Source organism: Malaya genurostris, chromosome 1 (genome assembly GCF_030247185.1).
Source record: "Malaya genurostris strain Urasoe2022 chromosome 1, Malgen_1.1, whole genome shotgun sequence".
NCBI lineage: Eukaryota > Metazoa > Arthropoda > Insecta > Diptera > Culicidae > Malaya > Malaya genurostris.
In genome coordinates this window covers 66249038-66537395 of record NC_080570.1, presented here as the reverse complement: position 1 = coordinate 66537395, position 288358 = coordinate 66249038, and the positions used below count along the sequence as shown (strand labels likewise).

Sequence of the window (288358 nt, the reverse complement as noted above, 5' to 3'; positions counted from 1 at the left end):
AATGTTTACAAAAACGACTTCTACCCATGATTTGAAACCACAAGGATCCTATTGTCTTCTGGCCAGATCTTGCTTCTTGCCACTACTCGAAATGAACGGTTGAATGGTATACTACCAAAAATGTCACTTTCGTCCCAAAAAACATGAATCCACCAAATTGCCCACAACTTCGACCAATTGAGGAATTTTGGGCATTAACGAAGGCACATCTTAGGAAACATATCTCGGCAGCCGAAACCATTCAACAGTTCGAAAAAGATGGGAAAAAAGTGTAAAAACTTGTCGTTAAGGAGTCTGTACGGAATTTAATGAGGAACCTTCGCAAGAAGGTGCGTCAGATAGTCTACGATGGCTAAGTAGCAAATTTTGAGAATAATATTCTGTTGTTGTAGTCTAATATTATCAGTATATCGAATAAAATTTGAATATCTAGCACTTGTGAATTATTTACAGCGAAATCAAAATGCGTCCATACTTTCTAGGACAGTCTTTAGTTGTATCCGTAAGTATTCGTTGAAGTGAACATGTCTCTTTTCAAAAATTCACTCTGAACAAGAATGGGCAGAACTTAATCGTAAATATATCTTGTTGTATTTAATACAGCAACCAATTGTTTAGAAATTTGCGATAAAATTTGTAGTAGTTTGAAATAACCACAAATAACTCAAAATTGAAGTTTTCGAAAATGTTTGGTATGAACGAGGAAAAATTCAGTATCAATAAAAAGTCAATGCCTTTCACGCAGCCCACCTGGGTGCGATTCCCAACCCCGCACATAGAAAGCAGATAGTTTCTCTGGCCCGAAAGGCGAATGAAGTTAAAGTTAAAACCTCTATAATCGAAACAAAAAAAGGCCCTCCAGATTTCAACCACATGAATTGAACGAATCATCGCACAAAGCGTATCGTGCAAAACCGACACATAGGAATACGACAGATTTTTAGGCTATGTTCAGGAGTGTTCCAGGTCTAGATGCATAATTTATGTCAGTTTTAAAATTTAAATCTGGAAATTATTACAAGAAAATCTGGCAGCCCCAGCAGCATTTTACTCGTGTTCCAAAAACACAAAAAAAAAACAGAATGCAGCGTATACCAGTTTTGAATTTGGCAGTAGAACTGTGCGAATAAATAAAACTAGAACGGCTGACTGGGAATACGTTTGTTTCAGTTCTAGTTCTATTATAGATCGCCCATATAAAACCTCCAGCTGCTGAATTTGCTCTTAGTGATTGAGGACAGTGGACTTGCGACACGTTTTATTCGCTTGCCAAACAGACGCTTACTATAGATGGTTACTATGAGGGAGACATATTCGTGCATGTTGTATAAGACATGGTCAACTTAGTAATTCAATTTAAAATCACAAAGCTCTTCTAATTGATTTACTAGCCAATAGCGAAATTGTTTATTTTTTGTTACAAATTAAAATCTTCGGCATGATGACAATACTTCACCAACCCATACACAACCTGATAGAAATGAGCCTGTTTCATATGTGTTTCACTGAATTTAGGACGGCGCTAGTGTACCCAAACAATACGGGTGCAATAAATTACGAAACAAAAAGATTACAAGAGAAACCAGTACTTCATTACGTTAGTTACGGTCACTGTGTATGCGTCCAGCAATATATTTAAAAGAAGCGTAATTTTCATATTGTGACTCACGCGAGAAATCCTGAATGAAATGAAAATATTGCGAATTTTTCTAACAGCGCTGCTTAGCAACAAACTCATCAATAACACACGTCATAAATCTCCAAACATTTTATTTTGTAATAATAGAGTTAGAAATAAAGTGTTTTTTGAAATGTGGTGTGTGACTAAAGAGTACCTAACATATTTAGCCGCATCAATGAAAACGCAAGGAATTAGTAGCCATTTGTAGGAGTATTTGTTATCATTGGATGATCATCTAACGACTCGGATAAAGGTAAGTCAACCATAGATTTAATCTTGCTTTTCAAATTAGTAGTATTGTCCTTCAAGACTCAGTAGAATACATTACTTCACGTTCATTGTTCATTGAAATGTGATGAACTACTTTTAAACCTTCTATTGATGAATAGAGAAAAATTATACTTATACTAAACCATAGCAACTTATCATCATAATTATTTTATTAATGTCAAGAAACGCTAGCAAAATTTATTTTACTTATTTAAATATAAAAATTCAAACAGCAGATTGTCGAAAAATAGATGCGCTATTTTCTATCGATACACTTTCACGCTATTTTTTATCGATACACTTTCAAGATGGATTTAACAAGTAAGTTATTGAATCTATTGTCATACATCCTTACTTATACTTAGAAATCCTAGATGGCCACAAACGATTTGTTGTGGATTTTTCAATTGATGAATGAATTTGAACATTGCATTTTTCATGTAATCTGTCTTATCTCCTACATAACCCTGCAATTTTTGCTCTCATTTGTTTTGTCTTATACTTACACCGTTATAATTATGCAAGTGAAGTATTGGTTTGCATAATTCTTACAATCAATCAACTAGTACGTGCGATTATCAATAATCGGAAGTGTGGAAAAAGTATGTCAGTTATATTTGTATTCACGTCAACTAGTTATGTCTCTTACATTACCCAACCACTTTTTCAATCTGTATTTAAATTTATTTTGCACTGGAAATAAAATGATAACAAGAAGTAAAACGATTGCAATACAGTGAACTTAAGAAAGATTTCGAGAAAAAGTTATTGCGATTGACAAACTAGCATGGATCAATAAGTCCCGAGACTAAAGCAGAGATGGCGCTCGTAGTAAACCAGTAACCACATCTTTCTAGAGTACTAACCTTTGCTTGAAACGGGTCAAAATTTCAAGTCGATCCGACCAGAAACAGCTGAATTATCGAGGTTGGAGTAAAGTCGTTTTGTAGTTTGTTTAAAAAATGGAAAAAACCGAGTCTCGTGTTTTAATAAAACATTGTTTTTAATGGGTAAAAACACCGTGCAAGCGAAACAATGGTTTGAAAAATGTTATCCGGACTCTTGTCCATCAAAAGCAACGATTTGTCGGTGGTTCGCCGAGTTTAAACGTGGTCGTACCGATACAAATGACGCGGAACGCTCGGGTAGACCTGTGGAAGCCGTTACACCGGAAAATGTGAGTGAAGTGACAAAAATTATAATGAAAGATCGTAAAGTGAAGCTCCGTGAGATTGCTGAGATGACACACATATCATATGGAAGTGTATTTACTATCCTTCATGAAAAATTGAGCATGAAAAAGGTTTTTTTCCAAGTGGGTGCCGCGATTGCTTTCGATGGAACAAAAACAGCAACGAGTCGATGATTCAGAAAGCAGTTTATCGCTATTTACTCGCAACAAAAAAGATTTCTTGCGTCGTTACGTGACCATGGACGAAACATGGATACATTACTACACTCGAGAGTCGAAGCGTCAGTCATCTGAGTGGCGCACAACTGGCGAAAGCCGTCCGAAGCGACCGAAAACGCAGCAGTCAGCTGACAAAGTCATGGCGTCAGTTTTTTGGGATACGCATGGCGTGATTTTCATTGACTACCTCGAAAAAGGTAAATCGATCAACAGTGATTATTATATTGACTTACTGGTGCGTTTGAAGGAGGAAATCGCAAAAAAACGACCGCACATGCAGAGAAAAAAACCTTTTTCATCAAGACAATGCACCCTGCCACAAGTCGATGAAAACAATGGCGAAATTGAACGAATTGTGCTTTGATCTGCTTCCCCACCCCCCATACTCGTCAGATTTAGCCCCCAGTGACTACTGGCTCTTTGATGATCTTAAAAAAATGCTCCAGGGAAAAAGAGGCTCAAATAAGGAGGTTATCGCTGAAACTGAAGCTTATTTTGAAGCAAAAGATTTTTTTTTATAAACATGGAATTGAAAATTGGAAAAACGTTGGAACCATTGTATTACCCTAAAAGATGATTATGTTGATGAATAAAAAAAAAATTTGCAAAAAAAATGTTGTTTCCATTGTTGGTCTCGGGACTTATTGATCCATGTGTTATATCTTATAGTGTTGACTTTTTTCAGGGGATAGTGGAAAACAAGTTGCACAAAAATTATTTTTTACGAAAATTCGGAACTTGAGCTTTGTGCAAGATTTTTCCATTGAAAACAACTATCGAACTACCAAAAACAACCATGCTCTAAGGTAAGGTTCTTTCAGACAATAAAGTAAATAACTACTTAGATTTTAACCAAAACTTAAAATTCACGGTCTCAGACGATCCGATAACTGCCGTCCACGCCAACTGAACGTCACCGTCCGTCAAAAACTATCGTTCCTAAACGTTTCCTCTTTTCGTTATTTGTAAACAAATTTTGTTGCTTTAACTACTGAACAGACCACACTTATATCAACACTTGTTACGAAAACTGCTTTTTGTTATAAACTTATTGCGGCTTTATGATCGGCTAGCCCTATACAAATGTTTTGATTTTTTGCTGTGAAAATATTTGTAGGCTACGTTTCAACATTTCAGTCTTACGTAATCTATAGGGTTGCAATAGACCATCGAGCATGCGTCGGGTTTTTTAACCAGACACGATTTAGACATCAAACTTAACCGAAATGAAATCGTAAATTTTGCGCATGATCTATCAAAATTACCGGTAGTAAAGTCTTACTTACAATATCCTTGGCTAGTGATAATCAAAGAAGAAATGGTTTGAATGCTTACCTGAAAATAAACAAAAAATGACTGGTCATTGGAAAAATATAAACGATATCATATTTATTTGTAGCAGCCTATTTTGTTGATAGTTCGCCTAACCTGTTGATAGTTCGCCAATAATATCGACTCAGGTTTGCAAAACGCGAGAAAACGTGAAACTAGCCGAATCGTTTGAATGTGAACTAGTTCGCACGCGCGCCCTGACGCTTGCACTCTGACAGCAACTTTATATTTGATCAAAGCAAATCTGTCAGAGTGAACGCGACGCAACTGGTAGCGCGTCATCATGAATCGCTTTACTTCGCTCCACAGTCCGCGCTCAGTCTGACTTAGGTTGATGTCAGAGTGAGCGCGGAACGCGGACCGAAGCGAAGCGATTCAATGTGATGTACTGGTTTCGCATCCCATTAACTCTGACTGGTTTGCTTTGATCAAATGCAACTAGCTCGCACGCGTACCTTGACGCATCGCGTTACGCTTTCACTCTCACAGCAACCTCAGGTTACGCTTTCACTCTCACAGCAACCTCAGGTTGCTGCCAGAGTATAAGCTTCACACGAAGCGTCAAGACGCGCGTGTGAGCTACACGCTTACAAAAAGTTACTCAGAGTTCGATTATTAGTAACTCGTTTTTAAATGATTCGTGGAAACGTCAAAAATTGAAAAGTTATCATCAATGATAATGTACACTTTTTGAGTTTAACATAAGAACTCGTATTTGGGTTACTATTCGAGAGATCAGTCTAAAAAAAAGTCGTAATAACCAGTTGTAGCAACAGGCATCAATATTTGTTAGTGGGATCGCGTATTTTTATTCTGTATCTGTTGGAAGGGTGAGTCGCTTGGAAGGGTCTTCGAAACCCCGATCAAATGTCAGTTTTTCCAAGAATTTTGAATCGTTTGACAAGGATGGCTTTTATCGTATCAAAGAGCGCTTTCTAGCAACTCTTCACACCATTCAACCAGTGCCATCAAAGAGAGACGGATATCATCGCAGCAACAAAAAAACCGACATGGTTCATTTAACATAGAATAGATATCTGTGTGAGAGCTAATTTCTCTCGATGATCTGTCTGAGAATCAAAGGTAAGCTCGCTGCTGTGGGGATTCTGTCTGAAGCAACAAACGGTCGCTTATTCTCGTTTCGAGATCCGATTCTATACGGGCAGTTGATAATTGCGATAGAATCATTTTATTATTGCCGATTATTCTATCTAACTAGAAGATGTTTATATGCACAAGCATCTTCCACCGGATTGAAAATGTTGTTTACAATATAGATAAATATCGAGCATCTTCTGTCGAATTATCGGCAATCACCAACAGTGTCCTTTGATTTTTCAAGGAATCTGATTTGGAACTCGTCGACGAAATCTGATTTGGAGCATCTTCGACATTCCTTGCACGCGACTATTTCGTATTGTGCTGGTGTGAGAAATGGTAATGCATCATAAGTAAAATTTTTTGTAAGTTAAGGAACAAATCGGTATATGATGTCTCGCAGTTTGAAATCAATTGTAAACGGAATAATAAACAGGGGGTTATTTTTAGTATTCAGTGTCAAACATTTAATATTTAAATACAATATACTCAGAAAAGCAACACTGAAAGAAAAAATCGGATAAGTGCAACTTAGTTCGGAAAACCCGTTTAAGTATTTTTGAATGCAAAAATCGGATAAAAACATTGAGAACAACCGGACATGGATTTTGCAATACAAGAATCGTTTAAAAACATCTTTTCTGCAAAAACCGGACAAAAACTTAACCGGTTCTTCCAAAGCAAATGTATTTATCCGGTTTTTGCATTCAAAGTTTTTACAAACTGCCGCTGTGGGAACGCAGCATAGATCAAGTTGCCCTCAACAAACAAGCAAACCATGCCGTTTACAGTGGAAGCGCTTAAATTTGAGTAACTAAGGAGCTACTCTAAATTAGAGTTTATCCACTTTTTCTGTAGATGAACAGGTTAGTTCGCCTACAATACCGTATAAGGTTTCTATCAGTGATAATGCGATTTGCGAAGCCTTTTGATGCGCTGTCGCCCTTATTCTGACAGATTTGTTGTAACTAGTTCGGATGGGCGTCTTGACGTTTCGCGTGACGCTTGCACTCTGGCTGCAACCTGCGGTCATGTGAAGCGTCAAATCACGCGACAAAAATCTAAACGCTAAAAGTAGAGTAGGTTTGTAATTTGTCACTGTTTCATGCATCCACCATCATCTTTATTTTTGTATGAGTACCTTAGAATTATTTCATTTTTAATGCAATCGTGTTCGGTCGTGTCTTTCATACAACCTTTTAAATTTTTTTTTCTACATCGCTATTTGGAACTAAGCGCCGTCTATGTCTACACATCGGTAGAGGCGCCGCACAAAAAGTATGGGGGAGATGTCGCCTTTTCAATATGAAACGCATGACGTAAGACGCGTCTAATACTCAAAAAATAAATGTTTTGTTACTTATTCACAGCATGCATGATACCTACCCAATATAAAATGAAGGCCAATGCAATGCTAAATCTGTGATCACCCGAAAATTTTGAAGCAGTCATAAAATTTTTAAGTTTGCATATATCGACTGTTTTGGAGTTTTATCGGAAAAATGCGGCTTTCTCAGTCAAATGGATATAGGCAAACGATTTGTTTATAAAATTGCCCGACGTTTCGGCCGTTTTTGATGGCCTTTTTCAAGGGAAACTAAAAATATGCTTTTATTATACAACATTGAATGGACTTTTATGGTATATGGATTATTCTAATGTACTTTGTGAACTCACTTTGGTCTAATCGTTATTGTCAGTCTCGTTGATTTCCAACGGTGGGATGTCTGTTGTCTATTTACGGTAACATATATAAAATAAACTAAGTTCGTTGAAGAACTTTTCATCAGATAGCACTATTGCCACAGAGTTTGGTGTTATGCACACAATGTTGAATGGCAACTGTTTGGTCACTGTGTGTAGTAGATTGTCCATAACTATATTTGCCAGGATGGGTGACAGCGGACTCCCCATAGCTGTACCGAAAGTTTGCATGTAGTATTTGTCTTGGAACCGAAAATAACTACTTTTTACGCAAAACTCTATTAATTCCAAAAATAAATCCAAGTTTATATTGGTGTATGCTTTGATATTATTCCATTATGATGTCGTGGATGACTAAGTCTAATGGTATGTTCGTAAAAAGAGAGACTACGTCAAACGAAACTAAGACATAGTTTGGTGGTAGAGTGATTTGCTTTATGTTTTTAATGAATTGGAAACTGTCGGAAACGTTGAACTCGCTGTGTGTGGATCTTTGTAAATGTCGCTCATAACTTCATAAAGAGGGTTATGTGCCTCACTACGGATAACAACGTGGATACGCAAAACATAATTTTCCAACATCTTAGAAGGAACAACTACCCATCGAAACTTATAAACAGAATTATCCATAGGAATAAGCACCAACGTTACAGCCTAGCAGAAAACGCCCCAACGGCGAGGAACTCACCAAATAGTACCGAGCAAAATTCAATTACAACCAATAGCACAGACCAAATCACCATACGCACCGACCCACCGATATACAGATCACTTCCATACATAACATCACTCTCAACAGCCATAATAAACACCCTCAAAACTGATTATGATAACATTATAATTTCAACTAAACCTATCATCACGATAGCCAGAATTTTACCAAATATAAAACAACCAATTGATCTGCTATCACAGTTTAATGTTATATATAACAGTTCGGCTGAAAAGTTCGTATCGTTTAATAGAAACACACATTTTTCTGCCAAAATTCGTTTTTATTATTCAACATAATTGCCATCAGAGGCGATACAGCGATTATAGCGATCTTCCAACTTTTCGATACCATTTTTGTAGTACGATTTGTCCTTTGGCCAAATAGGCGTGCAGTCCACTCAGCTGACTGTCGATTGGACTCCGGAGTGAAGTGATGGAGTCATGTTTCGTCCATTGTTATATATCGACGAAAAAAATCGGTTTTATTTCGATATAACAGCTCCAAACACTGCTCAGAATCATCAATTCGTTGTTGTTTTTGATCGATTGTGAGCTCACGCGGCACCCATTTTGCACAAAGCTTTCTCATATCCAAATATTCGTGAATAATATGTCCAACACGTTCCTTTGATATCTTTAGGGTGTCAGCTATCTCGATCAACTTCACTTTACGGTCATTGAAAATCATTTTGTGGATTTTTTTCACGTTTTCATCGGTATCAGCCTCTTTTGGACGTCCACTGCGTTCATCGTCTTCGGTGCTCATATGACCAGTACGAAATTTTGCAAACCACTTACGAATTGTTGCTTCGCTCGGTGCAGAGTCTGGATAACACTCATCAAGCCATTTTTTGGTATCGGCGGCTCTTTTTTCATCAAAAAGTAGTGTTTCATCAACACACGAAATTCCTTTTTTTCCATTTTTTCACAATAACAAAAGTAGCTTCACTCAAAATGCAATATCTCACAAACTAATAATCAGACAGCTGTCAAATTTATACACGTATCTTTTGAAGGTTGGTACTAACTGAAAATGGTATGGATTTAATTCTAGTGGCGCCCTCTCATAGAAACGATACGAACTTTTCAGCCGATCTGTTAGTCTTCCATGCGAAAACTGCAAGATGAATTACATCGGCATGACTCGTAATCATCTAAAAACAAGATTATACGGTCACAAATCAAATATCAATCGGTACGATAAACTAAAAAGTGATGGTGCAGTCAACACCGACGAACGGATGATCGCTCTAGGTGAAAAAACTGTTAAAATCATAGATCGAACGTATCGCTCCACCGCTCTACCGATTTTAGAAATGTGTCAATCACCAATACGAACAACAACGTTAACCATCGCACTGACGTAGATGGTCTCAATACAACTTACACCGACATTCTTCACACCATCAAGGCATCGAAGTGTGGAAGAAAGAAAACTACAAAAACAGCCGAATTGGAGACATCAATCATGCCCACCACGTAATTGTACCCACAAACCAATAAACTAATAATTGTCAGATTCACTACATACACCAAACTCTGTGGCAATAGTGCTATCTGATGAAAAGTTCTTCAACGAACTAAGTTTATTTTATATATGTTACCGTAAATAGACAACAGACATCCCACCGTTGGAAATCGACGAGACTGAAAATAACGATTAGACCAAAGTGAGTTCACAAAGTACATTAGAATAATCCATATACCATAAAAGTCCATTCAATGTTGTATAATAAAAGCATATTTTTAGTTTCCCTTGAAAAAGGCCATCAAAAACGGCCGAAACGTCGGGCAATTTCATAAACAAATCGTTTGCCTATATCCATTTGACTGAGAAAGCCGCATTTTTCCGATAAAGCAGTCATAAAATTTATCAAAGAGGGACAGTAGACACTTTCAATTTATTTTATTCTCAATTCTTGATCCTACATTCTGTGATAATGGTTAATGAATAACAAAAATACATTCACCACCGGTTTTTTTTTCGATCAAGACTGAGTACTCCCTATTTTGTTTTTTCTACATCTTATTAATTCACAACATGTGTCACCCTGCAAAGCGGCATCTATCCCAAAAGTTATATTTTTTTGTTGCTTATGATCCATTATGATCATCACTGATTTTTATCCGAACAAATACACTATATTAATAAGTGTTGTGTGAAGTATTTTCAAAAATATTTACTATCCCCATGTTTATAATGCTCCTCAATTCTGCTACCTGGAAATAAGCAGATATGTAGTACATATATAGAAAATAGATAGCTTTTTATTTCACTTTCGAAATTTTTAATTTTTCGCTCAACCAGATTATATATTTTCCAGCTCAAGGAAATGGCGTCGGGTTGCTATTTTCATTCTAATACCATTCGAAAACAACAATTTTGATTTTTATTAGAAACTCAACAGACATATCAGTTAAATCAATAATATTATAAGTTGAACTGCTAGGCACGAGATGGTAGTTCAGTTTGAACTGCTTTAAGGCACTGACAAGCCGAAGGCGAAACGCGAAGAAATAGAAACAAAATATGTGCTTTTTGCACAAACCAACAAAACCCCAAAATGTTCACATTCTGCGACGGCCAGTAATAAGCCGTCACTCGTTTACCCCTGAGACAATATTATTTGAGGGTTGCATAAGTAGTGCAAAATTTGCGTTTGCTTAGCGGTTTAAGTTGAACTGCTAGGCACGAGATGGCAGTTCAGTTTGAACTGCTTTAAGGCACTGACAAGCCGAAGGCGAAACGCGAAGAAATAGAAACAAAATATGTGCTTTTTGCACAAACCAACAAAACCTCTTAATATTAATAATATTATAGTTTTTTTAAAATCATTTATTTTAACCCGGCTAATATTATAGTTGAAATTACTAGGATATGAAACAACAATTACAATATTAGGTATTTGCGATCTTGAGGGTTCTCCGTGTATAAAGTTTCAAAGGATTTCAGTGCTCACCACAAGAGTCGCGTTGGCAGCAAGCAAAATTTTCAATTACCTAGCAATAATTCACAAAGCATAAATACTAACTTGCTACCAAGGAATAAGATATAATATGGGAAAATGGTTGACAATGTTCAACATAAACTGATTGATATTTCGATACATCAAGATCCAATTTTAATTGGTTTAAGTCTCTTTCGTACTGTTCCTCTTATACAACCAATTTGTTTTTTACTCGTAGAATGTGCACCGACTTAGAATTTCTTCGGTTTCGATTGATCAATATTGTTAAAATCCTCATGTAGCACAATAATTCAATTCCCTTCAGTATACTAACACACCTCCAACACCACAGAACACATGTGCAGCATCCAATCACGGCAAATCTCCGAGGAAAGTTGCTCGAAAGCTAGACTGTCAAGAGACATAGTCCCAGATAGGATATTGATAATTGCTTACTCAAAGTGGAGCGATATTGTAATCCCCCGCAAATTCAACCTTGTCTTCTACTCGTGAAAATCTTATGATTGAAGAGCTAGGCTCGTGTATGGTTTCTGTTTATCAGGATATTATAATGGTTAATATGATACTTGCGTGTCTGTGTTTCTTTTAACTTTAATCTCAGACACAGCATGTGTGGTTTAAGAGCATTATGATTCTATGTCGCTACCGTTCAACTTGGATTTAGTCGGCAATCTGCTGCTTCCGGTAATTGTTTTCTTCTGTTTCCATTACACAAATTTCCATCGGATGATAGCTCGTTTCTCGGATCAACAAGATTTTCGGTACCGATGTGCAAAGATGTAATGAATCGAAAACATAATTTTAATAATGTTTAGAAATGAAATCGCTGTTAAGGTTTGCGTATATTTATTAAAAAACCAGATAAGTATTTCCAGTGAATCACCAGGGAATTTCATTATCAGTACTTACGATAAAACTTCAACCGTAGGAATGAATCCGATTGCTATTTTCCATTCTGTCGATTCCAATAAATCTTTATTTGAAGAAAATGAATCGGATGTCGCTTAATATCCGCCGCATTTGCCAACTATCCCAAAGGGTTCGCCTAGTTTAGTGCTACAGTCCGGCAGAATCAAGACACAGATTCCATCGCTGGGCTTCTGGTGGTCGCCGAGCACAACAACCACCAGCTTTTTTCACGCTCGAAAACATCGTATTAAAGTAAGATTGATATCGAAACGGAAGCGCATGGAAATCCAATCTTGTCAACTAGGGTTTGAGCTAGGGGATGAGCGCCCGCTACCGAACCGACAAACGACAGTTTCACCGGAACCAGGGTGAAATTGACTGGAAATTGTTAATAAATGCGGGAAGGAAATGAAAACAAGTCTCAATAAAGTGGTTGTTGTGTGATGGGTAGCTTATAAAATATTTACTCGGTACATGCTCACTTGAAGTCAGTCCTGACCGGACTGAGAACACCATTGGTGTGGTGATCCCTTTCGATCCCTGCTTACCATTCGCTTACGACTATTATGATTTTTTTTGCTTCTTCTGCTGGAAATAACTTGATTTTTGCTACAACTAATGTCGTTTTCGTTTTTAAAATGCACTACACTGGTGTAGCGAAAGCTGCACTGAAACCGTTCGTTTTTGCCAAATGCACTACACCAGTGCTACACTTTTTCTGCACCGATACCACTGGTGTAGCACTCATCAAAAGTTTGGTGTAGCTCTGTGCAATGGAATCATGTATTGTAGTCAATAGTTACTGTTTATGTTGTCGTCATTTTTGTTCGTTTATTCATGCCTCAGTGTAGCACTGCACCGGTGTAGTGCAAATTAAAAACGAAAACGCCATAACATCTACTCCGATGGTCTTGTTAAATTGTTCGTATTTTCACGCTGTACACGACAGATACCGACTTCCTTCGTTGGCCTACGTTGGTTAGACATCTTAAGGCATTCGAGGTGCATTCATTCAGTACACTACACTGAGCATTACATCGCCCACAAACCCAACAATCTGAAAATTTAATCCTGCCAAGCTCACAGCTGAGATGAAAACACATCTTGCGAGAAAAACGTCTGTGAATTGCTACATCGTCTTCTGTTTTTCGAAAAAAGAGGGTGCTTGGTTTATTTATTTTTCTTTTTTCACACTTTCCGAAACGAAACTTTTTCGATGCATTGTCGAAGACACCCTCGATGTCAAAACCGTTGGTGATTCCACGTAACCGAAGGTTTTATAGATAAGAATAACTAACGTATATATAGCTGTTGCTACTCATTTGTCATTCGATAAGAAACTGGCATTAATTTTCAACCGAAAAACACCCAACACTTCGTTTTGGCCGAATCGTAGCAATCGGTGCTAACATCTGTAGAAGATATCAAAACTATTATATGCGCTTTCAAATGCTCGAAAAAAATAATGCAAATTGGTAAGATGTATTATCTTCATATGCGTTAGAATTGATATGAAATTGTAATTGTAATTCTTATCTACCTAATTAAAGGGTGATTTTTCGCTGGTATCTTCATGACAACACTGTTTTTGACAGATCACGCGTAAATCGTGTCTTGTGCCGTTGTCAAACTTGTTCAGTTTGATCTATTAGGTTTTGCACGATTATGACACAAATGAACTGTCGATGAACCAAATTCTTATTTGACAGCTATCGGTGGTTTGTTTTGACTGGAATGACAAGGAACACAAAGGAATGACACAAGAATAACATGGAACAGAATGAAATGATACGGAATAAACATGTAATCAAACCACTGGTAGGTGACAAACGGTGTTCATCCAGCTCATTTTGTGAGATTATGTCATTTTCATGCAAAATCTAAATCAAAGTTGAAAGAAGATCCATTTTTTAATCGAAAAATTGTGCTCAGCGACGAAGTTCATTTCTAGTTGAAAAGATACGTCAGCAAGCAAAATTACCACATCTGGAGTGAAGACCAGCCAAAAGCATTGTTAGAGGTACCAATGCATCCCAAAAAGTCACTGTTTAGTGACTTTTTGGAATGGTAGCATTATTCGTGAAAACCGGTCGATTCTATATGTTGGAGAGAGTGTGCCAAAATTGGACCTTGCACACAGAGTGGAGCCGCGGCCAACATTTGCATGAAATCATCGTCAAGCATTAAATTATATTGATCGTACAATCGATTCCAATAAAGATTTCATCAGTTTTCTCAATTTTTTTCTTAAAATCAAATTCTATACCTTTAAAAAAATCACCACCCATATAGTATATCCTTGATTCCAATCTTTAAGAACCAACAATAATAATTAGTATTGTAACATTGAAAAGATCCAATCGCACTTTACTTTCCATTTGTTACGTAAGTACCGGAATATCAGTAAATCTTGAAAAAACATTCTTTATCTACAGTACACCGAAACCTCCATTTACGAACTAAACGAGGCTTCGTAAAAAGAGGTAGTTCGTAAAATAAAGTTTACTTTTTCTGGGATTTGGTTCGTGAAAAAAGTTTAGGTTATTTGGGATTTGGTTCGTAAGAAAAGTTTACGTTACTTGAAATTTACTTCGTAAAAAGTTTTGTAAAACCGCCCATCATATGGCTATTTTTGAAACGGATGTGAAGAAAACGTACAAGAAAATGAAGTTTGCGTTCGTTTCAAAATCCAAGATGGCGGCTTCCGGTTTATTGATATGGCTTAAAACTCCTAACAATATGGGTATTTTCGGAACGGGATTGATGAGTAGATGTCGGAAAACGATGTTTGAGGTGGTTCTGAAATTCAAGATGGCGACTTCCGGTTTTTTGATATTCCATGAAAACCCTTACTTGCCTTACCTAACAGCTATAGGCCTGGGGTTTCCTTTGCTGTTTCAAGCATACGTCTCCACATAACTCGGTCCGTGGCTGCTCGTCGCCAGCCACTCAAGGCACGGATGCTTCTGAGATCACCCTCCACTTGATCGATCCACCTTGCGCGCTGCGCTCCTCTTCTTCTTGTACCAGTCGGATTAGATTCAAGAACCATTTTCACTGGGCTGTCGTCCGACATTCTTATGACATGCCCAGCCCATCGTAGACGTCCGATTTTAGCTGTCCGTACGATAGGTGGTTCTCCTAGCAGCTGTTGCAATTCGTGATTCATACGCCGTCTCAACGTTCCGTCTTTCATCTGCACTCCGCCATAGATGGTCCTCAGTACCTTTCTTTCGAAAACACTGAGGGCGCGTTGGTCCTCTGCCAACATAGTCCAGGTCTCGTGGCCATAGAGAACAACCGGTCTAATGAGCGTTTTGTAGATGGTCAATTTCGTGCGGTGGCGTACTTTTCTCGATCGGAGGGTTTTTCTGAGTCCAAAGTACGCACGATTCCCTGCCAAAATACATCTATAAATTTCTCTGCTGGTGTCTTTATCGGCGGTCACCAGTGAGCACAAATACACGAACTCGTCAACCACTTCGATATCGTCACCGTCTATCAATATTCGTGGTGGGAGGCGTAGTGTTTCTTCTCTAGAGCCTCTTCCTCTCATGTATTTGGTTTTCGACACATGTCAGTCCGATGTAGGTTTCCGTCATCTTCTCAAGGTTACGTGTCACAATATTAATATTGTCAGCAAAGCCAAAAAGTTGTACGGACTTTCGAAAGATCGTGCCACTCGTGTCGACCCTCGCTCTTCGAATCACACCTTCCAGGGCAATATTGAACAAGATACAAGAAAGTCCATCTCCTTGACGTAGCCCTCTCCGAGATTCGAAGGGACTCGAGAGCGTCCCAGATACTCGGACGTAGCACATCAATCTATCCATCGTTTCTTTGACCAATCGCGTCAGTTTATCAGGGAAACCGTATTCGTACATTATCTGCCATAGCTGTTCTCGATCGATTGTGTCGTATGCCGCTTTGAAGTCAATGAATAGGTGATGCGTGGGTACGTTGTATTCACGACACTTCTGGAGTACTTGTCTTATCGCGAATATGTGATCCGTAGTGGCGCGGGCTCCAGTAAATCCCGCTTGGTACGGCCCTACGAATTCCTAAGCTATTGGTGATAGACGACGGCAAAGGATTTGGGAGAGTACCTTGTAGGCGGCGTTCAGCAATGTGATTGCGCGGTAATTGCAACAGTCTAGCTTATCGCCCTTTTTGTAGACGGGACATACAACTCCATCCATCCATTCCTGCGGTAGAATCTCCTCCTCCCAAATCCTAGAAATCATTCAGTGCAGCGCTCTAGCCAGTGCCTCTCCTCCATGTTTGAGCAGCTCGCCTGCAGCTGGTCATTGCCCGCGGCTTTATTGTTCCTCAGTTTGACCGGAAGTCGCCATCTTGAATTTCAAAACCACCTCTAACATTGTTTTCCGACGTCTACTCATAAATCTCGTTCCAAAAATACCCACATTGTAAGGGTTTTCAAGAAATATAAAATAACCGGAAGTCGCCATCTTGAATTTCAGAACCACCTCAAACATCGTTTTTCGACATCTGCTCATCAATCTCGTTCCTGAAATACCCATATTGTAAGGGTTTTAAACGAATATCAAGAAACCGGAAGTCGCCATCTTGAATTTCATAACCACCTCAAACATCCTTTTCCGACATCTGCTCATCAATCCCGTTCTTAAATTACTCACATTATAAGGGTTTTCAAGGAATATCACTAAACCGGAAGTCGCCATCTTGAATTTCAAAATCACCTCAAACATCCTTTTCCGACATCTGCTCATCAATCCTGTTCCGAAAATACCCACATTGTAGGGGTTTTAAAGGAATATCAAGGAACCGGAAGTCGCCGTCTTGAATTTCAAAACCACCTTAAACCTCGTTTTGCGACCGATTTGCAGTTGTGGTCTGAAAATGGAACAATTCGTCACATCCCAAAGAAGGCCTGAAAAGCGTGTATTGCTTTTCATCTGACATTTATTTTTCATCATTTTCGTCTATTTTGAGTCAATGAAAATTGACTTTTGTTAGCTCTGATTTCGAGTAATGGATCTACAAAAACGCAGAAGTTACAGCCGAACAATCATCAGACTTTTGCAAAACTTTAAGCTTCTGAATAAGAATAATGATACTAGTACATGATTATACAGCAAAAGTAATAAATTTGCTCATAGTGACTTTCCTCCGATCGATTTCCCACAACTTCTTCTTGGACACCATTTTTGTACATGCAACAGTTTCCGATTTCCAAGTATCATCCAAATTTCCCGTATTGATTCGTTTGTTTCTCGTGGTCCTTTTTGTACTGAACCGGAGATGAGCAACTTCATAAATAACATTGAATCATACCCTTCTTCATTACATAACTGGTCATTATAACTGTTTGGAGAACAAAGTTCTGGGTAGTATACGACTCTACAACAGAATTATTTTCATCGGTCTAATAGCTTTCTTCAACACTATTATATTGCCACTTTATTCCTAGAATGGCTAGAGGACTACATGCCGAAATAATTACAAAACAGACAAAGCCTACCAACATAGGACATAGGAGAAAGTTAAACAAAACAATACAATGAGCTTCTGTCGAGCATTCCGGCTCGAGACAGAGACCAAACAGATACTGACAATTTTGTTCACTAGCGGTGAACCAGAAAGGGTCTAAACAAGTATTTGTTAGAAAGGGAAACTAACAACACATCTTGCTATGATCGTTTAATTAATTGGTGGAGCTGCAAGCCTAACTTTAGATTCAACTACCATGTAGCACATGAAGTTGACAGGTTCAAATATTTTCCAACACCGAGAAGGGATTGAGAAGTTCAAAGTTTTCACTCTAAAGTATTACTTATGCTTGGTATATTTCAAATATAAGGGTGTCAAAGGGATGGAACAATTAACTGAGCTTACATGGGTGCGACTTTAAGGAATTTCTTACTAGCAAACGAGTTTCGAAAATCTCCTGAGAGTTCCATTTCAAAAGCATTCCGACTCTTATTGTCATTATGTAATAAAGGACTTATTATTTGAACATAAAAATACTAGAGAGTCGCAGCATCAAAACAAAATTCATCTCCTGATTAATTTTTTTGTGACCATGCAACGCCAAATTGCTTAATCTTAATATTCTTTGTCGGCAATCATCGGTTCTAATTCTCTGAATTTTCAGGCTTATTCTACAAATCAATTAGTGTAGAGTAACCTTTTTAATCATTCATCAGTTACACTGAAGTTTGAGCACTGTATTATCTTCCATTCCATAAACATCATTAGGTAATAAAAATTCAAATTTCCAAGCATTATAGCCTGTCCGCACTACACCGGGACGACCGGGACGGGACCGTCCGGGACTATCCGGGACGTTTTTTTCTCTCATCAGCGATGACTGAGCTGCCGGCGTGTGCATGTATTGGAATCCCGGACCCGGCATAAAATCCATTTGCTTGCCGCCGATATTCCTCACCGAGTTTTTCGCACCATGCCGACAGCCCACACAGAAAGAGAGTGAATTGAGAGAGCAAGAGCGAAAGGAAGACCGAAATAAATCCAAATCGTTTCATTGATATTTCTTAGCTTAATTGATTGATTGATTTAGTTAATCATCAAGAGTCCTTACAATCGAGTAATGTCATTATAATTAGCCATTACATTACATTTTAGGATGGTGATTTTTTAATTGTTGCTACTCATTACATATTGAATTACACTACAGATCTTCGTCTATGGTCCCCTATTGATTATGTTATCATTGAATTAAATAGAAATGTTCATGGTTCATTGTACATCTATTCGAAAAACTATTTTAAATAGAATAAATAAATGGTAGTTCACTTTTATTATTATTGAAAGGTTTGGTCTGAAGGAACTAGGCTTATTTTGATTTACAGCAGCGCCGCTTTTACGTAATAATGGGCTCGGGAGCAACATATATTTGTGTGCTTATTACTAAGACCGTGGACACGTGCCCCACTGTCTCTCTTATTATTGTTATTATTAGAGATTGGAATTAATATGAAACAACGCAAGAAACAAGTACGATGTTTTACTTCAATTCGAATCCACTGCCATACATTATTAATAAAGCTATAAAGTGATAATGTGACGAAACTTCTTTACAAGCACAGTTACTTGTTGTTTCTGAGATGTTTTAATAAATGTACTAATAGAGACAATGGGTATTTTTAACAATGGAGACGTCTACTAAACATGAGGATTTAATTTAATCATATATTATGATTTTAAATTTTTTATTTTAATAAATGTTTATTGTTTGATTTATGAATAGAAGCTCTAGACTTAAGTAAAAAGAGGTGCGTGACAAACGAAGATTTTTACTCGCGAAGGACAGGATTTGGAGGCAGCCAACGGGTAGATTTAGTTCATTCCACTAACTAGCGTCTTGACTCGTACTATGGCAGCAGTTTTGGTATTTCAGGTAGCCTTAAAAAAACTGTTATATCCGGAAACTCTAGGAAGCCAGAAATACTTCTGGATTAGTATGCGGTGCAAACGGCTGTTTGAAATCGATTTATTTTCCCAATATTTCTCTGTATTCAGATGACAATGATTTTGCAGGTTTGAGTACAATTGTTCAACGGTTCGCTTCTGAGTTAACCAACCTTGAAGAAGGATAAGGTTCAGACTATGTCAATTTTCAACATTTAGTACTATTATTAAATTTTCTTTCACTTATTCAAATCAAATTGGACTGAATATAGTGAACATAAAAGGATTTTTTTCTTTAAAAGCGATTTAGTTCATTCCACCAACCGCTCTAATAAGTTAAGAATTTGGAGTGTGGATTGTTTATTGTAAAATTTGTTGCTTTAAATTATTTTGTGTACAAGTAGCCGGGTCAGCCCTTTACATGCTCTACATGCGGATTTTCGACTCGATGGGCCCTTCTCTATATACACATAAAATCAATTATGTTTAATGGTTACCTGATAAAATGAACAATATACCACGTTCACAATTTCGTTACCTATCAATTAGCGAATCTGTGTACCTATATATTTATATTTTCAATAACGTTTGAATATCTACCAACAAGTATTTATTGCCCGAGTTAGGTGTAATAAAAGTAGTTTGAAACAAGTATCAGAAGCGTTAATATACGATATATTTCATGAGGGACGACGTAAAAACTTATACAGCGACGAGCGTTAAGTGTTAACGTATCTGCCCTATCCAAGCTGTTTGAAAAGTCAATACAAAGGCGAATTCTTGCTTTCGCAGATGAACAGGACATATTTCTGGAAGAACAGTTTGGGTTCCGGAAAGGAAGATCCACCATCCACCAACTCACAAGGGTTAACAACGTCATCCAGCAAAACAAATCAGTGCCCAAAACGACTGCCATGGCAATATTGGATATTGAAAAGGCATTCGATAATGTGTGGCACGATGGACTGGTGTTCAAACTGCATCGGTATAATTTTCCCATGTATCTTATTAAAATTATCAAAAATTATCTTGCAGATAGAGCATTCCAGGTTTCTCTGAATAATGCACTTTCAGAAAGATTTACTATTCCTGCTGGTGTACCCCAGGGAAGTATCCTAGGTCCCATTCTATACAACATTTTCACATCAGACATCCCACCTCTTCCAGGTGGTGGTGTTCTGTCACAATTTGCTGATGATACTGCCATTCTTTACAAAGGTCGTGTCATTAATGCTCTGAAAAATAAACTACAGACAGGTCTGGACGCTTTAACGGAATATTTTACAAGCTGGAAAATTGTGATCAATGCAGCAAAAACTCAGGTCATCTTGTTTCCACATTCAAGATCTCCAAAACTTGTTCCATCAGACGAATGCAGAATACGATTCGGTGATGAGGTCATTCAATGGTCCGATGAAGTTATCTATCTAGGACTCACCTTTGACAGACATCTGATATTCAGGTCACATGTTGACAAAATCGTTCAAAAATGCAGCATACTCATTAGGTCTCTGTATCCGCTGATTTGTAGAACATCTAAACTGTGCCTGAAGAATCAGATGGCTGTCTATAAACAAATCATCTACCCCGCAATTGAATACGCAGTCCCTGTTTGGCGGGGTTGTGCACGAACACACAAACTTAGGCTTCAACGCATTCAAAGTAAGATCTTAAAGATGATTCTAAATCTACCCCCTTGGACAAGGACTAGTGAAGTACATGAGATTGCCTCACTGGATATACTAGAACAAAAATTCGAACAATACTGCACGAAATTTGAAGAGAGGTGCTCAATCTCTGAAATACAAATAATTCAAAATTTGTACGTATTAGGTTAGGGATAGTTATAAGTAGGTAGACATTTTATAAATAATTAAAATAAATATTATGATTAAACATTAGTATGTAAAACAAGAGTAACTAAAACACCTAATATTAATAACGAATCGTATGAACAACAAAGATGAAAGGCCAAAGGGTCAAAACACTTGTACTGTAAAATGTTGATGTAATACACAAAAATAAGATTAATAAACAGATATTTATGCAAAAAAAAAAAAAAAGTGTTAACGTAAAGTGATAAATAATATTTAGTTAGTAGAAAATGGAGAACTTCACTGATGACGAAGTTATGATGATGGCTATTGCATTTGAAGACGAAGAGGAAGATGAGGATCAAACTCCCTCTGCTAAAAAAAAGAAGTGGGTTCATGAAGCTTGGACGAAATGTGAAACGGAGGGAGAATTTGCTACACTTTTCAAAGAGTTAGTAGCCGATGGATAAAAATTCCACGAATACTTCAGGATGTCGCAACACTGCTTTGAATTACTTCTACGCAAACTAGAAGTTTATCTAAAAAAGGAAGACTCCAAATTTCGACTGGCGATTACAAGGAGGAGTAAGGATTTGAAGATAAAGTGCGGAAAATTCGACGTAACAACGTTCATTTAAGTAAGAAGAAGATTTCTCGCATCTAAACTTTTACCGTCTACCACAGGAGTCGAACTTAGCGATGCGAAACATCCGAGTCTCTGATATGTTAAAATTTTTTATTGCCCACCACTCCCCCACACCAAAAAATTTACTAAATAGTTACTGACTGACCAGAAGTCATACATTAAAAGTAAAAATAAAGTTTTATCGCTAAATTGTTTCTTCCTGTGATTGTCACGCTACGAACATTCATCAAACACGATTAAATAATATCACCAGACTAGCGAAAAGTGACGAATTACAAGTCGCGAGGGCAGCTTTTGTAAATTTGTTCTAATCAATTTAAAGTAGTCATCTCAGTTATTTTTGCTTCACTTTTTATTCCATATGTCGAAACCATAGTCTGAGAGAGATCAACAATCGCTATTCGATGCACTGAACCAAAAGATGATTCGCGGTGCATTCGCTTTATTTTTGCGTAACAAAAGCTTTTAACATATTCACAATATTTTTATGAATTCATCGCAGCCAAGTAATCAGTAAAATAATGGAAAGATACATTAACAGCATAACGTTTCACAATTCTACTGTCCGAAAACATAAATAAAAAAAAACGGGCGAGACGAAGTTCGACGGGTCAGCTAGTTTAAAATAGTTTTTCGAATAGATGTACAATGAACCATGAACATTTCTATTTAATTCAATGATAACATAATCAATAGGGGACCGTAGACGAGGATCTGTAGTGTAATTCAATATGTAATGAGTAGCAACAATTAAAAAATCACCATCCTAAAATGTAATGTAATGGCTAATTATAATGACATTACTCGATTGTAAGGACTCTTGATGATTAACTAAATCAATCAATCAATTAAGCTAAGAAATATCAATGAAACGATTTGGATTTATTTCGGTCTTCCTTTCGCTCTTGCTCTCTCAATTCACTCTCTTTCTGTGTGGGCTGTCGGCATGGTGCGAAAAACTCGGTGAGGAATATCGGCGGCAAGCAAATGGATTTTATGCCGGGTCCGGGATTCCAATACATGCACACGCCGGCAGCTCAGTCATCGCCGATGAGGAAAAAAAACGTCCCGGATAGTCCCGGACGGTCCCGTCCCGGTCGTCCCGGTGTAGTGCGGACAGGCTATTAACATGATAAATTAAGTTACAACGGTATGGAATCTATTTTAAATCAATTTCAGATTTCCTAAATACCGCAACTGAATCACCGCTGTACGGAAAAGATTATCACTGTCATATTTGAAACGTTCCCGTTTCTCGGTTCGCCGAAATGATGACTGACTTATCAAATGCCTGACACACACGCCCAATTAGCTCATAATTAGCAACCGGTTGTGCGCAACATGTGGCCAATAATGAGACTGATATGTTGCCCTGCTTACTCTATGTATAACAACGTATAGAGGCATATTTTAGTCCAGACGCAAGCATCGTGTGACATTTTAGAAAATATTTGTGCAGTAAATGTTCAAAATTAAACCGAACGTGTGTTTGAAGTATTGCACCCCACTCGAGAGAGGTCAACCATAGGTACAGATACCCTGCCAATTGATTGATTACTTTTGGTCTCATTTTCACTCGACTCTGCCTTGTTATAGATACAATTTGGGCGTTTATTAATAAGATTGATTTAATGTGTAGCGTTTTATCGCCATATCAATAAGCCTGTATCAATGTAGTGTCATATCAGGAAGGTGCAGTGTGCAGTTCAAAGGTCGAACCAAATAGTGACAGCGATTAGTGAGCCAGAATGTATCCGCAAGTGTGACGCATTCATTGGAATTATCCAACCCGACTGAAACTGCATCATTGGGTAACCTAAATTTCACACACAACACGGTAAGCATGACTATTCGCTGATAGCGAAAATTGGAACTAGGGTTGAACAGCTAGTTTGTGAACAAGCCCCTAATTTGACTATCCTCCGCTAAACAAAAACTACAAGGGACAGCCCAATGGGGTTGTTCGAACTGGTGACGTAGGACTATACATCAATTCTGTATACAATGTTCAAAACGACGAATGTAACAATGAGAGATTCTCTTTGTTTACTTTTTCTTTCGATTATTACGGCTTTCTTAGCAATCCTTCTCTCCAATTATTTACCGATAATAATAACTAAAGATACCATCTTCTAATATGTATTGAAGAAATTACCGAAAAAAGCTGGAATATTTCACAATAATCGAAAGAGAAAGTAAACAAAGAGAATCTCTCATTGTTACATTCGTCGTTTGGAACATTTACTTGTGTTGGTAATATTTGTATTACGTACATTTTAGTTGGTACGTATATCATAGATTTATGTATCTATATATGTAGTGCAACTAGTTCATCAAAGTGGCTTGAACGATTGAGTTCAAAACAATCCTTTTTAGCGATGTTATTTTCAAACGAATGTTAAGCCTGACTTTTTGGATAGAACATCAGTTTTGATCAATTTTGCACCAATGTTTGATGGAAAATTGCTTACATTTTCTTTCAAAAAAGCAGTTTACCAGAAAAATAAATAGTTTTACGACATCCTTCCGTATCGAGTGCCTATCGCGGCATGTTAAATTGAAGGTTCCTATTTTGCAGGATTAATAATAGAAGGTAAGTAAATCTTTATTTCGCAATAATTTCAACAAGAAAAAGTTCATATAGGAATGTGTTCGTTGTTGATCATACGTGTTATTGGAAGTAAGCTGAGACTGAAATAATTTTTCTCGAGCAGTTATCAGAAAAATGGAAGAATTTTAGACTAAGATTTGTGCTTTTCACGAATTGCAATTCTAAGCAGAATTTACTGATTTGATTATTTTTCAACCACATGGAAGATTTATTGATTAATATCAGTAAAAAATGCACAGGAATACGATTTCACGCACACATTGTTGGCATTACTCATACGCTTGCAAAGTGTCTTGAAACAGCAGAATTTCGATAAAAATGTCCGTAGTGCGTACCTTCTGTACGGTATTTACATAATAACAATTCTTCTAAAGGCATATGAAGTGAAATTCTCGTTAAGGTCCGTGTGACCAGTGCAGTGTGTTTTAAGGTGTTTTTAAGGGCTATTTTAACGCTTGAAATCAAAAATTCAATCCAACATCAAAAATCGCAACTGACAAAGTCTTAGAAAATTGGTTAGGATTACTTCAACTGACAATGTCTTAGAAAATTAGTTGTGAAAATTTCAGAATGGTCCGTTGAAATTAGCGGTCGGGAAAATCTTTTATCTGAAGAAAGAATTGCATACACTGAAAATCACTGAAAAATCTCTCAGGAAAAACCTCTTCTATAAGCTACCCAAAATTAGGTCGTTATCTACTAAAACTTTGACTTGATCGTAAAAAAATGGGTAGCGTGCTTTGTTATGGCATAACACTTTGGGTAAACTTACATTTACCTAAATATTGAGGTTGTTTATTGAATATCTCAGCATGCATTAAAATCTACCCTGACAATGTCTAGATAATTCAGTTTAGATGCGATTAGTGCCAAGGATGGCTTTTATCGTATCAAAGAACGTTCGCTGGCAACGCTGGCAACGATTGAATCAGTGCCATCAAAGAGAGTTCGAAATCATCGCAACAACAAAAACCCGGCATGGCTCATTTAACATAGAATCGACACCAGTGCGAGAGCGAATTTCTCTCGATGACATTTCTGAGAATCAAATGTTAGCACTCTGCTGTGGGGATCTTCTCTGATGCAACAAACGGTCGCTTTTTCTCGTTTCGCGATCCGATTCTATACAGGCAGTTGATAATTACGATAGAATCATTTTACTATTGCCGATTATTCTAACTATGTGCATATAATCTTTGTATAAGTTGTGTCTATGAAAATGTATGTGAATGCTACACACAAGGGTTTTGAAATATTGCAACCTAGTATGAGAATCATCAAGTTGAATCATCGATTCGATTTTCTGCGATAATTGTCAACTTGCGATTCTCTCTTGGGAAATTCCACACAGCAACGATCATTATCAGACTGTAATTTTTTTTAAGGGCCGAGAAATACTCAGAGTATGAAGTGGAGCGAAGGAATGTAGAAAAATTCTCTCGTGGTTCATGCACTGAGAGACTCGAGTTCTCGTAGCATCTTCTACCGGATTGAAAATGTTGTATACAATATAGATAGCAATATAGCAGCTTCTGTGAAATTTTCGGCAATCACCAACATTGATTAGTGCATAAAAACATAGGTGTTGTCGCTATAAAAATGAAGTGGATATTATTTTTATGAAAATAAGTCGATTTTCAAGCATCCGCCATTTTATGTGCTTCATTCTCCTGGTACCGTCAACCAGCGCACAGTGGGAAAAAAACTCAGAAAACCCGCAAAGAAATCGGGAACCATGGAAAAAGGCAACAAACAAGAGTGTTTCTTATGTAAAAAAAATCCAAGAAATTCAATGGAATGGTTTTTAGGGCGTACGAATCGCCATCCTGCTCGTTTTACCCCAAATGCCCAGCAGTTTTGAGGTTTTCTGTAGTATTTGTCCTGTAACATGAAAAGAAATCAAGTGCGGTCTACTGAAATAGCTTGATTTTTTGTAAAAATGTCTGAAGAATCGAATGGAAGAGTGTACACTGGCCGCATGAAACGTTTTGGTGGCTATTTTACTCCATTTCCTCCATTTCATGATATCTTATTGTAAATCGTCTTCAAATCTCGGTGAAACTTATTGAGGGATTACTAAATTTAGCTTATCTTATGTAAAAAAGTCTGTAGAATCGAATGCCAGAACTCATACTGGCCGTACGAAACGTTTTGGTGGCTATTTTACCCCAATTCCTCCAATATGTAAAATTTTCATCTAAATCACCCTTAAGTCTTAAGCGAACGACGTTGAAAACATACAAAAACTATCTAATATTATGTAAAGAAAAATCTGGAAAAACGAATGGAAGAACTTACACTGGCCGCACGAAACGTTCTGGTCACTATTTCACCCCAATTCCTCTATTTCATGATATCTTGTTGTAAATCGTCCTTAAATCTCGGTAAAACTCATTGGAAGTTTACTAAATCTAACTTATTTTATGTAAAAAAGTCTGGAAAATCGAATGGAAGAACATACACTGGCCGCACGAAACGTTCTGGGCACTAGTTTTTTTTAGGCGGAGAGACGAAGATTTAAGGAGATGTTCACATTATTATTATTATTATGTCGTCTATTTAACCCTGGCTTCAACCTAGGTTGTTTACATAAAACTTGTGAATTTTGTGAAATGGGACCTTATGTAGTATCAAACTTTGCATCCAAATCTTGGAGTACAGAAGCATTGCATATGGTTAGTGCTATAATGCTTATTGTCGGGTTTCGAACATGTGACAACTGGTTGTAACACCAATACCATATTCTCTGAACAATGCATTCAAAACAAAGTTTTTGCCTATGTTTAGAATTTGAAGACGTTCCTAAGAAAAATAAATATCTTTCATGATGATTTTGCGCTTTTTTGTTTTTCTAATAAATAAGGAGTGTGCAATAACTTTAGCACTCGACTAACAAAAATTGGCCTGAAAGGAAAAATTGATATATCATTCGACTCAATTCGTTGAGTTTTTTCAGAGATGATTTTCACAAGTTTGGATTCAAATGAATGCTTGATATCTTTACTTTATTGACATAAGTGTTACAAATATTGGATATGTTTGTTTCCGAAAATACAGCGTAATAAGTGAAAATGCGTAAAAAAATCATTTTTTTAAAAAGGGCTCAAAACTATTTCTTTTTGAAGGTCTGTTAAGTTGCTGGTTGACAAAAGAGACTTCAGTTTTACGGATCTCGGAGGTACTGTATATAAAGGTGAAAACAATTTCTACAACTCATGTATAACTAAATGTAGGGGAAAGTATTATAAAGCCCTGATGACTAGAAGGCCCCATTTCTTATTTAAGCATTCAAGACATATCTAAACAAAAGTTTCATCAACACTATATATTCTCGAAGGATCTTCTTGCTATGCAAGTTTGGCAGTTGTCGTTTGCTGCTGAAAATCCATATCTTTAATATATTGTCATTAAGGGGTTAGCCAAATTTTGTGCTAGGGCACATAACCTTTTTTATTATTTTTAAGTTTCGTCTTTGACTCATCAGTGCAGAGCAGTTCAAATTGAACTGCTTAGTGCTAAACTCGGCAGTTCAATTCGAACCGCTAAGCTGACGTAAAGTTTCTGCTACCTACAGAACATGTTTTGTTTTGCAACGGAGTGCAATGTCTTTTCTGACGTACCGAACGTTTAGCACTAAGCAGTTCAATTTGATCTGCTCTGCACTCATGAGTCAAAGACGAAACTTGAAAATAATAAAAACGAAACGTAAAAATAATTTAATATATTGTTTTTTTTTCATAGCAGTCAGTCAATGGGTGTTACGCTCCACTCTCGATTCAGCAGTATGATCCGATTTAAAATATTATTTTATAGATTTATAACGATTATTAAAACAAAGTGTAGCATCGGGAGGATCAAAAATGTTGATTCCAAATTGCTATTAGTTGATTACGCGAATTATTTCTGATACAGATAATATTTCATGTTCTGTTTTCTATTTTGACATTTTAGGGGGCATAATTCATGATTGTTGTGGGGCATAATGTGTTTTGTTGTGGGGCATACCACTGATTTGTGTTGATGCATTTTATACAGCTTCTGAGGCATTACGTCTACGGTAAATAAAAAAAATGTGGTCGTTTTGAAAAATGTATTTTTACCAATTAGTTTTCATCACTTGTACCAAAATCATGATAAATTATGTTTCTCCGCCGTATTGCAATGAAATACTCATATTCTCGAAGGAAACATATTAATACATTTAAAAATATCTCATTATTTTTATAAGGGGGACATATTATAACACTTTACTTTAGATATCTTCTGAGTGACAATATTTGCTTTCCTGAACACCATTTACACTCTCGCTGTTTAAGTACGTAGAATCAATTTATTCAAACAGCTATGCAAGCCGTGCTGAATTGAAAGCATGGCATTGTTCTCCGAAGCCTTCCAGCTCAACGCAGCGACGAAAAAAAAATCAGAAAGTATCGCCGTTATTGCACAAGAAAGAATTCAAATAGAGCGGGAAATTACACGGGTAAGTAAAACAGCTAGAAAAAAGAAGGTTCATTTGCTGTTCGGAAGAAATATGAATCTCACAGTACTTCGTTTATCAATTAGATGGGTCACTGGTTCTTGTTTTACATTTCTCCTACCCTGACATGGGCGCCAAAAAAAACTGGAATGAATCCGGTTTCAAAAGTTTGTGCCACGATTTGTTCAAATAATAGGATTTTCTGGTACAATAGTCAGCAACCAACATATAGAACCTCGCAAACATTTAAATAGCAGGAAAAGCACTCAAATCAAAATCTCGTTCCGTTGATGGCGTAATCCAGAACTTATTAAATATAAATAATACAAAGAGGCTATTTATTTGGAAAAAGCCAAAACCAACAGAAACTTCCAATCACAAGTTGAGCCAATGAATTGTAGTTGAAAGTATAATTTAACTCTATAGTGACTAAATCATTTATTTTCACGTTTACTCAATAACTCATCAGTGCATTATCAATTTGTGTTAAACTGCTAATACCACCTCGCATTAACAAGAGTCGAGGAAACGAAATATTGGAATAAGTGTCGTTTGCACAATCCGGTTATCCTTACTAAATGGCAAATTCATGTCATTCATATAGGGTAACTGTAGCAATAGTAATCTCAATAGTCGAATCATTACTTTACTGGGTAGATTTCTATTTACAATTAAAGGATTACTATGTGTTCGATTTAAACATCTTGGATTCGATACTACAGAAAATTTGGTTTGGAAAATGTACAATATACCATGCTATGCATGCCCTCTTAGAAAAAAAAATAAACGATCAACGGTGGTCTTTCGTTGGTCCAATACGTTGTATCGGTTGTCTAATCAACATCCAATTAATCGTTCAACGAGAGACCAACACGGAACCTTAGTTTGCCGATTTTGAAACAGACCATTGAACCGAGTGGCATTTTTTTCGTTCAACAAATCTAGCAGACAGAGGGCCATTGTTGAGCCATTTTCAATATAAAGAGTTGGAGCCCCGTAGGATTATTTTTATTGGAAAATTTTGGTAGTTTTTATCCATTTATTTTTTTTAATGAACACTACATACCTGTAGAATACTTCTACTTTATGTAGAAAAACAACAAATTATCTTTCTATATGAAGATAACACCAAATTTCCACACTATTCTTGTGGGAGTAAAAACAACAACAAACCGTTCTTGCAAACTGGACGATTATTTCGTGCAGTATGCCATTCAACAAATGCTCAAAAACCAACAAAATATAATCGCTTGCTGAGTGGGCGATCATCGTTCGCTTTCTGTCGCCTTCGTTCGATAATCGCTCTGGTATTCGGACTTGTTCGTATATTCGGGAGGGAACAAAGCCGATGCTGCATCGCTGCTGGCATGAAGGCATTTTTTACACAGTTGAGATTCGCAGGCACAAATCTCCAAATAGCTAGGGGAACGTGCCACTTAAACCAATTAGTTCTGATTCCTGAATATAAGGAAGTGCGCACTGAAGATGGATGAATGAATTAGTTACACGAAGAGTATGTGCAACTTTGCGTTAATTACATAAGACAATTTACATAAATTTTTTTTTCGCCGTATCATCCATTTTACATATTAAATTTAGCCTAGTTCAATACAATAACAATGATTTCTCAATAAATTTCCAGTTGATTTGGTTTAGTCTTGAATAACGTACAAATATTTCATTAATTATTATTTAATCAACTCACAACAAACAAAAGATTGTTTCCTGTTTCTGTGGAGCGATTAATATCTATTGTTAGAATGCCGCTAAACAGTTTCTTTAATAAAAGCTTCTTATGTGCTTTTTTGTATAACATAATACTTTAAGAAATCTAACGCACAAAGTATTACCAACAAACTTTTTTATACTGTCTGGCTCAATGGGTGAGTTTGTTCATTTCAATTATTGGCCTTCGCTAACTATACAATTTTTACATATTTTCCAAATTTGTAAAGAATTGAAGAAAACAAGAGATTTCTTGATTCGAAGTAAGAGACCTTTTCGAAGACAGTAGGTGGTAGTCTGAAGGGGCTGGATCTGGCGGGTAAGCCGCATGCGGTAACACTTCCCATTTATTTGAACGTCGCTCGCTTCCAGAGTGAGAGAAAGTGTATTTCTATGAAGGAATATCACTTTGCTCGATTCAAATCGAGGCCTGCGATTCGACGTCTTCAAATTTTTTTAGACGGCCTTCCACGTTTCTCGTATCTCATATCAAAATCAACAGTTTTGAATCGTTGAAACCATCTCTTACGTGTTGCTTCCGATAGAGCATGAGAACTATAAGACCAGAACACCAATTCAACATAATATGATTGAGAACACTAATTCAACAAAGTCCGATATTATTCGCTATTTGGCACAAAATATGACATATTTAGACTCAAATCAAGTACTCTTTATTTGTTTTAGTCACCGCAACTGTGTTCAATTATGGGTGTTTCTTGACTTTTTTCGGTAAGAATTCGATTCGAAGGAAACACTTGGTGAATGCTGTTTAAGGGCAAATTTCACGGTTACAGCGTTTGAACAATGACTCAATAGAAGCTTTCAAACAAGTCAAAGCTTTTGGAAGAATCATCTTTTATGTTAGCCATCTCCGAGAAACATGAGTGGTAAGAAAAATCTTTGGAAGATGCACACGCATACATACACAGTTCTAGTCTGATCTCGTCTAGCTGAGTCGAATGGTACATAGCAATATGGGTCTCCGAGGCTCCGTTTGAACGTCGGTTTTTCCAGCAATTCTATATCCTTCCTATAGCGTAAGGTAAAAAAATGCCGAAAAAGGCCATTTTTTTAATTGTGTTTCATCTAATTCGGAGTACCTTATGATAAAAAAAGAACCGGAATTTTATTAAAAACGTGTTTGATCATACCAGCAGTGAGATGATATCTTTTTTTATCAATCCGCATGTGTTTTTTGCATGAATATTCTTCGATGTTTCAGTATTCATGACATTATTATAATGTCCGTCGTTTTAAGTGGCAATTTGAGATTTTATTCACGCATTACTCTGTAATGTCGAAAATGCAAATCGGATCGAATTTGAATCTAAAAGTGTAACAATCGATTGAACATTCCATGATAAGTCGAAGTTGTTTTCTACTTTAGAGTTTAGGGTAATTTAAAGTACTTCTGTTTTCTATTTTGACATTTTAGGGGGCATAATGCATGATTGTTGTGGAGCATAATGTCTTTTGTTGTGGGGCATACCACTGATTTGTTGTGATGCATTTTATACAGCTTCTGAGGCATTATGTCTAAGGTAAATAAAAAAAATGTGGTCGTTTTGAAAAATATGTTTTTATCAATCAGTTTTCATCTCTTGTACCAAAATCATGATAAATTATGTTTCTCCGCCGTATTGCAATGAAATACTTATATTCTCGAAGAAAACATATTAATACATTAATAAATTTCTTTATTATCGCCTTCAAAGTACTCTCCTCCTGCGGCAATACATGTATGCCAACGCTTGATCCAATTTTCCATACAATTTTTTTAGGCCGCCGAAGGTATGGCCATTAGTTCACGCAGCGCATTCTCTTTTATGGTCTCTATGGTCTCAAAACTCGTTCCCCGCAATGGCAATTTGAGTCTGGGGAAGAGGAAAAAGTCACATGGGGCCATATCTGGAGAGTACGGTGCTTGGTTGATGATATTGGTTGAGTTTTTGGCCAAAAATCATCTCTTTGGCCACATCAACACGACGCTGTTTTCGAATGAAATTCAGCTTTTTTGGCACCAGCCGAGAAGCGACGCGTTTCAAACATAAAACATCAGTGAAAATGTGTTCGGCTGATCCATAAGAGATACCCAACAACACAGCAATCTCTCTAATCGGTACAGAACGATTCTGCAACACGATTTGCTTCGCCGATTCAATGTTTTCTTCAGTAACAGATGTTGTTGAGCGGCCAGGGATCTCATCATTTTCAACATTTTCAACGTTTCGAAACACTTAAATTCATTTGCAACACAAAATTTGATGCACGCACGTTGTTCTAAATTTTCATCCATTATAAAAATCGCCACACGAAAATTTTTCAACTTCTTTGTATAGACGCCAAACAAAAACTAATCGTACGATATGCGTCAAAATTTGACAGAATGTGTATAAAAGTGTTGCCAACGTTAAGAGAATAAAAGTTTACCTATTAGACAAGCGCGGGAATTTTAAAATGAAAATTCCGGTTCTTTTATGGTAATAAGGTAGTTAAATTAGTACAAAATGATTTCTCTAGATGGGAGAAAGTTGCGAGTTCATGTTTCGTCTCTGAGGTAGCTTTCTGCCAATTGCTCTTTCTGCTGTTTCATGCATCAGTTGTGCATGGTAACTTTTTTATTATTATCAGAGAAAAACTGAAATCTTTTCAACATAAATTTTAGCTAATTGGTCGATTTTTTTTTGCTGACCAGCAAGCAAGTGGTAATTATTTTCCACAACATTCAGCAATAGAAGCTTTGCATTGAAGAAAAATACACTCGATCTTACTTATCATGGAATAAATTCAATAGTACGGTCTTTTTAGGGACTGAAATTCGATCCAAAAAAAACTACTTTTAACACTTTTTGCTATTCAAATAAGTCTAGAGCAAAATATTCAATAAAAAATTCTGCTAGTTTCATTTTTGTTCTCCTGAGCCCCACCTAATAGATTTCGTCGTTCTCACCGATAAAGTGACAATTATTTACAACAGTATTCAGCAGCAGAAGCTTGCAGAAATTCAAGGGAAACCCACTCGACATTTTTAAACATGGACGAAATTTAATATTTCGATCCTTTCAAAGTTCAATCAATCGATCACCAAGAATATGTTTGATGAACGTATTTTTTTTTTCAAATTCAGGAAGCGAAGTAGTAATAGCTCGAATGAATCAAACAGTCAACCAACTAATTGGATCGATTATTCGCCGATTTATCAGTTCTTCTCATTCTTATATTATCCAGTTACTTCCCTGGTATCATGAACTTACTTATTTCTTCCGCCTTTTCATTTTCGACTCGTGGGAGCCACAATTCAGTACAAATTAAATTGCGATAACCACCTATCAACTCAACTTAAACCGCTAAGCAGACAAAATCTTAACTATCTTCAACACATTTGTGCGGTTTCTGCTAGCAGCTCAATTTGCACTGCTAAAGCACTATTAAGTCGCAGACGAAGTGAGAAAGGAAAAATATTTGCCTTTCTCATATAGAAAAGAGAGTGATAAGTTTTTGATTGTGAATATCTCTTGTTATATCTAATGTATCAACATAATTTTCGCTACATGCGAATAATATGATCATCAATTTATGATAAAATTTTCAGTTATATGGCATAATCACAAATAATTCAAAATTTAAATTTTCAGAAATGTTTGATAACCAACGAATGTCAAAACGAAAAACTCATGACGCTTTTCTCGTACTAAAGTAGGCATAAAAAATTAACACATGATATATTAGCAGTTGCAGCTTGTAGTTGACTGAGCAATGAAGTAAAGAAAGTGCATCATTCCGATTGGTTAAGGTCCAGGGCTCAGTTCCAGTTCCAGTATCAAGAATTAGGTCAGTATTGAATCAATTACGGCAAGTTCGCAGAACCATTTTCCCCAACTCTATTGCGTCATCCAGCTGCCGGTCGTTTACATTAAAGTAAAATACAACGAAAGGTGGACAACGATGGGGAACATTATGCAAAATCAGTCTTTCTAATGGCTCCAAATGTTATCTAAAGAATTATGAAGATTGCTTATCTGCAAATCGGAGATAAAAATCATCAGTTTAGTTCAAATGTAGTATAATTTGATTAGCTTTGTACACTTTTCGCACCAAAATGTTCCGAACAGTGTTTAATATCGTAGAGAATTCCACCATTTGCCCCTCCCGAACGCAAGAAATTATTCCCGTATTAAAATTCTGTTGCTATTTCTTTAATTCACATTTGTTCCGCGTTATTTAATTGTGTGGAAGAATGGCAGATTTTTTTCATGTTTTCATAAAATCAAACTTAAATTAACTGGACTGTTGGTCCCATAAAAATATCCAAGTCCGACTTCCGTTTCTAACATTACAAGGTGATAAATTTTCGAAATTTCAAACCATCATAAAAATGCAAAGCTGGATTCAAAATTGTTCCAATTAGTAGATCATGTTAGTTAATGGCCACGGGAACTGCTTACTGGACCCGTAATTTATTTCAAACCGGTATTTAAATTGAAGGTGCGGAAAATTTGGAAATTGTTTTAAGTTAGGCTTCAAACTGTTTAAAACCGTATGAAGTTCACTACCCAAGTTCTCAATGACCTATGATTAACAACACGCTCAAGTCTGAAACATCAGAAAATTCCGCTATTAACAATTTACACAAGTAGAGTAAATTTCACGGCTAATTCGTGGTTTAAGATAAACTGCTAAGTGACCCTAACCGATAATTTTAAACAGCTAATGCACTGATGAGTCGAAGACGGGACGCGAGATAAAATTTAACCTAATAGTTTTTTTTTTGTATTTGTGTATTGTACTTAATTAAGTTAATTTTCAAGTCAAATTCCTACGACTAGCCTAACAGAAAATTAGTTGATAAACTGTACCCTACAGTTTCAAATAAAAATAAGAACTAATTAAACATTGATAGCAAAGTTTCTTGTTACGAACACCGGTGCTCGATGACCATGTGACATCTTGATTAAAGTGAGTAAAGTGGAGACGCATGGTCAGTAACTAAATGAGCATTAATTCAAAAATAGGTTGATGAACATTCATATTGGATTTGTAGAAAAAATTACCGTCACCGTTTTGTACATAATGCAAACAACTATTCTGACTTTTACTTCACATCAATGATGGAACCAACGCAATTTCATTTTGCCTAAATTTTTAAATTGTTTGGCAACCTTAAAATCTATCGAAGCATGTTATTAAAGTTACATTTTCAATTACGTAAAATCATTTGCCCGGATTCGACAAATTGTGATATATCGAAATAAATTTTTGAGTGACTTCAAGCACTCTTCTGACTAAATGAAATATCCGTTTTCGATCTTACTCTAGTTCTCTATCCTTCAGCCGATTTCAGCAAGGCGATGAGGTTCCCAGAGGAATCGGAATCCATTCCAATAGAATTGTTATCATATGAAAGTGTAGATATAACGTACCAGTGTGCGGTATTTCTAGCTTAGTGAGTTGACCTGGTTTTAATGCGTGTACGGTTTTGTGAGTGTACGTGTGTGAGTATTTACAACCCAATATCGAGCATATTTGCGGTTGTAATGAAACTTTATCTTTCAGCTTGTTATCGACATCTAGCAGGAGACCGGGACGAGGCGGGACAAACGTAATCGGTGTGTTTGCCTACATGTTACATTTGTATCGCTCAAGTCTGTCCGCATTGACGGGTTTGAAGTTGATGGAAAATTGTAAACACATTGAACATTTTTCTCACCACTTTCAACTACTTGATACAGATGAATGCAAATTGGACGGTGCATGGGTTTGAGTTTGGGAAGAGTTGTATCGCTGAAAAATTGAAGCTCATGTAGAAAATGGTTTTCAATATGTAGATTTTGAATCGTTGACAGTATTGATGATAAACCAAGAGGATTGGAGACGAGTGAAATGTAAAATGATAATTTCCCAAAACTTCAGAAGCAGCAGCATCCGAGAGAAAAGCGCAAACATTTTGTATGGAACTGATTCGTTAACTATTCGTAAATTCATTAAGAAAATCACCACGCCATCACCACCTACGATCCCATTTCAACCAGAATGTTAGTTGATTCTCTGAATTCGATTGGTTAAAATTTGGTATAACTAATCGATTATTGTTTTAACTAAACTGTCATTTTTGTTTTTCGATCAGCAGAAACGATGGTTGAAACAACTAATTTAACTGTTTGAAAAAAAAAATGCTGTCAATTAGTGAATTTCAATTTCAACAAATATTTTAGTTGAAATAACTGGTGTTGTCATTGAAACAAAATTCTGTTAGTTGAAAAATAAATCGGTTTTATTTGTTTTAGACATTGCAAATAGTTGAATCAACTCGAACAATGTTATTGATTTGCGAAAATAATCAAAATATACCTACTGATATACGTCATGATATATTTGAAATAAGTTTGGTATGTTGAGATTCATGAAATAAATATCGTTGTTAAAATATAAACAGTATATAAATTATCATTACGAAATCAGAACTGATCTGATCTCTAAATGATTTTGATTTTTATATGATCATGATCATGTCAAGTCGAGATCAGTAAAGATCTAAATTCTAAAAAAATACTTCTGATTCGATCGGAAATGATTGATGTAGAAAAACGTTTTTAATCAGCAAAAGTGCCCGGTGGGGCGAGTAAATTAGCGAAATTATTAAACTTACCTATAACGAGTATTAAAAGATGATGCCTTCAAACGGTTGAACTAAAGTTATGCACTGATAATTTTAGTCAATTTATATGAGCTTGGGTGCATCAACCGCTGGAAATTGAAATTTTGCGACGGCAATCCAAACGCGCCATTCAAACGCAGCGCGTTCTTTGTGTTTGGAACCCTTCGCTCCTGTTACTTTTATAAATTAAATTCATGTCAAAAAGCGTTTTATTGCTAATGCATGAACACCATCATCGGTATCAAACAGCTGGAAGTAAAACAGTCTGCTGGAAGTAAATCAATTATCGCATTTGAAGCATAAATTTTTTGCGCATACCTGAAAGATTACGAGACGACCATTCATTAACATTTTCTTATTTGTCACCAAATCTTTTTCATCTTAAACAAGGTTAACTTTATCACAACACCGCTGTTAGATGAACACTTGTTATGGAATCATAAATTTCTCAAATCGAATAGACACAATTTCACCAAACGCTTTAATCATCGATGTTGTTTTCATTGACATTTTGAAGCGACGCGAACAGATTTCAACTAAAAAAATTGTTGATTTTGCATTGCGATTATTGTTTTGCAATCAACTGTCTCCGGCATTTGACAGCAATCAAAACAACATATTTTTCGAGTTCGTGCTTGCATGTCATAAGACACAGTCGAAAATTGCTTACGGTCGAGACGATAGAAACAAAGACAATACAGTGTAGTGAACAATAGATTGTACGAAATGGGCAAATACGATTTAACAAAGCCTGAAACTTGGCCTACAAGGCCAAATTCAATTTGTATTTATTTCAAGCGCTGCAAAGTTAGACCAGCAGCAACCGAAATTGAAATCTTGCTTAAGGAACGAATGCATCTAAACGTTACTGATGTAAGTGAGATTCAATTCAACAAGGCGTCTAACTGTGTGTACATTATGTTCAAATGTGAAAAAGATGCAATTGCATTTGCTTCGGTTAATAACGGTGTGCACAGTGTTGATCATGATAATGTTAAATATAAAATCCCTGTGTACATGGTGGACAATGCCATAGAAGTACTCGTGCATGACCTTCCCCCGCAGACCAGGGATGAGTTCGTTCGGGAAAGTATGTCGCAGTACGGTGAAGTTCTTTCCGTCGAAAGGGAAGTATGGCGGAATTTTTTTCCGGGCATTCGGAACGGCGTGCGAGTGGTACGTATGCAACTACGTAAAGCAATTCCATCGTACATCATTTGTGATCAAGACGGGATACATCCGTGTAAAACGCAAATTACGTATGAAAATCAACTGGTTACATGTCAGTTTTGTGAACAACCTGCACACTACGGCAAACCTTGCACTGAAACTGCAAAAAGGACATCTACAAACAAAAATAAGGACAACCGCCTAACAACGGAAACTAGTGAGCGCAGTACTCCTGTTGTACCATCAAACCCACCAGCAACTGCAATTAATGCACAACAAGGCGCGTCTACAGCAACTAATAACCAACCCAAGAATGCGAATTACAAGGAAAACGAAGAAAAAACGGAAACCAACAACGATACCACCGATGCGGCAATGGAGGACGAGACGAGCCACAAAAATGGAAGCTCCTCTCCCTCTAGAAAAAGGGTGACAACGAGATCCAACGGTAAAAAAAATATTTTATCTAATAAAAACATGGCTCATTCGGCCACGTAAAGCTTGTACGCAAATTGGCCTGAATAAAAAAAAATTATAAAAAAAAAAACATATTTTTCAACTACTAGAATTAATGCAAATCAAAAACCATATTGGTTGAATCAAAAAGAAATTAGTTAAATCAACTATCGCAAAAATCAAAAACTGCGATATCGCAATTTTATGATCGAAGGGTTCTCCGTGTGTAACTACTTTTTACTAGGGTTATTGTACCTCATTAGTAGAATCGCAATATTATATCGCCAATTACTCGACATTCAATCAACGAATTGTATTAAAATCGGATACAACATTTTTACTTCGGTTCAAAGAAACAGTACTACAGAAAAAAAGGTTCGAAAATTGTTTAACACTACTGTTATAGTGAACCGAAAACTCGAAACGAATGCACCTATTTTCATGTCATCCTTAACCCTGAAATACTCTCGCGGGGTAGATTTCTACCCCAGCGCTACTTCAAACCTACGTTATTTGGTTTCGCTTTACTATAACCATTGCGTTCCCCCCGGCGAATGACCATTAATAATTAAAACCGATGTGAAATAAAATAACATTAATGGTAATAACATTAACCATAATCAACCTTTACGATAATTCAATCTGATGTTTAGTATTTCATTTACACCGTGGTTTATTTTTATTTCACCTAACCGGCTGAGATATGACCGTTTGAAGTTGACCTGGAATAGGAATGTTCGTCACGAGAGCCTTTACGTTAGTGTTTTGTTAGGAGTTAAAAGTACGAAATTTTGATTATACCTTGTTTTGTGAGCAAAATATCTAACCTTGGTAAGTGAAAACAGTATAAAGGATAGTGTTAGTTAAAACTTTGCTGAACAATAGCAATATCCATCTTTTATGTATAAGTCAATATTTGATTAAAAAAATTTAGATGAGTAGTGACATACACGAGTGAAGCAATGTCGATTGTTTTGGCTTCACCAATCAAAAAGACAAAACACATTCGTTATACTGGAATATGTCATAATTTTTATACCATGCAACCAGTGTTGGGAAAATCATGATCAGAAAAAGTTCATTTCACTATCACTCGGAAAAAATCAGTTCAAGAGATTTTCTAAGAGATGGCTAGTACTACGATCCTACTGACACTATGAATCCTTCCAGGTCGGGGCTCGAACATATGACAACTGGCTTGTAAGACCAGCGCCTTATGCCTTGTACCGCCAAGAGAGCGCAGCATCGTCAGCAAGTCTCGAACACACAGTAGGCACAGTGTTTCAATGGCGCGTTTGAATTGGCATAGCGGTAGTCTGCGCTCCTGTTACTGCTGCGTACGTTATTCAAGCTATATGGCATGACATGGTTAATATTTTTAATCTGCTGCATAACATGCTTTGTGATTGTTTTTATTATCATTACAACTTTTATAAACCACAGCACTTATTGCTTTTATTAATGATGAAGTGCTCAATAAATTTCAAATACATCACCACTATTGATCCACTTATCAACCACAACCACACTGAATATTTTCAGTAAGGTTCAATTTTCGTTCATCGGCGATTTTATCCATGTATTCTGCAAAGGGTTGAGACACAACGGCTGTGAAAATTCATTTCCCAAAAATCTTCTGTTCGAGAATTATATCAGATATATTCAATGTGCCAACTTTTTTTTAAATGTCATCGAGCAGAATGTTCGCTAGTGAACTTTTCACAACTGATTTTTTTTGCCATGCGGAATCAGTTTCAGTGAGAATCGCGTTGTCAAAAAACCAGGGCTGAACTTTTTGCAGGGAGTTTTCTGATCGATGATTTGTTTGTCTAAAAATCATTTGTGAAAATTTTCAGTCACGAAATTTTCATTTTTTTCCAACAATGCACGCAACACCACTGTTTAAAAGCTTGCAACACATTGTTGCTCATCATTTCAACCTACATATGGCGTTAAAAAATACTTGCATTTGCACTTTTTAACTGGTTAGGAAAAATTTTACCATTTATAAAAAAAAACAATTTCAAAACCTTTAATATGCCATCAAAATTTTAAAAATTGTTTGTGAAATGCTGGAGCCATCAAAATTTTTTAAATTGGTTGTGAAATGCTGGAGCTATACGAAAATGAAGATAAAAGGGGATTTTGACGAATTTGAAGACTTGTTTTACAAAAAAATATATATTTCAAGGACAAATTTACCAAACTCAAATATTATTATAGAGGCTTCTTTGGGATAGGTTTCGAAAAGAAACTGTATCGTTTATTTGTAAATACATTGAAATTTGGTAATTTTAGATACATTACAATTCTATGGTAGAAATGCACCCCAAAGAGCATTTCGTATAGAAAAAGTCACGATAGTGCTCTAGGGTTAAGGTCAATCTGTCGAACACAGACAGCAGATTTCACTCTAACTAATGGTTTATGTGTATGAGATGACTACTGGAGCTGACATGATTACTGGAGCCGTTACCCTAGTACAGGGTGAATCAAGTTTCTTGGTTGATGTACACACAGTAAATTAGAGGTTGTTCATAACAGCAAAACAGTTGGTAGATTTTTACACTTGATCTGTTTATTTTTTTAACCAAAACACAGGAATATCTATATTTGTTATTAAAAAAATGATCAAAATAAACGCAAAAATATCTATTCCAAAGAATTTTATTGCTAAAATATATGAAAAAAATATCATATGTCAGCAAAAGTTAAAGTAATGGTATTCATCTAACGTTAGTCATAATAGCCTAAACTTATCAGTGTTCTTTGATGTTGTTGTAAAAACATGTTCTTTTTCAAGATGAGAGACTGTTTAGTGCGTGGAGTGAGTACGGTAATATTAATAGACATAAGCTGTAGTAACGTTTGCATTTAATAAATGGACAAAAAAGGACGATTTTTCATGGGTTTACCTTCACCCGCACTACCCATGCAGCATCAATCGTAGTAACCCATGAGTCAGCAGACAAAATTTGGCAGCTCTATCAGTCGAACTACAACCGTCGCGTCGAAAACGGATATCGTGCGGCAGTTTGTGAACGCCGGATACGCCCGTTCTGGCATCTACAACATCTTGACACTATTCGACAACAATCAGAACATCGAAAGAAAGCCCGACTCCGGACGGTTGACGACCCTGAGCGACAATAAACTCAAAAGGAAGCTGAAGTGGAAGACCGTGGAAAAGTGGCTACATCACTATGTGCGCTTCGCCGGGAGATCGATGCAATCGGCCAAACAGTGAAAAAGTACAGGGTGGGACATTTAAAGTGGGTGCATCGGTCAAGCCAATAACTTTTGACAGAATTGCCAGATCGACTAATGACATACCGCGTTGGAAGTATCATTGCAAGACCATTCTACCATGGAACAGTACACACCAAAAGAACGCCCTGAAATTGTTCAGCTTTACATTCAAAACGAGGCGAACTCGTCGGTTCTATACCACTGAAAACCCTCAATTAGCTGAGGAACAGCCCCTATACGACCAAAAAACTAAAGTTTGGTGTGGTTTTTGTGCGGATATGGTGATTGGTTCCTATTTTTCCAAGACGATGATGAAGCAATGAAAACATTAATGGCGGTAGTCAAAGCGATAGTTATCGAGCCATGATAAATGATTTTGTGATGCCCATCGTTCGTGAAAATGGTTTAAATGGCTAGTGGTTTCAACAGGACGGTGCAACATGCCATACAGCCCGGCTAACAATTGATTTGTTACGACTATTACTCCTCGGACGAGTCATATCGAAAATCGGTAATTATTACTGGCCCACTAGATCACCCGATTTGACGCCACCAGACTTTTTTTCTGGGGCTATTTGAAATCCAAGCTTAACTCAAAGACAACATACCACGTGAAATTGCCGCCATATTGACCGATACGTTGGCCAAAACGATGGAAAACGCCGAAGAAGGGCACATTTTGTACTCAAGGCCAAAGGAGGCCATTTACGAGATATCATGTTCAAATAATAGGAAGGAAGTGGGCTCCGAGGTAAAGTTCATTTCACACACCAAGTTTCCTAAGAAGGTGCTGGTCTGACTGACAATCAGCGAGAAGGGGATGTCAAAGCCACTCTTCTTTCGCCCCGAAGACGCGGTGTTCTGGCAGGATCTGGCATCGACCCACTACTCGACACGAAGCGTTCAAAACCATCCAAAAAAGTCAAATTTTTAATACAAACGTTAGTTCTTCCTATGGCACAGTGTAGTCAGTGTAATGACGTTTGTGCTGCTATCTGCTGACAGAAGCGAATTAACCGTTAACAGCCCCAATGTCATATGGGTAGGGTCTCCTACAACGCGGTTTTCCGTCAACAAGGAATGCTGGGTATACGAATCCCGACACACTGCAATTTTGCTTCTAACTTTTGTAACCGAACTATTTTCTTCATGATTGCGTTTCAACAAAAACGATACAGGAACATTTATAAAAAAAAAACTTGACACGATCATAAAACAGAAACGATAAGAATTAATTCAATTTCAAGAAACATAGGATGGCTACTAATAGGGTTAGGTAAATATTCTCAACTACCCAGTCTCTCGCTGGGCAAATTTCACAACGGCTCAAATTTACTGGAGCAAAAACACCCACACGTATTTATGTACCGTTATTATCAGAAACGTGCTGCCGTTATCTAGCTTCCCGATATTGCTCCTAACAAACGAGTGTTTACCGGGACCTGCATACAAATGTAGTGAAAAGGTGATTTATAGGTGTTCGACACAGCAAATGGAAGCTTTCTTTTTGTTTCTTAACAATAATTGTTAATGAACTTATTTCCATCCTAATTGAGATGCATGCTCGATCAAGAGATCATAACAATTTTATATCAAATCTGTATATGTTTTTGATAGAGAAAGGTGTTCGGTTGCCGGCAGTGTTCGGTTGCCGGCACTCCACCGTAACTTTTGGCAGAAAGCAGATAGCGTCAATCTGACAAATGTCATGTGTGTGTGTAATAGCAGCACGTTCTTTTTGTGCCGAATTGCGAAGCAAACAGTCACTTGTACTTTTTGCTGCGTTCAAAATAACTTTTAATTACGTGAATATCAACACAAAAGTTTTTTCTGACATCGGAATTGAAGAGCATCAATCGGAAAGGTGAGTGGATTGAATATTTATGAGGTGAAATAGATCTATTTCATGATTCAATACCGGATGCTATCAAAATTTTCGCAACCAAAGATTTTTTTTTGTAATTTTCAAAATGTCTACCAATTTCGGTTATCGGCACCCCAAGATGTTCGGTTAGCGCCACCCCATTTTTTCGACAAATCGTGAAAAATTATCAGTGATATGCAGGCTGCTGTCGAGACAAACATCTAGCTGCTCATACAGCAGATGCTCCGGCTAAGAAAAAACGTTGAAGACCGGCCAAATTAATACCAAAGGCGCCAACATCCAAATATTCGACCAAGAGATCCAAGGCGAAGTCACAATCAGATAATGAAGACTTTTACAAAAACGCTTCCACAAAGAATAAATTCTGTTTATTTTTAAATAGCTGCAGTCATTACTTATATTTTTCCATTTTTAGCGAAATTTCTTGGGGTGCCGGTAACCGAACACCTTTTTTAAAATGGCCAAAATTTATCGCTTTACTAAATTGATAACAATTTTTTTTTAATCAAATGAATCAACTTATGGTGTTTTTCATTGAAAATCACTGGTGGCGTGGATTGCTCTGATTTTGCACTTTCGAGCAGAAATGCAATATTTGGACGGTGTTTCATTACCATTTCTGCCCGAAAGTGCAAAACCAGAGCAATCCCCGCCACCATTGTTTCTCAATGAAAAACGCCATTAGTTTGCTTAATCAGTTGTTAGCCAGGGACTTTAGCTTTCCATTGATATATAGATGTCCGCATAATGTGCACTTAGGTAGAAGTTATGCGCTAAAAAGAAAAGGGTGCCGGTAACCGAACACTCTCCCTTACTTGTTAAAAATTTCAACGGTTAACGAACCAAATTTAAAACGGAATTGCTTTCATAAATGACGTTCATGAAGTACCAACTCCAACTTTCAATGTATTATGTGTGAAATAAATAACATAACTATGAAAGTATTATAAAGCGGCCCCCTTCCTTTTTTAAGCATTCAAGACTATTCTAACCAAAAGTTTTATCACTAAACACTATCTCTTCGTAAGATCTTTTTTATATGTAAGTTTGACAGATGTCGTCTGCTGCAAAGTATGAAAAAAAAATTCAGAATGCCATTAGACAGCTTTTCGATGCTAGATTTCGCATCGATTAAATAAGCATTTTATCAGTAAACAACGTCTTATAGTCGGTTGCAATGTAGTAACTAACTTCTAGTAGTGCTAACGCTTCTATTCATAGTTTAAACATGCAAACAATAATACATATTTGACGTATTAATTTTTTCATAACAGTCACTCTATGAACATTATGTCCAACTTTTGATTCAGTAATATGCATTAATTTTATAGATTTATAACGATTATTAAAACAAAGTGTAGCATTGGGAGGATCGAAAATGCTGCTTCGCAATTGCAATTAGTTGATTATGCGAATAATTTCTGATGCAAATAATATTTGATTTTCTCCTTTTTTTCTGTTTTGACATTCCAGGGGACTTAATGCATGATTGTTGTGAAGCATTTTATATCGCTCTTAGGGCATTATGACTAAGGTAGACGAAAAACATACTTAATCAACCTAGCAGTGAGATGATACCATTTTGTATCGGTCCGCATGTGTTATTTTGCTTAAATATTTTTTGGTGTTATTAGTTTTCATGAAATTATTTTATTGATCGTCGTTATAAATGACAGTATGAACCCTGTAAATTCGGAACTGCAAGTTGGATCGAAAAGAGAAATTCTACGGAACCATAAAATTGTGCCCTCGAAATAAACGTGTGACAATCGGTTAAATATCCGCTTTAGAGTTTTTAGTCATTACTTACGGTACTTCCAGAACCAAGAGATCTTTTAATCAGAATCTAAGTTTGTGATTATTCGTCCAGCCAACAATGAGTGATTTTATAGGACGAGAAAAACAATTACATGTGAACAACATTTATTTCATGCCCGATGGAGCTGAATCACAATTTATTAACAGAAATTGCTAATTGCTAAGGAACGTGAACATCCGATAAACAAGGTAAAAGAACTATTCGATTGATCTCAAAAAGCGAAAGGAGGAACAACTGACACGTTTATTTTTCTTATGTCACTACATTAGAGTATGACAAAACCAAGCAACATCTTAATGAACAATATTCAAAAGAAATTACTATTCAAGGAACACAAAAATACCATTCATTTATTTCAGTTTCTGTAGATAAAATAGAAATTAGAATAAATTGTAATGCTAGTATAAAAACTTTAGATATTATTACACAATAAGAAATCTTTAAGAAATGCGACTCTCGAACATTTTAAAAGAACTTAAAATAAAATTCTTTCGGGAAAAAAAGCTTTTTGCCGTTCTAATATAACATATAACGTATAGCCGATCACTGTGAAAATCGACTTTTGAACCGAGGCCCCGAGAGTCGATGTCATATATCATTCGACTCAGTTCGACGAACTGAGGAAATGTCCCTGTGTGTATGTGTGTGTTTGTGTATGGCTTTTGGTACCGGTATTACTGCGCGATAAGTGAAAAATTCTCAATTTCATGATGAATTTTTCAAAAGTTATGACGAAACTAGGTGCAAGTTTTTATAAAATTTGCTGGTAAAATCATCTAGTTGGTAAACCTTGTTAATAAGTGAATATAGAAATCTACTTTGAGACTACTAGTCCCTGGATTCCGCTTCCGAACGCACCGATAATAGTGAAGAAAAACTCCAAGAACGGAACTCACTTCGATTTCTCAGCAACGGATGAACTGATTTTCACAAATCAGGATTCAAATTAAAGCTCTCAGTGTCTTAAAAGATACTGTGCAAATTTATCCAGATTCGACTTCCGGTTCCGAAATTATAGGGTAATAAGTATCAAAACTTTCAAACTGTCATACAAAATTATGCAAAATCGGTACGTGCTGGTACGGAAGAAGAAGAAAACGCACCCGCCTAGCACACAGTGTTCTTTGTTGAATTTTGTATAGCATGCAGGGTTGCCACATTAGCGGCCCTTACACGATCATTAAAAGTGTCATTACTTTTTAGTAATGGTCTGCGAGTTCAGTAATGACACGAGTAATGATGGAATTCCGGATTTTCCATCATTACCAAAACTATTTCTTCTTATTATTTTTTGTGGAAGTGTTGAATATCGTCAGTTGTATTAGATGAGAAAATTTGACAACCATGAAGTAAACATTCTCTTCAGAGCTATACGTGATGAAAGTAAAAATGACAAAGTGTAGATTTAAATTATTAATGTTTCATCAACCCTAACGTTTCAATGGCAAATCAAATTTATTTTCAGCTAAACTAAGATAAAGAATATTGCTAATATTCTTTAATTGCTGAGGGAAAGTTATTCTGGTTACAAGCGCCGTGCTGGAGTAGTTACAAATACTCATTATTAATAATGAACGTGTAATGCTAAAAAGTAATTATGTACAGTAATGCAGTAATGACGAGCGTTTGAGCAGAAGTGTCATTACTTAGTCTTTTAATGATAGTGTAAGGGCCGTTATTGAAATCTATATTAACTTGACATAGCTGTTTACAAATAGTTTTTACCAAAGAAAATATTTGATTTTATTCAAGTTTCAAAAAAAATCTTGTCACAACATAAGTAAAATGAGAAAAGCATCATTACACCACTAGGTGGATTAAAAAACGTTTTTTTTTTCAAAAGTTTTATACGATTTTGCCATCATACTCTAAGCGACGGTTTAAATTTTTGTTAAATCCACAAATAATCAGTAATTTTTGGTAGGACCATAAGATGTCATCTTTCATTTGACCCTAAGATTGGGAATATCGGTTCTGCAATCTCTGAGAAAAGTGTGTGAGAACCATTTCTGAGCATATGACTATTATCTCCTGTCGTTAATCGAAAATCGGGCACCAGGATAGCCAAGGTCGGTTTATTTAGTTGCCTATTGGTAGTGGCTATCGATTTGAGTAGTCTTGAATTATATTTAGAATAATGAATGCCTATTTTGTTTCGCCGTTTTAAGTGACGGTGTACAATATTTCACACACTTTACCCTATAACTCCGAAATCGGAAGTCAAATCCGGATGAAACTCAGGAATTTCGTATTAGATCGTAACATCTTTCATTTGAATCTAAGTTTGTGGAAATCGGTCGAGCCGTTGCTGAGAAAAGTGAGTGATATCCATTTTGGAATATATGACCACTATTTCCGGTGCTTCCGTTCAAGTGACGGTGTACAATATTCAACTCACGTTACCCTGTAACTCCGGAGCCGGAAGTCGGATCCGGATGAATTTCAAGAATTCCGTATGGGATCACGAGAGCTTTCATTTGAATGATGGTCAAAATCGGTTCAACCATCTCCGAGAAAACCTAGTGAGATTATTTGACACACACATACACACACACACAAACATTGCTCAGCTCGATGAACTGAGTCGAACAGTATATGTCACTTGGCATTTTTACTAGTCGATTTTTCAAGTGATTGTATAACCTTTCTATATGATGAAGGCAAAAAATACTCATATAAGCAACTCATGCAATCTTAAAAAATGTAATAAGATAAGAATTATTCATACACTTGGGTTTCTTTTAAGCGTTTTTTTATGCGGTTTCTTTTCACGCGGCTTTTTTACGCGGATTTCCGAAGCTACGCGGATTTTCGAAGTTACGCGGATTTCCAAAGTTACGCGTTTTTGTTTCGGCAAGTCTCATAGTTTTTCTAACCCCCGATTTTCACAAAAAAAATTTCAAGATTTTTTTCTTTAGTTTACGTGGATTTCCGCAAGTTACGCGTTTTTTTACCTTTTTTATATATATATAAAAAATAGGTATAGAATTCGCTCAAACTTTCGAAAAATTTTCCGAGGCCCGGATCAAATTAGTCGCAAATGAAAGGTCTCCCATCACCCTGAACGCTATTGAATGGTTTTGAGATCGGATGTTTACTTTTTGAGTTATACGAAGTTTATTGTCAAAATTTTCAGTTTTTTGACAGCATCTGTCACATTTGACCTTAAAAACAGAATATTTCTCCAGACTTAGATTCCGCATAGTAAAAGCTATCCAACAAGCCATAGATTGTTAAAGTCGGTTCATTTTCAACGGAGATATCGAAATTTTTGTGTAAGCGACTTTTCCCCTATTCCAGCAGTAGGAGTTTTGAGCGCTGTGTGACAAAGCAATGCTTGGGAGCAACGTGAAACATGATTTTTTATACTGTTACATACAACTGTTTCTAAGTACCAAATGACTGTGTACAGCATCCTTTTTCATGACATTTTGCCTCGGACCAATTTTAGCACGGTTCGTTTTTGACAACATAATCGTTCGAATATGACATATGTGAACTAAATGATGGCTGCATTTTGTGGATGAAACCAATTTCATAATTATATTGATTTAAACGACTTATAGCAATAAATGCTGGAAGAACATAACACCCATATACCATTCGAATCAGTTCGTCGAGATCAGCAAATGCGTGTGTGACAAATAATTTCACTAAATTTTTTTCGGAGATGACTCAACCGTTTTCTACAAACTCAGATTCATATGAAAAGTCGTATGCTCCTAAGCAATGTTCCTGAATTATATTTGGATGCGATTTCTGGTTCCGGAACTACAGGATGGTATGTGAAACGAAATTAAAATTATGAACCCATTTTCTCGTAGATGGCTGAACCGATCTCAAATTCAAATGAAAAGTTTTAAGATCCTGTAAAACATCTTTCTTTTCAGTCAGATCCAACTTCATGGAATGTTCAATCGATAGTTACACTTTTAGATTCAAATTCGATCCGATTTGCAGTTTCGATATTACAAAGTAATGAGTGAATAAAATCTCAAATTGCCGCTTAATTCGACGGTCATTAAAATAATGCCATGAGAATTGAAACACCGAAGAATATTCATGCAAAAAACACATGCGGATTCATAAAAAAAGGTATCATCTCACTGCTAGGTGGATTAAGCACGTTTTTTAATAAAATTCCGGTTCTTTTTTGATCATAAGGATTATCTTTTAATCTGTAGATTAAAATTAATTTCTGCACATTCTATTTTATTTAACTGTGCCCGATCGATTTTCTACAACTTCTTGGACACCATTTTTCTACAATCCGAGTTACCACGATTAGAAGAAAAGGCATGCATAAAATACACACGTCCTTTTAAAAAATCAGTCTCTAGTCGAATTGGTCTCTGCATCCGTGCAATATTAACGTTTGGTCGTACTGAAAAACATGTGCAAAGTTTCATCCGAATCGGAGGGTGTAAATTCTGATGACCTGCTGATCATTTCTAGAATGGCTCATATGGTATTTTGAAATTGATTGTCAAGACTTCATTTATCATGCAACATAAGTTATAGTGAAAATCGCTCTATGGCTGGTAATCGTGTAAATGATCATTTATTATCATGTGTCACTGTAGTGATATTAAACGGGATGAGATTTTCTCCAAAATCAGCGGTGTATTTGATTATGTGATAATGTCGCAGCACCAATCAGAAGTAAAAAGCTGTCCCAATATCATTACTAGAAAATCAAACGATTATCATCACCATTGAATTGTTTTATACAAATATGTAAGAGACACATAGAGGTGGTACCGGTAGGTGGATCGCGAGGGGTAGTATTTTCAGTTGCATATCGAGATCGAATTTTCATTGATTAGACCGCAACCAACTCCAACTTAGCAAATGTTCGTACCCACAAATGTATCGCACCAGTGAAGCCGACACCGACGTTATCCGTCGGTCGGTCAACAATACATTTTTCCCATTCTGATGAACAGTGTTTATAGCATAGATAGATGGATTTTGAACGAAATGAGGGGTTATCTATTATTACTCATAAGCTCTTAAATTTAACGCTAGAGATTTCACTCTAACTAATGGTTTATGTGTATGAGATGACTACTGGAGCTGACATGATTACTGGAGCCGTTACCCTAGTACAGGGTGAATCAAGTTTCTTGGTTGATGTACACACAGTAAATTAGAGGTTGTTCATAACAGCAAAACAGTTGGTAGATTTTTACACTTGATCTGTTTATTTTTTTAACCAAAACACAGGAATATCTATATTTGTTATTAAAAAAATGATCAAAATAAACGCAAAAATATCTATTCCAAAGAATTTTATTGCTAAAATATATGAAAAAAATATCATATGTCAGCAAAAGTTAAAGTAATGGTATTCATCTAACGTTAGTCATAATAGCCTAAACTTATCAGTGTTCTTTGATGTTGTTGTAAAAACATGTTCTTTTTCAAGATGAGAGACTGTCGTGCGGCAGTTTGTGAACGCCGGATACGCCCGTTCTGGCATCTACAACATCTTGACACTATTCGACAACAATCAGAACATCGAAAGAAAGCCCGACTCCGGACGGTTGACGACCCTGAGCGACAATAAACTCAAAAGGAAGCTGAAGTGGAAGACCGTGGAAAAGTGGCTACATCACTATGTGCGCTTCGCCGGGAGATCGATGCAATCGGCCAAACAGTGAAAAAGTACAGGGTGGGACATTTAAAGTGGGTGCATCGGTCAAGCCAATAACTTTTGACAGAATTGCCAGATCGACTAATGACATACCGCGTTGGAAGTATCATTGCAAGACCATTCTACCATGGAACAGTACACACCAAAAGAACGCCCTGAAATTGTTCAGCTTTACATTCAAAACGAGGCGAACTCGTCGGTTCTATACCACTGAAAACCCTCAATTAGCTGAGGAACAGCCCCTATACGACCAAAAAACTAAAGTTTGGTGTGGTTTTTGTGCGGATATGGTGATTGGTTCCTATTTTTCCAAGACGATGATGAAGCAATGAAAACATTAATGGCGGTAGTCAAAGCGATAGTTATCGAGCCATGATAAATGATTTTGTGATGCCCATCGTTCGTGAAAATGGTTTAAATGGCTAGTGGTTTCAACAGGACGGTGCAACATGCCATACAGCCCGGCTAACAATTGATTTGTTACGACTATTACTCCTCGGACGAGTCATATCGAAAATCGGTAATTATTACTGGCCCACTAGATCACCCGATTTGACGCCACCAGACTTTTTTTCTGGGGCTATTTGAAATCCAAGCTTAACTCAAAGACAACATACCACGTGAAATTGCCGCCATATTGACCGATACGTTGGCCAAAACGATGGAAAACGCCGAAGAAGGGCACATTTTGTACTCAAGGCCAAAGGAGGCCATTTACGAGATATCATGTTCAAATAATAGGAAGGAAGTGGGCTCCGAGGTAAAGTTCATTTCACACACCAAGTTTCCTAAGAAGGTGCTGGTCTGACTGACAATCAGCGAGAAGGGGATGTCAAAGCCACTCTTCTTTCGCCCCGAAGACGCGGTGTTCTGGCAGGATCTGGCATCGACCCACTACTCGACACGAAGCGTTCAAAACCATCCAAAAAAGTCAAATTTTTAATACAAACGTTAGTTCTTCCTATGGCACAGTGTAGTCAGTGTAATGACGTTTGTGCTGCTATCTGCTGACAGAAGCGAATTAACCGTTAACAGCCCCAATGTCATATGGGTAGGGTCTCCTACAACGCGGTTTTCCGTCAACAAGGAATGCTGGGTATACGAATCCCGACACACTGCAATTTTGCTTCTAACTTTTGTAACCGAACTATTTTCTTCATGATTGCGTTTCAACAAAAACGATACAGGAACATTTATAAAAAAAAAACTTGACACGATCATAAAACAGAAACGATAAGAATTAATTCAATTTCAAGAAACATAGGATGGCTACTAATAGGGTTAGGTAAATATTCTCAACTACCCAGTCTCTCGCTGGGCAAATTTCACAACGGCTCAAATTTACTGGAGCAAAAACACCCACACGTATTTATGTACCGTTATTATCAGAAACGTGCTGCCGTTATCTAGCTTCCCGATATTGCTCCTAACAAACGAGTGTTTACCGGGACCTGCATACAAATGTAGTGAAAAGGTGATTTATAGGTGTTCGACACAGCAAATGGAAGCTTTCTTTTTGTTTCTTAACAATAATTGTTAATGAACTTATTTCCATCCTAATTGAGATGCATGCTCGATCAAGAGATCATAACAATTTTATATCAAATCTGTATATGTTTTTGATAGAGAAAGGTGTTCGGTTGCCGGCAGTGTTCGGTTGCCGGCACTCCACCGTAACTTTTGGCAGAAAGCAGATAGCGTCAATCTGACAAATGTCATGTGTGTGTGTAATAGCAGCACGTTCTTTTTGTGCCGAATTGCGAAGCAAACAGTCACTTGTACTTTTTGCTGCGTTCAAAATAACTTTTAATTACGTGAATATCAACACAAAAGTTTTTTCTGACATCGGAATTGAAGAGCATCAATCGGAAAGGTGAGTGGATTGAATATTTATGAGGTGAAATAGATCTATTTCATGATTCAATACCGGATGCTATCAAAATTTTCGCAACCAAAGATTTTTTTTTGTAATTTTCAAAATGTCTACCAATTTCGGTTATCGGCACCCCAAGATGTTCGGTTAGCGCCACCCCATTTTTTCGACAAATCGTGAAAAATTATCAGTGATATGCAGGCTGCTGTCGAGACAAACATCTAGCTGCTCATACAGCAGATGCTCCGGCTAAGAAAAAACGTTGAAGACCGGCCAAATTAATACCAAAGGCGCCAACATCCAAATATTCGACCAAGAGATCCAAGGCGAAGTCACAATCAGATAATGAAGACTTTTACAAAAACGCTTCCACAAAGAATAAATTCTGTTTATTTTTAAATAGCTGCAGTCATTACTTATATTTTTCCATTTTTAGCGAAATTTCTTGGGGTGCCGGTAACCGAACACCTTTTTTAAAATGGCCAAAATTTATCGCTTTACTAAATTGATAACAATTTTTTTTTAATCAAATGAATCAACTTATGGCGTTTTTCATTGAAAATCACTGGTGGCGTGGATTGCTCTGATTTTGCACTTTCGAGCAGAAATGCAATATTTGGACGGTGTTTCATTACCATTTCTGCCCGAAAGTGCAAAACCAGAGCAATCCCCGCCACCATTGTTTCTCAATGAAAAACGCCATTAGTTTGCTTAATCAGTTGTTAGCCAGGGACTTTAGCTTTCCATTGATATATAGATGTCCGCATAATGTGCACTTAGGTAGAAGTTATGCGCTAAAAAGAAAAGGGTGCCGGTAACCGAACACTCTCCCTTACTTGTTAAAAATTTCAACGGTTAACGAACCAAATTTAAAACGGAATTGCTTTCATAAATGACGTTCATGAAGTACCAACTCCAACTTTCAATGTATTATGTGTGAAATAAATAACATAACTATGAAAGTATTATAAAGCGGCCCCCTTCCTTTTTTAAGCATTCAAGACTATTCTAACCAAAAGTTTTATCACTAAACACTATCTCTTCGTAAGATCTTTTTTATATGTAAGTTTGACAGATGTCGTCTGCTGCAAAGTATGAAAAAAAAATTCAGAATGCCATTAGACAGCTTTTCGATGCTAGATTTCGCATCGATTAAATAAGCATTTTATCAGTAAACAACGTCTTATAGTCGGTTGCAATGTAGTAACTAACTTCTAGTAGTGCTAACGCTTCTATTCATAGTTTAAACATGCAAACAATAATACATATTTGACGTATTAATTTTTTCATAACAGTCACTCTATGAACATTATGTCCAACTTTTGATTCAGTAATATGCATTAATTTTATAGATTTATAACGATTATTAAAACAAAGTGTAGCATTGGGAGGATCGAAAATGCTGCTTCGCAATTGCAATTAGTTGATTATGCGAATAATTTCTGATGCAAATAATATTTGATTTTCTCCTTTTTTTCTGTTTTGACATTCCAGGGGACTTAATGCATGATTGTTGTGAAGCATTTTATATCGCTCTTAGGGCATTATGACTAAGGTAGACGAAAAACATACTTAATCAACCTAGCAGTGAGATGATACCATTTTGTATCGGTCCGCATGTGTTATTTTGCTTAAATATTTTTTGGTGTTATTAGTTTTCATGAAATTATTTTATTGATCGTCGTTATAAATGACAGTATGAACCCTGTAAATTCGGAACTGCAAGTTGGATCGAAAAGAGAAATTCTACGGAACCATAAAATTGTGCCCTCGAAATAAACGTGTGACAATCGGTTAAATATCCGCTTTAGAGTTTTTAGTCATTACTTACGGTACTTCCAGAACCAAGAGATCTTTTAATCAGAATCTAAGTTTGTGATTATTCGTCCAGCCAACAATGAGTGATTTTATAGGACGAGAAAAACAATTACATGTGAACAACATTTATTTCATGCCCGATGGAGCTGAATCACAATTTATTAACAGAAATTGCTAATTGCTAAGGAACGTGAACATCCGATAAACAAGGTAAAAGAACTATTCGATTGATCTCAAAAAGCGAAAGGAGGAACAACTGACACGTTTATTTTTCTTATGTCACTACATTAGAGTATGACAAAACCAAGCAACATCTTAATGAACAATATTCAAAAGAAATTACTATTCAAGGAACACAAAAATACCATTCATTTATTTCAGTTTCTGTAGATAAAATAGAAATTAGAATAAATTGTAATGCTAGTATAAAAACTTTAGATATTATTACACAATAAGAAATCTTTAAGAAATGCGACTCTCGAACATTTTAAAAGAACTTAAAATAAAATTCTTTCGGGAAAAAAAGCTTTTTGCCGTTCTAATATAACATATAACGTATAGCCGATCACTGTGAAAATCGACTTTTGAACCGAGGCCCCGAGAGTCGATGTCATATATCATTCGACTCAGTTCGACGAACTGAGGAAATGTCCCTGTGTGTATGTGTGTGTTTGTGTATGGCTTTTGGTACCGGTATTACTGCGCGATAAGTGAAAAATTCTCAATTTCATGATGAATTTTTCAAAAGTTATGACGAAACTAGGTGCAAGTTTTTATAAAATTTGCTGGTAAAATCATCTAGTTGGTAAACCTTGTTAATAAGTGAATATAGAAATCTACTTTGAGACTACTAGTCCCTGGATTCCGCTTCCGAACGCACCGATAATAGTGAAGAAAAACTCCAAGAACGGAACTCACTTCGATTTCTCAGCAACGGATGAACTGATTTTCACAAATCAGGATTCAAATTAAAGCTCTCAGTGTCTTAAAAGATACTGTGCAAATTTATCCAGATTCGACTTCCGGTTCCGAAATTATAGGGTAATAAGTATCAAAACTTTCAAACTGTCATACAAAATTATGCAAAATCGGTACGTGCTGGTACGGAAGAAGAAGAAAACGCACCCGCCTAGCACACAGTGTTCTTTGTTGAATTTTGTATAGCATGCAGGGTTGCCACATTAGCGGCCCTTACACGATCATTAAAAGTGTCATTACTTTTTAGTAATGGTCTGCGAGTTCAGTAATGACACGAGTAATGATGGAATTCCGGATTTTCCATCATTACCAAAACTATTTCTTCTTATTATTTTTTGTGGAAGTGTTGAATATCGTCAGTTGTATTAGATGAGAAAATTTGACAACCATGAAGTAAACATTCTCTTCAGAGCTATACGTGATGAAAGTAAAAATGACAAAGTGTAGATTTAAATTATTAATGTTTCATCAACCCTAACGTTTCAATGGCAAATCAAATTTATTTTCAGCTAAACTAAGATAAAGAATATTGCTAATATTCTTTAATTGCTGAGGGAAAGTTATTCTGGTTACAAGCGCCGTGCTGGAGTAGTTACAAATACTCATTATTAATAATGAACGTGTAATGCTAAAAAAAATTATGTACAGTAATGCAGTAATGACGAGCGTTTGAGCAGAAGTGTCATTACTTAGTCTTTTAATGATAGTGTAAGGGCCGTTATTGAAATCTATATTAACTTGACATAGCTGTTTACAAATAGTTTTTACCAAAGAAAATATTTGATTTTATTCAAGTTTCAAAAAAAATCTTGTCACAACATAAGTAAAATGAGAAAAGCATCATTACACCACTAGGTGGATTAAAAAACGTTTTTTTTTTCAAAAGTTTTATACGATTTTGCCATCATACTCTAAGCGACGGTTTAAATTTTTGTTAAATCCACAAATAATCAGTAATTTTTGGTAGGACCATAAGATGTCATCTTTCATTTGACCCTAAGATTGGGAATATCGGTTCTGCAATCTCTGAGAAAAGTGTGTGAGAACCATTTCTGAGCATATGACTATTATCTCCTGTCGTTAATCGAAAATCGGGCACCAGGATAGCCAAGGTCGGTTTATTTAGTTGCCTATTGGTAGTGGCTATCGATTTGAGTAGTCTTGAATTATATTTAGAATAATGAATGCCTATTTTGTTTCGCCGTTTTAAGTGACGGTGTACAATATTTCACACACTTTACCCTATAACTCCGAAATCGGAAGTCAAATCCGGATGAAACTCAGGAATTTCGTATTAGATCGTAACATCTTTCATTTGAATCTAAGTTTGTGGAAATCGGTCGAGCCGTTGCTGAGAAAAGTGAGTGATATCCATTTTGGAATATATGACCACTATTTCCGGTGCTTCCGTTCAAGTGACGGTGTACAATATTCAACTCACGTTACCCTGTAACTCCGGAGCCGGAAGTCGGATCCGGATGAATTTCAAGAATTCCGTATGGGATCACGAGAGCTTTCATTTGAATGATGGTCAAAATCGGTTCAACCATCTCCGAGAAAACCTAGTGAGATTATTTGACACACACATACACACACACACAAACATTGCTCAGCTCGATGAACTGAGTCGAACAGTATATGTCACTTGGCATTTTTACTAGTCGATTTTTCAAGTGATTGTATAACCTTTCTATATGATGAAGGCAAAAAATACTCATATAAGCAACTCATGCAATCTTAAAAAATGTAATAAGATAAGAATTATTCATACACTTGGGTTTCTTTTAAGCGTTTTTTTATGCGGTTTCTTTTCACGCGGCTTTTTTACGCGGATTTCCGAAGCTACGCGGATTTTCGAAGTTACGCGGATTTCCAAAGTTACGCGTTTTTGTTTCGGCAAGTCTCATAGTTTTTCTAACCCCCGATTTTCACAAAAAAAATTTCAAGATTTTTTTCTTTAGTTTACGTGGATTTCCGCAAGTTACGCGTTTTTTTTACCTTTTTTTATATATATATAAAAAATAGGTATAGAATTCGCTCAAACTTTCGAAAAATTTTCCGAGGCCCGGATCAAATTAGTCGCAAATGAAAGGTCTCCCATCACCCTGAACGCTATTGAATGGTTTTGAGATCGGATGTTTACTTTTTGAGTTATACGAAGTTTATTGTCAAAATTTTCAGTTTTTTGACAGCATCTGTCACATTTGACCTTAAAAACAGAATATTTCTCCAGACTTAGATTCCGCATAGTAAAAGCTATCCAACAAGCCATAGATTGTTAAAGTCGGTTCATTTTCAACGGAGATATCGAAATTTTTGTGTAAGCGACTTTTCCCCTATTCCAGCAGTAGGAGTTTTGAGCGCTGTGTGACAAAGCAATGCTTGGGAGCAACGTGAAACATGATTTTTTATACTGTTACATACAACTGTTTCTAAGTACCAAATGACTGTGTACAGCATCCTTTTTCATGACATTTTGCCTCGGACCAATTTTAGCACGGTTCGTTTTTGACAACATAATCGTTCGAATATGACATATGTGAACTAAATGATGGCTGCATTTTGTGGATGAAACCAATTTCATAATTATATTGATTTAAACGACTTATAGCAATAAATGCTGGAAGAACATAACACCCATATACCATTCGAATCAGTTCGTCGAGATCAGCAAATGCGTGTGTGACAAATAATTTCACTAAATTTTTTTCGGAGATGACTCAACCGTTTTCTACAAACTCAGATTCATATGAAAAGTCGTATGCTCCTAAGCAATGTTCCTGAATTATATTTGGATGCGATTTCTGGTTCCGGAACTACAGGATGGTATGTGAAACGAAATTAAAATTATGAACCCATTTTCTCGTAGATGGCTGAACCGATCTCAAATTCAAATGAAAAGTTTTAAGATCCTGTAAAACATCTTTCTTTTCAGTCAGATCCAACTTCATGGAATGTTCAATCGATAGTTACACTTTTAGATTCAAATTCGATCCGATTTGCAGTTTCGATATTACAAAGTAATGAGTGAATAAAATCTCAAATTGCCGCTTAATTCGACGGTCATTAAAATAATGCCATGAGAATTGAAACACCGAAGAATATTCATGCAAAAAACACATGCGGATTCATAAAAAAAGGTATCATCTCACTGCTAGGTGGATTAAGCACGTTTTTTAATAAAATTCCGGTTCTTTTTTGATCATAAGGATTATCTTTTAATCTGTAGATTAAAATTAATTTCTGCACATTCTATTTTATTTAACTGTGCCCGATCGATTTTCTACAACTTCTTGGACACCATTTTTCTACAATCCGAGTTACCACGATTAGAAGAAAAGGCATGCATAAAATACACACGTCCTTTTAAAAAATCAGTCTCTAGTCGAATTGGTCTCTGCATCCGTGCAATATTAACGTTTGGTCGTACTGAAAAACATGTGCAAAGTTTCATCCGAATCGGAGGGTGTAAATTCTGATGACCTGCTGATCATTTCTAGAATGGCTCATATGGTATTTTGAAATTGATTGTCAAGACTTCATTTATCATGCAACATAAGTTATAGTGAAAATCGCTCTATGGCTGGTAATCGTGTAAATGATCATTTATTATCATGTGTCACTGTAGTGATATTAAACGGGATGAGATTTTCTCCAAAATCAGCGGTGTATTTGATTATGTGATAATGTCGCAGCACCAATCAGAAGTAAAAAGCTGTCCCAATATCATTACTAGAAAATCAAACGATTATCATCACCATTGAATTGTTTTATACAAATATGTAAGAGACACATAGAGGTGGTACCGGTAGGTGGATCGCGAGGGGTAGTATTTTCAGTTGCATATCGAGATCGAATTTTCATTGATTAGACCGCAACCAACTCCAACTTAGCAAATGTTCGTACCCACAAATGTATCGCACCAGTGAAGCCGACACCGACGTTATCCGTCGGTCGGTCAACAATACATTTTTCCCATTCTGATGAACAGTGTTTATAGCATAGATAGATGGATTTTGAACGAAATGAGGGGTTATCTATTATTACTCATAAGCTCTTAAATTTAACGCTAGAGATGTTCGATTTCCATGAGTGTAGGTAGTTTTTGAATAATTTTCCACAGATATTTAAAAATCGATGTGCAATAAAACGAGCAATTGAGAATTATAACTATAAAAATTAATGTTCACAGTATTCAGTTTTATTTGTTTCATTTCTTGCACATTTTTCACATCCCTGTGGAAATGCAGATCCATTATTACCAAATTAAACTTCTCTATGATGACTACATAATGAGACAACACACAAAAAATGAGGATCCCAGCGCTGCGACTGACACCGCCATACCCGGAAGAAAAATGAATTCAATTAAAAACAGAATAAATATTAGTATGCGGGAAGCATGCTGCACTTAAGCACTTAATTTCCCATGAATTTTTCACTTTTCGATGCTGACCAAGTTGCTCAGCTCACCACCATCAAAGAGAGCAGAGGGATTGAAAAAATTTAAAACTATAAATCATTCACTGGACGCCGAATGGTTTCCGTATAAATCTTTACCCAAGATTGAATATTTTTCGACTCCTCTAACTAAATCCATTATCTATGAAATACTTTTTACAGAACATAAGTTGGTAAGACAGATTGACCGAACGGCCTTGAATGAACACTTTGGTATCTTGAGTTTCGGGAAACAAAATCGAAAGTAAAATGTTTTTTTCGGCAATCTTTACGAATGGTTACGCTTATTGGAAATGACTGCACTCAATTTGCTCTTTCCGAAACGGTTTCCGTGAATGAAAAAAATCAGCTTATCCCAAACTTCATCAGTTCATTCTTTGTTTACACACCAACCTTGATTTAGTCGAATGTTTGCGGTACTTTTTTTGCATATTGTTTCTTTTACAGCGGACTATTTCAGTTACATTACGCTCCAGCAGTCAAGTATTATGATTTATTGCTCATTTTTGACAGAAACATTTTCAACAGAAACTTATGTAACGAAACTGGCAATGCGCTGAGTATCCACTAGTAATAAATTGAACGTGAGATGAAAGCCGAACGAGATTCAGTTTTGCTATCACTAAAATAAAAATCACTTATTGTCGATAATAAGAATTTAGTGTGTACTATTCGTACTAGCCATGCAATGATACTGTACACTAAGAATCGGCTGCGAAGTCTGTTGAAACAGAAAGGCCAAATTCCACAATAGGAATGTAAATGCGAGGACTTGACTTTGTGTACTATTCGTTAAATTACAATAAACGTCAACTGATATTTCACCAAAGTAATCAACTTTCAATCGATTGAGTTTGATTGACCGTTCTCTCTTCTATAAAATGTCTCCAGTTCTGATAATACATTGCCTCTGTCAAGGTCTTACATCACATTGATATTTGTTTGGAGAATAAACTATTGTCTATCCTCGTTTTTCAAGTGCTTATTTTGCCCGACCGAGCGCAGCAATATTGTCTAGAAACGATGACAGATAAATCAAAATGTGGTCAATTTAGCGAACATTTTTATGAGCCCAAAACGCAATAACATTTATTGGACAATAAACTCCGACCCCAAATTGCTTCCATTACGAGGTTCCGTGGAAAACATGACATCGCCCACGCAGTGTCGGTAATGCTCCCTGGCAGAACCTGTAAGCATCACGAGCTCGAATCTGGTTGTAGATAGTTCAATGCTGGAGTCTTCACTTTTTGAATCTACGGCGAAAGTAAAAGAAAAAACAAATCCAAAGAGGAAACACCATTCTGACAGTTGACGTGACTCCATAATCATGTTTCGCTTTGGCGGGTGGGCATTGAAAATTGCGGTTTCTAAATCTGTTGCAATGGAGTGGAAAATACACATATTTTTACACATTTCGTAAGGCACAGCCAGCGTCTTCATTTCGAGCCAATGTTAAACGTAGATCCTCTGGCGGCCTGGATGAGGGGTTGCCTACCGACGCACAGCATCTTCCATTCATCGGGAATTGATGGATAAAGTTTCTCTACGCTACTGCTGGCTGGCGGGATTTAGTGAAATTGAAATTATTTCGCCGCAAACAAATAAACCGTTTCGGCACTGACGGTCTGGCTGCCGCCTGAGGAAGTGATTCTTCGCTAAAGTATCATAGCAACTGGAGCAACGTAATGGAAAGTTTTGCTAGGTAGGTGCAATAACACTGCAACAAACTGGTTAGAACACATCAGAGAATGACAACTGGCCAATTTATGGGTTGAGATTATGTACGTAGATTACATTCCAGGGAAAAGTTATGATTTCACTGATTAAACAAACTGAAACTGCACCTAACCACCGAATACATATTTTGGTACTTGAACGTGGGAGCAGATTCGTAGCGTTCTTCCTTTTCATGGCGCGTAGGCCCTAACCGAATGTAATTGAGTATCGTTCGGAAAATCGAAATCTTCCGCCGAACAACGAGCGACACGGGCACGCCTACATGCATCGCTTCCGTTCAATCCTTCCCACGCCCGGTAATATATTGCAAAAGTCCCGGTAATGTATCGATCCGCTATACAAATAACTTCTCTTTTTGAGGCGAAAAAATCGTGCGAAAACTTCCCAAGCTCCAAGTTCTTAATTCGTTATGAACCGATTAACTGGAAGACAGCCTCGGATACAGACATACTGACAGCACTAGCATTGTCTGTAATTTATATGCGCATTCTGTTTAGGACATAAGGTCGAACTGCCAGGATTGTGGTAGAGTTTTGCAAGGCTTCGCTATACATTCATCCATCGATGCTAGATTGAATTGATTATTGATAGAAAACTTTCCAATTAAATTGACGAATTATTCAATAATAAAAATATAACCTGAGGGTCTCAGACTGACATTTTGTTCAACTACGTGTAGTGTTTTTACACATCATTTTTCACAAATTGACATTCTGTAGCCTATTTTAGATATCGTTTTGTGACTGATTGTGACGGGTGAAACTCTGTAGATTAAAGAAAAGTGCTGAAAGTGTTAACTGGCATATTACCGCCTAACTCAATTACCGTTACAGGCGTCTGCGTATGTTAAATGAAATGATAATTTTCGCAACTTGTTTTTTCTATTTTTTGTCGTGAATATGACTTACTTTACTATGGAGCGCCTTTTCAAAATTTACCCTCTAAGAGAGTGATAAGTTTTTGATCGTGAATATCTCTTGTTGTATCTAACGAATCAACATAATTTTTGCTACATGCCATCGGAAATATGATCACAATTTTATGATAAAATTTTCAGTTGTGTGACATAATCTCAAATAGTTCAAAATTAAACTTTTCTGAAATGTTTGGTATAAACGAGTATCAAAGAGGATAATCTCGTATTTTGAAAGCTCATAGCTCAGTGATCTGTGGAAGGATTTATATAATCTAACTACCAATAGAATCGAAAATGTTCAACTTGGACGTGTACAGCAACATCATTGAAATTTTTCAATAGTACACTATTGAAAAATCTGTTTGATTTAACCCATAACAGCACGAGAGCAACATCGAGGACCTGTCGCCTCACTATTTCCCGTTCTGTGAACAGGAAAAGGAATTTTGGCAAAGGGGCTGTCCGTACACCGCTGCCAGTAGCAGGTATAAAACGAAATGTCATGTAAGAAATAGCGCCATTTAAGTTAAAACAGGTACTATGAACGCACGAGACACCGTTCAGCACGATGGCACCGAAAACCGGTAGAAAGGCAGCCAAAAAGTTCAGCAAGACCCATTCATAGCACTTTTCAGTACTTTTCAGACAATTCAAAGCACTTTTCAGTGCTAAAGATCATCATAAAGAACTAGTTGAATTTTGTCGCTTTCCTACCATTTTCTGAGCAACTGTTGCGGAAACAAGACACACACGAGAACCATCTCAGATCTAAATTCAGATTTTGTTGATTGTGACAATTCAAGGCACTTTTTAGTGCCACAGATAATCATTGAGAGTTAATCAAACTTTCAATATTGCCTACGAAAAGATTCATCAAGATGGAAATTCAAATAATTTGTACCGTCACTAACACATTCAATTACGAAAGGCAATGCGAAAGAGAAAGTGATGATGTTGAACACATCTTTATACTAGTATGGGGTCGTGTGTTCAGACCAGACCAGTCTCGTACTGAAATTTCGAGAGGGATCAGATATCTTCGAACTTCATAGCTTCAATAAAAATAAACTACAAATTTGTCGTAATTAGCCTCCTGTATTAGCAAATTAAAAAGGAATTGTTTCAAATTTTAAATATACAGTTGTAGAATAGTAGCTGTTTAGTGTAACTAATCTGTACTTTAATGTAGGCGCATCACTTCAAACTCTATTAGTGAAAAAGGGGAAAGCTTGCACAATTCATACAATCAATCAACTAACTGATATTCGGAAAAGTTATGGGAGCGTGCCAGTTTTTTCGTATTCACGACATCCAGTTATGTCTCTGACATTACCCACCCACCTTTTTTTCAATGATAGAAATAGATATCACAATTAAAAGTCAGCTCGGTGGGTAAGAACAGGGATGAAACGGTAGCGGTAAAATACATTTTTTCTTGTACATTTTACACATTCAAAATTCTACAGCCTGTTACTTGATGGTACATTTACCGCAGAGAGAGTACCAGCTACGATCGGATCGGTACAGGTAGAAATAAATTTTATTCGACTTCATTCTACTTGTACTGCTGCTCTACGATGCTGCTGCTTGAAACTCCCGTCGCTTTCAAAAATGAACAGTAGCTTCCTACCGCCAACGAAAAAATGTATTCTACCGCTGTACTTTATGGTGTTTGTTCAGAATGAAAGGTTGATTAAATTGATTTTGCACATGCATAAGTATTATTTTTGCGTATAGACGAATTATTGATCGATTTGAACAACTGATTATATTTTATTTAACCAGGAGTTCTTTGATATTATTGATAATCCTCTTGAACGATGCAATTCGTTTTCTGGTATCAAGACCTTCTTGCCTAACTCTATAGAAAGGTATTACAATTGCTGGAAAACCCGACTATCGAATGGAGACCCATAGTGTTATATACCATATATTTTACCGCTCGTTTAAAAGTTACTATCGGGCCATTGATCAAGTTCAAAGATCAAATGGATGTGACTTCTGGTTCCGGAGATATAATGGTATAAGTGACGTAACCGACAAAACGCGTTGTTTTTTACCGCTCTAAAGTATATAAGGGTGCCAGTATTTTGGGTTAACATCTAATTTCGTAAAGCGATATTATTTAAAAGTTTAAGCAAAATCGAATATGGGTAAGCGGTGCAGCCGGCGGTAAAGTATTGAAAATTTTTTATCTTTAAAAATCACCATAGGGGGTACACAAGATTTCCGAAATCGAAAATTTTTTTTGATGCCAAGGGTCTTATAATTGCATGAAACGTCGAGACTTAGTGTCATCTTAGAGAATTTTTGATGTGGAACACATATTTGTTTTCTATATAGGGATGCAGATCAGAGATTCATGGGTAAATTCAAGTACAAGTAGTATGTGGTCAGCTTTTGAACATTTATAGCTCTGTCGGTTTAGTTTCAATCAGTAATATTATTTCACCCATTGATAGGAAATATTTCTACGTATTCATTTGAATGTTCATAGCCATGTATTTTCAATTATAACAGAGAGGGCGCCACTAGAATTAAATCCATACCATTTTCAGTTAGTACCAACCTTCAAAGGATACGTGTATAAATTTGACAGCTGTCTGATTATTAGTTTGTGAGATATTGCAGATTTTTTTCGTCGATATATAACAATGGACGAAACATGGCTCCATCACTTCACTCCGGAGTCCAATCGACAGTCAGCTGAGTGGACTGCACGCGATGAACCGAACCCAAAGCGTGGAAAGACTCAACAATCGGCCGGTAAGGTTATGGCGTCTGTATTTTGGGATTCGCATGGTATAATTTTCATCGACTACCTTGAAAAGGGAAAAACCATTAACAGTGACTATTATATAGCGTTATTAGAGCGTTTGAAGGACGAAATTACAAAAAAACGGCCTCATTTGAAGAAGAAAAAAGTTTCGTTTCATCAAGACAATGCACCGTGTCACAAGTCGATGAAAACAATGCTGAAATTGAACGAATTGGGCTTCGTATTGCTCCCTCATCCACCGTATTCTCCAGATTTGGCCCCCAGTGACTTTTTCCTGTTCTCAGACCTCAAGAGAATGCTCGCTGGTAAAAAATTTAGAAGCAATGAAGAGGTAATTGCTGAAACTGAGGCCTATTTTGAGGCAAAGGACAAATCGTACTACAAAAATGGTATCGAAAAGTTGGAAGATCGCTATAATCGCTGTATCGCCTCTGATGGCAATTATGTTGAATAATAAAAACGAATTTTGGCAAAAAAATGTGTGTTTCTATTAAACGATACGAACTTTTCAGCCGAACTGTTAGGTATATAGAAAAGAATAAGCAATCAAGACACGGATGGCCAAGTACCATATACCATTCAAATCAGTTGATCAAGGTTGCCACATGTCTGTGCTCCGGAGTTACAGGGTGATTTGTGCCAAAAATTGCAGCAAAAAAATAGTCAATTTTCTCAGAGATAAACAAAATCAATTTAACAAACTTACAGGGTGCTGTAAGTCGGTATGTCGGTATGTAAACATTGAAAAAATTTTTGGAAAAATCAGCCGAGTTCTATAAGTGATGTATTTTTATTCAGTTTGGTTTTTTGAACTAGTTTTTGAAAACAATATCAATCAAGTGGTCACCTTTATTAGCAATTCAAAATGACTCCTTTTATCTGCGTTTGCCATTACCTTTTCGAGCATCTCGGGTGTTATAGCGTCGATTACAGCACGAATATTTGAGCTCGTCAATATTTTAAGGCTGGTTGGCGTAAACCATGCTTTTCAGATAACTCCACAAAAAGAAGTCCGGGGGCGGGGTTCAATCAATAATATCGTCAGATGATGCCTTTTTGCTGGGGATATTTTTTTCGATATGCACCTGGAGTTAACACAATGGAACGAATGCTTTCAATGTAAAGTAAAAAAACGCAAAATTCTTATATGCTTAGCTTAAAAATGGTTGCAAATTGTAGTTTATGTTAGTTACTGATATAACGAAAAGATCTCGGCTTTATCAGTTCTTAGTTCCCGGTTCCAGATGAACTGTCAATAGAGGTCATAGACTCCCAAACCGGAACTGAATTCATTCTAGTTTTTAATCAAGATTCAATGAAAAGATTTTTGAAGATATTTATGAAAAAATGAGTGAACGATATCATCACACAACTAAGTGGCTTGAAATAAGTTTATAATTCGTGTTTAAAATAATATGTTTCTTCTTGTGGAGCTAACGAAACTTGCTTAAATGTTTACAGTAGTTCGGTATGAAATTTTGTTTCAATTTGCACATGTCATTTAAATTTGCGAATCGAGTCAAGGCCACAATCTATATCAAGTATTCTGAAGATTTTTTTCCGTTTGAAATTATCATCTACAGTTATTTTTTCCTTAATCCACTTAGATGTAATCAGAAAAAAGCAGGTATAGCATTAAAAATTGCTTTATCGAATCCTCAATATTCAAAGTATCTTTATCAAAAGGCAGAGATACCCATTTTTTATATAGAAATATGTGCATTGTTGACCTTTCGCACGTAATTTTATGGTTGAATTAAAAGTTGTCTTCTTTTCAATCGAAATTTTAATCACGTCGAAAATCAATAAAGCAGTTTCACTCTTTGAAAAGCACTCCACACCGGCCAAATTCCGATTCTAGAAATGAGCAAAACGAGTGATTTGGGGAAAGTAATAAATTTTTAATGTTATGATAATACACCATGATTAAATCTTCTCGGATCATGATACATTTAGACTGATTTCGCTGAAATTTAAATGTAACGCACTTGACATCGTTAGGTATAACTTCAGGCGTGTTTCTGCTACGATTGTAATTTTTGCAACATAAATTCAGGCGTTATGTGTGATTTTTGCAACGATGGTAATTTTTTCAACATAAATCCAGTGAAAAGCACGACGAACTTCTTTTAATCAGAATCATTAACAATTAAAATATTGTGTTTTTGAAAAACGACGACGCCTAAAATAACGTGTTTACTTGCGTTCATTGCACCAGTTTTGATTTTGTGTTTCATAACTTAAACACTCAAACTAACTGTATGTAAAAACACGTGTGAATCAAACCTCTTAAAAAGAAACTCTATATCGAATTCTTGCAAATAACCGAGGAGCTATCAGGAAGTTGAAGGTGGAGTTTAGCATTAACAAATTCAAGAACGGAAAATTAATTGACAGTGTAAATTCGAGAATAGATGTATAAAGAAATTCATCCATCAAATCAAATATGTAAGAGTATCCAAATACTATTAAATCTTAAATGAAATTGTGGCTGCTTTTTCCATTAGGATTCATGGTACTCACATTGATTCCATGAGCGAACGAAACTGGGATCGCCGTGGTGCTGATGACCACCCACAGTATTGTAATAGCCCAAATCGTATTCTTTTCAGTTCTTATGACCATACTGGCAATCGGATGCACTACCGCCAGAAACCGATCGAGCGACATGAGAACTAAAGTGTATATGCTAGCGTGAGCCGTCACTACGATCAAATACTGCACACTTTTACACCACAGGTCTCCGAATGGCCAGGATGATAGCACATAATCAGTCGCCGTGAATGGTACACAAAATATCACAAACAGGAGATCCGCTACTGCCAGATTGATAATCAGCAAGTTGGTCGTTGAACGCATCAGAGGATTTGAAATGACTACCAGCACTACAAGCGCATTGCCCAGCAAACCAGTTATGCCGATGAGACCGAAAAATATCGGCACAATTCGCGAGACTATCATTTCTATGTCCTCTTCCTCTTCCTCAGACATACCGGATGTTAAAGAGGTCGTCGTCGGGAAGATGGTGGTGTTGAAACGAGCGTCCGAAGCCGCTGATGCGGCCAGCACCAGTGAACTGTAACTATCATTCACCATTTTTCGTTATTACACACGTACACACTGGGCAATAAATCACCTAATCCTAAGGTTGCGCTACCAATGTTTCCTACTCGTGTACTCGCAATCTAGCCACATTTATCAGGAAAACACCACGAAAAGTAAAGGAACACTTCAACTTGCTATAAATCACAGACTTCGGTTTTGGGGTATCACACCCAGTTCCGAATTTGAAACCGAAGACTCGGCATACAGCAAACGAAATCTCACCAACGGAAAAAATACAATCACGTTCGTCACTTTTTCATTTGGCGCTTTCCAAGACTACATATGCAACGGACAAAACAACTGCTAATTTCACCGCCTGCCAGTATCAGATATCTAAATCGTCTCTTCCGAGAGCATAATTCTAAGCACGAATTTGCCTAAATAGCCGATAATCCAACACAATCACATTTTTACGCCTAGAGTTTTCCTATCAAAACTCAACGCAAACGTCTCCTACTACTGAAGAATGAATCCCGCACCGTTTTTCTCGTTGTTCACTCTTCCACGGCCTATCTGCTACTGAACCATCCGTGAGCCGTAGCTCAACTGTATATCCTTAGTCATAAATTTCCACAGTCACGAAACACAGGATGCTTTTCGTAACACGAAGCTCAAAACCCATCAGTACGAGCGTCAAGGAAATAAATCATCAACTTTTCGACACAACCATCCGGCACCTACTAAACCGATGAGCCGTGGCCGCCCACCTGGCTGGCTGAAAGAAAATTGCGGAAATTTAAATGTACTCTCATGCTTTCCCCACTGGAAAGTGTTCAGAGAGAACGATATCACGAGACATTCTCTCGTACTGGAAACAGAGGCACAGTCTTCCGTGAAAGCAACTGGTCGCTTTCCACGCGGAGCGCCACTGCCATTGCGAGAGGATCCAAATTTATGAATGAACGACACACCCCCATCGTCCTTAGCACACTTTTTCCAGACAGTCTCGGCAGTGTGTCAACCCGACTGCTAACTACAATTTAGATAAAACGTGCTCTTGGATATCCCCGAATAAAAAGTATGTACCAAGAGCGAATATTCGCTGAACTTACAGAAGGCGAGAAACATTTACAGAGAGCTGGAAAATGAGCATGGAATACCGATGGATGGAGAAACTAGATTAGACTAAAACGTTTAAATAAAAACGTAAGTTGTTCTTAGATAAAAGATCATCGCGGCACGCAGATGACAATTTGACAAATTGGAGCGAAATCGGTGAATGACTGAGTTCAAACGTTAGGCTCTTGTGAATTTCCACCTAATTACCTGCAATAAAAAGAAAGTTCAATAGGAAGTAGGTAAGCCTAGTACCATAAGCATTTCTTGGCAACATTTAACTGCTGTTGGCTCCAACTCACACCGCTAGTATTTATTTTGTAGTTCCGTGAAAGGTTCCAATCTTAATCAGGACCATCAAATAAATAAAACACCATAGCTGAAAAAGCTTAAAGTGTCTGTTAAAAACGCTGGTAAAAGGCGCACCGAGGATTAGATACATAAATAATCTGTAGTATTATTGCTTTTTATCTGAGGGCCCCTCGAGAAACGAGATCCTGGGTACTGGTTTATGTGAAATTGAAACAGTTTTGAACCAAGCAGAGAAAATTTTTCTATTTTTGTTGCGTCGTTACTTCATTTAACGATTTGAAATTTTCAACACACATCACTCAGTATTTTCAGATCTAGAAGTTGGATCTCGATTAAATTAAACATCGTATGGAATAATAACATCTTTCATTTGAATATGAGTTCGTGAAATAGGCCAAGCAATATCTGAGAAATCAATGTCAGTTCCATTTTGAAGTTTTTAACAGCTTTTTCTTGTGCTTTCGGAACTGGTAAAGTCAACTGGCCCCACCCGAATTAAAATCCTGGGGCCTACTATCATGAAGCGAACAAAATTTTACTACTAGAATAGGCGCACAGCCGCTTACATATCGACATCTCCTTTACAAATAGACGGACCTAAAATTTCGCATAGCTCAAAAAGTAAACATCTGATTTCAAAAACATTCAATAGCGTTCAGGCCGAAGAGGAGACCTTTCATTTGCTACTAGCTGGATCAAAATCGGTCCAGTCAAATCTAAGGTCTCGACCTCTATGTTAACAACTCACACACAGACATACATACCACACGCGCACATTATAAACTGCATCAGAATCAGATAAGAGAAATTCTTATGATATACTATTATCAATGCTAGAAAATCAAATTACTGAAAAAATTGTCAGTGCATAACTTAAGTTAAACCGTTTGAAGGCATCTTTTTTCTTTTTTACTCATATTAGGCAAAATTGATTAATTTCGCTAATTTACTCGCTCCTTCGTGCACTTTTGCTGATTACAACAGAAATGATTTCCTGCATCATTCATTTCCGAATTTAGAAGAAGAAGCTTTTACATCAACAAATACACGTTTTCCTATAGAATGTAAACGTTTATTGTGGAGATTTCTTCAGGAAATAGGCAAAGCAGTAATATAATTAGGTAGTTCAAAAATGCGCTCATTGAAAATATTGGACGTCACATTCCAAAAACCTCTTCCCCTTCCCCCTGTCAAAAAAGGTCACGTTTCATAAAACACCCCCTCCCCCTTGCGGCGTGCTTCTTTTGTGGACAGCCCCTAATAGAATACTGTTAGCATTAGCATTAGCATTAGAGACCGCCCGTGTGTTGCTACTCCGTTATTGATCTGGACCAATTGAGATTGCAAAATGATTTTTTGAAGTAACATGTTTGGGAATAACACATTGTTTCACACTGTGCAAACTGTATTGAACCATGCATGCTGATCAATACCGATGCCGACCACGTCCGAATGCAGATCTACTTGGGAGGGAAAGGATTGTTAGTTCGATGCATGTTGCTACTAAGAACCGAGGAATCCTCTGCATTCCCACATGCATCACAGGAGAGGATACTTTGTTAGTAAATGTTTTAATAATGTTATCATGTGTTTATTGCTCTGGGTAGCCGGCTACCAAGAATGTTTTAAAGTATTATCGTTTTATGTGTTACTTTGTGCTGGCAATATAATGCACGAAACAGTCAATCTCCGAAATTGACAAAACTCCGGACAGCCGGCTGTCGAGTATGCAGTCACTCGTTTATGCATCTACCTTTCGCGTTTTTTTTAGTCATGCAAAAAAACACATGCGGATTGATAAAAAAGGTATCATCTCACTGCTAGGTGGATTAAGCACGTTTTTATAAATGAAACTACGTGATACAAAATAAACGAGCGAATAGGATTTAGACAAAAAAGTTGATTCATTGCATTGAAATATTCTAAACAGTTATTATAAAATCATTTTAAATCACCAAACAAAGGTCAACAGATTTCACGCGCGTCTTGATTCTTTATTATTTCCGCTTTATTATTTTAATTATTTATTGAAATTATTAATTGGTTATATTAGTTGATCTGGGCAGCCGGCTACCGAGAAAAATATTAATTTACTGTTTGAAATATTAATATCAAGTGTTTTTTACTATGTATTCAATATACCGATATATGTTATCTCTGTTATTAACTTTGTAATATAAACGGATTTGCGCAATGGTTTATTTTTATCATTCATTTTATAATCCTGAAAGACAATCAATAACATGGAAGAAGAAATCATTCCTAATGAAACTTTTCTCCGAAGCTAGACGGAAATTGATAGATTGAATAGAGATGATTTAGTAAAATAGAGTAATCAGAAGTAAAACATTGAAAATATCTGATAACTGAAAGGAAAAAGAAGCTCCTGCAATTGTCGCCTTTTACGACATGGAAGCAGGAACCCAGTGGATCTATTCTTGGTTCATTTTTTTCCGCCGGATTCCACACGGCATCTAGGCTGGTACAGTCCGGAGAGAGCTAATAGGTACTATCAATCTCCTAGTGGACCCCAGCCCCTGGACAGCCCCTAATAGAATACTGTTGACGTTTAACTAACATTGATATATAGATAGATTATGATTGTTTAAACTTTACGCTTATTGTATAAAAATTTCATTCAGTCTTTGTCTAAAGCAGTGCTTCAATCTAGATCTAAATATGGTACGGATGTTGATTTGTTGTATGTCAAGAGAAAGTGCATTAAATTTTGTAGGACCAACAAACAGAATACGCCTTTGGCCCAGAGTTGTGGTTGTTCGAATGCGTTGCAAGTTGCCATTACGGCGCGTCGCGTACAAATGGTTTGGAGATGAAAACTGTATGTTACGATGTGTCGTGGCATGCAAGGTGTCATGAACGAACAACAAGGTTTGCGTGTCACATAGGTAAGCTATTGGTAGAGCATTAAAAGCTTGGTCGGAGTACAATGAAAACGTAGAGAACAGCAGAGGTCTATTAAAAATAGTTTTAAGACACCTATTCTGAAGAGTTTGTATATTTTTTCAGATGAGAGCTAGCTGCACGGCCCCAGACCGATACAAGATAAATAGGTTGTGAGTGAATATAAGCATAGTAGTAGCTCAAAAGTGCACACCGAGGAACATAATATGATCGCACTCTCCACATGATACCACCGGAAGATGCGACACGCTTTTCAACAAAACTTATATGATGAGTCCAAGATAACGTAGGGTCAAGATGTATGCCCAGGTATTTAAAGCATTTTACATTTTCAATCACGTGATCTGTTAGCTCCGGGTTGTCATGAATTGGTAACACTTTTCGCATGGAACGAAAAATCACATATTTCGCTTTAAGTAAATTCAATAGCGTTGAAATATTTGTCACGGACATCTAGGTCATTGTTCATCGAGCTTATAATGGTACTAATATTATGATGGGGATAAAATAAGGCTGTATCATCGGCAAAGAGTCTTGGCGTACCGTTAAGATTCAAGTTGCCTAAATCATTTATGTATAAGAGAAATAATAAAGGTCCTATATTACTACCTTGTGGTACACCAATTTTCGTAGGAGCGAGGTTGCTACGTTCCCCATCAATGGATACAAATTGTTGCCTATTTGTCAAGTAACTACGAATAACGCTGTTTGCAATGCCTCTGATACCATAACATTCGAGCTTTTTAAGTAAAATCGTGTGGTTTAACGTGTCAAAAGCTTTTTTATGGTCAAGAAATAAGGCACCGACAATATTCTTACGATCTATTTCACTCATTATCTTGTCAACTAGTTCTATAATAGCAGTTTGTGTGCCAGAACCTTGTCTGAAACCGTATTGAAATTGGTAGAAGACGCTATGTTTATTTAAAAATTCAAGCAATCTGATGACCAATAATTTTTCAAAAATTTTGTTAAAGACGGATAATGTAGATATGGGACGATAATTATTACAATCACAACGATTACCGAACTTAAATATAGGAATGAGAGATTTTTAGACAATCGGGATAATAACCGGACAGAATAATTTCATTAAAACATTTAGAGAGAATCCTAGAAAACGTTGTACAATTTTCTTTTAGTAAACTAGCTGATATGCCATCGGAACCACTGCCTTTGTTATTATCTAGGCTGTGTATCAGCAATGTAACTTCGGCGATTGACGAGGGACGTATATTGAGTCACGAACACAACGAACATTGCTTAAGGGATTAATGCTAGTATTAGTTGGAATATTATTTGCTAGTTTTTGTCCAATGCTAGAGAAATAGTCATTAAAGGTCTGACATATTTCTTTACAATCAACAATACTTCTACCATTTTCTATGAGGTTTATCTTATTGTTTTTCTTGGTTAAGCCGAATGAGTTTTTCAAATTTTTCCAAAATTTTGAGTGAGATGTATTGGTAAGCAAGTTTTCGTAAAATAATTGTTTACTCGTTTTTTTTTAAGGTATCAACTTTTTTATAGATATGTAGAAGCATTTGCTTGAGTTGTAAATCTGTCGGATTACTTTTGACGCGCTGGAGATAATTACTCTTTAGTTTAATCAGAGTCCAAAGGTCAAAAGACATCCAAGGACAGTAAGAACCCTTCTCTTTGATAGTTTTTGTTACTATTCTGCTATACGCTCAAGTAAGTGATTGTATGTAATAAAACTTGAAAATTCGCGATTAATTTGATGACGATTAATGACCCCTTTTGTCAGTAACATTGGTTATATGTATACCTATATGTTGACTAACATGCTAACAATGTATATGCGTGAGTTGGTAGCAAACATAGATTCTCCTTCTAAAGGACGAAGAACAAGAAAACATTCACGTATTTTCGGTATTTTTATCAGTACCAGAATGTAATTCATCGCATGAGAAAGCGCAGTCGAATTTTATAATCGATTAAAAAACTGTTGAAATAAGTTACTGGACATTCATTACGAAACCAAATAAATATTTTTAGATTCGCTACAATCAGAAGTAATATCTATTACATAATATTACACGACAAAGCAACGTCAACGCATTGAGTTTAACAGATTTGGATATTACTAGCATTTAAAGCGTCAGTTACCTTAGAAAATAAACGATTTCTTATAATACTCATTTTATTGTATTCAACTCGTTACTATTGCAACACAAAACCCAATGCATATATTCGTGTCACTTTTTTATATGTACTTTTTGCTCACGATATAACGCCACCGACCCCACAATGCAATCCTCACAAAGCCACCATTCGAAACAGTACACAGCAATATAGAAAATGATGAAAAGTTTATGAAATTCACTTGAAACATTTTTAAATGTCGGTTACTTCGGCTAAAGTTTAATAATTTTGAGTCATCAGATTCTCTGTGAAGTTTTGCTTTGAACGCAATTTTTCAATTCTAGAAACGGAACAGTAACCATTCATACATTTCAAAATCCAATCACGGCTCGGCAAAGCAAAACTTCAAAATTCTAAGAATGCTTAGTTGTGATAATTTTATCTACGAAAACTTAAGTGTTTTTAGTATTGTGACACTTTTTCTAGTTTTTGAATAATTGTCCTATTATGGTATAGTAAATTTTTTTTTTAAATCGATTTACTTCGGGGACGGTAGCACGTAACCAAGACTATAGCAGGATAAGCATTTGAAATCTGCCCCCAAAGGGAATTCATATTGTTATACCACATTCTAAAGGTCATAGACTGGAAACAGTATAGTAAAAGAAATATGTTGATATTATGGTACTTTCTATTTGTGGTATATAACCTTCTATTTCACCAGACTTTGCGGCCGATTCTTAGCAAACACAATCTTTGCATTGCTCGAAAATACGAGAACTGATGTGTGAGCAAAGACATCATATTAACAAGATATCCAGCTCTCACATTTCCCGAACCAATCACTGGTAACATCCTTATTTTGCGAGCATGGCGCCCTCAGGCGAGTCCGCATCGAATCTCGTCCATAGAAGTAGAGGAGATAAATGTCAAATTCGTGCCCGCCAAAATAGCAGTACTGCGCACCCATACAGTTGACATGATATGTGGAATGTGATGCCGTGCGATGGCGTTGCTGAACTGAAGACTGATTTCGCTCCAGGCTGACAAGGTCTGGTACAAGCCATGCACCCTATGCAGTAAACCGCCAACCCCAGGCAACTCATAATTTTTTGCAACCTATAATTATAACGTTGTTATGGAAAACAAGCTTAACTTTTATATCATGACATGTCATATCATAAAATTATACATTCTGTCGCTTGTTTCAATATTGAAAAACATTATTTACCACAGTAGAATTACCATAAAAAACTGAACAATAAAAACATGACAAGAATGTAATGATTTTCCTAACAAGAATGTGGCATAACAATATTCAGTTCAATTTCTGATGATGATGCAGAACAAATCTATTCAATAAGAGAAGGGTACTGAACTCATCATAACAGCGGACGAAATCCCTAAGCCGATGTCGAATTAACCTACAACCGCTAAGAAACATAGGGTTTCGAGTACGCAGTAATCAGCTTATGTAAGCAACAGGTTTCTTGGTGGATTAGCTAAGATTATAATCAAACATCGCCAGCTGTTTAATAAGAGGAAATTATATCACCGATTCTCGACAACAACCAAGAATCTTAGTATGTATCCAACTCTACTGTTAAGATTTAAAACGACTGAAAGAACGAAGGCTCGGATAGCATCACAGAGAATTTAGTAAATGAGATGAATGAAAATCTTAATGACACCGGCGTGCGTAATCGAATCAGTTAACGCGGTCTTTTATATTCTTAGCGATCTAAAAGATTCGTATGTACATGAACGAAAAAAATTCAACAGAAACCGAAATGTACATGTACATGTACATGAACGAAAAAAATTCAACAGTAACCAATTAAAAAGGCCATAAATTCAGTTTGGAAAATTACTTTTACTTAATTCAAAGTACAAAATGTGTAAAAATAATACAAAATTCAGAATCAATTCACTTTTGCTCGATATGACCACCTTTTGCCTTGACTATGGCCTTGAGATGGTCAAAAAACGAATCGCAAGCTGCCCGAATGTGCCTTGCAGGTGTATTTTGGCCCACTCGCGGACAATAACTTTTTTCAGCGCCTCGAGACTGGTGTATCTTTTAGTTCGGAATTTGCTCTCCAAAATGGCCCAAAGAGAATAATGCATTGGATTCGCATCTGGTGATTTCGAGAGCCATTGTGTGGACGTGATGAAGTTCGGAACGTTGTTTTTCAGCCATTTTCGGTTCACTCGAGCTTTGTGAGACGGCCGAGTCCTGCTGAAACGTTCATGGTCTGCCACCGAAATGTTTGTCTGCCCACGGCTTCAAAGCAACCTCCAGAATACTTTCCCGATAATATGTCGCATTTACCTTGACGCCAGGCTCGAAGGTCTGAAGTTGGTTACACTTCGAGTGCCGGACCCTGTAGAAGAAAATTTTCAAGATACCACTCGTTCATACTTTTCCAGCACTAATTCCATTGCAAAATATAATCTCATGCAAATTTTAATCACGGTCTCAAAAATCAGTTTCACCTTTTGAGCTCTAATTTTCAGAGAAGCATCTGTGCCACATGTGGAGCGTCAAACGTCAAGTAAAAACAAAACTCAAATCATTTTTGAAAAATATATTAATCGCAATCGAAAAAATCCGGACTAACTACCTCTATGTGATTACACGGAAATATTGTTCGCCGGTTCTATGGACATCTTGATCGTCGAAGATTCCAGTGTGTTTTCCGACGAAATGATAACATCTCGGCAAGGAGATAATGCTTTCAATTCTATTCCTTTCATGAACGAACATTTGATCAAACACAGAAAAATAATATTAATTTTTTGACAGATCGATGATTTTTTTTCAGGGTCGGAAAATAATCATCGATCTGTCAAAAATAACCATGCTCTCGAGCAGGGTTATTTTTGACAACATCAAATTAACCGCTTGAGTGTCCACTTTCTATGAATTGTGTCATATGCAGATTTGAGTCACCTGTAAAATTCATATTTTTTGCTGTGCATGCTAAAATCCGTAGGTTGAATATCTTGAGCGATTAGGATTCTTTTTGCAAGGGGCGGTCATAAAGTATTTGTAGTGAGGAGGAAGTATGCTAGGGAGTTCACATGTTAGCACAAATCCGGAACAATGTAACCAGTTACGTCCAAAATTGGCATACGTATTCATTATATCAGAGTAATAGCAATAGGAATTGTTTCTATTTCTTCGCGTTTTGCCTTCGGCTCATCAGTGCTTAAAGTAGTTCAAATTGAATCTCGCGCCTAGTAGTTCAATTTAAACCGCAAGCTTAGCTGACTGATGAGCCGAAGAAATAGAAACATAATATGTGCTTTTGGCACAAACCAACAAAACTCCTAAATGTTCAAAAGGAATTGGCTTTTAGTGTAGTATCCGGTTATAGACATAAAGGTTATGACATGAAAATTTTTGAAAAAATAAGTGAAATGTGACATCATCTTGACTCCAACACAAAGTGGCTTGCGGAAATTCTTTGACGTTGACCTGACTTTTGGGGCGAAGTGCAATCTGTGTGGCAAAAGATATGCGAATAGGTACTAGTGGCACAACAAATTTATGTAAAAACCTTTCTGTACATCATGAAATAATGCCACAGTCTAGAATTTTACTTCATTTCGAAATGATTGCTGCGCAAGTATCAATTGATACTTACCGGTATCGATACTTTATTGCCTTTCGATACCTTGTATCGATACCCAAAATTTTAGTATCCCGATACCCTACACATAAAAAAAAATTTGAATTTTACAGGTGACCTAATCCCTCATACGATGTAATTCATGAAGACCTAATTTGTCAAATGGCGGAAAATCTCATTTGTAATGAGTAAATGTTAGATGAGCTTGAATTTTACTGGTTTTGACTGTAACTTGCGTTCTGCTAGCAGGTGCGACTGTATGAATTTAAATGCACCTTTTACCAGCTTCTGTGGCATTCGTCATCTAACACTCGATGTGGATAGACGAATAACCTATTACGACTAATTTCGATTTTGTTTTATTTTTTATTCGCAGTTGTCTACCTACCCAAGCTATGGGTAAAAACCGCCATAGATCCGAGAAGGATCCAAAGGATGCTAAGCGTCTGAAGCCAAGTGATGTACAGGTAAACGACCGTTTGCTGAGTAAAAACCAATATGCTGATCTGCCAGTAGATGTCGAAGAGGAACTGCAGAAGAAGGAAAAAATGCCGCCTTTCTACCTGAAGGGCTTCCCACCAACTCTACGCTCGAATTTCAACACACTGATCAGCAAAGGACTACAGGCAACAATCCGTTTATGTACTGAAGGCTACAAAATAACTGTTCCGGCTTTGAACCACTACAAAGGAGTGGAATGCTATCTGAAGCAGACAAAAGCGGAATACTTCACACACGATATTGCCGCCAACAAACCTATGAAGGTTGTACTTCGAGGACTACCCGACATGATGGAAGCCGAACTAAAGCAGGCACTGTCGGAGGCTGGACTAAAGCCTTTGATGGTATTTAAAATGAAGCGCCATAATACGGACAAAAAGTTTAGAGATCAACTGTACCTGATTCATCTGGAGAAGGGCTCCATCACCATGAGTCAACTGAAAACGATTAAATCGTTATTTCACATAATCATAGAATGGCAAAAGTATAAACCGGTACATCGGGATGTCACACAGTGCACGAACTGTTTGAACTACGGCCATGGAGCGAGGAATTGCCACATGAAAAGTCGGTACGGGAAATGTGCCGAACCACACAATACCAACGATTGCCTACTAGATGACATCGCTGTAAAATGTGTGAACTGTGATGGCGACCATCCATCTACTAGTAAATCGTGTCCCAAACGTGCTGAGTTCACAAAAATTCGACAACAGGCGTCCCGCAAACAATCAACGCGCAAGAATGTTCCACAGAAGGATGAAGTTAATTTCCCACGGCTCCCACCGAAGAGGGATATTCCGAATTTGCCGCCACTTCCTCGCAGCAATCCAAAGACTTCAGCCGCTGGATCTCAAAAAGAATCTTCCTCAAGAATCCCTCCTGGATGGGGCAATAATCAACCACAAGCAAAGGATGACTCTGGTGATTTATTCTCTGCTGAACAACTGATCGTCATTTTTGAAACAATGACAACAAAACTACGAAACTGCAGAACGCGGTTAGAGCAAATCAACGCCTTAGGCAAATTCATCATCGAATATGCAATATAATGAGATGGTTATATTAAATTGGAATGCTTGCTCACTCAGGAGCAAAACTGCTGAATTGTCCGACTTTCTTCTAGAGAAGAATGCCGATATTGCTATTTTAACTGAAACTCATCTTAAACCTGAAATTTCTATTTTTATTTCCAATTACAGGATTCACAGGCTCGACAGGACAACTACCAGAGGAGGGGGAGTTGCCATTGCCGTTAAACGATCCATTCAGCACAGGCTTCTGTCAGCCTTTAAATTGCAACTCATAGAAGCCATCGGAATTGAGATTACAACGACGATGGGACCCATCATCATCATTGCAGCGTACTGCCCCAAACAAACAAATCTTCGAGATGGTACGTGTGCATCATTGAAGCGAGATCTGGCTATGCTCACTCGACGACAAAACAAATTCATCATTGCTGGGGACCTGAACGCACGGCATGAGCTGTGGGGAAACAGAAGACAGAATCGAAACGGATTCGTACTTGCCGAAGATTACGAAGCTGGACAATACAACATCTTCGCTCCGGATCAACCAACGCGACTTTCCAGATCGGGAGTTCATTCCATTTTGGATATATTCATCAGCAACATCGCCATAGACAGCTCTCCGGTTGTCTTCTACGATCTCTCTTCTGACCACTTTCCAGTAATATTGACGTTGGGATCTTCACCAGAAACAGTGCCTATTCAACCTCGGAGGAACTATTATCGCACCGATTGGGTCCAATTTCAACAAATCGCCGACCAACTTATTAATATCAATGTTCCACTAGATTCCCTGATGGAAATCGATGCGGCCCTATCTTCCTTCCAGCATTCAATCACAGTCGCTCGTGATAGGACGGTTCCAGTACAACATATGCCGAGTTCCTCTCTTCAAATCGACAGTGTCACCAAGAAACTCATCCGACTTCGGAATATCTACCGGAGGCAGTATCAACGAACTGGCATCCTAGATAGGAAGACTACTTATAACAACTTAACTAGGATAATCCAGGAAAGGATATCTGAGCTTCGCAACAGGAACTTCCAGCAAAAGCTTCGAGAAATTCTCCCACATTCAAAGCCCTTCTGGTCCTTAACGAAGGTGCTTAAGAAAAAACCGAAGCCTATTCCTCCTCTGATGTCACCCCAGGACGCAGCTGAAGGAATACCTTTAATCACACCAGTAGAGAAGGCAAATGCGCTAGGCCAGCAGTTTGTGTGTTCTCACAATTTAGGACTCAACATTGTTAGTCCATATGAAAGAGCCGTTGCTGATAGCGTAGCTGAGGTTGACCAATCAGACAGCTTAGTTCCTGAGGAAAGTAGAGTCACTGCGAATGAGCTGATGGCTTTTGTGAAAAAATCCAAAAATATGAAGGCCCCCGGTTTCGACAACACATTCAACATTGAGCTGAAACATTTGAGTATTCGCTCATTTGTCTTCTTAGCTAAACTTTTTAACAGGTGCTGGGAGCTTGGTTACTTCCCTTCAATGTGGAAGTTAGCTAAAGTTATCCCAGTTTTGAAACCGGGGAAAGATCCTTCCTTTTCCAAGAGCTATCGGCCCATCAGCTTACTCTCTGCCCTATCCAAGCTGTTTGAAAAGTCAATACAAAGGCGAATTCTTGCTTTTGCAGATGAACAGGATATATTTCTGGAAGAACAGTTTGGGTTCCGGAAAGGAAGATCCACCATCCACCAGCTCACAAGGGTTAACAACGTCATCCAGCAAAACAAATCAGTGTCCAAAACGACTGCCATGGCAATATTGGATATTGAAAGGGCATTCGATAATGTGTGGCACGATGGACTGGTGTTCAAACTGCATCGGTATAATTTTCCCATGTATCTTATTAAAATTATCAAAAATTATCTTGCAGATAGAGCATTCCAGGTTTCTCTGAATAATGCACTTTCAGAAAGATTTACTATTCCTGCTGGTGTACCCCAGGGAAGTATCCTAGGTCCCATTCTATACAACATTTTCACATCAGACATCCCACCTCTTCCAGGTGGTGGTGTTCTGTCACAATTTGCTGATGATACTGCCATTCTTTACAAAGGTCGTGTCATTAATGCTCTGAAAAATAAACTACAGACAGGTCTGGACGCTTTAACGGAATATTTTACAAGCTGGAAAATTGTGATCAATGCAGCAAAAACTCAGGTCATCTTGTTTCCACATTCAAGATCTCCAAAACTTGTTCCATCAGACGAATGCAGAATACGATTCGGTGATGAGGTCATTCAATGGTCCGATGAAGTTATCTATCTAGGACTCACCTTTGACAGACATCTGATATTCAGGTCACATGTTGACAAAATCGTTCAAAAATGCAGCATACTCATTAGGTCTCTGTATCCGCTGATTTGTAGAACATCTAAACTATGCCTGAAGAATCAGATGGCTGTCTATAAACAAATCATCTACCCCGCAATTGAATACGCAGTCCCTGTTTGGCGGGGTTGTGCACGAACACACAAACTTAGGCTTCAACGCATTCAAAGTAAGATCTTAAAGATGATTCTAAATCTACCCCCTTGGACAAGGACTAGTGAAGTACATGAGATGGCCTCCCTGGATATACTAGAACAAAAATTCGAACAATACTGCACGAAATTTGAAGAGAGGTGCTCAATCTCTGAAATACAAATAATTCAAAATTTGTACGTATTAGGTTAGGGATAGTTATAAGTAGGTAGACATTTTATAAATAATTAAAATAAATATTATGATTAAACATTAGTATGTAAAACAAGAGTAACTAAAACACCTATTATTAATAACGAATCGTATGAACAACAAAGATGAAAGGCCAAAGGGTCAAAACACTTGTACTGTAAAATGTTGATGTAATACACAAAAATAAGATTAATAAACAGATATTTATGCAAAAAAAAAAAATATGCAGCTTCTGTGGCTCGGTCGATTAACAGACGTACTTGCGATCCAATGATTCTCGGTTCAAGTCGCGACGGTTGCTCTCAGTATTCTTTTTTTTTTATTTCAATGAATTTCATGTATGGAGTTTTAGACACAATATTAAATGTTCTTCCACGTAAATTTGCGTAAGCTGCGACGCTCCATTTATGTGCATCTAATAAGATGTAAAATCACAGGGTTTTTTTTGAGTGTGTAGGTATCGATACTTTACCTTCCGAGTAGGATAACAGAGGTTTTTTGGCCCACTTTAGGATTGATTTTATTTTGGCCCACTTTGTAAAAATATCCACCAAATGTTGCAAAATCTTTGAAAAACCCTTCCGCAATAGTTAATTTAATGTGATTAGCTTCAAATTGATGAAATATATACACTTATCATTTACCTCACATCGATTAAATCCATAAAGTTTTTTAGGTGGGCCAAAATATATGAAGTGGCCAAAATACCTCTGTTACCCTACCATCCCTATGGCCTATGGTCGATTAACTGGAGTGATTTGCGATTTAATGTTTTTTGGTTCAAGTAGCGATGTTGCTATCCATCTTTTATTTTTTATCTCATTCGATTTCAAGCCATGTAATTTTCAAATCACACAGTTCTACATGTTTTTGAATATAAATTTATGTGAAATATGACGCTCCATTTATGTGCATCTAATAAGATGTAAAATCACAAGAATTTTTCGAACTGTGATAAGTTGTTTTTCACCACATTCAGAGTATTTGAATTAGCAGGACATTTCCGAGCGAACGCCAGGTAATTCAGCTAGCGAACATTGAACACGACTGAACATAAAATCGAAATTATTATGTTTCTGTAGCTTACAATGGAACCATATAAATGAAATTTGATATAACGGTATAACAAGCCAATTATATGCTCTAGCCCCAACCTTATGGAGGGATTCTACGTGTCAATAGGCTGCAAAGTCTGTTGAAACAGAATGGTCAAATTCCACAGATGGGAATGGAATGCCAACAACATTTACCGCCTGGCAAGCTTCTTGGGATAGAGATGATCTGGGACGGTGGATGCACTCAATTATTCCTAAAATATCGACAAAGGACAAAGGAGACTGGATGTGAGTAGGGATTTCATTCGTGTGATGTCCAGACTCATGTCCAATCACTACACGTTAGATGCACATCTCCATCGAATTGCACTTTCCGAGCCTAATCATTGTGCTTATGGCGAAGGTTACCGCGATATTGACAATGTCGTTTGGACATGCGTGGAGTATAGTGATGTCAGATCTCAACTAATAAATTCCTTGCGTACCCAAGGTAGACTGTCCAGTGTCCCAGTTCGCGACATTCTTACTTGTCGTGACGTTCCTTACATGAAACTTCTTTATCATTTCATAAAGACAATTGAAGTTTCAATTTAATAATTGACCCTTTTGAGGGTTAGTTCTGACTCCTACTGCGTCCATTAGTTCATCCAATAGCAAAATTTTAATAAAAATGATGTGCTGATAAAAACAAACTCGAAATAGTTTACGAAATCAACAACAAAATGTAAAAAATTTTCAGCTTATTTTGTAATTTATAGTAGTTAATCAGTTGGTTCAAATAATGTTCTTAAGTAGATTTAATAATAAATAACGAAATACCTAATATGATATTTAAAAAATAAGAAGAATATGTTTTATTAAACTCAAATCGTTGTGACTATATTAGTATTATATTAGGATAAGAATTCTATGTAAAAGTGATGCTACGGCGAAGAAAAACTTATGTAAATTGCCTTAAGAAATAAACGTATTTATGGAAAAAAAATGGAATGCCAAGAACGGAATGTAGTGATTACAAGAAGTTAACTCGTTAAAATACTGTAGCATGCATTTCGCAGCTTTTATCGAAAACAACACTATTAGTGATAGCAGCAGTCAGACTGTACACCGCCATGTGAGTCATCAGCAGCTTGCATTTGCACAAGACACGGCTTTCTTTTTATTCCAAAACAACAAAATAGCTTTACTTTATATTCGATTCAAACGATGCTTCCAGCAATGCTTGTTCCGTCTACTGAGTAGTGATTAAACAAACAGCTTCTATAATGATTTCATTTACAAATAGAGATAAGTTATGAAGCGAACTGCGCCTGCTGTACCGATGAATGTACAATGTTTATAGGTGTAAATCAACCACCTGAGATAATGTTACAGCAGACCTAATATAAATAATAATACAGTAATCTGAATAAAATCAACAAGACTAGCATGCAGATGAATCTTTCTCTGGCGACATAGATTGAGCAGAGGGTACACTTATATGTGACAGTGTTTCATCGCGATTGCTCTTCCTCTCCATTAATTTGTAGGACAATAGTTTACAACCGCACATCAATAATTAACATTATCCTAAAACCATACAGTTGAATAAAACGTACACTTCTGAGAACAGCCTAGTCTAGAAAAACTTCCATTTCGTATTTAAAATGAGGTAGAATTCCTGTGGTGAAGTTTGTTCAGCATTCTTCTATTTTCCTATCGAAGCCACTTTTTCCATTGCCTTCAGTACAGCATCCTCATTGGCCAGGAATCGAATGCCACCGACCATTTTCATATTTTCGTCAAAATCGAATATGAACGGAATACTATTCGGAAGATTGAACTTCATGATATCCGCATCTGAAATTTCTATATTCATTAAAATGTTCAACATTGATATTAAATATTATAGAATCCCATTTTTATTCATTGCCGGTTAATTTACCACCACAAATGTATGCATCAGTTTGAAAAAAGAAATAAGAAAAAAAGTCCAGTTATTGTTAGCCATCACCAAATCTTGGGGAAAATGATAAATAGTAGTATTGATGATCTGAAGTTTCGTGAAATTTGATTTTATTCTATAACTTTTTACCTTGAATGTGTTTAACCAATCCTCGCAAACTGGTTCCATGAGCAACCACCAGGACTTTTTTCCCAGCACGCACTTCTGGAATGATCGTATCGGACCACTCAGGAACCACCCGCTGCATGGTCGTTTCCAGCGTTTCCGTTAGCGGAAAGTCTTTCTCATTAATGTGGCGGAAATTGGGATTGTTCTGGATGGCGCTGAAGTACGGATTGTTCCCATCGATCGGTGGAGGAGGTATGTTGAAACTGCGCCGCCACAGTTGAACTTGTGGTTCACCATAAATGTCGGCCATCTGTCGTTTATTAAACCCGGTCAAGGCACCGTAGTGGCGCTCGTTTAAACGCCACAATTTGTGGACCGGTATGTGGGTGAGATTCAATTCCCTCAGAATGACTTCCAGTGTTTGATTGGCACGTCGCAGGCAAGAAGTGAACGCCACATCGAAGCTTATGTTTTCACGTTTCAGTGCCGCGGCGGAAACTTCTAATGCATCCCATTCACCTGGAAGTAGAAAATTAAATCGGGGTTAAATCATTTATGTCATAAAAGGTATACTTTTTGTAAGCCCGGAACACTGCATGTTCAGTATTTAGCCGATTACAAAGTTGGATATAATTCAACTACGGTTACCACCTACGCGGGACTCACCCGGGTCCAGAAGAATCTATCCGGCTGACGGACGTATAATAGTTGTGCCAAGTCGCAAAAGCGTTGCAAAAAAGTCCTTTATTCATTTTTTTTTGTTTTGCTGGGTTATAAGTTGTATTTTTACGACGTGTTCAGCCACTTGCGATTGAATCAATTCCAAAGTTACTACTATTTGTTGGTCGAAGAACGACGGAGGGACTGCTAATCGTTGGTCTAATGAAAAATCACAACACGTTCCGATTTTGGGTGTGTGTATGAACATGGGTTTGAGTGTTTGTTAGAAATTTTATGTAAATTATGCGGGTACAGGTTTTTGTGGACATTCTGATTTGGATCCGAACCAATTCTAGCAATATGTTGTGATCCTGATCGGCGCACGTATGTTTGGATGAAACACACTGACACCCGGGATTTACTAATGACTCAAAGTTGGACTCAAAACCAAGGATGGCTTTTATCGTATCAAAGAACGTTCACTGGCAACTCTTCTACGATTGAATCAGTGCCATCAAAGAGAGTTGGAAATCATCGCAACAACAAAAACCCGGCATGGCTCATTTCACATAGAATCGACACCAGTGCGAGAGCGAATTTCTCTCAATGACATTTCTGAGAGTCAAAGGTTAGCACGCTGCTGTGGGGATACTCTCTGAAGCAACAAACGGTCGCTTATTCTCGTTTCGCGATCCGATTCTATACAGACAGTTGATAATTGCGATAGAACCAATTTACTATTGCCGCTTAATTCAACTATGTGCATATAACCTTTGTATAAATTGTGTCTATGAAAATGTCTGTGAATGCTCCACACAAGGGTTTTGAAATATTGCAACCTAGTATGAGAATTATCAAGTTGAATCATCGATTCGATTTTCTGCGATAGTTGTCAACTTGCGATTCTCTCTTGGGAAATTCCATACAGCAACGATCATTATCAGACTGTAATTTTTCTAAGGGCCGTGAAATACTCAGAGTATGAAGTGGAGCGAAGGAATGTAGAAAAATATTCTCGCGGTTCATGCATTGAGAGACTCGAGTACTTGTGAGTCTTGTGACATCTTCTACCGGATTGAAAATGTTGTATACAATATAGATAGCAATATAGCAGCTTCTGTCAAATTTTCGGCAATCACCAACACTGCTCAAAACTGTTGTAATTCATTTGTCATATGGCCATACGAATCGGTTTGGGTTATGCTGGTTCCTGAATACCGGCTCTGAAAGTACCTTAAATTACCGTAAACTCTAAAGAGGAACTTACATATCATGGCATGTTCAATCGATTATCATACTTTTAGATTCAAATTTGATCCGATTTGCAGTTTCGACACTACAGAATAATGAGTGATTAAAATCTCTAATTGTCGCTTAAAACGACTGTCATTAAAATAATGTCATGAAAACTTAAACACCGAAGAATATTCATGCAAAAAACACATGCGGATTGATTGTCGGTAACTCCGGAACCGAAAGCTGGATATCAGTATAGTGACATTCGATTCATTCCACCATACACTAATATGATCTACAAATTTATTTACAATTCTCTATGAAAATTTAAATTTTGGGAAAAAATGTACCGGTAGTCGGACTTAGATAAAATTCAGTAGATCAATCATGGGACTATCAATGGTTTGTTTCGTTACAGACTCTCATGGTCTGCAAGCTAGAGAAATTACCTAGCCAATATAAAGTTTATGAAAAAAAAGTCTTGAAACTGACATTTTTACAATAAGCACGCTACCTCCGGAAGTAGGGTTTAAACCAAATGAAAATTGGGATAGTCTTATGATATCTTAGGACCTTTCATTTGAATCTAAGTTTGTGAAAATCGGTTCAGCCATGTCCAAGAAAAGTGAGTGACATTATTTTCACATATTTGGTGCAAATCACCCAGTAATTCCGGAACCGGAAGTCGGATCCATATAAAATTCAGGAAGTTTGTATGGGACCATAAGACCTTCTAAGTTTTTGAAAATCAGTTCAGTCATCTCCGAGAAAATGTGAGTGACAATATTTGTCACACACACAGCATTTGCTCAGTTCGTCGAGCTGAATCGAATGGTATATGGGCCTCGGTTGAAAAGTCGGTTTTAGTAGTGATTGTATAGCATTTCTATATGACAAAAGCTATTTATTACATGTCAACCAAAGATGACAGTTGATGTTCTCGGCAATGTCTATGTTGATTTATTCCTGCTATTTGGTTAAATTTTTCCAGGATCTTAATTGGGTAATGATACAACTAAGTTTACTGTGGAAATGAGCCATATTAGTTGACATGCTTTTTTAAAGATAAAAAATAGCTATATAATTCGCTCAGCCAGTGTCATATACCAATCAATTCAGCTTCTCCAACTGAGCAAATGTCCTTGTGTGTCTGAATGTGTGTTGTCAACAAAGAGGTCGAGATCTAGATAGAACGCTATTGAATGGTTTTAAGATAAAATGTTTACTTTTTGAGTTTTGGGAAGCTTTATGACAAGATTTTCAGTTTGTTGACAATATCTGTCACAATTGACCTTGTAAACAGAATATGTGTTTAGCCATAGATTGTTAAAATCAGTGGTGGCATTTCACTAGAGTGATACACCACCGAGAAAGATTCATTTCAACAGGAAAGAGCACTTCTTCTCAGTGTCGAATAGAAAGAATTTGAGTGTGTGCTTGTGGTTAAAGAAGCTGATGCGAGTGAAACACATTCTCTTCGCATGAATCACTCTCACGCGCTCTCGTCTAAATACACGCAAGTGAGCACTGATGCATGCTAGTGCACGGAAATGCCAGCGATATAGAATATAGAAATGCACCAAAAGATTACAATTCTCAAAAGGGAACTCACCAGAAAAATGATCACAGGGAATTAGGAAATGCTTCAGATACACTTTCAAGAAAATACAAATAGTACCACTTCACTTGAGCAGCAAATTTTTAAGCGTTAAGCGGTTTTAATAACATTGACATGAACTGTCCTAGAATACATTACTCTCAGATGAAATTAAAACATTTATACTGTAGGAATATCTATTTAACATATGGAAAACTTGTTTTACAGTTAACTGTTATATTCTTCTGCATACTTTCACTTACATAAAACGACCACTACGTAACTAACATAAATGACGTTCATTTACCATTGAAAATTTTCAATATGAAACGTTTCTGGTGATATAAAGAGGATTTTTGTTCTGCGTTTTGCTGTCTTCGTTCTCCGCCAAGTGACAGCATTTGAATACAACAATTTCGGTTACCTGAATGGTTATGACAAAATCAACAGATATGTTAGGCGTGAAACAACAATTGCAACATTGTGAGCGAACACTTCTATGATTTAATTGTTAAATTTATAGAAGGTAGCGTTGGTCTTGCTCTAAGACAAGACCTGACATCTGGGGGGCTGCTTTTGTTCCAAAATGGACCAGTTTCTGATTGGCTGATTTTGATGTTGCTACCTGCACATTGTGAACAGAAAAAACTTTTGCAGGGTACGCGAGCAATGATGCCAAGTATAAAGAAAACAAGTTTATTAAAATGTATAATTTTAGCTCACCAATGAAAATGAAAATTTTCTGAGAATGTTTCACTTTTTTTCAATCTCATTTGTAATAAATGTTTATAGTGGCAGCACTATGTAATTGAAATCTGCATCAAGCCGTTTTTCTTCTTAGTGAATTAAAGTGTAACCGAAAAAGATTTGTTAAATTAGTGTAAACTCGAAAGTGTGATTAATTTTTCGAGAAGAATGAACTGTTGTGTTCCACACTGCGGTCGCACTAAGCATTTCTATCCAAACCTGACTTTTTCCGGTTTCCAAAAGATCCGGTAATACGTCAACAATGGATTCAATTTTACGTTCAACATGAAATATTTCGTGTTTTGTCATCAGAGCTCAATTATTTGTTTTTAAGCATTAATATATAATAAAGAAATGCATTCACCAAAACATTTTTCATGTTTATTTCAAATCAAAAACCTAAAGTCTGAAAATTTAAATGTAATATTTTTCCCAGTATAGTTATTAAAAAATCTGTAAATATGGCTACACTGTAGCCGATACGTTAGTATTTATTCCACAGGGCGAAAATGACGAGAAGGATGATTCGGAAGGAATAATAAGAAGCCAGTTGTCAGGTCTTGTCTTAGGTCTTGTTATGACAATCTTTTTCGCAGTTGAAATATACATTTTAAATTGTTTGCCTTTTTAGTAGGATAATTCCTGACACTAATTTGGACCCATTTTTGACACGAATTTATTCAGGTTGTTTCGAGTAGCTCATAGAAGCATGCTTCAGCGTTTATATCACATATTCGGCAACATTTCTTAGACCAAGCATATCAGCAATAATTCATTTGAATGTGATCTGAAATAATTATACATTTAGAAAAAAATTGTCGTTAACATCATTTGTACAATCATATCTGTGAAAAATGTCAGCTGTATGAGAGTTTGTAAGGATCTAACAAATGTAAAAAAAACTCTATTTTAGAGAATTTGTTTAGAACTATCGCTCAAAAATGAATTCAAATGTTTGGCATAATACAAAACATCATTCGACCAACAATTTGTATTTTTTTCGCGGAAATATATTGAAAAATAAACCGGTGAAGAAGTATTTTGGAAGACGCTTCTTAGAAAACATGATTTACGATGTCCACTGTATCTCAGCGCAGACTAATCAGAAGTTAACAAATCAAAATAGCTTAGTTATAGTAGATGTTTTTCTAAATATTTCTTTTTAAATTTTTGGTGGTGGTGGTTGAAGTCAAAACTACGATTTTTCACGAAATAAAAAATCGCCATTTTGTAACTGTAAAACCTTCTCAAAGTAACAAAAAAAATGAAAAAAAAACGTTGTAGTCTGGTATTTTACATGTAGAAAGTGTGTGCAAAATTTGAAAAAAAAAATTCGTAAAGTAGTTTTCGAATGACAATGGACAAGGACTTTCAAAACCTGCTTTCGAGAAAAACGCGTTTAAGCTTTTTGACCTGTGCGTTGAGCTCTTGCATCTTCGCAGTATGAGAAAAGAAAAGATAAAGGCACATAACTTCCAGAGTTTTGTTTCGATATGCTTGAAAATTTTACAGCATTCTCTTGAAATGTTTTACTATAAAACAATACAAAGCAAATAATAAATGATTTTTTAAAATATAAATTATTTTTCAAAAGCCCTTTAAGCACTGTGCCGTTAAACAGACTTTGTCAGCTTGGAGCAAAATCAATATTCAGTTCAGCAACGCCATCGCACGGCATCACATTCAACATATCATGTCAATTGTAAGGGTGTGCTGTGCTGCTATTTTGGCGCGCAGGAATTTGACATTTCTTTTCCCTACTTCTATGTACGAGATTCAATGCAAACTCGCCTGATGGCGCCATGCTCGCAAAAAGGATGTTTCCAATGATTTGTTCGAGAAATGTGAAGGCTGGATATCTTGTTAATATGATGTCTTTGCTTTAAATTTATATTAATCAATAAAAAAGGTACTGCTGTCAACAAATGTTTATTTGTGCTGATATATCAGTAGAATGAGAATGTTTGTTAGTTGGACTGTTTTAAACTCGTCAAACGATGAAAAAATTACCAATACCCTGTATTTGCATTTATTTATTTTTTTTATAAGTCCCGGGCCTAACACATAGATGTCTAGTTTTATTGCAGTCACCTTTTTTCAGTTAATACTAACCTTTAAAAAACAGCTGTTAAAATTTCATGATATTCTATACATTAGTTCGCGCATTATTGAGCTAAGAGTGACGCTACTTTTGTTATTTTCAGAACAATGGATCAAAACCAATTCCGTGTTTCAACTTTACATTGTTTCTTGAAGGAAAAAATACCGCGGTAACACCAGAAAACATAAAGAAATTCCACCAAATCGTTATGAATAATCGAAAAGTGAAGTTATGTGAGTTAGATCAAAAGAATGTTTTGGCTTTACATTGCATGAGGATTTGACTATGAGAAAGCTCTGTTCAAAGTGGGTGCCACGTTTGCTCACTGTTGACTAAAAACGAGAACGTGTTGATGATTCTGACCAGTATTTGGCCATGTTTAAACGTAACAAACCGGAATTTTTGCATCGACATATGACAATGGATGAAACATGGATTCATCACTTCACTTCAGAATCAAAACGATCGTCAGCTGAGTGGACAGCAACTGGTGAACCTCGTCTAAAGCACAACAATCGGCGGGAAAGGTTATGGCCTCGGTATTCTGGGATGTGCGTGGTGTAATATTTATCGACTATCTTGAAAAAGGAAATACCTCAAACAGTGAATATTATATAGCGTTATTGAAGCGTTTGAAGGCTGGAATTGCAAAGAAACAACCGCATATGGCAAAGAAAAAGAAATTGTTTCATCAAGACAAAGCTCCGTGTCACAAGTCAATCAAAACAATGACAAAACTACATGAATCGAACTTCGAAATGCTTCCACATCCACCGTTTTCGCCAGATTGGGCTTCAAGCAACTACTGGCTGTTCGCACACCTGAAATAAATAAATCCCTGTTTGATTTAGATACAAGGTTTGATTTAGCCAAACGAAAAATGTATTTGTTCCGGCTGATTTTATTGTTCCAATAACCAATTCCAATTCCAGTTGAGTTGAGAGTTGATGTTCTCGACAATGTCTATGTTGACTTAATCCTGCTATTTGGTTCAATTTATCTAGGATCTTATTTGGGTAATGATACAACAAAGTTTACTGTTGAAATGAATCGTATTAGTTTTATTTCCTCTAAACCAGATCAATTTTTTCCCGCGCGAATAAACCTGAACATTTCTTTCTCCCGCGAATAAAGTTTGTGCACATTTTATGAGTAAAATTTTACCTGCTTCTTCCATTTTGTAAGGGGTTTTCAACAATTAAAACGTATGTATTGATAATTGATAATATTTCTGAAAATTGCATAATATTACATAACACATTTTGTTTACAAAAAATATTTCACGCAGAGATCTTGACCGGACTGATGAAGCACCAAATTATTGGATTATTTTAAGAACTTAAAAATGAATACAAATTGAAATAAAATTTGTTCAAAAATTACCTTGCAAATCAGTTTGAAAGAGATCATTTTATTCTTAAAACAAACAAAAATGTATGATTATAGCAAACATAAGCACAAGTTGAAATAGCTAAATTTAAGTTCATTCATTCCAACTAAAAGCTTTGTAAATTTAAAGCGCTACAATTATCACCTTTAACTAGAGTTCGTTCATTTAAAACTGATGTTTCATATTATGAAATTGTTTGTCAAAATTTATCAAGATTATTTTTTATTAAGATATTGACTGAAACATAGTTTGTTTCATCCACTGACAAAAATTAACTATCATGTAATTTCAAGCAGCAATATTTGCTATATCTAACTTTTGTCATTATTTCAATAAAAAAGTTCGTTGTGTGAAACACAAGTTTTGTTATTTTTACATTCTTTTTTCTCTACACGGAAAAGCCAGCGATCGCAAAACAACTAAAATATTAGTTTTTTTTCTGAATTTGGTATGTTAAAATTTGATACAACTAATCGATAAGTTAGTTAAATCAACAACATTTTAGATGAAACAACCAGGTCGTAGAACAACAATTGCAATATTGTAATTTTGTGATCTGCAGGTTCTCCATGAGAGCGTAGGACAATAGTTGTAAATTGTCGAACCACGAAACAACGATCAAGCTTGTCTGCAACTATTATAATTCACTTAAATACCACATATTCACAATTTCAATAAAATGATCCGTCAAGCTAAGCCATTCGGAGTTCCACGCGTTTCGTTAACATAAATTACCGATGGCACGATTGTGCCTGCACCAAACATACAAAATTGGGAGCTATACATATAAATATTTTTCACAAATCTTATTTCCAAAGCCATCACATGATAATTCTGTTTGCATGGTTTCACTAATCATGATCAACGGAGATGCATATAGTAATACGAGCTTGTATGAAGCATGAGGACTATAGGACCATATCGTGTTGAGTTTAGATAATTTTTGAAAAATGAGATCACCCACGATATCGAAACTTACCTTCCTCGCTGAGTCCAACGTCATGCCACCCGCAAAAAAGATTCATTTTATTCCATTCACTTTCGCCATGGCGCACAAACACAACACTGTACTTCTTCGCCATATTCACGTTCTAGGAAGTTATTAGAAGACTTGATTTGGTCGAACGTTTTCTGTTCTAAGCAAAGTGTTTCACACTTCACTAATTTTATCACTCATTGTGGCTCACTGTCGAAAAAAAATACGAAACACTTAACAAACTTCATTCATCAAAATCTGTACGTTTTATTGCAGCTATATAAAAAAAACAACTACCCCAGCTGTGGCTGTCAAGTGACTGAAAAATCTTGTAGATTCGGGAACCTATAAAAACAAACCAGTGCGATCGCTGTTTACCCAATGCTCTTGTTTACCCGCAATAAGCTAATTATTGCCTCTATCTCTACTGGGCAGGGATCGAGGCAGCTCTACTTCACGTTTCCCTGCGTGTGGCAGACAGCAACAGTTTGTCGTGGTGTCCCTACCGTTACTGGGTCGTATCAGACGGGAGAGCTACTCGTATATGTGGGAGAACTTACAATGAACAGCTCACTCCGATAAAGTTTAAGACGCATGATAAATTAAACTACCTGCAACGCCATGACTCAAAGCGGATCTGGACCAAAAATTTGATGCAACGAAGAGATAGGATACACACAATCCTCCATTTACGACGTTGTTTTTCACGAAATAATTTCCTAATAACGAATTCTTCTTTTACAAACCTCATCCGTAAACGGAGTTTTGTACGTAATACGAAAATATAGAGACAAATCAAAATGTGAGTTTGTTTATCGTTGTATTTGTCTTGAAGAGCAAAACAATTGTTTCAATGGCGTGCCGCCATTTCTACACCTCGATTTCTCCTTATTCTTAGAAATGACTTTAGTCTCAGCGATAAAATAATCATTCGATAAAAATGACTTTCCAGCAAGCTTCTCATTTAAATCTGAGAATAGGAAATAGTCTCTGGGAGCTAAATTTAGCGAATATAGTGGATGTGGTAGCAATTCAAATTTACGCTAATAGAAGTAACCATCGATAATTTATTTTAAAAAATTATACATTTTTTTAATACAGTAGAATGAAATGGAATTTATTATTTAAAAAAACTATTTAATTATTTCCACCAACTGCTCAAAAAAGTAACTTTTGGGGTCAAACGTGATTCTAAATATGCTACAGAAGTCAATATAATTTATTTATATTAGTACCTATTTCAGATTTCAGTTACATCAAACCATAAATCAAGTAAACCTAGATTTCCCACTGTACGGAGACACTGACAGCGCTTCTAGTGAGAAACGGGTGAACTTTTTTTTCCATTAGCTAATGTGGTTGTATTAAATGGGCAGTCAACTTCATACATACATTTTAGGAGCATTTACGCACCCATTTTGCACCAGACGACATTTTTGGTGTCACGAGCTGCTCAATTATATTACTATTTCTCTGGGGAATCTAGATGTATGTTATTTATAACCTTTTTTTTATTTGGAAGAAATTGATGATAATAGAAATTATCTTCTTGGCATTCAACATTTAAATATGATTTAGGGCATATGGCCGCCACGACTATTTTTCACAAAGGTCATTCTGGAGGTCCAATTTTCGATCACTTTTTCACAGCAATAAACAGTACATTTATAGGGATGCATCGGTAATTCTTGAACGGCATGTGGATTGCACCAAATATAGTAATTTTGTTCTTTATGGTGGTTTTTAGTCTGACAGATAGGTCCAGCCACACCTTTTTCAGACTATTCATGATCTGGACTAAGAGCACTTCAGCCGATTTCGAGAAAAGTGATCTCACTAAGATAAGTTTCGAGCTATGGATTTCTACTAACAGATGGGTTCTAGAGCCGTTTGTCAAACCAGTAGAATATTGTGATATTTTTGAGAACAATTAGAAAAACTTTGAACTCGTGATTGTATAAAAGAAATCAGCAATTTTTCTCTTGTTCTCCAGGAACTTCTTTTGCAGGAATAATCAGGCAACAATTCTTCCTGCAATCGCTCCTAAATCGCTCATTATTTTCTAATCGATAACGTTTACTTCAGTGAGAACTTTTATGCAAACTTTCAGGAGGTTTCAGTGGCGTATGCTTATGGCAGTTGAAAACAAATTGCTGTCTCCAGAGATGCAAGGTTCACAGATTAATCTGAGTTTTTTATTGACAGATTTGCTCGACGTACAGCTCGCGATTTTTTTCTAATGTATCCATGATACGAAATGAGTGCAATAAAAAAATCCCATTCATTTCATTGTATTGAGAATCACCAGCAAATATCAATTCCTCTATCTTTAGTTTTCTCCTACTACGAACTGTTACATCTGATATAATCAGTGCACAACCCATAGATATTCCCACGAGACGCCACTGACGATACCATTGCGGTACAAGTATTTATGTCACACTTACTGTCACTTTTTAAAAATGGATTTCAAATCCAGAGAGCAGCATTTATGTCAAATCAGCTTTTTTTTCAAAGAAGGACGATTCTTACAAAACTAAACAAACCGAGTTTTTCTCACCTACTACTAAATGCTTCATAATCCTACACTTTTGCCTAAAAATTCGGATTCTATAAAAATCTCAATCTGAGTAATACAAAGAACTATAAAGGGCGAAACTGTCATTCCATTTGTTTACGTAAATTTCGCTCTGCGTGTTCCATGCAAACGATACTTTAATTGCTAGAAAGGAAGGGCAAAACTATTTATTTTTATTTATTCTAGATGGTTTTCGAACCTTTTACTACTGGAAATAGTAAATGAGACGATAAAATTACCCGCAGATTTTTCTTAGTTACGAAAACCAACCAATTTCACGAAAAATGTGCAAGGACGTAACACCCTAACTCACACAGGAAGCATAAAAATAAACAAATCGAAAAAGGGTGAAATTCTTTTTATGTTGATTTATTCAGAGGGTATAGAAGGAAAGTGGTAAAATTTGCATGCCTTTTAGTGATAAACCAACAGATCATCTGTTCGATACCGAACGCATAATGCAGGGAAAAAATTACTCATGTCTTGTCTTTTCCCAAAATGATTGTTTTGTCATACATTCCCGCTCCCATATTCCCCACTGAACTCAAATTTAATCCAATAGCTTGTATCTGTTCCCTAAAATTCACACGCATTGATCATGTCCATTCATGTCCGCACAGGAAAGTCTCCCCATACAAGCATTCTCTGCTAACACGCAATTCGTGTTGTTGTATTGAAAGGGGGTGGGGCTTAATCCTTGCTGAATGAATGCACACGTCGAACTGAAAAATAATATATAAGAAATCGTTTCACGCACTAAAATTCATTATTGTTGTAACCATTGTACAGTAAACATCGCGAAATAAAATTAAAGAGTTAAACCTGGAATTTCTTTTCTGCCACCGAAAGAACACCATTTGAGGTTTGGTATCCGCTGCTTGAGTGAGAATTCCGATTGCTGCTGCTTTTGAGCCTGTCGCCATCGAGTATAGTTCGTTTCAGCGTTCCGAGTCGCTATCGAACTTCGTCCATCCGTTCTGGAGCACCGCCGAGAGAACCACAAAAATTTGTCTATCGATCCGATCCTCAATCAGACCCTACCCAAGGTAATCTGTTGTGGACACCGGTTCGAACTGTACGGACAATTTTAATTCTCTGGTGTGTTGGTGTTAGCCGTAGCGGAATTAGATTGCCCACTGAAGAGATTTGTTCCTGTGCCATTATCCCTACATTGTACGCCGTACATCATCTACCAATCAAAAATTGATCTGAGAATATACAATAATTTCTAAATATAATTTGAAACCAAAGTCGAAACATTCATCGACATTTTTCTCCATTTGCTGTCAATGTTAGATTCGTCCTTTTTTGAAAAACAGCTGAAATGTAGTTTTCACTCAGTACAATAACAGCAAAAAAAAAACAGTACAATAACAGCAAAAAGTAGTATTTTTTCGCATGGCTAGGTGCTACACTCAAAATAATAATCATGTTATAATTACGTGAAAAGTTATGTGAATATTTTCCACCCTACTTTTCACGTAGGTTTTAATAGACTGGCATTTTAGCTGTTTAATGCATAATCCAGTAAAAGTTACGTGTTTCATAGGTAAAATGTAATGTACTGCTCATATCACATTTATCTATCAGTTCATATCAAATTTAGATACCAAAGAATCACTATTTTATATATTGGTTGAAGTCAAAAGGGAGATTTCAGATTTTTATATAAATCTACAAAATGAAAAATGCCATGGAAAATCAAACATTTATTCTAGAAAATAAGCATAGAATTTTAAATAAAAATAAAAAGCAACTAATAACGTCGTGGGATCTCTAATCGACAAGCCTCCAGAAATCGTTATGTTGTCACTTCCATCCAACCGAAGCCGAAGTCGAGATCCGAGAACTCCCACAACACTACCGATGCAGGTTGAGGTCCCATTACATGGGTCCAGTGTCTCTAGTTTCATACCGATTTTGAACTCGTTGTTCGGTGGACCAACGGTCTGTTTGAAGCATTCGGCAGGAGCGGGCACACTTCCGGGCCCACGCAGGCACTCGGTTCAGTCGAACCCATGGAAACTTTCATACTAGAATGAACCGATCGATGTAGTAAAAAATTGCAATTAAATAATATTTCTCGCAAATATTTACACTACTCACACTTTTAGGGCCAATGGTCAATTCACGTAAACCTTATGTGATGACTCTATTGATTTTAGAGGCTGTTCGTATAACATTCATTTTCGTCACGTAAAATATTCAATTTGACATTTGAAACCAGTTTACGTGATTTTTCAAGTTAATCAAACGTGAATTTTTATTGAGTGTGTGATCCTACAACCACTAATAATAAATAGCGGAAGATGAGGCACACATACTTTCATTTTTTTGAACATTTTACCCCATAACTCCGTAACCAGAAGTCAAATCCAAATAAAATTCAGGAAATTAGTATGGGACCTAAAGAGCTTTCATATGAATCTAAGTTTGTGAGCAACGGTTTAGCCATCTTGAAAAAAGTTTGTGCACATATTTTCACAAGTTTTCGCACATTTTACCCCATAATTCCGGAACCGGGAGTCGGATCCAAATAATATTCAGGAATTTTGTATAGGACCGTGAAACCTTTCATTTGAATCTAAGTTTGTGAAAATCGGTTCAGCCATCCCCGAGAAAAGTTAGTACAAAAAAACGTTACATACACATATACGCACATACACACACATACACAGACATTTTGCATACTCGACGAACTGACTCGAATGGTATATGACACTCGGCCCTCCGGGCCTCGGTTCAAAAGTTGGAATTCGCAGTGATTGCATAACCTTTCTATATGAGAAAGGCAAAACGCTCAAAAACAATATCGGTTTTATTATTCCCATTTTTCGTGTAATATAGGGTGATTTTTTAAGAGCTTGAGAACTTTTTTAAACAATAAAACGCATAAAATTTGCAAAATCTCATCGGTTCTTTATTTTAAACGTTAGATTGGTACATGACATTTACTTTTTGAAGATAATTTCATTTAAATGTTGACCGCGGCTGCGTCTTAGGTGGTCCATTCGGAAAGTCCAATTTTGGGCAACTTTTTCGAGCATTTCGGCCGGAATAGCCCGAATTTCTTCGGAAATGTTGTCTTCCAAAGCTGGAATAGTTACTGGCTTATTTCTGTAGACTTTAGACTTGACGTAGCCCCACAAAAAATAGTCTAAAGGCGTCAAATCGCATGATCTTGGTGGCCAACTTACCGGTCCATTTCTTGAGATGAATTGTTCTCCGAAGTTTTCCCTCAAAATGGCCATAGAATCGCGAGCTGTGTGGCATGTAGCGCCATCTTGTTGAAACCACATGTCAACCAAGTTCAGTTCTTCCATTTTTGGCAACAAAAAGTTTGTTAGCATCGAACGATAGCGATCGCCATTCACTGTAACGTTGCGTCCAACAGCATCTTTGAAAAAATACGGTCCAATGATTCCACCAGCGTACAAACCACACCAAACAGTGCATTTTTCGGGATGCATGGGCAGTTCTTGAACGGCTTCTGGTTGCTCTTCACTCCAAATGCGGCAATTTTGCTTATTTACGTAGCCATTCAACCAGAAATGAGCCTCATCGCTGAACAAAATTTGTCGATAAAAAAGCGGATTTTCTGCCAACTTTTCTAGGGCCCATTCACTGAAAATTCGACGTTGTGGCAGATGAAATTATCTTCAAAAAGTAAATGTCATGTACCAATCTAACGTTTAAAATAAAGAACCGATGAGATTTTGCAAATTTTATGCGTTTTATTGTTTAAAAAAGTTCTCAAGCTCTTAAAAAATCACCCTTTATATTTACTTTTCAGAAAATCATATCCCATGACAAGTAAGAAATGTAAGAAACGAAATATATCTGGTTTGTATAGCAATGAACCTGAATATACTTCTAATTTACACCAAAATGCGTAAAAATACACGTACACACTTAAATTTTTTAGCTGAGTCTCGGCAAAAAAATGCCGAGATTCGCACAGCCGAGTAATCAGCAATCATCTCGGCAAAAATAAAATTACTGAGCGTCTCGGCATCCTAAAATTTGACAAACGTCAAATATTGCCGAAATCGTCAGCATAAGATTTACTGTTTGCTCAGTGAAACGTTCACTGAATATTCGGCAATCCAATAAAACGAAAAAATGAAAAAAATAAATTACCGAATCATCAGTAATTAAAAATCTAGTCAATTAATTTTGTTTGTATTTTCTCAACATTATAAACACGCCATTCAGGATAAAAAATTCATTTTATTACAACTTAAAGGAGGCTTACAAATTTGTTGCCAGTAGTGCTTAAAGCCTACCTGAAAACATGTAGCATAAATAAAAAGCGGCGTTTCCAGATGCGGCCACCTCGAGTCGAGCTGGAAATATGAAAATAAAAATATATATTGATTTTTGGCTTACAAAAATGTTCAATATTTAATGATGCATATACGGTATTGTTCAAAAAATAAACTTACTTTGATCTATTGAATTATTCCATGCATTGGGTTATTTTTTCGCATACCCTTCAAAGTTTTGTCTCGAGAACGCTTTGAGCCCCGTGTTGGGTGTTTTTCCCTTATAATCGCGAGTGCTCTGATAAAGTCGCTTTTTATAAAGCGAAACATGTCACTATATTTATTCAATATTTTTACTTGCAAGTGGTTCTACGCTTCTTCGAAGATTATCCATTTTTTCACTCGAGAATTTTCTTAGAAAATAATCGCACAATGCGAAGCGAAAATGTAACGCGGCAATAAATGACAGCTGTCGTGCTGAATCTCGGAAACAGCTAGCGCATATTCCGAAATCTCGGCAAACGTCTCTGCTGATGTCGGCATATCTGTTGTTTACTGATAAATTCAGCAAGCAATTATGCCAAATTTCAGCAAAGTGAAGCATTTTACCGAAATATCAGTGAATGCATTTAACGAAGCTCAGAAACATGCGTATTGATTACTGAGCAATCAGCAAATTTACGTGTTGCTGATCAGTTTCGGCATTTTATTATGCCGAGCTCAAGAAATGGTTTTAAGTGTGTAAATGAATAGGGGTCTGGCCAGACCCATCAGTCAGACCGAACGTATAAAAATATCTGTCAGACGGAGGGTTAATGAAGTTGAAAGTTTATCACGACAAGATAATACTATAAAATTTTAGTGGCTATGAATTTTTCATATATCGAAAAACAAACAGAAAACAATTATTTCGATTGTTTATTTTCGATTTATTGTTAGCGCTCATTTCATTATGAAGATTATTTTTATTACGTAGCCAGTGAGCTTATGAGCCAATGCTCGGTTCTTTAAATTCGGATCTAATACAGATGATGTATTTGCAATTAAATTGAATTATCGTCAATGCTATCGTCTCATATTTATGGCGGCAATATGAACCGGTTTATGTGGGGCGAAATGCTTAAGATTTGGATTACAAGCGTGATGTATAAGTTATCAATTCAATGAATAATAATAAACAATCTTCCTTCTGGAAATTTTTTCATCATCTAAAAGCCAAAAGCTTTTTTTTTAATTTGAATGGTGCATTTTTCCCCGTTGTTATTGTACGTTTTGCCCCGTTATTTGATAAATGTTGACCTTGCCTCAATTTGCAGATACCTGTGACTTTGCGTAATTTAAAATGTATATTTTTCATGTTTTTCACGAACGGGTGTGTTTTGCTTTTGTACTTTTGTTTGTTCACATAAATTTCAAAGGAAATTTTTCAAGCCTTTCGAAAAATGAGATATTTCATGTATTTTTCAATGCACACAGCGAGTCTTTGTTCTAAATTATGCGAAATACTGAAGGTATTTTTTTGCATGAAATTTCATGTTTTGTTTTCTTTACAATCTCAGGAAAACCGTCATTGCCATTGCTAAAGCAGTTTTCTCCGCTACAACTTCATGAATCTTCAAGAGAAAAACATCAGTTTGTTTACAAAAATGTTTCAAACAAACTGATATTTTCCTTTTGAATTTCCGCTCAACTTTTGCGAAGAAACCTGCTTTTGCGTTTTGAAACAATGGCCGTTTTTCTAAGATTGTAAATTTCCCCTTTAAGATATACCAACATTTCCCTAGGGTGTACGTTTTACCCCATCTTCTTCTACCAAACCTTTCATTAAAAAACAACATGGTGTATAAAATTGTATATTTCATTTAGAAAAACCGTTTCCATATGTTTAAAATCGCACTTGACTTGTTTAAACAGGGTATGTTAAGCTATCAAAGACCGAAGCTTTTTAACTTTCATGTCTAAATATCTCGAAAACGAAGAAAGGTTATTTAACGAAAGAAAAATTTATTTCTTTCAATCTGTAGAATTATGTTGTAGTGTTTTACATTTTACAAATATTGGTAAATAGTTTCAACTGTAACTTTATTTTCTAATTTATACTAATCGAGTTTGCACCAAATGTAGACGAAGTAAAGGGTTGGAAAAAATATTCAAAAATATATTTCAGAGGTGTTTATCATTAATTTTAGTTTTTGGTTGATTTTATAATTCTTGAAAGTGTTCAATTTTTTGTTCAGTGTATATATTTCTATAGTGACCAATCGATTTCCTCCAATTTTGGACACCATTTTTGCTTTATTTATAGTTGCTGAGTTACCGTGCAAAAAAATGGCAAGTCTGCTGACTTGCTAATCATTTCTGGAATCGCTCATATTCAAGTGCTCGTGCAAAAATAATGATGCTATATTTTTCAATGTTCACTCTCATACTGTTTTTTGTAGCACCATGTTAGAATTCTCTCGACATTCATCTGTGGAGCATAACAGTCCACCAGAGTTGTTATGATGCGATAAATCTTCATATCTTTCGCATGTACTACTTTATAAGATGTGAGTCTGTCAAAGAGGTCGTTGATGAAAAATACAAACTATAGAGGTCCAAGATTGCTTCCTTGGGGAACTCCAGATGTTATGTTGAAACTTACTGAAAACAAAGACCGTAGCCTTACCGATGCATTACGATTTAAAAGTTATGAAAATACCCTGTTGGTTAACCAGTCGAAAGCCTTTGAAAAGTCTACATATACTGTATCGATCTGTTGACCTTTTTTCCAGTTTGCTAATAAGTGAAGACACATAGCTCATCAGATTTATTGTACGACACTGCCTAAAACCAGAGTGATGAGTCCTCTTCCGCGATATTGGAAACAATTCAAAACATTTAATCAAAATGTTGGCAGTGTCGTTAGCTTTCACTGAGATTGACAGGTCGTTTGCTCGTTTGGAACTGAGAGCTGTCATTCCAAACGAACAGCTATCGTCACTCTGGTTATAGGCACTCTAGTAGAGCGTTTTCTGACGAAACCGTATTGATCCAAAGATATTCGCCCTTATTCTGAATAACGACTGCTTCACAGCAGAGTAGAAATCCTATAAAACGATTTGAAGTTCTAACAGTTTTGCTTTGATCAATTGTATGTCGTTTTTGCCTCAGAAACTTGGAACTGATTCAGGGTAAATTTTTAGAGCCTAAGATTAATTTTTATTTTAAATGAGATGAACTCGGTTTACAATGAGAAAACCCTTTCGCTCAAACCGAAATCGCAGACTGGCAGAACCATAGAGCGACCACAAATTGCTACGTTACACATTCACATGAGAAACTTTACGCTATAAAAGGTGAGTGGATAGTGTCGGAGGCATAGTCGTTAGTTAGTTAATTGATTGTGTGAATTTTGCAACTTTTACTGCTTCGCTTCCCGAATTGTAACGGTGCTTCTATACTAAACCATGAGTTATTGACGACACATTAATTCTACCACGCAATTAACGTTTAACAAAATCAAACAATACAACAATGTTATCACGGGTAGATGAAAATAGCAAACGAAGATCTAAATAATAAGAAATTTTACCATCATTACTTGTCTTGATGTTTCTGTGCTAGCATAGCGATACTTGATATTTTCTTGATATTTCATCGAAAGAACCAAGAAATTGAAGAATTACTGTTTGGCATCACAATTAGTTATTTTATCTAATTTCGTAATTGACGAGATATTCCAATTTCATTAGGTAACATATAATTGATCCAGTAGTTCTGTCTTCAAATTGAATACATTTTTTTAGACTGCATCAGAATCAGATAGGAAAAATGCTTATGGCATTATGCTATTCTGAATGCTAAAATTTCCAATAACTGAGACATTCTTCATCTATAAATATTTTGTTCTTGCTTTGATATTACAATGGAAGAATTTTTATATTTTGTTGCAATTTTCTCATGCAGGCTTTGTTATGATTTTTGATATTTTAACTCTTATTTCGAACTTCAAATAATGTTTAGTTCTATCATTGAGATATTTGGTTTTAATAATAAATTTTGCTATTGGTTTGCAAATTACTTCTATACGGGATACATGTTTTTTTGTGGATTTACATACTCAATGGAAGAAAACTTCGGATAGTTGATAAGGAATATTTTAATGATTCTAAAAAGAACTGATTTCAAAAATTTATCCGATGATAAAAATTGTTGAGTACTTCTAGCCACCATCTATTTATCTACACCAGAACCTAAATTCTAAGCATTTAGGAAATGAAACTGGATTAAAGTACTACATTCGGAACGTAAGACTGGCTACGAATTCAGTTGCAAAATTCCGGTTCGGAATCCAGTTCTCAAGAACTCAGTTCATGAATTTAGTGCTAGAAATCTGGAACTGAACTCGTTTTCAGAATCCAGAATTCTGAATTTAATATTAAAACTGGCTTAATTTCCAAAATCTAGTTCCTGGAATGAAATTGATTCAGAAGTCAGTTCCAAAATTCTGGTTCGGAATTCAGATCTAAAATTTTGTTCCCGAATTAAATCTAAATTTCCAGAATTCACAATTAAATTCCAGACCGTTTAAGCTTGACGAAACCAATTTTCAGTTCAGTAACGCCATCGCACGGCATCACATTCAACATATCATGTCCATTGTATGGATGCTATGTTGGCCGCGCACGTTTTTGACAATTCTCTTCACTACTTCTATGTACGAAATGCGATGCGGACCAGAGATGCCAGATATTTTCATAGAAAATCTGTATTGCTTTAGATAAAAAATCTGTATTATTCTGTATTCACTAATAAAATGAAATTCTTACAACAAAATGATGCAAAAAGATTTTATTCCAACAGATTGTGGTTGTAGGAAGGTAGATTCAATCAGTCATTGCCGCACTCACAAGAATATTCAACGACGAAATTTCAGTTTTTTTAAATTTTTAATCCACAACAATTGAATTGTAATTCCATATATTTATCTAGCTTGAAATTGGTGATTTCATAATTTGAACGCCTAATATGCAACGTCAAGTCGGTTCATACAACTCTCAGTTTGACAGTAAAATTTCATGATGCCATTATTCCCTTGAATAAAGTACTGTCTCTAAACGTATATTTTTCCAATAAATCATCTTTTCTGTTAGTTTTTCATTTATTTGGCTTCTCCAATATATATTTCAACTCAGTCATTGCAAAAAAAATTGAATATCAGTTCAAATTGGTTTCAAATTATAATATAAATGGATTTCACAGATTTTCATATTAATTTGTGATTTTTCCGTTGATTGATAGACTTTTATCTCGTCACTGGAATCAAATACTAAAAGATAGCTCAGACAGAAAAGTTTAATTTTTTCTTCCTTTTTGTGAGATCTGTATAAATCTGTATAGAATAGAGGAAATCTGTATAAAATCTGTACTCTGTATTCAATCTGTATGAGCATTAAAAATCTGTATAATACAGATAAATCTGTATAAATGGCATCTCTGATGCGGACTCACCTGAGGGTGCCATGCTCGCAAAAAATTGCTCGGATGTTGCCAATATTTGTTCGGGAAATTGGATATCTTGTTAACACAATGTCTTTGGTTCTACCCATTTTTGTGCAGAGTAAATTTTTAAAAGGCGGCACATAATAAAGTAAGTCGACAAAACAAGTAACACAGAAATAGCTCATATAGTTTGATAGTACATTTTTTTACAAATAGTGCATAATAATTATTGAACTGTTAAAACAACAATATCCTCGAGCCGAGTTTTTTATCAATGTAGTACACAAGTAGTCGACTATCAAATTTTACGAAAAAGGTAAAATTATTTGTGAAATCATTAACAGCCAAAACAGTACTTTACTGACTCCGTGAACACCCAAATTCGAGCAGTGTAGTCGACACCACACTGGTGCAGTGCAGCGAAATAAACAAAAACGCCATTAGCAACACGCAGTAGTCGAATCGGGTATTCATTGATGAACATGAATAGTAGTAAAATTGAAGGAAATAAAGAGACAATGATCATTCATTGGCAAAAAGGTGGTAACACAATCATAACGTAACCCTCTGTATCTTACATGGACTGTATGCCATCAGCCGCCTGTGCTAATGACCTGATGTCTATTTTCAAGGTCAGATGAATGCATAACAAAGATTGTCTATATATCTTGTTCGATCTTATAACTAACTGGTAAGAAACAATATTGTCTCTTACAAAGTTGGATTATCCTATCTCCAAATAAAAATGGACATAGAGCACGGGTAAAGAACGCCACTGGATTGATCAAGTTTAATCTCGGTTTACAAATGCCGCTGCCGGGTACATTTTTATTTACGTACAGGTTGGATGAAAGAATTAAATCACCGCGATTTTCTACTCACGATTTTATCAGTCTGGTCTGGAATTGTCTTTCCAGACAAAACAATATACAAGTCCTATTAAACTACTGCGTAGCAGTGTTCAATTCTGAATCAATCAAAACAAACGCCATTCACGGAATTGGAATGCAAAGTATATTCTTAGCCGCTACCACACAACACTGTCACTGTGGATAAATCGTCTGTCGGAATCATCGATTTCCACATCTAACTTGCTTAATTGACCAATGAAAACTGACACTCGGTCGAATGGGAAAATCTGACTTTTCCTATTTCACCTCGTCGTTTGTGCTTCGACTCCGAACACATGTCACATTGCCGAGTAGCAAAACAAAAACATGATGCTCCGCATCGACATCCTCCTCTCACCTTACGATCGTCTTACACGACTACCTAAAAAAAAGAATAAATTATTCGGCAAGCAGTGGTTCAGAAAGCAACACAAAACATCGATCGACCAAAACAAATTGAAACTGCATTGCGATCGACGTGTGTATTGGTGAAAGAATCGGTACCCCTTGCATTTGGGTGATATCTTGTGCATTTATTCATTCCTTATTTACTTGTTCATTCATAAGTCGATTCATCAGAAAGCACTAACCCAGTGATTGTCAAACTGGCCCACAAGTCCATCCAGTTAGATAGCAAAATTTGCGTCTTAACATTTACACACTCAGATTTTGTGTTTACTGTTCAAAGAAAATTTCTATCAATTTTATATTGTGTATAGAAATTAAACAAATTCCCATTTCTAGATTGGACTTGATTTGATTCGAATAAAAGTCCTCGTGACCGTTTGACCGACTTTTATATTAGATGTGGATTTGATTTCCGGTTCCGGAAATAAAGTGTAGTGAATGTTACAAATCTCAATTCCGGCGGATTTTTTATAAATAGCGATATATTAAGAGGCGAATTCCTTAACAGCAATTGGCATCGATTTCTCCGAAAGCATTCAAATGAATAATAGCATTATGGTTCAATTGATTTTTTCCGGATTCGATTTGGATGAGTGCTGTAAATTCAAAATCGTCACAGAAAGTGACCGAGGTCTATTTTTACGCAGAGTATGCGTACCGCACAAAAACAACTTCAGAAATCCGCTTTTAAAAACCGCATAGCTTCGAAAATCCGCCTTCAAAAATCTCGACAGATGCGATGCGATGTTATCTCGACAAAAATTTGTTTAAAAAAATCGACTTTGGGATTTTTCATGTCAAATGTCCTAGAAACGCATGAAACTCCGAGATCTGATGTAATATCTAAAAATATATTTTGAAACATATCGAAAAATTTGTATCAGAGACAGGTACGTATTCAGAGAGGGGGCGAGGGACACTGGTCACTTCCCGAAATCAGAAACAGAAACAAAAGATGTTTGATATGAAGCGAACAGGATCAAAACTAAATAAAATTGAGGTTAAATGTAATGCAAAATAAACGACAACAATGAAAAACACTAAATTTTACTGGATGACCGGAAAGAGAAAGTGCGCGAGCTTATCATAGTTGGGCAAGATTTTGCTGAAGGGCAAGTTATCCTACATACTTATTTAAGACTAAAAAGACGAACGCAAGTGCACTTCAAGTACATGTTTGGCTGGATCTATTAATATACTCCAGAGAACAAAATGATTAACCGATAATGGATTGAAGTCGAACTTCGAAGCGGCTCGAATTCCTGAAAGGAAGGTTCAATGAGTCGGAAAGATCGTGATGCCGGTTGTCATAGAATACCATTGAAGGACTACCTGAAAGCAAGTATTAGCGTATATTGATAGAGCGATCAAGGGCTGAGGCCAGTAGGTCGCGTATAACCACGTGGCTCGTTCTGCGTATTACATTTCCCTCCATGATCTCTCGCAAATGTGCAAAATGGCTCTCGATGTGGCCGGGTGGCCAAGAAAGTTTTGATATTTTCGATTACAAGTTTGACTACACCACATAAAATCCAATAAAGCTACCGCTTGATTGTCAGCCTTGCTGAGCCAATTTTATTTCGTTTTATGTTTCGTTACGTTACCAGAAAGTAAGAGCAGAAAAAATGGCGCTTGCAAAGAAATCGACTTACCTTCACAAACATAACATTCACTTCATTTTTATTGCGACAACATATATGTTTTTATGCACCAATCGCTTCGAAACTTCGGACAGGACAGGACAGATTTTTTATCCATGCTTTTGAAGGCGAGATCTTCAATGAACAAGTTGAAAGACGGATTTTTCAGCTATGCAATTCTCCCTTCAGAAAAAAAGACTTTCCCGACCGTCAAAATCAATGAATCATTCTGAAATTTACGCAGAATAATCTAAACTAATTTTCTCAGAGATTGTCAGTTGTTTTTTTTATATTCATCACCGTCTCTGAGAAAATCAGATTTCAAGCGTGAAAATAACCCTCTAAAACGCTCGAAAACACACTGGCCTCAGCCCTTCAAGACCGAAATCGCGGTGAAAGGGCCTTACATGAAGCACATGAGCATCGTTACTTACTTTACTTTAATGGTGCACATCCCGTCTTCGAAATGAGCATCGTTACAATGGGTAAAATCAACGGTTTAGTGTTCCAATTAATTACTCATCCACCTTGTTCACCTGATTTAGCCTCTTTGAACTATTGTCTATTCCTAAACCTCTAGTCATCTCTGGGCAACCGATTTATGTTTCGTTTTGGAATTTTAGACCGCTACTTCCGGAACCTGATACCGAAACCTGTACAACCAAAGCGACTGAAATGGCGTTACAGTAAACGTTAAGAAATATAATACAGTAACCTTCTCTCGGTCACAGTTACAAATTTTATTTAAATACTTAATGATAATAGTTCCAGTGGAAAAGATTATAGCGTATGTTAAAAGCACCGGTAAAAAGCGTCTTCAGTAACATTATTTTTTATCTGAGGACCCCGAGCAAAATGAAATCCTAGGTACGGGTCTGGTCAGAGAGTTGACTTCAAAAAAATTCGGGATAGATCCCGATCTCTTCAGTTCACATTACTGAATCCTTCGGTGAAAATCTTATCTCTCATGTTATTTTGGAAATGAAAAAATGAGATTGTACGAGACACGTTCAATTCGCTATAATTCCTGTAATTTCCTGATGCTGAGCTAGTCTGTTGTATATAAATGTTTAATACAGCCTAAAGGTCTATTCGCATTTGACCGATTAGACCGACCCGACATTCGTTTTTTTTTCGGGCTTTGACCGAGCTGCCGACGCATGCATGTATTGATAGGTCCGAACCGACCAACAATTGAGATCGTTGTCAAAGATATTTCTCGATGAACATTAGAAAAGGTCCCAAGTGAAAATGACAGTTTCACTTTCAATTATTACGGCAAATTCCAGTAATTTCCAACAAATTCTACAGTGCATATCGAAAGTTGATGGTTTTTGTTATTATCCTATATGAAGTGTTAGATGGAAAGATTTCTGATTGGACTGTTGTATATAAATTTTGAATACAGCCTAAAGGGCTATTCGCACTTGACCGATCAGACCGAACCGACATTCATTTTTTTCCTTTTCGGTTTTGACCGAGCTGCCGACGCGTATTGATTGATAGGCCCGAATTTGTATTGATAGGCCCGAACCGACCAGCAATTGAGATCGTTGTCAAAGATATTTCTCGATGAACATTAGAAAAGGTCCCAAGTGAAAATGACAGTTTCACTTTCAATTATTACGGCAAATTCCAGTAATTTCCAACAAATTCTACAGTGCATATCGAAAGTTGACGGTTTTTGTTATTATCCTATGTGAAGTGTTAGATGGAAAGATTGCTGATTGGACTGTAATACTCGAACGAGAAAGTAAACAAAGAGAAAGTGTCATTTGCACTTAGGACCTTTTCTTGTGTTTGTCTTCATTTTCTCGCCGATTTTTTGCACCGTATGGATACGCGCTCGTTGAGCGACCGTCGATTATCAATGCTATGAATCACACTTCTCAGTTGATTTTTCATTAGGGAGTATAAACAAGTGACAGTTTCTCTTTAATCACCCTCTCTCTTTCGATTATTGTGAGGTGATTAAAAAGATTTTCTTTGATATCACTATTCTGTTTGAAAGTCGAAAATTTCGGGTATCATTTCATGCAAAGAGTTGAGTGATAAACGTGAAAACCGCTTGGTAATTAATAGAAGAGAAAGTAAACAAGGAGAAACTGTCACTTGCTTATACGCCCTTTTGAAAAATTAACTGAGATTTGAAGAATCTAGTATACTCTTCTGCGATTGCGGCGCTGCTCAAGTGGCGACCTTTGAACTAAGCAATGGTAATAATTTTCAGATTTTGATTCGCTTTTTTGAAGAATCGAAAAAAATAACGGGTTTTTATTTTTTTTCTTATGAATCGAATACTAACATACAAAAACGTGTGAAAATTCGGTAAAAAAATCGATCATTAATGTTTTAGTAACTTTCCGCGCAATGTTTGATTGATATTCATGGAGAAATCGTAAGATGAAATATCAAATTCGAAGAAGTGAGGTTGGGTACTGTTTTCATATCTGGGAAATTCTTTGTTTTTATGGTTGGATTTTGAGATTAATTGATAAATTACTAGTCTATTTACTCATGTTTTATTATCTAAATCAAATCTGTATGTGAACTGAAAATTTCAAATTTCATCCGAAATTTTCAAGTGTATAGGACAATTTTAAATCATATCGGCCGCATATGGCAAAACCTTATAAATATGGGTAAAAAATGATTATTCATGTGTTATCATCAAACATATCGATAGTCCCACGACAAAAGGGCCTAACTGCAAATGACAGTTTCTCTTTGTTTACTTTTTCTTTTACGATTTACTGAACAGATTTTGTATTTGACGTTTTACTTTTCGCAAAACTTTCAAGGTAAAACTACAAGCTTTTGATTTATATTGGAAACTTTATAGAATTTGCAATAATGGCTTCGTAATAATCAAAAGAGAAAGTAAACAAAGAGAGGCTCTCATTTGCAGTTAGGCCCTGTTGTCGTGGGACTATCGATATGTTTGATTACAACACGTGAATAATCATTTTTTACCCATTTGTAAGGTTTTGCCATATGCACTAGTTCAAACTCAAGTAAATGGCAAAATTCGTCAAAATTTTTTCTAAATACATGGGATAAGTCCAAACAATCACCATAACGCTATCTCGTGGTGATCACGCTGATTGGATTGTTCAATTATATTATTAGTATTAATCCTAATTGAAGAACAAGTTCTTAATCTAGCAGCAATAAATAAATTAACAATTAATTTTTATATGTTATCCGCTATGGCGTTATCATTAACTTAGCTAAACTATCAGTCAATGCCCACCAAGAAAAAGATTAGAAAAGCTAGATGATGAGTTGGGATAGTGAAAAATGAAAAAGTTTTTGTCGGAAAGAGGATTCGAACTTGTTCACCTTCTTCAACCTCTGGAACTGTTCTTCCAATGCACAGTGGTCCGAAACGGGAAATTAGCGCGACAAAAATATGCTTATTATTAAATATTACTTTTTTTAGTTGGTGTTTTCACAAAAGTTTCTTTGATGAAAAACGTTACTAGGGTGCAGGGATGGCAGGTTCACAGATTTTTGAAAATGAGCGTAGGACCTTTTTTTTGCTCACCAAATTTATTCCGATCTGCTATTATATTATGGTACGGGAAACGGGCACAGATTTTCATAGACAGGTTTTTGGCTTGATCACAGTGACCTGGCATCCCTGCTAGGGTGGTCCTTATTTAGATTGAAATCTGAAATCTAAGTTTCTTAATTGAACTCAAAACGACTTTATTGCACAATAAAGTTGTAGGAAATTTTATTTTGAGCAACTTCGTCAAAAAAAGCACCTTTAAGCTTTTCATTTGATCGATTTACATCAATTTTCCCGAGTAAAAGTAGAGTGGCTCCATAAAAATCACTTTTGGTGAAGGAATGGAAAAGCTGTATTCAGAAGAGTTGTTGAACTAATTATTGCGCACAATTTTGCTGTACCGAGCATTTTGATCTGAGTTATCAGTAAAAAGTTGACTGTTTCTTCATCAATCAACTAGTCAATCTTCAAATATCAATATTCATTAGATGCCAGATCGATAAAAATGTGTCCTATGCGGTTCCTGAAAGGTCATAGTATAAGTAAAAATTTAAGAGAAAATTGGAAAGGTGTTATTTTTTTAACTTATTTAAATTAGTCTTGAAAATACCTTCAAAAAACTAAAAAACATTGCATAACGGCTTAAGGTATCCACAAACTTTAACGAACGAACGAAATAATGGTATCAAATTAGCCCTACAAGTGTTCCATATATTGTCCATTCGAAAAATGAGACACACAAAAACTACAACCGGAAATACATTGCTGAACAATTTTAATTAATTTATTTATTAGTAATTAATAGATGTTAACTCAAACGAATTCCGACGAACCATTTCATATACATAGTAACTCGTGTTTCGTTATTCCTTGTTAAACTAAACATTTGTAAGAATCCGGAATTAAAGTTGATACGTGTTGAAAATTTCAGATCGTCATATATAGTGTGTGACGATGAAATAAACGTTCGAAATCTTCAAAACAAATCAATTTTGTAGATAATGCTCGGTTCCCGGTTTGGTGACCACCGGAAGTAATGATCGAAAAACTGCGAAAAAAGAATTGCATTGATTTGTCATATTTCTTTGTCGAGTTGTGTTTATCACGAGCTTAACTTTTCCTTATAGTTTCCTTATATTACATTTTGGTGGGGAAAGGGTTCCAATCAGCTTTTTACAGCCCTGTCCAAAATGTATTGCCCTCCCCGTTAATTTGTATCAGGCCGAATTAGCGCATGCGCGCCATATAAACGCCTCTTTCAATATGAGGAAATTATATTATTACCCAACAGTTTCTATTATTTATTCATGTTGGTTGTCTTACCTTTGATCATAGTTTGTATTCTGTTTTACCTTAATTCCAGTGTTCTATTCAGCTGTGATTCGTGTCTTTTGTTGTCATTTTTCACTCCGTACTTTTGCTGGCATGTTATGTTGTTTCCTTAAATGTAAAAGTTAGTTGTATGCAATGGTGTTTATATTCTTACCAATATTCCTTTCTAATTCTTTCAGCATTTTCGTATTTCTTGTTCCTCATCCAGTCATCCGTTTCCAAAAAAAAAAAAAATAAAAAAAAAATAAAAATATAAAAAAAAAAAAAAAAAAATTAGTGTTTCATTGATCTTTGTAGAGCAGCTCATCATGGTTTGACGGATGAGAACTGAGGACATGCGTTTTTATTCAAATGATAATAACACTTGGGTTTAATAGTATTGCTACAGCATGTTCACATTTCGTTATCTTCGGTTGATCCTTGACAGCATTACCGCTCAGGCACTTTTGAACATCTGGTACACTGACTCGCAATCGAAATGTGTCACAACCAATTTGATACAACACACCCGAGGGAACGGTATAATGTATGTTGTACACACAAAAACACATACATACACACAGACACATACGCATACACACATGCATACATACCTACATGTATTCCACAAGCAAGCATCACAACATTGAGTTACTATTTCTATTCTAATAGATTCTAACTAAAATTTGTGTGCCAATAGTCATCTCATTAGTAGAGTCACCATGTTATTTTACCGATTACTCGACTTTCAATAAATTTATTGAGATAAAATCGAATACAAAATCTTTGCCTCGTCTGTAAGAAGCAATGGCACATAAAAGTAGTTCAGAAATGATTCAATACTGCTGTTTTAACGAACAAAAAAAATGCTCCAAATTTTCTGTTATTCTTGAAATTAATCTATCAAACAGAGATAACAGATCTCACTCTAACTAATGGTTTTCGTACATGAAATGACTAATGGATTTGAGATGAATGGGGGTACCGTTACCCAATTTCTATCTCTTCTATTGGTCGATCGTTAGTCCTGAGCTGAAACGGTGGCCTTTATTACCGTTCTTGCATGCACTCACTCTTACATTTCATTCACACATCATCTCACCCATCAGGTCCCAAACGATACATCCTCACAATACAAACTGGATGAACATCGTTTGACAGCTATCAGTGGTTTGCTCATTGGTTCGGTCATTATTATTTTATTATATTCTACAATATTCTATTTCATTCCACAGTATTTCATGGTACACAAACCACCAATAAACGTCAAAGATGGATTCGATTTACCGTTCATTTATTGTCATCGTGTGAAACCCAATTGGGATACGTTTACTCTACTTAATTTTCACTTCACACTGGTAATAAGGGCCGGTAGTATGAAAATAAAACATAAAAAAGAGCTCAGTTAAGCCCTACCGGCCTCTCCAACCCCGGATGTTGGAGCGTAATGCAATCAACATCTTATTCAAGTCGTTCAATATATTATTCATTTAATTCAATTATGAAACTAAAAACTGTAACGCATATCTTTATCAAATTGTAACGCTAATTGATTGTATGTGATGATGTTTGCAATACCGTCAAGCCCACCAACCAAAGGGAAGGGTGTTTATCACGAGCTTAACTTTTCAAAATGAAATGTTCTGTCTCACACAAAACAATTTTCTACTTCTACGGTAAATTCGGTTGATTGGGTTTTTAGCTACAAAAAATAAAATGCCCATAAGCGAACAGATGGTAAGTTAGGACATATTACTGGAGCTTCGGAGTTTTAAATATTAAAAAAAATGTTCATTTTAATTTTTGTACAGCTTTAATTTTCACATTTCTAGCTTAACATATATTTACCCGACACACCTCCGTCGACTATGAATACATAACTTTCCAAGCGATGTGTCCTGTGTATCGATGATCTAGGCTTTCGATATTTACTTGATACCCCTGTACTCGCTAACGTGAGTTAAAACCCAGATCGGATAAGCTAGGACACCAGCAGTAATTAGAATGCCGTGTGCGAACTTCTCCTGAAAATAGTCAATACAATGTAATAATTACGTAACTGTTTGATGCATACAATCGTATATTATATATCATGAAGAAATTAATTTCAAACGACACGACTAAACAATTCTTCTATCGTAATAGATTAATATTAACTTACTCCAAGAGAAATGCGGACTTGAGGCATTCCTTCCGTGACGGAACCTACTCCGCGCTTCTGCATGAAAACAGTTCGGGCAGCGAGAGCAAGACGTGGAGCGTTCATCTTAATAACTGTAACGAAGAAATCGCAGCCTTCAAATACTGGAATAGAACGTATTGAAACATTTGAATTGCTAAACAATATCGAAAATTCTCACGGTTGAAACGGCAAGTCCTAGAATTCCTGGTTTTCTGAAAAGTGAAAATTATAAATATGACATTTACACTTGACAGCAGGGATGCCAGGTCATTTTTTCAAAAATCTGTGATCAAGCCAAAAACCTGTCTGTGAAAATCTGTGCCCATTTCCCGTACCATAATTGCAGATCGAAATCAATTTGGTGAGCAAAAAAAAAGGTCTCACTACCAACACGCTGTGTACCTTTTTCCTCAACCGCTCTGTACTTTTTGGTGCTAAACTGTGCTCGATTTCAAAAATCTGTGCAAATCTGTGATTTATTCCAGAATCTGTGAAAATCTGTGATCATTTTCAAAAATCTGTGAAAATCTGTGAAACACAGATTAATCTGTGAACGTGGCATCCCTGCTTGACAGTCGTCGGTCACGCGCGGGCAATCGAATATCATTGGCGGGATTTGAACCCTGCTCATTCTCGCAGTAAAATCTCATACACGGAGCGAGAAAAGTATTGAATAATTCTCGATTTTTTTCTAAAAACGACCACTAAACCATCTATCAATATTCATTCCATTCCGAATAACTAAGGGCTCACTGAGAGTCAAGAACTACAGCAGTAATGCAAAATTGTTTTATTCTTCGTCTTGTGTTAGAAATAATACTTGAACGGTCATTGTTTACATTGAGGGGTTGTTAGTTTATTATTAATCAAACCAACTTTGACTACAGATGGGGACATTTCCAGTTCCTGAAGTACCAGAAATAGTGGTCCAATATTATCAAACGGATCTCAGTCCGATTTCTTAAAGATGGCCGAGCCGATTATCATAAACTTAGATTCAGATGAAAAGTACTATGGTCCCACACAAAACTCCTGTAGTCCTTCGACTACAGGTTCCGGAATTACAAGATGATGAATATTAAAAAAAAATTTCATTGAGCTCACTATTTTCAATCAAAATGGAACTCGGCCACTTTTCTCAGAGACAGCTGAACCTTCATAACCTTAAACTCACATGAAAGGTCTTTTGGTCTTGTAATCTACTATTGAATTGCATCCCGATCAGAATTTCGGCTCCGGAACTACAGGTTGAAGTGTGTTAAAAATTACACGGGAAAAAAAGAATTGTAACAACCTCGATGTTATTCTCATCGATGTGAAAAAAAAATTAAACGTATTGAACATCAAATGCAATAATTTTCTGTTTTTCAATAATATTACAGATAAATCACACGTTATTACATCGAAACAACGTATTGAGTACATTACTTATTTCCTTATATTTTTCCTTATATTACATTTTGGTGGGGAAAGGGTTCCAATCAGCTTTTTACAGCCCTGTCCAAAACGTATTGCCCTCCCCGTTAATTTGTATTAGGCCGAATTAGCGCATGCGCGCCATATAAACGCCTCTTTCAATATGAGGAAATTATATTATTACCCAACAGTTTCTATTATTTATTCATGTAGGTTGTCTTACCTTTGATCATAGTTTATATTCTGTTTTACCTTATTTCCAGTGTTCTATTCAATTGCGTTTCGTAAGTGTCTTTTGTTGTTCTTCTATTTTATTTCCATTTCGTACTTTTGCTGATGTTATTTTATTTCCTGAAATGTAAAAGTTAGTTGTATGCAGTGGTGTTTTTATTCTTACCCATGTTCCATTTTGTATTTAAGATTTCCTAAGATTAATTAAATTATTTTCCAATTTTTCAGCTCCACATTTATCATATTTGTTCTTGCTTTTCTTGAGTATCTTGTTCTTTATTCCGGATTTCTTGTTCATGCTCAGTTATCCATTTCCGAGAAAAAAAAAGAGACAAAAAAGGATTAGTGTTTTTTAATGACATCTTTGTATGGCCGGTCATGATGGTTTGACGAAAAAACTGAGAACATGCATTTTTATTTAAATTATATTGACACTTGGGTCCCACAAGTATTACTACAGCATGTTCACATTCAGTTGTCTTCGGTTGATCCTTGACAGTGTTACCATCCGCTCAGGCACTTTTGGGCATCTGGTGTACACTGACTCACAATCGAAATGCATCACTACCAATTTGATACAACGCACTCAAAGGCACGGTAAAATGTATATTGTACATACACACAAAAACACATACATACACACACAGTCATACAAATACATATATGCATACATACCCACATGTATTCCACACGCAAGCATTACAACATTGAGTTACTATTTCTATTCTAATAGATTCTAACTAAAATTTGTGTGCCGATAGTCATCTCATTAGTAGAGTCACCATGTTATTTTAGCAATCACTCGACTTTCAATAAATGAATTGTGATAAAATCGAATACAAAGTCTTTGCCTCGTCTCTAAGAAGCAATAACGCATAGCAGTAGCTCGGAAGTGGTTCAATACTGCTGTTTTAGCGAAGCAAAATGCTCCAAATTTCATGTTACTTCTGAAATTAATCTATCAAACAGAGATAACAGATCTCACTATAACTAATGGTTCTCGTATATAAAATGACTAATGGATTTGAGATGAATAGGGGTACCGTTACCCAATTTCTATCTCTTCTAATGGTCGATCGCTAATCCTGAGCTAAAACGGTGGCCTTTATTACCATTCTTGCATGCAGTTACTCTTACACTTCACTCACACATCATCCCACCCATCAGGTCCCAAACGATACATCCTCACAATACAAACTGGATGAACCTTGTTTGACAGCTATCAGTGGTTTGCCCATTGGTTAAGTCATTATTATTTCGTTCTATTCTACAATATTCTATCTCATTCCACAGTAATCCATTGTACAAAAACCACCAATAAACGTCAAATATGGACTCGATTCACCGTTCACCTGTTGTCATCGTGTGAAACCCAATTGGGATACGTTCACTCCACTTAACATTCACTTCACACTGGTAATAGGGACCGGTAGTATGAAAATAAAACATAAAAAGAGCTCAGTTAAGCCCTACCGGCCTCTCCAACCCCGGCTGTTGGAGCGTAATGCAATAAACATCTTATTCACTCACAATCGAAATGCATCACCATATACGGTTTGAGACAACGCATACATACATACATGTATAAATATATACAGGCACCAAGGCATACTGACATACACACACATGTGTACATACATACACATATATACAAATATGTATTCCACACGCAAACATTGTAACATTGATTTACTATTTCTATTTTAATAGATTTTAACTAAATTCATTGTGCCAATAGTCATTTCATTAATAGAGTCATCATATTATTTTACTGATTACTCGACTTTCAATAAATGAATTGTGATGAAATCAAATACAAAATCTTTGCTTCATCTCTGATAAGCAATACCGCATAAAAGTAGTTAAGAATATGTACGATATTGCTGTTATAGCGAGGCGAAATACTCCTAATTTAATCTTACTCTCGAAGTAAATCTATCGAACAAACACAACAGATCTCGCTCTAACTAATGGTTTTCATATATGAAATGACTAATGGATTTGAGATGAATGGAGGTGCCGTCACCCAATTTCTATTTCTTCTATTGGTCGATCGTTGGTCCTGAGCTGAAACGGTGGCCTTTATTACCGTTCTTGCATTCCCCTTCACTTACACTTCACTCACATATCACCTCATCCATCAGATCCCACACGAGCACAACAAACCTCACAGAATAAACGTCAAAGATGAACATAATTCACCATTCAACTATTCCGTTATCGTGTGAAATCTGACTGGGGTACGTTCATTTCGCTTAATTTCCACTTCACATTGGTAATAAGGGCCGGTAGTATGAAAATGAAACATAAAAAAGAGCTCAGTTAAGCCCTACCGGCCTCTCCAACCCCGGATGTTGGAGCGTATTGCAATCAACATCTTATTCAAATCATGCCTCACTCAATAAGCTAAATAATTAAACTAAAAGTTATAACACATATTTATATTAAATTGTAACAATAATTAATCGTATCTGATGATGTTTGCAATACCGTCAAGCCCATCAACCACGGGAGGGAACAACGTATTGAGTACATTACATCACCTTAACTAAACACTGTATATGATTCTTATAGTTTCCTTATATCGCATTTTGGTGGGGAAAGGGTTCCAATCAGCTTTACAGCCCTGTCCAAAATGTGTTTCCCTCCCCGTTAATTTGTATCAGGCCGAATTAGCGCATGCGTGCCATATAAACGCCTCTTTCAATACGAGGAAATTATATTATTACCCAACAGTTTCTATTATTTATTCATGTTGGTTTTCTTACCTTTGGTCATAGTTTATATTCTGTTTTACTTTAATTCCAGTGTTCTATTCAATTGTGTTTCGTAAGTGTCTTTTGTTATTTTTCTATTTTATTTCCATCCCGTACTTTTGCTGATGTTATTTTATTTCCTGAAATGTAAAAGTTAGTTGTATGCAGTGGTGTTTTTATTCTTACCCATGTTCCATTTTGTATCTAAGATTTCCTAAGAGTGGTAATTAAATTATTTTTCAATTTTTCAGCTCCACATCTATCACATTTGTTCCTGCTTTTCTTGAGTATCTTGTTCTTTATTCCGGATTTCTTGTTCATGCACAGTCATCCATTTCCGAAAAAAAAAATGAAGACAAAAAAGGATTAGTGTTTTTTTAATGACATCTTTGTACGGCCGGTCATGATGATTTGACAGAAAAAAGTGAGAACATGCATTTTTATTTAAATTATATTGACACTTGGGTCCCATAAGTATTACTACAGCATGTTCTCATTTAGTTATCTTCGGTTGATCCTTGACAGTGTTACCATCCGCTCAGACACTTTTGGGCATCTGGTGTACACTGACTCACAATCGAAATGCATCACTACCATATTTTTTTCGATTATAGAGATTTTAACATTGTTGTCATTCACCTGTTCGGGCCAGAAAAGTTTTTTGACCCTATGTGCGGGGTTGGGAATCGAACCCAGGTGGGCAGTGTGAAAGGCATCGACTTACCCATCACGCTATACCCGTTCCCCTACTGGCATCACTACCCATTTGACACAACGCACTCAAAGGCACGGTAAAATGTATATTGTACATACACACAAAAACACATACATACACACACAGTCACACACATACACACATGCATGCATACATACCCACATGTATTCCAAACGTAAGCATTACAACATTGAGTTACTATTTCTATTCTAATAGATTCTAACTAAAATTTGTGTGCCGATAGTCATCTCATTAGTAGAGTCACCATGTTATTTTAGCAATCACTCGACTTTCAATAAATGAATTGTGATAAAATCGAATACAAAGTCTTTGCCTCGTCTCTAAGAAGCAATAACGCATAGCAGTAGCTCGGAAGTGGTTCAATACTGCTGTTTTAGCGAAGCAAAATGCTCCAAATTTCATGTTACTTCTGAAATTAATCTATCAAACAGAGATAACAGATCTCACTATAACTAATGGTTCTCGTATATAAAATGACTAATGGATTTGAGATGAATAGGGGTACCGTTACCCAATTTCTATCTCTTCTAATGGTCGATCGTTAGTCCTGAGCTGAAACGGTGGCCTTTATTACCATTCTTGTATGCACTTACTCTTACACTTCACTCACACATCATCTCACCCATCAGGTCCCAAACGATACATCCTCACCATACAAACTGGATGAACATCATTTGACAGCTATCAGTGGTTTGCTCACTGGTTAAGTCATTATTATTTCGTTTTATTCTACAATATTCTATTTCATTCCACAGTAATCTATTGTACACAAACCACCAATAAACGTCAAATATGGACTCAATTTACCGTTCATTTGTTGTCATCGTGTGAAACCCAATTGGGATACGGTCACTCCACTTAATTTCCACTTCACACTGGTAATAAGGGCCGGTAGTATGAAAATAAAACATAAAAAAGAGCTCAGTTAAGCCCTACCGGCATCTCCAACCCCGGATGTTGGAGCGTAATGCAATCAACATCTTATTAATTTAATTCGTTCCATATCTTATTCATTTAATTCAATTATGAAACTAAAAGCTGTAACGCGTATCTTTATCAAATTGTAATGCTAATAGATTGTATGTGATGATGTTTGCAATACCGTCAAGCCCACCAACCAATGGGAGGGTTAACTGAACACTGTATATGATTCTGATATGAAATTTTACATCTTTACGTGTAATATTACAACCTTTAGAACGACACCGAGATTGTTGTGATATTATATCGTGATCGCAGCATTTCAGTACATCAAAACAAAAAAAATAAAAACCATTCTGGTGGTTAAATGAATTTCTAATTTTTTTACTTCTTAAACTTTCAAAATGATAATGAGACTGCGTAAACTTTGGACAATCACCCCGATGGTGTACTTTGATAGAATCGGAATATTTTGATCAAACTTGAAATTTTGTATTCTGTAGTTCGACCGAGTGATTTTTTTTGTTAGGAAAAGTCGAAATCGGTCGAAATACATGAAAAATTTCACATTCGATCGAAATATTTGTATTCCATCGAAATAAAGATTCGAGGTGGATGCCCCCATCCTCCAAATTAGACAAGCGTATACTATTTCAAACCCCCCTGCACTCAGTGAGTCTACGTGGACGTCACCCAATAGGCTGTATTATGAAAAGGTTATAAAGGACTAAAACTGTTATGTTTTGACCCAAGTATACACACTGTTCAAATAAAATGACAAAGCGAAATATCAATGACTTCAAAAAAGCTTCATTTTATTTTCTGTCTTTTCTCGATAGTAAAACAAAGAATTGTTCTTAATATACTTTTACGTACGATTGTTTTTTTGTATGATAACTATTCTATTGTTTGTGTTTACAGGCAGAAATATTGGTTCCATTTAACAAATTTGATATATGAAGATAAGCTTCCTAACAATTCGATTGTATCGTAAAAGCACTAGAACGGAAAGGAAAACATATTCGAACTATGTGCGAACGCAATTCACAAGGTATGTAATCAAAATTGCCGCATTGTACTGAAAATTTAAAATTTGTTCCTGAGATTTCCTTCGCTTTGCGTTGAAACATCTTTTAAAAGAATCCAATCATGGCAGTGTGACTAAGATCATAATCATCACCAAACGTATAGAACAAGAAATGAAAAACAATACGAACTTCTAGGCTTCGTATATCTGCGGCAGTTTTAACAGTAATGAATGAACTTTGAACAAATCAACTATTTGCTGTACCCACAGTAATAAATCATCTATTTGATCGCTTAATTAAATCAAAAATATTGAGAATCAGTGGAAATAACTTATTTAATTCACTGCTAAAAAAATTCCTGTATAATTGCAAGCTATTTTGAATAGTTGACAAATGGGAAAGTATAGCATATTCGAATGTTTTTTTTTCAGGCGATACAATAATGGCCTTATTTCCGATAGTTTTTATATCAAAAGTAGTGTTAGGCGACATTGTTGTGATTTCTATTTATCTACATTACTTTCATTCGTTTGCGTTGATTGGATTCAAACTAGACTAATGTTAAATTTGTTCATTCAATGCTGGCGACTTGCGAAAGGTGAACCATGTGTGTGCAAACTATGAACGACGCTCTCCGCGAAAACGTTTCCACGGTTCTTAGTTTACTCTGAATAACTTCATGATTGGCGTAGTAAAGATGAAAGATCAGTATTTATTATTGGAATTGTTTTGCTTCGAGTATTGGCGTAGACATTTCCGTTAGCGGGATCGAGAATTGTTTCATTTTTTGTTAAGTTTACAAGTACAAGTTTAGGAAAATCTGACGTGTTCTTCATCACTGCAGATGAATCGGTTTAGCGTTGAGAAAATTTAATAAAACACTTCAACAAATTATCAATATTAAAGAAACCATTAGTTTGTTGAACGATGACATTGGCTTGAATTGTTCAGTGGAATTTTTGTACGGGCATTGATTAACATGTTTTGCTATCCCAATTTCACACATATTATGAATTTAATATATTTATTGGTCTGCTTACATTTTAGTTCAATACTTCAAACCAGAAAATATTTTATTGATTAAAAGGTAGTTCCCCAGCTTGTTTATGCATGTATGCATGATATATAAAAACATGTTAATCTGAAAGTTATCATTGGGCTATTTGGAAGCGCGTGTTAATTTTTGTTGTAGTATGAACGATTGAAGAAAAAAAGATACGGTCCCGGTTTCAGAACAGTCTTTAACGCCACTCTAATTCGTTAAGTACGTAAATCACTATCTATCCTTGTATCTAAACTGTATTTATCTTCGATATTTTCTACATTTCGCGCTTTATTATCTAGATTTTTCATCTTTGTTTTAGGTAAATATTTCTAAACTTAAATTAATAATAAGATTAAATGTGTAACTAGTTCTGCTCAGAGCTTTTACTTGTGTATTTGTGGCTAATGACACTTTGCATTTTGTTTCGATAGGCTTGATTCGTCACATATACAAAATAGCCACAGTTCGAACCTTAAACAAAGTGTTTACATTGAAACAGATCAGAATTTCACTAGTTTAAGCAATTTTATTTTAAGACCTAAACTTCAAAAGCCATTTTCGTCTATGAGTTTAATGAAAAACCAGAGACGCTCATAGTAAGAAAGTGCTGCATTTCTAGGAACGTAAAAATTATCTAAATGAACTGTCAAAGTCGAATCCAATCGAGTAATTGCCTATAAATCATTGAAAATTTCGAGCTAGTATACGAATAAAACTACTTCGGTCTGTGAATAATGATAAAACAAATGCAATAACAAAAATATACGAAAGCTACGATTTGTTCATTAATTGTTCTTATGGAATTCAAAGAAGAAAATAGTGTCTTTGGTACAAGTTGTTACAAATTTCTTATAATAAAAAAATTAACTAGGCAGGAATAGCCTATCGGAAATTGTAACACTACGTTAACGCACTAGACCACGTACTATCTGCAGTCCCACGTCACCCACAAAAATTGGGGAAGCGGGTAATTCTTAGTAATATCCGTCATTGCATCATCACCTAAATGACAAGATGATGATACTTCATTGCTATGTTCATGTTTGTGTGTTTATGTGTGTAAGTCTGCATTTTTTGTTTAGTTACTGTTTTTCATACATATAACAAATCAACACAGATTCGAAAGAACGGATTGTCCCCTTCAATCGCTGCTCTGGGGCGAAAGCGAAGAGGACAGGAATACCTAGAGTGAATAAATTCGCGAAAACGATCGAATATTTACATTTAAACGCCGACGAAACTGCTCCAGCCGAAACGAAAACGTATGGGTTCTACGCAGGTAACTACATGGTTCCCACAAATGTTAAAAAGAATCTATCAGATCGAACGCGGTTCCAATTCCGTTCACCTGCTCGGCCACCTTCCACTTGTGCTTGAGTGCCTTCTCCGTGAACGGGTCATCTGTTTGAATATCGATATTCTCGTACGAATTGGGCAACACTAAGCGGAACGCATGCAGGAACATCCGTGGTGGTGAAGTATCGATTTTCAGACTATACGTGTAGTCTCCCACGATTACATGCCCAATCTGGGAGCAATGGAGCCGTAGCTGATGGCGTCGGCCAGTAATTGGTCGCAAGAGCACTTTGGTAACTGGTTTTCCATTGTAATAGCCCCGGTCTAACACCAGCACTTTGGTGATGCTCCGGCGCGGGTTTTGGCACAGTTCGTCCTCTAAGATGGTGCACATCTTTTTGCTGGTATCTTTGAAGCGGATGTCTTCGCCTGAAATGAAAAAGAAAGTTTTAATATATAGAAGTTTTTTCCAATTTAGTGTGAATTGCGAACAAGATTCTGATTTTTATAGTATTATAATGTTCCTTGAAATCAAAAGAAGTATGCTCAAACACACGTCGAACAATTAATTAGTGGTCAATTGCATCTATTGGATGAAGTCGCTTGCAAGTCGCGATTTTAAATTCTTCAATACGTACTTTCAGTACCAATATACTTACCAATCGCAATATCAATAACTTCTTCGTCGAAATCTGTGTGGCCTCGTAACAAGGCCAGATAATATTTTCTAGCCCGCTGCTCCTCGAATACCTGACACACTTCTTTACAGGCATTTTTGTTCAGTGGAATGCACAGTATCCCACTCGTTGCGAAATCCAACCGATGAGCAAAATAAAAGTCGTGTGTTAGATTGTCCTGCACGTACTCTGGAAATTGCTTTCGCATGATCGTCTGTACGGTTTTCTGAAATTACAAAAACATTTTTTTAGCATGGCCATTACATTTACCGAAGATCAGTTTTCAGTCACCTTTTTAGTATCGTTTGAATTTATCAGTAAATCGTGCTTTTTATTTATGACAAGAAAATTCCCACTGGTGTACAATACGTCCACTGTTTCATCCTTTTTCTTATAGTTATTTCCTTCGCAGAGTGATAAGATAAAGTTTACGAAGCGGTCACACAGGACCAGTAAAGCTTTGATGACTTTTTCCACCAAACCAGTGGCGAAAAACTGCATGATCCGATCAACGATTTCATCGATCATACTGGCAGGATGCTATCACAGATATCTGCCTCCTAACTCCAGGAGTCCGTTGAGTTTTTATATTTGTGCACAACAATCTGATCTGCTCCTGAAGGATATTGGCTGAAGAACTGTCAATTATTCATTTAGAACGCATTCAACACTTATTTATGTCTTGTCCGTCCCCACAAATCGAACGCTTATTTCACTCGCTCTCTGGTTCTCTCGTGAACCCTCCGTGGCTCTCACAGGACCTTACTGCTGCAAAATTTATACCACCAGCACCATGCAAAATATGTCGTGAGCAATCTGCAATTTTCTGTCGTTTTTCGTCTTATTGCCCATTCGATCGACACCAATTCGATACAAAATAATCTTCTTCAGCATTCGAATTATCATTACAACCACCGTACGATCACGTTTATCGCTTACCACTTGGCAAATAATGAAATTTTCTTCGCAGACATCACAGGACGGTACAGCGATCGACTGCAATCCACACACACTCTGCCGTCATCGTCCTGACGTTGATCTGCTTTCCCGCTCCAATCAATGTAAATCGGTACTGTAAAGAATGTCCTTTTCATTCACAACATTATCGGGGACTCCTTTCGGCACATTCGATTGACTTTTTGACAAATCCCCGCACATCCACACTGGTGGTCACTGTGGGAGTGGACGAAATCGTCGAATTCGTTTGATCGTAGAATTTTCGCTTTCTATTTTTTTTTTGCATGAAACACGAAGGACGAAACTTACGATAACAAACTGAATGATTGTTTTTTTGTATTACTAAGTACTATCACAGAAAACAGATATACAGGCTCGCATAGGAACCGTGTGTAAAATTTGCTCAAGCACGTGGCGAACACTTGCAGATGACACCACGATCAACACAAGGTGCAACAACGATTTAGGTGCCGCTTTCACATGAGCCACAATTTTTTGGTGCAACATCGATTTTTCGTGTGATTTATGCGCTATGGAAATTAAGTTGTCTTTAATACTTAGAAAAATCGTGTGGTAAGTGTAAAAATTGTTGTAGTTGGAATATTTCTATAACAGGCAGGATGATTTTGTTATCGTTCCGGAACGTAGTGGAACGTTTTGAAAGATCGCGGCGAACAGTCGAGTAGGTGGCAGAAGTGTTTTCAACGTATAGCAAATTTGAAATTTACACAGGATTTTGAAAAATTTTGTTCGAGCCTGTATATCTGTTATCTGTGGTACTATTGTCGATTTATAGTTCTTTGTATTACTAAGATAGAAATTTTTGGTAGAATCAACATTTCTATGCAAAATTGTAGTTTTGTGAAGTATATATTCCTAGGATTGGTACAATGACGCTAGAATGAAATGTAGGGGCGCTTCTTGTTTAAAGAGGGTACTTTCAGCTGGAGCTGTCAAATCGGCAGGAAAATTTTTAATTACTACACCTTTGTAACGATTTCTTTAAAAAACGGGTAAATTCATTTGAAAAATCATGGTAGAAGTGGAAGAAATTGTTTTTACTCTGAGATGTCAACGTTGATTTTAACTTATTGTACGATAACTAACTTTTATTTAGAATGGAGCAATATACTTGGTTCAATACCATTTTACAAAGGCCCGGAAATAACAAATAAAGTATCCACAATAAATTATACTCGATCGCTATACATTTTAGTACTCGAGAAATTAACATTACACTGGTTTCTGTTTAAAAAAAATGTTGATCAGAAAAACCCTAACCTTACCCAATTTCACACATTTCTGAAGATGTTCCATGTTTCATCGTAGTTTACACTAAAAAAAGTAGTAGTGATCACTTTAAAATCGATTTTCTTCTACACACATAAATTTTATTGCTGAATCTCGGCAAAAAATGGCCGAAATTTGCACAGCCGAGTGCTCGGTAATCGTCTCGGCAAAATGTATAATTACTGAGAATCTCGGCAATTCTAAATTTATCAACTGTCAATTCTTGCCGAACTTGTCAGCAGAAATTTTACCGAAAAGCGAAGGTTGAAGGAAGCTGGTGTTTTGTTATGTTCATTTGAATCTAGCATACAAAAAATAAAACATCACGCCTAAAGTCAATTTTTTCTAGTGCTTCTCAGCGATCTTACTTGGAAATAGGCAGATAATAATTATATTTGCAAAGCGATTGCGAAGTTTTTTTATTTCACTTATCTTGTCACGAAATATAAAAAATCTGTTTCCCTTCTTCAATGTTTTCCAACTCCACGAGCAATGGCGACGTGGTGCTTTGCAAAATCGAAAAGAGACGCTAGATGACAAGTGTCTCACCGAGTTTCAGTAAAAACTATCTTACTGTTCGAAATCTCGGCAATCGGATTTGCTGAATTCGGTATATTTGTTTCTTACTGACAAGTTCAGCATTATATTATACCAAACTTCGGCAAAAGTACGCGCTTTACTGAGATATCAGCATATTACCGACGACACGACCAGGCACTCCGAAGAAAAATTGGCAATGAAATTGTCTGTTAACGATTCACCGCCAGTATAGCGACCCCTTGATAATGATAAAAATAATCTTGAGCAACACTGTTTAGGTTGCTACGAACTAGTTACCAAGGAGCTCCAAAGTAAATAAACAAACAATTTAAAAAAAACGCAAAAGATACGCGAATGGTACACATTTTTACAGATTTTGTTCAATATTTCAGTAACTGTGAAATCCAAAGAAGGTCATCTTTCCATTGTACGCAATGGAAATGCTAACCAGTCAACATGTTCTAGCTGCAATGGTTTCGTAAAAAATCAAATTCATGATCGAGAAATATAAACAATTTATCGATCGAGCATTTTTTAATGTTCTAACGGTAATGATGTACGGATACAAAAATAAAAAATAAATTTGTTCCCGACGATCTGGATTGAATTCTAGAATATATCTAGGCCAACCCGCGCCCTGATTCAGACATAGGTTCCCCCATTCTCGTTCGGTAGAATGGGGCTCCAATTTCGGGAAGGTCCCGGCACGACGGTTATTCAAGGTAGAACGTGTACAATCACTATCCTCCACAATACGGCCACTATGACCGGTACACGCTTGATAGTAGCTTCAAAAGAGATTGACGCATCGATCGGCGTGATTCACGAAATCACGTTCCGTATCATCGTACATAGAAGGTCCGAAAGAATCGGAAATCCGCATTTCTTCTGGTTCACAGAAACAATTTGTTTTTGTTTTGAGATTATTTATATAGTCCGTTCCAATAAAAAACATACGTAGCCATGGTTATGGTAACTGTTATCTAAAATCAACAGTTTTCTACTTTTGTTGCCAGTTTCAATAGATTTTCAAGCAACTTCGTTTTGACATTACCAGTTACTGAGGGGTAGTTAAAATTTCGATACAGTTTAGATAGACGAGTGGCAGGTCGTGTCGTCGATATTACTTTACCTAATTTCGGAAAAGAGCACGTGGATTACTGAGCAATCAGCAAAATGTCGTGTTGCCGATCTACTTCGGCATTCCAAAATGCCGAGCTCGAGTATCGATTTTAAGTGTGTACTACGAGTTTACTTTTATTACTGATATCAATTTGAACTATTGAATAAACGAAAAAATCTTGCATATTAAATATCATACATATAACTAAAAATATTTGGACAAAATAGTTCCTTGATCGAAATCTGATTGTAATTGATTTTATGTAATGCATATTTTACGGATTGTGTATAGTAAGGATACAAATAAAAATGCCAGTTTATCCTTCAAAAAACTCTAGTATTTTCATGGGTTTGTTGTATCTATCTGACAATTGTATTGTAAGTAATATTAGGTGTAATACATCTGAAATAAATTTATTGTTTGGTTTTGGATTTCTTTCAAGTTAAATTCCCATAGGGGTTGATATGATTCCATTTAAATAATATCAGATGTAATTTACACTTACAATTTAAGTGCCGAGTTATATTACTGGGTAAGATTACCCAGTTATATCGCCTGGACTTTGATTCGAAATTCAGTATGATTTCCAATCGGAATTGGTCGTTGCATCTGATTTGGAATGCATTGAGAATTCATACTGAATTCCGAATCAAATTTCAGGCGATAGTGATAAGGTAAGTGTAAAACACTTCAGTTTAACGTGTCAATTTCTATCAGTGTATAATTATGCCCCACAACGATGATGCATTATGCTCTCTGAAAAAGTCAAAATAGAAAATATGCCAACAAAAATTTACTGTTGTAAAACTATACTGACGTGATCTGCTAATTGGTAAATCACAATTTAATCCTTATTTAGCATTAATAATCAAAACGATCTGAAGTTAAAACGGTTCGGAAATAAGGATTTTTCGGTATGGTTAATGTTATGAAATTTATGCATCGAATCGATTTTCATTTCTTTGCATTTTTAAACCATGAATAGAAACTTTAGCACAGATTAAAGAAATTACGAAATAACAACGGAGTATTTGATGTTTTATACGGATAAAATACAGGCATGTTTTATATCGAAATATTCCTAATGATTTTTATCAGTTTATTCGTATTTTGCAGTAGACGGTATCTGTCAAACTTGCAACGCAGAAAGATTCTACGAAAATGTATTGTTAAAAATAGAATTTCACTTAGATCCCCATCTAATTTATACTAATTAACCCTAATAAATGTAAGTATTTTGAAATTCAAAGGAAAGCAATGCCCGAAGAAGATGCTACTACAAATTTTTCCACCCCAATTGGTTATCAGTAATAACTTCAACGAAACACAGTAAAAAGAGAAAATGTTACATCATATTTTTATATTTTCTTTTCCGACTTCAAAAACCCAATAAAAATTTGATTAAGAAAATCGATTATGTATGTTTTGGTGATTTTTTTCGCCATGATAATAAATTTAATAACTAAGATCGATTTTTGTTTATCCTATTTTTCCATGCGGAATAATTTAATATTATACTGTTTTAGTTTTAGATTATATGTATTTTATAAACATTTAGTTCTTCGAACGCATGTTTCCAATTCAACTATCCTTTATACTATTCGACATACAGTACGGAACCTACGCTTGCTGACAGCATTCCCATGTAATAGTATTGAAGTGATGTGTGAATCATACAGCCTCTGACAAACCGCTGCCTACACAGATACTCACTGGGTGGTGGAAAACTTCACGGAAAAACATCAACAAACAACCCCCCTCTGTCCCGTTCCTAAGTTAGACGCACGGGCTTTCTTCCAAGTATTGGTTTGCTCAGCTGTCACAGTAAGTACACGTATTTGAGCTGCACAACATTATGGACATTTCTAATCAACATTGCAGTCGCAATCCTCCCAAACGTAGGTACACGTCCCTTTTTATAGTTGGTGTTATAACATAATATAGTCAGTCTTTAGCCGTATTTCGTACCCTTCATTCTGAAGAGTCGTTCGCCTGTGGTTGTGATTCTACCATACTGAAAGTGATTTGCTTGTTCCTTTGTACAGATAGTACTCTAAAGCCAGGCTATTATCGAAGTGCGTTCAGGGCTAATATAATAATAATGCAAGGCTGAAATTTCACCATGGAGCGGTTTAAGAAAATAGAATAATGTTTGTGATAAATGCTGATTCGGTAGTGAGATAGTTTATAATAGTTTTGTGCACCGATATGTACGATATGTAACGTTCATGAAGTGTTATGAAATTCTAGTAGAATAGTTATCCGTCCATAAATTAGCATAAAATCAATAATTTTCGGTAGAAATCCAAACCAAAAAGGACTATCTTACATCGGACTCGCATGAATTCAGTGAAAGAATGTAAGGAAAATGTCCCTGAAAAGTTGCTCAATAGCTGAATCAATTTCAAGGACACCAAGAACTAACCAATTTGCTGCAATTCTATGCAACGGCACCAACAGCTGGAGCGAAAATTTTTACGACTCAGAGAGAAGCACCAATTTTGTTGACACGTGCGCAAATTTCATATGATAATGTATTGTTACTACATCGCCGGTAGAAGCCATCAGTATTATGAAACTTCGTTCTAAGAAATGTAGGTGAGTGAGAGCAGTAGATACGTAACGTCAGTTCAAAATTATCGTTTACGGGGACAGTTTAATTTTACCTTATTGACATTCATGCTTTTAATTTGATAAAAAGTTTCGGCTATTTACTTCCATTTAATATACTTTTCTGTAGAGTAAAAACGATCAGCGTTCGTAATTTAAAAACTTGCACGGAATCACCAGCGATCGCAATACAATTAAAGGCTGTACTCGATAAATATGCAACAGACAGAAATGAAAATTCATGCTTAGTCGGATATATTCTAATCTCAGCGAAATTTGAATAAACCAACTTTGCCAAATCAGTTAATATGTGCTTATTTAACATATTAACTGACTTGGAAAAGTTGGTTTATTCAAACTCCTCTCCTGGGAGCTGGGACCTAACCCTACCTTTCAAATCCTGGGCAATATTTGCGCCATAATAATCTTCCTGGTACATAAGGTACATGTCCCGGGTTGGTGGTTCAATGCATAGGACGCTGGTCTTACAAGCCAGTTGTCGCTTGTTCGAGCCCCGACCTTGGAAGGATTCTTAGTGTCTGTAGGATCCATAGTACCCTAGCCATGCAATGATTCTGTACACTACTATAAGAATTGGCTGCGAAGTCTGTTGAAACAGAAAGGCCAAATTCCCCCAAAAGGAATGTAATGCCAAGACTTTCTACATAAAGTACTGTTGTCAATAAATGTTGATTGATTACCCCGTTGTGTTGATTGATTATCCCGTAGAAAATCCTCCCGATTATCCCACCACCGACTTAGTAAGGTAAGGTTTCGTCGGTACAATCGGCAGACATCCAATTGACCATTTGTTTTTGCACACTTATGGAAGTTTTAACATTAGCGTTGACCGATGTGACAGTCGGCTTAGTAAACAGACTTAATCTTGTACAAATCGGTCAAGATGGTACGACTTAATAGGAGAGTACTATTACAGTACAGCCGATTATTATGCCTACAAAACACACTCCTTCTAAGAATGTTCTGTAGTTCAAAACTCGTCAAAAGATAAAAAAGTTACCGAACAAAATTTAGTGTGTACCTGGTTTAGCAGACATTATTCTAATGTTATTCTAATATGTACACAAATTCAAAGTTTGTCAGAGGAACATTATTATTTTTGGCAAATTACAATCCGTTCCTTCGTTTTCATTCGATAACTCAAAATCCAAAATTTACTTGAAACATAAATCTATTTTTGCGGCTACATTATTATCAAGTCAACTCCATTTGCTTCATTTTAAAGTGTCCCGTGATATGTTGATATGATTCATGACGTTAGTTTCTTGTACAACCTAGTCGTGGCGACCAAACATTTGCCGATGCATTTTCCTCAACATTGGATTCAGCATTTCCAATCATCATATAATTCCCGCAAGACTGAAATCAATACTTAAATACTTATGAGTAGGACTTAATTCAAATGTCGGTTGAATATTTGAATGCACTGTACTTTAAGAAGCAAGCAGTAAACACCCACTTGTTGTTTTCCAGGAATGTCATAACTCTATAAGTAGTGCAGTAATGTATTACGTAATACAATACTTTCTATTGTGGGGCATGCGGTTCTGCTAAACGGACTCAAATTTCATTTCAATTCCCGGCCACACAAAGACATAACTGTAGTATGAAAACGCTTTATCGGTAAAGACCCCTTTTCCACCCCAGGAATTCCTCACTTTCTCGGCAACCGAATGGCAATATATTGTAAGTGGCGAAGGGTATGTGAACATACATTCGGTACAGCGAATTAAATTGCCGGTTTGAGACACACATCGAGTCACTAATTTTGCAATAAGTCAATGATAGGATCTAGCACATCTGCACATTGCCTCGTCCCTATCGTTATAAGATAAGTCAGGAAAACGAATGTTGATAATGACATTGCAAATAGTTTCACGTTCACGATATCGTTTAGTACGTGGCAATTGTTCAGTGAGGAAAATTTATGAATCAAATTTAAAATCGATGAAAGCAATAGAAAATGTTGTGCAAGCTTTCTTTGCAGTTGGCATTTCATAACAAAGTGGTGCACAAAATGCTAGAGTTGCAGTGTCGACAGTAAAAATGGGTTCATTTGAATTCCTTGTTGGGTTGCAACGGGAAAAACGGTATCGAAAACAGTACCGAGCCATGACAACATTTATCAACGTCGGTTCAGAAGTGTTTTGGTTGCTTTTCCTAAGACTCGGTTTTGATGGGATAATGGTTAAGATTATATCGTATTGATTTTTTTCTGTGGAACAGGTATGCAAATCTTTATTTGCTGTATTACAAAAATGAAATTACATTATAAAAGGACCCGTTTAAAAAGACAAACGAAGTAAGATAATCTGCTATTCATAAGAGAAGCTATGATTAAAGTGACAGAAATATTTGGTAGGGTAGTTTTCCTTTGGCTTTGCTCAAGATTATAACTCCACACATTCTGAAATAGTTGATTCTATTTGTACAATAGTTCTAATACTGATATTTTGGTTTTCAACTACAACGGTTGAAACACCTCCTGCACGATTTTCACAAGTTTCACACATATTGTTGCCATGTCTCTAAAATCAAATGTGAATTTCATCGGAATGAACTTGTGATCTACAGTAAAATTAAAAATTTGGCGTTACGTGAATGCAGCACCCAAAATAGTGTCGATCGTGGATACATATGCAAGTGTTCGCCAGGCTGACAGGCAATTTACACGTTTTGCACATAGCTCATATGCGAACCTACATATCTGTGATCTTTATAGATTATAGGTATGCATGCATACTTACTTAAATTGGATTGCCGATCTTAGCTGTTCAAGTGGTAGCTAATTTTTTCAGTAGAAATAACGTTTCATCACAGCGGACCTTGAGGTACTACTGTCAACAAACAACCGATAACCGATCGTGATGATTTGAAAATGAAAACTTATTCTGTTTATTTTCACTTTCGTTCATTGGCAATCTTTCTTTTCAACCACCTTACATTAGGACCGAGGCTTTCCATTATATCAGAAGGAATTATCGATAAACATACCTGTGTTTAATTGCAAGAAAGGTGAACATAGAAAAATCTTCATGAGCAGATAAGTCCATTTGTAGTGTTTATCGTCCTCGATATTCTCTTTTATGTAAGTTTTTCTTTTTGGAAACCACACAAAATCAGGATAATGGTTTTACTTAAAAAACAGTACAGTAGCGTCCGATCTATCATGTAAATTCGTCCGATCCGGATCTATTATGCATATTGTCCAAAGTCTCTTATATTATTCGAAAGCTTATGGTTTTGATTTGAAAGTTATGTACAGAGTTTGGCCTTCTTCTTCTACACTTCTGGGTGGCGTCACCTCACTTCAGATGACACCGATTGATGGCCTAGCAACTTAAGCTATGCACTGGGGTCTTTTTTACGCGGTTTCTTTTAACGCGGCTTCTTTTACGCGGTTTCCTTGTTTTGTTTAGAAATGCATGAAACTTCGAGATCTTTGACACTTCGACTTCGAGATTCGTTGACACTTCGATTTTGTTCAGATTACACCAGATCTGGACATTTCATGCAATTCTAAGACATTCGCAATAATTTTTTTTGCATTTTGCGGTTTTTTTCTACACGGATTTTCGAGTCCCAAAGTCGATTTCCACAAAAAAAATGTTGAGATTACACCAGATCTGGACGTTTCATACATTTCTGAGATATTCGGTATTAAAATTTTTTTTCCTCAGTTTTGAGTTTTTTTTACGCGGATTTACAAAGATACGCGTTTTTTTACGCAAATTTCCGTAGTTACGCGGTTTCTTTTACGCCCTTTTCTACGCAGTACGTATCCCCGCGTAAAAAGAGACCTCAGTGTATTGCCAGTAAATTTTCAGGCCTCGCTGCGTGACAACGTGGAGCCGCCAAAGTACGGATGAAAATCCTTTTTTACTTTAATACTTAAATTTTCACCACACTAACACGGTACAACGTGTTGACTCGTTGAACGTTTCACCGGTGGTCGAGTTTGATGTCAAATATTAAATCAAACCTCACAGAACATTTTACATATTTCAATAATGAAAGCTTTGAAACTAATCTAAACTACCGGCGAAGTCCCGTGAACGTTGGCGGAAGTCGGCTGAATCGTACTTAAAACTGCTTTAAAGTAGGTGTTTCGTGATGAAAACAAACTAGTTTCAAAATGGCGAACGAGCATTTCGATAGTCCCACGACAAAAGGGCCTAACTGCAAATGAAAACCTCTATTTGTTTACTTTCTCTTTTGATTATTACGGAACCATTTCTTCAATTTCACAAAAAAAAATCAAAAATAAATCGAAAGCTTGTGAATTTACCTTGAAAGTTTTGCGAAGACTAAGGCGTCAAATGTAAAATCAGTGCGGTAAATCGTGAAAGAAAAGTAAACAAAGAGAAACTGACATTTGCAGTTAGGCTCTTTTGCCGCTGGGCGGCCGATTTGAGCTGTCTACAGGGTCCGCCATGTAACTTTTTTTAAAACATGCGATAAAACACAAACGGTTCATCCGATTTCAAAATTTATTTTTTCATATTAAAGTACAATCCTTCCGGTTAATTGTGGAATATAATATCGGCTGGCCTTGCAGTACGCCATACGGTCGGTCCAGTTTTTTAGTACATTTTCGATTGTATGCAGCTTTATTTCGGCTATGGCTGCACGAATGTTGTCCTTCAATTCTTGAATTGTCTCTGGCTTGTCCACATAACCCGGGTTGGCGATTCAATGCATAGGACGCTTGTCTTACAAGCCAGTTGTCGCTTGTTCGAGTCCCGACCTGGAAGGATTCTTAGTGTCTGTAGGATCCATAGTACCCTAGCCATGCAATGATTCTGTACACTATAAGAATTGGCTGCGAAGTCTGTTGAAACAGAAAGGCCAAATTCCCCCAAAAGGAATGTAATGCCGAGACTTTTACTTTTGTCCACATAACACTTATCTTTGACAGCCCCCCAAAGATGATAACAGTCTAACGGCGTCAAATCACAGCTCCGAGGCGGCCAAACGACATCCGAATTTCGACTGATAATTCGATCTTCGAAGACTGTGCGCAGAAGATCGATCGTAGCGTTGGCTGTGTGGCACAGAGCGCCGTCTTGTTAGAACCAAATGGTGTCCAAGTCTCTTCCTCTTCAAGTAACGGGAAGAACCAATCGCTAATCATTGCGCGGTAGCGCTCACCATTGACCGTGGCGGCGGCTCCTGCCTCATTTTCGAAGAAAAATGGCCCAATGATGCCGTCAGACCAAAATCCGCTCCAAACCGTCACTCTATGAGGATGCATCGGCTTCTCCATGACAACGTGCGGGTTTTCCGTCCCCCAGATGCGACAATTTTGCTTATTAACATGCCCGCCGAGGTGAAAATGTGCCTCATCCGAGAAGATGATTTTTTTGGCACACATTCCGCAACATTACCATGATTTTCAAAGTAAAACTGCACTATTTTCACGCGTTCCTCAAGCGTATACACAACCATTTTCAGACAGGTGACATTAAGGTTACCAATGTCGAAATAACCGCTAGTTCAAAAAATATTAGATGGCGGACCCTGTATTCATAGAAACAATAGAACGGCAGCGTTTGCCACTGACCTCACGTGCGGAGGGTTGGGATCGGACCCAAGTGGGTTGCGTGAAAGCAGACCCTGTCAGTTTGGAGCGAAATGAATTGTCAGCTTAGCAGCGCCATTGTACGGTATCACATTCAACATATCATGTGAGTTGTATGGGTGTGCAGTGCTGTTATTTCGGCACGCAAGAATTTGACATTTCTATCCCCTACTTCTATGTACGAGATCCGATGCGGACTCGCTTGAGGGCGCCATGCTTGCAAAAAAAGCATGTTGCCAATGATTTGTACGAGGAATGTGGGATGTCTTGTTAATATGATGTCTTTGGTGAAAGACATCGAATTACCCATTACGCTACATCTTAAATTACAACCCCCCCCCCCCCCCCCCTTTAAAAATTTTTACGGTAGAACTGTTCGATAAAATAAAACTTAAACGGCTTGCTGGAGACACGTGTATTCCCGTTTAAGTTTGTATTATAGATCTCCAATACACGGATAAAAATTGAAATCATGAATCATGTCTATCATGAATAATAAATCATGATTTCATGATCAAAACGATTGATATCATGAATTAATTTTGCTCATGGAATTTCATGAGAAGCCACGGTTCATGATTTCATGTGCATAAAACTTCTATCTCCAATATAAAGGGTGATATTTTAAGAGCTTGAGAACTTTTTTAAACAATAAAACGCATAAAATTTGCAAAATCTCATCGGTTCTTTATTTTAAACGTTAGATTGGTACATGACATTTACTTTTTGAAGATAATTTCATTTAAATGTTGACCGCGGCTGCGTCTTAGGTGGTCCATTCGGAAAATCCGCTTTTTTATCGACAAATTTTGTTCAGCGATGAGGCTCATTTCTGGTTGAATGGCTACGTAAATAAGCAAAATTGCCGCATTTGGAGTGAAGAGCAACCAGAAGCCGTTCAAGAACTGCCCATGCATCCCGAAAAATGCACTGTTTGGTGTGGTTTGTACGCTGGTGGAATCATTGGACCGTATTTTTTCAAAGATGCTGTTGGACGCAACGTTACAGTGAATGGCGATCGCTATCGTTCGATGCTAACCAACTTTTTGTTGCCAAAAATGGAAGAACTGAACTTGGTTGACATGTGGTTTCAACAAGATGGCGCTACATGCCACACAGCTCGCGATTCTATGGCCATTTTGAGGGAAAACTTCGGAGAACAATTCATCTCAAGAAATGGACCGGTAAGTTGGCCACCAAGATCATGCGATTTGACGCCTTTAGACTATTTTTTGTGGGGCTACGTCAAGTCTAAAGTCTACAGAAATAAGCCAGTAACTATTCCAGCTTTGGAAGACAACATTTCCGAAGAAATTCGGGCTATTCCGGCCGAAATGCTCGAAAAAGTTGCCCAAAATTGGACTTTCCGAATGGACCACCTAAGACGCAGCCGCGGTCAACATTTAAATGAAATTATCTTCAAAAAGTAAATGTCATGTACCAATCTAACGTTTAAAATAAAGAACCGATGAGATTTTGCAAATTTTATGCGTTTTATTGTTTAAAAAAGTTCTCAAGCTCTTAAAAAATCACCCTTTAAAACTAACTGCTGAATTTACTCTTAGAGTTCTGAACTGAAGTGCTTAGTGGCCATAAGAGTTGAATTTAATCTAATTTGTTCTGATGGGTCAAATGAGAAGAAAAATTACACAAAGTCAGTTTAGATATTGATAAACAAAACTTTGTAATGTTGATGTTATAATGTACAAAATGAGTAGAATGAGATAAACATGCATGCACAGAATTGCGTCACATGTGTGTATGGGCTTGAAAAGCCGGTTTGACAGGAGAGTAAATACAGACTGATGGTTGCTGACCGGTTTGGGCATAAACAGAATAAAAACTGAAAATTTTTTTGATTCTGGTATAACGGAAACTTCCGAAATTTCTGTTATAGCCCTAAAGGCGCTTTGACTTATGCTGTTTTCGTTTGAAGTCAAAACTAACTCAGTTCCAACCCTAACTGCTGTCAAATACATACATTTCACAGCAGTTAGGGTAGAAACTCGGTTGGGTTTGCTACCAACGAAAATTACTGGCTACAAACGAAAACTAACAAAAAACACTTTGAGATGGATCCTGTTCTGAATGGATGAATTATTTTTACAGATCTACGATTGACATGCATCCGAAGCAAATCAAATCACTACGAAACCTTTCCGTCTGTGAATTATAAAGTTTCGAAGAATTCTGCTGTAATCCACTAGTCTGTCTTCGATAGAAAAACGTAAAAATGTCAATGCATTCAGTGATAGCTTACAAGTTTATCGCTCATCGCAGCCTAGCGTCAAATGATGTTAGCAAACGTATTATACTATGTTCACACTATGAGTTAAAACATGTTATAACTCCGATTTCATGTTTTAAGCGAAATAACATGTTTTACTTTTGCGTTATTGCATATTCATAAACGTCACATTAAAACATGTTTTCCCGAAATAACATGATATAATTGTCAGTAAAGCACAACCCTGCTAGCATTTTCCTTCACTTTTCGACTATGTAATAGTGGAATATTTTGTTTTGATTGCTGTCGCCATTGCTAATTTATAGGATGAATAAAGGATCAACGATAGGATGGATAAAAATCCATTGAGATGGAATTAGGAGCAAAGTAGTGAACACATCATAAGTGTGTTTAGCTGTTTTATGAATATTAGTCAAATTTTCAAGAAATGTGAATCAATTCTCAACGTGGAGCAAGGCGAATGAAGCAGTAATATGAAATAGTTATAGTGATTTTAGTGGCTAAATCGGGGTTTGAAGGCGACGTCCTTACAAATGAGATGAAATAGGGAGCCCTTACCCTACCGATTTTGGTTTTTAGCTTGAATAGACATGAGAAAAAGTTATCGTGGGACCTTTTTTTTTTGCTCACCTTTTCTACTACCTATGTAGAAGAGATATTGATGCCGATAAGATACAGATCACATTTAATAATTTTTACATCTTATTAGATGCACATAAATGGAGCGTCGCAGTTCACGCAAATTCACGTCGTAGAACATTTAATATTGTGTTTTAGACTCCATGACATGAAATTCATTGAAATAAAAAAAAAAGAATACTGATAGCAACCGCCGCGACTTGAACCGAGAATCATTGAATCGCAAGTTCGTCTGATAATCGACTGAGCCACAGAAGCATGCATCAGCTTTGTCGGTAAAAGGTGCATTTAAATTCATACAGTCGCACCTGCTAGTAGAACGCAAGTTACAGTCGAAACCAGTAAAATTCAAGCTCATCTAACATTAAGTCATTACAAATAAAATTTTCCGTCATTTGACAAATTAGATCTTTATGAATTACATCGTATGAAGGATTAAGTCACCTGTAAAATTCCATTTTTTTTGGAGTGATGGGTAACCTTAAATCAACTTCGGGTGACATGTAAAAAATAGTCAGTTTATTTCAACAATAAACTCAGCCGGAACAAATATATTTTTGGTTTGGTTAGACTAAAATTTTTATTCAAATCAAACAGCGATCATTGTTTTTGTTGAAGGGAGGAATTGGCTTGTAATAATCTAATTCCAGCTTGAAATGAATATAAATCAAATTTAAAAATCTACTATTTGTTATTTAAACATGCTCAATTTTTCTGTGTGTATGTAAGACCAGCGCCCTGTGCATTGAACCGCCAACCCGAGACAAAAATGTGCGCATGAGATTTCCCGTAAAAAAATAAACTATGGATTTTACAGCATAAACAATTGATTCAAAATTAGATACATTTTATTGTATCTTGACAAGATTTTTTCAATTCCAACGATACAATATATTGTTTCTACGATTCTACGATTGAATTTATTGTACACGTGGTGTTTCAAACAATATGCAAACTGTATATTTGATTGTTTTCCAAGAAAACATGTATGAGATAATTTTATGATTTGAATTGTTATGATACTTAACAACCTATACATTCTATTGTTAAAAGCATGTTCACAATTAATTGAATAGTGTAAAACAAACAATTAAATATTTTTCAATGGTCAAAGCAAAATTGTGGAAGGTTTTGTAACAGCAAATCGTATTGTTTTTCTACAATATTTTTTATTCGGGTTATTTGCATTCACAAATAGTATTAATAATTAAAGCAGTAGAAATTTCTGTAAATTGTTAAAATTTCATGTAAATTCATCATTTTTGATATTTATTTGTTTCTATTCTCGACTTTCAATCCTCTCTTTCCGCGTTATTTGTTTTTCTCGACCGGTACGTGGTAACCCTACAATGAAGCATCGACTATCGAAACCAATCTAACCATAGAAGTATTGACTCAGAAACTGATCAGTCATTGGCGATAACACTGTCAGACTCGAAAGCATGCGTTATAAAATGCTCGCATCAAATCTCAGTTTTGATGAAACTTTTCTCGCGAGAGAATACCTACTGCCAACAGTACTAACTGACCGATGATTGTAGTACGTATCACGGGAGCATTAAAGAACAAAACAGTTTTTTCGAAGTTGTAAAAACTTGTATAAATAAGAATACATGACGACATGTGCCGTTTAGTCGTTGGTGTCTATCCGATCGAAGTAGTGTCAGTACGCGCTCCACTGATTTCGCGTTGCAATGTTATCAATGTCGTTCCTTTCGATTCCAGCGGTATGGTGTGCGTAATCATTGAACGTTTGTAACTGGTTTACTACATGAACAGTCGTACCCGTGGCATTTGTTTAGTGACGTTATCATTCCGAACTACCAAAATGCAAACTTACATGGCACACACATTAACTTCCAACGCATTCTAAATAATAATTAAGAAATTACCACGGAAAATTGTTTATGTTCATAGCGGAATAGAGTAAATTATCCGTTCATCAACTGACCGGAAAAATAAGTGATTCATTGACTTTGTGCAACAGAGTATCTGTTTTTAACCGCCGAAAACTTAGCAACGTGCACACACCAATAAGTCATCTGAGTAATTCCATGTTGGCAAGTGTTATGTATCCGATTACCTGTGTCAGTTAATGGTAAATACCGCATAAATACCGTGGAATAATACCGGTTGTTTTCCTTGGCATGTGATTTTTGTTTGTTAATTCTGTACCTGTGAGCAGGTTCTTCTCTTTCTTCGTGATAAAAGTGATATTATTTTATACAATTTTCTCACAACAGTTTCGTAGTAATCGAGATAAGCCCTACATTTATACCGGTATTATATTTTTTTCAAATCATACTACAGATGCACAATTTTTAGATCTTTGAACTATTGTCTAGAAATGATATCATTTGTCGAAGATCAAACGAAAATCATTCGTTTAGTTGTTTTATGACATCGGTGTGAGTATTTCGTACTATATTTCCATCAACAGTTTATTAAAATGTATAGTTTCTTCTGAAAAACTTCCAAAATTCATGTCACGACCCATTACAACTAAACCATAACCATTCAATTGCCGGGTTATCCCCGATGCCATTATAGTCAAAAAAAAGCTCCCAACCTCTTATCTTATCTCAACAGTTTCGGTAAGTTACGAAATTTAAACTAGTCTATCTCTGATTAAAGCAATTGAGTTCTGAGGTTCTAGTGAAATAAGCAAATCCTTGGCCACACTTCCACACAAATTTGTTGACTGACTAAGCAGTTTTTCGACTCGTCGCATGTTTTTGGTGGAGTACACCACCTTGTAGTGGTGTTATATATCACGTCAAAAAGTGAACAAGAGTTAAGTAAATAGTGATGACTTACCTATTGCCAGTTAGTGCGACAGAATTGCTACAAATTTGCTTAAGCATCCAATGTGTTCCTGTAGCCGAATTCATTAACATTTATAATCGTTTGACGTTTTTCGTTCTGTGGAAATGAAACGATTTTTTAATCGAATCGTATATTCACACTTGGATTTTGATCCTGAATAACATAACTTTGCCGAGATTTGAACAACCGATTGCTCGTCTTTGATCCAATCGGTATCCCAATCTGACATAATTTACATTTTCCGAGATTTTCGGTTTCATGCGAATGCTAATTTACCGAAATTTTCGTCAGGGAAGGACCGAAACTATCGGTTTTCAAAAACTATTATAAAAATATTTTTATTTATAAATATTTTTATATTTATAAAAAAGGTAAAACTACATTTTATTGCCTCCGATAAACAATGCTTCATATCTCGACACCAATCAATTTTAAAGAGTTCATGTGTTCGGCATGTTTTCTTGTAATATTATGGTCTACAACTTCTCCGAAGAAATGAATTCTCTGTCACGCAATAATTGGTTCCGAGTTCGATCAAATTTTGGAAAACGAACTGAGCAAATGTCTATGTGTGTGTATGTATGTGTGTCTGTATGTGTCGGCAGCATAAAAAGGAATAAATCTCAGATAAGGCTGCACCGATTTTGACCAAACTAGTTGTAAATGAGAGGTCGTGCAGGAAGCATATACGCTATTGTTTTTGGATCTGATGATTACTTGCCGAGTTGCCACAATCGACCTTTAAAACTTCAAATTTTTCCAATTTAGAAACCTAAACGTAATATAAATCAAACCAGTCGTAGATTGTAAGAGTCCTTCAACTATTCACAGAGACACGGACTTTTCGGCAGGGCCACCGAGAGAAAATTCGGGCCCGGGGGGACTGCCTCTAAACATGAGAATTGGAAAACATTGTCATCGAATCAAGAAATTTTGAAATTCATTAGTTTTAACAAAATAATTCACTAGTCAAATTTGTTTCGATTTTTGATTTGTAATCTGGAATGAAAAAGCAATTTTGAATCTTCAAATTTTCGGCCCCCTGAAAAAGTCCGGGGGGATTCCTCCCTTTCCCTCTTCCCTCTCGGTGGTCCTGCTTTTCGGCATATCGCAATTGGGGTTTTGAACGAAGCACGATAAAATGATGCTTGTAATCAAAATTAGATACTAATTTCAATACAATCATTTTTGAGTGAGTGATTGAATACAATACTATTCAGCATAGTATTTTGGCTTAATTGGTTTTCAGCACGGTTCCTTTTTGGCAACATAATTGTTCGACTATGACGTGTAGGGTGTGAGTGTGCGTTCATCACTTATTTTGTTAAGTGTAATTAACATTTCGTAACCGCTAATTTAATGTTCTTCCGTAACATTTGTTTACATAAAATAAATTTCGAAATACAGCAGCACAAATAAACGTATGTTTACAGCAGTACCTTAAGGAACGACTGTGATGAAATGTAATTTTTACTGAAAAAATCAGCTACCGAGGTTTGAACAGCTAAGATCGGTAATCCAATAAGTGCGTAGAATGAGAATGTTCGGTAGTTCGGCTAATCTGAACTCGTCAAAAAATGAAAAAATACCGAACGAAATTTTACTGTGTCCATTATTTATTTATTTATTTCTTATTGGGTTCATCGGACATATGTCTAAATGAACCGACGACAGAGTGGGAAAAAGCCTATATGAGTTGAACAAATTACATGCCATTCTCAGACAGGCGCAAAAACCACTATCTTTTAAACAACAAACACAAAAGAAAAAGTAATTACAATGCATCAAGTGAAATAAATTAACACATAGAAAAAAACAGTCCTTACAATATAGTTCGTTTCATTCTTTCTGCGAAGCGACGGGAAGGCTCATCAAACTCAAAAATTGTTTCAACAGAAGTAAAAGCTCGTGTGCACGCAGTTATAGATTCGTTACTTCCAAATAAAGTCCTGTGGAATCCGTTTTGAAGTAGAGTCGTATATCGCAATGATCTGCTTGGTACTCGAAAACTAATTTTGCTACGCAATTCTGGAGCGTCGATCTCCCCGTTTATTCATTTCGCAATAGTCAATGCTTGCTGAATTTTTCTTCGGCGCTGTAAAGTATCGATTCCCAATAATTGGCATCTGTCCGGGTATGCTGGCAAGTTTACAGGATCTCTCCAAGGCAAATGTCGTAATGCCATGCGAACAAAGCGTTTCTGAACACGTTCAAGTCTAAGGCTCTACGATATTTGATACGGACACCAGATTACTGAAGCTTTTTCCAGAATCGGGCGGACGAGTGAGCAATATACAAAATATACACGGAAAATAAAAACTATCTATTGTTTGACTTCCTTTTACTTAATTTTGCGTTCTTTTGCATCTTTTCTTTCATTCGCTTCTTCCATTGTTGTCAAAATATAAAGAGCAAAACCACCCAACAGCGAGAGTTTCGGTTTCGAAGGAATTCTCGAATTTTTTCTGTAACATGGCTCATTATGCGGTGCACACCTTCTTCGTCCATCGTTTTAGCTATAGGCAATGCAGCCTTGCCAAATCATGAATTTTCTTGCAAATTTGCCGGCAAAAACAAATTTACATTTGGCTAGAACATCCCCCCGAGCCGTTGCCAAGTATAAATTTTGACCTGTGATTTGCCCGAAGTCAGCCTTGACAAAAGTTTCATCGTCCATCAGAAGACACCCGTCGAACTTGGTCAGCACCTGGTCATATAGTTTCCGAGCACGAATTTTGGCTACACTATTTTGTTTTATGGTCCGATTTGGCTGTTTGCAAGCTCGATACATGATTCCTTCCCGGAGTCGAGTTCTCCTCACAGTACCATGGGCAGCACCGAATTTCAAATCACGGTCCGACAGATTAGGATTCCTCTTAATCGTCTTCAAAATCTGACCACGCAGTCTCCGGTCGACAGTTCCACTCCGACGATTGGCTTGAGGCATAAATAAAATAAACCTAGATTCCCTAGTGTAATAGTAATGTAGTTGAGCAACCCGTGACACCAAAAGCGCCGTCTAGTGTAGAATGGGTGCGTAAATGCTCCTAAAATGCATGTACAAAGTTGTCTGCGCATTTAACACAACCACAGTAGCATAAATCAAATAAACATAGATTTCCCACTGTATGGTGACACTAACAGCACCTCTAGTGAGAAACGGGTGTACTTTTTCCATTACTGTGGTTGTGTTAAATGCGCAGACAACTTTATGCATGCATTTTAGGAGCATTTACGCACCCGTTCTCCACCAGACGGCGCTTTTGGTGTCACGCCTTCCTCAACTACAGTACTATTACACTGGGAAATCTATGTTTATTTGATTTATGATAGTAGCTAATGGAAAAAAGTACAACCGTTTCTCACTAGAAGCGCTGTTAGTGTCTGCGTACAATGGGAAATCTATGTTTATTTGATTTGTGCTTGAGGGTTCCGAATCGTCGTCAATGTTTCCTTATACCGTTTGATAACACGCTATACGGTATTTCTGGGCAATTTCAGCTGTTTAGCTAGCCTAGATGCAGACCACAATGGATTTTCCAAATAACTGTGCACAATTTTTCCCTTCTTTCGGCTTCCATGTTGATTGTGTACAAAGTACAGTCGATTGGCGGAATGTCAAAAATCATACGTGAAGCTGACAAAATTCCCGACACGTGGGTGCCAAGAACTTCCAAATCCGTCCTCCAGGAACGCCACAATATGAGCAAAAGTTCGTTCCAATTCTAAATGAAGCAAGCTTTATAACTTATCATTCAGTAGATTTAGTCATCTTGAAGTATTTTTACCGTTAACTTAAAATTAGTTTACTGAACGGAACACCCAAACTAGGTGGAATGTACTTAAAATTATGTTATTTTGCGGTTCCGTGTATACAATTGAAAACATGGTTACCATCAGCATAAATCAAATAAACATAGATTTCCCATTGTACGGAGACACTAAAAGCGCTTCAAGTGAGAAACGGGTGTACTTTTTTCCATTAGCTACTGTGGTTGTGTTAAATACGCAGGCAACTTTATGCATGCATTTTAGGAGCATTAATCAGGTTTATTTTATTTATGCCATCAGGAAACCACAGAAATTATAACGAATTTAGCGTTTCTCGTACAGCTTCCAGTCTTCACTCCCGAAGATAAAACAGCTTGACAGATATGATTCGCACCGATGGAGTCATCATTGCTCAATTGATTCGCAGAAAATTCGTGATACTTTTATTGAATTGGGATAAAGGTATATGACATTTCAAAGTTTACAGATCACGTCAGTAGTGTGAAAACAAATGTTCCGTAGTATTTTTATATATTGGATAAATTTTACAGATCGTTCAGTGAAAATAATTATATCGCTTAAAACGGGAACCAAAACTAAATTGTTTTTAAGATTCTCAGTTACTCAACGCAAGTAATTGGTTGTGAGACTGGGAATAAAACAAAAATCAAGATCCGAGGGGTGGGAAGGGGGGGCAGCAGGGCATTCCTTCACAAATTCACTCTAGATCATTATTTGTAATAATTTTGGTAAAAAGAGATCGAAATCAATGTTGCGGTAACTATTAACATTACCCCCCTTTTGTATGGGTGGTTTTTCTCCTTATAGAAGGGCTGGATGGATAATGGACTTGACTTATTGACTTCTTTTTTGAGGGGGTGTTTTTGTGTTTAAAGTGACGATTAGAGGATGTCAATCCTTTTTACCGCAGACATTGCAGATCTCTCTCACTAACGAATATGTTTTATAATATATATACAACAGTACAGGTAAAATAGATCTAGCGATGCAAATCTTTTTCTCATACCAATTTCATTCTTTGGTAAGATACTCTACACTAGACTACACTACACTGGCAGTCACTCTACACTAGAAATGTGACAATTTCCTCTTTTCTTTTTGTACTTTGATTGATTTTGACTATGAATTCACAATTTGAAACATCGCAATTATGATCTCAGATAATTTATCCTCACAAAAAAGGTCGATTTATTCGTATAGCGACTCCACTAACAGTAATACATACCTCTTCCCGGCTTATGCCCAGAAGTCGTGGTAGATTATATTCTGTGGAATATAGTACTTCATTGATCTGGAATTTTATTTTTTTTCTAACTTACAAATAAGAGAGCGACTAATTTTATTTTGTTTGAATAAATCCAGTGATTGGTACCATCACTATCCATGGACAAAAATACTGCAAAAAAACCCAACGGACAAGACTCGAACCCGGAACTTTTAACTTGTTAAAACGGTTTTCGCGGGTAGAAGTTGCGGGTTCAAGATAATAGATGAAAGTCAAACCAGATAGCTGAAATATCAATCACAGAATACACATAAATTAATTGTTTCCTCCTTCAGTTTTCATTTTTAGTACTTTAATCCATTCATAATTCTATTCGTTCGAAATTGCTTACTACCAAGAGCGAAGGCAATGAAGGAGCTACACTACTTGGCACTCGAAACTGAGCAAGCAAAACTTCAAATGACTAGGTACGATTATTCAACTGACGATGAATTCCTGGAGCTTCACTTGAAAATGGCAGCAAAAGTCAAGTGAATTAGTAGGGATATGCTGACGGTCAGCGGCCATAAATTTCATTTTCATCTTATAAAGGGTGATTTTTTAAGAGCTTGAGAACTTTTTTAAACAATAAAACGCATAAAATTTGCAAAATCTCATCGGTTCTTTATTTTAAACGTTAGATTGGTACATGACATTTACTTTTTTAAGATAATTTCATTTAAATGTTGACCGCGGCTGCGTCTTAGGTGGTCCATTCGGAAAGTCCAATTTTGGGCAACTTTTTCGAGCATTTCGGCCGGAATAGCCCGAATTTCTTCGGAAATGTTGTCTTCCAAAACTGGAATAGTTACTGGCTTATTTCTGTAGACTTTAGACTTGACGTAGCCCCACAAAAAATAGTCTAAAGGCGTCAAATCGCATGATCTTGGTGGCCAACTTACCGGTCCATTTCTTGAGATGAATTGTTCTCCGAAGTTTTCCCTCAAAATGGCCATAGAATCGCGAGCTGTGTGGCATGTAGCGCCATCTTGTTGAAACCACATGTCAACCAAGTTCAGTTCTTCCATTTTTGGCAACAAAAAGTTTGTTAGCATCGAACGATAGCGATCGCCATTCACTGTAACGTTGCGTCCAACAGCATCTTTGAAAAAATACGGTCCAATGATTCCACCAGCGTACAAACCACACCAAACAGTGCATTTTTCGGGATGCATGGGCAGTTCTTGAACGGCTTCTGGTTGCTCTTCACTCCAAATGCGGCAATTTTGCTTATTTACGTAGCCATTCAACCAGAAATGAGCCTCATCGCTGAACAAAATTTGTCGATAAAAAAGCGGATTTTCCGAATGGACCACCTAAGACGCAGCCGCGGTCAACATTTAAATGAAATTATCTTCAAAAAGTAAATGTCATGTACCAATCTAACGTTTAAAATAAAGAACCGATGAGATTTTGCAAATTTTATGCGTTTTATTGTTTAAAAAAGTTCTCAAGCTCTTAAAAAATCACCCTTTATTATTCGATTGAAAATGAAATTTTACCGCACTGATAATTAGTGATTAATCTAACTTCTAGAAGTGTTTTATACTTTCTAAACTCAATAAAAAAACAGCTAAGCTAAGGTCTCTTCTACCCTACTTACGCTAAGAATACTTCCTAATCATCCCTTAATCGATGTTAAGTAATTTGAAGCTAATTACATTAAATGGCCTATTGCGGAAGGTTTTTCAAAGATATTACAACATTTGGTGGATATTTTTACAAAGTGGGCCAACATAAAATCAATCCTAAAGTGGGTTTAAAATACCTCTGTTACCCTAGGCCTAAAGCATATGTGTAAACTTTTTTACTTGACAATCAATAAGTAATGAGAGTCTATACTAATAATGTAAGGCTGTATTGAACTGTATGACGTTGCCCAATTAACACATTACTGTGAAATTCCCCTTCCGTTAATTTCATGCGCGATAAACTGATGCGATCATATGACAGAACTCAAATACGATTTATTATTAATATTACGATTACAGTATCAATGACCATTGCAAATGGCACAGACGAAAAAATCATGAAAATTTACTTTTTGATAGATGCACATAAGCTTCGCCATTTACTTAAAATCACTATCCAAAGAATGAAAACATGAATTATTTAACGACCTTATCAATTATTTTATTTGATTTTGATATCGAAACAGGCGAAATTTGGCATGTTTTCATAGCTGTAATGTTCTGTCATCGCCTAAAAAATTGTGGTGTTCTTGGATTTATGTCATGCATAATTTTCAATATTATGATAAAGTTTTCAGTAGTATGAGATAACAACAAATAACTCAAATTGAAGTTTTTTAAAATGAATTAAGGTGAAATTCAGTGCTAAAATAAGGCGCGCGAAATTGCAAACACATGAAATTGAACGCACAAAGCGTATCGTGCAAAACCGACACATACAAATTCGGAATATTGCTCACTACTAAAACAGACACTAACTGTGGATGGTTTTAAACCATGAGTACTTTTTAATTGACTAATATGTGTAAGACATATTTGTGCATGTTGTTTACGACGGTCATTCAATTCGTATTCGTAGCAATACACTACAACTTTATGAGTTGACGAATCCGATCAGTTATTATGAATCTCATGAAATGCTTTTCAAACAGCCAAAACCGAGCAGATTAAAAATAAAGTCATTGTATCCTCTCAGTTTCAATTTATGACATATACATTGCTATATGTACAACAATTTATTAAATATGTTTTGACACTTCCCGAAAAGTACCCCTTGCGTTATGAATTGAAAATATGTGGTTTCATTAGATTTATTTTACAGTATCATGAAAAATGAAATTATTCCAAATTTTGGAAAAATTCGACGCAAATGTTTCTGATTTCTGGAGGGGCCAGGGCCATACCTGGAGAGTACGGTGCTTGGTTGAGTTTTTGGCCAAAAACTGCAACACAACCAACGCTGTGTGAGCCGGCGCATTATCGTGGTGTTCAGCTTTTTTGGCACCAGCCGAGAAGCGACGCGTTTCAAACCCAAAACATCAGTTAAAATGTGTTCGGCTGATCCATAAGAGATGCCCAACAACACAGCAATCTCTCTAATCGGTACAGAACGATTTTGCAACACGATTTACTTCGTCGATTCAATGTTTTCTTCAGTAACAGATGTTGTTGGGCGGCCAGGGATCTCATCATGATCCAAGCTTGTACGACCACCTTTGAAGCGTTTATACCATTCGTATGCCTGTGTTTTTCCTAGACACGATTCACCAAAGGCCTTTTCTAACATTTTCAACGTTTCGGAACACTTGAATCCATTTGCAACACAAAATTTGATGCACGCACGTAGTTCTAAATTTTCATCCATTATAAAAATCGCCACACGAAAAGTTTCCAACTTCTTTGTATAGACGCCAAACAAAAACTAATCGCACGATATGCGTCAAAATTTGATAGAATGTGTATAAAAGTGTTGCCAACGTTGAGAGAAAAAAAGTTTACCGATTGGACAAGCGCGGGGATTTTAAAATGTAAATTCCGGTTCTTTTTTTATCATAAGGTTCGTATATATGTAATTCCTTAAAAACCATTTAATACTCAGATACATGGTACGGACCCATACACATTACTAGAATAAAAATTTTAGCTATTCGTAGCAATACACTACAACTTTATGAGTTGACGAATCCGATCAGTTATTATGAATCTCATGAAATACTTTTCAAACAGCCAAAACCGAGCAGATTAAAAATAAAATTATTGTATCCTCTTATTTTCAATTTATGACTTATACATTGCTATATGTCTCAGATACAACAATTTATCAAATATGTTTTGACACTTCCCAAAAAGTACCCCTTGCGTTATGAATTGAAAATATGTGGTTTCATTAGATTTATTTTACATGTATACGTCCGTCGTCGCCACCATTTTACTTACAGTATCATGAAACATGAGTTTATTCCAAATTTTGGAAAGATTCGACACAAATGTGTTTGCTTATCTTTTTTATCATGTAAATAGGTATAGAATTCGCTAAAATTAAAGAACAACTATCCGAAGTGCGGAAAAGCATGTTTATTTACGTTTGTTTTCTTCGTATTCACGTCATCAAGCTATGTCTCTGACATTACCCACCTGTCTTTTTACCTCACTGATTCACCTCGGCTGCTATACTGAGCCTCAGAAAAAAGGTGGATGGGTAATGTCAGAGACATAACTGGATGTCGTGAATACGAAAACAACTGACATGTTCCTTATTACTTCCGAATATCAATTAGTTCATCAATTGTATGAATTATGCAAGCATTTCCCTTTTCACATTAGATGCAAAAACAACGAAGGCTTCACTTGATCTCGATTACTCTGAATTTCTCACAGCGAAAAGTGCACAAATCTAATCAAACTGTTCTAGATTTGCACTAAACTGAGGATATTTACCTTCAATTTGCGAAGAAGAAATCCTAATAGTTCTTCAGGAAACTTTTAGAGCCATTAGAACGGCTGATTTTGTGTGATGCTCTCCACCGTTGTCCTCTTTTCGTTGTTTTTTCACCAATGCAAACGACTGCAGCTGTGACGTAATCGCTGAGGGAAGCGAAACGAGCTTTGCAAACGACACAACGACACAATACATCTGCTCGCAGTGGCGATAGAATCCAAACTGATCCAATTTTTGTTAGGAAGTTTCTTTTTACGTGATTTTGTTTGGAGCTTTTTCACTAACGGGCGGTCCTAACGGCTATAAAAATAGCAGCATTAGATTCTATTGGTAGTTAAATTATATAAATCTCTTCACAGATCACTGATCTATGAGCTTTAAAAATACGAGAAAGGCAAACGCGCCTTATGAATTATCCTCTTTGATACTCGTTTATACCAAACATTTCAGAAAAGTTTAATTTTGCATTGTTTGAGATAATGTCACACAACTGAAACTTTTATCATAAAATTGTGATCATATTTCCGATAGCATGTAGCAAAAATTATGTTGATTCGTTATATATAACAAGAGATATTACCGATCAAAAACTTATCACTCTCTCAGAGAGGCAAATTTTGAAAAGGTGCCCCATAGTTAAGTAAGTCGTATTCACGACAAAAGTTATTAAAAGCTCGCCAGTTCGAAGTTTCATATGTTATCGCTTCAAAAAACCTCAAACTAACTCGCTTTTCCGTTCAATGACGTTGAAACTAGGTTCGAAACTGACTTCAAACAAATTGTTTGACAAGAGTTAGGTTTGGTATCAAGCGAAAACGATAACAGATTCCAATTTTCAAACTTATATTGGAATGCTGGCTTGCGTCATGCGATATTATATAATTTTATTCAGACCCTATTCTCGGTTCCAGAGTCAAGCTGAAAATGTCTCACTGGTCATATGGTTTCTTGATGCCCTATAACCGATGTTTGATTTCGGTCTTTAATCAATTTAGTACTTCAAAAGTATATTATGAAAATCCCAGAAAACCGGCATCATGATCTTTCCGACCCATTGAGCCTCTCTTCCAGGCACTCGCGATGACTTCAGTCCATTGTTGGGTAATCATTTTTTTTCTCTGGCGTATAATAATGGATCCAGCCAAACATGTACTCGAAGTGCACTTGCGCTCGTATTTTTAGTCCTAAACAAGTATGTGTAAGATCCAGCGGCAGGATATCATTCGAATTTGCAGAATCTTGCTCAACTATGGTAAGCTCACGCACTTCCTCTTTCCAGCCATCCAGAACAATTAAGTGTCTTATTATTATTGCCGTTTATTTTTTCAGGTGCTTAATTTCTCTTTTATTTAATTTTGACACTGTTCGCTTCGTATCAAAGATTTTTTGTTTGTTTCTGTTTCTGATTTCTGGAGAGGTCAGGGCCCCTCAGGCCCCCCCTCCGGGTACGTGCCTGATAGGACTTAAGTGATTCGAAATTCACTTCAAATTTATTACATTTATTAATAGTACTCAATACTTTGTTTGAGTTAATTTAATAGAGCTCAAGTATTCTTTTATTCTTTTTAATCATATATAGCCATTATAACTGTTCGAATAAGCGATGGATTCGCAGCAAATGACTTATGTCCCAAACATCAAACGGTCTGCGGAAAATTTCAATAAACTGTTATTTTTGTTTTCACGTTTTCCGAAAATATATAAAAAGGAAACTTTTAGAGCCACTAACGCCAATTTATATCGTATAACGTTGTTTTGAAGTCTACGTTTTTATAGCACATGTTGAAATTCTAGAAAAGAATACAAATCAACTGATTTTGAAGCGCATTGCAGCAATGCAGCGATAAATTCGTAACAATATAATTCACAGTTCAGCATGTTCTTCTATTTCATATTGAGTTCTTTCTGAAAAAATAGTAAAAAATATGTAGTTAAAACTATTCATCAGCTTCAGCTCATTTATCACGACTATATGAGACATTGATTAATTTTCTGATTGATGCAATTTTGTCTTTCGGATGTCACGTGCGTTAGACGTCATATCTTATGCAGAAAAATCAATGCAGTCTTCAATTGAATCGATTCATTGTTCGCGTTAATTAGTGAATTAGTTTCTAAGTTTTTCTCTTCTCTTCAACAATACAAGAATATTTACAGTTATTATAAATGTTTTGCGTTGCTCTCGTTTCATTCATTTAACGTTGATTTAAACTCCATCGATGATCCTAGAGAAGACCAACCCCTTTATCCAATTGAGCTATAGCTGTATTTAAGTATGTTTACATACTTACCTACAATGAAAATCGCCGAACTGCAAAAGCAAATGATGTTCTAATTTCAATAACCAACCCATGACTTGCGAATGAGCTCCTAACTTAAATCCTAATAAAGTACGATACCCCCATTCATCTCAGTTGCAGTAGATATCTCATATACGAAAACCATTGGTTAAAGTGAGATCTGCTGTCTGTACGATAGATTGACTTTAAGGGTAAGATGAGAATAGGTGCATTTGCTTCGAGTTTACGCGTCGCTGTTTTTCTCTTCTCTTCAACAATACAAGAATATTTACAGTTATTATAAATGTTTTGCGTTGCTCTCGTTTCATTCATTTAACGTTGATTTAAACTCCATCGATGATCCTAGAGAAGACCAACCCCTTTATCCAATTGAGCTATAGCTGTATTTAAGTATGTTTACATACTTACCTACAATGGAAATCGCCGAACTGCAAAAGCAAATGATGTTCTAATTTCAATAACCAACCCATGACTTGCGAATGAGCTCCTAACTTAAATCTTAATAAAGTACGATACCCCCATTCATCTCAGTTGCAGTAGATATCTCATATACGAAAACCATTGGTTAAAGTGAGATCTGCTGTCTGTACGATAGATTGACTTTAAGGGTAAGATGAGAATAGGTGCATTTGCTTCGAGTTTACGCGTCGCTGTAACAGCAGCAGTACAATTTTTGAATTATTTTTTTCTGCAGTATTTCTTCTTAGAGCCGAAGTAAAAAGGCCTTTTCATCTAAAACTAGTATTTCAATTTCCTTATTATGCGTGCATAATATTCTAATATGAAAAAGTTCAAAGTCAAGGGCGCAAGGGTCCAAGCAGTCTACAGTACTATAGATATTGTATCATCATACTTTGTGTTTGTTGTTCAGTTTCCTCTTTTCATAAAGTCAATCTTTGCTCAACAAACGCTCAGCCCTGCAGTTATCTGTCGCATCTGTATTTATTTATGGCATGATGACTTTTCCATAATTGAATCAATTGAGAGTTATTATTGTGATACAAAGCTATTGAAAATGTGTTGTTCGCCTAGCAGTGCGGCGCGTTTTATTCAATACAATTGCTTTTTCACTTCTTCAAAACGTGCAGTTCGAATCCGAAACAAATGTTGAAAATTTTTTGTATTACCGAAACAAATAGTCTTTTTACCACTTGACTATGTTAAATTTCTCTACAGAGAAATTGAATGATCCTTCAACTTGTTTTTTGTGAGATTGGTATAAATTACGTAAACTGCAACAATCTCACGCCGTCACAAATTTCATCAATTTACTCAGATGAAACGTTTTGATTGCAGTCCGGTCTGTAGATTGTTTTTTTTTCCTGTACTTATGGTAGATATACGACTGCATGAATGCACGTGTTCATCAGAGAAACACAAAAGGTTAGTATTTAAGTGTTATTCAAACGATGAAAAGCAGTGACGGTAAATATCAAAAACAATTTATTGTTTGCCTTCTATTTCATACGTCGTACACGTGTTGTTGCACCTACACCGTACAACTCACATGTCATACGGAAGTCATAATTGCGTGGGAAACATGTGAGGTTTACCTTATATTAGATACTTCAGAGCGAAACTAATCCAACTAGTAGGCATTGGTTTTCTAGCCAATTAGACTATCTCTTCATGTGTTTTCCCATGAAGGGTAGTTTAATTGGCAAAACAATTTCCCCGGATAGGAGCTAGCTACGAGTTCGAGTCCTCCTTCACTGCGGTACATTTTCGCGGTTTTCAACACATAACAGATCGGCTGAAAAGTTCGTATCGTTTCTATGAGAGGGTGCCACTAGAATTAAATCCATACCATTTTCTGTTAGTACCAACCTTCAAAAGATACGTGTATAAATTTGACAGCTGTCTGATTATTAGTTTGTGAGATATTGCATTTTGAGTGAAGCTACTTTTGTTATTGTGATAAAAATGGAAAAAAAGGAATTTCGTGTGTTGATGAAACACTACTTTTTGATGAAAAAAAGTGCCGCCGATACCAAAAAATGGCTTGATGAGTGTTATCCAGACTCTGCACCGGGCGAAGCAACAATTCGTAAGTGGTTTGCAAAATTTCGTACTGGTCATATGAGCACCGAAGACGATGAACGCAGTGGACGTCCAAAAGAGGCTGTTACCGATGAAAACGTGAAAAAAATCCACAAAATGATTTTCAATGATCGTAAAGTGAAGTTGATCGAGATAGCTGACACCCTAAAGATATCAAAGGAACGTGTTGGACATATTATTCACGAATATTTGGATATGAGAAAGCTGTGTGCAAAATGGGTGCCGCGTGAGCTCGATCAAAAACAACAACGAAAAACCATGCTGAAATCGAATGAATTGGGCTTCGAATTGCTCCCTCATCCACCGTATTCTCCAGATTTGGCCCCCAGTGACTTTTTCCTGTTCTCAGACCTCAAGAGGATGCTCGCTGGTAAAAAATTTAGAAGCAATGAAGAGGTAATCGCTGAAACTGAGGCCTATTTTGAGGCAAAGGACAAATCGTACTACAAAAATGGTATCGAAAAGTTGGAAGGTCGCTATAATCGCTGTATCGCCTCTGATGGTAATTAGGTTGAATAATAAAAACGAATTTTGGCAAAAAAATGTGTTTCTATTAAACGATACGAACTTTTCAGCCGAACTGTTAATTGCATTCGCATGTCATTTTTTCAATCTGCTTTCCTCGTTTTAGATGCTGATCAAATTTAAATATGTAGTTTTCGGTATAGCCTTTTAAAAGTATTCGATATACAATCACGATGTGAGTAAATAAATACAATAAATGAATTATAATTGAATTTTTCTCTCAGAAGTATTATTTTGTAATGTTAAAGTTATATTGTAAATAAATAGAAAAAAAAATCTCTACTACCACAGTTTAGATATTCGTAAATTGTGTTTTTGCCAAGATTTTTCGCAGCAAACAAGTAGATTTGGGAAATCAGAGGAAAAATTAGAGTACAAGATTGGAACGAAGCTTGAACCTTGAGGAGTACTTTTTCCGATGTCTAGAAGAGTAACTTCAGTGGATATAGCAGAAGATTCATTTGCTTTTATCATATTAGTTATTCTAACAAGTTGATCAGTAGTACCTAGTGGAATGTTCAAGACGAAATTCAAACTGCTTCGTAGAAAAATTTAATTCGCATTGATATGAGACATAATTCTTAGGAGTCGTTCACAAATCACCACACGCTTAAAGGAGTGGAAGGGGTTTCAAATATTGTGACAAAGGGAGAAGGGGGCGGGGTTTTACTCTGACTAATAAAATATGTGTTTACGTTTTGTTTACAACAGACTTCTATCATCCTATTGAAACTCGAATGAACGTACGACAACTGGCTTGTAAGACTAGTGCCTTATGCATTGAAACATCAACCCAGGCGGTATAATATAATAACTGTTATTGTATATTATTGAAATCAGACTGCGGATTCTAGAGATGGGTCGACTAAAATACAATCAAACACAAAAGGATATAAAGGGTGATTTTTTAAGAGCTTGAGAACTTTTTTAAACAATAAAACGCATAAAATTTGCATAATCTCATCGGTTCTTTATTTTAAACGTTAGATTGGTACATGACATTTACTTTTTGAAGATAATTTCATTTAAATGTTGACCGCGGCTGCGTCTTAGGTGGTCCATTCGGAAAATCCGCTTTTTTATCGACAAATTTTGTTCAGCGATGAGGCTCATTTCTGGTTGAATGGCTACGTAAATAAGCAAAATTGCCGCATTTGGAGTGAAGAGCAACCAGAAGCCGTTCAAGAACTGCCCATGCATCCCGAAAAATGCACTGTTTGGTGTGGTTTGTACGCTGGTGGAATCATTGGACCGTATTTTTACAAAGATGCTGTTGGACGCAACGTTACAGTGAATGGCGATCGCTATCGTTCGATGCTAACAAACTTTTTGTTGCCAAAAATGGAAGAACTGAACTTGGTTGACATGTGGTTTCAACAAGATGGCGCTACATGCCACACAGCTCGCGATTCTATGGCCATTTTGAGGGAAAACTTCGGAGAACAATTCATCTCAAGAAATGGACCGGTAAGTTGGCCACCAAGATCATGCGATTTGACGCCTTTAGACTATTTTTTGTGGGGCTACGTCAAGTCTAAAGTCTACAGAAATAAGCCAGTAACTATTCCAGCTTTGGAAGACAACATTTCCGAAAAAATTCGGGCTATTCCGGCCGAAATGCTCGAAAAAGTTGCCCAAAATTGGACTTTCCGAATGGACCACCTAAGACGCAGCCGCGGTCAACATTTAAATGAAATTATCTTCAAAAAGTAAATGTCATGTACCAATCTAACGTTTAAAATAAAGAACCGATGAGATTTTGCAAATTTTATGCGTTTTATTGTTTAAAAAAGTTCTCAAGCTCTTAAAAAATCACCCTTTACAAATTGCAGGGTGAAGCCAGAGAGAAAGCGACACGCGACGAGAAGCGAAACGATGCAAAACTTGACAGATCGCACGGAGTCGCACGGCAGAGCTCCGTCCTTTCAAGTTCAGCAGAAAAATGACATGTATGTCAGAGTGAGTGCCATGCGATCGGTCAGTAGTCGCTTCGCAACGCATCGAGTTCACTCTGACATACTTGTTAATTATCTGCTGAACTTGAGTGGACGGAGCTCTGCCGCGCGACTCCGTGTGATCTGTCAAGTTTCGCTTCGCGTCGTTTTCTCTCTGGCTTCACGCTTAGGTTGATGTCAGAGTGAGCGCGGAACGCGGCCCGAAGCGAAGCGATTCAATGCGATGTACTGCTTTCGCATCGCATTCACTCTGACAGGTTTGCTTTGATAAAACGTAACTAGCTCACACGCGCGTCCAGACGCTTCGCGTTCCGCATTCACTCTGACATCAACCTTAGGTTGTTTTTCAGAGAGAAAGCGATTTGCGAAGTGATGCGAAGCGTTTTGATGCGGTGCACTTTCACCGCATCGCGTTCACTCTGACAGGATTGCTTTGAACAAATGTAGTAAACTCCGGGCCTCGATTCAAAAGTCGGTTTTCACAGTGATTGTATAGCCTGAGAAAGGCGAAAAAATATTTTTTTTCGTGATAGGAAGGGGGATGGGGCGTTTGTTAGTGATGTAACATAATTTTTTATCGTGAGAGGGAGGCTCAAAACTTTTTGTCTTAAAAACGTTATGTCATTCGTAGTAAGTCTTTCGATTACTCCATGTTCTACAAAACACTAAACTTCATTCGGTATTTTATTCATCTTTTGACGAGTTTAGAACAGTCGAACTACCGAACATTCTCATTCTATTGATATATCAGCACAAATAAACATTTTTGACAGTTGTACCTTAAGGTACCACTGTGATGAAATGTTAGTTTTACTGAAAAAATAAGCTACCGATATTAAAACAGCTGAGATCAGTAATCCAATTTTAGTGTGTACGCACTTAATTTCGCTTAGTAATTATTACATTTTAACGAGTTTTCAGCTACCGAACTGACTAAAATGTCAATTCTATCAATAGATCAGCGAAAAAGAAACATTTATTTACAGCAATATCTGAGGGACCACAGTAACAAAGCGACATATTTTGCTAAGAATTTTTTTAATCAAATTTAAGTGTGTGCGGTATGTTCTTTCTTTTACTAGTTATTTGAAGATTGTTTGGATAGAAATTCTTTTACTAGTAATTTGAACATTTTTTGGATAGGAGCTAAAACTGAAGAAATAATTTCCCTCGTTTCGTTACCAGGTTTGTGAACAATTGGCAGTACTTTTATTTCTTTGTTTCAGGACATCTGACCTGTTTCTAAGTATATGATTATTTCTTGTTTACGGCCGTATGCGATACGTTTGAAAGTATATCAAATTCATATTCCCGTTTACGTTCGAGTCGATCACACTTTTAAACATCGTAAAGGGTGATTTTTTAAGAGCTTGAGAACTTTTTTAAACAATAAAACGCATAAAATTTGCAAAATCTCATCGGTTCTTTATTTTAAACGTTAGATTGGTACATGACATTTACTTTTTGAAGATAATTTCATTTAAATGTTGACCGCGGCTGCGTCTTAGGTGGTCCATTCGGAAAATCCGCTTTTTTATCGACAAATTTTGTTCAGCGATGAGGCTCATTTCTGGTTGAATGGCTACGTAAATAAGCAAAATTGCCGCATTTGGAGTGAAGAGCAACCAGAAGCCGTTCAAGAACTGCCCATGCATCCCGAAAAATGCACTGTTTGGTGTGGTTTGTACGCTGGTGGAATCATTGGACCGTATTTTTTCAAAGATGCTGTTGGACGCAACGTTACAGTGAATGGCGATCGCTATCGTTCGATGCTAACAAACTTTTTGTTGCCAAAAATGGAAGAACTGAACTTGGTTGACATGTGGTTTCAACAAGATGGCGCTACATGCCACACAGCTCGCGATTCTATGGCCATTTTGAGGGAAAACTTCGGAGAACAATTCATCTCAAGAAATGGACCGGTAAGTTGGCCATCAAGATCATGCGATTTGACGCCTTTAGACTATTTTTTGTGGGGCTACGTCAAGTCTAAAGTCTACAGAAATAAGCCAGTAACTATTCCAGCTTTGGAAGACAACATTTCCGAAGAAATTCGGGCTATTCCGGCCGAAATGCTCGAAAAAGTTGCCCAAAATTGGACTTTCCGAATGGACCACCTAAGACGCAGCCGCGGTCAACATTTAAATGAAATTATCTTCAAAAAGTAAATGTCATGTACCAATCTAACGTTTAAAATAAAGAACCGATGAGATTTTGCAAATTTTATGCGTTTTATTGTTTAAAAAAGTTCTCAAGCTCTTAAAAAATCACCCTTTACATGCATGAAAACAACGCCCATCCAACTTTTAACTATCAGTACTGATACAGACTTGAGTTGTAATGAAAAATGTTTGATATCATTTGTTACTTGACTTTTTTTTTGCTGAATGTGTATCATATTTGATCCGCAATTACTCAGAACCGCGCATATATTCGAAGGCTCGCCAGAAAAAAACAGCATTTCACTGTGTCTGTTAAGCTTTCTAAGTGTTCTATACAAAACACAAATTTATGATTTGATTGCAAATCACCTTTAGATTCGAAAATAAATTTGATGGAAATCGATTAATCTTTTTTCAGTGTGTTCGAACGGTTGATTCGCGGCATTAAACGGACGAATCGAAACCTCGGCATTTCGTCTTTTCGTCCCTAAACGAGAATGGGACTTTTCGTTCGTACGAATGATGTTCGAATACACGTATCGTTTGAAGCTAAACTGGCATACATTCTAGAATTAATCACAAGAATTTTATCAAGGCTTAGCATTTCTTTGAAAAAGTTTACTGATATTTGAATATTTTGTGGCAAACGAGTCGCGTTCTAATTCATTCGAGTGAAAACAAGAATCGCTTATTCGTATTCGTTCGAAAGTATCCGTTCGTCGTATGGTCGATACGGACGTAAACAAGAATAAGGGTGAATAACTTGCTCGAGATTTATTTTAGTAAAAAATGCACGATTTAACTCATGATTGAGTGCCTTTGTTTGTTCTTGAGTTCTGGGACGAATGGTTGACCAGCAGTTCCTCCAAAATCGGTACATCTGCAAATATGCGAAATTTGTACCGATTTTATTCGGGGGAATTTGTTTGCTCTCAGATTCACAATCTTGTGCAAATTTTACTTCGAAAAAATCTTGTGATTTTACATCTTATAAAATGCACATACATCGAGCGTCGTATTTTAAATATTTATATCCAGGAACATGCAGGGGAAAGTATTATAAAGCGCCCCTGTTGGCCAAAACGGTTCCCTTCCTCTTTTAGGCATTCAAGACTTTTCTCAACAAAAGTTTTATCACTCACACTATTTTTCCTTAGGTTCTTTCTGTTAGACAAGTTTGGCAGTTGTCATTTGTTGGAAAATATGAAGAAACTGAAAATATCATAAGGCAGCTTTTCGATGTAAGGATTTGCTTCGAATAAATAAGCATTTTATCCGTATAAAACGTCTAATGGTGGGTTGCTACTAAGTAACTAACTTTTAGCAGTGCTAATGTCTCTATTTACAGTATAAACATGCAGAAAAACGAAGCAAGTTCTTCGATATATCAATCTTCTCAACAGAGTGAGTTCACGGGCATTCTGTTCCACCCTTGATTCAACAGTATACTTCGATTTAAAATATTGTTTACTAGCTGACCCGTCGAACTTCGTTTCGCCCAACAATTATTTGTTCGAATTTATGTTTTCGGACATCACAATTGTCAAACGACTAAATGGTTAACGTTTCTCTCCGTTATTTTTCTGATTAACCTACAATGAATGGAATTCGACACACATTCGCTTCAGCCCGAAAAATTAATGTGAAAATGTGAAATACTTCTGTTAAGCAAAAATTGAGTAAATGTACAGATTATCATCTCATCCTTTGAATCAAAATACTGAACAGAGATCCCTCACTAATGACTTCGACATAAAGGATATAAGGATATAAGGCCACGTTTTCTCTTCCAGATGTGATTCTTGCTTTCGGTAATTGATGAAGAAGCTCACTAACCAAAATTTTGTTTTGTTATACCTAACAAAATGCTTAAGAGTTTCTTTTCTAGAGTTGTTCATTCGGTAGAGTAGGATATGTTTACAGTTTGTATTTAGCCCAAGTAACTAAAAGTTCGTAAAAAAAAAGATTTCTGAAGAGCATTCTGAACAATCCGTTTTTAAGAAATTACTTATACTTGAATGTTCGCCCGACGGAACAGAACAAACTTTGAGTAAGTAGTAAGTAGTAGTGAGAAAGTTTTCTCAGAACTTGTTCTGTACGTTAAAGTTGCCAAAAAGTGCCCCGCGTACTTTAGAGCTCTAATAAAGTGGATATTTTTCAGGTACTGTGGAACTTCTGGTTGTTTGGATAGACGACGCTTAAATTTTAATTTGATATTCATCTTACCAATTTGAACCTTCTTCACAGAATATGAAATATAAAATGACAGTCTCGTTCCATTATGGTAATCATCTTGAACATTGATCTAAATGCAACTTATTATGTGTGCTTAGTGTAATTTAAATCATTAGAAAGCAAAATTAATCGAAAATCTCTTAGTTTAATCTTAGCGCTTCTACAGTACAATCTTTTCATTGATTCACTCAAAAATATTCTGATTAGTTGAACTCGCACTCGCGATGACCAATACTATTCATCTGACTCCATTGAACACAATACATCAACTGGTAAATGATATCAGAACTTTTTCTCCTGACTCAGCATTTCGTCATTGAGTCATCTGGCAAGCAATAATCTCGATACCCAATTAAGCACGTGGCTCGAAATGAAGAACCACATGAATCATGAATCGTTGCGCGCCAACAGATTCTTTCAACGATCTAGTATTCTTTTCTTCGACCGTCAAACACTTATGCAACTCGTTGCGCGCCAAACATCAATCGTAGATCTAGCAACCATTAGTGACTTTTTCAACGGAAAATTCCATTGTCCATACAAAACAATTTTATGGAATTTTCCCACTTTTCCGGCAAGTTTTCTTATGTCGTTTTCGTTTTTAAATTGCACTACACTGGTGTAGCGAAAGCTGCACTGAAACCGTTCGTTTTTACCAATTGCACTACACCAGTGCTACACTTTTTCTGCACCGATACCACTGGTGTAGCACTCATCAAAAGTTTGGTGTAGCTCTGTGCAATGGAATCGTTTATTGTAGTCAATGGTTACTGTTTATGTTTTCGTCATTTTTGTTCGTTTATTCATGCCTCAGTGTAGCACTGCACCGGTGTAGTGCAAATTAAAAACGAAAACGCCATTAATTTTTTCGATTTACGAACCCAGTGGAGGTAAAAACTGTTCAAACAAATTTGACAGATCTCACGGAGTCGCGCGGCAGAGCTCCGTTCACTCAAGTTCAGCAGACAGTTGACAAGTATGTCAGAGTGAACTCGATGCGTTGCGAAGCGACTACTGACCGATCGCACTCACTCTGACATACATATCATTTTTCTGCTGAACTTGAATAGACTTGAAGTATTTCAATTGTATAATTTGTAGATATAGTTTCACTGATTGCAAGTGAAGATCAAAACGATCAAAAGTTTTTACGTATAAATGAAACATAATACGATTCATACGATAAAATTAGCAAGTACCTGATCACTAGCATTCCAGATATTTGAAAGTTTATTATCGCAATGATGATAGGCAGATCAAAAAAATTAAAAATGTCCAGTATTCTCGTTAAAGGACGACTCATCACTACAGAACCTTTCATTTGAATGTTGGCTATCAACTAACAATATTTGAAAATTGTCTCGTGCTTATAGCCAACACATTAATCTCAAATCGCTGATTTCACTCTAACTAAAGGTTTTAATAGATGAATCGGAAAACTGTTATCCTACAATAAAAGTAATCTTAAATTATTCGAGAGTATTTGCAAATTGCGACTTTTGATAACAGAACTTTACACTAATAATTTCCCATTATTCACTTTAATTGCAGAGAGATCCAACCAGGAATCGTGTCCAGATAAAATCAAAAGTGTCGAGCTCTGGTGTCCATATCCACAACAGCACACAATAAAGAAAACTCTTATCGTTTCATTCTCATGAAGGAAGCAATCCCAACGATCGAAATGTTTCTAACCAGGGTGCCATACATCGCTCTTCATCGCTTGCAAGCCTGCGGAGCGTTGCATGACATTAACACTCGACTGTAATATTTCAATATTATTACAGTGAAGCGCACTACATGACGTTGTTTATGTGCTCCCACTCTAGTATTGTACACAGTAAAAAAAATCAAAGTTAAATTAAATAATCTATCATTTAAAATTAATAAAATGGATGAGAAAGAGATTCGGTTTTTGCCGAAACCCAAAACCAGAGCAAAAATTCCTAAAACGGGATGTATGCGATCCATTACAGGTGAGTCATGAAATTACAGCACAGATTTAATTTATCACTTAAATTATTAATTCACTACCAGATCGAATACCGGCCCGTTTGGTGCTATATTTTCTGTCCTGGTCAGGATTTCTGGTTTCATTCATGATGCGCAACGACATCAATTTTGCCCTGGTGGCAATGGTGCGAGATGGAAACTCAAACTCATCGGTCAATGATCACTGTGTGCCCTCCATGACGAACAAAGCCAACAGCAATTTCTCAGCATTGCTCAACAATACAGATGATGACGCCCTGCTGCCGGATGTGACAAGAGAAATCGTCGGCGAATTCGATTGGGACTCCACTGTCCAAGCGGTCATCAAAGGTTCGTTCTATTGGTGCTACGTACTGTCACAGGTTGTTGGTGGTGTTGCCACTCAGTACTTTGGGACGAAGAACGTGTTTGGGTGGAGTCAGTTCCTAACGGCTGCCTGCAGCTTGTGCATTCCATATGCATCGGATATACACTACGGTGCGGTAGTTTTACTTCGGTCAATTCAAGGATTCGCCAGTGGATTGACTTGGCCGGCGATGTATGCCATTGTTGGTTATTGGATACCACCCGTTGAGCGAAGCAGATTCATGTCCAGCTTTCAAGGTTTTAGTATAGGAATTGGCTTGACGTATCCGCTGTGCGGATTCATCATCGCCTACTTTGGATGGAGATTAGTATTTTACACCACGGGAACCATCGGAATGATTTGGTGTATCTTTTGGTACCTGTTAGCCTTCAATACTCCACAGGAACACCCCCGAATTACCCCGGAAGAACTGGAATATATCGAGCTGAATGTTAGCGAGGATATAAAGAATGGGCAAGGAATGAAGGTGCCTTGGAAAAAGATTTTCACTTCGATGCCAGTGTGGGCAATTGGACTGACTACCTTCGGGCGCATTTGGGTTCACTACACATTCATTATGTCCGGTCCTGAATACATGCAAAAAATCCTTTGCTTCGACATCAAAGAAAACGGCTTGTTGAGCGGGACGCCTTTCCTGTGTTCCTACTTATCCTCGGTGCTATTTTGTTACATTGCCGACTATCTAATGGATAAACAACTGATGACACTGACGAATGTGCGTAAGCTATTCACTGCTCTCTCACAAATAGTACCTGGAATACTTGTGATGCTGGTTGGTTACCTAGGGTACAACATTTTGGTTGTGCTCATATTGTGGTTTGTGGCAGTTACCTTCATTACGGCATCGTATGCAGGCGCTATGGCTAACATCGTGGACATCGCACCGAATCTAGCTGGACCGGTGCTGGCCTTCGCCCAGACCATACATATGACGGCGTCCTTTTTGCAACCACTGGTCAGTGGAGTCATGGTAACCGATGCGGTGAGTATTGTTTATTACTTATGTCGTTTTCACTTGAAGCCCAACCAAACCCAGCTTCCACCCTAACTACTGTCAAACCGTTTGTTTCAAGCTAGTTTCGAACCTAGTTTCAACGTTGTTGAACTGAAAATAGAGTCAGTGTCGAACCTGGTTTTTATATCAGGTTTGCTCAAGTGCTAAGTGCGAACCCAAAATAGTTTCGTGAAAAGTGTTTGTTTGATGAATTTACCCTAGGTCAGTTTCAGTTTTCAAGAGAAAACGACATTACAATCTATGTTTTTCCGTACACTCACAGTCGGTTTCTTGAGAGCGTGCTCACTGTTAAATAATTGGTCAGTATTACTCAATGCCAGTTCTATCTCCTCAAGTATCAAGGTTTTCGACATACATCTTTTTGATGTGGAACACATCTTTATTTTCTATATAGGGGTGCAAATCAAAAATTCAAGGAAAAATACACGTAGAAATGTGGTCAGGTTTTAAACACTTACAGCTTAGTATATATTGCAACAATTATTAATATTATTTCATTATTTGATTGGAAATATTTTCAAGATTCGATTTGAATGTATCAAGCCACATATTTTCAATTATAAATGATTGAAATTTTGATTAGTAGCTAGCAGTGTCTTATTTTGTCTGTTATAAATCTCCGGCATATCGGATTTCCCTGCCATAGACGACGGTTTTGAAGGAGTAAGCGATATATCAAAGGGAAAGCATCGCTCTGATTGGTCAGTCGATGCAAAAGCGAAACTGTTGGAAACACGCGAATCTATAAGTATCAGCGAAACTATAGCTAACGTTTCAGTCCTACGTGTAGCATGCTAGAGGTAGGTTGTTGCTAGACAGCAAAACAAAAAGTGCCATAAAACGATTCGAAACATTAATTGGTATGCTTTAATCTTGTCAAGCTCGGATGAAATTCCATGTTATGTCGATTCGCCTGAGAGATTGACAACTACCCAGGGTAAATTTTGAGTGTTTAAGATTGATTTATAATTTATATAAGATGAACTCGATTGATAATGAGAAAAAGTTTATCGCTTCAACCGAAATCGCAGAATGGTAGAGAAACTTAACTCTATAAAAATAACTGCTTGCATACAAAACTTGAACACAAGCTTGGTGAAGAAAAGCTTAAATATCAAAATCTTATCTCAGGTATGTACAAATATATAGTTGCATAGTTGCATGCATACAAGCATTGTTCTGTGTTGGTTCCTAATCATGATCAATCTAATGTCGTTTTCGTTTTTAAATTGCACTACACCGGTGTAGCGAAAGGTGCACTTAAGGTCTGAGGACAGAGGGTCACGTGTTGAGTTTTAAATCGACCACGTGACTCGCTCAATTCCCTTTGCGCATCGTATTTCTCTTGTACTCTCGCGTATATGAGCAAACTATACCGGGTTGCCAGCATACATGTTATTATTTTGATGAAAAATGTTATCACATAAATCTATCGCATGCATCACATCGATTTCAATGAACAATGAAAAAATATTCAACTTTTACAAAGATTGAATGCGAAACAAAAAATGTGTTTATATACAATGAAACGTCTGTGTGTTTGGCAGCCTTGTCGAGCTAATTTTATTTCTCTCTCCTTTTTCAGAACGCTATCAGGAAACCAAAGCAAAAAAAAATGGCGGATGCATTGAAACTGACTTTGTTTCACAGAAAAATACAAGACTTTACTTTTATCGCGATAACATATATGTTTTTATGTACTAATCGCATCTAAACTAAATTATCTAGACTTTGTCACGGTAGATTTATGATACAAGCCTTCAAAGCCGAGATATTCGATAATCAAGTAGAGGTATGCATTTCCGAGCGTTCCAATTTTCAGCAATTCTTCAGTCAGAAAAAAAATACAGCACGACCGCTAGACTCAATGAATCATTCTGAAAATTCCACAGAATATTCTCAACTAAATTTCGAAGAGATTGTCAGGTGGGTTTTTCTATATTCTGCACCGTTTCCAAGAAAATATAATTTGAAATGGGAAAATAGCACAAAACCTACCACTTTACGGTACTGTCCTCAGCCCTTAAGTGACAAACTATGCTCCAAACCTTACTATAAAGACACACAAAGTCAAACTTGTAACCGAAAATATCAAAACATTCTTGGATATTTTCGGTAACAATTTTGACTACATCACATAAAATCCAATAAAGCTACCGCTTGTTTGGTAGCCTTGCTGAGCCGATTTTATTTTTATTTTTTTTTTTTAAACGGACACATGGAAACAAGAACTTTTTACAATGATTGAGCGCAGTGGGCTTAGCTCTCGTTATATTGGCTTGTAAAAAAGACTGGACGTAATGGATTTTTGAATTCTTCACACTTTGAGTATATCCTAATTCAATCGTTATTGTTAGTGATTACTCTTACACTAGAGCTATAAATAATGAGTAATTATGAATGACTCACATGAGGTTATATGTATATGTATTGACCAACTTGCTAACCATGTATATGCCTGAGTTTAGTAGCAAGCATGGATTCTCCTTCAAAAGAACGATTGAAGACGAGAGAACATTCAAGTCTTTTCGATATCTTTGCCAGTCGTTCACCGCCGATTAGATAGAATTACTTGACTCGCATGATAGAGCGCGGTCGAATTTACTTATCGAATACATTCAATGTCAATATATTCCATTGTAATTGACTTCCATTATCATCTTCGAATAAGTAGAAAGTATTATTTCTGTTGTGTCAATAGGATCGTAGCACTAGTCATGTAATCGAAGCTATGCTATGAGTCGGCTGTGAAGTCTGTTAAATCAGAAAGGCCAAATTTCTCTAAAGGAATGTATTTCCAAGACTTCCACACCCAGACATTTCCCTGGTGTGGATTCAGTATTCCCAATAGGGTTCCGTCACTCCTGCTGTGCGCTAAAAATTGGCTGCGAAGTCTGTTGAAATAAATGGTCATATTCAACAATAAATGTAATACCAAGACTTTGCTTTGCTTGACGACATTTATTCGAGTTGTTTATTATCTAATACAATAAAACAATGTTGAAATTTGATTCATTTACAATCACTTATGTATTTTTTGCCTTTCTCATATAGAAAGGTTATGCAATCACTGTGAAAACCGACTTTTGAACCAGGGCCGGGAGGGCCGAGTTTCATATACCATTCGACTCAGTTCGTCGAGTACGCAAAACGTCTGTGTGTGTATATATGTGTGTGTGTGTGTGTGTGTGTGTGTGTGTGTGTGTGTGTGTGTGTGTGTGTGTGTGTGTGTGTGTATGTGCGTATGTGTGTATGTAACGTTTTTTTGTACTAACTTTTATCGGAGATGGCTGAACCGATTTTTACAAACTTAGATTCAAATAAAAGGTCTTGTGGTCCCATACTAAATTCCTGAATATTATTTGGATCCGACTTCCGGTTCCGGAATTATGGGCTAAAATGTGTAAAAAATTGTGAAAATAAGTGCACTAACTTTTCTCAGAGATGACTGAACCGAATTTCACAAACTTAGATTCAAATGAAAGGTCTTGTAGTCCCATACAAAATTGCTAAATATTATTTTGATCCGACTTCCGGTTCCGGAGTTATAGGGTAAAATGTGCAAAAAAATGAAAATATGTGTTTCAACTTTTCTCGTAGATGGCGCGACCGATTTTCACAAACTTAGGTTCCAATGAAAGGTCTTGTGGTCCTATACGTAATTCCTGAATTTCATCTAGATCCGACTTCCGGTTCCGGAAATATAGGGAGAAGTGTGTTAAAAATTGTATACCATCACTGAAAAGGGCGAAAAACCATAAAAAGTTTTCTACATCGACCTCAAAACTTCCCCAATTGATAGTTTTTATCAGTAGACGGTCAAACAAACCGATTTCGATTATTCCTTTAAGAATCGAAGAAAATGATTTTGAAGAATACCACAGTATTATATATGATAGTACGATTGATATGAGAAAGGCATCATTACACCACTAGGTGGATTAAAACAGGTTTTCCCATTACACACTACAAGAAGGTTTACAACTTTCCTTACAAAACCATCAAAGAATTGCTGAAGCAAATGATTTACTAATGGTAATAACCAAGTCATGTTTATAACAGGGATGAAAAGTCATCACTTGGGACTGAACATCTATTGGAATATGGCAGAGTAAAATTATATTTGGTGATAACTAAAATAATAAGGCAAGATAGAAGCATTATTATATGAGACTGCACTTGCGTTGTTACTCCGTCTTTGTCTAGGACCAGTTTGCACAATTACTGCATTGTTTCCTAAAATAGAGTTATCAAAAAAGTATTTTGGAAGGGTAAGAAATAAATGAACCGATTGTGGAAGATAGAAAGCTGTTAAATTGGTATACAGATTTTAAATGTAAATTCCCGAAATTATAATAAATTAATTTTGCATTTATGTCAGTCCCACCTTATACAAACTTTGAAGAATTTAGTAGTAGTATTTTTTTCGGAGGTGTTTCAGAACATGTTGATCAATTTCCATACGAATGGAAATAAGTATCCAATTTCTCGATCATTTTTTGTTTATAAAGAGTTTCAATAATATAAAAATCGGTACACTTACTTTTCGAAAAATTCTTTATCATGCTGGCTCACTAGTAAATTATTATATTCCATATCACTGTTAACGCTACGGTCTGTGTTTTTTTTAACGGTACAACTGATCTTCCTTTTTTTACTATAGCGAGTCAGCTGACCACGCGTACGCTTTGTAACGAATACCATGCTGCTACACTGCTGAATACGAAATGACGAACTGTGTGTTTCCTTTTGTGCGTCTTGTTCCAAGAATAAAATTCCATCTACTATAGGGCCGCTTCCACGTTTCAATGGGTCCGGGCTCAAGCAATATTTGTGTGAGGACCCCCGAGAACAAGTGATGAGAGCAAAAAAGGTCCCGGTTATATCATTTAATTTATTTTTTTGGTCAATTGACCCGGGGCCTGTGTAAAAGCGGCCCTGATCTACTAACACTTGCACTCAAAGCATCGTTTGTGCAACCAGTATGATGAAATATTCACATACACAGCCGAAGTAATTTCAAACCAAGCCAAAGAGGCCGACTCGTGTGTGTGCAATAATAAAAAGCGGCACATTTTCTCGGACATCACTAGCAGGGGTTGTGAGAACTTAGATTGAAATGAACAAATTTTATAGTACCATAAACTACCATTAACTTTTTTTCCGGAAGCGACTTACGGAATTATATAGTCTAGAAATGTCTGTTTCAACGATAACGAAACGAAGACCAAACAGCAACTGGCCTCCGGTGCCAGAAATCATCAAATAATAATTTCATAGATTACATTTGGAATACATTCCAATTATAACTAATAGTTCATCATACCATGCAGTTAAAATTATTTAGTGAATCTTTTCTCAAGCACATATTTGGGGCACGAAATTGAATATAAAATTATTTCGTAGTTCCTTATTATTCAATCGATTTTGAAAGCAAAATCAAGCGTTGATTCATTGTATTCATAATAATTGAAAAACCAATGAATTCCAATAAGTTTTCCATGCTGACTGGCTCGAAGCTTACCCTCAATGTTTATCACTTTGTTTGTATATCATGTTAATGATCGATAATACTTGGCTTGTATTCATTTCATTCAGTAGCTTGCTACAATCTAAAATAATACCTGTTATATGATATCACACAACCAGGCTTTATTGCTTCAGCAACATCAATGCATTGAACTCAACAAAATTGGACATTATTGGCATTATAAATGACAGTTACTTAGGAAATAAACAATTTCTTACAATACCCATTTTATTGTATTCAACTCGTTTCTATTTCAACACAAAACCCAATGCTGCATAAATTCGCGTCATAATTTTATATGTAATTTTTGCTCACGATATAATGCCACCGTGCCCACCGTGCATTTCTCACACCACCTCAATACGAAACAGCAGCGCGCAAGCAATAAAAAAAATGCAAAAAAGTTTATATAAACTTTTTCAATTTTCGGTTGTTTTAGCTAAAATTTTATAATTTTGAGTTGCATTTTCAGATTCTTTGTGAAATTCTGCTACAAACACTAATTTTCAGTTCTAAAATCATCCCCGTGGAACGGAACAGTAACCGTTTATACATTTCAAAAACCAATTACGGCTCGGCAAAGCAAAATTTCAAAATTCTAAGAATACTTAGTTATGATAAATTTGATTTCGAAAACTTAAGTGTTTTTGGTTTTTCGAAAATCGGTCTAGTTTTTGAATAATTGATCAAAAACGCGATTTTCGCATTCCGCTACATTTCACCTTAAGGTCTTAAGGTCTTAGGACAAAGGGTCGCGTGTTGAGTTTTAAATCGACCACGTGGCTCGCTCAATTCCCTTCACGCATCGTATTTCTCTTGTACTCTCTCGTATATGAGCAAACTGTACCGGGTTGCCAGCATACATTTTATTATTTTGATGAGAAGTTTTATCACATTAATCTATCGTATGGGTTGGACATTACATGGATTCCAATGAACAATGAATGTATGTGTGTTTGGCACCCTTGTCGAGCCAATTTTATTTCTCTCTCCTTTTTTAGAATGCTATCAGGAAACCAAAGCGAAAAAAATGGCGGATGCATTGAAACTGACTTTGTTTCACAGTAAAATACAAGACTTTATTTTGATCGCGGTAGCATATATGTTTTTATGTACTAATCGCATCTAAGCTAAATTATCTAGACTTTTTCACGGTAGATTTATAATACAAGCCTTCAAAGCCGAGATATTCGATGAACAAATAGAAATATGCATTTCCGATCGTTCCATTTTTCTGCTGTTCTTCAGTCAGAAAAAAAATACAACACGACCGCTAAACTCAATGAATCATTCTGAAAATTTCACAGAATATTCTCAACTAAATTTCGAAGACATTGTCAGGTGGGTTTTTCTACATTCTGTACCGTTTCCAAGAAAAAATTTTTTTTATTTTTTTTTTTTATTTAAAACGGGAAATAGTAAAATTCCTACCACTTTACGGTACTGTCCTCAGCCCTTAATGATTTACTTCTGGTCGCTTTTGCCAATCAAACCTTGACAGGTCTGCAGAAGAATTCGACAATAAGTGACATTTGTCAAACAAGGGATTAGAAAAATTCATTTGCTTTATGCAGTTTTTTTTTCATTTCCTAGATAAATGCATGCTTCCGACTCGGTTCTGCTTTTTATTTTAATTCTGATCTTGCTCTTAAGCTGAAACAACTATATTGTGAGACATTGTGACATTGTATTCTTCTACATGACACGTGATTTGTACCTATATTTCTTCTCATTATGTGTGACATTTGGTAGCAAGGAAAATCCCATTGAAGCTTAAGCTCATTAAAACTTCAGTTCCGACAAGTTTCTACGCGTGTTTTGTACCAAGAAACTGTTATCGACCAAATGACACATAACTGATTGTAGAAATACATCTATCGATTACAAGCTGATACTTCTACAGCCAAGCAAAGACATCATATTAACAAGATATCCAGCTCTCACATTTCCCGAACAAATCATTGGCAACATCCTAGTTTGCGAGCATTACGCCTTCAGGCGTGTCCGCATCGAATCTCGTACATAGAAGTAGGGGAGAGAAATGTCAAATTCGTGCGCGCCAAAATATCAGTACTGCACACCCATACAATTGACATAATAGGGTAACAGAGGTATTTTGGCCACTTCATATATTTTGGCCCACCTAACAAACTTTATCGATTTTATCGGATTTTATCCATGTTAAGTAACCCATGTTGCATCAATTTGATGCCTATCATATTAAATTACCTATTGCGGAAGGGTTTTTCAAAGATATCACAACATTTGGTGGATATTTGTACAAAGTGGGCCAAAATAAAATCAATCCTAAAGTGGGCCAAAATACCTCTGTTACCCTATGTTGAATGTGATGCCGAGCGATGGCGGTGCTGAACGGAAGATTGATTTCGCTCCAAGTTGACAGGGTCTGAGCTAAGCTAACTTGGTACAAAGAAACAGTTGAACATAAGATTTACAAAAATGGTAATCATTCTCTGGTTACCTATAAAATGTTTTTAGTTCACCAGTTCATCGTTTATAGTACTAAACCAAAAACAGAAATTAAAAAAAATATTGAATGCTGTATGCTTTCCAATTCCAGCAAAACATCAACCAATGGCTCCATGTTTTCGGCGTAAGTTCGGTGGTTGCAGTAAGCAGTTATTTGGTATTCCAAATCTTCGGAACGGCCGAGATCCAACCCTGGAATTACCCTCTACCCGACGCAGAAGTGGTATCGACTGACGATTCAGCCGTAATTGCCAATCAGCCGATGCTGAAGGTGGGAAGAGCCGGAAATGGCCTGAAGTTCGACGACGAAGATGACGATGATGACAATAACGAAAACAGCGATAATTAAAATTGTTTATAGAAACAGCGCCTCTTCAAGGTTACCCACTGAACGAATCTGGGTTTCCAGGTACATAGTGAATTCGATTCGATGATCAATTTTGTATATATTCCGGCTGAAAATACTATATATTTGTTTGAAGTTAGCTTAAATATAAAGTTTAATGTTAAAAAGCATACAGTGATGATAAACCAATTCCAATGACAGATTCAAATACACACTAACAACTTTATGTTTACTTGTACAAGCACAGTTAGTATTAAACATTGAGTTTTTCCAAATGGAATGAAGGAAGAGGTGAGCCATGTATATAAACATGTATATTTACCAAACTAAATAGAAATACGGGCATGAAAAAGTGAGAAAAAGAAATAAACAACAGTGGAAATTTTTACTAGAATTGTTTACTGAATAGCGACTTAGATAAAAAAAGATCTCACTTTGTTTTAAATGTTAACACGATACAACATACTAATTTATTATTTTGTGAGGCAATTGTACGTTAAGAATGATTTTTTTCATCTTTGTGAAATATCCCGTTGCTCTGTTGAATTAATCCGTATTTGAAGGCCACAATTTCACATGCGTTCATTGGAAGCCCATCGAACAATCCAACCTATTGTCCCACGATGACAGTTTCTTTTTGTTTACTTTCTCTATCACGAATTTTTGACACCCAACTCTTTACATTACCTTCAAGTCAAAACACATAAGGTTTCGAATAATATAGAAAACTTTGGATAAATTTATATAATAGATCCGTAAAATTTGAAAGAGAAAGCAAACAAAGAGAGGCTGTTTGGTCCTTGTGTCCGTGGGACAATAGATACGGTCCGCTGTAACTAACGCAAACTCACACAAAAAAATTCCTGATTTTCCACTTTAGAAGTTCAGCAGTGTTTTCAGTGGAACTGTTGGCGATTTGAAGATCTCAATAGGTTTGCAAGATCCGGTGCTCTGTATGAAACTCATTGCAACAAGTAAGTTCCTCGAACACTTTTAATCGTTTCAGATTCAGATCAGACAAGTGATATGAAAATAACTTTGAATATGACCATTTAGCGTCGCAACTAAGGGTGTCGAAATTTTCGAATTATTCGATTTTTCAAGGGTGTCGAAATTTTCGAATTATTCGATTTTTCAATGATCGAAAAAAATTTCCAAACTAATCATTATTAATTGGTGAATAATCATTAATCAATTACTCGATTAATTATTCGATTATTATCATTGTATTTCTGTTGATTATCTGATGTATTCAAGTATTGCTCGTCCAAGTCATCTTTCCGGAGATAGAGTTGAGTTTTTATTTTGCTCAAATTAAACCAACGGGGCGGCAATTCTTATTTTGCCCCGGGCGCCGAATTTTCTCGGTACGCCACTGGCTGAACCGATCGAATTTCGATGTAAATAAATATTTTGTATTCCATTTAACGCAATTTAATTTTATCCGCCTCGGACTTCAGGTTTCGAAAGTATAGGTCAATAAATTATCTAATTGACAAAACAAATCCACACAAACTTTAGAAATTTAGGAGCAGATTCTAAAACTATTTTAGCTTGCAAGTCTTGCCAATTGATGACCGTAAAAATTTACTACGGCCATAACGGTTTCCGGGAACAAATTGTCGAAAATTCCAAACTTCCGTCGTTTTCTTACGAATCCAAGGAATTTCTCGACCAAATAAAATTGATTATTAATAAGTGATTTATATTTTCAGTTTACAGCATATATAATTTTAAGGCAATCCGTATCCGAACATTCATATATAGTGTTTTAATGATGCAGCCTTACTTCGAACGAAGAAAAAACCTCATTTTTGCAACGGCAATGTTACAGTTTTTAAAAAATATCATGTGGAAAATGGCCAAAAAATGGACTGCCGAATACTGCGAATAAACTAGTGCTTTATCTGTTAGTTGCTCGAAAGAAACTAACTTTGGCACTCCTGTTACTTCTATAAAATCAAATTCTTGCTAAATAGTTTTTAATTGGATTCAATCGAAATGGTGCATGAGAGTAAATCAACCAACTGGATGAAAAATAAATCTATAATGAATAATATTCAGCATGGCATATTTTTTCATTGAATATTCATTGCATATTGCTATGGCTCGTTGAGAGCTGTAAAAACGCATCTCCCCGTTACAGCAAAACATTCACTCAAATAATGTAATGAATGTAATGATTAGTTTGGATTCTTAATAATTTAACACGAATGTTTGGGGTTAAAAACGGTTTAACTTAAACATATCACATTTTTGCCATCAGTTCCAATTTTTTTTCTTGTATTCAAGAACTGCTAGCCTTTATTTTATCAGCTCTTGATGTTGCTTTTCTTTCATCAAGTTTCCCTGTCGTTTTATGTCGAGTTCTTTCTCTTTTAGCTGCAAAGTTTTTTTCGAATACTTAGTTATTTCTCTAACATTATTTCTAATGCTTCTAATGTATTCTGTTTGTGATTTCAAAAGTTTTTCTCGATTTTTCTGTTGATTGCTCCGTGGCAGACTATGCGAACGATGAATGTTAGCATTTTCGTCTACTATCTCCGGATTTTCATTCTCTAAACAAACTAAATTTTCATCACATCGTTCAATTTTACTGGATAGTTGATTCGCTGGTGTGGTCGATGAAATTGCGTTCGACTCCAGTCCAAACATACTACCAGTAGTAAAAAGGACACTGTTTCTCTATTTGCTTTGTTTACAAAAGTTTTTTGTTACTGCTATTGTTCACCGCCACGTCCAATGAAAGAAGACTTGAAACGGCTAAACGATTCCAAAACTATTATAATTGGTTTTAGAGATATTTGCCGTTTCAGCAAACCTTTTCCCTTTTGCTACATGAAGTTTTTTCTCCATGTGAGAAACCATCGCCTCGAATTGCTTTCTATTCGTTTCTTTCAACCTAAGTATTTGTATTAAAAACAAATTGTTCATTGAATACCTTATATTCAAAGAAATTCATAAAATAAAATAAACGAAGACAAATTTCTTTACAACTACCGTTTTGTATCCATTTTCACTTCGCGTTGTTTAGTTGGTCTCAATTTTTGGTTTCAATTCAACGGCGGCAGTTGCTCAATCGCTGAAAACTAAAGATTTTTTACAAAGGCATGAATTTTGCACAGCAATTTAATATTTTTTTTTATAAAACACGAATTTAATCAAAATCAAACAAAATTTACATTCGCGGTGAAAGAAAATTGAAAATATTAACCTTTTTTTTTCAAATTTGTCTTCTGTCACTTGCTTTATCGGTACCGACTTTAAAACTCACCCGTAGTGACTTCTGTCACCGTGATTCGACTGCAAGAATACGGCGAGAGTTCATCGGAGTTCACTCATGGGGACTTTTGTCACTGCATTCGACTGTCAGAATCGTGTGACTCGGGTGACTCGACTTATCTCACCTCACTCGACTCGCAGAATAAGGGCCAGTGTTATAAAGCAAGCGATCCACTGGTTTCCTGTTCCATGTCATAAAAGGCCACAAAAATAGAAACTCCTAAGTCACGGTGTATTTCCGTGCCGAGGACTGAGTGGCTGCAGGAGGTTAAACAATGGAGTCGTGAACGGAATATCTTGGGTTTTTCCCTTACTAGATACACGCAATTCTTGGCAATCGACTTTGACTTGCTTCGGCAAGCAGAGATTACAAAGCTAAGTGCCTAACAAATTGCTTTTGAACTCGTTCAATTCGCATGCACCACGAGAGCTGATACGGTAACCAAACTGATGAATCGTTCTCAAGAATAGGTCTTACGAGTGAGCAGTATAATGCCTTCAAGCAATGAGGATCTTTAAAATCCTTTGCGATTTTTGAAATAAATCCCTACTGACGTGAAGCTTTTGAAATGATCAGTGATCGATGTGAATCAAAGGTCAGGTTTTCATCCAACAATACTCCTCAATCGCTCACCTGGTTAACTCTAGTCAGAACAGAGCCTGTAATTAAATTTCACAGGATTCAAAGTACGGTGGAACGTAATCACCTGACATTTTGCCACACTAATGATTAGCTTGTTTCTGTGACAAGTTGCAGCAGTTCAGTCAAAGCTGAGTCATCTCCAAAGGATGGTCCTAATGGCGATGACAGGAGCATTCACGACAACTCCTACTGCTGCGCTACTGTGCATTAAACCACTACACGTATTCCTAAAACAAGAAGCATTATCTGGTGCATACCGTCTTAAGGGTACAGGGCTACTAGCCACACTCGCTTAAGGTCTCAAATGGTTACCTGGGATGAGTATTTACTCGCTCCTAGTGACCTAACTCTCACATGCAGTTTTCCTTTCAAAACATTCAATGTGAGCTATCCTCTTCGTGAGGAATGGTTGACTGGTTATTTGGAACGACAACTTGATGAACACTTGATGAACAGTTTGTTATACGGACGGTTCTCTATTGAATGGTCGTGCTGGTACTGGTATCTACTGTCGTGAAAAGAGGCTTGGTAGATACTGTACTGAATTCCAAGCAGAAATCTACGCGATTCTGTGTGGAATACAATCGGCACTTCAGCAGAGAATCTGTGGTAAACGAATCTATTTTTGTTCCGACAGTCAGGCAGCCTTAAAAGCACTCAGTTTGAATGACTCATGGTCGAATCTAGTGATGGGTACCCGGCCATTCTGGTATTACTGGAAATGAATGGGCTGATGAGTTGGCTAGAGCTGGTGCAACGAATGATTTCGTTGGTCCGGAACCATTTTTACCACTTTCAACTAGTTGGATAAAGCACAAGTGAATGAATCCTTTCTGTATTCACCTTAAATAGGTTTTTTAGCAGATTGTTTGGCATCCTCTATGGGGTACCGAATTTACTTCTGCTCGTACATACTGCGAATCGTTCTGCATTCTTCCGGGAGTGCAAAATGGTGTTGCTTTTGTAAAATCTCTAAATCCTCTCGGGGATTGGAGGTTTTATTAACTGTGCATCGTTCATCACAAACAACGCACATAGTAACAACCCTAAATTGGTTTCACAGCAGATTGTTCGGGACCTCGTAGAGGTTCAGAATTTATTTCTGCTTCCACTGGATGTGATCCCCAGCAGATTGTTCAGCATCCCTTAGGGATGCAGAATTTACATCTACTTTTTTGTGTTTTTGTGTCGTCAATATTCCCCATCCTTCTGGTCCAATCTTTACCATTTCCTTTCAATCATTCCCTCTTATATATCGGGAAAATGATGCTAAAAACAAATTGATGGCAAGGCACGAATCTCCAAATATCAAGGGGAACATGACATTTGAGCCAATTTGTTCTGATTCCTGATTTCTGATTGACAGCTGTCGTTTGCTGGAAAATGTAAAAAAAAACTGAAAATATCATTAGACAGCTTTTCGACGTAGGGGAAAGTGTTATAATATGACCCCGGTTAAAAACATTGAGATATTTCAAAATGTACTGATATATTTTCTTCGAGAATGTATGAATTTCTTTGCAATACGCCTGAGGAACATAATTTTCAATGATTCCGGTAGAAGTGGTGAGAATTGATTGATACAAACACATTTTCCAAAACAACCACATTCTCAATTTTTTCGCTTGCCGCTTGAATAAAGCCCCAGCAACCGTATAATATGCCTCACAACAAATCAGTGGTATGCCCCACAACATGAGACAATGATGCAGTATGCCATTCTAGTATACATCAATATAAACATGAAATTGTTTTGAATTGAAACATACTGCCATCTTTGTAATACATAAGTCATGTCGAACGATTATGTTGCCAAAAACGAACCGTGCTAAAATCGAAACGTCATGAAAAAGGGTACCGTTCATAGTCTATTAGGTGCAAAGAAACATTTGCAAAAAACAGGCTTTTTGGATAGCTATTACCGTGCAAAATCTAAGTCTAAAAGCATATTCTGTTTTCAAGGTCAAGTGTGACAAACATTGTCAAAATTTTAAATTTGGATATAAAACTTGGAAATTTTAACACAAAACTTCGTACAACTCAAAAAGTAAACATCCGATCTCAAAACCATTCAATAGCGTTCAGGGTGACGGGGAAAATTTTCATTTGAGACTAGTTTGATCAAAATCGCTTCATTCACTTGTGCGATCTCGACCTTTTTATTGACAACACACATACATACAAGGACATTTGCTCAGTTCGTCGAGATGAATCAATTGGTATCCCAATTAGCATGTTAAGTAGCTGTACTGTATTTTTCTACTAATTGTGCAATTTATCAAGTTAGTTTATATTACTATTCCAGTATAACTGTTGTGTTATGGAAAAAGCGCATTTTTTCTGTGTTGTGCAACATATCTTCAAGTTCTTCCGTTATTGCGAATATTTATTCATAACGATTGTGCAACTGATACAAAAACTCATGCGTCGATCTCATCTCAAATTCAGTAATAAAATCAGCGATAAAACAATTGTGAAACTCGTGAAAACTACTACGTAATGTCAAAAAGAAATGGAATGACGGATACAAAAACATAACAAACTTAATTTCTAATGAATAAGTTGCACATTTGATTTTCAACACAACTGCTCCTGACACAAACATGTATCTAATCTGCACATGAAAAGTGATATTGCTACATATTGTAGAATTGATCTTTTGTCGTTTTTCTAACTTTTGCGACAACGAACTGCATTTTTATGGTGAAACACGTATTCATACGTCCGAAATCTTCAAGCGCCTTTGAATTAACGTATTTTGATGATTGTACACCAATTTCTATGAAAATAAAAGTCTATTATTTGTAATGAGAATCATTCCGATGATATGATGATGGTGTTTAAAATACGTGTATTCGAACATTCTTAAAATTTTTAGACGATTTTGATCAAACTAATGTGTTATTGAACCTGAAAAATCTCTAAATAAATTTTTCTTGAATATTTTTCCAATATAGCATCAATGGTAACAGTGAGTTGAATAGAAAATGGTTCACGCAACGTAATGACTTATATTATCTAAAATACAGGAAACATTAACATTTTATTATTTAGGAAAGAAATGCTCTTTTTTATCAGTTCAAATCTTCTAGTTGAATTAATCAACAATACAGTACACTGAGCTAAATTTTCTTTTTCACATTATATGATATTCTAATGATTTTGCACTATTAGCATTTCCAATAAGAGTTACAAGATGTGTTCAACATCATGTCAAATATATGAGATAATCTTATGAAACATAAAACTCTTCTTAACATTATTTTTACAGGATTTCCATATAACGAATGACATTTCCAGTCTGAGTCAAATTTATTGGCGCGTCTTATAACCATTACTAACAGATCGGCTGAAAAGTTCGTATCGATTCTATGAGAGGGCGCCACTAAAATTAAATCCATACCATTTTCAGTTAGTACCAACCTTCAAAAGATACGTGTATAAATTTGACAGCTGTCCGATTATTAGTTTGTGAGATATTGCATTTTGAGTGAAGCTACTTTTGTTATTGTGAAAAAAATGGAAAAAAAGGAATTTCGTGTGTTGATGAAACACTACTTTTTGATGAAAAAAAGTGCCGCCGATACCAAAAAATGGCTTGATGAGTGTTATCCAGACTCTGCACCGGGCGAAGCAACAATTCGTAAGTGGTTTGCAAAATTTCGTACTGGTCATATGAGCACCGAAGACGGTGAACGCAGTGGACGGCCAAAAGAGGCTGTTATCGATGAAAACGTGAAAAAAATCCACAAAATGATTTTCAATGACCGTAAAGTGAAGTTGATCGAGATAGCTGACACCCTGAAAATATCAAAGGAACGTGTTGGACATATTATTCACGAATATTTGGATATGAGTAAGCTTTGTGCAAAATGGGTGCCGCGTGAGCTCACAATCGATCAAAAACAACAACGAAAAACCATGCTGAAATTGAACGAATTGGGCTTCGAATTGCTCCCTCATCCACCGTATTCTCCAGATTTGGCCCCCAGTAACTTTTTCCTGTTCTCAGATCTCAAGAGAATGCTCGCTGGTAAAAAATTAGAAGCAATGAAGAGGTAATCGCTGTAACTGAGGCCTATTTTGAGGCAAAGGACAAATCGTACTACAAAAATGGTATCGAAAAGTTGAAAGATGGCTATAATCGCTGTATCGCCTCTGATGTCAATTATGTTGAATAATAAAAACGAATTTTGGCAAAAAAAATGTGTGTTTCTATTAAACGATACTTTTCAGCCGAACTGTTAGATATCCGGACAACATACATACACAACTTACACAATTATGAAGCGCATATTATATTCACTTCGAATTTATTTAGATAGGTTCATATATACCATATGACTAGTTAAGTATAATATATATATATATATATATATATATATATATATATATATATATATATATATATATATATATATATATATATATATATATATATATATATATATATATATATATATATATAACTTTCAATGGAGGTCATACGAATAGTAGATAATTGCAAACTACTACTTTTCTTTGAGGATTCAAGCTATACTAGTATTCCGTTCGGTAAGGGAGCACCTCATGATATTTGCGAAAGAGAAGTGAGATCCCGAGACTGAAAATAAAAAAAATGAATCTTACTAGACAGATAGAGTAATGAAACGTACCGGATATATATTCCATGGTCCGTTAACGCATATCCTTGAACGAAGTTGGATGAGCTGTTTTTTCAGCGATTTAAAATTACATTGAGATGCGGAACTTCCAGAAAAAAAAATGGTCTGGAGAAGCTGACGAATATCGAGGACACAACTATTCCTTCAGCTTCAAGCAGTACGATTCACGACTTTCATCGGATTTCCATATAAATTATATGGAATATTTTTATAACTTTCATTATGATAACGTCCATTTAGATTTGACGTACACATTAAATAAAAATTATAAGTTTCTATATAATTTCTATGAATTATATTCGGCATATGATTCATATGACAAATCTAATGAATATAAATAAGATTTTCATTTCAGTGTATAGTCAAGTCATACACCTTAGCGGGCCCGAGTTTTGTGATACGCACTGTATGCATTACACGCTCATTCAATGTTACTCTCAAGTGAGCAATTTGTACTCACTTTTGCTTATTTAGTTCAAATGTCAAAAAGTGAGTAATATTGATTTAGAAGAATGAGTAACTTCGACTCAGTTTCTAAATCGACAACAAGTTTTACTCACAGAGGTTTGAAAACGTTGTGTAAAAATTTACGTTCACTGAACTTTTCCCTTTGTCGAAGGCGGAACTTTCCCTTTGTCGGAAGCGGTACACATTAACAAAATGCTGCAATTCGCGCAGGTTGAAGACGATAAGTAAGCGTTCAGTCATATAGCAAGTATTTTCTATATTTTTTTTCTATATAAGAATACATCAGAGCATTTCTACCAATGCTGTACAAAATGCCGTACGTGGGCAACGTAGGAAGGCAGACGGATCCTTTCCAATGGCCGATGAACAGGTAGCGAATTCGTTGGATATAAGTAAGTCAGTATTTGTTTAACGTAAAGAATTCCCTTTTCGAATCCCTTATTCAATTCGCATGCTATTGAGTCATATTTACTCACTCGAGCTAACTTTACCATTTGTAGCACTGAGTAATTGTTACTCAGAATTTGACAAATACCATATTCACTCAAAAGTGAGTAAACAGGTTTTACTCACTATAGAGTAGTTCCACTTTTAACGAAAGTGAGTGAAATTGTACTCACTTTAGAGTAACATTGAACGAGCGTGTATTTTGGTAGGCCCATGTGCTGAAGTTTCTCAAGCGGTAATATATAACTGTGAGAGTAACTATAATGAACTTAACTTTTCGTTCAATATCTTTAAAAAGTGATGTCCGGTCTGCTCATTTTTTTCGCAAGATGAAAACCGAATACAAATTATCTGATTGATTTTTTTTTATCATTGCGTATGTAATGCTGTATTTCTGCAACTTTTATGACAATAAAGTTTTGCGTTCATTTAAACAGATAAATCATGACAATATTTTTGCAAGTTTTGAATTTCATATCATTGTTTTTCTAAATCTGAAAACGCTGCATACACTGACCTAAAAGTTCACGAGGTAGCTAAAACTGTGCGGACTCAGCAGAAAAATATTTTTTTAAAGCAATGTTCTCAATTCGGCTTATCATTTTTTGCCTTGCGGAGAGCATCATTTCGCTAATTTTTCTTCCACAAGTGATTTATAGAAATTTCGACGTATATTGTGTCCGATACAATTATGACAGCGGTTTGGAATTTTTTTTTGATAAGTAGCACTATTGATATAATTAATCCCGTTTTACATGACGTTGTGAAATTTTTTGAAGAACTTCTATAACTGCTATTGAAACATGAACAAGTTGGTGATTAGTTGCACAATTATTTTAGATGTGCTTATAAAGTTGTTCTACAGTGATTTTTTCGGTATTATTGTGAAACTTAACAGTGATAAGTTGCACAGCCAATTGTAATATATTTAAAAATCTTTCTGAACATATCTAACATAAAAAACAATTCTAAAGCAATTGTAGAACATCTTGAAATTTCGATAAGTTACATTTGCTACTTGGGATATAACACTAGGCCCTCAGAAAAATTTTCTAAAGTGTGAACGAATTCTATACCAATTTATATTTATAAACAAAGGTGAAAAGTGCTGATGGTTCACTATCCAGCCCGGTTCATAAAATAGCCTTGCGTTAGTTAAAATTTAGAAAATCATTTGTAGAGGTCGATCTAAACGGCGTATCACTAAGGAAATGAGAGGAAAATATTCCGTTGACTCTTTGCGTGTATAACAAAATCTATAAGTATTCATAGATTCAGCTAAAATAAATTAACGACTAATAAAAAAAATTATAGCAAAATTGAAATAATATTTTACTCATTATTACGCAAAACTAACTGCAGATTTCGATTCAGCACCCCAAAATTACTGAAGGTTCATTTGTTTTAGTAGATTGAGGGAAAATTTTTTCGCATGGGTAGCATTTGTAGCATCGTTCTACTGTTCAATTGACATGAATACGAAGCGTTTTGTAGGGAAAAAATGACCGTTTTCTTTTTGATGCAGTATACACCGTTATATAAAAGAGGTATGCATCGCTAGATTTATTCTATCAAAACTTTGTAATATATATATATTCTAAAAGAGCACAGATCATCAAGGGATCTGTCACGCATGCGGTAGAGGATTGACATCCTTAATCGTCAGTATTCTCGAATCTACACACACAAAAACAACGCCAAAAACGCAATTAACAGCAGCAACCACAACATAAGTGTGTGCAGAAAAAGTTACTTCGCAGCGTTTAGCGGAAATTATTCGATCCCCCTTTTTTTAGAAATAAATAATATATTTTAACTCAACATTTTATTTCATTAATCAGCTTGATTTTAACACTGCGAATTTGTTTATGAGGAATTTCCAAAATTCTCTTTTCGAGGCAGCTAGCAATACGATGTATCCATAGCTTGCAGATGAATGTTGCTCTCACCGTAATAATGCAATAACTCCGAAAGACTGTTTCAAAATCCAACAGAATTTTTTGAGGATTGTTGAGTGATTTAAATTGTGTTTACACCAACACATGAATTCTCAGTTACAAGTCCAAAGGAATCTTTTCCTTATCCAAATAAAAGTCCATTATCCTAGAATGATTTATATTTACAGTTAACAGCAGATATAATTCTAAGGCAAGTCCCTATCCGTTATTCGCCAAACGAGACGTATGCTCCGTTATGTTAGTAACAATTTCACAACGACTTATTCATTTATCTCTCTTACTAAATGCATCATGTACAATAATTAAATACTAGCAAACATAAAAATGATCAATAATTAAAATAATTCATTAATTGCGGTTGTTGAGGCATAACCGAATACTCAAACTGAACGGGTTGACATTTTCTATTTGAAGATCACCAGCGGATTGAAAATCACATTCAGCAGATATTTTATTCCCCGCAACAAATCACGCATCCGAGCGTTTACTTTCAATCTGTCAGTGATATGAATTGAGGTCAGCTCTGAATTCTGACAGCGAATACAACCCAATGAGTGAAGCTCCACTAAGGGATTTTTTCGTCCCAGTCGCATATTACTACGATCGGATCGTCCACCGGCGGTTCCCCCTAAATCGAACTGCAGATTATCAAACTCACTGTCAGCTGGGGAATCCATAGGTGCCGACGTTGTCGCACTAGCACCCGAGTGCAAAAAGTTGCGCAAGATACCGATAAACCAGATGCGATCACTGTTGTTCAAATTCTGGGTGAAGTTGCCAAACGCGTGCTGCGCTCGTAGCGTCACTTCAATGGGCTTCGCCAGTAGTCCCACCGTAGGCATGCGAACTTTTATTTCGTACTCGTACCTGGGAATGGAGAGCAAACTTGGATTTAGTAAGTGTGTATAAGAAAGATGATCGGAAGTACAAGTTATATTACGATTTACTAGAGGAGAATCAATTAATTTCCACAAATAGCATTGAATTGATTGACAGACAGATTATTTTCATAGAAACATAACACTCACGTATTCCATTTATCCAGATGACAACGCACTTGTTGTTGCATGAAATTCTTCATCTCTTCACAGTGTTGTTTTTCCTCGGTGGGTCCGCAGGTTGGTTCCACTCTCTCTCCATAGAAGCAAGCAATGCGATCAGCCAGCATCTTAGGAAGATAACTGTGTATCAAATCCGCTCGCAAATTACGTCGACTGATGATTTCCAAGTCGAACACGCTTCCCTCCCAACGAACCACAGTTCCATCCAGATGGGCGCATCTCAGCTGAGTATGAATTTTATTGCCTAGACGATCCCACGCCGGTTGATGACAAAATCTGTAATAAGATTCCCAGCTGAGGCTGTTCGGTGGCATTGATTGGTCCTTCGATTGCGGTCTTACAGTACTCGATTGATACAGTTCAGCGGTTTCTGACGTATGCAGGGTTTCGAAGTTTGACATCATATGGGGCAATGTCAGACATACCGTCGCAATAAGACAAATAGCGATCTGGAGAAATGTGATATATTTCTCGGTTCGACGAGATGCAGCCATATAGAAGGAAATCAGGATGGCGATTATCGCGGCACTGATAGAGGACCACAGCCGAACGGTAGAATCTGTTAACGATAGCAATTCGATTGTAGCGAACACTGGAATCAGCAATGTCACAATACCAAACAGCGGCAGGAACAGTAGAAGGCCTGATAGACCTAGCGCACCACGAGCCTAGCAGTAAAAAGAAATCGGTTATTTGAAAATACTAAACACTAAAAAACATGCAATTACCAATCCGAACATAGTGGCCGATTGTGAACTAATGATGCAAATTTGCAACCAAGCCAGTGTTACGCAGTGAGGGATCAAGTACTGATACACTCCTCGCCAACGGCGCCGCCGGGCAATTAACGTTAGGAATGCCGGTATAATCAGGTACAGTAGGGCGCGGCAATTCAGACAAAACTCAATTCCATTTCCAATGACAAACGTTGAAAAAGCCGGCACTTTCAGATCCAGAAAACGCCATCCGGTTGTGACAACTGAATCCATCTCGTACGGATATTTGGCTAACACGTTTAGCCCAAAGGAGAAAAGAATCATATAATCGGGGAAAGGATCCGAGGACGTGTACATGAACGCCACCATCGTGATAAACGTGAGTACGAAGGCAACAACCGTAATTTCTGAAAATGGCAACCACTGGTCGTTGATGTTTGGATGAAGCATGACGTTAATAAAGAATGCCACGAAAAAATACAAATACGGCCGAAGGTTGTTACGAAGGTACTGGTTCTCTGAATCATCCGTGTTGAGATGTTCATCGCCGTATCGAAGAAACAATCCCGACCACATTCGGAAATCAATAAATTCGTGTTTACATTTCAACATTTTAAAACTGCACAGAACCATCACGATCAGACTGACGTAGTATGCTCCTACTGGAACTAAAGTAAGGAGATTTTCCATGGCAAAGAATGAGTAGGCAATCAACATTAGAATCATTTGAATGCCGGAAATCCCAGATCCGGGAAAGGAAGCCATCATTGCTAGAAGTCGGTGGTATAGGAGCGAAAAGAACATTATGGGATGAAAAAAAGGCCTATGAAAGCAAGGTATGTGATCTAAACTCTGAGGATTGGGAATAGACAGCGTCATGCAATTGCTCATAAAAGGCAATCTTCCATTCGAATAGTTAACCGCAGCCGACATCAGGTTGGCTTCCGAAATGTGATTCATCTGTTGGAATTGTCCAGATCTACGATTCAGTCTACTGACACTGGGAGATCCATTTCTATCAGGACTCGCTTCCAGGCCGATTTCACCCGCTTCAGCACCATCTGGCCGGGATCTTCGTCTTTTTTTGTCCAGCCTGTAAATCTCTCTCATACGTTTTTCCAACTGAGCAGCCGTGACATATTCTTCACCGTTGGACAGTGAAGCGAATAATTCTTGTGCAGCCCGTCTAGCAGACCTTTCACCGGCACTCATTGCCAAACAGGTTCGAACGTCCTCTTCGTTCGACCCGTTTATACCTCGTCCCGTCTGATAGCATTCGTTAAGCATCTCGATTGCTTGCTCGTGACCTTGTTGGGCCGCTCGTAGCAACCAGTGTACTCCCTGAGCATGATTATGCGGGGGATCCACTTCTTCAGTCTTCTCCAAAATCTGTTTGGCCAGTGTGTATTGGGTTTCTGGACAACCATCTTCTGCAAAATGGTACATCAAGTTACGCAGAGAATTTTTATCTGTAAAAGAACATATGGTCAGTTTGCTGTTGTTGTTTTTTCACTTTGATTGCTCAATGAGATCATCATTCAATCACTTTTTAAAGTGTTTCGGAGTCATTCCAAAACGAAGAACAAGAATAAGATCGAACCATACTGATCGAAAGGAGAAAAGCGTTTCCAAATAAAACGGCCGAATCTCTTCTGAAATTAGCATCAACTGTACTCACCAGCGATGTTCCATTTTTTTCTGTTGGAAGCTGCATTGGATCCGTTCCCAACTGGAGGACGATTAGCCCAGCTGGCCATCTTCCATAAAATCTATGCAATTTTGTAATGATATCGTATCAACTACGAAACCAAAAGGGAACGAACACCAAGACGAACACTGTTTTTAATTTTGACAACGAGAAAAGAAAACATCGGCAGAGCGACCAGATAGAATTTCTCGATTGTTACACAACAAACAAATCGTATGTTCTGTGAGACGCCAGAATTGAACTGTTCTCAATCACAAAATTTAGTTCAATGTGGCAAATTTACAGATAAGTGTTGTTTGTTACTAATTTATTGAAAAAGTTAAAACAAATGCTCTAGGGTAACAGAGGTATTTTGGCCCCTTCGTATATTTTGGCCCACCTAACAAACTATAAGGATTCAATCGATCTTAGGTAACCCTAATTGCATCAGTTTGAAGCTAATCACATTAAATTACCTATTGCGGAAGGATTTTTCAAAGATATTAAAACATTTGGTGGATATTTTTACAAAGTGGGACAAAATAAAATCGATCCTAAAGCGGGCCAAAATACCTCTGTTACCCTATTTATCAAATGCATAATTTCCTTATAACAGTGTAATGCCTGAACGAACATTCAAAATACTACCCTATTTTATTTCAGTGTGTAACAGCTATCTCATATCGCTCGAAAACCTTACAATTGTACAAAATGTTGTCTTCTTTACCGACATTTGTTTCATATTTCACAACGAATTTTTTTTATCGATATTTGAAATGTCCTTATTAGTGTCCAGCGAATGCAACTGACAATCGTATTGATGTAAAGGTGTCGAATTCCGATTTCACTTCCGGTGAAACTCTCGACGGGTGAGCACACAGCGAGATTTTCACTTCTAGTCCAGTGAAAAGAAAATGCGTTGGACTATAAACAAAAACTAACTGTGACAATATAGACTAAATTTCTGTGCCATAAAATCGGTGTCATTTCAAGTGAGGTGACACCAACCAGAAGAAAGAATTCTGATTTTTCAGACCTGAGAGTCAAACAATTTAAGTTGACCGGAAGCCAAACAGTGACTTGATGCCTGAAAGTTCCTATGAAATGACATATTATTTACTTAATTTTATTTACATGACATAATTAATCTCTTTCGTCACGTATAATATATTGAAGAATATTCGAGAAGAATTTTAGATCTATTCTAAGTAGCGATTTTAAGTAAAACACATCGTAGGAAGTATTATTTCGTTACTTTCAAAGCTGGGATCTTGGAATTTCAAAGCAATTTTTCCTCTGGAATTATTGTTTTTAATTTTGGAAATATAATTACTGAGGAAATTTTAATTTTTTTATGGGTGGAAAAACTGAGTCTAACATTTCATTTTCTCAAACTCCAGAATTAAACCGAAATAAACGAAGATAGCATTACCATTAGCATTAGCATTAGCATTAGCATTAGCATTAGCATTAGAGACCGCCCGTGTGTTGCTACTCCGTTATTGATCTGGACCAATTGAGATTGCAAAATGATTTTTTGAAGTAACATGTTCGGGAATAACACATTGTTTCACACTGTGCAAACTGTATTGAACCATGCATGCTGATCAATACCGACGCCGGCCACGTCCTAATGCAGATCTACTTGGGAGGGAAAGGATTGTTAGTTCGATGCATGTTGCTACTAAGAACCGAGGAATCCTCTGCATTCCCACATGCATCACAGGAGAGGATACTTTGTTAGTAAATGTTTTAATAATGTTATCATGTGTTTATTGCTCTGGGTAGCCGGCTACCAAGAATGTTTTAAAGTATTATCGTTTTATGTGTTTACTTTGTGCTGGCAATATAATGCACGAAACAGTCAATCTCCGAAATTGACAAAACTCCGGACAGCCGGCTGTCGAGTATGCAGTCACTCGTTTATGCATCTACCTTTCGCGTTCTTTTAGTCATGCAAAAAAAAACACATGCGGATTGATAAAAAAAAAGGTATCATCTCACTGCTAGGTGGATTAAGCACGTTTTTATAAATGAAACTACGTGATACAAAATAAACGAGCGAATAGGATTAAGACAAAAAAGTTGATTCATTGCATTGAAATATTCTAAACAGTTATTATAAAATCATTTTAAATCACCAAACAAAGGTCAACAGATTTTACACGCGTCTTGATTCTTTATTATTTCCGCTTTATTATTTTAATTATTTATTAAAATTATTAATTGGTTATATTAGTTGATCTGGGCAGACGGCTACCGAGAAAAATATTAATTTACTGTTTGAAATATTAATATCAAGTGTTTTTTACTATGTATTCAATATACCGATACATGTCATCTCTGTTATTAACTTTGTAATATAAACGGATTTGCGCAATGGTTGATTTTTATCATTCATTTTATAATCCTGAAAGACAATCAATAACATGGAAGAAGAAATCATTCCTAATAAAACTTTTCTACGAAGCTAGACGGAAATTGATAGGTTGAATAAAGAGATGATTTAGTAAAATAGAGTAATCAGAAGTAAAACATTGAAAATATCTGATAACTGAAAGGAAAAAAAAACTCCTGCAATTGTCGCCTTTTACGACATGGAAGCAGGAACCCAGTGGATCTATTCTTGGTTCATTTTTTTCCGCCGGATTCCACACGGCATCTAGGCTGGTACAGCCCGGAGAGAGCTAATAGGTACTATCAATCTCCTAGTGGACCCCAGCCCCTAATTAAACCGAAATAAACGAAGATACACGATAAAAGTGTATTTGAAAAAGGATGTGATATTTTTCCATACGGTTTTTCATATAACTTCTATTTGCGAGTCAAGTAGATTTATTAAGGGTGAATTTGATTGAGTTCTTTGGAAAGATCACAGAAAGTTATGAAATACAAATGAGACGTAATGGTTTTTTCAATATTGTTCGTTTAAAATGCGACTGGCACCATTAAAGAAGGTGACAAGCGATTATAAATACACTCTCCTACTCAATGCTTGATCGGAGAAATAGGTATAAAGCGAGAGGACTAGTGTTTGATGGACAGAGAAGATGTTTGGATATAAGGTGTCGGTCGGGTGACGGCCAGGATGTAGACCATGTTCGATGTACGTTGCTACCATGTCTGTGAGTTTTAGTGTGGCTAAAACAAGATCAGAGTGGCGAAATGGTAGCGCGTATGCACGGAATGCATAAGAACGCAGGTTCGAGTTCTGTCTCTGAGCGTATCTTTTTCCAAAAATTCATCTTTTCTGTTAGTTTTTCTTTCACTTGGCTTCTCCAATATATATTTCCGCTCAGTCATTGCAAAAACCGTTTAAAATGGTTTTTGAGAACTATTGAAAGTTTTAAAATGGCTTTGAGAACTATTGAAACTTGTTAAGGCCATCATCCAAGTACCATGCGCGCGGTGGTGGTTTTAGGAAATTTTCGATGGAAATTTTGAAAAATTTGAAAAGCTTTTATCTATCTGCAGGGCAAAAATGGCTGAAAAATTCGGAGTATTTTCCGAGTCTTATCAAAAATAGCTCTGAAAAATAAGTGTTTTGTGATGTTTCACAATTATAATTATCTGAAAAAAGGGACGATATAATTTTTTTTTTTTCAATTAAACCTTATGATGGCTATAATGATTACATTCGGATACATTTTTGGAAAACCTTTTCACGCTTTTCATAGAAAATTAACGAATTTCAACGAAATCTGTTATATGAAATTCGTTGATTTTCCATGAAAAGAGTGAAGAGGTTTTCAAAAAAATGTGTCCGAATGTGATCCTTGTAGCCAGCCCAACAAACGATTTTTATTAATGTTTGCCTTTCTGTAGAGAAAGAAAATTGTATTATTGAAAAGAGCGCTTTTTGACTCTAACCCAGAGACTTCCGCTCAACTCGGCTCAACGTAAGTTCTACATTGGCCTGCTAGTTACCGAAGAATCAAAATCAACAGCTAATTGGTATTCAATATACTCAAATGAGCGCGGTGTGCAGCAGACGGAAAATGACATCAACACACCATACACAGTGCAATAGCGACTACCAAGCGAGCTCAATTTTGTCGACCATTCACTAGACAAGCTACTTGTTTCGTACGCAGGCAGCCTCAGACTAAAATGGAAATTGTGACATAGCATATATTTATAAATTTCGTTTTGTGTGAAAGTTTATACTGTAAGGAACGGAGCGATACTTTTCCATGTATGACGTAATTCGTCCCTTCACATCCCCTAGTCATCAAAACGTTTCGTGCGGCCAGTGTAGGTTCTTCCATTCGGTTCTACAGACTTTTTTCTATAAGATAAGCTAGATTCAGTAAACTTCCAATAAGTTTTACCGAGATTTAAGGACGATTTACAATAAAATACCATAAAATGCAGGAAATAGGGTAAAATAGTCATAAAAACGTTTCTTACGACCAGTGCAGGTTCTTCCATTAGATTCTCCAGACTTTTTTACATAAGATAAGCTAGATTTAGCAAACTTGCAAGAAGTTTTACCAAGGACGATTTACAGTAAGGATCTCATGAAATGGATGAATTGGGACAAAATAGCCACCAAAACGTTTCGTGGGGCCAGTGTGGGTTCTTCTAATCGATTCTTCAGACTTTTTTTTACATAAAAGTAGTCTATTCCAGAATACCGAACTCGACTTCATTTCAAGTTACAGAGCGAATGTTAAAGGAAACCCCAAAACTGCTTTACATTTGGGGTAAAACGAGCAGGATTGCGTGCGGCCATTTGTAAACCATTCCATTGAATTCCTTGGACATTTTTACATGAGAAAAGCTTTAGTTTGTTGACCTATCTCAATTTGTTCATGAGTTACAGCATTCTTTGAGGGTTTTCATAGATTTTTTCCCACTGTGGATTGGTTTGGCGCCCCCCTCTAGAAACACCACTGGTCAAACCAAACCCAGTTTCTGCTCTAACGGTTGTCAAACTGTTTGCTTGAAGCTTGCTTCGAACCTGATGCTTGTATTCGGTTTGCTCACACCCTAGTTGCGTATACAGTTCCGTGTAAAGTGTTTATTTGATGAAACTATTCTGAGTCAGTTTTTGTTTTCTCAAGCGAATTTCGACATATGGCATTTTTAATACTAAAAACAATAATAAACCGTTCCAACAAACTGAAAGAGTATTTCGTTCAGTATTCCGCTCAACGCCCAAAAAATCTAATCGCTTTCTTGGTGGGTTATTACGGTTATTATGGCTTCTTTACTCTTTGCGAGAAAATAACAATACAAGAACCCGTGGAAAGTCGAAATGAAAAACATTGACCGGTTTTTGCGTTTTTCGACAATGGCTCTTTACCGAGGATTGTAAATTGCCTCTCAAGACTATGAGAAATATTCCATTTAGAACGTTCACCATCATCGGTGTCTGTACATTTAAATTCTGCAAACCAATAACAAATTTTATCCGTAGTTACTTGACTAATAGAAAACAATTTGTATCCATCGAAAGTGACAGCAGCAACCTTGCTCCAATAAACATTGGTGTTCCACAAGGAAGTAATATTGGACCACTATTGTTTCTTTTATACATTAATGACATAGGTAATTTACATCTTAAAGGAACTCCACGACTATTCGCCTACGACACAGCTCTTTTCTATCCTGATAGTGACATCAGTGCTATTATTTACTTAATGGAAAGTGATTTAAGAACTCTTGATCAATATTTTAATGCGAACTTATTATCATTAAATGCCACAAAGACTAAGTATATGATTTTCCGTTCCATAAGGAAAAGTTTACCAACGCATAATCATCCCCAGCTCGGACACAATATTATTGAAAAAGTTGACTATTTCAAGTATCTGGGCACATATTTCGACCCCACATTAACCTGGGCTCACCACCAGGGCCGGTGAAAGAGGTGGGTACGGTGGGTAGTACTACCCACCCGAAAATTCCAAAGGTGGGTAATTACCCACCTGAAGTTTCCAGCGAAAAGCAATGGCCAGGGTTGCAAACGGTACTGGAGAATGACACGAAACAGCAGACATTCAAACTGCGCAAATGACAGCAGTCGCCGATTGTACTTTGCCACGACTGCAGGAGATGAAAAATGTCATAGATCTTATGACATTTTTTCTCGTGAATGTAGACGTTTGCTCTCATCGATAGCTGTTCTAATCTTTTCAATCTGAGAATGGCTAGCCACAATAAACAGTAGCTCCTTCCAAATTCAACAACTTTCGAGAGGCAGTCGCCAACAAGGCTTAACTTTTAAATTCGTTTTATGTCGATTCTCATGAGGTGTAGGGGGACATGCACAAGAAAGTCTTGCTTCCCAATGCAGACGGTTTTTTGTGTATCCTTACGTGTTTTGTTTCTCTGCACTCCCGTTGGAAGGAAGCGGTTCAGTGAGAAAAGCAAAGTAAATGCTTTGACTTCCAGAATTTGAATGCACTTTTTCGACCAAACAATTGAAACCCGTTTAGCATGAACAAGAATTGTAGAAGTAATAGGAGCGCAAAACTTATTCTCTCTGCTGTAAGATTTCTTGCCTTTGCGTCATATTAGAAAGGCAAAAGCTGCGCTCCTGATACTTCGTGTATGAAATTTATGTAAATAATTGTAATATTTTTGAAACATCTGCATGAACAAGCTTTGTGATTGAATTTTTTCAAAACTGAAATTGAACCGATAATAAAAACACCGCCGTTCGCATTAAATTTATCGCCACAGATCAATCACAGCGGATATAACAGTCCCGTTATGAAAATGTCATGACATTTTGAGCTCGTGACATTCTCGAAACCCGTGACCAAAAATGAACAAAGCAGCTACTTTTCCAGTATGTACCTACACTACCACAAAGCGAACGCTGTGGCTTTGACTGCTGTGAGAGAGTGCGACAAAATTAACTGCTCTCAATGTTGCTGTCGTGTATCGTGGCTCTCGTGATTGCGCCAAGCTCTCGTGTCATTGCGAGTTGGCTACTGTTGAACGTAGCAGCTGCACATATCGTTGGCAGTGACTGTCTTATGCTTGGCAACAGTATAAAAAAATGTCAAATTTTCGCACCCCTGGCAATGGCAATAATAGTATAATTTATACCAATAAGAATATTTTTATTGTAACACGGAATAATAAGCAAAATCAAAATTATAAAATACGAGTACCCAAGGTAGAGTAAGGATGTGAAGATATATAACAGTAAGGTAAGAAGTGACAAGCAAACAGAAGTCTTTTAGTAACTTAACATTCACCTTCTAGTAGAGGAGTTGAGCTTAAGTATCTCATCAATGCAAATAAAACAGTACTCAACCGTCGACTTACACTCGTTTGATGTTGCCGTAGAGAAGTTAAACAACTTTTCTTACTTATTGCCTTAAAATAGGCTTCAGTTGCGACGATGACTCTCTCATTCCAGCCAATTATTTTTCTTTGGAGTGTCTTTTTGAGATCAGTAGTCGCTGGGGGCTAGGTTATGGAAAATATGGTGGATGAGGAACAGATCGGAGCCCAATTCGTTCAATTTGGCCATTGTTTTTATTGACTTGTGGCACGGTGCATTGTTTTGGTTAAAGATAATTGTTTCTTCCTCTTATGAGACTGTTTATTCGATTTTGTTTTTTAAACGCATCAATAATTCAATAAAATGATCACTTTTGATGGTACGTTCCTTTCCAAAATGGTCGATGTTAATTAAACCCGACCATCTAAAAACTGACGTTACGATTGTTCCAACTACCTGTTGCGTTTTTGGATGGCTTTTTCCGTCTGAATGCGGATATGACCCCGGAGAAAAATGTTGTATCCATTTTTAGCCCATTGTTTCATACCAACGCAAGAAATCCTTTTTATTTCGACTAAACAGTGCCGAACAGCTCTCTGGATCGTTGATTCATTGTTGCTTTTGTTCTATTGTGAGCGAACATGGCACCCGAACATGGATTTTCGCGCAAGATCGTAAAACCATATCCAGTTGTTGTGCTAACCATCTCAGCACATCTAATCTCTGAATTGTTTATGGATTTGTTTCGTGCGCCGTTCGATACCCGTGCGATACACATTTGGATCGAAAATCAGGGGTGGCATTATGTATCTCGATTCGACTGAAATTTTATCGAATCGACCACGTTTCGTATTATGGTTCTCGACTCGAAGTCGATCATCGAGCTTCGTTCGACTTCATTCGAAGAAGTATTAGATTATCGAGAAGTTTTAGCATTATGAAACCAAAACAATCGAGCTCGTGAACGACTGAACTCGATAAGAAATGGTCGAAAGCCTTATTACTATCGGCTATGAGTTTTCGAATACGTTTCTTTTTTATTTAGGTAGTTATCGATAACATCTTAGATTTTCATAAACATATTAGTATTGATAATCTTTATTTTAATGCATTGTTTTGTATATCGTTATATATATTTTGTGTGTTTGGCATATTATGTACAAGTCGAACTGTTTAGACTATTAATTAAGGGCAGCGTGGTGTTTACTTAAAATAACAAAAATAAGTCGAAACTAACCTATGCCCAGTAACTGTAGTTTGTAATAAAATTTCTGAATTCTGTAGACAGAAAACGTCGCTCAAACGGATTGTAGGAAAAAGCTTCTTCGCTCGATAACAATGAGCAAATAATGTTTTACCCGTATATTTAACTCAAGTAAATGGAAAAATTTGTCCAAACACCTTGAAAGTATTTAGAATATGCCAAAAGCATCACAATCTCGTGCTATTAGCGTGTATTTGACTCTTCAATAGTACCTAAATAGATTATAAATACTAAAAAGAATTGGTTGCTCCTGGTATATTAGCTAAAGCAATATCTTCTAATAAATATGATAAAATACTCCAAAGAAAGCAGCAAAACCTAAAAGCCTTCGATTAAAACTACACATATGGATGACGTAAATTGTATTAGACTTGAAACAATACATGAAAAACACAGAATTTTTTTTTATTATAAGTTCAAAAGTTCATCGATAAATTGTGTACAAGAACACACTTGAAAAAATTCTTTACGTTTTCAAATGGAGTGGAAACGAATCTGCTTCTTGATTTAAATTTCAGAAATGTGTTCATGTTAATTTCGTGCGGCAACTTAAAACCGCAGTATTACAAACAGTTTGCTTCTTTTCAGTACTTGAACTGAATAAATGTAATCGAAAATACCCAAACAATAAATCAGTTTAATTTTTTTTTCATGTATGTTATGACCAGAGATGCCAGATATTTTCATAGAAAATCTGTATTGATTCGTATAAAATATCTGTATTTATCTGTATTCGCTAATAAAATGAAATTTCTACAATACAATTATGTTAAAAGGTGTTATTCCAATAGATTATGGTTATAGAGTGGTAGATTAAATTTCATATCTTATATTATATTCATCGACGAAATTTTATAGTTTTTTTCCTATCAACAAAAATAGAATTATGGTGCCATATACTTGTCTAATTTGAAAATGTTCACTTCATAAGTTGAGATGGATTTCCAAAACCCTATATACAACGTCAAGTCAGGTAATACAATTGTCAGTCTGGCAATAATGTTTCATGATGCCAAGACTTATCTAACTTTTAAGTTCAATTTAGTTACAAATTTTAATATAAATAGATTTCAGTGTTCTTCATTAAATATCTGCACAAAAAATATATATTTAAAAAAGTGATTTGTACGTTGATTCCTAAACGTTTATCTCGTCATTGCAATCAAACACTAACAGATAGCTCAAATACTAATAGATAGTTTAATTTTTTCCTTGATACTTTTGGTGTAATCTGTATAAATCTGTATTAAATTTAAGAAATCTGTACTCTGTATTAAATCTGTACGTGCATGTAAAAATCTGTATAATACAGATAAATCTGTATAAATGGCATCTCTGGTTATGACTGTTCGAGCAGCACGCTTAAAAATAGTTACTCAAAAATGAGTAAGATCTCACTCATCTACAGAAAAAGTGGAACAACTCTAATTTAGAATAACTCCGAAGTTACTCAAATTTGAGTTTTTCCACTGGAAACGATATTTGGGTAAAATCTACTCATTTACTGAGTAATACTTCATTTGTACATGTACCAAAAATAGAGTAACTATCACTCAAATTTTGAGTGAAATTTTATTTCACATATACCAAATTTGTAAAAAAAAATTATTTCTATTATTAATTCTGAGTGTATTGTATTAAAATATTAAGTAATTGAACTCAATAATATATCAAGTGGTGGTTGCTTGGAGTAGTGTGTCAATCGCAAATTAACATACATGTCAGTTATGCTCAGGCACCAATCATACACTTATTCCTCATTAATGACATTTGAGCATATTCGGTTCCATTCTAAAGCACAACACGGAGTTTATCATTCCGGTTTTTGCAGACACAACACCGTTTATGTTGAGCGACACACCCTCGAAATACGCGATCTCACTAACAAAATTTACAACCTGTTGCTACAAATGGTTATTACAACTTTTAGACTGATCTTGCGAATAGTAACAAAAAACGAGTTATTGCGTTAAACTCAAATTTAGAGTAGGAGTTACTCAATATCATTAATGATAACTACTCAATTTTTGACGTTTCCATGTATCATTTGAAAATGAGTAACTAGTACTCAAACTCTGAGTAACTTTTTCTAAGCGTGAGCGTCAGTCAAAATCTAGTACCACATTGTTAGGATCTCGATCACGAGGTCGAAAGCGATACGTAATGCCTCAGTTCAGTCGAATCGACTTCAAAAATAATCGTTTCGAGCAACTCGATTCGAGATGCATAATGTCAGCTCAGCTGTTTCTTCGTATTCGAGAAAATTCTTGATGACCTCGATCATGAGTTGGCGGTTAAATGAACAGGGGGGCTGGTCTTATGAGCCAGTTGTCGTATGTTCGAGTCCCGATCTGGAAGGATTCTTAGTGTCAGTAGGATCGTAGCACCAGTCATGCCATGCAATGGTTCTGTACGCTATGAGTCGGGTGCGAAGTCTGTTGAAACCAAGGCATTGGTTTCCGATCATGGAGAACTGGATGAACGAACGAGTCCAGCACCTTCTATCAGTGATTTTGAAACTAGTTAGTAGTTTTATGTTATATTCGTTGTTTAAATGCGCCATTTTGTTTCAAAACAACATACCGAAAATACTTTAGATTGCGAATTGACGTGTCTCATGCAAAGTTATACCGAAACAAAATTTTATTAAAAAAATGACCTTTCTCATTTCTACTTATACATTAATTCTTTGAAATGATGGGTCGTACCCCCCGTACAAAAAATTACCCACCTGGGCTTAACATGTTTCACCGGCCCTGCTCACCACATAAAGTTTGTTGCCAAGCACGTGGCGTCGTACTGCGATATTTTATGGAGAATCAAGTCCTTTGTTCCGCAGCGTGTTCTGTTAAATTTTTATTTTGCTTACATCCATTCACAGCTCAACTACTTGGTATCGGTGTGGGGGCGAGCCGCTAGTTCTTATCTGAAGCAACTCCAAACTCTACAAAACAGATCCCTAAAAATCATTTTCAATAAACCCTTACTATTCTCGAGTCTATTGTTATACTCTGACAGAAACCATAATGTTTTACCAATAACCTACTTATGTGATGTCCAAACGTTGCTATTCATCCATGATACTTTGCATAACTCCACAGTTCACCATAACCTACGGTTCCCAACTATATCCCATTCTAGAACAACACGCCGTAGTAACAATTTGTTTTGTGTTCAAGCCTTGGTCAAAGACTAATGCACTTCCGCCTGATATACGAGGAGTAAACAATCGTGCCACATTTGCGGCTAGACTAAGGCACCATTTTAAGCACAGACTGAACGAGATATTTAGCTAATGTAGTTTTTTTGTTTTATAATGTAATGTATTTATCGTCAACATATTTCATATTAACTAATTTCCTAATATATTTGTACTTTCTTTCCAACATAGCGTAGTAAATAAATTGTGGATCCCTACAAATGAAATCTTTTCCACTGGGACTCTACTTTATTATGTAAATAATAAATTGCACATCAAACCATGAATAAATAGAATCTCAGCGGACTTTGTATCAAAATTAAATTTGTATTTCTAGTATTATTATTGCCAGTGTTTTTTTGTTTTATGTTTTCCGCTGAGACTAGTTGCGTCCACTACCAGGGGGCTCCAAATTGAAGCTTTTTGGTGTGGGGGAGCAATGGAGCAGAGCCACGATAACACTTTTGAAGCCATTGCTGAGCTTTTACAGAATTTTTCATCGAGAAACAATGGTAAATTAACACACGAAATTGTTTTGAATCAATTATTTAGAAAATGACGAAAGTAGTTTCACTTGAATGGCTGTCACTGTGTTTTGAATAATCGAAGTGTCATGAAAGCTGGTGCTTCACAAACGTCGTATGGATTTGGCAATGATAGCGCCATCTGGGTGTCAGTCCCAAGACTTGTTGAGTTATGTGTTATGTGCATTCAAGCACCAACGCCTCGTTTAAAACTTGAGCTTTATGACCAGCCCCTGCTATGACGTCATGAAACTGTGGCCAACATCATTCTGCAAAAACCAAAACAATGAAGAAGAATAGCTAACAAAAAATTGGATATTACAAACTACTTGTTTATTCAGTGCCCTTTATCGCACTTTCCCGTAAATTATCGATCAGAATATCATCATTACGATAAGAAAATTAAGATTTTACTCGATTTGAAATGCTCGAATGTTTGTTCACCATACTCTGAGCGCTCTGATTGCCTACTAAATGCCCCAGATGTCGGCAACGATAGCACTTGCTGGAGCGCCCTATCCTTGCCACCGGGCTGTTTATGACACTTTTGTAACCTATCCAGGTTCATTAAATGTAGACATTTATGAAACTGATAAATGATTCAATTCACTTTGCTGTCCAGAAAAATAAAAAAAACACATTTCAGAGAAAATCAAGACTTCAATCGCTGTGGCATTTGAAGATGTCTAAAGATACTGTCATGTGGTTTCGGGTCATTCAATAATTCAAACTGCTTGTAGATTTTCAACTGTCTCTTTTATTGTTACGGTATTTCTGAAATAGTTATTCATAGAGTTATAATCACATATGAAGCTACTAAATTTATTTGTTTATCGTTTTTAGCCTTTAAATCAATTCTTAGTTTTTTTTGTTTATTTCAAATTGTGTTGCTTTTACTTAACTTCAGGTTTGAATGTTTTGCTCACGGTGTTAAATAAACTCAATAATGCATTTGCCTCAGCTTCGGTTGCTGTTTGTTTTGTCTGCTGCATTGTAATCAATTTTTAAACAATGTTGGTTTTCATGGTTTTTTGTTTGCTTTGTTTAACCTACCAAGTTGTTTATTAAAAAGTAGCGACTAAAACAAATAACTACATTCAACGATAGCCCAGTTGTTTTTTTTTCATTTGTTGTATGCTTTTCACGTTGATTTACTTGCAATTGAACACCTATTTTGGAGGGGGACTAAAAATAACCTATAGCGTAAGTTGTAAAATAAAGAACTTGACAAGAACGAACCCAACTCTTATGGTTTTTAAGGTGCCCTTATGATTTTTGTTTGCTTTTTTTTTTTGCAACTAAACGAACTTTTTTGTTTTTAAAACTAGCTTTTTACAAAAAGTATTGTAAAGAAACGGAGCAAAGAGTAAAAAAAACTCACAAGAAAATATACCAACTTGAACAATTTTAAGTGACTTGTCGTCGGTGCTAAAACAGTTAATTTTTCCAGATAGTATTATTTTGCTTTTGTTCAGTAGGATAGTAGATATTTTTGCCAGAACGATAAAAAAGGAAAGAGGTGGACTCACTTTGATACTTCCTCAGTCGGATGTCCTCGTTTTTTGCGTTTTGTTCTCCCACGTATGTTTCTTCTCGTTCTTTTTTGCTTCATTATTATATTACATTAGCTAACATATATAGACAAAAAATATCACATTGTATAAATTAATTTAATTTATTTGAATTAAAATGTTTTCACTTCCCTCATTGAGCCAAGTTCTTTGCGTTTACAGTTCAGCGCGAAAAGAAAGAGGTTTGCTTTTGTCCATTCTAACCCCTTTCCAACCTGCCCAAGTGAGAAAAGTGTTTCAATTTGAGAAGAAAACTTGGGAGAAAACTTTCTACTTTTTCGTCGGTCGTATGATTCTTGCTCTCCCAACGGGGGTGGGTGGGTGACAAACGCTATTCTCCCATACACGAAAAAAAAGAATAAACGAAACAAAACAATTTGAACTCCAACTTGTTCGTGTTCCAAAGCTGCAGATATGTTCTGCGGCATCAACAGTTGTTGATATTTCCTTCTTCTGTTTGCTGCTTCCATTTGCATTTTACTCGCGTGTGTTTTTGTTTGTTTTATAACCGATATATATGCACTACTACTAAGAGAATCCTACTAACGAGAGACTATCTTGAAACTAGATTTTCTAAACAAAGAACTGTTTTTTCAGTGTTTTCTGTTGTTTCGGAGCGTATATGTTTTTTTTCTCATCTTTGTTGCTTGCTGCTCACAAACTCTATCCGAAGCCTACTGGAGACAAATATCGCTTCGGATTGAAACGGATGTCGCCGACGTCGACGAGGACGCCAATGTTGGCTCTGCAGAAGTAGTTGAAGCCCCATTGCCTGCAGAATTGGCTCCCCAGCGCTGTTGATACTGTTGGGAATGATGATTGTTGGAGACGCTGTTTATGCCGCCGTTGAGAAACTGCTTCAACTGACTGTCGGCCGACCCAGCAGACGACGGTGGTTCCGAAGCATTGCTGCTGTTGTTTGGTGCACTGTTGCGACTGCTTACCGAACCGGTTGCTTGTTGCATCTCTAGCTGTTGACGCAGTTGAGAATAGTTGCTTAGATTAAGGTTTAAATTTCGACCAATTGTGGCAACGGTTACAGCATCTGCCACCGCAGCGGCAACGGCGCTAGCTAGCCCTGCCGCGATGTCATTTACATTGACGATTGATGATGCATGTGAAAGGGACGGGTTGATTTTTTTGCCCGTTCCCTTGGCCAATGCAGATGGCATTTTAGAGTCATAGCAAACGAGCTGTTGCTTGAGCAGACCGTCGCCAGGGTTGCTAGTGAGATGATTGATCAGTAATGACGACGACGACGACGATGTAGACGAGGAAGCGCTCGTTGGCGTTGTTTTGGGGTTCAGTACTTGATCAAGCTGCTTCCGAGGGATTGTACCGGCTGCCTGCTGCAGTACGTGGGGTGTGATTGATGCCGCTCCTCCTATCGAACCGGTCGGCGAGGATGCAGCCGATGGGGTCAGTTGATACAGTGAAGCAGTGGATGGGATGTGTTGGGTAATGGCGGCGTTGGTGTTTGTGTTCGATAATGATGACAACAAACAAGACGATGATGCTGATGATGACAAGGTCGTCGATGACGATGATGGTGAAGTTGTGTTATTGGTTGTAGTAGTAGTGATGATAGCTGTTGGTGACGGCGACGTTGACATCACGGACGGCACGGATGTCAACATCTTATTTCAGCTCATCTTGACCCGCTTCCGGGGTGGTCCGATCGGTGGTATCTGCTGCGTTGCTAGGGCGCGAAATGCTTCGTTTATCAGGTGCGGGTGAGTTGTCACCATGTTCTTCCAGCCAACGGTGTCCATCACGTCGGTGGCATGGCTGCTGGGTTGATATTGCGCGATGAAATCAGAATGGTAGATAGAACGAGAATTGGAACAAGAAAAAAAGAGCGAACAATTAAACGATTGCAGTATTTTTGTGAATCTAAGCGAACGAATAAGGTTGAGGTTTAGTGCTCAGTACTCGAGCTAGCTTTGCAGCCAATCTAAACCCAAATGCAACTTACGTGTTGATGAAGTCTATAGTTTGCGCCTTCAGCTGGTCGGCGCTGTGCAGGTCGGCGAGGATCAGCGTCTCGGCAGCCGTTTCCACCGATAAATTAACACAGAGTGCTTCTTCACACATCACTTTCAGCTTTTCGAGGGCGTACTTGTCGGCTGCCGCCAGCAGATCATCCGCCATCTTGTCCAGATTGGGTGCCTTGCCGGTGTAGATAAACCGGAGCATCTCCTTTAATACTTCGTGGTCGACGTCGGTGATTGCTACACGATTCTGCTTGCGTTCCTCCATCTCATGCTCGAACATCGCCGCAAACACAGGACTACGTGCTGTGGGGAGAAATTGAAAGAAAAATCATAAACCAGTGGGCAAACCAAATTACAAGCGCCAGTCATTCTCGGCGATATCTTCACCTGCAAGGATTGCTTTGTGTGCTTGGAATTCCCGTCCGCCGACTGCCAGCGTCACGTCGCTGAATTTTTCATTGTCAAATAGGATGCCTAGATCCTCTGATAGTTTACATTCTGGCACTTTGAATTGTATTATGTTACTCTGACCGGAAATGTTGACGCTATCCGCGACCACACTGACCTGCAAACGATACAGAATAAAAGCAAAATCATACAAACTCTAGACCATCCACTGCTGGCAACTCACCTCGCAGAATATCGTAAGTTTATCCTCGGGCAGTAGACCGTTCGCTTCGTCCAGCAAAAAGTCTCGCCGGATAAATTTTTTGAAGCCCCAGTCCTTGCCCTGGACGAACCGGTACGCCCGCTGTGATTCCATTGCTTTCGTTTCTTCCCGTTTTGCGTTTAGTATCGAAAATTTGAACTTTGCCCGCACTTCAGATTTGTTGCAGGATACGAGCAGCAGGTAGAGGGATAGGTAGTCTTTACTCTCCTCGTCCAGGCCCTTGGGATTCACGCGTAAACACCTGCAAAGACGAACGGAAGAATAAAATGTTGAGTGATTTGGATGACTGGAATTAGTTTTCAAACGTCTGCTAGGTATATTAAAGTATTTATTAGTAAAATATTTTAGTGATTATACTGAGTTCCCCCTTAAAGTGCCAACTGCGAATGTGTAATGCTTTATTCGACTCAGTTTATCAACAGGCAACCATGTAATTATGTTAAATCGGAGAATATCGACAACTGTCAAAAAAGAGCAAGTAGGGCTTAGCTGGTTTCTAGTGAAGAAGAACATTAGAAATGGTTATAAGAGAAAATGACAGTTTCTCTTTGTTCTATCGAATTGACAATATCTCAATTCATCATTCTTTTCGGGATCGCAGCGAAATAAATATCTGTGTTTCAAAATCCAAAATCTGTTTACTATCTGTGATGCATGAAGTAAATATGAATTTGTGGAAATGTTGATCAGTTTTATAAAGTTATCCCTGTTATAACTTGTAGAAATCTGGGAAAAAATATGAGATCTGCACAGAAAAAAATCATGAATTCTACTGGCGACAGAATTCTACAAACAATACAATTCATAACTACTTAATTTTTCAAATGACGCAATATTCCACTCGCACAAAATTTTACAAGATCCAAATGTAAATTGCATTCGGCTACCAAGTGCCATTGTTTGGATTTATATATATATATATATATATATATATATATATATATATATATATATATATATATATATATATATATATATATATATATATATATATATATATATATATATATATATATATATATATATATATATATATATATATATATATATATATATATATATATATATCAATTATTCAATGAACAAATATGAGCTCCGTGGTTCAGTCGAGTAACCGATGTGCTTGTGATCTAATGATTCTCGGTTCAAGTCGCGATGCTGCTAACGAACTTTTGTTTTTTATTTCGTTCGAATTCAAGCCTTACATATTACATATTTTCAAATCACATAATTTTACATGTTCTTGAATAAAAATTTGTGTGAAATATGACGCTCCGATTATGTGCATCTTATAAGATTTAAAATAACAAGATTTTTTCGAACTTTGTAGTTTGCCCGCTAGTAGTCGTTTGGCAACCACGCTATTACACTGGATATAACGACTTGAATAGTAATCCCATATGTCACAAAGTCAGTTCATGCCAAGATTGACGGCATAATGTTTACTCTTTGCTCAGATGAAACAAATGAAAGTAAATCTTACATTGCCGATTCGTCAGTCAATGAGTGTGAAAGATGAACTACGAGACACATCAACATGAGTTGGGAGTTTTATTTTTAATGTATGATTTGAATTTTATGTAAACGAAACACATGAAAATTAAATGCAGAATGTTGCACTTTTTCCATTGCCACTGTTTAACATCTTTCTGGAAACACATTATGCTTAAATGCTAAATTATAAAATAACTTTAAAAAAAGAAATAATAGAACATAATAGAAAAGTCGTTTGTGTTTCCCGTCGATTCATTTTTACATTTTTCGGGTTTAAAAGAATGAAAATGTACTGTGATTCCAAACTGACAATACATAGAAAAATACACACACACACAATTGACACTTATTACATTACATGGAATTATCAGAACTAATTGGCTCAAGTGACACGTTCCCCTAGTTCAATTTTAGCTCACCATACACAGATTCAACCATGTATGGAGAACCAAAAACCCGGACTTATAACATCACATGTTTCGAGGTTTAAAAATTTATTAGAACGCATGAATCATGCTATAAATCAAAGTAAATTTACAACATTTTTGCCTTTCTCATATACTATGGCTGACAACCGACTTTTGATTCGAGGATATCAGGAACAAATGTTTTATATCATTCGACTCAATTCGTCCAAAAAAAAAATGTCTGAGAGTATGAGTATGTTACAAAAATATGCTCTTGATTTACCTCAAAGATATCTGAACTGATTTTCAAAAACTTAGATTCAACTGGAAAGTATCGTGATCCTATATCACGAGGTGTAAATATAATTGATGATGTAAAAGGGAATTATCTTTTTGAAACTAAGTAGTTAAAGTCTTCTAGTTTGCAGGTCTTGCAAGATGTTTATCAGATGTATGCGCTCAGACTATACGGACTCTTCTGTATTCAGTTCCGGAAGTGATAGTCCAAAACTCCAAGACGAAATTCATATAGATTTCTCTAAGATTTACAAAAGTATATTGGAGTGTTATGATCTCAATAGCTGATATTGAATTTTATCTAGAACTTCTTCCGGGTCGGGAATTTCAAGATGATGATTGTTAAAAATTCCAAACCGTCGTATGAATGACAACGCTAGAAAAGTTACGAGATTTTAATAGCTCTGATAGTCTCAAAACTATTCCTATTGGTAAGTTTTTTTAGTTGATGCCCAAACAAATTTACTTCGATGGAACCGGTTCCCAGTTTCGGAAGCGATGGTCAAATTGAAAATGAACTCAAATCAATTTCTCAGAGATTGGTGCTCTGATTTTCACAAAGTTGCAAGGTTATGATTACATAAGTTCTTATTGAATTTTGTTCGGATGAAGATTCCGGTTCCGGAACAAATCTCCAATAAAGCAAAGACGAAAAGTAACAACGAAATCTTCAATAACGATCTGAAAACTACAGTTTGTAGGACCTGCTAGTGTTCAACAAATCACTTCAGCGATTCCAGTCTCTTCAATTACAGAAATGCTACAAAATGGTTGACAGTTCGAAAAAACGTGTGATTTTACTTCGCTTATAAAGTGCACCAAAATGAAGCGTCATAGTTTACGCAAATTTACGAGCAAGAACAGAATAGTAAGAATATCGTCGGATTTCAACATTCTATGGCTACTGTGGCGACTTGAACCGAGAATCATTGGATCACAAAGAACGTCCGATAATCGACTGAGCCTCAGAATCAGCCTCAGAATCACACATTTTTATACTAACTCATACAGTAGATACGGGAATCATTTTGAAACATATTTTTCCATTCAATTTAATACACGTTTCCAATTATTTACTAATAATTGAATTTGAGTGTATTCCCAATAATTTTTTCCATGTAACATTAATTTCAAAACAAATATAAAGGAATTTTTCAGATCACAATCTCTGTTTTATATCATAACTAAATGAGTTTTACATGTACCTCACGTAATTTTCACTGCTTTTTACGGTTGGCTAGTGTAACGGTCATTTATATATTTAATCTATCTACTAAAAATATGTGTTTCTGTGGCTTAGTCGATAGGTACTACTTTGCTATATAATGGTCCGGCCTCTATCTTCTCCATTATTACTTTTGTTTATTTCATTTAAATTCATGTCATGTTTTAATCAAATTGTAAAATTCGGTTATGTATCATGCATACCTTTAGTTAAAGGTTGATTCAATGGAATTTGACAGATTTCCTTCTAACTGTGTGTGAGTAATCATCATATTTTTGGATAGCTGTTCTGATTAGCCTTCATACTATATTGTCAGTAGTCATCTCATATACGAAAACTATTAGGTAGAGTGAGATCTGCTGCCTCTGTTTCTTAGATTTACTTCAAGGGTAAGATGAAAATACTTCTCATTGAGTTCTCGCGTCTCTTCAAAATTCGCCCTGTAGAAGAATGGGTAGAACTTAATCGTGTATATCTCAAGTTGTACTAAACGTAACAACATAATTCTTTTTACATGCCATCAGAAATATGATCAGCAATTTCAACAGGGTGACATAATCATAAATATCTCAGAAAGTAAGTTTTCTCAAACTTTTCGAAACAATGAGGAAAACTCATTACATTTGGCTCGGGTACGCAATTGTTCTTCTGGTGCCTTAGACGGAACTGGACGTCGTGGTGAGGATCTTCCACCAACATCAGTAACAACAAGCCTTCTGCGTGGTATAAAACCTCTAACATTAGGTCATGCTTTCATTCGAATTTCGGACGTCGTGGCGAGCAGTCGCCTTCAACCAGCAGCAGGGAACTGAATCTTGAATTGAATTCTAGAACTGAATTCTGAACTTAATTTCAGGTTAAGAATTTTGTTTCAGACTTCAGTTTCAGTATTTAACTCTGAGACTGAATCCTAATTCCTAATTCAGGAACTGGTTTCTTGGTTAGATTTTGGATCTGATTTTATTTCTTTAATTCAAGTTCGGGCGTCAAATCCTGGATTCTAATTTAGGATTTTAACCTCTGAATTTAGAATATGAATTTTCGATCTAAACTCTGGAATTGAATGTTAGATCTGAACTTTGAACCTGATTTTCAGAATTGACTTCTTAACTAAAAATAATTCCTGAAATCAGTTTCAGAATTTAATTTCTAGATTCAGTTTCAGTATTCATTTCTAGAATTCAGTACTTGCATGCTAGAACTAAATTCCGAAAATGGATTTAATGAATTGAGTTATATTTTGGAACTGAATTCAGTTCCTTTATTACGGTTCGAAATTCTTCACGATTCTAGAACAAATTTCGGAGCGTCGATTCTGAAAGTGAGTGCAGCTCCATAATTTTAGAACTAAATTTATGATCTGATTACTTGATCTGGAATCCGAACCTGAATTTTGCAACTAAGTTCTGAACCTGTTCCAGATTTCGAATTTAGTGGTGGAATTCAGTTCAATGACTCAACGTTGGGGTCTGGTTATTTATATGTAGAAAGTGTATGCAAAATTGGAACAAACTTGGTGCAGTAGTTTTTGAATGACGATGGACACGAAACATGGACCTGCTTTCGAGAAAAACGCATTTAAAGTTTTTTGTCTATAAAATCAAAGGAAACAATTTACTACACAAGGGAGCCCGTAGGGTCTAATATTTTCCTTCAAAAAAGCATATATTTCCTTTTTTAATTTGTTTTAATAAAACATTTCAAGAATGTTGTGTCAAGTTTTTAAGTCAATCGAAGCAGAAGGTTTGGGGTCTATGCACCGAGTTCTTATTTCTTCGCAATATGAGATAAACGAAGATAAAGGCTCATAACTTGCTGAGTTTTGTTCCTAGGGGCATGAAAATTTCACAGAATATTCTTGAAATGTTTTACTATAAGAAAATACGAAGAAAATAATAAATGATTTTGCAAAAGTGTTAGACCCTACCCGCCCTTTAAAGTATTCCCAAAGGATTATGTGAAGTTTACCTCTACTATCTAAGTCTTAGTTGTTTCTTGTTATTTAATTTTAGAATATGTTTGTCGTTATTAAATTAGTATAAATGTTATCTGTTAAAATGGAATATTAAACCAAATGCAGCAAAAACACAATTAATTATCTTTCCTCATAAGCCAAGAGCTTCTTTTCTTAAACCAAACAATAATCACATTCTCAAATTGAATGGTTAGGAATTGACATGGTCTGATCAAGCTAAATACTTAGGTTTAACGTATGACAAAAAACTCACTTTCAAGGATCACATTGAAGGAATCCAGGCAAAGTGTAATAAATATATTATATCCTCTTATAAACAGAAATTCTAAGCTCTGTCTAAAAAACAAATAGTTAATTTATAAACAAATTTTCAGACCAGCCATGCTTTATGCAGTACCAATTTGGTCAAGTTGTTGTTCCACCAGGAAGAAAACGCTTCAAAGGATTCAGAATAAAATTCTTTAAATGATTTTGAAGCGTCCTCCCTGGATTAGTACAAATGAGTTACACAGACTCACAAATATAGAACCATTAGATGTAATGTCACATAATATTATAAGCGAATTCCGACAAAAATCGATGCAATCTTCAATTGAATAGATTCGCTCTCTGTATTAGTTAGTAGGTTAGTATATAAGTTCCTTTTCCCCATTACACAATACAAGTAGGTTTAGAATTTTCCCTACACAAAAATCTCAGAATTGCGGAAACCAAATCATGTATATAATAAGGCTGAAAAGTCACCACTTGTGGCTGACTACCCAATTTAAAACTTAATAATTTAATTTTAACTCATATTCCAACAGATAGTTATTAAAATAAAAAAAAATAGTCTAGATGCACCAGGGGCTGGGGTCCACTAGGAGATTGATAGTACCTATTAGCTTTCTCCGGACAGTACCAGTCCAGATGTCGTGTGGAATCCGGTGAAAAAAAAAATGAACCAACAATAGATCCACTAGGTTCCTGCTTCCATGTCGTAAAAGGCAACAATTGCAGGAATTTCTTTTTCCTTTCAGTTATCAGATATTTTTAACGTTTCATTTCTGATTACTCTATTTTTTTAAATTTTCTCTTCATTTTCGGCTAGCTTGGGAGAAAAGTGGGTATGTTTTCTTCTTCCATGTTATTGCTTGTCTTTCAAGATTACAAATTGAATTATATAAACCAACTATTGCGCAACTTCGTTAATATTACAAAGTTAATAACAGAGATAACATATATCAGAGTATTGAATAAATAGTAAAAAAACTTAAATAATAAATTTGATAAATTATTTTTTTCTCGGTCGCCGGCTGCCCAGATCAACCAATATGACCAATTAATAATTTTAATAAATAATTAAAATAACTAAGCGGAAATAATAAACAATCAAGTCGTGCGTGAAACCTTTGTTTGATGGTTTAAAATAATTTTATAAAAAAATTTGGAATATGTCACTATCCACCTAACAGTTAGATGATACCTTTTTTTTAAATCAATCCGCATGTGTTTTTTGCGTAATTATTCCTCGATGTTTTTAGATTTCATGAAATAATTTTCATGACCAATCGACGAATCGAGGATAGTAATTGTATAAAACCCTTAAATTATTCCCTTAAATCTAAATTCCATGAGATGTAGATATGAGTTCCTCTTTTGTTGTTTTGTCAATATTTATGGTACTTCTAGAAATGGTAATAAGAGACCAGCATAACCCAAAAAAGATCGTATGTCCATGAATAAGTATGACGAAAAAATTGAAACAGTTTTGAGCCAAACTTTGAAGATTTTTTGGTATCGCTTCTATGACGGTTTGAATTTTAAAAACTCATCACCTTGTAATTTCAAAATTGGAAGTCTAAATCGGATAAAATTCACAAATTTTGTATGGAACCATAAGTTTATTTTAATTTAAATTTTTGTTTATTGAATTCGTTTTTGCCTTCTTTTAGCTTCTCTAGTCTCGATACTTTCGGAAACAGAATTCGGAAATCTATGTAGCCGAAATTAGTTAAATTCGCCTAATTGATCATTAGTTTCGAAATTTTTGAAATTTAGTGATTTCAAAAGTAAGAACTGTGAATCAAGACTTCCCAGGACTTCAGTGTCGGATATTGTAGAAACGTGCACTCGGGAAGCCAGTGAGTTTAGTGGTACATCCGAGCTTCTTGAAACCAGAACATTCTAGGTCGCACGCGTAGTAACAACAAGTGTTGGACTAACATCCCTTCCCATTCTTTAGACGATCTACGTTTGGGCCTGGCCGGCGCCGATACTTATTAATGAATTCTGCGGTTACCATAATATGTACATTGAAGGATGATTTACCAGTTCCAGGTACTGTACAGTTTCAGCTAATCCTAATCAGTAACGGAGTAGCAACCAAGGGTGGTCGCTCAATTCTGGAAGCGAAGTGATCAAAGTTGCTAAATTCACACAATCTACTAATACGGTCTATTTTCTATATTCGGAAGTGTTACATTACCCACCCGCCTTTATTAGAGCCGAAGCTAAGACATTGTATTCTATTTTATCACAATTCATTGATTGAAAGTCGAGTAATCGGTTAAATATCATGGTGACTTTATTAATTTATTTATTTCTTATTGGGTTTATCGGACATATGTCTAAATGAACCGACAGAGTGGGAAAAAGCCTATATGAGTTGAACAAATTTCATGCCATTCTCAGACAGGCGCAAAAACCACTATCTTTTTAACAACAAACACAAAACAAAAAGCAATTACAATGCGTCAAGTGAAATAATATTAACACATGGAAAAAAACAGCCCTTATAATATAGTTCGTTTCATTCTTTCAGCGAAGCGACGGGAAGGCTCATCGAACTCAAAAATTGTTTCAACAGAAGTAAAAGCTCGTGTGCACGCAGTTATAGGTTCGTTACTTCTAAATAAAGTCCTGTGGAATCCGTTTTGCAGTAGAGTCGTATATCGCAATGACCTGCTTGGTACTCGAAAACTAATTTTGCTACGCAATTCTGGAGCATCGATCTCCCCGTTTATTCATTTTGCAATGGTCAATGCTGGCTGAATTTTTCTTCGGCGCTGTAAAGTTTCGATTCCCAATAATTGGCATCTGTCCGGGTATGGTGGCAAGTTTACAGGATCTCTCCAAGGCAAATGTCGTAATGCCATGCGAACAAAGCGTTTCTGAACACGTTCAATTCTAAGGCTCCACGATATTTGATACGAACACCAGATTACTGAAGCATTTTCCAGAATCGGGCGGACAAGTGAGCAATATAAAGCCTTCAATCAAAGCGGATCTTTGAAGTCTTTGGTAATTTTAGAGATGAATCCCAGCTGACGGGAAGCTTTCGAAATAACTAGCGACCGTTGGACATCGAACGTCAATTTGGCATCCAGTTGTACACCAAGATCACACACCTGAGTCACTCTAGATAAAATTGTTCCATCAATGCTATAGTCGAATATAATGGGACGTAGAATCCGATGAAATGTGATCACTTGGCATTTGGTTACATTGATAATGAGTTTATTTTCCCTGCACCAATTTTCGAACCTTGTAAGCAAATCTTACAGTCGTTGGCAATCCTCAACACTACGAACGGCGAGATACAGTTTCAAATCATCTGCGTAGATTAATTTACAACCAGGTCCCAAGAGTAATTCAACATCGTTGAAAAATACTACAAATAGCAAGGGTCCCAAGTTGCTACCTTGCGGAACACCTGATTTATTCGAGAATTCGAACGACGCAACGTTATTGATTTTTACACGCAGTTGTCTATCGGGTGAGGTGACTATTGGTACAATAACCCTAGTTTATTTAATATCAAATAATTTTGAAATCGCCCCACGACGAGTGACCTATAAGGTTAAAATCGGGGAAAGAGAAACGATATAATTATTATTGTCAAATGATGAAATGTTGGCAAATTTTGGAATATCTTATCTGTATATATTTCATTTAGTAAAACATTTGGCAGCCAGACTCTACACGCGTAGAAAAAGTTATTCGAAACAGAGTAAGATCCTACACGTATTCAGAAAGTGGAGCAGTACTGAAAAAGAGCAACATCTTAGTTACTCAAGGTTTGCATCATGTACTAAAAAATTACCCCAATTGAGATTAGAAGTTACTCATGATCATTGATGGTAACTGATTGTAACAACTCATTCAAAATGAGTAAATAAGTACTCAAACACTCAGTAGTGTGTGACTCTGAATTTTACATGGTACCAGCAAATTAATCAATTTTGACTAATTTTCATCCAATTTCGGGGCTCCATTCCATAACCCAATTCTAGTTAAAGTGGATCGGAGTAATTTCTATAAAGCTCGAGCAAATAAAGACTGGAAAGAAAGCCATTTCTAATCCATAGTAAGTTATATTTACTTAACAGTTGAGTTCGTTTGTAGCTTGAATGTGATTTATTTAATTTCAGTTTTTTTACTTATTGAACGAACCTCTCGCTGTTGGATAGTTTTATGTTTTGACAACAATGGCAAGGGCAAATGAAACAAAAAAAAAAAGATTTTAAACAAATCAGAATTGAGTAAAAAGTTGCCATTCAATGGATACTTTCATGTTCTCTGTGTACGTCTATCGATCGATTCCTGTACTTTCGTTATCAATTCAGTAGTTTCGAACGGATCCAATGTGCAAATTTAGCGCTCACCAAGAACGGACATTTCCATTATTTTCGGTGAAAGTAAAAAATGCAGAAGAAATTCACAGTCAATAGAAACGCGAATTTTTTTCTGTAACTATGTAGCAAAACGTCCGAAAATACATTTCCCACGTAGAAAGAAAAAAAAGAAAGAAAGGAAACAAAATTTAGAGCATCACTTACCATTTGAGTTTGTCGTTAGCACCTGCGGAGAATGTGGAGGATTTCAACACTTCGCCCATCTCTTCCCGGCAGAAGCTGAAATTGTTGATGGTCCACATATAACTGAATTTTACGACTTTGACCTGCAAGAATAAAACGAAACAAGAGGGAAATCGTCAGCGATGAATGCAGCAAACCGTTACGACGGATCGTTTAACTTTTCCAACAGAACATAAATCGATAGCTTTTCATAATTGGACTCGAGAGGAAGGTGTTGTACTCGGATTAAATGTAAATATTAAATATCGAGTAAAAAGAAACGGTGGAAGTGAAACACAGAAGATGAAAGAAAAAAAAGAGCTGTGGAAGGCACGTTTCTTTTCTTTCACCTTCGCCTGGCTTTGGTTTTCTCCCAGGCTCTTAAGTAACAATAAAGCATGATGGATGATGACTGGAAAGGTGCGGAGAGGAGGTGGGCGCGCGTGCGACGGCTTCATCCACGAGGCGCAACGCGAAGTCGCAGACACAACAGACAGAAAGCGCGCGCGCCATGGAGCAACCGTAGCGCGCACATGGTTATGTAAAAGAAGCAAAAAAGAGAAAATCGCCTTTCCTTTCGATAGCTGGTCGTAACCAGATAGATATTATAGTAATTCAGTTTCATTTTGAAAATATATTTTCTCTCCTCGAGGTCATCGTCGGTAGCGGTTCGGGTCGTTGATGTGGCCAGTTCTGAGTCACTTCCTCCCGAGCAACTGCAGAAACATCCGCCGGAATCGTTCGGAGGCTCGGAAGCGGTATCTTCCACCACAGGATCACTCGGTGTCGTAGGAATGGTCGTCGTCGAACGGATGGTGGTGGGTGTAATGGGACACCTTGGCGGAACGGTGGCCACCGGAGTGGTCGTCGATGCTGTCTCTAGGCATTTTTCTTCCATCGTCGTAACACTCGACAGAAGGAGGTTTCACTTTGGCACAACAGCTTGGCCTCACTTATGTAATCGCCTGTTTCACTTCGGCCAGCTGTGGTTTGGTAACTTGCACTTTATGGTATTTCTTTTAACGGATATCACACTTGGTCTAGAGCTTATTGGTTAGCTAGAACAATCAATCAATCAAGCAATCAATCCAACAAACAAGCAAACAAACGACACTCCGTCAATACACTTCACGTTACTTAAACTGGATTCGTTCGGAACTAAACTCGGATGCACGGCGCACGCACGGTACAACACTGACACCTCCAGTAGTGCAACGAAACGCACAAGCCCGAAACGATCGACGCGCGAATACAACACGCCAGTTTGAGCCTCTGTGCGCGGAGAAAGAAAATTGGAGAGTGAGAGGCTCGGGCGGCCCAGTCGAACAAGCAGCCCCACAAATGCCAGCAGGCGGGTGGGTGAACAAGTGAGCGAGAGAGAAAGAGAGAAAGAAACACAGCGAGAGAGAGAAAGAGTAAGTGTGTGTATGTCGGTAAAAGTACGGTGAAAAAGAAAGGCGTTTACCAAGAAAGAAACTGTACGATGAAAGACCCATAGGTGCTGCAATCTCCGCGATATCCCAGCGTCTCATCAGGGTCTTGAAAGTGATATTATGTAAGCGGAGAAATGGAGAAGGTTACCACCGCCGCCGCCGCCGGATGGACGTGCCGTTTGTTGTTGTTTTTATGAACACTGGCGAAAGGGTGGAGGCACTGGCAAGTGGCGGTTATCCTACTGGTAAGCGAGAGTGTGCCGAAGAGAAAGGTATTTTCGGTATAATTGGCTCGCACGACGAAGGACACCTCACACAGGTCCGGGAGGTTCACGGGAACTTCGAAAACAGTTTTGACTAGTAATAAGCAAGACTGCACAATACATTCAAACCAGCGATAGGGAACTGTACAAAAAAAAAACAGACCGAAAGTACAAAGTCTTATCCTTCAATCAGTTCCGCTACTCTTGGTACTCTAGACGACAATCGACGGCAAGACTACGCGCTCGTTACGATCGGAGACAATCACCGCTGCCGCAGAAGGTTAAAAGCGACAACTTAGTCGTATCGCAGAGGGCATAGGCGGCAGGCTGGAACCGATTCATAACGCTCACTTCACTTTCGATTTCGAAAATCAATAAACAAAGAAACTGCAAAAAAAATGGACCGAACCGATCGCATCAGTATGTGCACCAAATGCCCAATGGTCGTACGACCAACTGGAAGGATGAAGCCTTGAACGGGCCGCTGACATCGCAATGTCTTACTCACCGTTCGCATTTCGGACTACGATGAACTACAAAGTCAACAAAACATAAACGTTTTCCAGAAAGTTTGGGTTGAGCAGTCACAATTTTACCTAGAAAAAATTCACTAAGCTGCGGAAGCAAACACTATCTTGTCGAAACTTGTTAGGCAACAATTAGTCAAAATCTTTACTACAAAAATTAGTAACAATAAGAAAACAATTTGAACTCTTACTTATTATACGTAAAATCTTCGGAGAAACAACCAAAAAATTATAAAGGGAGAAAAAGTATTTGCTCAGAAAAAAATAATTTAATGAGAGGGGGTAAAACGCATATTTTTAATAAATATTTATATATCTTAACGGTAGAATAATATTCCTAGAAGCTTCATGTATGACAACCTTCAATAACGATTGTTTCCCTAATTCAGAACCAATTTTTCACAGCATTTAGTGAAAAATGCAAAATAAAAAAAATACTAATTTGTTACAACTAGTGGAGTGATTTAAATGACGGGTTAAAATTCAAGCACACTTCACCTTGTAGCTCCGCAACCGGTAGTCGTATCCTGATGGAATTCAATAGCTGCTTTGAAGCGCAACATTTTATTTGGGCCTAAGGTTTGTGAAAATCGTTGTGCTATTTCTGAGAAAACGAAGTGAGTTCTACCGTACATCCAAAATCGGGAGTTCGTGTTGTCCAGTCAATATTTTACAAGACATGTGAACTAAAGCAATTTATATACTGTTTGATGGACAGAGAAGATGTTTGGATGTAAGGTATCGGTCGGGTGACGGCCAGGATGTATGTAGACCATGTTCGATGTACGTTGCTACTATGTCTGTTTCGCGTTTTAGAGTGACTAAAACAAGATCAGAGTGGCGAAATGGTAGCGCGTATGCACGGAATGCATAAGAACGCAGGTTCGAGTCCTGTCTCTGAGCGTATCTTTTTTCCAAAAATTCATCTTTTCTGTTAGTTTTTCTTTCACTTGGCTTCTTCAATATATATTTCCGCTCAGTCATTGCAAAAACTGAATTTATATACTATTCTTGAGCAAGTAGCCCATCTTCACATAAAAAATAAATAAATAAAAGCAAACCTTTTGAATTTACAGTTAGTTAGATTCTAATAAATTTCAAAAAAAAATCGAAGGTGTGATAGTGCCTTTCATTTGAACCCAAGTTTGTAAAAATCGATTTAGAAAGTGCACTTTTTGTCACACAGACATTCTGCGATCTCTAAGAACTGAGTGAAATGGTATATGCAACTTGGCATTCAGTTTTTGATAGTGGTTGCATAGTGGAAGGTATACTTTACAGATGCTAGACTGTTCAAAAGTATTCAGTAATTTGATGAAGCGACAAAAAGACACATCCAGTGTGCCTTAATATTATAATATATTATTGAATAAAAAAAAAAAAAAAAAGACACATCATAAAAATCTCACATATCAGTATACATTTCAAGGCGGCCGTACAAATTTGAATATGTGCGGAGGTACCGTTCAATTAAGTGGTTTCCTGAGTTCTGTTTTACCGTTGGATTAGTTTAATTGACAAATATATGTTTCCGGGTGGAAAAAGGTAGCGAGTCGCAAATTTTCATTACTGCTTTTTTGTTCATCAGTCTATTTCAAGTCTGTTTTTTCGTTGGCTACAGATAAAAAAAGAAAATGAAAAGAACCTTTAGGATTAATTATAATTAATCAACAATTTATGGACTATAAGCAATGACTGACTGGTTTGAGAAATCTGTAATCAATGCCACTCCTAGTAAGTAATACAATTTATTTCAAATTGTGTTAAAAAGCTCTTATTTCTTAAAGCTTTTTGCATGAAGTAACAACTTTGCAAGATTAGGGCCGTATCGTTTGCTTATTAATTGCATTTCAGCTCGCAAACAATAAAATTACTACATGGAAAAATGTGAATAGTTTCGAGTGTATATTTTTGATAAAAAAAAACGTCTCTAGATCGCCAAATACCAAATGTCATGACAATCTATCCACTCGTGTTTGAAAAACAGTTGATCGTGTCAGACGAGTTCTTGTTTCATGCATAAAAGCAACGGTAAAATTGAATGATTTGCGGTACGGATTGGTCCACCATCCCCCGTATTCTCCAGACCTGGCCCCCATCGACTATTAGCTATTTCCAAACATGAAAAGGTTTCTCCAGGAAAAGAAACTTTCGTCAAATGCTGAGATCATTGCGGAAACAGAAGCCTATTTTGAAGGCATTGACAAATCTATTTTTTAATTTTTCAAAGGGCATCAAAATGTTGGAGAATCGATGGGTCAAGTGTGTCGCTCTGGATGGAGATTAACTGAAGATTTAAAAAAAATTTCACGATAAAAAATTGACATTTTCTTTGTTAGGCCCGTGACTACTCATTCCATGTAGTGGTACTAGCAAACAGCAAACACTTTTTTTGGTATACAAATCCTTTTCAAAACATTGGTGCCAATTTCCATTCAGAGTAATTGTGCGTGTGTATGTGTCTGTGTGAGCTCACTGGATGACAGCTTAACTCTTAGCAAAATCGATAACATTAAAGTAAATTGATGGCATATTTACTATGGGCTAACAGGAATTATTACTTCTTTGGTTGAGTGAAATTAGGACAATTTACTGTTCTACCATAACATATATTGACAGCAAAATGAAAATACTAAAAGGAGGAACTAGTTCGAAACGCCTGCACAATTCTTTAACGTAACAACTCCGTTTATTTAAAATTATGTTTTTACAAAACGTGTATACTTTTTCGAAAGTCGCATTTATTTGAAGGCGATTAATTATTATTGTTTCAACCACACATTCAATGTCATTGTGCATTATTCCAAGTACCTGATGGGATACTAGATCTTGTAAAACGAAAAATTTGGTTATGTATCTATTTCGATGTCAAATTCAGCAAAATTCAGCAATTTACACTTGGTTAGGAAGTACAAACGGCATGAAGTCATATGTATCATTTAAATGCTTCTGTGGCTCTACCGACTAACGGACGTTCTATGCGAACTAATTATTCTTGGTTCAAGTCGGCTCGGTTACCATTTTTTTACATTGAATTTCAAGCTATAAAATTTTCAAATCACACATTTTTACTTTTTTTTGGATGAAAACCGATGTTTTTTATGACATCTGACCTTAAAAAATCGATTCCGGGAATTTTATGTCGAGATGGTCTAAGAGACATTTCAATACTATTGATAATGCACATCTTATTACATGTAAAACCACAAAAATATTTTCAACTGTATGGAATGTGTGGACTGGATATATAAATCATGCATTAAATCAACTGTAAAAATATGTCATTTTGCTTTGGACTAACAGGGGTATTTTTAACATTTCAAAAAAATGACATAACACATGCATATTAATCAAAAATATTCTGAAATTTAGTGATTATTCATTATAGAAAACTGATTTCTAAATTTGCTTGAATTTTTTAAATTGATTTAAATCGGGTTATGTTGATGTTGTTCCTTCATTTTGCTTCATGAACGATGTCCAGTAGGCTGGAATTAGGGCTGTCAGAATGTCGTTCGATTAATCGAGTAATCGATTAGTAACTCAAATAATCGACTGATTCAATTGATTAGTTTGAAACTAAAATTCGATTATAAAGTTAAAGGAACAACTCAAACAATAAAAAAATGTAATCGAATAATTAATCGAGTAATCAATTAACAAGCAGATCTTAAAATTGTCACACATTTTCAATGGCAGAATCCAATCCAACGGCCTCATATTCGTTTTTTACTGTCTCATTCGTAAATGATCGCATCCAAAACAATCGAAGAGAGTATCAATGTTATTAACGTCTGCAGTGAGAATCAGCAGAATTTCAGTTCTCATTCTTTCATCGATATAATGAAAATCTGTGGCGTTTGGATATAAAAAGTGACTGAAATATGATAAATCGATGTAACTACACCCCAGAACCTCTTTGGAAACCAAAACTACTACAGATTCGAGCAAGTAAAAGTCATTGGGAAACCTTTTTCTATCATTTTCGTTTCTCAAAGCTTCGGTTGAATACCAACACAGCATACTATGGAATTTTCACTGAAATCCGCAAATGACGGAAAGGGTAAATGAAAAAAAAGAACACAATTTTGAAACTACTGTTCCGCTTATGTCATTGACTGGACATCTCTTTCTCATAATTTGCAAGCGCAGAGTCATTTTCGAATATTTTGAATCAATGAAAATGGTTTGGTTTGAAAATATTTAATAATTTAAAAAAATCCAACATATCTAGTTGGAATATGATTTTATAGTGGTTTACAGTAGAATTTTATAAAGTTCAAAGTTATAATGCTAGATTTATGAAGTAACATTGTAGACTACTACACGTAAATATTGAGGCTTTTTCAAATTACACATATTGTCTAAACAATAATTCAAAATTATACCTTTTACAGATAAAAGTACATATATCGTAAAGTTTCCTTTTATGCAATATTCACCTAACCAGTGACCATTTCTGTAGAAACAAAAAAAGAAAATTATAGAATGATAGTACTCAAGGGAGAGCAAGAATGTGAATATATAGAACGGAAGGGTGAGACGTGACAGAGGGTCATTTAAGCAAGCAGAAATCTTCTAGTAACTTATCTTTTACCTTCTACCAGATGAGTCGGGCATAGGCATTATTCTTTTGCCGGTTCGGATAGTAAATGGTGAAAGACCTTTATCACTACTTTCCGACATACCAGAGACTCGGGCGATTCGCATTGTTCAGATGTCTAAGTCCGACTCCTCTGGTAGAAGGTAAAAGTTATGCAACCCGGTGTACGAATGTCTTCTGATTGATTATACCATCCATTGGACTATTCTATCGATAATAGTATTTTAGAAAGGCCAGACTATGAGACGTAATGACCATGACCATGCTCGGTCATATATTGTGGATCCAGTCAGAAATTATTCAGCTAATAAAGGATGGAATATTCGATCGTACACGTCTCATGGAGAATCGATACTTTGAAAAAAAGTTGATTCCAGTTTTATAATGAAAATTTGTGTTTGTTTTGAGCTACAAACACTTAACCTTGGTACTGGTGTACGTAATATGGGCAATCAAACACGAATATTTCAAAATTATTAATACAGAATGAGTCTGATATGCGGCTGATTTGATACTATTTTCAATGAACAACACGTGGCATAAAATAAACTTATTTCCACCTATGAATGTGATAATGCCGTTCTTGCTATTTCAAAATAACACAAATTTTCGAAAATGTCTGCTATTTGCTCTCGAAATTAGACCAATGACCCAATAGAAATTTTGAGGAAATTGGTTCAGCTTTCTCCGGCAAGAAAATCTCAGAAAAGTGCCACACACAACTCATACAAACAATTCAGACACAGACATTTTTCTGCTTACTCGAAAGTTATATAACATTTAAGGTTTTCTCCGCAATTGTATATCTTTTCCATAGAGAAAGATACAAATTAAAACCAACTTTTCGAATTTTGAAGAAAACCCCGCGTTTTCTTGTCACAATATTCAAACAAACATTGCTATGATGTCTTCCGATTGTTAATTCCTAAATGATTGCTATAATGTTCTCTAAAAATGAAAATTTTTTCTATGAAAATTGTCTTCTTTGGTATCCGGGTTTTTGGTTCTCCATACATGGTTGAGTCTGTGTATGCGGAGCTAAAATTAAAGGATATTCTCTCGTTTCTCACCCAATGTGGTAAGGAGCTATAGTCAGAAGGGTTCATCGTTTTTCCTGGAGTGAATGAATCCTTTCTGTATTCACTTTTAATAGGGTTTAGCAGATTGTTTGGCATTCTTTATGGAACACCGAATTTACTTCTGCTCGTACATACTGCGAATCGTTCTGCATTCTTCCGGGAGTGCAGAATGGTGTTGCTTTTGTAAAATCTCTCTATCCTCTCGGGGGTGGAGGTTTTATAAACTGTGCATCGTTCATCAGAAAGAACGCACTTAGTAACAAACCTAAATAGATTTTACAGCAGACTATTCGGGATCTCGTAGAGGTTCAGAATTTACTTCTGCTTCCACTAAATGTGATTCTCAGCAGGTTGTTCAGCATCCCTCAGGGGTGCAGAATTTACTTCTGCTTTTATGTGTTTTTTTTTGTCGTCAATTTTCCCCATCCTCCTTACCATTTCCCTTCAATGCTTTCCTCTTATATATCGGGAAAATGATGCTAAAAACAAAATGATGGCAAGGCACAAATCTCCAAATATCAAGAGGAACGTGCCATTTGAGCCAATTTGTTCTGACTCATGATGATAAAAACAATAAAAAATCAATAAAGTCATGAGAAATACGTTTTATTAATACATTTAACAGTTCTACAAATGTACTTCACTGTTCCACAGAATCGTAATTTTTTTAAACGTGTTGACAATTGTATAGACTTTAGAACACTCAGGATGAAGAAATCAATCAGCCAGGTCAAACGTCAACGTCAAACAACGATCATATTACTGTTTTCGGTCTACCAAAAAAACAATTTCCTCGGTTTACATATCGACCCTCTCATTCCACTCTTCGTCGTGGACATTTATTCATATTTTATTTTAAATCACATCATAACTTTCTAACCTTTTGTTCACTCATTACAGTAGGTCCAAAACGTGCCACCAGTAGTGCACGTATAAATGTGTTACGTCTTGTTGAATTTGAAATATAAACAAATTACCCTTACTTTTCGAATATAGCTAGTATTATAACAATTTTGCCTATATTTTGCTATACCATTTTAGTATATTTTTTTTTGTCTAAAACAAAGAATTTTTGTAGCTATTTCTGCTACATCGTAAACAAGATTAAACTTTAGAAATTTTACATAGGGGGAATCGGGGCTAAGCCGGACACTTTTGGGAAATTGAAAAAAGCATTCATTACAACCAGAGCTGCAAATTGTCAGTCATGTCAAATGACCTTGACAGACTGACTAAAATCATCGTCAACTGTAATCGGTACGGTCAAAGTGTCTGTCAAATGAGATACTCGATAGTTCAATGACCAAGTAGAAGTATACTCAGTCAAAGACAGGTGACGCATTTTGTTCTCTCTCTCATTCTCCTAACATATTCCCTGTTGAAGTAAAAAAATTCCATGAGAGTACTAACATAAACATAAATTGATAAAGTTCATTGTTCTTTGTAAAAAGTCATCGGATTTCGGAGTTTATTGGTGTACATGAATTTCATTCAATGTTTATGCTGCTTGATTAATATTTAGTCGTTATCAAGCAGTGACAGGAGAAATGAAGATAATATCAATCGCATCGGCAATCAATGAGCGTCCTGGTGAATATAATATCAGGAGAATTTAAGAAGTTATGACAGATCGGCTCTCAGACACTCAATATATGATGATTGGTAGAGCCTGGTTGGCAGCAGTCCAGTGACATAAACTTTCCAATCTTCGTCGTGCAAAATTGCTAGTTGATAGTGACATTTAGCAGCTCTGATTACAACTAGGTTTTTATCCGAGTTATCTCTATCGTAGTATAGTTTCAACCTTCATGTAGATTTTGGAAAAATATGCATAAGTTTCGGTAAAAAATCGCGATGAAGGGACCAACCCAAAACACAAAATTTCAGAAGCTGTGGAGCTAAACCGGGTACCCTACGGGGCGAAACCGGACATTTATTGAAAATTTAAAAAAAAACACCCATTACCCAGGTTTTTACCCAATTTATCTATACAGTTGTGTAGTTTCAGCATTCAATTTAAATTCCTAATTTGTGACATGGAAAAACATGCATTAGTTTTTGTACCAAGTCGCCATGAAGTGACCAACCCAAAATCCAATATTTAGGAATCGCGGGACTAAACCAGGCTCCCTATATGGCTAAAACGGACTATAAAGTTTCTTACAAAAATGAAGAACGAATACAATAGGACGCCAAATCTTAAGATAACTTGATGTGCGCAAAAACAATGAATGAATAAAGCCGTGTTCGAAATGTTTAGGTATGTTTTAAGAATCCGTTGAGAGTTTTAGTTTGAAAATTATATGTGCGGTTGAGCCTCGCACAGACAATTTATTTTCGAGACGCAATAAAAAATTTTATTTTCCTCAAAATCAAAGACAATCAACAATTATTGGATTCAGCACGAAACAAACATTTAATTACAATGCACAGTAATGTGATGCAATGTAATGTACCAAAAAAATTAGTAAATTTCAGTAAAAACCGTACAACTTTTGACACGAACACGACTGACGCCACATTGAATTGACTCAGCGCCATCCAGTTATCTGACGTCTGTCTGTCACATGAAAGCGCGTTTACAAAGTCAATCGATGGATCAGAATAATTGCTGTTTGAGAAGATATTTAAGCTGTCTGGTTTAAACCCGCGTCCGGACTAGCCCCGGTCTCCCCTGTGAATTGAAGACAAAACTAAGTTTTATGTTATGTACAAAGTTTGGTAAATCATCAAAAGAAGTCTGTTTTTTGTGAATTCAAGCGTTCGGTACAAAAATGAATTCTCACCTTTCTCTAAGATTGTAGTATAGACAAGTTTCAGAGTTTTAGAGGTTTTAACAATCTTAAGGTCATTCGCCTCTTCGGGCCAGAAAAACCTTCTGAGTTGGGAATCGAACCCAGGTGGTCTGCATGAAAGGCATCGACAAATCCATCATGCTCTACCCGTCGCCTTGGATCCAAAATTCAGAAGTGAAGAGTTGTTGAAGAAAATCGTGTACGAAAAACATAATCATACACATGGCCGCACAATAAAAAAATGCTAGTCTATTAAAAATTTATGACCTGGGACGCCGATCCCAAGCAATTATCTTACTCAAAAAGACCATTAAAAAAAACAAAGCTTTATTGATTACAATGTTACGATGCGCTCGGTTGTCCTTCCACTGCAAGGTTTTGAACGGCATGGAAACGATTCTTAAAAAACGATGAAGATCAACTTCCGTACGCAAGGGTACGCAGCCAGAACCGAACCACTTCCGCAAACCGTTCCGACCGAGTATCACCGAGACGCCCGGAACCTTCGCCAGCCTCGCGTAACCATTTGCTAAGGTTAGTTTTCTCTTCCGTAATTTTTGTTGCTGCTGGTAGTATCTGCTTTCAAGACGACGCCGAACGCCGAGGCGCTGACTTGATGACCACCAATTTCAAAGGTTGTTCCGCTGCGCCGTCATCGATGCGATCACGCGCGGGTGCCCCCCTCTCTATCTTTGCAGAGAGCGAAAAAGAGATCACCGCCGCTCACTTTGACGGATCGGTTTCGGCTGCAGCGCAGCAGCGTCGCGCCGCGCGGCTGGTTGAAAGTTTAGGTGTTGTACCCGGACGACAACGGCTGGTTTGCAGAGTTCCCTTCCCCTCGCCCGTCGCGTCGTAGCAAGCGCACGAAACTGAGAGTGAAAGTGAAAGTTGATGCAGCAGCAATCGTTTCCTCATTTTCCCAAATGGCGTGTGCGTTTGGACACATTCATTTCTCGCCCAGCGTTGACGTCCTCCGCTACGTAGTGAACGCGATGCAGTCTCCCGCGCACGCCACTCCACTCTCCTGGGATCTTCTGGTCTTTCGTCTCGGAAACTCTCGGATTATTTGTTGTCGTATTTTTACATTCACTCTGAATTCACGGTGTCTGAAGGCCTTGATGGATCCTAACAGTAGTACGGCTCACATCACCATTGAGAGTAGTGGGAGGTGTACAGTGAAGAGAGCGTGTGCATACATTTTTCATTGTTATTGTATATATTTAAATGTGAAATAATCAAAAAAGCTAAATTAAAAAACCCTACACTTTTCCCCGCAGAGTTTGGAAAACGAAGCAACTCTTACTTTCATTTCACTTTCATCTGAAGCGAACGTGCGCGCGATCACCCGCTCCAGCACCAACCCCTCCGTACCCCTTTTTTGGATCGCATATTAGCGCGAAACCATTCACGATGGGAGCGAGATTACTACTGCTCCTGTCCTGTTCTTCACCCCATGCCGATACCCAGGTAAATAAAAAGATGAGTTATGCAAGGCGCCATTTTTTTTGGGAGGATCATTTCTCACGTGTTACACCACCGCTACCGCGCGAAAGTTCGAAACTGCCACCCACTCAACTGGATCTGTCTGGTATAGGTAAAGTGTCGAAAGGTGAAGAAATCGAAATCGCGGGAGTGGAATGATTCGTGCCAATTATTGCTTGTCGGAAGGGAATAAACTATTACACACGCAAAATATCGAAGCCCTTTAAAGGCTAAATGGTTCGAAGAAATTGAGAAATCAGTTTTCAAATTTTCTCTTCCACAGAAAAAAAGATGACACCATATCAGTTCTTAAAAACACATAAAATGATACTTTATTTGATAAGTTGCTTGTGGATGAAACTGGATATTTTATATTGTAATTCACAAATCTAGCCGAATTTAAAAAAACTGTTCCAGTAAACTTTTCACTGATTCTAGGATTCTGCCTTTCGAATTCGCTTCTTTTGCTTTTGTTGATCTAATAAATAAAAAGAGCGATCCGGGTAAGATTCCAAAGTCGACTCTTTCACTACGAAATTAAACCATATTAAACTAGAAATAACTAAGTATGTTTGAAGGGTCAACAAAAATACATCCGTAATTAACATTGCCTCATTCTGCAATCTAACAAATAACCAATTTAGTTCCCACAGCGAGAATACGCAGCATCCGCTCTAGGTAAGTGCTTCACTTTCTTTTCGAGGGAAAACCGACAGCTGAATCCTTAAAAGTTTACACCACCGCAAGGTATCCTTGTGGTGACTGGCTTTCTGGCTTGACGGTAGAGAAACCTGTCGAAAGTAGCGACAAAGTGACCCTCCGACTCCGGCTCTCGAGAGGTCAGTCAGTGAAGCGCGCTACTCGATTTTGTAATCGACTTGTAAAAGTTTGGAAATTACTTCATTTCGTTTTTTTTTCTCCGGCGTGATCGCCGATTTCTCCTTTGCTTCCGTTTTCGCTAGCCTGTTTGCTTGCACCTTTTATTATAGTCATATATGAATAAGGCTGCCAGACATACCGACAAACACAGACAGACAGATAGAGCCACAGACCACGGTAGCAACAGAGAGGGGCAGAGGAATTCAACGAAAATTCAGTGCGCCGACATAGATTTCGCCAAGGTCTTTCATAATAGCGCAGTTTCGTCTGGGGTCGCCGCATGCAAAGCAGCTTTCAAACTAATAGCGAGGTTCATAAATTCAGTGAGACAGCGAGTTTGCCAAGGGACATTACTTCCTCCTTATGAGACAAATTTCCGCGAGGCTACTGTTTGCATTTAGAGGCTCATCTCGAGAAGGACGCCGTTCAATGTTATTCTTGCCATAAGGAACTACCAGTATGTATGAACGGAGCATAGAACAGTTGTATGAATTCTGATTTTATATTTTTCAGAACAATTTTTTAATTTATGAAACTATAGAAAAGAAATATTTGACACACTTTAACCGTGGGGTCATTTGTTTCCCAAGTCGGAAAAACACTTTGACGCTATGTGAAAGGCAGCGAAATTTACTCATCATCATCAATCAATCCGGAATTAATTAGAAAAGTTATGTTTTCGATTCAATAGTTCACTAACTATTGAAATTAAGAATTGCTTATTTTTTAGGAATCAATTGAGGTATTCAACCGCATCAAAATAAGATCATGATAATCTATGAAGCTTCTAGTTTCGAAAAAATAAATGGTGACTTAATGTGCTATACTGAATACATAATTAAATAAATTTTCCTATTTTGCCTATCTCAATCACTGTGAAAACCTATAATAGTGACGAAAAGCTACAACAACGGAACTCACTTCGATTTCTCAGTAACGTTAAACCGATTTTCACAATTCATGATTCAAATTAAAGCCTTCATTGTCTTCAAAGATACTGTGCAATTTCATCCAGATACCAGAAATTAGTGTCAAAACTTTCAAACTGTCATACAAAAAGATACAAACCGGTACGCATCGGTACGTTCGTACGGTACGCTGGTACGGAAGAAGAAAATACCACCGCCTGGCATACAGCGTGCTTTGTTCAATTTTGTATAGTGTGCAGGATAACTTGACATAACTTTTTATACCCAAAGAAAGATTTTGATTTCATTCAAATTTGAAGAAAAAATCTTCTAGTGAAGTGATATTACTGAAAATATAAGTAACATGAAAAAGGTACCACTATACCACTAGATGGATTAAAAAAGGTTTTGTCTTTTGTAAATGTCCTACATTATTCTAACGGCACACAGCTATGCTGTGTTGGTTTATTGGCTTTTTCTATCTGGTACGAAAATATTGATGATTGACTTAGAACGGGGTATAAAAATTCCACTTTGCTTCGAATCAGTACAATATTGCCCCTACATCTGATTAAATAGGGGGAAGGATTGATTCCGGAAGTAATTTTATAGCACTTTGATTTACTTCAGAGGCATAAATTTCTATATTTTTATTTTGAGTAATTCGTTTAACGGTACCGCGTATGATTGTATCCTGACGGAAATAAATCAAGTCAATAATACTAATTTCATTTAACTAAAATCGTAACACCGATTGTTTCAAAAGAAAATAATGCGAGTTACCTGTCAAAATTTCATGACATTCTGATGTTTGACTCACGAGTTACGGTGACATAAGTAACGCTAGTTGATATTCCCAAAACAATGGAGAAGTTTCGACTTCGTGTGTTGATTCATCATTGCTTTTTTAACACAGTGCAAGCTCAGTAATGGCTTGAAAAACTACGAGAACTTTGCTTCCTCAAAAACAACCATTTGTCGGTGGTACGTAGGTTGTTACTTATGTATTTAGCCTTGACAACACTACATTTTTAACCATTAATATCTTCAGAACATTCTGTCATTTGAGCACTATTTGTTTTGTTTACAGATAGTTGAAAATTTTACCTCAGCAAAAACAAAATGGATTTGAATCGTCAACATTTTCTTGCAATGATTTATTACGATTTTCGTCGGGGATTATGCTTCAATCAACTTAGTCAACTTTTGGCTGTGTAGCACCTTCCTATGCGACTGTAAAAAACTGGTATAACGAATTCAATCGTGGTCGTAGTTCGCTTGCCGATAAGTTCAAAGAAGGTTGTCCAAAACCGGTTGTTTTGCCAGAAAACATCGATGCTGTGAAAAATCTGATTATGGAAGATCACCATGTGACGTATGTGAAATGTAGGTAACCTTGGGCATTACTGTGAAAAGCTTTTATGTTATTTTGCATGAACATTTAGTCGTGAAAAAAAAAATTGTTCACGTTGGATCCCACATAATTTGACAATCGCTCGTGCAAAGAAATGCTGAAAAAATCAATCGCGGTGCTTCAAATTTAGTGTATAGCATCTACACAGGTGACGAAACATGGATTTACTCATATGAGCCCGAAACTAAACAGCAATCGATTGTATGAGTGTTCCAAGAAGAACCAAATCCAACAAAAGTTGTTTGCGCTCGAAACACTTCAAAGAAAATGGTGGCTTGTTTTGTTCGGTATAAACGGCCATATCGCTGCCGTTGTTTTAAAGGATCGTAAGACCGTCAATGGTGATTGGTATGCCATCATTTGTTTGCCAGAAGTTTTCGTAAAATAAGGAAAACAAACGCAAGACGCAAAATTATTCTTCATTACGATAATGCAAGCTCTCACATATTGTCTCAAACAACCGATTGTTTGAGCACCCAAAACGTCGAATTGGTGGACCACCCGCCGTATGTTATAGTCCAGATTTGGCCCCTAACGACTTTTATTAGTTTCCTTCCGTGAAGAATAAACTGTGTAGAGAGCGATTCAATACTCCTGAAGAAGCTGTCGAAACGTTCAAAAACTATGTTTTGTGGGTACCTCCTGAAGAGTGGAAAAAATGTTATGGAAATTGGTTCAAGCGTATGTATTGATCATCTGGGGGAATATTTTGAAAAGCAATAAAACCATTTCCGTTCAAATATAATACTGTTTTAAATTTTAGACAAAATGCATAAGAAATAACCCTCGTATACTAAATTTAAACGTGCTCGCACTGACACTGAAAATGCTGAACGCTCTAATCAGCCAAATGAAGTAATTACACCGGAAACAGTTAAAAACGTTCACCAAAATATTTTTGACTAAAAACTGCGTTAGATAACTAACATCTTAAAGATATCATACTGAAGTGTGTACACTATTTCGCATGAACATTTGTCTATGAAGAAACTGTTGTCAAAGTGGGTACCGCGTTTGCTCACGGTTTAGCCGGAATAAACCATTTTTTTGCATCGATATGTGACAATGGACGAATCCTGGGTCAATTTCAAGAACAAAATCGGTGAGAAACGAGTTCAAAATGAAGAAAAAAAAAGTGGTTACTCTTTCACCAAAACAAAACGTGTCACAAGTCGCTCGTTACCATGGCGAAATTGCATGAATTGGGTTTCAAATTGATGCCGCACCCACCATATTCCCCAGATATGGCCCCCAGCGATTAACACCTGTTTGTGGGAACCAAAAAATGCTCCAAAGGAGGTGTTGTTTTCAACCAACATGACTGGTTGAATATGGCACACTGTCACCGAAAAAACGTTAACACTTTAATGACTAGTAGCCATCAGATGGCATACTACTACCGAAAAAAATTTTGCAGTCGTGGTTGTCTTTCGAAACTCACTTTACTGTTCCACATAAAAACTTTATTACGCACAACCGCATCAAATGCGCACAAATTCTGAATGAATACACTTTACACTAAGAGTTTACTGTATTTTTACATATCGGTTAAAAAATTATAATATGGATATATGAAAACACATGAGAAAAATATCAAAACAATTCGCAAACAGTTTCAACAAGACTATCCTTCTTAGCTTTTTAATGGATTATTTTGCTTTGACACTTCTGATGAATTTTTGACAAGTTTATTTGTAAATAAAACCAATTTCATTTTTGTTTTCTTTGTGCTGTCTTTCAGCAGTGATGGTGAAGGATAGATAGAGTCAAGTTTTCTAATTTTCATCACAAAATTAGTTGCCAATGAGAATTTCGTGTTGGATTGAAATTTTACTGGTTTGTGTCCAGAATATTCGCTAACTAAACACAGTTTTTTAATTATTAGGTGTACAACTTTGCTTCAGCCGTTTTTTTTTCAAAATTTAAAACTATATTCCGAAAAAGTGCTTACAGATGTATTATTCAAAATATTGTCCGTCGCTAGCGACAACTTTTTCCCATCTTTCCGGAAATTTTCGGAACCCGGCTCGAAAAAAGGAGTCCTTTTTTGACGCTATCCATGAAGCAATCCATTTTTCCAACTATTCGAAGGATTGAAAATGTTGATCTGACAGGCCGTGTGCCATCGAACGGAATAGGTGGAAATCAGAAGGGGCGACATCTGGGGAATACGGCGGATGGGGTAAGACTTCCCATTTCAGCGTTTCCAGGTACTTTTTGAAAACTTTTGCGACAGGAGGGCGAGCATTGTCGTGTTGGAGAATGACTTTGCCATGTCGCTCTTGATACTGTGGCCGCTTTTCTTTTAGCGCGCGACTAAGGTGCATCAGTTGCGTTCGGTAGCGATCTCCTGTGATGGTTTCACCCGGTTTCAAGAGCTCGTAGTAAATTGTTATTCATCTTTGAAGGTTTTTTCTCTTCCACCATCATGTTTGTCTTCGACATCGAAATCACCATTTTTAAAACGTTGAAACAACTCCCGACACGTTCTTTTACTCAGAGCAGCATCACCGCAAGTTTCTGAGAGCATTAGATGCGCTTCAGTTGCATTTTTTTCGAATTGTAACAGAAAAGTAAAACTTCCCGCAAATGGCGAGAATTGGGTACATAAACAGACATTTTTGAGCGTGAATAATACGAAAACAAGAACAACTGTCACTGAAACGGCAATGACAATTCGTTAGGCACTGCACACACTCACTTTAAAGGCATTATCATCTATGTATTTTACCCAGCCTCAGCCGGTACAGCCACCTATCGGAAAACGGCGGAAGCAAAGTTGTACACCTGATAATTCAATTAATCAATTCAATAGTTATTTTGGAAATTTTGTTGTTAAAATCAACTATTCCAAAAACAGTAATACGAATTAGGCGCAGGGCTAATTTCGGTCGTTCCGTGAGCAAAATTCAAAGTTATGCAGTTTTTATGCGACTTTTCGAAGTTGTGCGTTTTTTCTTGTCTTTCGTTATCACAAAAAGAAAAATCTTTTCTGTCGACACTGTAGACATACATTTCTAAGACATGACATAAAAATATATTTCGATTTCGGAAATCTCAAATATCTTAATTTTCTTACGTTTCAATTTTTAATAAATTTCTTTATTATCGCCTTCAAAGTACTCTCCTCCTGCGGTAATAAATTCATGCCAACGCTTGATCTAATTTTCCATACAAGTTTTATAGGCCGCCGAAGGTATGGCCTTTAGTTCACGCAGCGAACTCTCTTTTATGGTCTCTATGTTCTCAAAACGCGTCCCCCGCAATAGCAATTTGAGTCTGGGGAAGAGGAAAAAGTCACACGGGGCCATATCTGGAGAGTACGGTGCTTGGTTGATGATATTGGTTGAGTTTTTGGCCAAAAACTGCGACACAACCAACGCTGTATTTTTGAATGAAATTCAGCTTTTTTGGCACCAGCCGAGAAGCGACGCGTTTCAAACCCAAAACATCAGTTAAAATGTGTTCGGCTGATCCATAAGAGATGCCCAACAACACAGCAATCTCTCTAATCGGTACAGAATGATTTTGCAACACGATTTGCTTCGCCGATTCAATGTTTTCTTCAGTAACAGATGTTGTTGGGCGGCCAGGGATCTCATCATGATCCAAGCTTGTACGACCACCTTTGAAGCGTTTATACCACTCATATGCCTGTGTTTTTCCTAGACACAATTCACTAAGGGCCTTTTCTAACATTTTCAACATTTCGGAACACTTAAATCCATTTGCAACACAAAATTTGATGCACGCACGTTGTTCTAAATTTTTATCCATTATAAAAATCGCCACACGAAAATTTTTCAACTTCTTTGTATAGACGCCAAACAAAAACTAATCGTACGATATGCGTCAAAATTTGACAGAATGTGTATAAAAGTGTTGCCAACGTTGAGAGAATAAAAGTTTACCGATTGGACAAGCGCGGGAATTTTAAAATGAAAATTCCGGTTCTTTTTTGATCGTAAGGTATGTCTGATGGAAGGTTGAAACCAACTGAGGAATCATTCGAAAACGTTCTCATTTTCTTTACGTTGATCTTATCTCAGTTTGAAACTTGGCGCCCTACTGTATTCGTTCTCCATTTTTGTGTGAAACTTCATAGAGCGGTTTAGTCCCGCAGTTTCTCGAAAATTGCATTTTGGGTTGGTCACTTCATCGCGAATTGGTACGAAAACTTATGCATATTTTTCAAAATCACAAATTGGGAATGGTAGCTGAAGGTTGAAGCTACACAACAGTATAGATAACTAGGGTAGAAACCTAGTTGTTTTCAATTACCGAAAAGTTTAGCCCCGGTCGCCCCTACGACTGTTTTTCAAAAACCTGAGATTGCAGCTTCTGTATAAAAGTGCTATAATTTTTTATTATCAAGGTGTGTACAAGTGACAACAGTGGATTACGAAACAGCGGGTGCAATTGCTTTTTGCAAATTTTTGTTCTATTTTTTTACCTATTGGGATCTAGATAACGAAGAAAAAAGTTGTGAATTTTACATGCGACAAACGATATAATTTATAACTACTTGATTTTTCAAATGACGCAATATTCCACTCGCACAGAATTTTACACGCCTCGAGTGTAATTTGCACTCGGCTACCAATTACCGCTGTATGGTTTTCAATGTATCAATTATTCAGCAAGCAGATATGTGCTTCTGTAGTTCAGTCGATTAAACGATGTGCTTTGTGATCTAATGTTTCTCGGTTCAAGTCCCGCTGCTGTTGCTATTAATCTTTGGTTTTTTTGTTTCGATTATAGAGGTTTTCACCTTAAGGTTATTCACCTCTTCGGGCCAGAAAACTTTCTGACCCTATGTGCGGGGTTGAGAATCGAACCCAGGCGGGCTGCGTGCAAGGCATCGACACGCTACACCTGTCCCCAATTTCGTTTTTTTATTTCATTCGAGTTCAAGCCATGTAGTTTTCAAATCTCACAATTTCACATGTTCTTGAATATGAATTTATTTGAAATACGATTGTGCATCCATTTATGTGCATCTTATAAGATGTAAAATCACAAGATTTTTTCGAACTGTGTAAATATACAATGTATTAGTTGGTCTAAACTTAGCTAGATGATAAAATTTTCTTTTGTATTCATCCGATCCGACTAATCGAGCATGCCTCAACTTACATTACATTTACTATCTCCCACGCTAGGAATTTGTTTCTGTTTCCTTCCTCATATGGCAAGAAATTTGTAACTGCGGTAAATCTTCTAGTTAGTTTCATTTGTCTAAAATTGTGTAATCCGTGTTATGAGCGAAAAGACAATTTACCGAATTCATGAAATTGATAACAACAAATTGCAATAAATTAATTGAACTAAATAAAAGTGGTGAGTGCATGTTTTATGGATTTCTGACTTTATATCATTATGTTAGCAGATAAGGTGTCACAACGACAAACTCGTCTTACCGAATTTTCCAAATTTATTGGTGAAATTGTGTATAATTTATAAAATATATGTAAAACTGAAGAGTTGTTTGTTTATTTGATGATCGTGCTAATATAAAAATCTATCCATGTAATTATTTGAGCTCGATCATACTTTAAAAAATGGGCTTAGGTTAATCATTCTTACAGAAAAAAAACCATACCAGGACGAATTGTAAATCTCTGGTTTGAATTCTAATTGACAATCAGCTTTAGCAATTGAAGGTAGATTAAGCACCCTATACGTAAGCTTATGGTCGTGCTTTGCAATACAATTAGGCTCGAATTTACATAATTCATGTAATCTACCGAATCCGTGGCAAACGTTTCTCGATAGAAAATATGTACGTGTGTTGCTTGAGAAACCGTACAGCGGAAATGTACGTAAATCTAAAACGTTGTAATCTTACACTGATCGATTATGACGGGGCATATAAGGGAACATATTTTCTCCGAAAACATTCAACCAATCTATCCATTTCGCCGATTAGTCCTAGGTATAGGCGTTGGGCGGAAGGTAGCACGCCACCCCAACAAACGACTGATCACGACTTTCTAAGTTCCGGCGTGGAGGAGATATTCGGAAATTTCACTTCGATTCGATTGTTTTTTGTTCGTTGTTTTGTTTTTGTGCACACAGCCGTTGCCGTTGCAAAGCGAGGGAGTTTGATGTGAACTTCGCCTTTGTTTTTTTTGCTGTTGATTTCATTTCATTGTAGGCCTAAGTTCATAGCAGCACCGGCAGCAAACGGCCGCTATCAAAAGAGAGAACGGGTGAAAGCTCCGCGATCGGAAAGGGCTCCACCAGGTCCAAGTACCTTAACAACAACAACAACAACAACGTGAGTGAGCAGGCGGTGGGACGGGGTCTGATGTGAAGAGTGATGATCGTGACTCAGATCGGAATCTGAATGGGAAAAGCAGATGATTAGCTTTTGAGATGTTTTGGACGGGCAAGAAAGACCCACGATCTGGAGTTAAACAAATTTGAGCTCGATACAATGGACGACACGATTGATTTCCATCTCTCTACTCTCCGTGTGTTTCTGGTCGGGAAATCAGGTTCGCGGCTTTGGAAACTTTCTCTCGGTCGCCGGCATCGAACGATCTTCATTAGAATACCGGGAAACGGTTGTGTGTATATTCTTCCTACAAATGCTGGGTCAACGGCATGGAATGTGAAGTTATTTTTTTTTTCGTTCTAAATGACGCTACGCTGCTTGTTTTGGTATCTTGTTTTGGCTTATTTTTTCATTTCGATCAACGGTATCTACCATACTCGGTCTATGCGAGCGAGCAATGACTTTTCTCGGTTCGGTTTGAAACACATTTTCGCTCCGATGGGCTGATGGATTAGTAACATTCCAAGCTAAAGAATTGCCTGAAGACTTATAATGAAGCAAACAAGTTTTTTAGAAACGACAGGGGGAAACGAGCAGTCAGTGAACAGTTTTCTTTTATTGTTGTATTAGTAGAAGATTTTCATAAAACGAGAATTAGTGAGTTCCTAATTAGCGAGAAAATAACGTTGTGTTTTGAAGTATTTATAGACGAGTAATGGGGCACTGATTTCATTTTATTTCATACTGATTGACTAAAAAGAGCTTCTACGCGTACTTTTAAGCAGCAAGAGAATCATGCGGAATTCAAACTGGGCATTTTGTAAATCCGAAAAAATTGCAATGAAAAATTGAGGTAAAGGCTGGTTTGGGCATAAACCAGCATAATACCACTTCTGTTCTCTAGTATTCAGTAGTTAGCTAATTAAAGCAACAACATGTAAAAATGACATCAAGTCGAATGTATAGAACAACTATTCAAAAGAATAATCTTTATTTTTTACTGTTTGTAGATAATCGCATTCCAAGCAAATGAAGAGAAAGGAAGCATTGTCGTCTCTCACTTCAACAAAAGAGAGTGTCAAAGACAACGTTACTCGTTTTCTTACGACAAGACGAAACCGAAATGTCATTTATATGGAAATCTAGTCGAATTTCAACTCTAATTATTTTGTCAACATATTGAAAGTTTGTGAAGTTCGGCTATAAAGAAAGCCTAAAGTATGAAAGTTATTACATTCTAGAACCTCTTTGGAAACCAAAACTACTATAGATACGAACACCAACAGGTAAAAATCATTGTGTTTTGTTTTCTGTCATTATCGATTCTCGAAGCTTCGATTGAATATCGATACTGCACAGTATACGATTTTCACTGAAAACCAAAGATGACTGAAAGGGTAAATGAAAGTTGTCGTTTTTATTTTTATTCATTTTCGTCTATTTAGAATCAATGAAAGTGATTTTTATTAACTCAGTCCGAGAAACTCAAAAATGAGAGAAAAATCGCACATTTTGCTTTGGCTAATAAAAGTAGTCACTTATTTGATGTTGTTTTCAAAAACTATTCTAAACAAATTGTAAACGATCAAATTAAATTAAAAAAAAACTGTTTTAATTCACCTAGTGGTGTAAGATGCCTTTCTTATAACAATCATACTATGATAAAAAATACTGTGGTATTCTTGAAAATAATTTATTTCGATTCGGGAGAGAATAACCGAAATCAGTTTGTTTGGCTATTTACTGACAAAAGAAGATTTGAGGTCGATTTAGAAAAATTTTTATTTTTTTCTGATGGTATAAAATTATTAACACACTTTACCCTATATAACCGGATTGGGAGGTCGGATCCGGATGAAATTCAGTAATTCCGGATCCGGATGAAATTCAGTAATTCCATATGAGACCACAGGACCTTTCGTTTGAACCTAAGTTTGTGAAAATCGGTCGCGCCATCTATGAGAAAAATTACAACGCATATTTTCATTTTTTGCACATTTTACCCCATAACTCCGAAACCGGAAGTCGATTCCAAATGAAATTCAGAAATTTAGTATGGGACTTAAAGGGCTTTCATTTGAATCTTTGTTTGTGAAAATCGGTTTAGCCATCTCCGAAAAAACTTGGTGCACTTTTTTTCACAATTTTTGCACATTTTACCCCATAATTCCGGAACCGAAAGTCGGATCTTAGTAATATTCAGGAATTTTTATGGGAAGACATTACATTTGAATCTAAGTTTGTGAAAATCGGTTCAGCCATCTCCGAGAAAAGTTAGTTAAAAAAAACGTTACATACACACATACGCACACACCCATACACACATACATTTTGCGTACACGACGAACTGAGTCGAATGGTATATGACAATCGGCCCCCGGGCCTCGGTTCAAAACTCGGTTTTCACAGTGATAACCTTTCTATATGAGAAAGGCAAATGTTCAATTCATGGCAAATGGCAAATTCAATGTTATCCAATGTTTACATACCGGCATAAGTAATGTATGTAGTAGTAGATCAGGGCAAGACAAATTCAGTGCAAAATTTATCTAGGAACTGTGAGAAGGAGTGGTTTGTTTCGCTCGAGGGCCATAATACCCCTTAACTGGAAAATTAAATAGTCCCATAATAATTATAAATAATTCAATTAAATTTTTACCCCCGCCATTTGAAACAAACCCATCTTTCTCTCTCGGTAGCCGGTTGCCTAGAGATACGTATAGCGTAAAAAACCGCGCAAAAACGCGTAACTACGGAAATCCGCGTAAAAAAACAGCGTAACTTCGGAGATCCGCGTTGAAAACAACCGCAAAAATGAAAAAAAAGATATCAAATGTCTTAGAAATGCATAAAACGTCCAGATCTGGTGTAACATCAAACAATTTTTGTTCTAAATCGATTTTGAAACAGAGAATTTAGACCGCGTAACTTTGGGTGTCACAAAATTGAAAAAAATTGATGCCAAATGTTTTAAAAATGCATAAAACGTCCAGATCTGCAACCTCATTTTTTTTTTAAATCGACTTTGAGATTACCGAAATTGAATTTTTTTTATGTCAAATGTCTTAGAATTGCACGAAAAGTCGAGATATTTTCTTAAACTGAAAATTTTTTAAGGTTTAGAGTTAATAAAAATTTAATACCAAACTTTTTAACTCTGCATTGTACAGAATCATGGGAAGTTAAGTGAATTTTAAAATAAACTTGCTTTTATTCACCAAGTGGTGTAATGATGCCTTACTCGTATAACTCATATTTTGATAAAAACTACTAAGGGCTTCATCAAAAAAGTTTATTTGGGCATAAACTAGCATAACCTTTTCAATTTTTAAACAGTTTTGAACCAAGTGTAAAGGATTTTTTCACCCTGTTGTTCTGGAACCAGAAGTCGGATCCGAACAAAAGTCAATGGCAGTTTTTTTGAGCCTAAGTTGGTAAAAATTGACCCAGCCGTCTCTGAGAAATGAAGACAGTTCCATTTTTGAGTTTTTGACTACTTTTTCTGGTACTTCAGAAACCGGGAACGATGATCCGGTATATTCAAAATCAAAGTATTTGGTCATCAACTAATCAGACCTGCCTAATTCAAGAATTATGCGGCTAGTTTAATGTACTTTGTTTGATTTTTCAGAGTCATGTATAAAAAAAAACGCAAAATCTTGGCATTACGTTTCTTTTTCTGGAAATTGACCTTTCTGTTTCAACAGACTTCACAGTCGATTCTCAGCGTTCAAAATCATAGCATGACTAGTACTACGATCCTAGCGACACTAAGAATCCTTCTTGGTCGGGGCTCGCCCTATTCATTGAACTGCCAACCTGGGCGTAATATATAGAAACACGCTCTTGAATTTGAAATTAGTTTGTAATTCCGGAACCGGATGAAATTTTAGAAGATTCTATGGGATTGTAAGATATTTGAGCCTAGGCTTGTGAGAATTCGCCCTGTGGTCTCTGAGAAAACCGAATGCACTTATTCCGGAACCGAAACTCGGATGCGGATGAAATTTAATAGCAGAGTATGGGACTATAGGGTCACTCATTGAAATCTAAATCGAAGAAAATCGGTTGAGCGGTCTCTAGGAAAATCGAGTACACTTTTTCATTTCTTTCTTTTTGTACATTTTACTCCTTTATTCCCGAGCCGGAATAAATTCAAAAGCAGACAATAGGACCAATGGACCTTTCATTTGAATCTACGTTCATGAAAATCAGTCCAGTCATCTCTGAGAAAATCTAGTGCATATTTTTGGTACATACAAGCATACAGAGAGAGTGAGATAGAGAGAGAGACACCAAAGTTTTGCGTACTCGACGAACTGAGTTGAATGGTATATGGGCACTCAAGGAGATCAACAATTTGGTTGTTTTGTGGAGTTACGAATCAAAGTCAAAGTCTTGGGATTAGATTATACTCCTTTTGTGGAATTTGGCCTTTCTGTTTCAACATTTAATTATTGCATGGCTAAGAGCTACGATCCTTCTGACACTATGAATCCTTCCAGGTCGGGGCTTGAACATGTGACAACTGGCTTGTAAGACCAGTGCCCTATGCACTGAACCGCCAACCCTGTGGGTTACGAATACGAATTTAAGTAACCATAAAATGGCGAAAGCAGTCGCGGAACATGATCGATAGTTTACACCGTGAAACTGTGCAAGATATTTCAACTCACTCTTGGAGAAAATAAAATTAACAGATGACGTAAATCCTAATATGTTGTATTAGGATTAATTTCATGTGGATCAGGGTCATTTCGCCGAAAGCCGTTTCGTCGAAAGCCATTTCGCCGAATGACATTTCGTCGAATGGGTCACTTCGCCGAATGCCATTTCGCCGCTACCGCTCGTTCGGACCTAACTAAAGCAAAGAAACCTAGCTTTGAGTAGACCGGGCAAACGAGGCGGTTACAGGTTTGTATGCAAACCTTCCCTTTCGGTGAAATGAATTTTTCAGCGATATGACCTTTTCGGCGAAATGGCATTAGGCGAAACGACTTTCGGCGAAATGGCTTTCGGTGAAATGACCCGCTCCCATTTCATGTAAAACAAATTTTGTGTACGTGTTTTTATTGTTAAATTCAGCTAAATTTGTTGTGAAGTTGAGTAAGGGATTCATTACTTTTGATTGTAAATTTACATATTTTTGATTGTAAATTTAAGTGAATTGCGACGCTTCTTTCATTTATTCATCTAACAAAATGCGAATTTATATAATTTTTTCTAGTGTTCGGCATCCCTCTCTCTTAAACAAAATAATCATTCCACTCACAGCAGCAATATCACTGTTTGGCTACTGAATACGACCCTGTTGCTTAAGGAGAAACCTCTGCAGAAGGGTGAATAGTTTCAGTTGCATTTCTTCGTCATCGTTTTCGCTGTTTGAAATAGGGCTTCCAACATGAAAACATCGAACGCATCGAGTAATGCGTAAGCAATATTAGCTTGTGACATCATCTTTGAAGGGAAAATTTTTTAAAGCCGGATTTTGTGCAAGCCGAGCATGTATGTATTAGATAGATTCATGATCTGTGAAATATAAAGCTAGATCGTTTCTGTCATAAGCACAAATATTGCACAACAAGGCAAAACACTTCCGGCTTTACTAATTGAGAAATCATCAAAGCTTTTCGATTCCCAAAGACAATGAATGCATTCAATCAACTATAAGCGGGATATTGAATCGAACTGGCTGTGAATCCCACTACCAAGTTTGTGCTCTTTCTCCCCCCAGGGGAATTGAATCCGAACGCAAACTTCCTGTTGCTCAATTGCCACTTTCCTCGGTAGCATTTAATATCGCGCTCAATTAAATTACCCTTGTGTCGTAATAAACGTTAATGGCAAACAAAATCGAACATGTGAAGCGAGAAAACGTAATAAAAGAAGGAGTGGAACCGAACCGAGAACACGAGCAAAACCATAGAGTTCATGGCCACTCGGTGCGCTGCACACATACGGCGCACCTACACACCCACCGCACCAGTCGATGTGAAACGTACAGGAAACGTACACACACGGGCAACTATTTACCGAATGTTTCTTTTTTTCTCGCCGCAGTTTCTACGCCATGGTGCGCAAAATTCCCTCCCCTGGCGGATTATTTCTGCTGTTCTGCGTCCGTTCGAACATTTTCTTCCCGGTTTGCTCGCCCAATCTCTACCGTAATCAAAACGAAACACTTTGGAATAAATTACAACGCAAGAAGAAAGAAACCAGCGACCGGCACTGGTTCTTCCAGAAGAGATTGTTCCGATTCGAAATCGTACAGGGAACATCTCTCCCACCACGGCCGAGGGGTTATTGACATCAGCTAATAACTTATAAAACGAAGGAGGGTCCATTATTTACGGAAGAAATACTTTCTGGACGTGCCCATCAACAAGTTGTTTGGAAATTTAAATTTCAAAGTCCAGAAAAACAAAAAACATTATTTAGCAACAAAATATTATTCTTGAAATTATTTCTAAAAGACACTCATCATCGTCATTCGGTTCAAAGACATATTTCAATAAAATTAGCACCATGTATCGTATAATAACCTCAACGCCGCTATGCAAATTATCAATTCGACAGTATTACAGAGAAAGAAAAAAACCGCTCGTAAAGTTCAACACTTTAAGGTAACACTTTTTGGATGTCCCAGGGACTATGCATATGGTGCGATGGTTCGAATGTGGATCGAACACGAAGGATCGGGAACGGTGTGAACCGTGACGACCGACCGGTTTTATTTGGTCGGAAATTTATGAAGCCTGAAGGTTACGAGCGTTGTGCTTGGTCATTGTGTACCGAAGACCACCCCGGACTAGGCAGGAATAACGGGTGTAAAATGATGATGATCGAAAATTATTATTTTGTATTCGTGAAGTGGCTACAAACCGAACGGCCCCCGAGCTGGGATCGCGTGCGGATCGGGTGCTGTGGCTGTAATGATGAGGTACATGGAAGTTAAGAATCAGACTCAACGTTTAGGGAGGAAGAGCAAAACGAAGCATTTTCTTGGGATCTTGATCCCTCCGAAGTGGGTTACAACATTTCAGATTAGACTAGATCTCGATTTCCGAGAAGATTCATTATGGCGAACAAAATCAATAACACTTTTATCAGAAAACTGAACTTAACATACGCAAACATATTGAAATTTGAAGATATTACGCAACCTTTACGTAAGAGGGGCGGACGGAAAAGTACCGCTTCTGTCATTTTCGATTGTGTTCTTATAGGCATTTGAGATGACGATATGCCAATCAAAATTCACAATACAGTGTAAATGAAATAAACATTGTTTAGTACGAATTAAAATGCCATTTACACATATATATTTTCATTTTCTTCGTTTTTCGTTTTGGACTCACTAGTGCATTAGTAGTTCAAATTGAACTGTCATTATCACTTAGGAAATTGTCAGACGCTACTCGTTTTCGTTCGAGTCATCGGAAAGGATATTGATTATATTAAAATGTGATTTATATAACAGGTTTCTAGGCTTCGAATGAGTGACACACATGTGTTTGTTATTGTGTTGACATCTGTCAATAATATTCAATATACCACAGATCACGTACTTTTTTCAGCCTGTATATAATGAATTTTTAACCAAACAACGAGTAAACGAGAACAATGTTGATTTTGTGTTTTCATTTGAAAAAGTCCGCTGCCGAATCTCATCTTGAAAGTTTTATACGGCTTTCGATTTACTTGTTTGGCTCTATCGGATGTAACATGCCAGGGACGGTTTCAACATTTCGAAAGTTTTGATTCTGATGTGAGAAACGAGAACGAGCGTGGAAGAAATTATTGGATAAAGATGACATAGAAACTCAAAAACAATTGGCTGCGGTGGTTGAACAAAAGATTGCATGAAAGTCATCGTACAATTTGTAAAATTGTACTGGAAATGTTCAAAAGAAAGTTATTTCTATATCGGATTGTAGCCGGCACCGATAAAAATATTTTGTGAATTTACATCAATTTCCAAGTCCATCAAGGCAAAACTAAGCGTATACTTTGTTCATAAAAAAATGCATTCCAATTTAATTTTACATCGATCATGATTTTAAATCATATTTTCGATTCAAATGATGTCTATTTCATAGTGCTATTGATTTACATGTCGTGTAAATTTCATTATTTTTTCTGTGTTGGTTAGTCCATCTGGGATATTACAAAACCAAATCGATTCGGCAAGAAAACAATGTTCTGCGTTTTGTGGGATCAGAGTGGTATTATTTATTATGAGCAGCCGATACTGAGCGAAACAATCAAAACTGAGCAGCAAATGATCGATTAGAACCGAACAATTCAGTTAAAACGATCAGAATATGACACCAGACAGAGAAAAGTTTTACTCCTTCATGACAATACTCCATCTTACACTTCGAAACCGGTCAGGTAGTTTGGATGGAAAGTGCTATCGCATGCGGCCATCTATTTGCTTCAAGTAGACACGCACTTGGAGAGTTGCACTTCACTAACTTCAAAAGAGTCAAAAAAAATGAGCAGAATCTTTGTTCGAATCAAACTTTTTGATGAGGAATCCACAAATTTCCAAAAAGTTGATAAAGAGTTGGTTTGCTGACAGTATTGACACTTGGCTTGCCGGTTTTAGTGAGTGACCAGTACAAGAAACTCACAAAAGATTAATTTGGTTTTGTTGAGCACATGCTTTGTCCCGGGTTGGCGGTTCAATGCATAGGGCACTGGTCTTACAAACCAGTTGTCGTATGTTCGAGTCCCGACCTGGAAGGATTCGTAGTGTCAGTAGAACCATAGCACCAGCCATGCAATGGCTCTGTACACTCTGAATCGGCTGCGAAGTCTGTTAAAACAGAAGGTCAAATTCCACTACAGGAATGTAACACCACGGCTTTGGCTTTTTTTTATCACATGCGGATAACATACACACCATTCAGAACAGTGGGAAAAATTTTCAACCATTTTCTACCGGCAGAGAGAATCTCTTCGTATTGAGAGAAAACCTTTACGAAAAATTCTTTCCAGACACTGGGGGGTAAAATATGATCAAACACTTCTGTTTCAGAGTCCTCTACGTACAGCGCTACGTTGTTCTTTAAGTTTCCGTCTATAAATAAGCGTATGTTGTTGTTGTCAACTGTGAATTTAAGTTTTTTGCTTTCAACGGAGAATTGGATTTTTATTGCACTCCTACTTTTGTTTAGTTGAATCTCAATGACATTATTTAAGTCTCTGTGCATTCAAAATTTAAGCAAGTTTGCGATTTCTGGTATCGAAGGTCGAATAAGACACCTTTTGAAGTTAATAAGGATTTGTGGCTGATTTATTGCTGCCTTTTGATCCTTAGGTCTGAACATTTCGAATCGTCTTACTGTTCACTATATTGCACTAAGGACTGTACTCCAAAAATATGCAATAATTTCTTTTGTCTAAAACTTCCGCTTTGAATTTATGAAATTTAGGGAAAATCTAGTTTGAAATGTAACGTTTACAGGTGCAAAATTTCAAACGGTTATCGAGGTGGCTTCCAAGCAAGTAGTGCTTCATCCAGACTAGTTCCACAGGTCCCAGAGAATCCAGATAACCCCGCGGCGAGCTGACAACGGAAAAAGCGAAGAAATGCAACCCTGCGAACGCAAGGAGAATGAGGGATCACTTCGAGTAAAATTTGAACCATTTGATTCGGAACGAGGCCAAAACAATCGTCGGTCTAGTTCATACAATAAGCACTGAAGCGAGTCAGACATCATGTCTTTAAAGTAACGAGAGGTCCAACCAAACCCATGAACAGTATACGACAGCCAAGTCCTGTGCTAGGTTGCTGTGCCGCGATTGGTTGGTGCAATCACAATGCATCGTAATGGATGACGAGACATCCTCGGCCTGGACACCAATCAGATATACGGTTCGGAGTTTTTCGTCGGCATGTCCTACCTAAATTTTCCGGAGAAGTTCCAGAGGAAGAGGGGCTAATAATTTGCCAAAGAGTACTTGGTGTGACAGGTGATCTCTGGGTTCGTTAAATTTAGCTACATAACCATGGGCATCATCAACGATCAAATATATAAAGAATAATACCTCCTGTGCCTGTTGTCCTTCCGAAGGTTACAATCTACTTTAGCGCGATCTGGCATCGGGCCATTGTGCGAATCTGGTGATGAAGTGGTACGAAGCGAACGATGCTGTTTTTATACCGAGTGAGGTAAAGGTAACGCTAGGGAGATTGAATAAGCCATTTTTGAAAAAAACATAGCTAATGCGTGTGCATTTAATCCCTGAGAGTTTTAAAAATATCCGATCCAAAATAAATTTTTGGTGATCATTTTCGTCTGTGACACTTTTTTTCTTGTACAGTCCTTATACTGTTCTTTGTTTCTGTCGTCTCGGCTGAGCTATGAAAGCGAACAGATCTGGGACATGTGATCACTGATGCAAACACTACACCATATTGAGCCATTTATCGGAGTACTAATCGGTTTTTGTTTAACAACATCTGTTACAAACGTCTGATTAGGTTTTGGTGTTTGAAGGTTTGTTTTCGTTCGTTGAATGCCTTTTGAAGTTTATTGGTTATGCTCTAAAAACATGGTTTGAGCACCCATCTAAAACCAAATTGTAAGTAAGGATTATCCAGTTTTATTATTGTTTCTATAAGAATAAATTACATCATTCTTTATTTAGTAAAATACGTAAACCCAAGTAGCAAACATTGTTCTTGTATTGTATTTCTTAACTCTTCTCGCAACGATTGTAAAATTGGAAAAGCGCACTTTGTTTGTATGATGTGCAACAAGTTTCTTGTTTGATATGTTTCACTGCAGTAATATTTGTTAAAAGAAAGCCGGAAGTGAAACTGTTCAAATGAATATAGTGTACAGTCAGTTAATAAAACCGAGGTAGAACATAATCCTTACAGGTTTTTGAGTGGGTTTTACAAGCAGTAATACGAATGATTTTCACATTTGTTACAAAAACACGTGAAATCTCTTGTCTAACATATCCAACAAAAACAACCGTTTTGTAGCAATTGTGAAACATGCTAATTTTAACATGTTTTAATTGCTACTTGGGAAATGTATGCAGTGTACATAAATTGGATAGGATAAATAAATTTTGCAATCTGAATTTGAATCCATTTGATGCGCAGATTGCATTGAGGCGGGGCTGATCGAAAGATTTTTGACATCGTACCAACATACACTCTGAATACGAAGCGGATCATTATAATGTGATATGTTTCCGAAATGGATAATTGAATATGTGTTCTGGAATCAGGTAATTTGCATGTATAAACAAAATGCGCAAAAACGCAATTGACAGTTGACCGCTGCTAGACAGAAGAGCTTAGGATAAGCAAATAGGCATATGTTTAACATATGAAAAAAAAAAATGCATGGAAACTTCATATGTGAATGCACTGATTAGTCTGTAACTCCGGGATCGGGGCAAGGACACCGGATAAAATTGAGGATCAACAGGATTGATTGGAACCTTTGAATTTCGTTGAGGTTTTTATAACCGTATGAGTCATACCAAAGGAACCTATCTTAGATTCATTACGAAATTATATTATTGCCATTCTAGCAGCAGAAAACAAATTTGTTAACCGGAAGAAACCTTTAATAATAATAATTGTCTTTCTAGCAGAAGAAGACCAATTTGTTAACAGAAAAAAACATTAAAAATAATTGAGTTTTTGTTGAAAACCAGGATCTAAATGGAATTTTACACTAGAAAAAGAGTGATTTAGTACACACACAACTTTTGGTGTTTTTAAATGTCGGTCACAGAAACCGTAATTTTCCTGCATTACTTTTCATTATCTTGGCATTATATTATTGTGTACAGAAAACCGTTGCATGGCATGTGCTACGATCCTACTAAGACACTAAGAATCCTTCAGGATCGAGGCTCGAACATACGACAACTGATACGTGAGACCAGTATCCTATGCATTGAACCACAAGCCCGGAAATTATTTTGACATGCTACGTTTAATAACTTAAGATACCTAGTCATCCGGAGCTCGATTAAATAGTCGATTTTCAAAATATTATTTTAACAAAGGTAAATATAAAATCTGAATTGTTAATATGAAAAGTGACTGTACTTACAGAACTCCAATATATACAAGGAGTAACAGAATTTAATTTCGAAAACGGAAAAAAATTCAAAACCAAGGATTCAATTTCATTATCTGATGTTTGTTTGAGGAAGAAAGTTCCTTTCTGATCTAGTAAACCTTTAGATATTCAACGTCAAAAGTTATACATAAATTCAAAAGTCTGATGCAATAATAAACAAACTGAACTGAATTGAAGAATATCAATCATTTTCGATTGGTAAACAATTTCGAAAAGAGATAGGCCTCCTGCATATTTTACAAGAGCCTCGTGCTTGGTCCGAAATTTTGCGTGCTGGCCGTGTGTGGCGCTGCCCACAAGAAAAGTGCAGAACAATCGAGCTTTGACTTGAGCACGCACACATTACCAGTCCGGTATGGATGTGTAAAACAAAAATTGCATGTCCACATCTCGGTTTTATGACACCGCACGAGAGGGTACTTATTTTTCGTTTCATGTTTCTACGTTACCGATATCCATCAAAATCTTGAAATTTCACCAAGAACCTTGTCAATCAAACTGCCGTCTGATAACGAGTAAGTGCAAGTATGAGTGGGGTCGGAAGAGACGACTAAAAACATCTTTTTCTCTCGTGTGATCAATTTTCGGGACCGACATGTGACCAATACCAAACACCCACACCGAAACTTTGTGCGATAAGATAGCAGCGATGATAACCTTGAATCGTTTCGAAACCATATGTAAGTATTTACACCGCCCGATGCAATGACGCTTTGCAGGAGGAGGACCACCTTCCTCGTGTCATGTCATCAGGCAAGGCGACGGCGCGCAAACCGCAAACCGGGATCAAAACGGGAGAGTTATTTTTACAACACATTGCGACATCGACCCGTGGTCGTGGCGTGTTAGGGTTTTTCGACGAAAACGGAACGCCATTTCGTAATTCCCGGTATACAATTCAATTTTTCAAAATTAGTCGGTCAGTTGTAAAGGACACTTGTTTTTTCCCATTTCTTCGTGTTGGTTCGACGCCAACCTTTTTGTGTACCTGCTGCATGTGCTGTCAGTCAGAATGAATTTTAAATTTGAAAATAGCCAATCACATGTGTGCGATATTAGCCGGTACTAAAATGCCAAGGGAAATGGGAGGAAATCAATAAAATTCAACATTGAATTAACGTGTGAAAGTGACTTTCCACGGTTTGTTTCATCGTGCGTTTTTCGACCGTGAGTCATGAAATGATTGCGAGTGAAGGTCACACCATCGGTGACGTTTAGTATCAATTTCAATATCAAAACTAATGGTTACGAGCCAACTACACGACTTAGGTCAAAACCCTTCGAAAACCTTGTGTTTGTGGGTTTACCTTTTGCCCCAGTGGACTGACTAAATTAAGCTCGATTGGGATTTCGTGGACATGTCCGGCGGTTACACCGAACCAACGCTGAAGAAGTGGCGTCGAGAGGTGAAAGAACTCGAAACCGAGCAGTACGTTCATAAAACGGAATAGACTCATATCCAATGCCCAGGATAATAAGAAGTAATAGAAAGAAGTAACAACCGAAAACAGAATATACGAAGCAAACCAAGATGTGTACAAAAACGACGGGGGAAATGGCAAGAACCTTTTGGCTTTCTTGGTCTGGTTGGCTGCGTAGACGTCGGCGGCGGCGGCGGCAACAGCCTAAGTTCATTGGCTGGGCCTTGAAAATGTGTGTAGCGATAGAGAGAAAGAGGGATGAGAGGGAGTGGAGCGAAATTGTGGATATATGTAAATGAAACAGGTATAGAATTAGAAAGAGCGTTCAGTGTGTTTGAGGTGATGCGTGCAGCAGTCCTCGCTGCTGGCGGATATAAAACGTCGAACGCGAAGAAAAAAAGCACATTCTTCAGAGGAGAAAATATACGAGATAGAGTATCGAAACTGGCGAAGGCATGCTGGTTTCTGTTTCTGCGCACTACACTTCACTTTAGCTTGATTACATGAAGTACATACGGATCACGCATGTGGTGTGCTGAGCGAAAACCTAGCATCCATCAATCAAAGCTAAACACCGCAGTAATAGTTTGCATTGGAAACGAGCATTCATTAGCGAATAAATTAGCAAGTCCGTAATCTGCTAAGACCGAATCATTTCTGGACGAAATTTATTCATATGCGAAAAGAGTTGCTTCAAGGTTATTTGCGCTACGGAACTTTAAAATAAAGACTTCTATTTATCTAACCTAACCTAACCTAATAGCTAATATGTAAAGTAAGGAAACATTTAGAATATTACTCCTCGTTCTCAATATTACTACAAATTTTAGCATTATTAAGAACAAGTATCGGCATTTCAATTAGGGTAATGAGTTCCGAGGCATGTCGAAAAGTAGCTAGCCAAGTCGTTTTACCAATACAGTGCTGTTCGAAATAATAGCAGCGCGATTTTTTTTCAAGAATTATGTCTTCAACTTTAATATGTATTTTTTCTCGGCAATCGTCATTATGTTATTCATAAGAACTAGTTTTTTTTTAAATAGCAATGATCACAGTTTTTTTTGTACAAAAAACTAACAAATTTCAGAAATACAAAAGTATAAAAAAAAGTGTTCCAAATAATAGCAGCACGAAACAAGCAAAATACAAAATGTCATGAGGATACATGACATGTTATTTTTGATTCAGAGCTGCCCATCACCGAGACCTAGAGTTCAATAGTTCCACTGTCGGTTTTTCCTAGATATTTCAGACCAGGGACGGCGAACTAGCATCTAATAATCCTTTTTTTTAATATTTCTCCACAGCTTTCCGATCGAATTGAGATCGGGCGACTTTGCGTGTCCCTTCGTAACGCGCAAGTTTTTTTCCTAGAACCATTGGAATACTTCGGATCAGTGTGTTGTTAGACAAAATTTAGGATCAGTGTTCATTTCCTTTCGGAAAGCAACAATATAACATTCCGTAGTATTCCGACGTAATCACGATATTAATACCCCCTGTATCCGTGTTTTTCCGTTTTCATGGTGTGGTGTAAAATTGAGGAATTTGGAGACCGTCTGATAATCTGACACTTGTCACCTCTGCCAAATAATATCACTTTGCTGTCACAACTGTACAGAATATGACGCCATTTTCCGACTAACCAGTTTATTTGTTTATTTGGAGCAGGAAAGAGCCCGGTGGAGTTAGTTTCTGTCAAACTTGCTCTCCAACAGGCATAAAATCTCCTCATCTTTTGCATCAACAGATTACAATCATCCAAATGATACATTTCACTTAAACATAGTATTTCTAAACTAACTAAAACTAAAACTAATTAGATAGTAACCCTAGGAACAATTTCTTGACAACGTTTCGTGATAGATTAAAGTCGAATGAATTGGAACAGTGGTTGAATTTTCGGCACAAAAGGCTCGTTATACCCATAATTAGTTCTAGCATAGGGTATCCTAAGAAAAGAATAGTTTCTAAGATTACGGCGATGGATATCAATTTGTAAATGCTGTAAGAGCTCAGAGCAGTCTATTCTTGATTGGAGGAGATCAGCCACAAAAGTAGCCTTGCTGATAACAAATCGAGATCAATCAGTTTGCATCTGGCATGATAACTTGGAAGGTCCCAAAAGTTTCTCCAAGGAAGCCGACGCTGAGTAAATCGAACAAATTTTCGTTGAATTGCATCAATGCGTTGGATATCGTTTTGGTAGTACGGTGACCAGACAACCGAGGCGTATTTGAGCGTAGGGGCACAAAATAATGCTTTCAAACAATGTACATAATCGAATTCTTTAGTAACGCGGAAAATGAATCCTAGCAGCTTGGAGGCTTTGGAGATAGTAAACTCAATGTGCTCCTTGAAATTTAACTTACAGTCCAGGAGGACATCAAGGTCCTTCACAGACGATGTACTTTCGAGAACAGTTTGTGAAATATTATAGTCCAAGCTGACTACAGACTGTTTGCGACTTAAAGAGATGACGGAGCAGTTGACGTAAGATTTTGAGAAATTTGGACGATCCCGAATTGATCGTATTGTGAGTAAAACCACTTTAACAGGGCGACTCTCTTAAAATTCGGCTTAAATTATTCATTTCCTGCCAGCTGACGAGACAATGTGAAGTTTCAAACAAGTTCTCGCGTAGTATTATGAAAAATTTGTTTTGGAACGAACACGTTTGGAACGTTTGGATGTTAGTGCACTGTATTACATATGTAATAATACGGTCCCTAATGGGCAGTCCTTTGAATTACCCATCTTCCTGGAACATTACAAGATGTAAATATTTGTTTCTGATTCATGTCAAGCATTAGAATGACGCTTGAAAGTATAACCCACCAATTGAACAGAGTATCTTTATAATTTTGCTGGTTTAAGAAGGCTTTTGTGATGGCGCTATTATTTTTTAGGAACAGTTAAAAATCATCTTTCTTTGATAATGACGCTTAATTTCTGCAGTCAGTAATCAACAGATTTGAAATGGACGAGCCTTCTATTCGACATAGATATAAACAGAAGAGTAAAGAAAAGCAAATGGAACACAAGTACATTAACTAATTAGTAATTGCTGAAAAATACACTAGCGCTGCTATTATTTCGCACAGCACTGTACGTCTGCCTAGCAGTTTCTGTTGAACTGTTAAGTAAAAGATGAATACAAATATCGATGTCTAAAGCGAAACGGAAGGAAAAGATGGTCCAATGCCGTAAGCACAAAATGAACCCCACAAAAGGGACTAAATAACATGACTTCTTTCGTTTAGTAAAGAAACCTGCACAGATAAAAGTTCTTGTATTTCCATGGGCAAATTTAGTGTAGAAAATTGAATAAGGAGTGTATCGAAAATAAGCTATCCACATACATTTGTGTTGTACGCATGTATTTGTGATGGGTTTTTATACTCCGATCACAGCATGCTGTGTGTTTGGCTGTCAGCTTTCGATTGTTTACTTGTTTGTGCGTTTGAAATTCTGCGTTTTCAAAATGTCGCGTATTGAAAAGGAAGTGAAAATTAAGGTTCTGGACACATGGCTAAGTGAGAAGGGTATTACTATGCAAAAATTGGCGAAGCGGTTTGGAATTCATCATGCCAGTGTTAAAACCACCATTAATAAGTTTGGGGAACACTATTCTTTGGATGAGCTAACAGGAAGAGGCAAAAAACCCGGCTCTTCCAACCCGAAACTGGACAAGAAAGTGGTATCTCTAATCATGAAGAACAAATCACGTGATTTGGCTAAAAAAGCAGAAACAAGTGTCGGAATGATCCAGCGAATCAAGAGGCGAAATCACCTGAAGACCTACAACAAGCAGAAAATCTCGAAACAAAGTGTAGAACAGAAGAAGCGAGCAGCAACAAGGGCCCGGAAATTGTATTCGCGTCTTTTGCAGTGTCCGGATGCATGCGTTTTAATGGACGATTTGACTTTTGTAAAGGAGGACTCAAAAACCCTTCCAGGTCCACAATACTTTACTGTTATCGTTGGGGAGGATGTGAGCGATGCGGACAGGTTGATTCAAGTGGAGAAATTCGGTCGAAAGGTACTGGTATGGCAAGCAATATGTTCCTGTGGTTTGAAGTCAACCATTTTTTACACTACCGGAACTATAAAAGCATAAATCTATCGATCTGAGTGTCTCCAGAAGAGATTGCTGCCTTTATATAAAAAGCATAGTACACCTCCACAGTTTTTGGCCGGATTTAGCGTCGGCTCACTATGTCAAAACCACTCTCAATTGGCTTGCGGAAAAGGGTATAATTTTCGTTGGGAAAAATATCAATGCACCAAATTGCCCTAAGCTTCGACCCATCGAACGTTACTGGGCAATCGTGAAGAGGGTCTTCAAGAAGACTGGGAAGGCAGCTGGGAACATGCAGGAGTTCAAAAAAATTTGGGCTCAAGCGTAAAAAAAATGCGATGCAACACTTGTCCGGAACTTAATGAAGAGCGTTCGATCAAAAGCTCGAAAATTCGTGAAGGAATAACTTAAATTTCATCCGGTTTTCATTATGCTCAAGTTTAACCTCGTACAATAGAGGATCAAGTTTTAGTTTGAAAAAAATATCGCTTTTTATCATAATTTGAAAGAAAAATTGTGTGAATAGCTTATTTTTGATACACTCCTTATAAGGGCTTTGTTTCTAAATATACTTTACAAGTAATACTAAGCGGTCATTTGAAAAAGCAACCTTATTCATTGAAAAACTAATGCATTTATGTTTATTGTTACATCCATGATAGTTTTCAAAAACAATCTCGTTTCAACTGATGTCTATTTTATATTATTATTGATTTACATGCCGTGCCAATTTCCTTATTGTTTTTCTATGTGTATTCAGATTTAATACAGGCTTCCTGAAATCCTCCCTGAATTGGCACGAACAGCAGGTTCCACTGGCTAGTTGGAGAATTGTATATTGCGCTTCAAGATTTATTACTTGGCGGAATATAACTATTCTTATAAATTGGATTTTTATAATCTGCTATTATTTATTTATCATACTATGGCAGCTTAGATATGTCCGTGACATATACATCAATCGAACACTGAGACACACCTTAAACGAAGAATGAAACGATACAACCTTTGTTACAACTGAGTAGAGGCACAGTCCCAACAGTTGTCTGTGTTGTAACAATTAAAGTAGTTGTTAATTTTTACATTTGCATGGGTTTGAAGTAAAAAGTGTCTCGATTTATTAGCCCAATCACTCGTTTGAGTTCAAATCATCAGAAAAAGACATTGAGTCTCGGGGCAATAGTCTAAAAATATTAACTTAAATAGAGTGAATTTTACGTCTGCCTAGAGGTTTGGGGGATAGCAGTTTAATTTCGTTTTCGATTTATCTGTGCTTTAGCAGTTTTACTAAAGCACAGATAAATCGAAGACGAAATGTAAAACAATGTCAAAAGTAGATTTTTTGTTTGTTTTTTGGTCAATCTTCAAGACACTTGTTTTATGAATGCGCCTCAAAAAAAAAATTGGTTTCACATTGAAGAAATTTTAGTTTTAGCTTTAAATTACTGTATGTCTAAACTACGTTGTGTTTGTGGCAAAAACATATCAGTAATCGCATGATTTTGGAGTAATAAACTAAAAAAAAACTTGCCTAATTACATTTCCTGATGTAAACAAGCGCATTTAATGCGCTTACTAAATATAAACTAGAATACTCAACTAAAGTGAAACAGACGCATCGTTTTTAAGCACATCACTCTAATTCATGCGCCGGCATGATGCGAGATTCTGAGCGCTAGCTTCGACCGTGGTGAAACTCGATCCTTTAACAAAGTTTCTTACAGTCCCACCGTACCCCTAAAGAATCTACATTATACCCTAATTTACGCTGCTTAAACCATCATCGGCACTGGATACAAATGCGTTGTGCACTGCCTGATTCAACGTCACTCACGCCCCTTCCGCAGGAGACGATGAGCATAAATAAATAAATAATAATAATAATATTATCACGAACTACAAAACGGACGGTGTGGCAAGCAAGCGGCTGCAACAGCAGCACTGGGACTTAACCAACTTGTAACACACTAAACGTCATCATACGCGTGAGAGTCACGCGAAGCGCACATACAACAGAAAGAATCGAAATGGTAATGGTAGAGGGATCGAATGGGTCGACGGACGACGATAGGGACCGAAGCGGCTCCTCTTTGGTTTTGGGGGAGAATAAAGAATAACCCTCCCTTGACTACAAATGTGTGATTTACGCAGGAAATATGCGAAAGGTATAGTGCCACATAGTTGACAGTGTCGTATCTTGTGTGTTGTTTGGTTGCCTGGATCCGAGTCCCCCTGTTCGGGCGTTCGCTGGCATATCGGAATAGTGCGATGACTTGTGTTACCCCGTACGGATGGAAAGGGCCCCCAGAAGCAAAAGGAATAATCGTCTGCGAAACTGGAAGCGTAGAGGTGGAACCGAACGAACGGGGAAAGAAGAGTAGGGTAACAGAACCACGAGTCCGCGCGTGAAAATTGTGTGAAGAAGAGAGTCGACGAAGCAACCAGTCAGCCGTTCCCGCGAGCCGAGGTCAATGTACGTAATGATGTGTGCGAGAACTGCGGAACTTGCCACTAGTTCTTTTATTTTTTATGTTGTATTTCATTATAACATGTACATACGGTGTTGGAGTCCCCGTGGTTGGTTACTAGTAGGCGAGTAACAGACTTATGGTTTTTAGATGTGTGGGAATCCATGAACGCTGACATGTGTCAGTGTTGCGCAGCTCTGTCTTTGCGTTATGAATGACGACGAAGACAAGCGACGGGACAATACAACTTGTCCTATCCTCGAAACAAACAAGCACAGATCAATGACTGCGGGTGCGTAAGTGACCTTTTTATTCACCGAAGTGTCTTCGGATGGCTCTACTCGGTGAATGGATGCGGTTAGTAAAGTAGAACGTTGACACTTTCCTCTCGAAATGCTACCGTTGTGTACACGCAATTGCGTGATGAACATACCTGAGTGTAACACCAATTTTCCGCGACTGGTGTGTTGACCTCTGGCAGCGGGGGTGACGGCACTCTGCTAACTGCCATTGTGCTACTGGAAGAATGCAGGTTCGAGGTGACCCTAGCCGTCTGTCCTGCCGGACAGTCACTCACTACCGGCAATCTGTGAAAGGAAAAGAGGAAAAAAAACATAAGTTAATATAATGAGATGTCTTGCTGTAAGATAGCAGCAGTAACAACAGTACTATCCTCCCTCGATTCGAGACCATAATCATCCACAACCCCGTGGAAAATCGCTTGTGGATAAATGTTTCAAAGAGCTCAAGTTATAAAGGGGACAGCTGCAAAGTAACGACAAGTAAAGCAACGACGAAATGAATAGGGAAGAAACACAATTCAACACAATGTAAACCTGAACAGGATCTGCCGTTTGAATTGTGCTTTACTTCCAGGACATACGCTCGGTGCCGACTATAAATCTGATATGAGCTGATCGATTTCAACAGTTGAAGGTCTGTTGCATTGGAAACGAACCTAAACCTAGTATCAAGGTCAGCTCAAAATAACGAATGTGGCAATGTTCCAAAGCGCCAGCTCCAAACGAAACAGTTCTTCACATTAATAACCCCATTAAATCCCCCCCTCGTTTTCCACAACGAAACTTTACCTCACAGTGTAATAACTGAGCCAACTAGAATCGTCAGCGGACGTCATCTAGACTGTTGCGGCGAGACGTGTGATCTATTGTGATACTGGGACGACATGTGAAAACTCGTGAATACCAGAATGAGTGACCGGTCTTTCTGCCCTCCCGTTTGACAATCTGTATAAATACAACGGTTTGCAATTAACTACTGTCACTCGCGGTGCGCCTAATGCAACCCTATCAAATGACACACACACAAACTGGGAAAAGGGTTTACGATTTCCTCTTCGGTCGAGCAAACACGGAACACACTGCACTATCGTAAGAAAGCACTATCTATCGCTAAACATTTTTTTTCCCGAATGACACGCCACGCCACTGCCTGCGATCCGGTTCACACAAATTTTCCACACGAAACCGATATTTGCCAAAACCACAAGTTTTGATAGGCGAAATAAAATCCGAAAAGTTAACAAGGAAGTCAACCCTCAGAAAACGAATTAACAGAAAAAAAAAATGACCGACAGGATCGTAACTACTAGCGTTGTATGTCGAAGCGCGCACACCAACACCTCAAGACTGCCTCTACCCAGTCTTGGTCAGGTTTGCGATGCCTGACTGTGACAGACCAGCGTTTCCGAAGTTCTCTTGCGCTCCGTTCTTACTCTCGCACTCTCGCGCCAAGTCACACCGTTCTCGCTCTTTTCGTTGGTTTTTCTCTCTCGTAGTAAATTCATACTCTCACAATCATCATCAATGTTTCTCTTCTGGTACCGGTGGAAAATACACCTCTTATCACGTTGATTTATTCGGTCTTCTCCACTTCGGGAAATTATCGGTTCTTGCTAGCACCTCATCCTATTTTGGAAACTTTATCACCGATTCTGACGTTGTTACACCTAGGCTAGGGGTGATGATTTATCTGCTAGGTGATTTGATCGGACGGAATTCGAAAAAAAAAATTAATCTTGTTTCGCACTCCTGCTTTTTTGCTAGCTGTCAGTTTGCGTGTTACTGTTTATCTTCAAATTATTACTTTTTCTTGGCATTTGTCGTAGCTCGCACATGTGTTGGGACGTTTTCGCCGTTTAGTTCAATCTTCGTTCAATTCGTCGATTTCGTTATGCGCTGCGCGGAGATCGCACCGTGAGTCCTCCCCATGAGGCCAGCGATTGCCGGCGCAAGGAGCCAATTGATGGGAACCTTTACCCTTTATCGATTTGTATCGGTGCGAAAAATTAGCAAGGTCGAAGCTTTACTAATCGCTCTAGCATCTAGCGACACGCGGTTGCTTTTGGTGTTGTTTTTGTTCTTGTTTCTACTGCAAACCCGATAAAGTTATACGAATGTTAAGAGGGCACTCGCAGTTTTCGCCTAGGGTGCGGTGCACTCGTCAGTTTGTATGTTGGTATTGTAACTGCTTCGGTACTTGAGGAACTGTCTGGATTCCCCGTATGGTAGAACCCAACAGGAGTGTAGAGTAATCGAGCAGCACGATGTTACCGATAAACGCTTGGCGCTGGTTCGTCTCTATTCGCAGAGCAGAGCGGTTGTGCACCCAGGAAAAGTCACTGAACGGAAGACCTTGAAGCCTCGCGCGCTCGATGCTCGCTCGGGCTGGTTTGACATTGATGACGGCGGTGGTGGCGGCTAGTGCGGTTGCTACTGTTTACAGCCATTCGGTGATAAGCTCTCCTGATGACGGCTGCGGTAATTCGCTCTCTCGTGGACGAACGAAGATTGTTCAACTGATGCTATTGTGGTGTGCGAGAAAATTTTGTGCACTCCGCAGGCAAGCTTGTCGAATTGTTTCACTTTTTTTTTCATTTCACAGCAAGTAATGATTTGTTTAATTTGGAACGTCGGACGAAGGTCATCGCGCAAAAATAGATTTGCCATTCAGGCGAGATTGTGTCCGGTCAATGTAACAATAAAGTGCGGTACAGGTGCTTCGGAATCTACTGTCGGACGCGAAAACTTGTTAGCGATTGCGGCACCAGCCGGCAAAGAAACTCATTTCGTGATTCTGATTAGCTCTGTCATAAGGTTGAGAGTTGCGAAAATGGTGATAGAAAGGTCGCTCGAAAATCAAATTGATGTGACCTTTGTTTCGTTCAAGTATTAACGTCAAGTCATGGGTCATGGCCTTTTTCTAGACGTTCATCGCCCGAAATTCAAGTGCAAGAAATCTAACGTCTTACTTCAAGGATGAGATTTTGTGCATAAATAAGGTTAACGTTGCAGATACGGTACAAAATCTTCCACCAAGTATAACAAACGTAACAACACAGATACGTATTTAGACGGTTATTTACAGTCATCGTCAATGTATCAAAGTTTATTTATCTCGTTCTCAAACTACAGCCGTAGTAACAACTTGTTTCGTGATCAAGCAGTTACGAGGATTCTTTTTGTTGGCTCTACAAAACATAATGCACTTCCACCTGATATACAAAGAAAAAATAAAAACAACATTATTTGTGTGTGTTTAATAACTCTAAAAATTATGAAATTTGAAAAATATGGACGACATATGACGAGAAATATTCAGTATCGGTAAAATTTCGAACACTCTAGAAAGGAGTAAAATATAATTGTTGTCCGCACTAAGTTTTGTTCAATTGGTGAACTTTTGTACGATTGGCTATCTTTTGCATAATATTTAGCTTTTCTATAATTTGTAAGCCTCTATATGATTTATAAACTTTTGTATAATTGGTAAATTTGTAAACTTCGGTATAGTTTGTAAACTGTTGTATAATTTGTTAATTGTTGTACAGTTTATGCACATTTATACAATGTGTAAGGTTTCGTACAAATCGTAAACGATTGCATAGTGTGTAAATTTTGTAGTTTGTCAGTTTTTTAATATTTTGTAAACTTTTGCATAGCTTGTAAACTTTAGAGTAATTTACTAAATGTTCTATAATTCGTAAACATTTGAGTAATTTTGTAAATTTGTTTTTTTGTATGGTTTATAAACTTTTGCATAATTAGCGAATTTTTGAATGGTTGCAAACTTTTGTATAGTTGATGATCATTTGTTTAATATGTAGAATTTGGTATAATTTGTAAGAATTATATAATTCGTGAATTTTTGAACAGTTTGTAAACATTTATGCAATTTGTAAAGCTTTGCATAATTTGTTAATTTTTGTACAGTTTGTAAACATTTATACTATGTGTAAGGTTTCGTATGGTTCATAAACGTTTGCGTAGTTTGTAATTTTTTGAATAGTTTGTCAGCTTTTGAATAGTTTATAAACTTTTGCATATTTTGTAAACTTTGGAGTAATTTGTAAAATGTTCTATAATTCGTAAACATTTGTACAATTTTGTAAATTTGGTTTTTATGATTTATAAAATTTGTATAATTTTTGCATGGTTGGCAAACTTTTGTATAAGATAATATGTATAGTTTTGTGTAATTTGTGACAATTGCATAATTTGTGAACTTTCGAACAGTTTGTTAACATTTATACAATTTGTAAAGCTGTGTATAATTTGTAAATGTTTGCATAGTTTGTAAACTTTTGTATAACCTGCGAATTTATGAATAGTTTGTAAACTTTTGCATAAACTGTAAACTTCTCATTAAGGGGTTAGCTTATGTTTGTGCTTAGGGCACATAACCGTTTTTACTATTCTTTCGTTTCGTCTTTGACTCGTCAGTCCAGAGCAGTTCAAATTGAACTGCTTATTGCTAACTTAAACAGTTCACAGCCGAAAACAATGTTTTCGTTCGGCACGTCAGGAAAGACGTGGTACTTCGGTACCAACTGAATAAGTGTTTTGCAAGTAGCATTAACTTTACGTCTGCTTAGCGGTTCAAATTGAACTGTTTAAGTTAGCAATAAGCAGTTCAATTTGAACTGCTCTGCACTGACGAGTCAAAGACGAAACGTAAAGAATAGTGTAAACTTCTGTTTAATTGTAAACTTTCGAATAGTTTGTAAACACGTATAATATGTAAAGCTTTGCTAAATTTATAAGTATTGCATAATTTGTGAACTTTTGAGCAGTTTGTAACCATTCATACGATTTGCAAAGCTTTGTATAATTTGTAAATGTTAGCATAGTTTGTAAACTTTTGTGTAACCTGCAGACTTTTGAATAGTTTGTAAACTTTTGCATAATTTGCAAACTTTTGCACAACCTGTAAACTTCGGTTTAAATTGTAAACTTTTGAATAGTTTGTAAACTTTTGTGTAATTTGCAAAATTTTCTTTAATTTGTGAACTTTAATTTTATTTCGTTTTTATGGTTTATAAACTGTAGCATAACCAATAAGTTTTTGCAAGATTGGCAAACTTTGGGATAATTTGTAAATTTTTGTAAACATTTGTATAATATGTAAAGTTTTGCATAAAATGTAAGAATTGTATAATTTGTGAACTATTGTACAGTTAGTAAACATTTATAGAATTTGTTAAACTTTGTATAGTATTTAAACATATACATGGTTTGTAAACTTTTGCATAACCTGTAAACTTTTGAATAGTTTGTAAACCTTTGTGTAGTTTGAAAATTTTCTATAATTTATGAATTTATGTAAATTTTATTTACAAACATAATTTTAACTCACGAATTTTTGCATGGTTGACAAACTTTAGGATAATTAGTAAACTTTTGTATAGTTTGTAAACATTTGTATAATATGTAGGTTTTCCATAATTTGTAAGAATTGTATAATTTGTGATTAATGTATAGTTTGTAAGACTTTTTAATAATCTGTAAACTTTTGAATAATTTGTCAACTTTTGTGAAATTGACAAAATTTTCTATAATGCATTAAACAAATGTTGTGTAAATTTGTTTTTATGATTTTTAAACTTTTGCATAATTTGTAAACTTTCGTATAGTTTGTGTACTTTGAAAATTTCGGTATAGTTCGAAAACTGTTGTTTATTTTATGAACTTTTGTTACTTTTTTTAAACATTTATTCAGTTTGTAAAATTTTTGTATGAGCTACCGACAAAAATTGGAATTTGTAAAACTTTGTATAATGTTTACACATATACATAGTTTGTAAACTTTTCTATAACCTGTAAATTTTTGAATAGTTTGTAAACTTTGTGTAATTTGAAAGTTTTTCTATAATTATTAGTCCTTTTCATAATTTGTAAATTTGTTTTAATGATTTATAAACTTCTGCATAATTCGCTAATCTTTGCATGGATAATTAACTATTGTATAATTTGTAAACTTTCGACTAGTTTGTAAGGTTTTGTGTACTTTGTAAGCTTCGCTCAAATTTGAAAACTGTATTACAATTTGTAAACTTTTGTACAGTTTGTGCACATTTATATTCACAGTTTGCAAAATTTCGTATAACCTATGAACTTTTGAATAGTTTGTAAACTTCTGCACCGTGTGTAAACGTTTTAATAATTTGTAAGCTTTGTAATATTTGTAAATTTTTTTATAAAGCATGAACATATGATGTAAAAATTTGTTTTCATGATTTTTAAACTTTTGCATAATTTGCGGATGTTTGCATGATTGGCAAACTTTTGTATATTTTATGAACTTTTTTACTGTTTGTAAACATTTATTCAGTTTGTAAAATTATTGTATAAGCTACCGAAAAAAAATTGGAATTTGTAAAACTTTGTATAATGTTTAAACATATGCATGGTTTGTAAACTTTTTCATAACCTGTAACTTTTGAATATTCTTTGAACTTTTGTGAAATTTGCAAAATTTTCTATAATTCTTAAACTTTTGCATAATTTGTAAATTTGTTTCAATGATTTATAAACTTTTGCAAAATTCGCGAGTCTTACCATTGTTGGCAAACTTTTGTATAGTTTGTAAACTTTCGACTAGTTTGTAAGGTTTTGTGTACTTTGTAAACTTCGCTAAAATTTGAAAACTGTATTATAATTTGTAAACTTTTGTACAGTTTGTGCACATTTATATTAACAGTTTGCAAAATTTTGTATAACCTGTGAACTTTTGAATATTCTTCAAACTTTTGTGAAATTTGCAAAATTTTCTATAATTCTTAAACTTTTTCATAATTTGTAAATTTGTTTCAATGATTTATAAACTTTTGCAAAATTTGCGAGTCTTTCCATGGTTGGCAAACTTTCGTATAGTTTGTAAACTTTCGACTAGGTTGTGAGGTTTTGTGTGCTTCGTAAACTTCTGTATTATGCTTTGGATACTTTTGCATACTTTGGATACTTTTGCACAGTTTGTTAACATGTATACCTACAGTGTGCAAAGTTGTGTATAATCTGTTCATTTTTAAATAGTTTGTAAACTTTTGCGCCGTGCTTAAACTTTTTATTAACCTGTAAACTTTTGTATAATGTGTAAATTTGTTTTTATGATTTTCGAACTTTTGCATAATTTGCGGATGTTTGCATGATTGGCAAACTTTTGTATAGTTTGTGACTTTTTGTGTACTTTGTAAATTTCGGTATAGTTTGAAAACTGTTTCTATCCACCTAATGTGGCATCTCTGAGAAAAGTGAGTGAGAACCATTTTCGAGTATATGACTATTATCTCTCGCCGTTAATCGAAAACAGGGAGCCAGGATAGCCGGAATCGGTTTATTTGTCTGCAAACTGATAATAGCTACTGATTAGTGTAGTTTTGAGGTTTAAAATTTTATTTTGGTTCGCCGCTTTAAGTGATGGTGTACAATATTTAACCCATTTTACCCCGGAACCGGAAGTCGCATCCGGATGAAATTCAGGAATGCCGCATGGAACAATAAGACCTTTCATTTGAATCCTAGTTTGTCAAAATCGGTTCAGCCATCTCCGGGAAAATCTAGTGAGATTATAAGACACATACACACACTTACAGACATGACGAACTGAGTCGAATGGTATATGACACTTAACCCTACCGGGCTAATTTTTACTAGTCGGTTTTTTAAGTGATTGCCTTAAAGATGAGAAATGTAATACTATCATAAATTTCTCACATTAGTCACATATCGGAATATTATAAAAATTAAAGAGGATGTAATTGTTCTTAAATTCATTAAACTTTATTTTGTCGAAATCACAACTTGTTATAAAAGGAAAGTTTGTAAAATTCGTTATGTAGGAAAGTTTAGAATAATAGCAAATTAAAGGAAATATGCAAATGTTAAAATTGCATAAAGTTTTTCAAATAATCTGAAAACCTAATTGCTCTGAAGTTTTGCAGTACATTATGATATTTTCGAAATTTGCACATATTTGTCAAATTATTCGAATTGGGATTTTCGAGGAAAAGTCATAGTAAAATATGCGCTAGATGTCAGCAATAAGTAATAATTAAAAAAAAAATTGAATTTATAAGATTTAAAAATTTTGCAATTGTCTTGTTTTTTTACCTTCGACTCATTGTCGCTTTAGCAGTTCAAATTGAACTGTAAATGTCATGTAAATGTAAATTTTATATTATTGTGCCAATGCGCAATGCTTTTTATGGTGGTAAACGAGTGGTAACATTACCCCTAAATGTTTATTATCTATCGGCAATAATTGAAGGCGACACTTGTTCATGTCCGACACATCGGAAAGGACATTGGCGCTTCGATGCAATAGTCTAAAAGTGAGCCCTAAATAAAGAAAACTTTACATCTGCCCAACAAGTTGAACAGTCGAACACGATCCTTGGCGGATCAACTCATATTACTTTTTTATTGAATACTCGAATGTATAAAATCTCATGAATTTCACATCTCTGAATGCAGGCAACTCAAGTTGAATAGTTTGAGTTCATAGATTATATGAATAGAAAACCCAAAATTCTTAGAAAAAGATCAGGACGCAGACTTGAATAGCGCAATTCTTAACAATGCTCATCGAGGGAAATGAAAAGAAAATGAACAATGCAGGGCACATACATGGCACTGTTAATCCTAATCCGTATGCATTATTAGGGAATAACGTTTCCCTGCAGGGTACTGATGTTATCAAACGCATACAATAATGAAACAAAACACCTATAATGAACGAGAATTGTTGTGCGTGAAGACAAGCCTCTGCCAGTCGACAGACATAGACATCGCTTCAACTAATGCATCAGATAACATATAATTGATGGTTATATAAACATTGAATGACCTTCAGTTGTACAGGAAACGTACACAATTACACGTCGAACTGAAATGGCGCTTTCCTAGAAGGGGTGTTTGCGTACAAATATTTATTTCCAAAGATAACAAAGATCAGTAGATAAAACAACCAATCGAGTAACCATATCAGTAAATCCCAGATCCACCTTCCTGCGAACGACGTATGTCAATCGCGTGACCATCGAACAACGACTGGAGTGTTTTTGTGTGAATATACGCGAAATTTTGATTGAAATCACGCAGGTCAGCAATTTGGAATAGATTTGGTTGATTTGAAATTGTCCTCAGTTCTGAGCTGATCTGTTCGAAAATTCCCTTTGAAGGGAGCTCCGCTAACATAAAATCCCAAATTAGTAATGATACAATCATACGCTGTAATCTATTATGGAGGTTGTTTGTTTGGAGCAAGCTGGCCAGCAGCTGGTGTGCAAACAACGATTCTGTTTGTTTCAATGGGTCCATGTGCAATACAGCGCTAATACATAATAATAGCAACGTTAGTTAGCTCAAGAACGCGCATCGCGTGTTTTCCTTGAACTGCGATTAACTCATCTGTCGGAGACATGTCAATAAAGTGACCTTCTTCGACCGACCGAACGTGCTGTGATTGAGGGTGTTTCTCGTCGCAGCTGGTATGTTAGCGCTGGCACCGACTCTGTGTCGCATTGTTTTCGCGTTGATAATCACCATGCCTGGAACCCGTTTTGTTCGTTTTAATTTTTTAGCCGTGAGATGAAATTAGTTGCCTTTTGATTTGTTCCAGAAGCTACAAAACAATTCCTTCTAAACATCTAGGAGAATACAACTACTGTTAAACTTTGTTTACTCTCCCACGGATCAAAATCCATTACCGGTAACATGATTGAAAATCTTGAAATCATGAATAATGTCTATCATGAATGATGAACCATGATATCATGAGCAAAATGATTGATATCATGAATAATAACACATCTTCCATGAAAATTTTCGTTTTGCTCATCCCGGCAATAGATTTATATTCGTGCTAGTGAACGACCATTTTAGGTTAAAGCCGACCATTTTAGGTTACATCGTTTTGAAAGGTTCCCATTCCATCAACTTCAGTCTTCTAATTACTCCGCTCTCCAGAAATTGGATTTGAAAAGCCAGTGGGTAATGTCAGAGAAATAACCGTTCAAGTTCGTGCATGTTAAACACTATTGTTTTCATTCACCTCGATTGTGAAAGAGTAGTTGGATATGGACTAAATATTTTACCGATTTGAGGTCAGTTCGAAATCCAGATTTTGAAACTTGACCTGGTTTCAGTATATTACTGGATTTGAATCAGGAACTGGACCCGAAACATGACACGGACAGGTTCAGGTTCAAATACAATTCTAAGATCTCCAGATACTGGATTCTACATCCGAACCTGAATGCTGAACTTGGGTTCTAGATCTAGATTCTGGACGAGGGTTCTGTATACGGACTTAGACTTAGACTGAATTCTGTGCCTGGATTTACGAATCCAGGGTAAACTAAATTTTGGAGCTGAATTCTGGAACTGGATTCTAGAACAAAATGCTGGACTTGAATCCTAGAACTGAATTTTGGTACTGAGTTCTGGATCTGAATTCTGGAACTGGATACCGGAACTGAATTCAGAACCAGGATTATGGAACTAAAATTTGAGCTTGGCCTGGATTCTGCAACTATTTCTAGGAACTGGATTCGATTACTAAATTTTAAGCCTAAATTTTGGAACTGGATGCTTGTTATGAATTCTAAAACTGAGTTTGGATCCTGGATTATAGAACTGAATTCTGGGCCTGGATTCTGGAATTGAATTCTAAACTCGAATTCTGGACCAAGATCAGTGCGGTAAAATTTCATTTTCAATCGAATAATATAAGATGAAAATGAAATTTCTGGCCGCTGACCGTCAGCATATCCCTACTAATTCATTTGACTTTTGCTGCCATTTTCAAGTGAAGCTCCCGGAATTCATCGTCAGTTAATTAATCGTACCTAGTCATTTGAAGTTTTGTTCACTCAGTTTCGAGTGCCAAGTAGTCTACCTGTTTCATTGCCTTCGCTCTTGGTAGTAAGCAAATTCGAACGAATAGAATTTTAAATGGGGTAAAGTATTAAAAATGAAAACTGAAGGAGGAAACAATTATTTTATGTGTATTATGTGATTGATATTTCAGCTGCCTGGTTTGTCGTTCATCTATTATCTTGAATCGATTCGAATGTTTACATGAACCTCATTTGAAGGCCGCTCTCACACTATTGAAAGAGATATTTTATTACTTCAAGAGATCAACTGACGGTGGTTAAACTGAGCCTCGATTGAAGAGAAACGAGTGATGAACTGAATGCTTAATCAGCAAACATTGTGTGTGTCAGAGAGTGAAGTTTACTGAATTAAAGAGATCGTCAATGTGTTCCACATTCAGTTTCAATTGAATTGAATGAAGTTTTACAGCACTGACCAGGATACTGGAACTGAATTTATAAGCATATACAGGACTTAGAATTTGGAAACTGAAATCTGAACCTGGGTCCTGGAACTGAAATTCAAACTGGATCTAGGAACCGAATTCTGCAACTGAATCCAGCAACTGGAGCCTGTAATAAAATTTAAATCTGGATTTTAGAACCGGATTCTAGAACTGGATTCTAGAATTGGATTCTAGAACTGGATTCGGAAACTGAATTCGAGACCGAGATTCTGAAACTGAATTGTAAATTGTAAATCCTAGGCCAGCTTTCGGGAACCGAATTTTATAAGGGAATAAATGACTCAGATTTTGGAACTGAGTTCTGGAACTGAATTCCGAACCTGGAATCTGAAACCGAAATTCGAACTTTAGCTGGATTCTGCAATTGTATCAAGGAACTGGATTCCGCAGTCGAATCCAGAAACTGGATTCTGCCACCAAAACCAGGGATTGGATTCTGCAATTGTGTCCAGTAACTGGATTCTGTTACTAAATTTGCAACCCGAATTTTGAAACTGGATTCCAGAACTGAATATGAGACCTGGATTCTGGAACCGAATTCTGGGTCTAGATTTTGAAACTCAATTCTAAACTCAAATCCTGGACCAGGATTCTGGAACTCAATACTGTACTTAGAATTTGAATCTGAGTTCTGGAACTGTATTCTGGAACTGAGTTCTGAGTCTGGAACTTGTTACTAAAATCTGAACCTGGATTCTATAACTGAAATCCAGGAACCGAATTCTGCAACTGATCCAGTAACTGGAACCTGTAATAAATTTTGGACCTGAAATTTGGAGCTGGATTCTAGAACTGAATACGGGAACTGAATTTGGGACCTGGATTCTGGTACAGAATTCTGGGTCTGGATTCTAAAACTGATCTATTAATTCTGGTCCAGAATTCGAGAGTTGAATTTTATAAGTGAATACAGGACTCAGATGTTGGAACTGAGTTCTGGAACTAAATTCTGGACTTGAATCCGAAACTGAAATTCGAACTCGATATGGATTCTGCAGCTGTATTCAGAAAATGGATTCTGTTACTAAAATGTCGATCTGGATTCTAGAACTGAAAGCTGAATCATAGAACTGAATTTCGGAACTGAGTTCTGGACCTGAATTTTGAAACTGTATTCCGGAACTGAATTTGGTACTTGGATTCTGGAACCGAATTTTGGGGCCAAGTGAAGTGACATGTAAGTGTCATGAGGAAGTGCGGCAAGTGCAAACAGTTGAATGCAATGAGATTATTATCCATTTAAATACCAAAGACATAACATTACTTTTACGAACTGATTCGAATAACGTTCAGCAAATAAATGAATAATGTTTATTCATGTTGAGTACAGGTCAATTTAACGAATCGCTTAAGAAGCCAATTGACAGTTCAAATAATGTCATAGGACTATTCCTTAAGTTTTTTAATACCGTGACGCTGGAATCGGTGAATTTGTGTTATATTATAGTTCCTTGACCAATCGAAGGCAGATGTTTTTAGTTATTGGAAAGAGTTATAGCATAAATTGAATCTATTCAAACGAAAGCTTGTCTACACTTAACAAACTCTGTTGAAGATGCATTTATTGGAGTTTTACTTTAAAATCTAATAAATCGTATTGCAATGGCTTTTCATGTACAAAACGCCTGCATAAATTACTGAAACTGAAACCAAAAACCATTTAAGTAAAATTTGGTTTTTCAAAATCGCTGACAGTAATATTTTACCTTGGATTTTGATGAACTGTTACGTACTCCATACGATGTACTATCGGAAGCCCGAGCGTTATCCTGCCGTGATGATTTCCGTATATGTTCGATGAGGACGATATATCCATGGTTTATTGCAGTCCGGTTAACGATAACAATTGAATCATGACTAACAGTTGAACATCACCAAATTAAACTCAATCAATAAAAATACAATGTTTTAAAATATACACGAACTCACAACCCGAAAAAGACACACTAAACCGAGTACGATCACAGCGAACCGAGCCAGTAAACTGTCCTCTCAGTTTGGTACGACCGATGATATCCTTAGCATGGGGTCAAACGTACCTACATACGTAGGCTGACGAAAACTACTGACTGACTGACTGACTGACGATTCGGGCCAACGATGGAAGCCGGGACCGAAATCTAGAGGGGAAATATCATATTGCCGTCCGTACGGCAGCATCGTTCATGAACACATCCACATCCTGGAAGAAGATGAAGATGGTCACCTTGAATGGCTCAAGCTTCGATATATCGTTTTCGAAGCGCAATATGAAACACAATTTGTTACCTTCTCGGGAATCCATTCTGTACCTTTATTTTTTATTCTCTTCCATCCTTTCTTAGAGAAATTTGGTACCGAAGCATGACGAGGTAGCAGCTTTGGCCCGATGTGGGAGTTCAAAAACAAAATGCAGAGGAAGTGTTGCCGGTTGAAGTGGTGATATTGACAAAGTGTTGTTGGCGCGCGTAAAGCAGCCCTTACACGTGACAATATTATTGTCAATCCAAAGTATTGTCAATACCGTCAATCCAATTGACTTGGTAACTTGAGTCCGCATTTTTCGAACAAATCAAGCGTTTGAAGCTTCAAATATTGCAACTGAACATTGAAACATTGAGAGGAGAGTTCATTGCACATATTTGATAGTTTCTTCTCTGGAGAGAAAGTATTGTCGGATTGATGAGCAGTTTTGATTTTTTGACAATATTTTCGTCAATCCAATGAAGTTTCCATTACTCGATCAAAAGTATTGTCAATACTCCTTGTATTGACAATAGTATTGTCTCGTGTAAGGGCCGCTTAAAATGTAAATGTCCTCTACAAGTAAATCTTTTTTTGCAAAATTCTGCAATAATTCATTCACTATCAGGAATCACCGATTATAAACATTTTTATAAAATCAGAATTACACGTAAACTGCATCGACATACCGACTAGGACACATTTACAGTCTGACAGCACGGTTTGCTCCGGCCGTACATCCGAAGTAGAAAGCAGAAATCGAAAAACCACAAACCGGTGAAAGAAGAGAAACAGAAGAACGCACTTAAACCGGATAAATCATGTCTTTTTTCTTTCGTCTCAGCTATCCGTATTTCTTGTATCCATGTAATGTCGCGCCGTGGTGACGAAAACCTGTCACAATACATCATCCTAGCACTGGGATATTTGATTTATTCGAAAGATACTGGGAGCACAAACTGCCCCTTTTTTGTAATGGTTTGTTTCCGAATAAGGGGAAAATTGAAACAAATTTTTTTGTTGTAACTACCACGCACGGATGAACGAAAAAATAGATCCCCCCTAGTATGGTAAAAAAGTTTCGACATATTAGCAGTATTTAGAACAAAGTGTGAAACTAATCGATGATTTATGATCCGAATATGTTTCAAGTCAGAAGAACGTAACTCACAGAATGATTAAATTTCACTTGAAGAAACATGCGTTCAGTATGTCTATTATGATATTTTAGCATACATAGATAGGGATAAGTGTTGGCAAACGCAAACAAATTTTTTCAACCAAGTAATTTAGACAGAAATGAACGATGATTTAAATAATGTGCATTTCGACAATAGAACTTTTTTGTATAACATTGAACATATCATGTCAGTTGTACGGGTGCGCAATGTTGCTATTTTGACGCGCCCGAATTTGACATTTCTCTTCCCTACTTCTATATACGAGATTCGCATGAGGGCGCCATGCTCGCAAATAAATATGTTGCTTGTGATTTGTTCGTGACATGTGTGAACTGGATAATCTTGATAATATGATATAATATAATCAATACCCATCGAAAGTTAGATTGACAAACTGTAAACAATGAAATTAGGAAAAAAAATCCTTGGAGGCAGAACTCGACTCTGAAAACCTTCACCAATCCAGGTTACTGTTCTACCTGCTGAACCACTCTGGTATGTGAAATGAAAATGAAGTAGTTCCAAGTGGCATAAAACAGACAAAATTTGTTATTGTAGTTATTGTAAATAAGTCCCGAACGGTTTGAAAATGTACTGATGATTAAGTGCTTGTCAGTAAATCGACTAACTGATCATTAGACAATATGCGATAATTAATGTTTCGTTGTCGAAAATTATGGTGCAAACACCTTCCACTCAAAAAAACATCATGACCATCACTGCGCTGGATTCCGATATTGACATTGCAGCAGGTGGCAATATGCGATTAAAAGGCGACTACATTATGAGAGCTGTGGAATGAGGATCAGGGTCATTTCGCCGAAAGCCATTTCGCCAAAAGTCGTTTCGCCGAAAGTCATTTCGCCGAAAGGGTTATCTCGCCGAATGACATTTCGCCGAATGGGTCACTTCGCCGAATGCCATTTCGCCGAAAGCCATTTCGCCGAAAGGGTAATTTCGCCGAATCCTGAAATCGTCTTGAAATCGTAATTAGAATTGATTTAAATTAAAGACAAACGAAAGATGATAGCGTTAACGCCCGTTTTGTTAACTTACCATTGTACTTCTTGAATAATGATTGATTGTTGTACTCTTGAATAAAGATTGATTCATGAACCTCAGAAAGTAGTTTCCAAGAAAACTTGTTGACTATTAGCTAGTAAGCATCAAAGCAATTGCATAAGTGTATCTACCAGGCAAATGTAGGTGGTATTTTACGTTTGTTAAGTGAAAATGATAAAATACTAATGCGGCTACGCCACATCGTTTTAGTTCATGTGCTGTCCGAGCTCGCTACCGCTCGTTCGGACCTAACTAAAGCAAAGAAACCTAGCTTTGAGTAGACCGGGCAAACGAGGCGGTTACAGGTTTGTATGCAAGAGGCCGCCGCTTCCGACGGCGGGTCGGCGGCCGACTCAGCTGGCGTCGGCTCGGCGGCTTTGTGCCGCCGAGCCATCTTGGCTTCGGTTATGTGGCTGCGCCACATCAGTTATATAGGAGACATAACATGCAGGAGATATGACCCTTACGGCAAAATTACCCTTTCGGCAAAAGGACCCTTTCGGCGAGATGACCCTTTCGGCGAAATGACCCTTTCGGCGAAACGACTTTCGGCGAAATGACCTATTCGGCGAAACGACTTTCGGCGAAATGGCTTTCGGCGATATGACCCGCTCCCGTGGAATGACATAATATTTCATCGCATTAAGAAGATGTAAAAAAAATATGACAATAAATTTTTTTATGAAAACGGTTAAAAAACAAGATTTAAAAAAATCTTTATCGGTGTCGTGCACAAAAAATGTTAATAATGTTGAAGACATTATTTTCGAAAGGATTGTTTTATCGAAACAAAGTAAAATTTTGTTGTTATTCCTCGTTACTTGAATGGATTAAACAATTTGTTTAATGCTTGCCCACACTAACACTGCATGTTATGGAGAGTTCCCGTTACAATAGAAAATCCGATCCCACAGCATCAATTTTGTCCATCGGCTGAAAAATTGTTGTAGGGCAGAATCGGCCAACTCAGACAAAACAATGTGCGTCTCTCATGCATCATTGATGTTCCGGTGATTGGATTTCTGTTTGACTACATACACTCCAAACAAAGAGCAAATAACATAGCATAATTTTTCTCCTGTGTTACATTTACTGTATGATTTGATGAAATAATCAGTTCAATTGTAGGATTCGTCTTCAGCTACAATATTTTTTTTTCGCAAATAATGGGATGTAACACTCACAACTTCAACCAAATATCGAATAGAGTATTGGCTACGACCAGTTAAGAGGCAACGTATGAAAAAATCATGTACGCTCAACATTGAGTATCCGGAACTGCTCAATCGTGCTCTGAGATGTTTCGATCAATCTAAAATTCAACCGTTTTAAGTGTACTAAAAACGCTCTAAGATCCGGTGGGCTTAGAAACAATAGCGTGCAACAGAATAAAACCGGTAGTAGCATGTAGGAAAACGGAAAGAAACAATAATTATAGTTTTCACCAACTTTTTTAACACTTCAAAGCGTGGTGTTGCCAAAAAAGTCCACGTTGCACGAAGTAACGAAGTCAGGATTACATGTACACTAGATTAAAAACTTTCCAAACCCCGGGAAACGGCAGAAAATTATTGGCAAGACCCATGTTAGAAAGTCAATATGGTGACCAAGTGCAGTTATTGTTGGATAAATGACGAAACGTAGGCTTTAAATTTGAGGTGGTTGATCATTTCAGAAAGAATAAATGCCGTAATAGTCATCAAAAAGTTCCATTCACCGGCCACTGCCGATCGCCAGCTGAAGGCTGAATTCTCGAGAATCCGCTACCCCGATACTACATTACATAATGATACTATACTGATAGTTCCATTTTTTGTCTCATTTCATCTGTATTCCGGTAAGAAGCGAAGAGAAATGTTCATTTCAATAGCAATAGTTAATGATGAAAAGCAATGAAAAATCAATAGTTTGGCTGGATTTAGCTTGCTGTCACTATAATAAAAGCATGCTCGAATAGTATGAGGCAAACGCGGAGCATTTTTCCCACGAGAGCATGAATCCACCGAACAGCTCTGAAACAACGTCCAAGCGGTACACCAGAGTAAAACAACCTAAGACTATTCGAATATGCGAAAACTTATACTATTCGAATATGCGATAGTCATTTGCGGTAGCTGTGAATTATATTGAGCTACGATGGTTTTAAATAATTAAACTTTGTGGAAGTGCAATAAACAATATCAAACTTGCAATTAAATTATCAGTTCACGCAGAGTACACTAAGTAGTCTCGTAGTCTCGTCTCGCGGTTTTTTTTTCAAGCGATTTTTTTTACCCTGATTTACGAACTTATGCTGTTTTTGAAAGTAGATTTTATGCAGAATTTCATTTTCGCGTTTTTATACAGAATTTCGAAGTTGCGAAAACTTTTTTACGCAAATTTCCGAAGTTATGCGGTTTTTCCTACGACAATTACCTAAGTTATGCGATTTTTTACGCGGATTTCCAAAAATTACGCATTTTTTACTCTGATTTCCGAATTCACTCGTTTTTTTTACGCGGATTTCCGAGGTTACAACTTCCAGGACATGCCTAGAGCATACGAGAATTGCCTATGTAGGACCAGCGCACGCACAATGCATGAAATCACCAATCCAGATTAAATAATGCTATGAAAGGTCTCATGGTCCCATACAAAACTTCCAAATTTCATCTAGATCCAACTCCAGTTCCGGATTTATAGGGTAAAGTGTGTTAAAAAATTGATACCGTCACTTTACGTGGAGAAACAAAAAAATGCAACAAATTTCCTCTGTTGGCCTCGTAACTATCCTAATCAGTATCCATTATCAGTAGACAATCAAACAAATCGATTCCAGGTTCCCGATTTCTGATATGTAAAAAATATGTACTCACAGATGGCTGAACCGATTTTCACAAACTTAGAATCAAATGAAGGGTCTTATGGTCCCATGCAATGAATTTCATATGGATCCGACTTTTGGTTCCGGAGTTACAGGATAATACGTATAAATTAACGAAAAAATGTGCACTCAATATTCTCGGAAACGGATTCGCCGATTTTAACAAACAAAAATTCAAATGAAAGGACTTATAGTTATCTAAAAAAATCTAGAACATTTTATCCGGATTCGACTCCCGGTTCCGTAACTAAAGCGTGATTAGTGGAAAATTACCAATTTCATGAGTATTTTTTCACGAACGATTGTCAAAAACAAGTAGAAATCCCATAAAACCGTCTGATAAATTCTTCTAATTTGCAGAACTTGTTAGTATGAGGGCATATAAACTTAATTCGGTACTACTCGTCCCCATTTTTCCGGGTCCTGAAGCACCGAAAATAATGAAGAAAAACTCCAAAAATAGAACTTACTTTGATTTCTCAGCGATGCTTAAACCGACTTTCACAAATCTTACAAAGTTCACATTGTCTCAAAAGCTACTGTGAAATTTATCCGGATCTGACTTCTGGTTGCGCAGTTACAGGGCGACGAGTGTCAAAGTTCTCAAACCGGCATATATAATGACAATATCTACAACACCGGTACGTGCAACGTGGAAGGAGTAAACACAACACGAACGATAAGTGCTTGGTTCTATTTCGTACACGCTATAAAGAAAACGATACGGTTACGGATGACTGCTACTGGTGTGTGATGTTGGTAGAAGTCGGTGCTGCGGTTGATAAAAATTTTAGCTATATTTTTTTGATAAGTGCTACTTGAGTTGTGGATTCTGCTTCCTGTTCCGGAACTACATGGTAAACAGGATTTGTAGATTTTGTTAGAGTAAGTCCAAACAAACTTTCCTAATTCTATTCAAAGAACAGTTATTTTTGCGAATTCTACAATAATATTCATAATGTTATGAGTAATATGAGAAAGTCATTTTACACCACTAGGTGAATTCAAACATGTTTTCGTGTTATGTTTGAACCGTTAGTTTGACCTTCTTTTGAATGAGAAATAAAATCCAGATTAATATAGTTTGATTATATTTTTTACGAACCATTTTACTAATTCTGGTGCTACCGCATGAAGAAAGACATGAACACTGCTTAACACAGCGAAGTAGAACCTATGAACCGAAAATTTCGACTTCAAGACTTCAAGTTGTATGCAGATGACAACCATGTCGCCGAGGTGGTGAAGTTGCAATATTAGTATTGTTGATTTGTGAAGAGTTAAACTTGTCTAGATTTTAATGACGTGCATAGTGTTAGTGCAAAAAAACAATTTCTTTGAGAATATCGAACATGAGCAATCAATTTTGTTCAATGGTTAAAGTACGAATTATTTTCGCCAAAGTGAACGGATTTATTATTATTATGTTTTGATTTAAGCACTTTATTCACTCCAAACACCGGTAAAAAGAAAAATCGCCTCGCTCGTTAAACTCACCATCAATTGCGATTACATGACACGTGAAATAAAAGTATGCGCATTCGGCATACCGGACTGGGACTATAGGCAAAAAAAAAGCATCCACGATCACCATCAGCACTACCACCACCACCATCAGCAGCAGTAATCAGAGGGAGAAAAAAGAAAGTACTCTTCATGGCGAATCACCCACGCTTGGAAAGTGGGCAGCCGCAGTCGCAAACAGAAAGTCACATTTTCAATCACGAGCTCCGTCTTCGGCGGGGGTCGTGACTGAACTTCAACTCATTCCTATCAGGCACTTTCGCGGGGGAGGGATTTTTCCAGAAAGGGCTCAAGAAAAGACAGGAAATTGCATTTCAAGTTTGTTTTGTTGTACGTTTACTAATCATGATATTGTTAGAAAACTGCTGATGAAAAGCTTTGTACCTACTTCTCAGAAGTGATACGGATTGCAGTAACAATAAAGCAACAAACGCCGATACTTGCGGGGACTGAAAATACTTGAAAACACAACAAAAGGGGCACGTGACAATACAATTCATATGGATCTTGTTTGTTCATACAAATGAATATACATTCTGAGTACCTGTTGTAAGAGAACAAGATTCATGATTTCGTAAAACTTAGCCAAGTAATTCAATGAATCAACACAAGAATATTTGTGTTAAAGAGGACAGTTGGTTCTAGGTTTATGGAATCTCATATTCATTTTTAAAATTTTTAGGAAACATTTGGCTACGAATCCCAATAAATTCTGTTTGAACAAAATAGTTCCTTTTTCACCTTTTTTATACACATAAAAATAGGTATAGAATTCGCTTAAACTTTGGAAAAATTTTCCGAGGCTCGGAAAAGTGTCATATATCAATCGATTCAGTTTGACGAACTGAGCAAATGTCTGTGGGTGTGTCTGTATGTGTGTACAGAACAAAGAGGCGTAAATCTCAGAGATGGCTGGACCGATTTTGATCGGACTAGTTGCACATGAACGGTCTTTTTATCAGCCAGAACGCTATTGTTTTCGTTCATTGATCCTTTGTTTACTTTTTGAGTTATACCAAGTTTTATGTGAAAATTTGCAATTTTTTGAAAATATCTGTATGAGCATGAACTTAGCGAGGCACCTCTCGCCGATGATAACGCAAATAGGTAAATAATTTGTTGCTAATTAGTTACGCTAATTTTGAATTTGTTGCTCAATTCATTTTTTATTTTTTTGAGTACTTCGCTAAGTTCATATGAAGGACCCCTTTCAAATATGCTTCAAAACAGATCGAAGCCCAGTGAATAATTTGTTACTAATTAGTTACGATCATTCTGACTCCCTGGTGAACGACCAAAAAGGTTAAAGCCGGGGTAAAATAAACGATATATAAAAAAGATAATTTTAAATTTGTTGCTCAATTATCTTTTAATTCTTTTGAGTACTTCGCTAAGTTCATATGAAATTAGCAAAGCCCCCTTTCAAATATGCTTCAAAACAAATCGTAGCCCAGTGAATAATTTGTTGCTAATTAGTTACGATAATTTCGAATTTATTTTATTTTTTGAATACTTCGCTAAGTTCATATGGAGTTTGCGACGTACTCAAAAAAAATAAAAACAAAAATTGAGCAACAAATTTAAAATTACCGTAACTAATAAGCAACAAATTATTCACTGGGCTTCGATCTGTTCTGAAGCATATTTGGAAGGGGGCAAAAAAAAATTAAAAAATTGAGCAACAAATTCAAAATTACTGTAACTAATTAGCAACAAATAAGCGACAAATTATTCACCTAATTAGCTACGGTTATTTTGAAGTTGCTGCTCAATTTTGTTAAATACTTCGTTAAGTTCATATAAATATATAAAATACTTTCGAATCGATCGTCATATACCATTTGTACATTATTTTTTGACAACCACTGTAGAACGGAGTTGGCGTAGTCGGCTGAAGCCAAATCCGGCCAGAAGAGAGGAGGAGCCTTATGCTTTCTGTACAGTGGCAGCATTCTCTTCTTCAAACATTCTTCCTCGTACACCTTGGCGTTAATTGTGCCCTTCGTGAGGAAAATCGACGACCGCAAACCACAGGTACAAATTGCTTGCCAGACCAACACCTTCTGCCCAAACTTTTCCATCGCCACCGTGGTGTCAGCGTCGTCCAGGTCCTGGTACACCGATTTCGTACAATATTGCGTCCGGACAGCGCTCGAGAGTCTTCCTTGGCGTAGGTTTCGTCGTCGATCAGGATGCATCCGTCTTTATTCTGTAGAATCCGGTTATACAGTTTTCGCGCTCTTGTTTTGGCCTGAACTTGCTGTACCAGGGACTTTTTCGGCACCTTCTGTTTCTTGTACGTTTTCAGGGAGTTCCGAATTTTGATCCGTTGAATCATCCCGATGCTGGTGTTGAACTGCTTGGCCAAATCCCGCGTCGACGCCGATGGGTTTTTCCTGATGTACTCAACCACTTTAAAGTCCCGGCCGGGCTGGCTGGGACCCATTTTCCTACCGGATCGGGGCAAATCCTTCATGGAAAGGGTCTTACCGAACTTCTCGATAATATTTTTGACACTGGTGTGGTGCACTTTCACTCGTTTTGCAATTTCGTTGTACGTGACACCACTTTCTGAGCACCAAGTGTGCAGAATTTTCTTTCGCGTTTTCGGATCAGCTCGACTCATCATTGAAACGATAAACCGTACCGAAACCAATCGATTGCGTAGCTGTTATTGACATGTAAACAAACATGTCACCGCAAAACACGCTTCAAAAAATTAAGCCATTTCAGAGTAATAACTGTTTGAATGTTGCTAACTACTTATCGATACACTCCTTAATTGCGATACAATATCTAGGATTTTAGGAAGTTAGAACCTTCCTTCAGTTACTAATATATCATCGTCAAGTACGTTCAAGAAGTATTTATAATAATAATTGAAGCAAAAGTTTTTTTTCGAAAAATTTCCACTTCCGTGAGTAATTGCTGTTCACGACAAGCGCCACCGGTGATTTGTTTGCTTTATTTTATGCCTGTTGTTAAGTAACTTATAATAATGGTCGTATTCACAACAGATTGGTGTTTCCGAAAAGCCTAATGAAAATTTCCAACGCTGATGCATATCTACGGATTTCTGCTTTCTCTACGGATCTACTACTTTTTTATGCATTACACGAAGCCTCCCTATGGCAAAACGAAGCAGAACTTACTATATGAAATTCTAGGCGTAGACCAACGATCATAACCGTCAGCCGTGCACGAAAAATCAAGGAATGACACCATTTCGATCCGCTGTGATTGGCTCATGAAAACATAGGTCATTTAAAACCAATTTTTCAATGGTGTACTGTTGAAATACTGAAATCACGTTACCATACAAGTTTAAGTTAAAGGTTTCCGAATCGATTAGTAGTTAAATTATATAAATCCATCCATAGATCACTGAGTTATTAGCGTTCAAAGCTATGACAAAAAATCTAATGCGGCTAGTTTTCTAATTTTTGATTGACACCCGGATCCGTATAGTGAAGAGGATACAGATCCAAGTTTTTCGTTGGAGAAAAATTGTAAGTATTTCTGAGAGAAATAGATATCTGTTTTGTCATGAAATTGCTGTATACACACTTAAATTGGATTACCGACCTCAGCTGTTCAAATCTCGGTAGGTGATTTTTTCGGTGAAATTCACGTTTTATCACTGCGGTACCTTGAGGTACTGCTGTTAACAAATGTTCATTTGTGCTGATACATCAGTAGAATGGAAATATTCGGTAGTTCGGCTGTTCAAAACTCGTCAAAAGAGGCAAGAATTACCGAACGAGATTAAGTGTGTATGTAGAAAGCGATGGAAATTATTTCGAATGAAATAACTTTAACGGGTTTTTTTAGTAATCATTGTGTGAGGGTGAATCATTACAGATATTCAACATCTCCAATACTCTGTGTGTGGGAGTTTCATCGTGCTATTCTACAATAGCAAACACTAACTAATGAAGTGTAAATTGAAGGCATTATCAATGTCACGTTATAATTTTCCGTTCCAAAGATCGGATCGTGTGCGATTTCAAGCTCTTATCTTTCATACTGTCCGGTAAAAACTGGTTCAATTCGGTTGATTTTCAGAAATCACACTTCCTGATCGCATTATGTGAATGGTTCCATGAACTTTGTTGTAGCACATGACTGTTGTAGGAGAATGATGGTTATTAATGATTGGTTGTAACAACGTATACGAGTTTAAAAAATCTTGGTGGTAGGTTTATCATGTCTATTGAAATTCTTGCATAAAGACTAAACGATTTGAAGAACATGTGATAAATAAAATAACTCAGAATTACGTTGGTATGGTTATTGCATTGAGTTTAACGATGAGCCAAGTAATTTTATCTCTTCAAATATCTCTCATGAAAATACCTTCCAACTTCAGGGCATCGTAACGGAGAAGTGGACGCCAGAGGCCTCGTACTTTCTATAGCGCTTTCTCAACAAGACAGCCAACTGACAAGAAGATTCCCCCTGATGTTAGGCGGAGAAGGTGCGAATGTAAGCGTGACTACCGTTGCACTAGAAAAGCTATCGAGGTAAACTGCAATCTGCTAGAGAAATGAAAATTTCGTGACATCCGTAGTCCATCATACCTTTTAGTTTGCAACTGGAAAGGTCACCGCAGTCTGTCAAATATTTACAGCAAGTAAAGATTAACTATCTAATGGTAAGCGGACACGCAATCCACTAACTGTGAGTCACAGTCAAGGCCCAAGGGTTGAAGCAGTTAGCCTTGTGGTAGAATTCAAGTTCAAATATTTATTCATGTGTTCTTATATATGTACTAACCGGCGGAGGTGGTTGGCTTACCGTGGAGTTCGTCATTTAGCAGTAATACGACACACACACAGGCGCACGCCATCGTCAGCGTCATCGCCGTCGCCATCATCTGTTCGGTCGGTACCGTTTCGTTTGCAGTTGAACAGCATGGTTGCGTTGTGGCAAGTTCACATCGGCCATAGACCAGTTCAAATACAACAAACTCATCACCGTGCAGTAGCTGCTTCCTGCGTGTTATATTCAACTAGTTTTTTTTCAATCGTGAATTCACCTATAATGCAAACAACGCAAAACCGAGATGGTGAATTCCCTTAATGAACCGGTCTACTGTGGCGAGTGCGAGTGCAATTTATGGCGCGATCGAGCAACAACTAGCATGCGAGCTGCTTAGCGCTGTAACGGCCGATTACCTATATACAGAATAAACTAGAAGCCGCATGCACGAGTGCACGGTCACTTCCCGATTGCTGCTACAGCGACTAACTACGAATAGTTGTTGCACCGATTGCAAGGTCGATCCGTCACGAGGCTACGTACGAATGTGCACGGTCGGCTCGGCACGGCGGCTGGTGGAAACTGAAACAATATAAATTGACCTTCTCGTTCCGCAGCCCATTAGGAGAACTCTTGACACCCGTTATTCCAATCTAACGTTAATCTAATTCCGCTACACAACCTTCTCCATTCACTTCATTCGTCAATATATCCTCCTACCAGCTGCCGAAGGGTGCGCGTTCATATCAATCAACTACGGAGGTGGCATTAGTTTGCCACATGATTTTATTATTATTTTTTTATTCAATTCATCGTTATTCGACCATTCCGTTCCAGTGAACTTTGATTGATATTTGTATAACCTCAAAACGTCTGTCAGACGAAACCGGAAGATAAACTATCATTAGCTGCCAAACGAATCCGCGTTCGTGCGCACTTGCAAACACATACTTGCGGATCGTTATGGACGAGCGGCGCGTGTACACACATACAAATGTTTATCTGCCGACTTAGAATCGAATCGAAAGGTGCATAGAAAAAGAGAGCGAGACGCGGAACTATTACGGTTAACTGTCGAGGCTCTTGTCAGGGGTAGGAGTGAGATCAAGTGAATTGACTTTTTGCTATCGTTAGTGCAGGCAGAGACACTGCCTTCGAATTTAGAATACCAATTACTTCAAGGGAGTTTCTGTTGGGTTTTTATTCAGGAATATACCATAGAGTTCGATCGGGTCAATGTCAGAAGCCAAATGTCACAGAATTCAGCCTTGATCTGGGAAGGATTCTTGGCATGACTAGTCATGCAATTGTCTAATACACTTATGAATCGACCGCGAAATCTGTTGAAGGTTAGTAAGTCAAGTTCTGCATCGCAATATGGTACCCTGAATTGATTTTGTTTAGTGGTCGAACGTCTGGCAACAACCTTCGGAACTTTATTCGAACTCAATCACTTTAAAAGCAAGACTGTGAAAAGCATATGTAAAAATGATCCCAAAAGAATTTTAATTACGAGTTTTTTCTAGCTTCTCGAATTAAACTGATAATGCAGCTTAATATTTTCAGTGTTGATACAAATTGATTCAGATTGATTCGGGTAGTTGACAAAAGCAAACTTGAGCGTTTACATAACATATTCGACAATATTCCTCAAACTAAACCAT

The 288358-nt window shown here is 36.7% G+C and overlaps 7 protein-coding genes and 1 long non-coding RNA gene across 21 annotated transcripts in view; 1 reads left to right on the top strand and 7 right to left on the bottom strand.

Moving 5' to 3' along the window:
- LOC131426078 (allatostatin-A receptor-like) overlaps positions 1 to 70154 on the bottom strand; it is a gene marked incomplete at its 3' end in the record, with an annotated part of 243134 nt that extends 172980 nt beyond the window's left edge. Inside the window, exon 1 of the mRNA XM_058588512.1 lies at positions 68756 to 70154. Coding sequence (XP_058444495.1) covers positions 68756 to 69328 — 573 coding nt within the window. The remainder of the gene's footprint in view (positions 1 to 68755) is intronic.
- A 15661-nt stretch (positions 70155 to 85815) lies between these two features.
- On the bottom strand, positions 85816 to 108992 carry LOC131440353 (2,3-bisphosphoglycerate-dependent phosphoglycerate mutase-like). 7 transcript variants are annotated; one of them, XM_058611599.1, is made up of 4 exons: positions 108974 to 108992; positions 95402 to 95608; positions 86713 to 87210; positions 85816 to 86486 (listed from the first exon to the last, which is right to left on the bottom strand). In XM_058611599.1, the coding sequence occupies exons 2-4, from the start codon at positions 95502 to 95504 to the stop codon at positions 86326 to 86328; spliced, it is 762 nt and encodes a 253-aa protein (XP_058467582.1). In that variant the 5' UTR covers positions 95505 to 95608; positions 108974 to 108992; the 3' UTR covers positions 85816 to 86325. The 7 variants fall into 7 exon arrangements, with proteins under 7 accessions (XP_058467582.1, XP_058467581.1, XP_058467583.1 ...); XM_058611598.1 differs by lacking the exon at positions 108974 to 108992 and adding an exon at positions 108883 to 108900; XM_058611600.1 differs by lacking the exon at positions 108974 to 108992 and adding an exon at positions 108608 to 108876 and having other exon boundaries at positions 85816 to 86477.
- Positions 108993 to 117282: 8290 nt separating this feature from the next.
- LOC131440352 (uncharacterized) lies at positions 117283 to 117978 on the bottom strand. The gene is made up of 3 exons (XR_009231376.1): positions 117849 to 117978; positions 117650 to 117792; positions 117283 to 117512 (listed from the first exon to the last, which is right to left on the bottom strand). It is a non-coding gene; the product is annotated as an uncharacterized LOC131440352 (long non-coding RNA).
- Positions 117979 to 124520: 6542 nt separating this feature from the next.
- Positions 124521 to 128949, bottom strand: LOC131440351 (RNA pseudouridylate synthase domain-containing protein 1-like). Its single transcript, XM_058611593.1, has 3 exons — positions 128068 to 128949; positions 127759 to 128002; positions 124521 to 127528 (listed from the first exon to the last, which is right to left on the bottom strand). Exons 1-3 carry the CDS (start codon positions 128302 to 128304, stop codon positions 127107 to 127109), a joined length of 903 nt encoding a protein of 300 aa, XP_058467576.1. The 5' UTR covers positions 128305 to 128949; the 3' UTR covers positions 124521 to 127106.
- Positions 128950 to 133511: 4562 nt separating this feature from the next.
- On the top strand, positions 133512 to 178549 carry LOC131440349 (sialin). 7 transcript variants are annotated; one of them, XM_058611588.1, is made up of 4 exons: positions 133512 to 133584; positions 167867 to 168291; positions 168353 to 169656; positions 177801 to 178549. In XM_058611588.1, exons 2-4 carry the CDS (start codon positions 168207 to 168209, stop codon positions 178056 to 178058), a joined length of 1647 nt encoding a protein of 548 aa, XP_058467571.1. In that variant the 5' UTR covers positions 133512 to 133584; positions 167867 to 168206; the 3' UTR covers positions 178059 to 178549. The 7 variants fall into 7 exon arrangements, with proteins under 7 accessions (XP_058467571.1, XP_058467572.1, XP_058467570.1 ...); XM_058611589.1 differs by having other exon boundaries at positions 133566 to 133588; XM_058611587.1 differs by lacking the exon at positions 133512 to 133584 and adding an exon at positions 133595 to 134280.
- A 10650-nt stretch (positions 178550 to 189199) lies between these two features.
- On the bottom strand, positions 189200 to 193210 carry LOC131440348 (wolframin). Its single transcript, XM_058611584.1, has 4 exons — positions 192973 to 193210; positions 191307 to 192763; positions 190546 to 191246; positions 189200 to 190384 (listed from the first exon to the last, which is right to left on the bottom strand). The coding sequence occupies exons 1-4, from the start codon at positions 193049 to 193051 to the stop codon at positions 189922 to 189924; spliced, it is 2700 nt and encodes an 899-aa protein (XP_058467567.1). The 5' UTR covers positions 193052 to 193210; the 3' UTR covers positions 189200 to 189921.
- A 13273-nt stretch (positions 193211 to 206483) lies between these two features.
- On the bottom strand, positions 206484 to 208419 carry LOC131440347 (uncharacterized). Its single transcript, XM_058611583.1, has one exon. The coding sequence runs from the start codon at positions 208417 to 208419 to the stop codon at positions 207457 to 207459; it is 963 nt and encodes a 320-aa protein (XP_058467566.1). The 3' UTR covers positions 206484 to 207456.
- A 6-nt stretch (positions 208420 to 208425) lies between these two features.
- On the bottom strand, positions 208426 to 263104 carry LOC131440346 (protein roadkill). 2 transcript variants are annotated; one of them, XM_058611581.1, is made up of 7 exons: positions 262529 to 263104; positions 261871 to 262024; positions 219665 to 219786; positions 209408 to 209687; positions 209164 to 209341; positions 208758 to 209079; positions 208426 to 208573 (listed from the first exon to the last, which is right to left on the bottom strand). In XM_058611581.1, the coding sequence occupies exons 1-7, from the start codon at positions 262573 to 262575 to the stop codon at positions 208426 to 208428; spliced, it is 1251 nt and encodes a 416-aa protein (XP_058467564.1). In that variant the 5' UTR covers positions 262576 to 263104. The 2 variants fall into 2 exon arrangements, with proteins under 2 accessions (XP_058467564.1, XP_058467565.1); XM_058611582.1 differs by having other exon boundaries at positions 208426 to 208570.
- Positions 263105 to 288358: the final 25254 nt, after the last annotated feature.

What these genes read in the sequence shown, in the direction of transcription:
- LOC131440353 (XM_058611599.1), bottom strand. Translation starts at nt 95,504, where the DNA reads ATGGCGAAGAAGTACAGTGTTGTGTTTGTGCGCCATGGCGAAAGTGAA. An exon ending in CGTTGGACTCAGCGAGGAAG is followed by an intron (nt 87,211 to 95,401) that starts GTAAGTTTCGAT and finishes TTCTACTTCCAG; the next exon opens with GTGAATGGGATGCATTAGAA. An exon ending in ATTGGTTAAACACATTCAAG is followed by an intron (nt 86,487 to 86,712) that starts GTAAAAAGTTAT and finishes TAATGAATATAG; the next exon opens with AAATTTCAGATGCGGATATC.
- LOC131440351 (XM_058611593.1), bottom strand. Translation starts at nt 128,304, where the DNA reads ATGATCGATGAAATCGTTGATCGGATCATGCAGTTTTTCGCCACTGGT. An exon ending in ATTCAAACGATACTAAAAAG is followed by an intron (nt 128,003 to 128,067) that starts GTGACTGAAAAC and finishes TTGTAATTTCAG; the next exon opens with AAAACCGTACAGACGATCAT. An exon ending in AGTTATTGATATTGCGATTG is followed by an intron (nt 127,529 to 127,758) that starts GTAAGTATATTG and finishes TTTTCATTTCAG; the next exon opens with GCGAAGACATCCGCTTCAAA.
- LOC131440349 (XM_058611588.1), top strand. Translation starts at nt 168,207, where the DNA reads ATGGATGAGAAAGAGATTCGGTTTTTGCCGAAACCCAAAACCAGAGCA. An exon ending in ATGTATGCGATCCATTACAG is followed by an intron (nt 168,292 to 168,352) that starts GTGAGTCATGAA and finishes ATTCACTACCAG; the next exon opens with ATCGAATACCGGCCCGTTTG. An exon ending in GAGTCATGGTAACCGATGCG is followed by an intron (nt 169,657 to 177,800) that starts GTGAGTATTGTT and finishes TTCCAATTCCAG; the next exon opens with CAAAACATCAACCAATGGCT.
- LOC131440348 (XM_058611584.1), bottom strand. Translation starts at nt 193,051, where the DNA reads ATGGCCAGCTGGGCTAATCGTCCTCCAGTTGGGAACGGATCCAATGCA. An exon ending in CGGCCACTATGTTCGGATTG is followed by an intron (nt 191,247 to 191,306) that starts GTAATTGCATGT and finishes TTTTACTGCTAG; the next exon opens with GCTCGTGGTGCGCTAGGTCT. An exon ending in CATCTGGATAAATGGAATAC is followed by an intron (nt 190,385 to 190,545) that starts GTGAGTGTTATG and finishes CTCCATTCCCAG; the next exon opens with GTACGAGTACGAAATAAAAG.
- LOC131440347 (XM_058611583.1), bottom strand. Translation starts at nt 208,419, where the DNA reads ATGTTGACATCCGTGCCGTCCGTGATGTCAACGTCGCCGTCACCAACA.
- LOC131440346 (XM_058611581.1), bottom strand. Translation starts at nt 262,575, where the DNA reads ATGACGTCCGCTGACGATTCTAGTTGGCTCAGTTATTACACTGTGAG. An exon ending in AAAATTGGTGTTACACTCAG is followed by an intron (nt 219,787 to 261,870) that starts GTATGTTCATCA and finishes TTATTCTTGCAG; the next exon opens with GTCAAAGTCGTAAAATTCAG. An exon ending in ACTATAGACTTCATCAACAC is followed by an intron (nt 208,574 to 208,757) that starts GTAAGTTGCATT and finishes ATATCAACCCAG; the next exon opens with CAGCCATGCCACCGACGTGA.